The sequence below is a fragment of the Ochotona curzoniae genome, unplaced genomic scaffold, assembly GCF_017591425.1.
Source record: "Ochotona curzoniae isolate NIBS_2020 unplaced genomic scaffold, NIBS_Ocur_1.0 contig_1, whole genome shotgun sequence".
Classification (NCBI taxonomy): Eukaryota; Metazoa; Chordata; class Mammalia; order Lagomorpha; family Ochotonidae; genus Ochotona; species Ochotona curzoniae.
In genome coordinates, this window is record NW_024464918.1 from 46,512,616 (window position 1) to 46,786,809 (window position 274,194).

Consider the following 274,194-nt stretch of genomic DNA (forward strand, 5'->3'; position numbering starts at 1 on the left):
TTCCGGTCTCAGTCACATTCCAGAGAGAGGCATGCATCTGCAGCCACCCTGGACCAGCGGCTGCTGGGTGCCCTTTCCTGTACTTAAATGCTACCATCTCCACCCTGACTGCCACGCACCCACCTGCTAAGGCCCCGCATGTGAGGATGGCTCCCGATACCCTCCTTGGCAGGCCTCAGCAAGCTGAGCCTTCCCCTGTGGGAGGGGGTCCCAGACGAGGCGACCCCTCCCCAGGGGCGAGGCTGCCCTTCTGGAAAGCACTGGTTCTCACATGGACCACAGTTCGCGTGGCTCCCGTGAGCTGCCCGTTCACTTTCCCTTCCTTCTTCCTGCTCTTACATTCCATTCCCTGCTCCACTACTCAGGGACGGGGAAGAAAGGACGTGACTTCAGGAGCTGGCTCCTGTGGCCAGCAGCCAGGGCGAGCTGGGTGCTGTTCGAGCCAGACTGCAGGACCCTTCCTAGGAGGCCTCTCCCTCGGCTTCCAAGGCCTTCCACTGCTGGGACACCAGCACGACAGTGCCCATCCACAGACTTAGGTATCAGTCACGTGTAGACCCTTGCAGGTGGGAGCTGACTAGGTAGACATCACACCCCAACTCTCTACCCAAGGGCAGAGGGAACCAGCCTGCTACCTGCCGCCTCGGATCCCTGCATCTGATCGGCCTGGGAATCACAGGAGCACAGCTGCCCACACTAGCTCCCATCGGCCTGGGCCTGCTCCAGACCAGAGGCGCTGAGTGGGCACGCCAGCCGACCCAGCCCTAAGCCCAGGTTGCCAGCTGGGCCATCACAGGGCCCAGCGGGAATCCAGTGAATGCCCTGCGGGCTGGAGTGGAGGGCCCCATCCTGTCACAGGACCTGACAACAGCTGATGCTCAGAACGAGGGGGGAGGGGGCCAGGCCACTGGCCGACGGGGAAAACAGGGCAGCCAGGGCTCCCTGCAGCCTGCCCTTGCAGCTACACCAGACTTGCTCCTCCTTCTCCCCTTCTCCCCAGAGCCTCGGGCCTGACTGACCACAACCGGAGAACCATCTGAAATACGGGCGACATTCCGCCCGGGGGAGCGGCTCGCAGAGACCCAAATGCCCCCTCCAGCTCCTGGGGTCGAAGTACCAGCTCCTCCCTGTCCCTCCTCTCCAATGCGCTTCGCCCTCCCCGGGATCCGCACCTGAGAGCCCGCCTGCGCCAGGAGAGGGCCAGGAGCCCCGGGAGTGTCCCTGGCCCGGCGCGACCCCCGCACGCTCTCGGCGCTCGGCGGCCCGGCGGGGAGGGGGCCGGGGGCGGGGCGGCCGGTCGGTGTCGGGTGTCGCCCCGCGCACACCTCGGCGGGGGCGGGAGGGAACCAGTGAGACGCGAAGACCTCCGCCGTCCTAGAGCGGAGCAGGAAGTGTCCCGGGGGAGGGCGCGCGGGGTCCGGCCTTTCCGCGCCTCGGAGTCCGCGAGCTCGGCGGCGCCCGGCGGCCGGGGGCGCGCGGCGGGCAGCGGCGGGGCGGGCGCGAGGCGCGGCCGCTCGGGCGCCTCCTTTCGCGCCGGGCCGCGGCTCTCTGGATGGGCGCGGGCGGCGCTGGCCCGCAGCGGATCGGGCCCTGCGGGGAGGCCGTGCCGGAGAGGATCAGCGGGGGCCGGGACCGAGGACAGGATCCCGTGCCGCAAGAGGGGCCCAGGCGGGGGCCAAGCTCAGGCCGCGAGGTGCGCGGGAGTGGGTGGGGGTGTGGGGGCCGAGCGCCCTCCGTGCGGGTCCGGCCATCCCGGCCTCCGGGCGGGAAGAGGCACAAAGAGGCGCGAGGCCTGAGCGCTTGGGCTCCAGGTGTGGGAGGCAGGGGCAGGTGCGCAGCACGGGCAGGTGGCGCTGACGGGTCCTGTGCCCCCCGGCTGCTGGATGCCGGTCTGCGGTTTTGCAGCTGCCCCAGTCTCGGCGGTCTTCCTGCAAAACAGGGGCCAGGCCGGCGTCGCCTCCGCACCTGGGGCTAAAGACGCGGAGGGCTAGGTGCAGGGAGGGGAGGTGGGTGTGAGAGCCACACCTGCCCGCTCACTGTCCCGGTACCCAGAGTGTATGCATGGGGCAACCACGGTGAGCTGGGATGGTCGCTGGTCCCCCGACCGTGCCCCAGGCTGTGCCCTGCGTGTAGCAGCCAGAGATGCAGGCGCCCGAGCCCTGCACCTCGGGGCTGTAGACACTGCTGCAGGAGGAAATGGGCTGGGGTGTCCCCAGAGAGGAGTGGACTTGGCTCATCAGAAACCCCGATGTCGATGCGCTTTTGCTGATGCCACTTCTCCTGACCTCAGGGTCTGAGCCTGTTTCCCCACCGCGCTTCACCCCTGGGGTGGCCCCAAGGCGGGCTTGTACTTCCACCTTGGACTTATGGTAGAGGGCTGGGTACCCAAGGGGTCCTCCTACACTGACCTGGCCCCAGGAAGCTACGGGGCCCCTCGCCTGGCCCACGAGGCCCCTCCTGGAGTCCAGGGCAGATGCCTTGCTCACTCACGAGCCGGCCTGAACGGATACCCAGCAGCGTCGCCACCTCGTGTCCTTGTGTAAGGACTGCTCCTGGACCTCTGACGCTGAAGTGGTCATTTCTGTTCCTATCCAGGGTCGCCTTCCGCCACCGGTCATGCCCACAGCGCTGTGCCCCCGAGTCTTGGCTCCGCAGGAAAGCGAAGAGCCCCGAAAGATGCGGAGCCCCCCGGGGGAGGACCATGGTCCGCAAGCAGAACCACCAAGCCCCGAGTCTTCCCGCCGGCTCTTCCGCCGCTTTCGCTACCAGGAGGCGGCAGGGCCACGCGAGGCTCTGCGCCGCCTGTGCGAGCTGTGCCGGGGCTGGCTGCGGCTGGAGCGGCGCAGCAAGGAGCAGATCCTGGAACTGCTGGTGCTCGAGCAGTTCCTGGCCATCCTGCCGCGCGAGGTGCAGAGCTGGGTGCGCGCACAGGAGCCAGAGAGCGGCGAGCAGGCGGTGGCGGCGGTGGAGGCACTGGAGCGCGAGGCGGGCCGGCCCTGGCAGTGGGTGAGGCAGCGGGTGGGGATAACAGGGAGGGCGGGATTGGCTTGCCCGCGCCCAGACCCTGAAGCCCTCTCTGGGGTCGCAGCTCAAGCACTGTGAGGATCCAGTGGTAATCGAGGACGGGGAGCAGGAGCCAGAGCAGCCACAGACGGAGCCGGCAGGGAGCCCTGACACCCAGCTCTTGGCCCTGGCACCGGGCCCCGGGCTCCCCAGTAGACCTGCAGGCCAACTCATAGGGGACCCAGGTATGCAGCCACACTTGGTCTTCCCGCGGGTCCCCCCACAGAGGTGACATCTGAGGTGCATCTCTGGGCCCTGCCACTGCACATGTCTGGGAATGCACCAGGACCCAGGTGGATTCCTAGGGTGGGAGAGACTGAATGCCCCCAGGGAGGAGGAATCCTGGCCATAGATTCCTGCCCCTTCTGTAAGTCCTGCCACATCTGCGGCCAGAGTAATGAGAGGGAGGGCAGCTACCTGGGCGAGCCCCGGTCCCCTCTTCCTGTCCCGGCACCAGCCATGGGAGCTAGGCTCACTGAGGCCACAGCCTGTGTCCTTGTGGGGTCAGCACCTCAGCGTGGACGTGCCTCAGCAGCAGATGTCGGATGGTCACTCACCCAAGCACACAACATCTGGGCTATTGCTGCTGGAGTGGACAGGTGCCCCGGGTGTGTGGTGCCCAGACGGGCTCACCGGATACCCCTTGTGTGGTCTCTTGCAGTTCTGCAGGATGCCCCTCTTCAGGAGGAGAGCATGCGGGGTGCCCCGCAGATGGCCACCCTCCAATTGCCTCTGGTGAGTCTCAACCCATGAAGCTGCCAGACAGGCAGGGCTGAGGCCTCCACGACCCCAGACACCGCCCTGCCCAGGCCGCGAGGCATCTGGCTGTCTTCCTGGCCAGCAGGAATCGAATGAGCAGTGGTCACGCTGTCAGTTAAGGATACCTTGTCTGAAATCTTGGGTCCATCAGAGTTTCAGATTTTGTGATATTTGTGCATACAAAGGTACCTGAAGCTCTTGGGAAATGGGATTGTTAGTTTAGGGTTGGGCAGGTAAGCCCCTGCTTGGGCTGCCTGCCTCCTGTCCTGTCTCTGCTCTCAGTCCAGTTTCCTGGGAGACAGCAGTGATGGCTGCTTAGTTGCGAGTCCACATACCCACTGTGGGGGAGGCCCAGACTGAGCCTTGACCCCTGGAGCCCCAAGCCACCGAGTGAGAATGGGATTCTGGCAGAATCCTCCAGACAGCTCCTTTGCACCTGCAAAAAGCCTGTCTCAACCCGGAATGCAGACATAGGACTTGTTAGAGTTGATGTCTAACTTTTGGAATGTGTTTCGAACCTAGGGAAGATGGCAGGAATAAGTGCCAAGACATATGGGTCCCCTGTGGCTCCCCAGCCCTCCCCTTCTTCACTGCCCGCCCTGAGGAGACCGGGTGTGCCCCGGCAGCTCTGTCATCCCCACGCGGGTTTTCTAAGTGATGGGGATCGCTCACAGAAGAGGAAGCCATGCGGCCTCCTTGCCCGGTGTGTCTTCTGCCTGGGTTTTCCATGACTGGGTGGAAGTGGTCTGGAGCTCCGTGAAGGTCAGTCCCATGCCCTGGCAAGGTGGCTGTCCTGGTCCCTGAGCCAACATGGGCGCTGCAGTAGATTCTGTGCTTGTTCTGTCCAAAAAGCAGATAGATCTTCCACCCCCAGGCTCACTCCCCAATGCCTATAGCAGCCAAGGGTTGGGCAGGCCAAAGCCAGGAGCCTGAGGCTCCATCAGGTCTCCTGGAGGGGCAGGGGCCCACCAAGCCAGTGCCTCCCAGCAAGCTGGTGTCGAGCAGAGCAAGGACGCTGATCTGGACTGTCGCATGAGGGCTGTGGACACCCAAGCAGTGTCTTACCTTCACCTCCAGATAGATGTCAGCTCTCGTACCAGCATCCCTTTGAGCTGGTGCAGAGCACTGCTCACTGTGGAGAGGCCAGTGTTACTGTCCCGGCTTTGGGCACCGTGTCTGCCAGTAGATGGCGCTCTCTTCCAAGGACTGTCTGCCTGGGCTGGGTGGGTGAGGCCTGGCAGGTGTCTGAGGGTGGTGGTACACCTGCGCATGTGTAGTTCTATGTCTGCCCCGAGTTGTGACCAGGCAGCCCGCCACTGTCCGTACCAACTGTACATCCTCCAGTTGTTGGCCAGCAGTGTGTAGAAACAGTAAGTTTCCCATGACCTTAGATTCTGGAAGGTTCCTAATAAGTCGAGGGACAGGTATTTTGGCCTCCAGGCCTAACAGGTGTTAGAGGTGCTTGTAATCGGATGCTTCTCTGGTAAGGACCAGGTGACTGTGAGTTTACATTTCGCCACAGTGGCCAAGAGTCATTTTATGTGCATTCTCAGCTAACTTGACCTTTATGAAAGCTTATTTATTTGAAAGGCAGAGTCACAGAGGGAGGGAGACCTTCCTTCACTGGCTCTTTCCCCAGATGGCCACCACAGCCAGGGTCAAGCTAGGCTGAAGGCAGGAGTTTCTTCAGGATTTCTCACATGGATATAGCGGCCCAAGGACGTGGGTCACCCTTCACTGCCTTCCCAGGATACAAGCAGGAGCTGGATGGGAAGAGGAGCAGCCAGGGCATGAACTGGTATGTTGAATGCCAGCTTCTTAGGCAGCAGCTTCATTGGCTGTGCCACTGCACGGCCGAAGTCCCTTCTGCTGACACAGGTGTGGCTGGCTGGCGCTATCCACCAGCCTCATGGTGTCGGTGATAAAGGTGCCCCAATCTGGTGGGGTGATGGACTCCACCATAGAGCAGGGAGAGGAGGGGAGCTGGGATTGCGCTTATGTCAGAGATTCTTCCTTCTGTGAAGGGTGGAGGGGGAGCAAGCTCCCACCTGCTGTTTCACTGCTGAAATGTCTGGACTTTTGCTCCCCTTTGTGTTACAATACTGAAGCAGAGGCAGGGGTTGGGGCAGGGGTGCCCGCCATCTTCTGGGCATATGTGCGGGATGCTGGTGCAGACCTCACCCTGCACCTCTGCCACGTAAACTGGGCTGAGCACCCTGGTGACCTAATTACCAAGAGTCCCAGGAGGAGGCCCGTCCCCCCCTTACCTGTGTTCAGCTGGGGTCCATACCACCACAGCACACCCCCACCCCCGCCACGGGGGTCTGAGTGTGCATACTGCCCAGAATTGGGGTGGAACATCCTGGTCCCAAGCAGGTGGTAAAAGGGTTGAACAGGGAATCCTTAAGTGCAGGGACACCATCCGACAGAGCTGGGGCAGAGTTTGAGGCAAGGGCCTTGAGCTGCACACCTGTTCTCTGTCTGGGTGAGGCCAGCCCAGCCTGGTGGTGCAGGTAGCAGGTGACGGATGCCCCCAGGGAAGAGTGGCTAGACAGTATGTATATCCTTGGAAAGGCTCTGTTGCCCCTGCCATGCCTCTCCTGAGAACAGATGCTAATGTGGATGCCAGGGAGGCCTCTGATCCTAAAGAGGTGAGCACTGGGTGAACATGCTCCCGGCATGCTCTGGGGAGAGGGTGGTACAAGGGATGGAATTGTCACTCAGAAGGGAGGCAGCCCGTGCAGGTGGCGGCTGGGGCTGGGCTACCCAAAGCCAGGCAAGGCCATGGAGCATGAGGGGTTCAGACTGGCCTAGTCCCTGCCACTTGTCTTCTCCAGTCACCCGAGTGGGATGGGGGTATCTGCTCTGGGCCAGATCTCAGTAAGAAGCCACAGTAGTGCCCACAGTCCCAGCTGGGGCCACCCTCTGCACACATGGTGCCTGAGATCGAGCCTTCCTGCGGGAGCAATATGAGTGGGAAGCCGGGGCATGCATGGCTGTCCCCAGGAGGAGGACCCTGAATTGAGTGCAGGCCTGCCCCATGTGCCCAGCTTGCCCTGCTCCTGGGCACCTTGCATCAGCACTATGAGGTGTCACAGGCACCCTGACCGAGGCCCCGTCCTGTGGTTTCAGAGCTCGGCATCTCCCTTCAAGGACATGATTCTGTGCTTCTCTGAGGAGGACTGGTCCCTGCTGGACCCTGGCCAGACCGGCTTCTACGGGGAGTTCATCATTGGGGAGGACTGCGGAGTCTCTGTGACACCCTGTAAGACACAGCTCCCAGAGCGGGAAGGGCTCCAAAGCAAGATACTGGGAATGGGGGGATGGGGTGCTTGAACCCAGTACCCTACAGCTCAGTGATCCACGTGTCCTTTGACCTTCTGGAACAGACGACCCAGCTGCCCAGCCAGACCTCTCCCTGGGGGAAGAGCTGCCAGAGTTGCATGCAAAGGAAGCTCCCCAGGATTCCTCAATGGGTGAGTGAAGAAGGTACCAGAACTGGCAGTGCCTTGTCTGGATATGGCAGATGTCCTGCCTGGGGCATAAGCATCTTCCCACCACTGGGCCCTGAGTCCATCCCCACCAGGTGTCTGTCTGGCCTGCTCTTCCACCCACCGCATCCAGGGCGAGACTCAGTGGAGGTTCCTAGTTGCCCATCAACCTGTTGTCACTGGAATTCAGACCCTGGCTGGAACTTTGGGGGCAGCAGGTGAGGGTCCTAGCATTAGCCCCTTTTCCTTGGGACCCGGGGGTTCCCCAAGTAGGATCTAGTCCTCCTGTCCAGCTGGGCTGCATCCTCTGACATGATGGGCTCAACTCAGGACCGTTCAGGTTCTGCTCTCCATCTGGACTTTCAGAAGAGTCATGTGTTATTTTGAAAGAAATTTAGAGTTGGCTCTTCTGTCTGGTTCCCTCCTCCAGAGGGCTGCGCTGACCAGGGCTAGGCCAGTCAGAAGCCAGGAGCCTGGCCCACCACCCAGGTTTCCCCCATACTCTGATGGGGTCCAAGCTCTTGGGCCATCCTCCACTGCCTCGCAAGCGCATTAGGGAGCTGGATCAAAGTGGAACAGCTGAGACTCGAACTGGTACCTGTGGGGGTTCAGCCTTGTGGGCTGTTGTCATCCCCCAGTGCCCGCCTTTCAGTCTGCCTCTCGAATCCATCCTCATGGCCCCTTTTGCTTTCATTCAGTGGGCACTCAGTGGTGCCCAGGTCCATTGTGAGACAAACCAACTTTCTTGCTTTTCTCCCTGGAAAGATGTTGTGGCCTTGCAGCCCTCTGAAGTGGACGAAAGGAACCGTGAGGACCTGCAAGTGCCAGAATCCCAGGCCTTCCAGCAGGCGGCACTTCCTCCAGACTCCGACCCAGGTAAAGCAGGACTGGCAACAGAGCAGGTGCCGCACTGAGCACACAACACATACGCATGAGACGCGTGTGTGTACCTGAGTGTGCTGGGCTCGTGGCTGAGGTGTCACATGGCAGGGGTAGAGGGGAGAGGCAGGGGCGCAGGGTCCTCCCAGTGAGGACCCAGGTTGGACCACAGATGTCTGCCCTTCCCCGGGGGTCCCTGGGGCTGGGCACACCTCTCACCTCCACTTGCACCTCCGTAGCTGCAGGTGGCCCACAGACCCTAGAGAACGGCCAGGAGGAGCAGGAGGAGGTGACCATCGAGATTGTGCTGTCCAGCTCTGGGGATGAGGACTCCCAGCACGGCCCCTACTGCGGGGAGGAGCCTCCCAGCCCCACCGAGCCACCGCTGCGCCGGAGGGCCGAGGCACCCACCTCCCAGAAGAGCTATGTGTGCCCTTCCTGCGGCAAGGCCTTCCGCTGGAGAGTCAACTTCCTGCGGCACCTGCGCAGCCGCAGGGACCAGGACTCGCCGCACGTGTGCCCGGAGTGTGGCGAGGTGCTAGGTGAGGGCCAGGACCTGGATGGGCATCTAGAGGCCCACGGGGCCCAGAGGCCATTCCGCTGCAGTGCCTGCGGGAAGAGCTTCCGCCTCCACTCGCATCTGCTCTCCCACCGGCGGATCCACCTGCTGGAGCCTGAGAAGCCACAAGAGGCAGGGCGGGACTACGCATGCCGGGACTGCAAGCGCACGTTCCTGCGCCAGGACCACTTGGCTCGGCACCGCAGCCACACGCACCGGCGGGACGCGCTGCACCCTTTCCAGTGCCGCTACTGCGTCAAGAGCTTCACACAGAACTCAGACCTCCTCCGCCATGAGCGCATGCACATGAGGCAGCGCTCCAAGCAGGCCCTGAACTCCTACTGAGGGATCCCAGATACCACCCCTCCCTGAAGCTGGCCCTGCAGGAGCCAACCGAATGCCATGGTCCCTGGACCGGCAGAGGGCTTGGCTGGGCCACTCCCAGCCTGCTCTGCACACGGGCCCCTGGGTCCAGGGTGGCTACTGTCCCGTGTGTAGCATGTCCTCAGGAGGCACTCTTAGCTGGGAGCCCCAGGCCCTAGTCCCCTGTGATGTATGTGGGGGGTGGGCTCCCAAGGAAGATATTGGTCCTCACCTGTGCTGGGCACCTATCTCAGAACACTGCCTGCCCCGAGAGTTTTGGGGTGGAGCTGAGCCCCCCTGGGCTTTGCCTGAAGTTGCTGTGAGTGGCAGGAATGTCTGGCACTGCCCAGGGTCAGGCCCTCAGCAGGGCTGAACATTCCTAGGGGCCGGAGGGAGGATCCCTGATTGGGCCAGCCAAGAGCAGTGACATGGTTAAAAGTTGGCATTGCCACTTCCTGGAGACGGATGGGAGGGGGAGGAGCTGGGCCCTAGCAGCAGGTTGAAGTGCCCTGTGACATCTAGAAGATTCTATAGGTGCAGCAGCTGCTGGGGGGTGTTGATAGGGGGTCCTCACACCCAGAACCACATGGTCAGAATAAATGGCCAAGGCTCATGGTTTTTTAACATCTGTCTCTGTAGTTGGGGAGGGCCAGACCTGGGGTCACTTGGCCTCCAAGGGTGGGAGAGGCGTGAAGTCTGGTCAAGAAGGGACATGTCGGGACTGGAGGGGGCTCCAGGAGGTGTCTGTGATTTGGAAGTGAGCACCCCTGTGGTTCCCAACTGAGATGGATAAAGTATTTGGGAGACAGCTGAAGTAGCCTTTAAAATTGCTTTTGGGGGACAGAGTGGTTGGGCCACAGCCTGCAATGCCAGTGTCATGTGTGGGTGCACCTGTGTGTAGACCTGAGTGAAGCTGGAGTCAGCACTGAGAGTCCCCACAGGGAGACTGTCCTGTGTCTGACCAGGAATGGTCACAATTAAGTGCTGGCAAGGGTGGTAAACAACAATCCGGCTAAGGCCTTTGGGATGTGAGGTGCCATGGGGGGTGAGGGGTCTCCTAGCTGGGACAGAGGATGCAAAGAACCAAGACATGGAGCTGTGAGCTGGAGCCCCTGGCTCAGCCTAGACCACCTTGGGGGGGTGGGCACAGGAGGGGCCAGAGGACAGCATTACTACAGGACGCTGCTCGGGAACCCAGCTTGCTGCAGGTCATAGGGCCGCTCCTGGAGTGGCACTTTGACTGCTTCCAGCACACCAGACCCAAGGACCCTGAAATCCAACTGCTGTGTGGGAAAGGACCCCGGAGAGTGGGGGGTTTCAACCTTGAGCAAGTCCCCTCCCACCTGGACATGGCCCATCCCTATTGGACGGGCCCCTCCCATGGAGCCCACTCCAGGCACAGCAAACGACGCTGGACCCAGGCTGCAGTGCTCCCTCCATCCTGAGAGGCCCAAGGTGGCACTGTGCCTGGCACCAGCTCGCAGCTCCAAGCTGGCTCGTGTGGGACCTGGAGCCACACTGAGGATCTGTGAAAGAGGGTGGGGCTTCTGGCCACCAAGGTTTGCTCTGAAGTGCTAAGACGCTGCTAGAACTTTCCAGGCCAGGCTGGCAGGGGTCCAGGCACAGCCAGCCAGCTTGGAGGCCATTCCCATCACGTCTTTCTGGCCTAATTGTCTATTGTTGTTTCTCCAGACATAACCACACTGTCTCTCCCTCACATTGGACACCCAGCCTGAGGGATCCATGGGTCTAGGGCCTGACATGTGGCCCAGGGCACAAGACTGGTAATGGGGTTCCAGAGGAGGGGGCCAACGTCTGGGGACCCAGTCCTGCCTGAGGAAACAGAGAAGTCACTGGGAGCTGGGATGGGCCTGAGGACAGATGTCTGGCTTGGGCACCCCCAAAGGCTACAATTTGCATAGGTGGGGGCTACTGTCACTCTTCCGTCTCAGCAGCTCCAAAGTGTCCAGCCGTGCTAACCACAGTGCATTTCTGAAAATCCCCTCCCTGCCTGTTGCCTGTGGAAACGATGTTTGTTGAAAAAAGCCCGCCTTTTTAGATGGCCAGCTCCGGGAGCCCCTCCCACCTCGGAGGAACTGGGTGGACTGTGCTGCTCCCAGACACCATCTGCCATGCCCCCATTGGCAGGGAGGGACCATGTGCAGGTCCTGGGCCTGGCCTGTGTTCTGCCGCCAGTCAGAGCAGGCCAGGAAACATCCAGCTGTTAGACTGTTAAGTGTTGGAGGCCCAAGGGGACTGCAGAAAGGATCACTTGATCCATACCCCACAGAGCTGACCCCACCCATGAGGACAGCTGTGCCCCAGGAACCTGGGCCCGCACTGGCAGCAGAAAACAGTGCCTGAGCTGCTTGTTCTCATTTAAGGTCTGTTTATGCAGAAGGCAGAGTCACAGGGAACGAGCTGCAGCCCTGCTCTGCCTGGATGCTGGAGGGATGCCGCCCTGCGCGTGGCTGTTGCAGCTGTCACGGATCAGCTGTTGCCTCCGGCTCCTGCATCTCTGTGAGCGCCCCAGCCTGTGCCGCGGATTCTGTACCCACCAATGGGCTGACACAGCTGTACAGCCCTGGGGTCTTCTTATTGGCTGCCTCGTGGAGTGATTTGTCCAATCAGCCACGACCTGGAAAGTCGCCTCGTTTGCATACATCCGCTCTGGCTCCAGCCCCTGTGTGCTTGCCTCTGGGACCCCCAGACCCTGGGCGTTGGCACTGGAGTCACCGCAGCTGCCTGGGTCTCCCCGCAGTTAAAACATGTCAGCGGAGCCGGAGCCTGAGCCAGAACAGGACACGATCGGCCAGGGCGAGGAGGGGCTGGGGGCCTCCCTCCTTGAATGCTGCCTGGGGTCCCCAGGGGTCATGCAGAACCTCCGCCGGAGTCCCGGAGGGGTGATCAGGCCACAGCTCGCATCGGAACCGCAGGGCGAGACCAACAGCAAGCTCTTATGAGCCGGCGTCACCCTGAGATGCCAGGTCAGGTCATTCTGGCCCCTCCTTGAGGGGGGCAGCCTGTTGCCCACCCCCACAGCTTGTGCCCACCTCATCCTGCCCAGCGGAGCCAGCTGTCCCCTGAGGAGAGCTGAGAGAGCCCTGTGGATGCACCCACAGATTCAAACGAACAAGCCAAGACACACCCACTTTATTCAGCAGAGGGAGCCCACGCAGGGATAGGTCAGACGGCTGGACACCCTGCAGGGGACTCCCAGGGAACCCCAAGACACACACTGTGGGTGGAGAAGCTAAACATTTATGCCCCACCTCCACCTTCTGGGGACACCAGTGGGCATGGGTCACTCGCAGACACAGGCTTGAGAAATGACAGGGATTCAGCTGAGGTAGGGAGGGGGCCTTGGCATCGAGATGGGGGGACAGGTGGTGAAGAAATGGCAGGGGAGCCAGGGGAGGTGAGAACCTGCCTTTCATCCCTGTCCTGAAGCTGAGTCCCCACTTTCCCATGGTCACTAGGGCGCCTCAGGCCAGGACAAGACTCCAGGTACCCCTCAGGAGGGCTGGAATTGGGGACCCTTGAGGCAAAACCAAGGACCTAGGCTGTCCAGCAGGTGGGGGGAACTCTGGGGTGCACTTGGGGGGGGTACACACCCCAAGACCAGACTGCTGAGACAGGAAACGACATGAGGAAATGGGGGCGCCTGTGGAGCACAGTCCCCAGCCATCACCAGTGGGGTCCACGGAGACAGAGATGCAGGAGAGGGCCAGCTGTGAGGAGCGGCCTTTTTGCCCCGACTCAGCAACGTCACTGTACAGGGAGAGAGAGCCCACCACAGCCAGAGTTACTGCCCCACCTCACTGGAGGCTCTTTACCCCAGAAAGCTGCAACAAGCAGTGGAAACCTCTGCTCTGGCCAACCAGACTGTCAACGGGCCCCCAGGGGAGCTCTGGAGCCAGCAGAGCCCTCACGATCCCATCTCTGGCCTGCAGCAGCTCGTTCCTCCCGGTTCACTGCCTTCAGCCTTCACCCGTGGCCTTCAGCCCCTGCAGCGGCAGGCCCCGCCCCCACCAGCTGGGGCCCCGCCCCCTCGGCATGCCCCGCCCACCTACGGCAGCCAGCTCCTGCCACGCCCCCACCTGCCGAGGCCCCGCCCCTCCGTGGGCCCCACCCTCACCTGCAGCAGCATGCTGAGGCCCAGGTTGCGGTGCTTCTTTTCCAGCTCCGACACAGCTTGCAGCAGGGACCGGAACCGCTCCGCAGGGTCAGCTTGCTCGTCCTCAGGGGAGCCCTCCTCCTTTGCAGCCTCCTCCAGGAAGTGCGCCTCCTCCTCCGCGAAGAAGGCCCGCAGCTTCCTGTAGTCAGTCAGCGCCTTCTTCCTGCGATCCATCACATGTCCCTGCGGGATGGGAGGCGTCCTCAGCCCACCCTCCCATTCCACAGGCTGCTGGGAACTGAATGACAGCAGGTGCATGGATTCTGCGGCAGAGCCTGCTCAGAGCACAGTCTGCTCTGGCCCCAGGGTGCCGAGGCTGGAGCTGAGGCCTGGGACACTGGCCGGGGAGACCTGGTGGGCCTCCCAGGCGCAGCAGAGGGGCCACAGCGTCCGGCTCCAGTCTCCAAAACTGCCAACTTCAGAAACTTGTGGGGCAGCCAGTAAAGGCCTCGCCTACAGCGCCAGTATCCCATGTGGGCTCCAGTCCCCACTGCTCCACTTCCCATCCAGGTCCCTGCTAAAGGCCTGGGAAAACATCAGAGGAGGGCCGGAGAACTTACTCTCCTGCACCCACGTGGGAGACAGGGAGGAAGCTCCTGGCTTCTACCAGGCCCAACCTGGCCGTTGCAGCCATTTGGGGAGTTCAAACAGTGGACGGAAGGAATTCTGCCTTTCAAACAGGAAACAAATCTTTAAAAGAAAGACCCCTTCTCCTCACCCAGCACTGGGCTCCAGGGTCCAGCCTAGGCCGGTGCCACTGCCCACTTGTACCCCTCCAGCCTCCCCGGGCAGCTGAGCTGCTTTCCCACACCTGTGCCTCCTGAGGTCAGCACTGGACTGCACTTCCTGTGAGGACCCCAAGTTATAGCAACGTGAGAGCTGTGGTGGGGAACAGTCCTGTGTCCCATCGTCAACAGGTGACCACTGGGCGTGCACAGAGCATTGGTTCTGCGATTCCCAGGGGACCACTGCGCATGCACAGCGGATTGGTTCTGGGGCCCCCCAGGACGGTCAGATCCCCTTTGTGCACCAGCCACACCTCCAGACTCTTGGCCATCTCCTTGACATGACAGACAATTCAGTACCATCACTGCCTGTGGGGGACACAGTCCACACGTGCTCAGTAGAGACGGGGTGACAATGAGGCCCTGGCACCGTCCACCAAGGCTGCTGCCCCAGCTGGAGAGCATAGGCTCCTGTTCACCCACAGTCCAGCAGCATAGCTGCTGGACCATGGACTGCCTGGGATTCGACTGTCAGACGTTCCCACAACTTTCACCAGGAACCAGGCACGCAGGGCCAGGCCACACCACCTGCTGCCCAGGGAGCTGCCCTCAGATGCCCAGCTAAGGCTTGTGTGGCATGTCCTCACAGTGGACACACACAGACACACCCAGCCAGGTCCTTCACGCAGAGCACAGACCTGTGTATGCAGGAAGAAGCAGGTGCTAGGAACCACAGCACCCCACTTCCCCTGCCCCCCAGGGGTCCCCCAGGCCCCAGGGCCCCACTTGCCTTCCACACAGCGGCCGCTGACTCGGCCTGGCCATGCAGGTCCCGGGCGTCATTCAGATCCTTTCTCATGATCTCCACCGACCCTTTGTTCTCCTGGAGAGAGTAGGGGGGTGTGAGGGAAGTACTGGGAAGCCACACGAGGCCCTAGACCCTGAGCTCAGCCTTGGCCGGGCACAGACTGCTGACTTGCCCACGCCAGGCCCCCAAGTGCTGGTGGCCTCAGGCAGAGGCGGGTCCTGGACCCTGGTGGCCCACACAGGGGGTGTGGAAGGGGGCCACCTGGATGGTGCAGGTGCTGGGGATCTAGGCTCTTGACCCCACCTCCCCAGTGGAGCTTGAGCCTTCTCTGGACACTGGCCCCACACCAGGACAGCAGGACCTGGGGCAGCCTAGAGGGATGAGGTGACCCCTGTGGGCGCACATACTAGCCCAGAGAACACAGACAGCAGTGCCTGGCTAGGGTGCTCGGGCTTGTTGCCATAGGGACCATAATGTCCAGTCACAGTGCGCGCACCAAACCCCTGCCCCTGGGTTTGGCCCTGGGACTCCTCAAGCCGGAACTGCAGCCAGACTCCGTATGCAGACAGGTACCATGGCCAGCCTAGAGCACTGCCACAGCAAAGAAGGTTCCAGAAAGGGAGGCGGGGAAGTGGACAAGCCCCAGCCAGGAGGCCCAGCGCGCTGGGCGCACACCCAGTGCCGCGCCCCGCCCCCGCGCCAGACACGGCCAGGGCACAGGCCCGGGTGCTCACCTTGCCGCGCAGCGCCTTCCTCCAGCGCGGCTCCCACTCGGGCGGCTCGGGGCCTGCAGCCATGCGGCAGGCGGCACACAGCGGGGCCCCGTCGGCGCGGCACAGCAGCTGCAGCGCAGCCTCACTGGCCGGGCCGTCGCGCGTCCCCGCCGGCGCCGCGGCCGCCTCCTCGAGTGCCAGCAGGCGGCGGCTGAGCGGCGGGCGACCCGGCTCCACGGCGCGCTGCCAGCAGTCGTCAGCGCACTCCGGGCACGGGAAGGGCCCGTCCTCCTCAGCCCAGAAACGCACGACGCACGCCCGGCAGAAGCGGTGGCCGCAGTCGGCACGCACCGGCTCCCGGGGCGCGCGCTGGCACAGGGCGCAGGCGGCCTCGGCGGGGCCGGCGGGGAGCGCCAGGGCTGCGGGCGCCGGCGCCGGCGAGGCGCGGTGGAGAGGGAGCGGAGGCCGGGGCGGCGGGGACGGAGCGGGCGGCGGCGCCGGCGCGGCGCAGGGAAGAGGGAGCGGAGGCCGGGGCGGCGGGGCCGAGCGCACGGCGGACAGCGGGCGGCGGGGACGGAACGGCGGCGGGGACGCGCGGGGCGGGTCCTGCGGCGCCGCGCGCCCAGGTCCTGGTCGCGGTGTGTGCAGTCACGGAGGGTCCTGGCAGCGGTGTACGTCGGGAGCTGGGGGGCGGAGGGGGTCCTCGCGGCAGGGTACACAGCGAGGGAGGCTCCTGGCGACAGTGTGAGAACTAGCGGGCGTAACGACAGCGGTGTTATCTCGCGAGGGTTCTGACTGCGGTGTAAAGAACACGCGAGGGTCCTGACAGCTGTGCAAGTGGGAGTGCCCACAGTGGCGTGAGCAGGAGAGTCCCGGGCGGCGTAAGAACAAGCGGGGGTCCTGACAGCTGTGCAAGTTCGAGTGGGAGGTCGTGACTGCGGTGTGTGGCCGAGAGGGTCTTGACAGCCGTGTAAGTGCAAGCGAGGGTCCTGGCCGCGGTGTATACAGCGAGGGAGGGGCCTGGCGGCAGTGTGAGCGCGAGCAAGGGTCCTGATACTTTTGTAGAAGACTGGCCTGTAGGATATTTGTGTTTCACTTTGTGGGCCAAGTTGGAGGGCTCCGAGTGTGCAGCCTGCGCGCTGGGCCTCCAGACGGGCTTATCCACTCTGGCCTCCCTGCTTCACTGCGGCTGTGCTCCAGGCTGGCTGTAGTCCCTGACCTGGGACCTGTTTTTCCCTTAACGGGCGAATGTGGGACAACAATGCCTGCTTGCTTTTCTGGCCTGGATTGGGGTCTTCATTACTGAACCCTGCTTAGCGAAACCACACATCAGGAAACAAGGTGGGCTGTGGACAGATGGGAGTGGGGCAGGTGTGGTCATGGCCCTGTAAGGTCCTCTGAGGTCAGCTAGGGTGGAGGTTCCTGCCCCACCTCTCCCGGTGACAACATTGCAGAGTTCATCCATCCGCTGCCTCACTGCCCAAATGCTACAGCGGTCGTGGCTGGGCCGGGTTGAAGGCGGGAGTTTCTTTTACGTCTCCTACATAGGTACAAGGTGCAAGGACTTGTGCCATTCTCCACTGCTTTCCAGGGTATGTCAACAGGGAGCTGGGTGAGAAGGGGAACAACCCGGACTGAACCCAGCGCCCATGTGGGATGCCAGTGTCAGGGACTGCTGGCTCAAATTCCAGCATTCAGGGAGGGGCATGTGCTGGGTGGTGCTCCGTGCCCACCCCAGGAGGGGCTGGAGGTGGACAGGAGGTATAAGTTTGGAGCCCCTCCCAGTGCTGCTGACAAGAACAGCAGAACCCACTCCACGCTGTCCAGGCTGAGGCCATAGTTCTCAGGGCTTCACCCCAGAGGCAGACCCTGCTCAGCAATGGTCTCTGCTCCCACAGTGCAGCCCTGACCCAGGCCACTCTAGTCCCATTAGCGTCCCTCCGTCAGGAGCCACCATGCAGGTGTTGTCTCCATCCCAGGCTCTCGCGTTTCAGCTGGGGCCCTAAGGCTCCCTACTGTGTCAAGGTGGTGGGAGAGACATGCTCCAGGCCTTGCCATACAGCTGGAAGCTCCCCTGGACCTGCCAACAGGGGAGCTGTTCTCTTCACAACTTCATGTCATCCACACCCACTGCTGGGTCACACAGAGTGGAGGATGGGGCGCAGGGTCACACAGCACAGGCATTGGGGGACAGCTGCTGTTTGGTGGCAAGGAGTCAGAAGTATCAAAACCACTTGCACAGAATCCTCAAAACACAAAAGAATCCTCAGAACATGCTCCACGTCGGGTACTGAGGCGGTTGGGGGCTGGGTGTGGTCTCTCCCTTGTATCTTCCCTTCCCCCAGATACAGGAAAAGCAAAGAGAGAGAGAGAGAGAGAGAGAGCTGCAGGGGGGCAGCACGACAGGCTGGGCCAGGGGTCCTGCTGACAGCCCTAGCAGAAGTGGCATGAAAGAGGGGCCCCAGGACAAGGACAGGGCCCTCCCCACCTCACCAGCTGTGAGACTGGTGAGTGCACATCCTACCCATGGCGGGGACCCCTCTGGTATTACTGTCCCCCCATGCGAGTGACACGGGCTGCCCGGACAGGGCCCATGACCTCACAAGGCCTAGAAACTTGGGGCCAGGCACACGATGGCTGCTTGCTGGCACAGCCGCCAGTCACCGGGCAGCTATAATGCACAGGCCCGCATTGGGGCGGGGACTGCCACGTCACGCTGTTGCTGCCCACCATCAGGGTGCCAGTAGCCTTGAGGAGCCCTGCGTGCCCTCTGCATCTCTGGGCCCCCCTGCTGTCCCCCACTTCCAATCCCTGGGAGGCTCGCCCAAGCGCCAGATCGTGTTGGGGTCGCCTATTTCCCTGGCTAGTGCTATTCACTGAGATGCCAGCTGGCCCAACACGGAGAACCCAGGGCCGGCTGGGGGCCAGGGGCACCGCCATTCTGGGACTTCAGGAAGGGGAGTGGGAACAGCGCACTGGTCAGTGTGCCCCAGGTCGCTGGCAGGCAGCTGCAGCCCTGTCCCCTCACCTCTGCCCCCAGAAGCTCACTCCTTCCTTTGTCCTGAGGGAAACCTCAGGCTGCCCCCCAGAAGGGGGAAGCAAGTGACAGGTGCCGCTCACTCGATGGGTGAGGGTCCCACGAGTTTAGTGTTGATGTATCCCTGCCCTCCACACACTGTCTGAGGCCTTTGCAGCCTTTAATTTGGGTGCCTTGGGCTTGTACCCCAGATCCCAGCATGGGTGCAGCGTGCTCTGGTGATGTGGGGGCGGGGAGGTAGTGTGTCTCCAGCATTTGTCAAGTCCTGTAGAATGCCTTCAGCACACTCCTTTGCAGCTTTTCAGTGTGGGGGTCCGTGTCGTGGCACGCAAGTTAAACCACTACCTTTAACCACTTGCGCCACCGCGCCGGGCCCTAAACCACTACCAAATTCCACTTGGCTTCAGCTGCAGCTTCCTGTGCAGCAGCTGGCTGCCCTGCTGCTTGAGCCCAGCAGCTGTATGGGAGACCAGGCTCCCGGCCCAGGCCTGGCTGCTGTAGGCACTGAGTAGTGAATGTGTGTGTCTCTGCCTTTCATATGAATATTCAACAATTTTTAAAATATTTGTTTATTTGAAAGGAAGAGAGACAGTGATCTTCCATTTGCTGGTTCACTCCCCAAATGGCTGCCTGGCCAGAGCAGTCGAGGCCAGGAGCCAGGAGCTCCCTCCCGGTCTCCCTTGTGGGTGCAGGGTCCCAAGGGTCATCTTCCACTACTTTCCCAGGCCATTAGCAGGAGTTAGATGAGTGCCAGAGGACTCAAATCAGTGCCCTCATGGGATGCATTGCCACAGGCAGAGGCCTGCTTTGCTACACTAAACTGCGCTAGCTCCCTAAAAAAAAAAAAAAAAATATATATATATATATATATGTACCGCCCCCCCCCCATCTCTCCGCAGCCTCTTGTGTACCAGGACTTGTAATTTTCTTTCTGTGACTTAGTGCCTGCCCACCCGCTTTTCTCCCACACACTGGAAATCATCTCCACGTCACAGCACCGCAGAGGATGCAAGGTGAGGCAGCCAGGTGGCACGCAAGGAAGAGCGACACACTGCGGCAGAAGCCTGAGGCGTTCCGCGAAGAGGCAGCACTTTTCTGGAATGATTTAGGCTGGTGTTGGTTGAGTCCAGCACCTACTGGCACGGAGACCAGAATCCACACTCAGTAAGGGGGCAGGGCACTCGTGATGAGATGCCAAGTCTGTTCAAACACTCAACCGAGGGTGACTGGCTTAGGGGTACCTGCGCAGCGGAGTTCGGCTCCAGCCCTGGAACTGCCTGCCCCTGGAGCGCTCGCCACGTGGCCACCCCAGCTCTCCAAGGGACTCAGAGGCGAGAAGCCGGGTCAGGCCATGGTTAGCTGGGCCAGCAGTGCCTCTGGAAGCCGGCATGGCGGACCGTGGACATCACGCAGGAGTCCCCTAGGCTCTGGTCCGGCCACTGGCTCGGGATGCTGGTGTTTCTGCACACTTTAGGGTTGTTTTCGGGGTTCATCCGAGAATTCTGATAGGAATGAAGCTGTGGACCTCGGGGTAGGGGTTTAGGGAGACCCTGAAAGAAATCGGAGCCCTCGCCACCCGCCCGGGCCCGCTCCGGGGAGTCCGCGAACTCGCGACGCAGCGGAGGACCCCCGCCCTGTCCAGACAAAGGACTCGGACAAGGCCAGACCTCCGCCGGCTGCGGGGCGGCCGCGCTTCCTAACTGGCTCCACGACGGCCCAATGGGAAAGGAGAACCAGCAGCCTCTGTTTGCATAAGTGCCTGCTCCGGAGACAACCCATCCAATCAGACGCTGGGGATTTGGACCCTTCATTTGAATATAGAGCCGACAAGTAGCGGGGGGGCCCCCGCCGCATTGCAGCGCCCGTGCAAGCGCTTGAGGTCTCGTCATGCCCGACCCCTCTCGCTCGGCCCCGGCGCCCAAGAAGGGCTCCAAGAAGGCGGTGACCAAGGCCCCCAAGAAGGACGGCAAGAAGCGCAAGCGCGGTCGCAAGGAGAGCTACTCCATCTACGTGTACAAGGTGCTCAAGCAGGTGCACCCCGACACCGGCATCTCGTCCAAGGCCATGGGCATCATGAACTCGTTCGTCAACGACATCTTCGAGCGCATCGCCAGCGAGGCGTCGCGCCTGGCGCACTACAACAAGCGCTCCACCATCACGTCGCGCGAGGTGCAGACGGCCGTGCGCCTGCTGCTGCCCGGCGAGCTGGCCAAGCACGCCGTGTCCGAGGGCACCAAGGCCGTCACCAAGTACACCAGCTCCAAGTGACGCGCGCCCCGGGCGCTTCGCACCCAAAGGCTCTTTTCAGAGCCACCCACGCGCTCGGGAAAGGGTCTTGAACACGGCGAGAACGGGCCCGAGGTTGCGTAGCGATCTCGGGGCAAGATCCAGGTGGCGGTGGCGGGGAGGACAATTCTGCAGAGAGAGGGGCGCTGTAGGGTTCCCACGTCCTCACTTATTAAAGGGGCGTATTCTGGCGGGGGACGGGGGAGGGAACTGTGCGCGCCGCCAGCGCTCTGCCAGCCTGCAGCCTTTGTCATGGGGTCGGGAGCTTTGGAAAAAATCGGGGGTGTTCGTTGTCCCCAGTCAGGAACGACAGTCGACCATCATTTAAAGCACAGCTGCCTTCCACAAGGATGCTGGCACAGAAAGGCCGAACCCGGAGAGGACCCTCGCGGCTGTCTGCAAATAGGCGTGTTTTAAAGTCAGACGCCAAGTAGCCGCTTCTCCAGCAGCCTGCCTAAGGGCCCCTGGGAGGCAGGTGGCGGAACCCGGCCCCTGGGTCGGAGAGGGTGAGCCAGCTCCTGCTGTCCCTCGCAGCCCTGTCTGCGGAGGGCATTGGCAAACGCACGGATGGATGGAGGAGTTCTCGCCTCTCCAACCTTCAAAAAAAAAAAAAAAAAGGTTAATTAAAACTCCTCAGTCATTTTAAAGGTAGTGCCTGAAATTTTGTTTGATCCTACAGCCAATTCCTAAAGTTCAAACAGATGCAGCAGGAAGATTCTGTTGGTGCCATGTTCATGTAGTGCTGCCTCTGCGCTCACACATGCGGTTTACCAGAGCGCTATTCCCGTTCAGCTGGTCTCACACCCTCCCTGCAAAGCCACGGAAGCCCCCACGCTGGCTGCTCTGAAAGCAGAGCCTGTCCCACGGCCAGCGGGTCCTGTCTGGAGCTGAGACGAGACGCGGGTGGTTCTCTGTCCCTGCACATCCACAGGCACACGCGTGGTGTATGTTGGCACTCCCACAACACATGTGGGTTGTTGTATGTCCACGTATATGTAGGTGTGGTGCCTTCATGGTCACATGTGGGGTGTGTGTTTGCGCTCCACAGTGCATGTGTGATGTTTGTTCACACACCCACAGCACACATATTGCATGTCCGGGACACTCAGTGGTACCTGTGTGTTGTGTGTTCACGACCCCTCCTGGACCCTACATCCCTTCCATGATTTGAAAGGAGGCAGAATGTGCTTGCAGGAAGAAAAACATCCATCATTTTATTCAGTTAGTGGCCCCCTTAGTTCGCATCGAAACATCATCAGAAGTATCACCACAGAAAACAGGATTTGTGCCCAAAATGCCACCTTGTGTGCTGGGATGGGAGCGTATGCAGGCCGGATTATGGTGGCTGCAACAGCTGACAGGCACCTGTCAGTCCATTGTGAGGCAGGGGCCCAGGCTCAGCTCAGCTCGGCTCTCAGTGTGTGGAGTGGAGCTCCAGCAGGCAGGCCACCCCGTGTCCATCTGAGTGCTGCACCAAGGCGTCTGGACTGCAGCAGCCTCCTTGGGCGAGCGCAGGGCAGCTCGCAAGCTCAGGCCTGGAAGGGGTGAGTTGGTGCTGAGACTGTGCTGGGCGGTCTCCCACTGCACAGGTTTCTGGCTGGACTGTATTGAATGAAGATTCTGGAAGGATTTGGAGGCTCCTCGCAGGGCAGTCAGGAGACAGTCCGTTCTCTCGTTGGATGTTCCTGATCCAGAGCAAATGGGCAACTCGGGGCGAGGTGGATGGGGTGACTGCGGGGACACGCAAGGTGGAAAGGGGCAGCATCAGGCGCTGGGCAGCCAATGCCCACCAGTGGATACACAGGCAGATGGGACGACACACCCAGGCACACAACCGTAATTTTACACCCTGGCTAGGATGACTGGCACCACACACCCCAGCGAGTCTCAGGGGGTGTGCCTTTGGCCCCCAGTATCACTCTGGGACTGTCCTAATCCACACGTGACTTACTAGATTTAAGATAAAACATCTGTCTTATTTTTATTTAATTGTCTTACCAGTCACCAGGCATCCACGACACGAGTGCACACACAAAGCCCAGGTGTACATAGCCTTGTACATATGCACGCTCAGACACACACCCCATGGGGAAACTAAGAGTGTAGAGACCCGAGCCTGGAGAGCCTGAAGACTGCGCAGGGGCCCCCGCCCCCTTCGAGGTCCACAGCCGTGGGCAAGTGGGGGGCACCTGGCGTGCTCTCTCCCAATGAACCAGCATGCCCTAAGCGGGGATGGGGGTCCGCCAGCAGGGAGCAGAGGCTCACACAGGCCCAGGACTCACTGCACGACCAAGAAGGTGGCACGCTCCTTTCCCGAGCGCGTGGGTGGCTCTGAAAAGAGCCTTTGGGTGCGAAGCGCCCGGGGCGCGCGTCACTTGGAGCTGGTGTACTTGGTGACGGCCTTGGTGCCCTCGGACACGGCGTGCTTGGCCAGCTCGCCGGGCAGCAGCAGGCGCACGGCCGTCTGCACCTCGCGCGACGTGATGGTGGAGCGCTTGTTGTAGTGCGCCAGGCGCGACGCCTCGCTGGCGATGCGCTCGAAGATGTCGTTGACGAACGAGTTCATGATGCCCATGGCCTTGGACGAGATGCCGGTGTCGGGGTGCACCTGCTTGAGCACCTTGTACACGTAGATGGAGTAGCTCTCCTTGCGACCGCGCTTGCGCTTCTTGCCGTCCTTCTTGGGGGCCTTGGTCACCGCCTTCTTGGAGCCCTTCTTGGGCGCCGGGGCGGACTTTGACGGGTCGGGCATGATGCCGAAGGTTCCCGCCCGAGAAGGAAAAAAACTGCGTCTCCCGAGCAAGTGTATTTGCCCTCCCTATATTGAAATGAAGGATCAGCTTGTGGCAGCCTCCGATTGGACAGTGTGTTGCTTTACGTCACCGCGGGGGCAGACGTACGCAAATAAGGGGATTCTGGTTTCCGGTTCTGATTGGCCGCCGGTGCGAACCAATCACACGCGGCCGTCTAGCCTACCGCGGGACCATATATAAGGGCTGGCGGGGGACGCGCGGCGTGTTCCGCGCTCTCGGCTCCCGTTTCGGCCTTAGTCGTCACCGGTCCGTGCGGGATGTCTGGCCGCGGCAAGCAGGGCGGCAAGGCGCGCGCCAAAGCCAAGTCGCGCTCGTCGCGGGCCGGGCTGCAGTTCCCCGTGGGCCGCGTGCACCGGCTGCTGCGCAAGGGCAACTACTCGGAGCGCGTGGGCGCGGGCGCGCCCGTCTACCTGGCGGCCGTGCTCGAGTACCTGACGGCCGAGATCCTGGAGCTGGCGGGCAACGCGGCGCGCGACAACAAGAAGACGCGCATCATCCCGCGCCACCTGCAGCTGGCCATCCGCAACGACGAGGAGCTCAACAAGCTGCTGGGCCGCGTGACCATCGCGCAGGGCGGCGTGCTGCCCAACATCCAGGCCGTGCTGCTGCCCAAGAAGACCGAGAGCCACCACAAGGCCAAGGGCAAGTGAGGCCGCCGCCCGCGGCCCGACCGACCCCAACGGCTCTTTTCAGAGCCACCCACGGTCTCGGCAAAGAGCGGCACTGGGCGCCGCGCGTGGCGTGGCCGGCCGCGCGTGGACACCCGTGCGAGGGACAGGGCGCGGGCCCGCCGTAAACGTTAACACAGCACTGACTGGTCTGAGTGTGTTTGAGGGCCGCCGCGGTCAGCTGGGCGGGTGGACGGGCAGTCGGGGCCGCTCGGGGAGCCGGCCGTGCGTGCGGCCTGGAGGGGAGGGTGGCCAGGCGAGGCCCGCGGTCCTCGAGTCCGAGAAATGCGACCTGGACCTAAGGGAACGCGGGGCCGAGCCTGGTGGGCAGCCCGTGTCCAGGGTCCCCGGGAGCAGGACACCAGATCTGCGCGCGATGGTGGACACGCCACATGTCCCTGGGCATCTCGGTCTTTACAAAGCACAGGAGCCCCAGATGGTCCACGCACGAGCGAGAAAACGAGAAAAGCCTTGGGTGGACAGAGCCCGGGGAGGGTCTGTAGAGTGGACAGGGCCTGATGACGGCCTGCGTGGGGTGGACACAGCCCGGGCAGGGCCTGCGTGAGGCGGGCCACGAGGGCCAGTTGGCTCCTGCTGTGCTGCGGGCGGCGCCCAGAGCCAGGGCGTGGCGGCCGTCACCGCCTCAGGTGAGCAGAGGCCTAGAGTCACTGGGCGGCCCTGCCCTCACCCCACGCATCCCGGGCGCTTGCCTGCTGACCCTTCTCACTGACAGGGCCCCCCGATCCTCACTGACAGGACCCCCATCCTTCTCACTGACAGGACCCCCATCCTTCTCACTGACAGGACCCCCGACCCTTCTCACTGACAGGACCCCCATCCTCTCACTGACAGGACCCCCATCCTCACTGACAGGACCCCCATCCTTCTCACTGACAGGACCCCCATCCTTCTCACTGACAGGACCCCCATCCTTCTCACTGACAGGACCCCCAATCCTTCTCACTGACAGGACCCCCGACCCTTCTCACTGACAGGACCCCCATCCTTCTCACTGACAGGACCCCCCGATCCTCACTGACAGGACCCCCATCCTTCTCACTGACAGGACCCCCATCCTTCTCACTGACAGGACCCCCGACCCTTCTCACTGACAGGACCCCCATCCTTCTCACTGACAGGACCCCCCATCCTCACTGACAGGACCCCCATCCTTCTCACTGACAGGACCCCCATCCTTCTCACTGACAGGACCCCCCATTCTTCTCACTGACAGGACCCCCATCCTTCTCACTGACAGGACCCCCATCCTTCTCACTGACAGGACCCCCCATCCTTCTCACTGACAGGACCCCCATCCTTCTCACTGACAGGACCCCCATCCTTCTCACTGACAGGACCCCCATCCTTCTCACTGACAGGACCCCCGACCCTTCTCACTGACAGGACCCCCATCCTTCTCACTGACAGGACCCCCGACCCTTCTCACTGACAGGACCCCCATCCTTCTCACTGACAGGACCCCCATCCTTCTCACTGACAGGACCCCCGACCCTTCTCACTGACAGGACCCCCATCCTTCTCACTGACAGGACCCCCGACCCTTCTGACAGGACCCCCATCCTTCTCACTGACAGGACCCCCCGATCCTCACTGACAGGACCCCCATCCTTCTCACTGACAGGACCCCCATCCTTCTCACTGACAGGACCCCCCATCCTTCTCACTGACAGGGCCCCCATCCTTCTCACTGACAGGACCCCCATCCTTCTCACTGACAGGACCCCCGATCCTCACTGACAGGACCCCCGACCCTTCTCACTGACAGGACCCCTGATCCTTCTCACTGACAGGGCCCCCGACCCTTCTCGCTGACGGGACCCCCATCCTTCTCACTGACAGGACCCCCATCCTTCTCACTGACAGGACCCCCGACCCTTCTGACTGGTGTGCCTTGGTCCTCTGACTCACTGAATAGCCCACCCAACACCTTCTCAGCACCCACCATCCCACTTCATCTCCCCAGTCCTGACTAACCCTCTCACTGACCTCACCCTGCCCCTCACTGACCTCCCCCTGCCCCTCACTGACCTCCCCCTGACCCTCACTGACCTCCCCCTGACCCTGCCCCTCACCGACCTCCCCCTGCCCCTCTCACTGACCTCCCCCTGACCCTGCCCCTCACCGACCTCCCCCTGCCCCTCTCACTGACCTCCCCCTGCCCCTCACTGACCTCCCCCTGACCCTGCCCCTCACCGACCTCCCCCTGCCCCTCTCACTGACCTCCCCCTGCCCCTCACTGACCTCCCCCTGCCCCTCTCACTGACCTCCCCCTGACCCTGCCCCTCACTGACCTCCCCCTGACCCTGCCCCTCACCGACGCACCTCACCCTCGCACTGACCCCCACGGTCTGCATATGTTCAGATTTGTTTATTGAGGGGAACAGAACTGCCGCCGCTGCTTCACTCCCACATGGTGGTGAGCTGGGGAAGCGGGAGCAGAAGTGGAGCAGCCGGGACGCAGGCTGGCATCCCTGTGGTTGCGGTGACAACTTCAACCTGTGACCCAGAGATTTTCACTCTGCACTCCGGCGTCCTTTACTCAGAGCTCTGAAACTGTCACTCTGCAGACGGCATTTGCCTCTGGAAAGTTCTTCCTGTCCTCCCCTGACAGGCAGAAGGGGCCACCGGTGGGAGCAGACCCCGCGACCCCCGCCCAGCCGTGGGGCGGACACCTTGAACTCCGCTCCAGCTTCCCCGACTCACTGGCGCGGACTAGCGCCACTTGTGGCAGACTCAGACAGGAGCGAATTTAAAGGAGCAGGCCCCAGAGGGCGCGTCCCACGGACCAATCAGAATGCGACCCCGCCCGTCCTCTGGCCAATGAAAACACAGCAGCCTCTATAAAAGCAGGCACAGCGGTGGGGTTCTTCCAGTTGGAGAGACTCCAGCGGAGGATTCACTCGGACCAGATCTCTGGGAGCTGATCGAGGAGCTGACTGGGAGCCATGGCTCGCACCAAGCAGACGGCCCGGAAGTCCACCGGAGGCAAAGCGCCGCGGAAGCAGCTGGCGACCAAGGTGGCCCGCAAGAGCGCGCCCGCCACGGGCGGCGTCAAGAAGCCACACCGCTACCGGCCGGGCACCGTGGCCCTGCGCGAGATCCGCCGCTACCAGAAGTCCACGGAGCTGCTGATCCGCAAGCTGCCTTTCCAGCGCCTGGTGCGCGAGATCGCGCAGGACTTCAAGACTGACCTGCGCTTCCAGAGCTCCGCCGTCATGGCGCTGCAGGAGGCGTGCGAGGCCTACCTCGTGGGGCTCTTCGAGGACACCAACCTGTGCGCCATCCACGCCAAGCGCGTCACCATCATGCCCAAAGACATCCAGCTGGCGCGTCGCATCCGCGGGGAGCGGGCTTAAATCCCACAGGCGCCTGGCGCCGCACTAACCCAAAGGCTCTTTTAAGAGCCACATCCCTGGTCAGAGAAGGGCTGCGGCTGGGCTCTTCCCTCTGGGCAGCCTCGCTCACCGCCCAGGCCCGGGCCTGGCTTTCCAATAAAGGTTCCGAGAAGTGGCGATGTGCTGACTTACTCCCTGGGTGACTGGGAACCCTAGGATCCTGGACTGGGGTGAGGGGCGCTGCCCAGACCCCCGGCCCCACACGGGGCTCTGCGTGGGCTCCTGGCCGTGGGTTGGTGGGCCTGCTGAAGGCACCTGTCCTGCTGCCGTAGTGTGTGTCCCGGGCAGCCCTGTCCTGGTAGGACCAACCGGGACCCCCAGCCCACAGTGACCGCACAGTTCAGGCCCTGAGGCCGCCTGCCAGAACTGGGCAGCCCCGACCTTCACGTCGGGCTCTCATGGGAGCTGGTGGGCAGCATGTGGACATCAGCTGGGGAGGGCCTGGCCCGTCCACTGCCGGGAGCAGCAGCAGGACGTGAGCCCACACCCCCAAAGGACACCAGTGTCAGATTGGCTCTGTCTTCTAGATCCCTGAAATCCTGTCAGAATGGAAGGACTGGGTGTAACCTTCACAGTGCACAGTCCTGTCCTGCCAAGGTGTGTGGACAGGTTCAAGGGGAACTAGGGCAGGAGGTGATCCCGCAGAGCCACCGCGGGGCTGGCGACCATCATCCTTTGATGGGGTGCTTTCCCCAAGACTAGAAGGGCCCTCGTGGATGGGTAAGGGGCGATGGAGGCAATAAATGAGGCCACCTAGAGCGCCCTGTGTCCAAGAGCTGAGGGTCTGCAGCCAACATGCTGGAGGAAAGAGGCTGGCTCCCACTGGAAGGCGGCCATGGCCCAGGAAGTTTCATGACTTATGGGGGCTTGAGGAGCTGTGTGTTCGGGAGGGCCACAGCCCTGAGCAGGGCAGGTGCACGGAGCAAGATGGCACTGCGTGTGTGCACATACACACACCGGCGTGGGTCCAGGAGGCCGGGCACAGGGGTCTGCAGGCAGCACTCAGGGCTCGGGGCCATGTGGGCCAAGAGCTGGGCGGGGGTGCAGTACTCCATGGAACACCTGGAGGGCACCGCAGTGTCCCTCCAAGTGCTGGGCCACCACAGCCCAGACTCGGGAAAGCCGCAGGAGAAGGCACTGGTGCTCACCCTGTGGTACAATCAGGAGTGCACGGTAAACATTTCCCAAATGCAAATCTGGCACTGTGTGTGTGCGCGCGCGCACAGTGCCTGTGAGGGGAGCAGGCGCAGGCCGTGTGTGTGTGTGTGTGCTGTCCTCATAATGGAGCATTTTCAGCACAGGGAGCCTTAGCTGGCTATGGGGACAGCCTCATGCGCAGTATCTATGTGGGTAATGATGTTGCTGGAAATTAAGAACTGATGCCCGCACAGAAATGATAGGAGAGAGCACTAGGAAATAAGGGTGGCCTGTGTGCCATCCAACGTAGCCTCCATCTAATTTAAAAAGAAAAATTATTTGAAAGGCAAAGTTAGGAGGAGGGTGGGAGGTGGGTCAGAAAAATCTTCAATCCACTGGCTCACTCCTCAAATGGCCACAGCGACCAGAGCCAAGCCAATCCAAAGCTAGGAGCCTGGAGCCTCCTCCAGGTCTCCCACACGTGGGCGCATTGTCTCAAGGCTTTGGGTGGTCCTCGACTGCTTTCCCAGGCCACACAGGCAGGAAACTGGATGGAAAGTGGAGCATCCAGGACATGGACTAGCACGTATAAGGGATTCCAGCGCTTGCAGAAGGAAGGATTAGCCAATTCAGTTATGATGCCAGTCTGAGATTCTTTTTTTTTAAGATTTTTTTTTTATTGGAACGTCAGGTATACAGAGAGGAGGAGAAACAGAGGAAAATCCTCCATCCAATGATTCACTCCCCAAGAGGCTGCAACAGCTGGAGCTGAGCCAATCTGAAGCCAGGAGCCTGGAGCCTTCTCCAGGTCTCCCACACAGGTGCAGGGTCCCAAGGCTTTGAGCCGTCCTCGACTACTTTCCCAGGCCACAAGCAAGGAGCTGGATGGAAATCAGGGCCACTGGGACAAGAACCGGCACCGACATGGTATCCTGGCATGTGCAAGGCAAGGACGTTAGCCGCTAGGCTACTGCGCTGCGCCCGATTTTTCTCTCTTGTTTGCTTTTTTTTTTTAATTATTGGAAAGGCATTTTACAGAGAGACAGAGATCTTCCCTCCGTTGGTTCGCTCCCCATATGGCCACCCAAACTGCTGTTTCTGACCTGAAGAAGTCCCTGCCGGAATCCCAGCGCAGGCTAGACGGCGAGGGTCTCCACGTGGGCGCCGCCTTCCCTGCCCCATCCGCCAGCGTTCGGCTAGCACCTGCCCAAACGGCCCGGCCTCTGGGCAACATTCCCAGGTCCTCGGGGCCCCGGCCTGCCCCCATTTCACCTTCTCCCTCGGACCCTCAGCCTTGACCACCTCCCCTCTCCAGCAATGCCCACTGGGGTCCCCGGGCTTCCTCGCGCCCAGCAACGCGGGCAGAACTCTCACCCCACCCCGGAGGCACCGCCCGCCGCGGCCTCTGCTGACGCCACAAAGCCCCTCGTCCAGGCTCCAAGGCGCAGGAGCGGAAACCGGCGCACTGGGCAGGTGCGTCTGGCGCGGGACCCTCCCTGTGAGTCCCTCCCCCGCCCTCGCCCTCCCTGTGAGTCCCTCCCCCGCCCTCGCCCTCCCTGGTGGGTCCCGACCCGACGCCCAAGGGCCCCGCCCATCCCCCTGTGGGGCTCGCCCTCCCACCCGCCTGGCTGCGGGTCCCTGGGGGGGTCCTGCGCTGGACCCCTGGCCCACAGACCGCACGTCCCCGGGGAAGGCCAGAACAGGAGCCCAGCCTTACCCAAGCTGCTGATCCCAGGGAGTGAGGGTCCCCACCATGAGCCGTGTCGGTTCAGGTCTCCCAGAGGGTGCTCAGTCGGATGTAGGGGAGCTGCCGGCTCTGCACGTGTGTCCACACATCCCCATACACATGGGTGTGCACACTTGTGCCTTGGCTGCGTCCTTGTGAGTGTGGAGGACTGGAGGACTGAGAGGAGGGCTTCCGGCTGTACTGACATGACAGGTCAAGCTGGGGTGACTGTCAGGAGTCTGACATTTCCAGCTGTGCTGACACGACAGGGTCAGGTTCTGTGAATGGGAGACGGCGGGGTTGGGCTAGCACGTGTGCTCTGCTGTCAGTGAGGCTGGAACACAGCTCTGGACCCCCTAAATGGAGGTGGTCCAGACCTTATGGTGCCTGCCAGGAGCTTGCCCCAAGCAGGGTCCAGGATGTGGGCAGCCAATGTCGGAACCCCATGTTGGGTCCCACCAGGAACCATGGATGCTGTGGAACTTGCCAGAAAGCTGCAGGAGGAGGCCACCTGCTCCATCTGCCTGGACTATTTCACAGACCCGGTGATGACCGCCTGCGGCCATAACTTCTGCCGCGAGTGCATCCGTTTGAGTTGGGAGAAGGCAAAGGGCAAGAAGGGGAGGCGGCGCAAGGGCTCCTCCTTCCCCTGCCCCGAGTGCAGGGAGATGTCCCCACAGAGGAACCTGCGGCCCAATCGCCTGCTGACCAAAGTGGCTGAGATGGCACGGCAGCATCCCTGCCTGCAGAGGCACGACCTGTGCCAGGCGCACCAGGAGCCCCTGAAGCTCTTCTGCGAGGAGGACCAGAGCCCTATCTGTGTGGTGTGCCGGGAGGCGCGGGAGCACCGGCTGCACCGGGCGCTGCCCATAGACGAGGCTGTGCAGGAGTACAAGGTACATCCAGGAGGGACACACGGGATGGGAACTGACTGGGGATGCACCTGAAGGGGAGTGGAGGGCGGCAGCCAGGGGCGCACGGTGTGCAGTGGTCAGGGTGTGTCAGCAGGCAGGGTCTCACAGCCGATGCCTCCAAGGGACGTGTGAAGAAGAGATGGGATGCCTGTGTAGGTCTTCCACAGGGCTAACTGCATGACACGTGTGAGGGCAGGGTTGTCTGAGGGAGGTGCGTGGTGTGTGTATGTGTGAAGGCAGGGTTGTCCAAGGGTGTGGCACATATGAGGGCAGGGTTGTCTGAGGGACTGGATGCCTGTGACGATCACCCTCAGAGCTGACTGTCCCCCTCTGGCCAGGAGAGATTTACAGTCGCCCTGGGTCCTCAGGCTCCACTTGTGTCCACCTGCTATTGTCATTTGCCTCCAGCTGAAAATTCTCTTGATTCCCAGGGAGGCATTTAGGACTGGCCTATCCCGACACCAGTGCCCCCTGGGAGGTCTGAACAGGGTGCCGCTTCGGAATCACGTGGGAAGAAGAGGGGCTGCTGACCCCCAGTTTGTGTGCCCCACAGCTGAAGCTGGAGGAGGACATGGAGTGCCTGAGGGAAGAGATGGCGAGGACAGAGACACTTCAAGCCCAGGGACAGCAGGCCTTGGCTGAATGGCAGGTGGGTGCCCGTGCCGTGTCCTGAGGTTGGGGCCCTGGCATCCCAACTCAGGCAGAGAGGCTGCCCGAGCCCCACCTCCAACAAGGGTGGCTGTAGGAGAAAGAGGTAGCATTCCACCCTTCCAGACCCTGTGCCGCCCCGACGGCAGAAAGGGTACAAACAGCCACAGCCCAGGCTACCAAGGACCTCTGGTAATGGCACCCACACCTTGTCAGGGTCATAGAGGAACAGGTGGGTATAGGGAGACGAGAGAGCAGGGACAGGAAGAAGCATTTGTCATTGCCCTTGTGGCAGGCATGGGGCCACTGCTCCTGGCCACAGGCTGCAAGCAGTCAGAGCTCTGGGTGACGGGAGGCCCCTGTGGTGCTCCAAAATGACCAGCACCAAAGGTGGCTTCCCAGTGTGGCTCCCAGGTGGCGGAGGGGAAGGCCCAGCCACCTTGGAGCAGCCTTGGCATTCGGCAGTTGCGGGAGGGTAACAAGAGCTCCTGGCTGGCCAGCTGGGGTGGGGCCACAGCCACTTCCTCTGGGCCACTGGCGAGTGTGGGCTGCAGAACGGGGCTGAGCGGCAAAAAGAACCTCCTGTAGCATCCACCATGCCCACAGAGCATGCATTCTGGGCACATGGACATGTGGCTGTCACAACTGGGGACCCCCAGATGTGCCAGCAATGACACAAGGGGACCAATGCTGAAGCGCCTGGTACCCTGGCATGGCCAGAGCCAATGGTTTCCTGTGGGCCATGGGGACTTGCCGGGGGGGTGGGCGACACGAACAGAGGGCCTGCCTCCTGCTGGGGATGGGGACCATCCCACAGGCCAAGGTAAAGGAGAGGAGAGAGCGCATCCTGGTGGAGTTTGAGAAGATGACCTTGCTGCTGGTGGAGGAAGAGCGGCGGCTCCTGCAGGCCCTGAAGGAGGAGGAGGAGGAGACAATGGCCAGGCTGAGCGAGCGCCAGGCCTCTCTGGACCAGCAGAGCCACGGCCTGGAGATGCTGCTGCTGCGGCTGGAGGACCGGAGCCAGCGGGAGCCCCTGCAAATGCTGCAGGTGAGGCCCAGGTGGGAGGAGGATTAGCTGAGCTTGGGACACACACTGCTGATGCAGGAGGAGTGGGATGGGGGCTGACATGGGCGCAGGTGTCTGACAGAGTGCACCAACACACACCGTGTGCACCAACACACAAGGTGTATACCATCACACACACAGCGTGTACCAACACACGTGTGTATCACCACACACAAACACACACCTGTTTATTACGTTTCAGGAGAGAGCACACCTGGCCTGCTCCCCTCTTCCCACACTTCAGGAGTGAGAGGGGAGCTCCAGGCCTTTTCCCAGACTCCCTGTATTCCCTGGTTGCTGTTGGGCTGCAGCACTGTGCTGGCAGCCCTTTTGTTCCTTATGGGGCCTTCCAGAGCGTGGGCTGTGCCTCAGGGAGCTGGGGAATATCTGGCAGCAACCCACGGTGCTTGGTACTTCTCCCTGCCTTGGGGTCAGGGATGGTGGCTGGCTGCCCTGGGTTGGTTGTGGATGTATGGCCAGGCCTCCCCCAGAGTCAGCACAAGGAGCCCCCATGTCCATTGCTTCATGGCCTAGGAGGAGCCAAGTCACCTGGTGGGCATCCCAGGCCTCTCATTTGCCTCCTGTGGGCACTGACCACAGCTTGGAGAAGGGCTGCCAGTCCAACCTAGCATCCAGGGGTTCAGGAGTAGGGCTTTGAGGGAAGCAAGTGCCCGGACCCACTCCTCCTTTCTTTGCAGGACATGAAGGACACCCTGGCCAGGTACGTGTCCCCTAGGCAGGCGCAGGGGCAGCTGAGGGTGGGCTGTATGCAAGCCCAAGGGGACCATGACACTGTCCTCCTTGGAGCAAGGACAGCCTGCATGTGCTGTGCCCGGAGGCCACACCACCCACGGCACTCAGGACAGTCTGCAGGGTTCCCGGGGAGGTCGAGGTGCTCCGAGGTTTCCAAGGTGAGTGTGGGCCGAGGGTCCCAACCCCTACATGGGACCCTACAGGGTGAGGGTCTGCAATGGACACTGCCCTGTGCCTCCAGGTGCTACTGCTGTGCCCACACTGTCCTGGGGACATAGGGAGCTGGGGACAGAGAGGCCCAGGGGCCGCCCCTGACCCCAGGCGCTCCTCCACCTGCCCATCTGTAGAGGTCGTGGTGCCAGACCCCACGTCGGCCTATCCCTACCTGCTGCTCTATGAAAGCCGGCAGAGACGCTATCTAAGCTGCCCGCCCGAGGCCAGCGGCCTGTGTGGCAAGGACAGGTTCGTGGCCTACCCGTGCGCCGTGGGCCAGCAGAGCTTCTCCTCCGGGCGGCACTACTGGGAGGTGGGTGTGAACCTCACTGGGGATGCTCTGTGGGCCCTGGGCGTGTGCAGAGACAATGTCAGCCGCAAGGACAGGGTCCCCAAGAGCCCTGAGAATGGGTTCTGGGTGGTACAGCTGTCCAAGGGCAGGCGGCCCCTGGCGCCAGTGCCTGCCCCGGGCCCTGTCACGCTGCCCGAGCCCCCCAGCCACATGGGCATCTTCCTGGATTTCGAGGCCGGGGAGGTCTCCTTCTACAGCGTGAGCGACGGGTCCCACCTGCACACCTACTCCCAGGCCGCCTTTCCCGGGCCCCTGCAGCCATTCTTCTGCCTGGGTGCTCCCAAGTCAGGCCAGATGGTCATCTCCACGGTGACTGTGTGGGTGAAGGGCTAGACACACAGAAAGACGGGGGCTGGTCCGGCCACTCTCAGGAGGGCCAAGCCCTTCCATGGTGCGGCCACCTGCCCAGCTGCTCTGAGTAACAGCAGCACGCTGAACTTCTGAAATATAAGGATGATTGAAACACCTGCATGGGCACTGTGTGGGCACATGTCAGATCTGGGGCTTTCGGGTACCAGCTCACTTGCCAGGACCATGCCTGGGGACAGGGCCACCTGACAGAGCACCCACAGCTACACGCCACGCCATGCAGAACAACCATGGGTACATGCCACATCACATGCAGCACGCACGGCTACATGCCACACCACACGGAACACTCATGGTTACACACCACACCGCAGAGCTACACACCAGGCAACATACAATATGTACAGTTACACAACACCGCAGAGTACCCACGGCTACACGCCAGGTAACATTATATGTAGTTACACAACACCAGAGTACCCACGGCTACACGCAACCCACACCAGGAACAGCAGAACCTGGCCTACTTTAGTCCCTTTTTAAAAAAAAAAAATAATAATTTCTTGGAAAGGCAGTCACAAATGGGTACCGACATTTGTAAGGGCCACATGCGCCAAGGCGGGCTGCTCAGGAGCCGGGGGCTCGGTGCGGGTCTCCCACCCGGGCCGGCCTCTGCTGCCTTCTCGATCAGGGAGCAGGACCCCAAGTGGAGGAGCTGGGATTTGATGTGGCGCCGCCCGCTAAGCCACGGCGTCCCGACGTGGCAAAGCATTGGGAGCGGTTTCCCACACTCCGCATCCGTCCTCCCGCCTCGTTCGCGGGAAGCCCCAGAGCTGCTGCCCGCAGGGGTCCCCGAAGTTCCCCGGAGTCGCCGTATTATTGGGGGAGGGGGAGGCCTCCCTCGTCGCTGTCCCGTTCCCTCGCACTTGAGCCTGGACCAGGAGCACCAGCTTCCCGACTGCACCGACTGCACCGCCCAGGCCGCAGCCGAACCACCCGCCGCCCCGCCTGCGCGCCCCGTGACGCGCCGCAGCCAATCGGAGGCAGAAGCGGGTGGTTACAAAAGGAAAATAAATAAATAATCGGGACCAGCGGCCCCAGCCGCTTCCTGCTTCCGCCGCCGCCGCCGCCCGGCCTCCCGCGCCCCGCACCTGCCCGGCCTCCCGCGCCCCGCACCTGCCCGGCCGCCCCGCGCCTCGCGCCCGGAGGGGAGCGCGCCATGGCCGCCCCGGACCTATCCGCCAACCTGCAGGAGGAGGCCACCTGCGCCATCTGCCTGGACTACTTCACGGACCCGGTGATGACCGACTGCGGCCACAACTTCTGCCGCGAGTGCATCCGGCGCTGCTGGGGCCAGCCCGAGGGCCCGTACGCCTGCCCCGAGTGCCGCGAGCTGTCGGCGCAGCGCAACCTGCGGCCCAACCGCCCGCTCGCCAAGATGGCCGAGCTGGCGCGGCGCCTGCACCCGCCGTCGCCCGTGCCGCCGGGCGTGTGCGCCGCGCACCGGGAGCCGCTGGCCGCCTTCTGCGGCGACGAGCTGCGCCTGCTGTGCGCCGGCTGCGAGCGCTCGGGCGAGCACTGGGCGCACCGCGTGCGGCCGCTGCAGGACGCGGCCGACGACCTCAAGGTGCGTGCGTGCGGGCGTGGGCCGGGGGGCTCGCCGGGCGTTGGACTCGGGCTTTGCCGCCCTCCGGAGCGTCCCCCAGGGGTACTCCGCCCCCGCCCCGTGTGGGCCCAGGCATGATGGGCAGATGGACGGGAGTGGACACTTCCTACTGCCGTTTTCACACGGGGTCGTGAGCTCTGTGGAGCAGGGCGCGAGGTGTAGGGACACAGCTCGACTGCTCCAAGGACTCCCGGGGGGAGAGGGAGCAGAGGATGCTTCCTGCCCTGGGTGTGGTGATCAGAGGTCTTGGGGCCCTTACAGGAGCCATTTATGGCACTCAGAGGACTCTTGGGGGAAGGTTATGGTCAGTATTTTTCCTGGGGTGCTGATGGTCAGACCCCACCTGAAAATATCTGTTGGAAAAAGATGGAAGTCAGAGGACAATTTCTGTAGGATTGAATGAACAGAGGTCGACAGAATCAGAGAACTGGGGGACTGTGGGCGCAGGACAACCCAACTCAATGTGTGCACTCCCACAGCGTTCCCTCCCTACCTCTTCATGTCCCCGGCGGGAGCTCTTGTTAACCCCTTGCTGGGAAGGAAGGTGCAGGTGTGGCTTCAAGACTGGAAGAGGCTGGAGGGGCACCTTCCATGTGTGGTTTGGGTGTGGGCAGCAGGGCAGCAGCCCAGGGCTGAGGCGCCCCCTTTATCTGTCCCCAGGGCAAACTGGAGGTATCCCTGGAGCAGCTGCGGAAACAGATGGAGGAGGCCTTGCTGTTCCAGGCCCAGGCGGAGGAGACCTGCGCCCTGTGGCAGGCAGGGGCCGGACTGGGCTGGGGTGGGGACTCCCAGGGCTGCCCGGTGCTGGGGGTGGACCCGGACCCTGGCTGTGGGGGGCGTGCGCAGCCTGGTCTCAGCAGCCCCTGCCCCTGCCCCTGCAGAAGATGGTGGACAGCCAGCGGCAGAACGTGCTAGGTGAATTTGAGCGACTGCGCCTCCTGCTGGCAGAGGAGGAGCAGCGGCTACTGCAGGAGCTGGAGGAGGAGGAGCTGGCTGTGCTGCCCCGGTTGCGGGAGGGCGCCGCGCGGCTAGGCCAGCAGAGTGCCCAGCTGGCACAGCTCATCGCCGAGCTGGAGGGGCGCTGCCAGCTGCCGGCACTGGGGCTACTGCAGGTGAGATGGGGGCAAGGCGGCAGCCCAGGCCGCTGCCTTCCCCGGGGCCCTTCCTGCCACCTGAACCAGGCCTGGGGATGGTGCTCCCCACCAGTGTCCAACATGTGGCTCACATGGGCCTCCCCCAGGACCCAAACTCGCCACGTTGTGAGGGTCTCTCCCATTTACTGGGGACCCTGCCTGTGTGGATGGCCTGATTGTTGGGGTGACCGCAGAGCAGGTGGTACAGACAGCCACCCAGGCAGGGGGGGAATGAAGTTTGGCCCTGGTGACAACAGGGCTTAGGACCACGTGCCATGAGGTTAGGATTCCTTCCTTTGCCCAGCACAGTCCACAGTCCAGGCTGTCCCTGAGGGTGTGTCCTCCCCGTATCCTTGCTGGCCTCTGTCCTGCCTTCCTGGCAGTCTCAGCCTTGGGACCAGGGATGATGTCATTGAAGGCTGTGTCCCCAACCAATCTGGGGCTCCCAAGGTATTTAGGGCCATGGAGGCAGAAGGCCAAGCTCAGTGGGATTCGAAGCTCTAGGTCCAGGTGTCCAGGCCTCATGGAGGCCCCCAAGCCTGGACCGTAGAGCAGGGCCAGGTGGGTGTGGGTGTGGCCACTGACCAGGTGCTTCTCCTTCCCACAGGATGTGCAGGAGGTGCTGCGCAGGTACCGCCTAGACCTCTGCGGGTGGTGGGTGGGGCCTGGGCAGATGTGACCCTGCAGTGGCCAGCCCGCGTGACATGGCTGTGCCCACGCCCACCCGCAGGGTCCAGGATGTGAAGCTGCAGCCCCCGGAGGTGGTACCCATGGAGCTGCGCACAGTGTGTCGGGTCCCGGGGCTGCTGGACATACTACGCCGCTTTCGAGGTGGGTGTGCCGGGTGGGTGGCTATGCCACATGGCATGTCCCGGGCTATCCTCCTGGTCTCAGGGTGAGCGTCGTCAGAAGTCTGTCACCGTCTGTGGTGTGGGAGCGGGCCACTGCACCGTGACCCTGGCCTTTCTCTGCAGGGGATGTGACTCTGGACCCTGACACCGCCAACCCTGAGCTGGTGCTGTCTGAGGACCGGCGGAGCGTGCAGCGTGGGGCCCTGCGGCAGCCGCTGCCTGACAGTCCAGAGCGCTTTGACCCTGGGCCCTGTGTGCTGGGCCAGGAGCGCTTCAGCTCGGGCAGGCACTACTGGGAGGTGGAGGTGGGCGACCGTGCCAGCTGGGCACTGGGTGTGTGCAGGGACAACGTGGACCGCAAGGAGCAAGGCGAGCTGAGCGCGGGCAATGGCTTCTGGATCCTCGTGTTCTTGGGCAGCTACTACGCCTGCACGGAGCGCGCGTTCGCACCACTGCGGGAGCCCCCACGCCGTGTGGGTGTCTTCTTAGACTACGAGGCGGGACTGCTGGCCTTCTACAGTGCCTCGGATGGCTCACTGCTCTTTGTCTTCCCACACACCCCCTTCTCGGGGACACTGCGGCCTCTCTTCTCACCACTGTCCAGCAGCCCCACCCCGATGACCATCTGCTGGCCCAAGGCCCCGGGGGAACCCCCAGGCCCTCAGTGATGGAGTATGCTTAGGAACCCTAGGGGTGTGAACTGCACCACACACGGGGTGGACAGACCAGGGCCTACCCGGGCTGTGCCCACCAGCTCAGGAGGGGCCGGTGGAGGCCGAGCCTATGCCGGAGTGGGGTGGGGAGGTGGGGAGCGCCCAGCATGGGTGGACTTGGGGAAGCCAGGGGCTCAGGGGCCCATGCGCTCCAAGTCCCGGAGTTGTGTCAGGTCTGGGTTTTAGTCTTTTTATTTATTACAAGAACGTTTCTATATTAAACAGATGTCAGCTATGCATGGGCTTGTTTAAAGCCCCGTGGAGACACAAGCCAAGCATCTTGTTCCGGCTTCCTTGGAGGGACGCATGGGGCTGCCAGGACAAGATGGGGCTGTGGTGTTGGGCGGCCGGCCAGGGAGCTGGACCCATGACTCCCTGTGATGTGAACAAATGTGTGTGCAGGTGCTTGGCATGTCAGCATGCAGTTTTAGAGTTAGGAATTTATTTAAAAATCAGGAGAGATCCACCTGGCTTCTTGACAGGCATGCCTTGGGCCAGCCTTGCTGCCCCCACCACCGCCCCCCCCCCAGGCCATAGGCAGGGGCTGGCCTGGAACTCACACCCATGCAGTATGCCAGGGCTGTGCTGTTGACAAAAAACAGTCGAGGCTGGTCTGGGCTTGCACCCAGCAATTGAGGAACACGACATGACATGCCACCTGCAGGCGGTGGACTGGAGCTACAGTGTTGCTGAGTCGCTCCTCTGCAGGAAGCCAGGGACATCAGTCTTGGGGAGGCAGGGCAGCCCAGAGGGGACAGCCTCGCCCATCACAGGCCGTGTGTGCACATGCTTGTGTGTGTATGCAGTGTGTGTGCCGACAGGGAGCTGTGGGTGGGCTCACCCACCAGCGCCCTTGGTGCTTCAGTGCCCCCACAGGGTTTCCTGGGTGGTGGGGAGGGGTCCCTGCAGGGGAGCATGTGCTTGCCTTGGGATCCACTGTGGCGGTGGAGTGCGTGGATGAGCATGATTGGGTAACAATAGCTTTTGGAGGGGGGATACACCTGGTTGTCTACCCGCCCTGAGGGCCAGCAGCCTTCCTCATAGCCCTTGGACTGGCTGAGGTGCAGGAAGCAGTCCGAGATGACCAGCTGGGGCTCCAAGGGGAGGTGACCGCACCTGGACACAGCCACCTAAGCCAGGGGTGTGGTTTGTGTCTTGCAGCCCCCTGCCAGTGTTCCTAGGCCCCACCCAATGCCCCAGGAGGGATCTGAGTGGTCCAGGCTGATCTGTCAGCCTGGGCTGGCACCCCCAGAGCCCTCAGCCGCTGCCCCAAAGAAAGCTGGAAGGCCTGGACTCCAGATTGTGTTTATTGGCCAGGGGGCTGGAGCATCCCACCTGCACTCAGCGCCCCTGTGGAGAGCGACGCCTGCGGCACAGCAATGCTCGCCGCTTCTCACGCTCTCGCAGGAAGGCGCGCAGCTGTGTGGTGGGAAAGGTCACCGGTGCGGGCTGGGCAGCCGCTGGGCCCTCCTCAGTCAGCCACGGGCACTGCAGGCAGCTAGCTGCGCATGGCCGGGCCCTATGGGGAGGGTATGTGAGCTTGGAGAAAGAACAGTGAGGGGTTCAGGACTGGGGGCACGGGATGGGAAGGTCCTCACCAGGGCTGTGCGTTAAGGGCTCCACGTAGGAAGGCCACAGCACCGCCAGACAGCCCTGCATAGCAGCGGCCCAAGCGGAGTGGCCCCTTACGTAGGCTCCGCTGCAGGTCACGCACACCCTCGCCGTTCACCGGGTAGTCAGCGCTCAGCCTGTGTGGGCAGGTAGACGGTTCCCAGGTTACCCGTAGGGGGGCCCTGGCACCCGCCCACCAGCACCCCCAGGCAGACCATTCTCGGGTGGCTCATGGGGGGGCCACCAGCACTCAGTGCCCACGGACTCACATGATAAATGCGGTCACGCCAATGGCCCAGATGTCCGTCTGCGGGACAGCACTCTGGCCCTCCAGGAGCTCCGGAGCTGCACAGGGCAGGCAATGAGCAGGGGCGGGCTGGGGGCTGGACACATCGCTTTGGGGCAGGAAAGGAGGTACGCACCCATGGTCTCCAGGTAGTCTTTGAAGGTCTCTGAGGGAAACACCTGGCCCTGGTCCAGGCTCTGGGCACTGCCCAGGTCCACGACCTTGAGCAGGTTGTACTCGGTGACCATCATGTTCTCAGACCGCAGGTCCAGATGTAGGATGCGGTGGGCATGCAGGTACTGGGTGGCACTCAGCATCTGCCACAGGAAGTCCTTCACCTCTGACTCTGAGTAGGATGTCCTGGGGGAAGAAGGGACTCAGCCCGGCCCCTTCCAGTTCCCGTGTCCATCCTCTCCCCAGGGCCCACATCCATCTGCCAGTTGGTCCCCCAGCACTCACCTCTCCGCCAGACAGGGCAGCAGCTCAGGCCCAGAGCACAGCTCGGAGATGAGCACCAGGTGCCGTGGGCTGAGGTAGGCAGCCTGCAGCTGGGCCAGGTGTGGGTGGTGCAGGCCCTTGAGAGCCTCATACTCACGCAGCACAGCTGTCCTGGCCCCAGGCTCGTAGGGGATGATCTTGGCAGCCAGCACCCGCCCACTGGCCTTCTCTCGGCACTGCCGGACCACACTGAAACGGCCCCTAAGCGAGGAAGGCACGAGGGGGCTGGTGGGTGGGCAGAGCCCATGGCCCACCCAGCGACTGTAGTCACTACCACCCCTTGTGCAGCTCCCACCTGCGGATCTGCATCTGGAAGGCGAAGGTCTTCGTGCTGGGGAGGGGCTGGACTGGCTGGCCCTGGGCACTGTCCTCCTCAGAGGCTGTGGGGAGCAGAGGATGATGCAAGCAGCAGGCAGCCCCAGCTCTCCCCCTGCTCCATGGGTGTGGGCTGAGGCAGGCCATGGTGCACAGGTCCTCCCTCAGGGAGATGGGCCGTGGGGCACTCACCCAAGCGCCTGGGCCCCCCAAGGAGGACTTGTTCTGAGGGGCTGCTGTAGGGGCCCATGCCCGCCTTGCTGACACAGGCTGTGCGGAAGGCGTAGCTGCCACCCCGGGCCAGCCGGCTGGTGACGTAGCAGCAGTCGGTGATGTCGGAGGCCAGGGTGGTCCAGCTGCCACCTGGGCCGCAGGGTAGCAGTGAGGGGTCAGGAAGCCTCCCTCCCCAGGCCAGGCGTGCCAGGAGGGGGTCAGTACCTTCCAGGCTGCACTGCACGGTGTAGGTGACTGGGCCACAGGACTCCACAGGCTTCCATACCAGCAGCACCCCGTCCTCGGACACCTCCCCCACATCCGGGCGTGGGGACGACGAGGGACGCTCTGTAGGGACCCCGCCCATCAGCAGCCCACCCTGTCGATTCAGGGCCAGCAGAAGGAAGCTCTGCCTGCCTGGCCTCCCCAGCAGCGCAGCTCAGCTCAGCGGCCTATAGCATGGGGGTGCGGGCAGCTGGCAGTGAGCTTCAGGCTGGAATTGCCAGTGAGGCAGGAAGTACTGCCACCTTTCACCAGGCACACAGGCCGTTTCCCTGGGCAGCTGTGGGCCCTGTGTCCAACCATCCTGCCCTTCCCCAGTCTGTGCCAGCCTAGGCCAGTCAGAAGGGATCCAGAGCAAGCACGTGTAGACAGCACAGGGCAGAGTCCCCTGACCAGGCCACCCACCTGCCTTCCTGAGAGTGGCTGTGGTGGCTGCTGTCCCCAGTGAGTTGCTCACACAGCACGTGTACACGCCCAGGTCCTCGACGGTCACCACCAGGATGGTCAGCAGGTGGAAGTCCTTGAGGGTGGAAGAGATGAGGAGACGGCCGCTGCTTTCCAGGGGATCCCCGTCTGTGGGAGGACCAAGTGGGCCCTGGTGAGCCCACAGCTGTGGCTACCATGGCTCCACCCTGCCCCCGGTCAGCCAGTTCCTCACCCTTAGTCCACGTGGCCTGGGCGGGTGGCTGGGCTGACACCTGGCAGGCCAGGGTCACTGACTGACCCAGGACCACTGTCTCATCCGACAACTGCCGTAGGAAGGATGGTGCTGAAGGAAAAGGTGAGCCTTCAGCCAGGCTGCCGGCCCTGCCCACCCCTTCCCAGCTGCTCTGCTGCCTGCTTACCTCGGTCCCGACCCTTCAGACCTGATAGGCGGAAGGAGGTAAAGCCAGGCTTCTTCCTAGGGGGGCCCTCCTTCTCCACACCTGCTGGGGAGAGGGGACAGCAGGTCAGACGGGAAGGGCTGGTTGCCCCATCAAGGGTCTGGGCCAGTTCAGGCGCACTCCTGCACACCAAGGACAAGCAGAGCAGAGCCGCTGAGCCTGCTAGACAGGTGGGCAGGGCAGGCTCACCGAGGGTCCGGCCCTGCAGGACCCTGGAAATGTGGGCCATGGAGGCCTTCACCCGCTGACGCAGCCCCAGCTCCAGCGGCTCCTCCAGCGGCAGGCAGGGCCACTTGCGCTTCCTGCCCGCGGTGGCCGCCCCCAGCAGCACATCCAGGTCCATAGGCTCCTCTGTGATCGCCAGATCAGGCTCGGGGCTCGGGGCCTGGGGCCAGGGCCATGCAGCCCCTGGGACCCCTTCGGACACATCCTCTTCCTCGGGCTCTGGGGACGGTGGCCCCGGCTGCCTCTCGGGCCGGGGGACCCTGCTGAAGATCATGAACTCGAAGGGCAGGTACTTGATGTCATACAGGTCTGAGAGGTTCAGGTAGGCAGGATCCACCTCAGATATGTCGAGGGAGAGGGTGTCGGCTGCCTCTGCGTCCCCTGACAGGTCCCGGATCTGTACCAGAGACACCTGCCCAGGCTGCTCCCAGCAGCCCAACTCTGGGGCTGCTGACAGGGATTCCCCACCGGCTGCAGCTTCGTCCTGCTCCTCTGAGGACTGGGATGCAGCCCATGCCAGCCTGGCCCACAGGGGTCCCTGCCCTAGCATACCCCCCGCATCACCCCCAAAGGCAAAGGTGCCATAGCCTGACACCCCCGCATAGCCCCCCCGGGATCCCAGGGAGAACTTGCGAGCAGTCGCCTGTTCCTGTGGCCGCTGCATGTGGGGGCTGTTGTCGGGGGAGCCCTCGGCCTCCTGGGAGAGACCTGACCTCCAGCCTGTCTGCCCCATCCCCTGAGGCAGGTTCATGCCCTCCGACCCTGTCTTAGAGCCTGGCACAAGGCTGGCTGTCGCTATAGAAGGGGGCACTGGGGGCTCTGCTGCGGGTGAAGAGCAGGGGCTGGAAGGGGCTGAGGGGGGCCTGTGGCCCTGCTCAGGGAGGCCAAGGGGAACTGGCTGTCTTTGACCACTGTGCTGGGCCACCCCCTCCGACTGAGCCCAGGACCGCTTGCCACTGGAGGACAAGAGTCGCCTGGGGGGAGCTGGGGGTGGGCACCGTCCCCCAAAGCAGGTGTCCTGGGATGGGCTGGTGGCACCTGCCAGGTCTTCATGGGATTTAGGGCCAGATGACTGCAGGGCAGGTTCCAAGGAGGGGATTTTTGCAGGGGGTGTAAGCAGCTCCTCACTGGCCTCTTCCAGGGCCCGCTGCTCCATCAGCGGCTCCCGCAGGCCAGGCAGAGCCCTCGCGATGTATCCACCCTTTAGCAGGTGCCGGCGCCGGGCTGGGTGTCGCCGGCCCCCTGGGACAGGGTCCTCACCCGCCTGCTGGTGGAACAAACTGTGAACTATGCTGTGCCGGGGCACTGGCCCTGTGCGAGGGGGCAATGCTGGTGAGGCTGTAGTCACTGGAGGGCCACAGGCCTCAGCCTCTTCAGGCAGGCTGGCTGAGGGCCGCAGGAAGCCTCTGGGGTGCAGCAGTGGGGAGTGTGTCACCGGGGATGGTGGCAGCGACTTAGCCCGGGCAAAGGGGGTGAGCTCAGTGTCCGAAGAGGAGGAAGAAGAGCTGGAAGAGGCGCCAGCCTGGACCCGCAGGTGCCGGGCCACACCCAGCGAGGGGCTGTCAGGTGGACCATGGAGCAGCTCAGGGATGGAACGCATCACCAGGACAGACTTGTAGCTCATCAGGGAACGCTAAAGGCAGAGGAGTGGCAGGTGAGCAGCCATCAGAGGGCTGACGACCCCAGGAAGCACAGCCAGGCCCCAGGTGGACAGCACCTACCTGCCAGCGGCTGCGGGCCAGGAGGAACTTGAGTTGCTTGGTGCTGACAAACTGGGCCTCCTCAGCTGGCACGGATGTCTGGGGGAGGCAGAGGTGCTCGGTTGGGCAAGGGTGGCCAGACCACCCCCAGCCCTGGATATCATAGGTCAGGGACCTCCCGGGGACAGGGGACTCCACAGCTCGCAGTCCAGGGTCAAAGAAGGGAAGTGGGTTAGAGGTCAAGGGTCAGATGAGGTGGGCACTTGCACTCTGGGTTCTTTGGGCTGAGGGGGGTCCATGTCCAAGCTCACTCACCAGGAACCAGGGGTGCCCAAGGCACTGGGAGGCACTGGGCCGTGCCCTGCCAGGAGAGGAAGTGGGGTCAGGCCAGGTGTTGGCAATCAAGGCTGCCCAGCCAGCCCTCAGCAGGCTACAAAGGGGCACTTACTCTGGGGCTCTCTGGAGTGTAGCCTGGAGGAAGTCCTTAGCATCCACACTGAGGTGGGCAGCCACAGGGCTACTCCAGGACACCCGTCCTTCTAGAACATTCCGCAGGGTGGCCCGGTCACTCTCACCAGCAAAGGGGGACGAGCAGGTCAGGCTGAAAGCAAAGACCCTGCTGGGTGGGTTCTGATCACTGCTGTCTGGTGTGAGGGTCCCAGCAAGTGGTGGCAGAGGTTGGGCAAGGCCTGGGGAGCGGTCCAGCCAGAGCTTCATGTGGCATGTGGCTGAGCCCTGAGGCAACAGGTCAGGCCTCAGCTGGCACAGAGACATGGGTTCTGCCTACTCGTCACAACAGCAACTGCCCATCCCAGGGCAGATGCTGATGGAAGGTGCTTGGAAGAGCTTTGGATGGGGCAGCCCCAAACCCTGTCCCCAGGATGGTGTCTACCTCAGGCTGCCCACCTCCAGCTGGGGCAGCTGGCAGTGCACTGCAAGGTGGCCATCACTCACCTGAGGTAGGAGACGACCCCCATGGCCCTGCAGGGATAAACCATGACAGCAGTCATGCCCAGCTGGCCACCAGCCAGAGGTGTCCACCCAAGGGACAGCCCGCCACGCACCAGATGTCCGAGGCCTCGCTCACGGGGTTCTGCTCGATGACCTCGGGAGCCACAAACTCAGGGGCGCCATACTGGCTATACTGGGGCTCTGTGGGGTTCACTCTCTGGGCAAGGCCGAAGTCGCAAATCTTGATATCCTCCCGAGCAGGGTGCACCATCAAGATGTTGGGGGGCTGTAGGACGTGGTCAGGGAAGGTGACCCCACAACTCGACCTCCAGGGATCCCCCCATCCATTCTGGGAGCCCAGTACCTTTATGTCTAGGTGGAGGACACCGTGGCTGTGCAGGTAGTGCAGGCCTTCTACCAGCTGCTGGATGTACACCTTGACCTGCGGTCCAGGTGCTGCTCAGGAGACGGCCCAGCGCAGATCCCTTGTCCCACCCCCCCCACATGGATGCCCAGTCTCCCTCGGCCCTCATGGCACAGCAAGAGCCTGAGCCAGCTGAGCCAGGGCCAGGCCAGCCAAGACCATGAGTGCCCGAAGGAAGGGCCAGACACCCATAAAGACCCTGTCAAGGATAGGGGAGGTCCCTGGGGCAGCTGGTGGACAGGTGGTCACCTCAGCCTCAGTCACCACGCCCTTCCGGAACAGGCGGTCCAGCAGTTCCTCCGACGAGCACCTGGGCTAAGTCAAGGAGAGGCTCCAGACCTGTGACCACCCACCCCCTGGGGGGCCACACTTTGGTCAGGGCAGGGTCCCAGAGGAGAGGACACCAGGACCCTCAGCCAGGCTTACGAGTGAGGCGGGAGACCAGCCTGCGCCACGGCCCTCTCCCCACCCTGCCACACAGGGCCACAAGCAGGATACAGCTCCAGCACCAGGATGAGGGTCTTGCGCGTCTCAAACTCATCCAGCAGCTGGGTGAGCAGGGGGTGGCTGAGCGAGGCCAGGATGTCCCGTTCACGGTACGCCTGGGCCCGGCTGTGGCTTCGCAGAGGGATGAACTTGGCTGCACAGGAGAGCTGGTTGCCTTTGTGCTGTACCCTCTTCACAAAGCCAGACACGCCCCTAGATGCACAGGGGAGGGGCACTGTGCTGGAGGGGTAGGACACACCCTAGGGTGGGGGCAGTGCCTGGGAGAGGGCAACGCGCTGGGTGCCCTGGGGGAAAGGACTATGGTGAGACCTTCCAATCTCCTCCTTGACCTCGTAGAAGGAGTGCAGCTTCCTCCGACAGCTCTGTTTCTCCAGGTCCAGTGCACCTGCCCCTGTGGTCGGTAGGAACCAAAGTGGCCATCCAGTACCCACTGTCCCTCGGAGTCTGCCCAGGAGCCAGGAGGGTGGCTGACTCACCACTCTCCACCAGCAGCTCAGCCTTACAAAGCACCCGGCCACCGGCATTGCAGGCCAGGCAGGTATAGACGCCGGCATCCTGCAGGCCCACATCCCGCAGCACAAGGGCGTAAGTAGTTCCTTCCTGGCACTGGCTGAGCCGGGCACTGTCTGCCAGCTGGACATCGTCCTGCAGGAAGACAGAAAGGGCCTCAGCACCTTGCCTACTGCTGGATAAGAATGAAGTCCGGCCCTGGGCCAGCTGCTACCTTGTACCAGGTCACTGTGGGCTGCGGACTCCCCTCGATGACCGCCTCAAACCGCGCTGTGCCCCCGGCCAGCACCTGCTCATCCTCAATGGTCACCTGCATGCTAGGTGGCCCTGCAGAGGGGAGCAGCATGTGGATGAGAGCTATGCAAGCTGCTCAGCCCACTGAGCCCCCAGGATTGCTGACTGCCCAGGGTTGACCTCTGGGAAGACCTTCCTTGCGTCCAACCTCTGTCCAGGGGTTCCCCCGCTAGGGACAGCGGGGCAGGTCTGGGGGCCCTGACCACGTACTTGTGGCCTCCATGCCCATGGTCTGGCCCACAGGGGTTTTCTCTGTGGCCTCTGTGCCCGTGGCCTGGTAGATGTAGGTTGTGTGTGTGGTCTCGGTGACTGTGTGACTGTGGACATTCCAGAGCAGCTCTCCAGGGCTTGCTCCCGGCCAGGCATGGCCTTCAATCCTAGAATAATGGAGAGGGGAGAGGTAGCAAAAGTCCTGAGATGAGCAGTGGGAGGGGAAGCCCACCTCTCACCCCAAGCTGCCCATATCCAGCCCAGGGGACAATCCCCACAGGCCCACCACAGCGGGCAGGCAGTTACCGAATAGGCACCGTGCGTCCCTGGGCTTTGGCCGCCTCTTGCTCCGGACCTCCATGGGGGGGAGGCTGTGACTCCTGAAGGGGCTGGGCTAATGGAAGATGAGGTGCCTGGTTGAGATATGTGCCCCACAAGGAGCTGGCTGATGCCCTTGTCCCCTCATAAGGAGGAGCTCCATCTTGCAGGGTGTCCACCTAGGAGCAGGGCCCAGAGCTGGGGCAGTGCCTGGGGTGGCCCCAGCAGTGCTCTGCCCAGCAGGGATGGATGCCGCACTGGAGTCACAGTGACAGGCAAGGTGAACAGGGGTTATAGGAGGAGGATAGGGGCTGACAGGGAGGTCCCCCATCTGGGTCTGTGTCCCCACCTTGTACCTGGTGGAGTCCTAGGCATTCCCTGGGCTGAGCCCAGTCCCAACTGCACAGGGTGGGGCAGGACCAGTGGCCTGGCGGGAGGAGGCCAGCCACTCTTGTAGCAGACTCATGGAGAAGAAGCTTCCAGTTCTTGCTCTGTGCCTACTTCAGGTCTTGCCCAGCGCACCCCCACCCCCATGGGACCGCTGTGGGCAACCTCTGGCCCACGAGGCAGCCTGGGCAGGCGGCCTCACCAGCTGTGTCTGAGGTCTCCCCTCCGGTGCACAGGGGTGTAGCCGCCTGTAGTGCTGAAGGCCCCTTGGTGCCGGCAAAATCCCCTGCAGTGGCGTCCAGCAGTGTCCCAGGGCTAGGGGGGACTGCTTGTTCCAGTGGATCCAGTGCAGGGTGGGCAGGGCTTTCCAGGACAGCACCTGTGGTGGAGGTAGGTTTCCGTCGGTGAGTTCAGGGTCCGCCCCCTCTAGGCTCAGCCCCAGGATCCGATCCCCCATCCTCAGGGCAGTGAGCCCACCCGCCCCTCTCTTCCACTCCTCACTCAAGACAGACAGAGAATCTGAAGACCCCAGTCGGGGGCAGCTACTTCCTCTAGCTGGAGTCCAGTCCCACCCCAGGCCTAGCAGCTTCCTCTGCTTCAGGCCACAGCACGTGTGCCTGCCCCTCTGAGGCTCTCATGGCCTCAGATGCCACCACTTGCAGTGGAAACGTACCCACCATCCAGCTATCCGCTGTGGGGCAGGGCCCTTGCCCAGCCGGCACCCTCCCCAGCAGGTTCCAGAACAGGCTCAGCCCCCAAAACCGAGGGCCTAGGCCCGAACAAAAGTCACTGCACCTTCCTGCTTGGTCGCGCCAAGCCCACTTGGCCCCTACATTTGGGCACAGCAGGAGGTGCCAAGCCAGCCTGGGACGTGGCTTGAAGTGGAAGACTGAGTAAGAGACCACTGCGGAGCCGAGGACCCAGGGCTGAGAGCAAGGAAGAGCAGAGGCAGTGCCAGGCGCAGGTTTATTTTCATTATTGAGGCCAACACGAGGGTCTTCCCACACCCAGACCCAGACCCACACCCACCCTGTGGAGCTAGGGCTTGGAGAAGCGCCCCTCAGGATCTCAGTCCAAGGCTTGGCCAGGCCTGGCAGCTTGGACAGCACCCACAGGGAACAGGCCCAGGCCAGGAGGAAGCAGCCCTGGCTTCTCTACTTTGTGGACATGGCCCAGTCTTATGGCGGAAGAGCAAGTCCAATGAGGTAGGAGGGCCCGGCAGAGAGCAGGGAGCCCCAGGTGTGGAAAAGTAAGTCCCGAGGTCTGAGCACACATGCCAGGTAAGACAGGGGCTTCTGGGACCTCACAGGCCAGGGCGTGAGGGGCAGGGGTCGCTATCCCTGCCGGGCGCTATGTGAACAGTGACCGTCTCACCCACGGCCCCGAAGCCGACCACCTGGGTAGAGACCTCCGTCTTGAAGCTGGCTTGGCCACTATGGAAACAACGTGGCGCCTGGGGCCCAACAGGGGAGATGCCCTGGGCCCAGTGGTCCCGTGGCCCAGGCCTAAAGGCAGAACCCAGTGGGTGGCCCAGGTTCAGCAGCACAGGCTGCCCCACGGTGGGCTCCGTGATCTCATGCTGAACCACGGCCACCTCGCAGGGTGGGTCGTCACAGGCACAGGGCTCCGCGCCATGGCGGCCAAAGGTCTCCCCAGCCTGGGGCACATAGTCCTCCAGGTCTGCCAGGGTCAGCACGCAGCCGTCACGCTTAAGGATCTTGGAGTCCCAGCTCCAGGGCCTGCTGGTATCCCAGTTCTCCCCTTCCCCTTCCCTGTCACTTTCTTCCTCTAGCGGAGTATCCATCTCGGGTGCAGGGACACCTGTGCCTGGAGTGGCCCCCTGCACACTGCCCTCAGCATCCACACACAGAACGAGGGGCTGACTGGAGCCGTACACCACGGCTGGGCCCGGGGCCAGCAGCTTGTTGTTGGAGTTGTTGGAGTTGGGGTCCCCTTCCTGGGGACCTGTCTTCTTCACGCACACCTCGATGGTTTCCTCCACCTCCACCCACTGGGATTGGGGCCGGACACCCCCAGGCAGGGTTGCAGGCTGGGCCTCGGCCTCTGTCACGAACAGCGCTGGCACTGTGGGCTTCCAGCCCGGCCCTGCCCCGGGCCCCGGCAAGGGTGGCGATTCAGCGGCCAGCAGGCCTGGCCTAGATGGGCTGGCAGAGCGGCGGGAAGGAGAGCGGGAGGGGGACTTGCTGGGAGACCGTCGCCGGCCACGCGGGCTCTTCACCACGGTGGTGATGGTCTCCTCTCTGGGGGGGAGGAGAGGGCCCAAGAGGGGGTGGGCATGGGGACCCATGGCCCAGCCAGCACCCGCCCCACCAGCACATGCCACAGGCAGTTCAGGGACAAGCCAACAAGGAGCGAGTCAAGCAGCTGCTACATGTGCCCAGGGAGCAGTGCTGAGGCCTGCAGACAGGAGGCTGGCACGGGGCGAGGTGCCCCCAAGGCAGGACTGGAGGAAGGAGGCAGAACTTGGTATGCCTGACCCCTCAGCAATGTGCACAAAGACAGTGAGACATAGCTTCTGGCTGGGCAGCTCTGGGACCACAGGCAGGACAATGGCACCTGCCCAAGTTAAGACACACAGCTTGTCAGGGTCACCCCTACACTCCACAGCCTGTCCAGACACCAGAGGATGTCGCCTGACTGGTCACACACACACACAGGGCACAATCGGCTCACTCCACCCCCGCTGAGGCACCACAGCCACTGGCAGGCATCAGAGCCCCCCTGCAACGCCCTGCCTGCAAGGCCCCTCCCAGCATGGGGGCAGCATTCCATCTGCAATGTGAAGCTGACTCCTCTCCAAGGCCCAGAGGAGGCTGGATGGGGGATGCCCCATCCACCCCCAGGGAATGGGGCCCTTTGGGGGTAACAGTGCCCCTACCAAGAAACTTTAGAAGGAGACCTAGTAGGAACCCCGAGGAGACCCACCCTGGAACACCCCAGTCTTCCAGCCTTAAGGAACTATGGTCTTTGCTGCTCTTAGTCCTGCACCTGCCACACCTCCTACAACTTCCAGAGTTTGTCCTCCCAGATTGTCCTGCAGTCTGAGCATGCCCACCTCAGGTGTGACTTCCTCCTCAACACATGTGGGGTGGCCTGGGAGGCAGGGAAGGGGGCAGAGAGGGTAGGCTCCCGGGTAGCCTATACTGCGAGCTGCTCCCTGGTCCTCCAAGGGGGAGGGCCTCGTGCCTGATCTGTGCATCACAGACATGCGGTGCTGGGAAAGACCAGGAACATCTGGAGCTGCTCTGTTGTTAGCACTAGTCATAGCCCACGTGTTCAGCAGGCACGCGAGGCGGCAGCTGCTGCAGTGGGCCATACAGATGCAAGCCTGCCACCCCGGCAGACACACTGCCCTAACTCTCAGGGCACTAGGGCAACAAACCTTGGCTCAGGTCTTCCCAACTGTGAGAGTGCCAGGGACAGACAGACACACAGGCAGCTAGGAGGTGCGGGCAAGCAGGTAGCCATATGGTAAGGTCCAGTTAGTGGCATGCTGGGGCACCGCAGTCAGAACACGCCTGCACTTACATGATGACGGTTTTCTTGGGGACTTTAGTCTCCTGCTCAGTGACTACAAAGAAAACAGTCAGAATAGCGAGGGTTACACAGCCGCTGGCACGTAGGGGATGGACCTTCTGATGGGCATGGCCATGCACCACCTGAAGCTTCAGGACCTGACCATTATTACTCATCTCTGAAATGGGGGAGATGGGGTCTGCCAGAAGGCCTGAGGTCTGTGAAGGAAGACCCCACCCCACTGCCAAGAGTGGCAGGGCTGGGAAGTGGGTGGATGGCAAGAGCCTTGGCCAGGCCTGGTGCTGCACGGATCTCTTGAGGCCTGGGGGAGAAGGAGGGCTGGAGAGGCACTGACATTCGGTGGGGAGGGGGCTCAGCCCTGCCAGTCATAACTGAGTTCCAGAGGGAACCCACATGGGCCATGGTCCATAATGAATTGTGGGGAGGGGGCACCTGAGGGGCAGGGCAGGGTTCCTCTGGAGCCAGGCTGCTTCCCCTGCAACTCTGGGCAGGACCAGGCTGGGCACACCACAGGCTACTGCACTGCTCTGTCTTGGCCACCCTGAAGGGGCAGAAGGCCCTGAGGGCCCTAGCGGCTTTGTCCAGGGCACAGCCTGTAGCCTGCCTGGTCTGGTGCCCTCCTGCCTTGCTATACTTAGGCTGGTCCTGGCTGTATAAGTATGTGTACTGTGGCTGTATGTGCTGTGTACAGGGGTGTTGGGATGCTGTTTGCCCTGGAGACAGGAGCCTCAGGACAAACTTGGCTGGGCTCAAAAAGCTGGACATGGCATGGTACGGTCCCTGACCAGGCCCTCAAGGTAGCTGCTTGGATACACTGGGTATGCACTGCCGGCACCTTGCTCTTGGACCGCAGGCACCCCTGCTGGCTCCAGGCCCCAGTGAGTGACAGTAGCCGTGCAAAAGCAGAGCTGCAGGCAGGCGCACACTCACAAGCAATGGGCAATGCTCTTACGAGGGCCCCTACAGCCAGCCTGGCTCGAGCCACAGTTAGGGAGGAAGTGGCAGGACAGATGTTAGGAAGCAGGAGGCACGGGCCCCAATATCAGGGTTTCCACTAAGACCAAACTTCACCCATCTCTACACACATCCCTAGACCCTGATAATGATCGGCAAGTGATGGTATAAGACACATTCAACTCCAGCAAGAGGAAGCCCTGTGTTCTACCAAGAGTTTCCGGGCTCTCCCAGACCAACCATGAGACACATGGGGCAGGTCCAGGGAGTCAGGGGGCCTCTGTGGGTATAAGGGGCAGGAACTCCTGCCCACTGAAGGACATCCCTCACTGAACTCCTGTGGCCCTGGTGGCTGTAGCACCACAGGACCCAGAGGATACCACGTCCTCTAGCCCAACCATGCAATCCCAGCTGCTGCCTGCATGCCACCAGTACCTTCCAGAAGGGCAGCTCCAACCTTGCCCCCACTCTGCTCCAGCCAGAGGATGGAGCTACCAAGCTGTGTGCAGTCAGGCTCTTCCCAGGACCCTCAAAAAAGGCAGAGGCCAGGACTCTCCTTATCCAGCCCCAGCCTGCAACAGGGGCTGGCCCCTGACATTGTGCCACCCACCAGTCTTCCATGCTGTGGCCAGTCTGTGCTTCTTACCCATCTCAACTCCTTGGACGACCCCACCCCTAGGCTCCAGGTTCCAGCCCACCCTCTATAGCCCACACAGGTGTGGTCTCCAGCTGAGGGCCAGTACAAACACGTGGACCACGGTGCCTTCGTTGACCAGCCACAGACCTCCCTGACTCAGGATGCCACCTGGGGAGCACGGCTTCTGTTCCCGCCCTGGCTGAGATGTGGGACCCACCTTCCACAGCTGCCATCATTGGCTCCCAACGGCGCTGGTCCCAGGCTCGCAGCGCTGGGCTCTGCAGGCATAGATCACCACTGCTGCGTGCCACACCCAGCCGGTTTACCAGCTGAAAAAGGATGGCAGAAGCCTGGTTAGAGACGAGGCTGGCTAGGGGGCTTAGGAGCCCAGTCCTCAGTTGGGCATAACTCTGACATTTAGATCCCAAGCACAGGCAGTGCTCATTGCTTCCCAGCCTTCACCCCAGCAGGCAGCTCCACATGGCCACAGCAAAGGCCAGTAGGAGTAGGAGAACCAGATGGGCTGGCACTTTCTGAACACCCACCGCCTGTGCATGCCTGCTTTAACCACTTCCAGGCCCCATGCAGGGTATGATTGCCATAGGGCAATGGATCGGTAAGAGGACAACAGACAGCTCCATCCACCCATGGGGCTGGACACTTCCACAAGAGGTACCATGTGGGCCTGCCTCTTCACAGCGGCAGCAGACAAAGCCTGGGGTCCCCCAGGTTTGCCCCTAGAAGAGGCAACATTGATGGTATCCTTGGAGTGGGGAAGGGACAAGGCAACAGCAACCAGGAGCAGGGCTCAGGGTGACAGGGGATGGGTAGGGACAGTGGCCTGCTGTTCCCTGACACTGTCCAGTTCTCTAGGCCCCAGAGATTGGCCAGCAATGAGGATGAGGGCCCTAAGGCAAGCCCTACCCCTCTGGCGCACCCGCCTCACCTCACACTCATAACGCCCTAGGTCCTCCTTGCTCGCAGCCCGGATGGTCAGCACCAGCACCCCACTGCGTGAGTCACTCAGCATCTGGTACTTGCTGCCCGTGGTCAGCAGGACTCCATCCTTGTACCACCTGGGTCATCCCAGAGAGCCCAGGTAAGGCCAGTGTGGGCCACACCCTACCCCCTGCAACACACTCAGGACCCAGCTGCAGCCCAAGCCCAGCCTGCTCTCCAGCTTTTGCCCAGGACCCACCCTCCCTCATTGCCCACCCCAGCCCACAGGCCCCACCTGATCTGGGGGTAGGGAGCACCCTCGATGGTGCATGTGAACTGGGCGTCCTCTTCCTCCACAAAGGGCACGGCCCGGACATTGCTCACAAACCGTGGAGGGACTGGCCAGGATACACGGTGGTAGGAATGGGGAGAGAAACGGATGGAGAGGGGTGAAGGTGGACAGAAGAGTACACGCACAGGGAAACCATAACAGAGTGAGGGCAGTGCTACAGAGTCCTCACCCAACAGCACCTTCCCTGACTCACGGCCCTGGGGCCACATCAGATGGCCACAGCTGCTGGCTTCAGCCCACACTGTTGCACTCACAGCTCTGAGTCTGGAGCAGAAACCTCTCTCCCCGGCCAGCCCCTGCTCACCTTGCACCAGGATCTTGCCCAGGGTGCTAGCATTGCCGGCAGCGCTGGCCGCAAAGCACATGTACTGGCCAGAGTCCCCGCCAGCCAGGTTGTCCAGGATGAGGGTGCAGGAGCCGTCAGGGTCCTCGATGAGGATGTGGTGAGGGTCCACATCCACTGGTCTCCCATCTGAAAGACAGAGTTACGCTGCTGGGGGCAGGGGCCAGAGACTGGCAGCTGAGACTCCCTCCCTCAGAGACAAAGGCAGGGCCTGGTCTTGGGGTCACCTCTGTCCCCTATCATGTCCCCATGTTTCCCCATTTCCCTCTCTATGCAGCTTTGACAGTAGTGGGCAGTAGGGTTAGGGCCGGAGACCTAGGCCCCACCAAGGACACCCCAGGGCCTAAGGGTATGGTCTCCAGTAGACACCCATGGTGCTTCCTACAGAGCATCCAAAGTGGTACCCTACAGCAGCCCAGAGGGCAGCACTCCCATAGACCCCCAGAGGCCCATGAGGATGGCCACAGCTTGAGCCCTCTGTCTCTCAGGCCTGACCACTCCTTGGCTGCCAGCTGGATCCCACATGGTGGCATAAACAACCCCAAGCACTTCCTGTGGAGGCACCAAATTCAGACCAGCCTTGTCCTACATCCCTCCTCATTCTCACCCGCTACCACAGGGCAGCCGACACTGTGTAGTGAGGCAGGCAACCCTCAGGTGTTTCAAGGAACTCAGCCAGAGAGCCACACTGAGAAGAAACCACACAAATTCTGTCGCTGCCTGTAGCCATGTTGGCTGCGGACCCTGTCCTGGACAGAGGCCCCGAGGCTTATTGCACCCAGCAGGATCCTCCCTGGGGGCTCCTTCTGGAGCGACAAAGCAGGTATCTGCACACCTTGAGCCAAGGAATGGCCACCCCAAGGCTCCACTCAATGCACAGCTGGCTGCAGCTGTTACCAGTGGGCCCAGTGGGTGCCAATCTCACCATGGGCCTCTTTCCTGTTGCCCCAGGTGCCCTGGATGAGTGTCTTCCCTACACACAGCATAGGTCACCCATGTGGACAGAGGCCCAGGCAGGTCAGGATTTAGCGGTCATGCCTGAGAGAGTATAGCACAGGGTGTAGCATTCCCCATGCTTCTACAGGGCCAAGTGCTCCCATCAACACCAACATGTGGCCAGGACATCTCCCCCACGGCTCTCAGGAGGCAAGGAAGAAGTCATCACAACCTGTGGGGCAGGCCTCTGGACCACAGTAGAGTGCACCAGAGGGCAAAGTGCAACATGTGAATACAAACACATGGGACTGATGTGCACCTGCAAGCAGCTCCATAAGTGTGCACCCATGTGCATGTGTGAAGTATGACCATGTGCATGTGTGAAGTGCACCCATGTGTATGTGCACAAAGTGCACCCACACATGTATGTGTGAAGTGGACACACATGTGTGCATGTGTGAAGTACGACCATGTGTGTGCATGTGTGAAGTACATGGTGTGTGTACGTGTGAAGCAGACCCACATGTGTACATGTAACATGTGTGAAGCATGTAGCTATGGATGAGGATGCTTCCAAACAAAATCTTCAGAGTGAGTTTATGAAAAATGTGCATGTGGAAGCAACTGTAGACAGCCATTTTCTGCACTTTTCCAGGGTCTTTCTGCACTGCCCCTTAATCATGGCATGCACTTCCATGGAGTACACATGTAGCCATACCATATGTGCACCTGGTACATGTGCTTGCACGCAGTGACCGCACATATGTGTTTCATATATGCACCATGCATGTATTGTATATTATATATGGAGGTGGAGTGTGCATGTAGTATACTTCACATTCATAGGCTGTTGTGTTCAGAAGTGTAGTGTGTATACACATGCATCTATGTATCATGCACAAAACACAACACATGCAGATAGCGTGTATACATACATAGTCAAGCATGTTCTCATGTACATCTAGCTGTGTTGTACATGCATGTCATACCACATACAATGCACCATGTGCAGACATCTGTATGTCATATGTGCAAAACAAGCTAAGCATGTACTACATGTGCAGGTGGTGGTGTTAACACACATGGACATGTAGGGTACAACTCTGTGATGTGGGTCTGAGTAGATGCACATGTATGTGCATCTTTGCACACATGTACTTGTGTGAGTGTGAGCCAGCAGAAGAGCCATTCATAGTGGACTCACAGCTTCTGGTAGCTGGCAGCTCCATTTGCTCCTTACTGCTCTGGACCCCAGGGGCAGAGAAGCCAGGATCTGGAGGCCTGCACCTCTCCCCATGCCCTCTCCATGTCCAAATGAATCAGCAGGCACCCTCTCCATGCAGTGATGGCCAGGACTGGTCATGACCCAGCCCGCCCTGTCTGCTTCAGTTAGTCCTCAGCTGTGCTCCTTCCCAGCTAGCCAGCTCTGCTCATCCACTCCAGCAACAGCGCCGCCCTCTGGCTACTCAGTGTCTCCCTGTGTGGCCTTCCAAGATACTCTTCTTATTCCCATGTGTACCAACCTTGCAGAGCTAGAAGAGGCTTACAGAGCCTGGAGAGGCTGAGTGACACTGAGTGCCTGCCCTGAACACCTACCAAGCCTTTGTAGCCACCTTGGTCCCACCCCCAGCCCCTCCAAACAGGCTGTCACTCAAGCCCCTCTCTGGGGCTCCCTGGCAGCCACAGCCCTGACTTTGCACTGAGGCTGTGCGTCCACTTGCTGCCATACTCTTGCCTATGACATTGGCTGCCTAGACAGGTTTGGACTGCCTCTTCCTGCTCCCTGGGCACCTGGTAGTCCCCAGGTACTCGGGGGCATCCACCAGTCCCCAGACATCTGAACACTTAGCTGGTCCCCAAGTACTCAGGAACACCCACCAGTCCCCAGACATCTGAGCATTCGGTCAGTCCCCAAGTACTTGGGGGCACCCAGCCAGTCCCAGGGCACTTAGGGAATGCCAACAGAGGAGCCTACCTTTGTACCAGCTCACCACAGGCTTGGGCGTGCCTGTCACCCGGCAAGCCAGTTTGACCGTCTCCCCCAGTTCAGCAGTGCAGTCAGCCAGCTCTTCTTCGAAATCTGGGGCCCCTGAGGACACATGGGGACTTGAGTGTTCTGACATCCTGGAAGATAGCCTGCCTGAGGGTGCGAGTGCTCAAGGGCGTTGTGCTTATGAGCAGGTTGGGTGCACACAGGGGAGCAGCAAGGCCTGTAGGGAACTGTGTTAAGTGGCTTCAGCCTGTCCCTCACTGCCTTGCCTGTTGGGATAGAGGCCTGAGGCCCACATTGCATCTTGCTCAGGGCTCCTGACATACAGTTCTGAGCTGAAGGACAGGCCCCTCCCTGCAGCCCTGCAGGAGGCCCAGGGACTTGCTGGCCTGGGTGTGGCCAGAGCTGCGGGATGGGGAATGTGAAGGGACACTCACGCCACACAGGCAGGGCCAGGCGCTGCTGGATGCCACAGATCTCCTTCACCCAGGAGCTCTTGATGATGACAGTGCGTGCCTGTAGCAGGTACTTGCGCACTGAGTCCTCCCGCTCATGCCAGACCTCAAAAGCACGGTCATCACCCTCCACCTGGTCATTCAGGTCAATGTTGCTCAGCTGTGAGGAATGGGAGAAGGGGACACACGTCAGTGAGGGCAGAGGGGGCACAGCTCAGGCCCGGGGTGGGAGAGGGCAAGGGGGCGCAGCTCAGGCCCGGGGTGGGAGAGGGCAAGGGGGCACAGCTCAGGCCCGGGGTGGGAGGGGCAAGGGGGCGCAGCTCAGGCTCGGGGTGGGAGGGGTAAGGGGGCGCAGCTCAGGCCCAGGACAGCCAGGCTGGCTGGCCGGCACCTTCATCATGGTCCGGAAGACGTAGCTAGAAGCATCCACGCGGGGGTCCCGCCGGGGCTTGCAGATCACCAGGTAGTTGCGGAAGAGGAAGACATGGCGGTTGTGGCCCTTCCAGGGCATGCGGGCTCCTGGTGCCCCTTCCCACACAATGAAGTGGCCCTGGGAGGCAGAGAAAGTGTGGGGAGTCAGGTCAGCCTGGACTAACCACACAGAACCCTGCCACGCTCACACCATCCACACCCCAAGCCACGCCCACACCATCCACACAGAACCCTGCCATGCCCACACCATCCACAAACAGCACCCTGCCATGCTCACACCAGCCACACTCATGCCTTGCCCACACTATCCACAAACAGAACTCTGCCATGCCCACACACAGAACCCTGCCACGTCCACGCCAGCCATAAACAGAACCCTGCCACGCTCACACCATCCACACCCCATGCCACGCCCACACCATCCACACAGAACCCTGCCACGTCCACACCATCCACAAATAGCACCCTGCCATGCCCACACCATCCACAAATAGCACCCTGCCATGCTCACACCACATGGAACCCTGCTATGGCCATGTTACCCACTGAATCTTGCCACACCCACATCATGGCCGTAGGTTAACACCCATACTGCCCACTGAACCTGGCCACGCCCACATCCATGCCAGCACCAGCACAGCCTTACCTGGCGGATCGGCTCGCCCAGTGCCTCCAGTGTGCCTGGGTAATTCTCAATGAGGGACACATGCAGCTTGTTCTCTGCACGCTGAGGCAAGGCTGACACCACAGCGTACGCCTGCTCCAGCAGCGCGCAGTTCTGCCTGTTCCGGGCCTTGTTCCGGATCAACTCCTGGGAGCAGGAGGATGCTGTCAGAACTCCAGACAGCCCGGCCCCTTCCCCAGGTTGGTGGGTGGGGACAGGTGAGCACCTTCAGCAGGGCTTGGTAACGCTGCACCCGGGCTACTGGCTGCTCCAGATAGTGTTGCAAAGGCAGTGGGGGCGGCTGCGAGGGGTCCCCAGCGATCAGTACTTCCTCTGTGTATTTCTGCAGGAACCACAGGGACAGTCAGAGGAGACCCTGAAGATGGGATCCCTGCATCGCCCAGGAGCAAGGGCTCAGCACTGGGGTGGGTTGAGGGCAGTGGTCAGGGCCAGCAAGCCCAGGGGGCTGGCAGGCACCTTGAAGAACTCCTGGACAGCTGTGCTGACCATCACCGACTCAGCCTGCACGCGGCCCACCAGGAACTCCAGATATTGCTCAAATGCCTCCTGGTTCCTGATGAAGCACATGGCCACGTCGTCGTCTGTGTCGCAGCGCTGCAGCTCCTGCAGAAAGCTGCATAGGGGCCAGGGTGTCAGGGACCAGGCTCCTGTCCACTGGGTGGTAGGTTGAGTGTACAGGCAGGAGCCTAGGTGTGCAAAGACGTGCACACTCTGATGTGTGTGTGCAGCTGTACATGGAAGGGGGTGTACACGGGTATGTACAGCATGCCCTGTGCTGGTATGTGTAGGCATGTACAGTATGTGTGCAAAAATGTGTGCATCTATGCTAACCACATGGGGTGTGACTGGAGGGATGTAGTGTGCAGGTACATATGCATCTGCATGTAAGTCTGTGCACACAAATACCAGCAAGCTGCTACAGGCCTCCCATGTGTAAGCCAGGGCACACGCTTGTGTCATGTGCACACACAGCAGGCCTCCCATGTGTAAGCCGGGGGCACACGCTTGTGTCATGTGCACACACAGCAGGCCTCCCTTGTTTGTGTTCCTAAAGCAGATAAGCTGCATCAAATAGTACATCACACAAGCTCAAGATCTTTCCTTTCTCAGCTCCTGCCCACCCCTTATGAAGCCAGCTCTGCTCCCAACACACGTGTGCATACGTGTGTGTGCACATGCAGCCATGCCCACCTGCTATGGAATCGGCTGATGTCCCGCATGTTACGGAAGAGGATGGCCTTCTGGCTGGCCACAGTGGGGGGCACGTGGGGACTCTGCTCTAGGTGCCGCATGTGGTGGCTCTGCAGGAACTGCAGTTCCTCCAGGAAGGCCTGTTCTGAGCTCAGCAGCTCCTGGATCACAGAGCTGTTGGGTGGAAGAGGGGGTGATGAGGGGAGACTCAGAGGGCCAGGGGCTCCATAGACCCTGAGCTGGTGAGGTGGTGGGGGGCTGTGAGGGCAGACCCAAGGGCCGGGGGCTCCACAGACCCTGAGCCCTCGGCCCTGGCTGCACACAGCCTGTGTTCTCTAACTACCCCACCAAGCAGCAGGTCCCACCAGTCTTGGTCCTGGGGAGATGCACTATTGGGCGCACCAGTTCTGCCCTTGCCTGTCCCTAAGGGTTGCTCCCAAACAAGGCCACTCACCTCAGCTTTGTCTTGTATTCAGCTTCTGACATGACCTCACCGGGGAACTCAGGAGACTCAGGGGTCCCCCACTCTGGTGACAGCTGGGGAGAAAGGTAAGTCCTCCTGGCCAGTCTGTGCCTGGCCCTGCCCCAGGGGTGGGCCACATCCTCCCCCACGGCCAGTACCTTGAGTCTCTTATCCAGGTAGGCAGGCGACACCCAACCCTGCCGGGAAGGGCTAGATTTGGTGGGCTTGGTGCGCACAAGCCAGCGCAACGGGTGGGCAGAGTCCAGAACCTCCACATATTGACCCTCCCGGAGCGCGATGGCATCCTGTTCAGCTCCCAGGGGCAGGTAGTCAGCCGTGACCACAAAGATGTCGAAAATCTGACAGTGAGCAGGGGAGCAGCTGAGGGGTGGCTCTGCAGGCCCCAGTTGGGCCTCACCAAGCCCCTACCCAGTCAGCCGGCTCCTGGGACATGTGACTTTCCAACCTTGAGGTCCCAGAACCTGCTTCCTGCTGTCTATCCTGAGCACCCTCCAGCTGCAACCCAGGGGACAGCATCTGCTCCAGGTGCCACAAAACCCCTGGCCCTTGGGCCCGCCCACCTCACCACGAGAGTCGCTGTCCTCTGACTCAGAGGAGGATTCCTGGACGCTGGAAGACGGCCGTGACCGGCCATGCCGGGGGGATGCAGATGGCGTCTTGCACTCCTCATCACTGTCACCCCCGGGCACCTGCAGCTTGGCTGGGAGCAGGTGAGAGGGTCAGGACGCTCCAGCAAGGTGTCCCAGCACCCCACCCCAGCCGGCATGGGGCTCACCCTGCGAGATCTTGGCAGACACCATCTCAGTTATCTGGGAGGTCAGTTTCCTCAGGAACTCCTCCGTGCCCACCTCGGCCAGGGACAGGGAACTGCCCACCTCCTCGGCTACCAGGGGCTCTCCTGGGAGATGGGAGGATATGGTCAACAGTGGCCTCAAGCCTGCTGGGAGGCTCAACCCTGGTGTGGGGCTCAACCCTGGTGTGGGGCTCAACCCTGGTGTGGGGCTCAACACTGGTGGGGGGCTCATCCCTGGTGGGGGCTCAACCCTGGTGGGGGGCTCATCCCTGGTGGGGGGCTCATCCCTGGCATGGGACAGGGTCTCCTCAAATTGGAGGGTCAGTGAGACTGGGGCAGACAGTGGATGAAGGGCCACTTGAGCAGAGACACCTGAGCCAAGGTGTAACCAAGGGCTGGGGACAAAGAGAAGGGACAGTGGTGGCCAGGACAGCATAGGCATAGCCAAGCAACATAGAGGCCCAGGGACATGGTCACAGCCAAGGGGCTATCGACAGCCATGTGGCTGCAGGGCACAGGGAGCTGAGCATGGAGCTGAGTAGAGATCAGGTGGCCCCTGGAGCCCAGGACCTAGGTGGTCTGTGGCATGGTACATGCCTCCCAGCACATGAGCCCAGAGCTAGGCCAGCCTCCTGCATGCCGGGGGCCAGGAATGGCTCCACCACCAGCCATAGCTCACTCAGAACTAGGATCCAGGGGAGGGCAGGGATCCTGGGACAGACCTGACTATGTCCAGGAGGAACCTCTCGGCCTGGGGTCTACCCAGCAGCAGGCAGGGGCTCAGGTACCCTTCCTACCCATACCTTTCTTTTGCCCAGCGAGGTCAGCTACAGGCCCAGCTTCTAGCATCTGTGCCGAGATGGCTTGGGTCGTCCTAGCAGGAGTAAGGGAGGATGTGAGTGCCCTGGGCAGACCTACCATGCTCTGCCCAGCAAGAGGGCCTGGAGGCAGCAGGCAGGAGTCCCACATTTCCCAACCTGGAAATGGGCTGCCCCTGCCCTGCCCAGTCCCCACTCACCCCTGCAGGAATGTGGAGATGAGGGTCTCCTTCACCTTCTCCTGCTCCTCTTCCTTGGCCACTGTCAAGAAGGCCAGGCAGCTGTGAGGGCCAGGGCTTGGACCTCAGAACCACAATGTCCAGGCTGCCTGGTGTCCTGAACTCACCCCTGCCCCAGCACCCTGGGCACAGCCATACCTGACCACCTCCCCAGTCACAAGGACAGGGCCCACAACATGCCTGACCACCTCCCCAGGCCAGTGCCAGCCCCACTCACGGCCTGAGACATGCAGGCTAGCAGAGCAGAGGGCCTGGCCAGCAGTGTTGGTGGCAATGCAGGTATAGGTGCCCTGATGCTGCCGGCCCACATCCAGCAGGACCAGGCTGTGCCGCTGGGCAGAACTGGCCACAGTGTAGCCTGGTGAGTCAGGGCCAATCCACAGCACGCCCCTCTCGGCCTCCTCCCGGAGCCAGTGTACGGCAGGGGCCGGGTGTCCTGTGCAGGGAACAAAGGCAGACACTGACCCAGCCCCACCAGGAGCCGGAAGCCAGGATGGGAGGCTGTGATGGGGGATACGGACACGCACCTGCTACCTTCACAGAGAAAGTCACACTCGAGTGTCGTTTCACTGTCTTGGGTGTGAACCTCTCCAGGATCCGGGGAGGCTCCATCTGCTCAGGCTCAGCTAGAAGGGGTGCAGGAGCCATGACTTTGGGGCCCAGGGGATCTGCCCCTTGGCCAGGCAGTGTCCAGTCCGCACTTAGCTGGCCGAGGCCTGTATCCACCCATGTTCTCGGCTCATTGGGGCTCTCACCTGATTCTTGCTTCTCCTCGGGCTCATCAGGGCCTGAGAGATACACAAGTGAGACATGCATTTGCATGGGGCTTTTTATGGGCTGCCCAGGGTCCTGCCTGCCTAGGGGAGGGAGCCCTGCTACAGTCCCACCCCATGAGCCAAGATCACAGCCTGAAACCTGAAATGAGGCTCACACAGATCAGCACCCTAGAAGCATAAGCTGGGACAGATGTGAAAAGTTCTCTGCCTCCAGGAAGTTGCCCTGACCTGACCTCAGGGACCAGACCTGACCCCACAGGGAGCTGAACAGACCCCACAGGGACCTGATCTGAACCCACTGGGACTTGACCCAATGCAGGGACGTAACATGACCCCACAGGGACCTGATCTGACCCAGGGATTTGACCTGACCCCACAGGGAGTTTGCCTGACCCCACAGGGACCTGACTTGACCCCACAGGACCTGGACCTCCCTGGGAACTGGTCTGAACTCAAGGTCCTGACCTGCCATGTGCTCCACTCACCCACACTCCCTGCAGGAATTATCTGTGCAGTCACACGGACAGTACACAGCTCTAACTTGGAATTAGCTCTCAGTGTTCAGGACTTTGGAGAATGGACACTGGGACCCCTCTTCCCAGTGTGCTGCCCTACAGCTGCCTATTGTCTATTGTCTGCTTCCTTTGATCCAGAAGGAGGCGCCAGGATTCTGTCCCAAGACCTACCCACTATAGGCCAACTTCTGACCACCAGGTGTGGACAGAACACAAGGCACCCACCTCGGACCAGCAGCCGGGCAGAGGAGTAGGCGGCACCCAGGGTGTTGCTGATGTAGGCTGCGTACTGGCCAGCGTCTTCCCGTGCCACAGACAGCACCTCTAGTGTGTGCACCGTCTTCTTGTCAGCCATGCGGATGTGGGCAGACGCGGACAGGGGCTGCCCATCCTTGAACCAGTACACCCTGGGTGCTGGGTAGCCTGGAGCCAGGAGGCAAGAGAGTGATCAGCATAGGGCCACCTGCCAAAGGCGTTCCCCCAGACAGCCTGGGCCACTGGCAACAGAGCGCCAGCCTCCTGTGCCTGCTCAGGGGCAGACTGGGGTCTCCTCTGGGCTGGCAGCACCCCCTTACTCTCTACCCCTCACCTTTCACCTTGAGCTGGAACTTGGCCATGCGTGTGCCTGGGGCTACCTGCAGGTCCCTCAGCTCCTCCACCACCTGGGGCAACTGCCCCTCATCCGACTCTGTCCCCTCCTGCTCCCGGCTGGTAGGAGGAAAAGAGAGTGCGCATTCAGGAAGTAGACTAGCCTGGGAGGCTGGGGGAGAAGCAGGGGGCAGGTGTGGCCCCTGACTGCTCTGCAGAGGGGTGGACCCAAACGTCAGGTCCTGTGGAAGGCCTCAATCCAAGCCATTCAGCTGTCTGAGGATCCTACCTGGACAGGTAGCCCTGGGCACTGAAGTAGGACGAGGTCTCTGTAGCATCGGCTGCAGTGTCGTAGTCTGTGCTGGTCACTGAGGAAGAAAGGGTGGACCTGGGGCACAGGCTGGACCCTTTCCCGGGACTGCCGGGGCCTGCTGAGTGGCTCTTGCCTTGCCCTGGGACTACCAGGGCCTGCTGAGTGGCTCCTGCCTGTAGTTTCAGCTCAGGCTCCCTGGCCCACAGCCAGCCACTGGACCAGTTCTGCCCTCTGTCCCTCATAGGACAGCATTGTTTTCTGCTGGACACCAAGCCCGCTCATGGTCCCATCTACCACCCTCTGGCCACCACGCTGCACCACCATGTCTGTGGCTTCCTAGATACACTGAGCATAATCCCAGCACTGCTCGGCACTCCCTTCAGCCACAGCTGCTGCCTCAAAGGGTCTTGCGCCACACTTCGCTCTCCACATCATGCTGAATCCCTGCCCCTGAGATCTCCCTTTGAAGAGGAGTGTGCTTCCTATCTAGAAGATTGTCCCTCCGTCACAGCCCTCGCCCCAGCTCCCAAAGTGGAATCCCAGCCTAGGATAGTTCTACAGCAGCTCCCACCTAAACCACACCATGGCAAAATACATGGCATAATGATCCATGGGGTGAAGAAAGGTTGTGACTCCTCAGACCAGGAGAACCCAGACAGGGGACCCAGGAGACTAGGGCAGAGCACTAAAGACCAGAATGCTGCCCGGACACGGGCCCGATGAATCATAGAATTCTGACAGGGGAGAGCTGAGCCTACACACACAACACTCACAGGCTAGCACAATGAACACACAGCCAGGCACATCCATACATCGCTGGTATGCACATAGCTGAACACACAGCCAGGCACACATGTACACACACGGCTGAACACACACACACACACCAGGGCACACACATGGCAGACTCACACAGTTGTGTACATGTAAACATATACACACAGCAGGGCACACAAAGCTGTGCACACACGTATGAGTTCATATGTACATGCACACACAGGACTACACTGAAGGCTTCATGTAGCCAGGCACTCAGACAAGTCCTGGCCTCCCAGATGGTCAGTATTCAGCCCCAGACTAAGCCTAGTCCAGACTTACATGACCAACTGCAACACCTCAGCTTGAGAGGATCTGCTTCTGGGAACCACAGGCCGGGCTTCAGCCCAGGCCCCAGGGGCAGGAGACATGACCCTGGCCAGGAACTGCTACAGAGAGCAGGACTAGTGAGAAGGCATTGGAGAGATTGCCACATTTTGCATCTGAAAAGCAGAACCAGGCAAGGACCTAGCAGGGCAGCAAACTGGGGGACACAGGCAGAGTCAGGAATGGGCAAAAAGGTCAGTACACTGGATGTGACTCTATAGAAGAGTGACTGGTGGAGGGCAGCATGGCTGTCCTCCCCAGATGAGGGCGTAAGGTACCTGGGAAAGTAGCAAACACAAACCCTTTGGTTGAACAAGCCCTTTAAGCCCAACAAGCCCCAAACAGATGGATGTGAGAAAGCCAGAGGGCACCAAGAACAGCGACCAGCAGGCACTGGTGAACTCCCCAGAAGCTCACAGTAAAGGACGAGGGACCAAAGGTGCCTACAGCAACCTCAATAAAGACCCGAGGTGGAGACTGCAACTCTCCAGAAAGAACTACAAAGCACACGACCCTCAGGAGGTACACACGTGTGTCAGGAGCACCACATGACCCTCAGGAGGCACACATGTGTGTCAGGAGTATCATACGACCCTCAGGAGACACACACGTGTGTCAGGAGCACCACACGACCCTCAGGAGACACACACGTGTGACAGGAGCAGCACACGACCCTCAGGAGACACACACGTGTGTCAGGAGCAGCACACGACCCTCAGGAGGCACACATGTGACTGCAGCACCACACAACCAGGAGGAGGCACACACATGTGTCTTCAGAACCTTTGACAGAGCCATGTTAGGGTTCACTTTTATCCATGGATGTCCAGCTGCTCCAGCACTATTTGCTAAAATCCTCCCCACCGCTTTTTTTTTTCTTTTTGAGGTAACATATTTTTCAAGGCACATTTGTTGGAATCCCAGCCTTGTTCCACTTACTTTTGTGTGAAATCTGCTGGCATATGCACACATACAGCCTAATCTTGTTCCTGATTCCCATCAGTCCTCTGTCAACAGCACATGATCTTGGATGCTTTGCACGGTAAGCCTTGCTCCAAGTATGCTGGTTCTTTTCATTTCACTCTTGTTTTCCAAACGCTGTCCTGACTTTTTTGGGTTCTCTGTCCAGGGAGCCTTACAAGAAGCCTGTCCATGTCTACAGAAGGAATATCCATTGGCACAGTTGTTTGGCAGGGCCAGAGAGCTTCTGCTTGGGACTCCCGCCTCATCTCTGCAGTCCCTCCTGTTCTGCTTCCATCCCAACTTCCTTCCACCACACACTTGGGAGGCAAGTGGGTCATTTAGGTCACACTTGAGGAGACCCAGACTGAGTTTCCAGCTGCCAGCTTTGGCCTGGCCCAGACAGTGAGTCAGCATTATATCTCTCTGTCTCTGCATTTCAAATGCAAAGGTAACCTGAGAACTGAATTGAACCCACATGCCCATGAATAAGGAGCGTCTCTCCAGGCATGTGGGTCCTCTGTGATGCCCTTGACAGCAAGTTTCAATTCTCAGGAAACAAATTCAGCCTTGTTGGATTTATGGCTGCTTTTTGTTTTACTTGAAACTGCTGCAGCTATTCCTTGGCCTTGGCCTCCACACACACATGTGCACCCTGGATACATGTCCAACTTGCCCGCCGCTCCTGGGTCCGATGGCCTCACTTCCTAGCTCTACCTCAGCTAAGTGCTCCAGCACTGCTCACTCTTCCTCAGGGCTTCTCAGCAGGCCTCACCCTGTCTGCCGGCCGCCCTCCCACCTCTGAGACTCAGCTGCAAAGCGTGCTGGGCCTCTGCCCAGCTTGGCCACCTGGAGGGCTCTAGCCCCCGGGAGGTGCAAGTCAGGCAGGAGACACCAAGTCCAAAGTCCCACCTGGCAAACAGTAATGCTGTCCACCTACTGGTGCACTTGACTTCCAGGTCTAGGACCAGGCTGCAGCACCTGTCAGAACTGGGCCTAGGGTTCTGGAGAGCTGCTTCAACCCACCAATCAGTGCGAATCGGGTCTGGGTGCAAGCCAGATTGGACCATTGTACTCACTGGTGCACATGAGCTGAGTCAAAGGAATGGTCTTGTGGGGGTTCAAGGGACACCCTAACTAGGCCATTTTATCTGCTTGGGGTGGGCCAGGCCAAACCAAACCACCTGCTGATGACCATAGGAACTAGGGCTGAGAGCCAACCTTTCATGAGTTCCTGATGGGCCCCTTGCTCCTGCAGAAACATATAGGAGATGGGGCAAGTGGCCATCTGGACCAGCTTGTAGCACCCACCAGGGAGTGCAAGAACCAGGGCTCAGGACGGACCATGTAGGGTGACCTGGTCAGGAATAGACCTCTGAATCATGTGAGTAATCCTGAATTGAAGGGGTTCCTGACCTCAGGGGACATCCCATGGACATGTGGTCCGACCATGGAGCACATGCTGCAGGACCAGGCTATTCTACTGCCAACTCCAGAGAGAGGATGAAGAGCACCCCCAGATGCTCATGAAAGGCAAGACAACTGAATCCTCTAATTCCACAGAAGATCTCAAAGGCTCTTTAAAGAGTGAAAAGAAAAGCAAGGGACTCAATGCTTTAGGCCAGGTTCTACAGAAAACAGCTAGGCTTGTGGATACTCTTGAAACAAAATGGACAAGCAATAGGCCTCAGAACTTACACAAAGACAGCCAGAAAGAGTCCCTGTGAGGATAGATGGAGTACATGGCCTCTCACCCAAGGGCATTCTCAATGCACCATCTCCACTCCCCCACTAATGTAGTCTGCGAAAGGGGTGGTATGCCCTCTCCCTGCCTGCCCACCATGGACACATCTCTTCTCACCTCTCCTTCCCTCTCCTTTCCTCTCTAACCCTACCAGAGGCCCACACCTCTGCAATAAACATTTAAAATTAATCATTCTGTTATGAAAAAAGAACAGTGCCATCTGCCCCCCTTGCCCAGGCCAGCAATGTAGGCCTGGCACTCACAGTCCACACGGAGCTCAGCCTTGGTGGAAGAAACACCCACGCTGTTCTCAGCCAGGCAGCGGTAGACACCCATGTCTGCTGGCACCACAGCTGTGATGATGAGCTGGTGGCCGCCCTGCTGGTCCTCGTTGATCATATAGTGGTCATCCTCCTCCAGCAGCTTTCCATCCTTGAACCAGCGTACGCTGGGCATCGGCTGGCCCCTCACCACACAGTCGAAGCTCACAGGATAACCGTCCTGTACCTCTTGGTTCTGCAGCTCCGTCAGAAACACAGGGGCTGGGTAGGATAGACAGGGCATGCACAGTCAGCCCCAGGTGGCCCCAATGCCCCATGGGTGGCCTGACATGCTCCCAACCCATCCCAGCTGGTGGACATGCTCACCAGTATCAGCAGGCAGAAGGCCAGGTGCTGGCTCTAGGGGTGCCCCGGGGGTGGAGGCCACCTTTCCAATGCGCATCTCCACACCCCGGGGGCCCTGCTCCACCAGGCTGATCTCCACACCAATACCCATCGCTGCAAACATCTCCCGGAAGCGGCTGACAGCCTGCTGGGCTTCAGCGGGGGCCTCAAAACGGATGCATACGCAGTGTTCATCCTCTCGATATGTCTGCCAGTCGGCCGGCTCCTCTGGCTCAGCTGGGCCCTCATCCGCACTCAGGAAGAGTTCCTCATCCGAAACTTCAGCCGGACCCTTGGTGCGGAAGAGCCGATGCAGCCGCCGGGCAGCCCGGCGGAAGGCATCATCCAGCTCACTCCCCGAGGAGCTCTCCGCCTCACTTTCTGTCCCGCTGACCACAACACAGGCACTGTGGGCCACCTGCCCAAACTTGCTGCTCACCTGGCAGGTGTAACAGCCAGCGTCTGTGTGGCCCAGGCCAGTGACTAGCAATGAGCAAGTGCCATCAGCCAGCTGGTCAATGTGGTGGTGCCGCCCATCAGTCAACTCCACACCATCCTTTAGCCAGCAGGCCCGCACCTCTGCCTTGCTGGCCACCACACACTCCAGGTGCAAGACATCCCCTGCCTGTGCCTGAGTATCCCCAAAAGTGCGGGAGAATGTGGGCCCTTCCTGCTGCCTCATCTCTTTCCGGACTTTGTAACCCTTGAAGGCAGCCTGAATCTTTACAGCTGCCTCATCCAGACGGGGACCACTCTGGCCTCCCTGGAGCAGCTGCTCTGCGGGTGATGGCTCTTGCGGCTTCTGTGGCTTCGCAGAGGGGACTTCTGGGGTCCCAACCTGTGACACAAAGCAGGACGTCATGGCAGGGTAGGAACTAAGGTGTGCCCTTGGGCCTGGAAGCAGTGAGGCAGGCTATGGTTCCAGGCCTTGCTCCAACGTGCCTGTCTCCCTGCTCTCTTCTAGCAACCCTGCTGATCAACCAGGAGCAGACACCTACTGGCCCCCACCACTACCCAGAAGCAAACCCACCTCACAAGAACCACTGCACACCCAGGGATGGGTTGCACACAAGTAAAAGGACCCACGGGCCAGCCTCAGGTCTTCAGGAAAAGGGAAACAGTCAGGTGGGCAAATGGGTGAACAGAGTGCATGGACAGGTAAGGGACTGATGGATGGGAGAGTAGAGAGGGGATGGGGTAGCAAGCAGCTGAACAAATGGAAGAACGGTGGGTGGACGGGAGGCGGGTGATGCATGCATGGGCAGGCGTGGGAGTCAACAGGGGCAAACAAGGTAGGCACACAATAGACTGTCGGAAGTTTGAGGCTTCACACAGCCCTCTCCAGCAAGCCAAGCTCACCTCACTGGCCAGCGGTGAGACTCCCGGCTTCCCAGCCCTCTTCAGGTAGGTGACAAGGGACGGGGTGCCTGCACGGGATTCATCATCTGAGCTGGTATGGGAGAGGTCAGCCTCGCCAGTGCGAGCTAGCTCGTCAGCCGTGGAGTAGTCCTCCGAGAGGTCAGGAGCTGCCTCCTCGGCCCCTTGTCGCAGGAGCTGCAGGTGGGTGTCCTCCTCAGGAAGCTCACTGATGGAATCCAGAGTGGGCTCACGGCTCATGCGGCGCTTCCGGGCCAAGGCCTCCCACAGCAGGTGCAGGTCACCTTCCTGGGCAGCCTCAGGAGGCAGGCTAGGCTGTGCCAGGGCTTCGGCCCCAGAGTTTGCAGCCAGCACCACTGAGGAAGGGTGACAAAATGGTCAGTAGGCCAGAGTAGAGCTGTACCCGGCACCCCGCATGGCTGCTAAGTGGAGAACGGCTCAGACAGGGGACCTATTGGACTCTGCTCCTTACCTGCTCCAGGTCTCAGAGCCCTCCTGCCAGACCCTGGGACAGCAGGGGGCTCATTCTGAGACATGGCTGGGCTTCTCCCACCCTTCCTGTTCCTCCCCCTGGGTCACAGAGCCATGGCCACAGCTACACAGGGAGAGGGACTGTGTATGGGCTGAGGGTGCAATTAGAGCCAGACTGGGGGGTCAGGACAAGGCTGAGGAGGGCCCCGAGGAGGAGGACGCACCCTGGAAAGAGGTGCTGGCAGTAGGAGTCGGACTGCTGGCAGGGCTGCAGCTGTACTGCCCCTGGTCCTCAGCCCTGAAGCCCTTGATGACTAGCTTCTGTTGCCGACCTCGGGAGACCACCTCAAAGCGCCCATCAGGCTGGATGCGCTCCGAACCCTTATGCCAGACCACATCACCAGCCTCGACCGCCATCTCCAGCTCCAGACAGACGTCCTCGCCGGCAGCCACATGCCGACTCTCAGGAGCTAGAGGACAAGCTGGCTCCGGCTCTGTAGGAGACCCCACGCAGGGCAGGGCACAAGCTATGTCAGCAAAGACCCAGACACCCACAAAGGCACAGCCTTCTACAGCTTCAAGGGTGGCAACTCACCCAGCTGGACAGTCTGGGGCAGGTGCACTGGTTCTCCGGTACCCGCAGGACCCACGGCTGCCACACGGAAGCGGTAGGTCTCCCCAGGGGACAGGCCATCCACCACACACTCAGGTCCAGGCACCAACTCATGGCACAAATGCCACTGACCAGTGGTTCCCTGCTTCATTTCCACACGATAGCCACAGAGACCACCCCCGCCATCACTTGTGGGGGCTACCCAGGAGAGCGTCACAGATCGGCCGCTGCGCCCCACCACTTCAGCATCCTCTGGGGGGTCAGGGAGGCCTGTAAAGCAGAAGGACCATCAGCACCAGGGCCCAAGCGCCCTCTGTAGCCACCACTGGACATGTGTGAGCACTGGGGATCAACTATAGCTCCTGTATCCCAGGAGAGACCATGTATGGCCAGAGCATCTAACAGCTTACAGGATGGAGACCCTCACACTTCCCACTCTAGGACTGGGCTCAGGGCACATGGAGAAGGACCAGCAAGGACCCTCCAGGGTTACAGGCCCCGCAGGCAGGTAGGGAGAGCCTGCCTGGGGCCCACCCTGCCTTCTGGGCCTCGCATAGCCAGGCACACAGCCTGCGTCACCACCTCTTGACCACACAGAAGCAGGAAGACATCCGCCAGACCCAATCTGGGGTGGGGCCTCACTCAGTACAGAGAGCCGAGCAGAAGCCACAGCATCCCGGGCGGCGAAGGTGACTTCCCCAGCATGATGCGGCTGGGCGTGGTGCAGCAGCAGGCTGTGGTGGCTGCCGTCAGCTGTGACTGTCCAGTCGGGGTCGTCTGGCTGCAAAGTGGTGCCTTCCAGGTACCAGCTGGCCTCACCCACAGGCACAGGCTCACTGAGCATGCAGTTAAAGTGGGCCTGCGCACCGGTGGTCACCACCACATCTTGTGGGGTCTCCAGGAACTCCAGGCGCCAACCTGCAGCAGGATGGGGGTGCTGTGAGAATGGGTGTGTGGGAGGATGTGCAGGGGGCGGGGCGGCTCCCAGCACCCCACAGTCACCTCGGACAGTGAGGAAAGCAGAGGACACGAGGTCCCCGGCCAGGAAGGTCACACGACAGCTGTCCCGTGGGTGCAGGTTTTTGAGCAGCAGCAGGTGGCGCAGGCCGCCTTCGAAATAGACCACCTCGGCACTGTCCGAGGTGTGCACCGGCTCATCATCCAGGAGCCAGGTCTGCGCAGCCACCTCAGGCTGGGACAGCTGGCACTCGAACAGCGCCTCTCCGCCCTCAGGGGCCTCCACGTTCTCCAGGCCCCGCACCACCGTGTTCTTGGCTGTGAGGAGAAGGCAGCTCAGGGGTGCTGGTGTCCACAGGGCTCCCCATTGTCATTCATTCAGAGACCCCAAAGCTAGAGAGCCACAGGGAATATCCCTGGCAGTTGCCATGTGGTGAGCAGGGGCACTGGGTGGCGAGTGTTCTGGGTGCCCAACCCCAGGGGCCTGTATCAACCTGAAGAACAATATGAGGGGCTGTGGCTCCATTCTCATATTCAGGAGACCACCTGCTGCACAAGCTCATGGCCCTGGAGCCTGCAGTATAGGGCCTTGGATAGTGACCAGGGCCACAAGGACTCTCTACTGGCCCTCATGACCCCTTCCCTACTCACTCTCCACCATGTCCACCTGCTCCAGCCATACACTTGTCCTGGAAGTCACACACTCAGCTCCACCCAAGGCACACTCTGCCACTGGCCTCCTCACAGGCTGTTCCCACCGGCCTGGCCGCCTTAGCACAAGTGTCCGCCAGGCGGCCTCACCTCGCACTTGAAGCAGGGCCTCTGTACAGGTGCCCTCAGCCTCGCAAGAATAGATGCCGCTGTCGTGGGGCAGGGCCGGCCTGAAGATGAGCCTGGCCACTGTCCAGTCCTGCTCTATGATGACGCGGTGCCCGTCTGCGCAAACCTCCCGCGCGTTCATCTTCCACATGGCATGCACGGGCCGTGAATACTGGCAGACGAGCTCCACCGAGCCCCCCTCCTCCACCACCAGGTCCTGCATGGCACTGACCACCTCCACCGCAGGATCTGTCGGCCAACGCCAGACACCCATCAGCCATGGGAGCGACTCCCATGCCCACCCTGCCCGCCCTGCCCGTGGTCAGCATTAGCAGCTTCAGCAGCTACAAGCACAGCAGCAACTGCCTGGCACCCTGGGGCCCACAAGCCAGCCAGGCTCGGCATCTGTCTAAGCTAGGGTCACAGGAGACACACCCCATCCTGGTGGCCTTGGGCCCTGCCTACTCAGGGGCAAAGAACTACCGCCTGATGATCTGGCCAAGGCATTTATACTTTCTAAAGCTGGGAGAAGGGAAAGAACAGGTGCCTGCGGCCGACTTCCTGCCGGCACAGCTCCTGCCCCAGCCCATAGTGTAAGGCATGGCAAGGGCCAGGCCCCAGGAAGGCTCCCACCCACCACAGGTTTGCAGGGAAGGAGGGCATGGGGCAGTCTCCAACGTGACTGAGAGCACTGCCAGGGCAACCTGCCACCCCAGTATAGGCCCAGAAGCTGTGCCCATCCTGGAATGCATGCAGGGCAATGCGGGTGCAGGAAGGCTTGAGCATGGGGCATCCCCAGTGGCCAATACCTTTGACCAACAGCTTGGCCATGGAGACCAGGGGCCCTGCACGGAAGGTGACGGTGCCTGAGTCTGCCACCCCAAGGCCTGAGAGCGTGAGGGAGTGCTGGGTTCCATCGTGCACAGCCACCACACTTAGGGGGCCGTCCTGCAGCAGCGTCCCATCCAGCCACCAGCGGGCATCTGGCCCCCCCGCGCGGGACACCTCACAGGAGAACACAGCCACCTCCCCCGCGAAGACATCCACATTCTGCAGGCCACGCACCAGGCACAGTGCAGCCTCTGCGGAGAGGGAGGAGGGCACTGGATACTCAGGGCCACTAGGGATCACAGATACAGGTTCATCCAGGGGCCACTGACATGGGGAATGATACAATAACAGACCTGGCTTTTGCCCCCAGCCCTGGCACAGAGCACCAAAGCCCAATTCAAACCCCCAAATTCTAGCAGTGCCCTAGATGGCACCTGAGTTTGTGTCAATGAAGAGACAGGCAGTGACCCAGTCAGTAGAAGGACCAAGCCTTCGGAAATCACAGCCTTCAGTTCCAAACACAGCCCACAGGGAGAGGCAGAGGAGCCAAGACAAAGCTCTGGGAGGATCTGAAACAAGGATGGCCAGGGCTGGAGGGTGCACATGGAGAAGGCACAGAGCCTGCCTCTGCACAACTACCACCAACCCCTTGGCCTGTGATATCAGACCTACTGTAGTTGCTGGGGTCATGGGGATGCCACAACCCTCAGGTTCCTCCAGGGCTCCTTGGCGTGAGGGCAGAGGTGACTGTGTCAGCACAGATGGGTCTCCACCATCCTGAAAGAACCCACCCAACCACAGGAGACAGGGAGGCCTCCTGCTGCGAGTGCTGGGCAAGGGGCTAGGCTCACGCACAAGCCAACCACAGTCCCCACATGTCCTCAGAGCACATCAGTACCTGCTCAGAGGATGGGCCCAGGCTGATGGCGGGTGTGTCTGGCCAGGGACTCTGCCCTAGAAGCAAGGTAGTATCCCTGGGGCATGGAAGCTGATACTACTCTGTTTGGAAGGTCCAAGGGCCCCCAAAGCTGGTGAGAACTGTCTGCCTTCATTGTACCGCAGCCCACACTCAGGCGAGGCTCCCACCTGCCCCATGCCCTTGCACAATCCTCCTCCTCCCAACCTCTGTTGATGAACACTTGGAATATGTGTGCAGACAAGGCATTGATAGCCCACTTAGCTTACCAAGTGCCCTATGGCCAGACAAGTCGGGGTCAGAAGCTTTCCCTACCCACTGCAGGGGCCCAGGCATGGGCAGACTTGAGATGCCACCATCCCACGGGACAGGCAGGAGCCACATGCTGAGATAAGCAAGCTCAGGGTGCCTACCTCCCAGGCTGACTGCTGGGGGGCTACTCATACCTCCACATTGGCCACCGAGCACACACCTACCAACACCTCTCTTGCCTCCAGCACCACTGACCAACTGAGCTCATCCACCACACCATTGCTGACAGCCATCCACACACACAGGTCCAGGGCTTCCCCAGACCACAGACAGGCAACTGTACGTGAGCCAACCCAGCCAAGATGAGGACAGTTCGTGTGTCCACACCACTCACAGAGGCCTGCTTCCCTGTGGGTCCTCCTGCTGGGCCCTGGCTCAAGATACCCATGAGGCTCCCTCTCACCCTCAGAGGGCACAGACACTTGGCCCCATGGGCCACAGGACTAGCCACATCTGTCTCAGGGGAGAGGACCCAGGTTCAGTACACTCTGCACACCCAGTGCCCGTGTAAGACTGGGATTCAGGAGAACAGCTACAAGGGGTCTTTCCTAAGTTCAACCCAGAGGAATTCAGGTCTGTTCAATGGCAAACAAATAAGTGGGCAATGGGTGGATGGATAGCTGGAGAATGGATGCATGGATAGCAGATAGGTTAATGGATGAATGGAAAAACGGATGACTGATGGGTAGTGGATAGGTTAATGGATGGATAGATGGCTGATGGGTAGTGGATAGGTTAATGGATGGATAGATGGCTGATGGGTAGTGGATAGGTTAATGGGTGGAAGGATGGCTGATGGGTGGTAGATAGGTTAATGGGTGGGTGGATGGATGATAGATAGGTGGCAGATGGATGGAGAATGGACAATGGATGAAGATGAGGATGGGAGTCAGGGAAGCTCTGCCCTGTCTGTGACCATGCCTGTAAAAGGCTGTGCTTCCCACTCTGGACAGGATGTCTCTATCCCCCCACACAACCAGGACTTGGCCAGGAGACCCTCAGCAGCCCACACCAGTGGCTCTTCAGTGGTGGCTGTAGTGACCAGGGCTGGAAAACAGGTGACACAACAAGGTCACTGTCCAAGTCTTGGGTTGCTGCCTGCCCTCAAATAGCAGCTGGCGGGTAAACCACTGTGGCATTAGGGAACATCAGAGGTGCGGGGCATGGAAGGGGCTGCCCACCTGTGACCTTCAACTGGGCCTCGGAGCTGCAGGAGCCCACCTGGAAACTGACAGTCCCAGCATCCTCAGCGGTCACCTGAGGACCAGGCAGGGAGAACCTTAGTGCAAGGGTCCCAACAGTGAGGGAGGCCCGCCCCTGCCCCAGGCTTCCCCATGACGAGGCCTACCCTCACCCAGTGCTGGCTGCTCCTGGGCTCTCACCTTATGCAAGGTAAGCAGGTGCAGCACACCCTGTTCCACAGTGATGTCATTCATCTCATTGGCCTGTAGGGGCACTCCTCCCAAGGACCAGTGGGCCTCGTGGCCAGAGGCTCTGGACAGCCGGCATCGGAAGTGGGCGTCCTGGCCCTCACAGAGCTGCATATCCTGCAGGGGCTCCAGGATGGTCACCTCAGGGGCTGGACACAAGTGGGGGGGCAGGGCCATCAGCCTCACCTCAGCACCTGGCATGCCCTCTCCTGACCAGCAGAGGCCTCATGCCTGCAGGTATGAACCCTGCCCTCCCACCATGATTCCCAAAGTGCCCTGTTCCCAGCTCCTTCCTCCAGCTCAGGCCACAGTCTGCACTCTGATGCAGACTACCATCTGCATGAGCCCTCCATGGGGGCCCAGACCCCAACACTGTGTGAGCCTTTGAGAAGACCCGCAGCCTAACTCAGGCCACAGCCCCAACTGCTCAGAGCTTGGGTGTCCACCCCTCCCAATTCCCTGGCCCTGGTCCACTCCTGAGGAGGGTGACCAGGGAGCATGCCCACAGCCCCCACCTCGCACAGTGAGCTGGGCGGAGGACATGTGCACCCCCACGTGGAAGGAGACAGTGCCGGCATCTTCAGGGGTCACACCCCTCAGCTGGAGCACGTGGGTGCGGCCTCCTCGCACAGTCACCTCAGTCACCTCATTGCTCTGTAGTGGCAGGCCCTGGAGACACCACTGCACGTCCCTGGCCCCTGACCGGGACAGCTCGCAACTGAACTCTACATCTTCGTCAGCCTGGACCTCAGCGTCGGCCAGCCCACGCACGATGCTCACTTCAGGTTCTGGGAATGGCAGGGGAATGGGAGTTCCTTCACCAGATGAGCCAGAACACCCACGATCTCTGCCATACCACCCAACATTGGCCACTGGGGTGCTTACAGGAACAGGGATGGGGGATCCTGTATCCCAGAGGCACAGGCAACAGCCCTGGCCAAGTGAAAGTGGCATATAGGCAGTGAATGCCTGTGGGTCCCCACACCACCAGGGCCAGCTCCACCCTGGCTGGGCACTGAGGGAAGCGACACTCTCAGGAGGACCAAGCAAGGGCTCAAAGGCCACCCAGGCCTTGCCAGTGTTCCTCACCTGCCAGCAGGGGACAGAAAAGGTGGCTGCCCCTCCCATAGCAAGAAGGAGGCAAGAGGAGGCCCTGCAACCCAGGGGGCTTCCAGACCCTGGCACTGGCACTGCCCTGGCAGTGTCCCCAGAAGTTTCAGGATGGCAGTAGGGCCCCACCTGCTCACCTGTGACCCTGAGGGAGGCAGTAGTCTTCTGGCCACCCACCAAGCAGCTGTACTCGCCGGTGTCCTTGGCCTCAAGCCCATGGATCAATAGCTCGCAGGTGGCCCCATCGCGGTAGATCTCAAATTTTGGGCTGGCATGCAGTTCCGTGCCCTCCTTGAGCCACTGTACAGGGCCAACCTCAGGTTCGCTCAGCTGGCAGCACAACCGGGCCTCACCACCTACCTCTGCCTCCACACTCTGCAGCCGTGTCTTGAACTTGGGCCTGGGGGCTGGGGAGCCATAGAGGTGTACTTAGGGCCCGAGCTAACTGCCAAGCAGGACACCCGCCCACCCCTTGTGGGCTGAGGGGGAGGTGCTGCTCACCACGGACCACGAGGCTAGCAGTGCTGCTGGTGGGCCCCGCGTCACAGGTGTAGTCACCTGCATCTTCCTGCTCAACTCCACGCACCAGCAGCTTTGCAGCTGTGCCCTCCTGGGCCAGCTGGTACTTGGCACATGGGAAAAGCTGCAGTGTGCCCTTGCGCCACTCTACACTCACGTCAGCCCGGCTCAGTTCACAGCACAGGTGTGCCGTGGCCCCCTCGTCCACCTCCTGGGCCTGTAGCTCTCGCAAGAACCGCACAGGTGCAGCTGTAAGAGGCAGTATGAGACCAGAGCAGTTGTGGAGCGGAGACAGGGAACAAAGGATGGAGGGAAGGCATGTATTAACCAAGCAGGGGATCCCAGGAAGGTTATGCTGATACTTTCCATGCAGGAGCAGAACGGGAGAGCCGCTGCCCGGCCAAGACAGATGCCCCAGCAGAAGTTGCACACTGTCCACCTGCCCACGGACCCACCTGTGACAGCCAGTGTGGCACTGGTGGCTTGGGAGCCACAGACGCAAGTGTACTCGCCCGCATCCTCTCGGCGCAGGTCCCGCAGTACCAGCTCAGCCGTGCAGCCCTGAAGCCGTTGCTCCCGGCGTGTATCTGCCAGCACCTCCAAGCCACCTTTATTCCAGACCACAGTGGCACTGGTGGCCAGCTCACACCGCAGCACAGCTGTAGAGCCTTCCTCAGCTTGCAGGTCTTGTAGGGGCTCCCGGAAGACAGCCTGGGGAACTGCAGAGGGTGCAGAGGCAGGGTCAGGCTTGCTCAGACAAGACATGGGGACACACGGAGTGGGCGAGCCAAGTCACCTCACCAAGATCATGTCCTTCATATATGAGCCAGAAACTTGACCCCAGACCATAGGGAATGACTATGCGCGCCCCTAGAGCACACCGTGCTGCCTGAGATCTGGGGTATGGCACTGTAGAATATCCTAGAAACCAGGATGAGGGAGGAAATTTGTGGCTGGGCAAGGACTGAAGCTCTGCTCAAGCTGGAACTGGGGTGAATGTTTAGAACAATAATTCTTTGTTACCACTATGACCAGAAACGCAGTGCACGGTCTAGGGCAGAGACAAGGTTCTGCAGGGGCTCCAACAACACAGACAAGATCCAAGGTCAGACAACACACTTGGGGGCAGGCAGGGTGCCTGCACAGCAGGAGGCAGACCCAGATGACCCAGGGCCACACTCAGCCTTACCCCTGATGTTGAGTGTGGCCGAGGTCCTCTCCTGCCCACACACACACATGTACTCTCCAGCATCCTCCAAGGCCAGGTCACAGATGTGCAGCTCACACACGGTCCCCTCCTGCCTCAGGCTGTGTCTGTTCCCATCTCTGAGTGTCTCTGACCCCTTCCTCCATTCCACAGGGGCCACCTTGCTCAGCTCACAACGCAGTGTGACCGTGGCCCCTTCTGTGGCCTCTTCATTCCTCAGACCCTTTGTGAATTTGGTGGGCAGCGCTGAGGAGAGTCAGAGAGATGCCAAAACCATCAAACACAGAACACATAAAAGATACAGAACAACACACAGAAGAGACATGCAATGGAAGACAAATTGGGTGATCAAGCAAGGACTGTGGACAAAACTATCTTGGTTGGACGCAAACATATCCAGAGCAAGTAAGACATGTGTCAAAAAAAGACAGTGTGGGTGGAAAACAGATGACAACAGGGAGCAAAAGGAGAGGACCCACACCGCATGGATCCACACAACTCTGTGTGGTCTTTACCCCTGATGCTGAGCGTGGCCGAGGTCCTCTCCTGCCCACACACACACGTGTACTCTCCAGCATCCTCCAAGGCCAGGTCACGGATGTGCAGCTCACACACGGTCCCCTCCTGCCTCAGGCTGTGTCTGTTCCCATCTCTGAGTGTCTCTGACCCCTTCCTCCATTCCACTGGGGCCACCTTGCTCAGCTCACAACGCAGCATGGCCATGGCCCCTTCTGTGGCCTCTTCATTCTTCAGACCCTTCATGAACTTGGTGGGCAGGGCTACAAATGACCAAGCAGTGTCTCAAGACTCCAGACTCCAGCGACCTAAGTGTACAGCTCACATATATGCACACAGCACATGGGACAACTCAGGTCATGGAACTATTCAGGACATGAGAGACCACAGGTCATGGATAGAAACACACAGGACATGGGAGACCTTAGGTCATCGAGGTACTCAGGATTCAGGAGACCACAGGTAATGGATACACACAGGACATAGGAGACCAAAGGCCATGGATAGACACAGGACATGGGAGACCAAAGGCCATGGAGTTACTCAGGACATTGGAGACCACAGCTCATGGATAGACACAGGACACAGGAGACTGCAGGTCAGGGAAGTACTTAGGACATGGGAGACCACAGGGATCCACTCAGGAAAGTACTGCAAGTTGGACAGGGCAGGGAAAAGTGACTGACATGCAGGTGGGGAAAGAAGCAAATGATTGAGGCAGAACAGGACACAAAGGCTTGGATTTGTCACAAGAAGCTCTGGTAATGAGGAAAAGGGGCACTGGACATACTCTAAGAGGATCCTAGTCAGAGGACAGGTGGCCACAAGGTCAACATGAAACCATGCCACGTGTGGAAACAGAAGGTACTGATGTGGAGACACCATGCAAAAACACACACACACATCTCCAAGGTCAACACCAACTTTACCCCTGATGCTGAGCGTGGCCGAGGTCCTCTCCTGCCCACACACACACATGTACTCTCCAGCATCCTCCAAGGCCAGGTCACGGATGTGCAGCTCACACACGGTCCCCTCCTGCCTCAGGCTGTGTCTGTTCCCATCTCTGAGTGTCTCTGACCCCTTCCTCCATGCCACAGGGGCCACCTTGCTCAGCTCACAACGCAGTGTGGCCGTGGCCCCTTCTGTGGCCTTTTCATTCCTCAGACCCTTTGTGAACTTGGCAGGCAGTGCTGAGGAGGGTCAGAAAGATGAATCCCATGTCACAACTGAGCACACAGAACACAGCACAACACTCAGAAGACGGAATACAGTGCACATGTTGGAGGGACAAGCATGTACTGTGTGCTGAGCTGGTCCTAGTTGGCCCAAGCATGTCACAAAACAGATGAATAACATGTCAAGGATGGGACAGAATGGATGCAGAAGAGATGACAACAGGGAGCAAAAGGAGAGGACCCACACCACATGGATCCACACAACTCTGTGTGGTCTTTACCCCTGATGCTGAGCGTGGCCGAGGTCCTCTCCTGCCCACACACACACATGTACTCTCCAGCGTCCTCCAAGGCCAGGTCACGGATGTGCAGCTCACACACGGTCCCCTCCTGCCTCAGGCTGTGTCTGTTCCCATCTCTGAGTGTCTCTGACCCCTTCCTCCATTCCACTGGGGCCACCTTGCTCAGCTCACAACGCAGCGTGGCCGTCGCCCCTTCTGTGGCCTTTTCATTCCTCAGACCCTTTGTGAACTTGGCAGGCAGTGCTGAGGAGGGTCAGAAAGATGAATCCCATGTCACACACTGAGCACACAGAACACAGCACAACACACAGAAGACACAAATCCCATGTGACATGAGACAAATTGGGTGTCAGTGCACAGGATACGGGATGAAGCTCTTCTTCCCCAGTCTGGGCATGAAACAGTTTCATGTCAAAGATGAGGCAGTGTGAATGGAGAACAGATGATGACAGCAGGAAACAGGTGAGGGCAGACACTACGTGACATCAATGAGGCTCAGTGTGGTCCTTTTCTAGCATCCTTGGTCTCTATCCTCAATACATCCTGGCATCAGGGCTAGGTAAAGTATGTGCACATATGCAGAACAGTGATGACAAGACCAGCATGCAGAATTGAGGGCTGTCTCCAAACAGATTCCAGAATTCCAAGCATAGTCCTGCTATTGCATCTCTGACCTTAAAAACTCAGTTCATCTGAGTCAGCATAATGTTGTGTGAACACATTCAGAGATGAAGGCAGACACCACGTGGAATAGAAATGGGTCAGCGTGGTCCTTCTCTGGTGTCTTGGGTCTCAGACTTAACCCATGTATGCACACATGCAGAAGCTAGGGAATGACTCAGACTTCCAAGAAAGGCTCAGATACAGGAAGGCTAGAGAGATGAGAGGACAACCCCAAAAGGCTTGACAGCAAGAACTTCTATGCCAGCACAGGTGAGCCTGGACGTGGACCATTACAGATGCCTTGGCCCACACGCCTGCTGTTGCACCGGCCAACCAGCCAGGCTGGTCCAGAGCCCACGCCACATTGGAAGCAGTGGGGTGGACTCTATCTCTGACCCATCAGTATTCTCTTATCTCCAGCTGTCCACCCAACACAGTCCCACCTGGAAGTACCTGAGCTCCCTGCATCCACTCAGTCCACGTGGGCCTCCATCTCCCCTTACATATCACTGTCATGACCTTATGCAGCCACACCCCTACCCATGCCTGCCACTGCCCTGGGTTGTAGCACTGGGGCCTCAATGGACCTCAGTTCCACCTCCTATGCCTGTATCAGATTCTCCATCCGCCTACCCCTCCCCCTCTCAATGCCATGCTGAGCAGAGTGACAGCTTACAAGGTACACACTGTCAGCACTCACCCTGGCTATGTCTTCCATTGAAGTCCTAATCTTGAGACCCACTGGATGTGTCTATATCTGGAGATAGGCCCCTTTGTTGAAGGGTGGGGCTGGCACATTGGCATAACAAGCTAACTCTTCATCTGTACAACACCCCATATGGATTCTTGTTCATGTCCCGGTTATTCCACTTCCAACCCATCTCCCTGCCTATGGCCTGGGAAAGCAGCAGAGGATGGCCCAAGTTCCTGGGCTCCTGCTTTCATGTAAGAGACCCAGCAGAAGCTCCAAGCTGCTTGCTTCTGATCAGCTCAGGTTTGACTGTTGTGGCCATTTGGGGAGTGAACCAGTGGATGAAAAAAATCTCTGTCTCTCCTTCTCTCTACAAAATCTGCCTTTCAAATCCTGAGCTGAATGGTATACAGGTTTGAAGGCAGGCCCTCGTCAGCATGATTCCAAGAAGAGCCTGAGACAGAGACACTCCTGGAGCCACAACATGCATGCACAGGAGAGACTGCTATTGCCATGCCAGAGGGTTGTAGGGAGGCAGCACTGTAAACATCTGAGCTGGGAGAGTGCATGGCCCCTGCAGGGTTATGTCCTAACAGCCCAGGAAAACCAATGCAGGAGTGGTGTGCTGTTACAGTAAGTACACAGGTACCTGGGGCTTTGGAGTGAGGGAACAGCCAGTGGCTGGAAATGACCAGCAAGGGCTGCTGCTGAGGATGACAGACTCCTGGCCAGGCTTAAGTGGAAATGAGTGACAAGATCAGAAACTGCAGGGAAGACAAGGCTCTGCAGAATGCAGCCAAGACACACCCCTGCTGCTGGGCTGGGGCAGACCAGGCTAGACAAGGTGGTGCCACCTATCAGCATACTTCAGGGCAGGGCCTGAGGGTGGGGCAGGCTGAACTATACATCCATGTGTGTGCATGAGAGTCAGATGAAATGTGGGCTGGACTAGGCTAGGCCGTAGCAGAGGCTGGCATGCACAAAAACTGGGGCTGAAGACAGGCCTGGTGGGGATTGTTGGGGGTTGCCCCGACTATCCCACGGCACCTACTGGTATGTGTGGGGACCAGCTCTGTGACAGGCTGGCTGGGTTATACCACAGCACCCATTGGTTCGTGTGAGATATGGGGCTGAAGCAGAAATGACTGAGCTGTATCCACCAGTGTGTGCGTTGGCTAGTACAGGTGACAGGCTGCTCCAAACCATGCTCTGGCTGGTACAGACAAGAGACGAATTTGAGGTCACCCAAGGCAAGATTCCTTGAGGGACTCCCTGACTGGAGTGCTGGACTCAGACCCTGGCCACTGGGAAAATCATAAGATGTGTGGTCCTTCCTTAAAGGGCATATATCAGGACTGGGCCTCCTCAGTTGCTGATGCCTATGCAGTGGACAGCATGCCCAGATGTATACAAAGGACATGATAGCCAGCTCATCTAGGCCAGCAGAGGATGTTAACTGCCTCATCAGTGGACGGAAAGCAGAACAGGTTGGATCACTCTCCTGTTCAAGTTAGTAGCACATTCCTGGGTCTGTGGAAGCACTAAAGTGGACATAGTCAGGCAAGAGACCCTGGAAAGTTTCTCAACCCTGGAGCAATGAAACAACATCCCAGGGTTATTGAAACCACTCAAGTAACGTCCTCGGAACACTCTCCACCACAGGGTCTGTAGAGTGTCATCAAAAAGACTGTCCCCTAGCGCTGTGTGCTGGTACAGTGTGACAACAAGGAGTGCCCCCTTCCCCTTCTTCCCATGCGGAGATAGCAAAAAAATAAAAAAGACTGAAAAATATATGTCCCACCTACTTCCCCCATACCTGAACCTCCCCACGCCAACTTAGGTATGTATCCCTCTCAATTATGCAAATATTAAAAAATGATTTTTAAAAAGAAGAATGCAGGCAAAAACGTGGCCAGACTGAGCCAGAGCTCCACCACATGAGTCAGGCCCAATGAGACCACAGATGCTAAGCCTGCAGTGACACACAGGAGGAAACAGCAACTGTAAAAGAATCCTTAAGCAAAAAGGATCCATGCTCAAAGACTCAGGAAATCGCTAGCCTGTCCATGAGCATTGAGCACCGTATCTCAGGTGCTGCTGGGCAGCCCAGGTGCACCACGATGGGGTGTGTGGTTTCCTCGGCAGAAGCCCAGAGCTCAGGAAACCCGGCAGGCCAACTCTGTAAAAAACCCTCAGGCCCGGCGCCATGGCCTAGCAGCTAAAGTCCTCACCTTGAACACGCCAGGATCCCATATGGACACCTGTTCTAATCCCAGCAGTTCCACTGCCCGCCCAGCTCCTTGCTTGTGGCCTGGGAAAGCAGTCGAGGACAGACCAAAGGATTGGGACCCTGCACCCATGTGGGAGACCTGGAAGAGGTTTCTGGTTCCTGGCTTTGGATCAGTGCTGCACCGGCCATTGCGCTCTTGGAGAGTGAATCATCGGATGGAAGATCTTCCTCTCTGTCTCTCCTCCTCTCTGTATATCTGACTTTGTAATGAAAATAAAATAAATCTTTTTTTTTAAGATTTATTTTTATTATTTTTTCATTGGAAAGGCGGATATACAGAGAGGAGAGACAGAGAGGAAGATCTTCCATCCGATGATTCACTCCCCAAGTGAGCGCAACGGGCCGATACTATGCCGATCCGAAGCCAGGAGCCTCTTCCGGGTCTCCCACGCGGGTGTAGGTTCCCAAAGCTTTGGGCCGTCCTCCACTGCTTTCCCAGGCCACAGGCAGGGAGCTAGAAGGGAAGCGGGGCTGCCGGGATTAGAACCGGCGCCCATATGGGATCCCGGGCGTGCAAGGCGAGGACCTTTAACCACTTGCGCCACCGCGCCGGGCCCAATAAAATAAATCTTAGAAAAAAGAGAAGGAACACTCGTCTGACAGCATGTGCCCCTGCGAACTAAACTGCAAGGGAGAACATGGTTGTTGACAACTTCCCCAGCAGAACCCCTGAGAGCATGGACTGCAGGAGGCAGAGCCGGGGGCATGGAGACTCTCAGACTCCCAACATTCTTCAGCACCAGGCACCAGAGGCAGCCAGCTGTACCTCCAAGGGAGTTCAAAGGTCCACAGAGATGACAATGCCCCTAGGTCAGGGTGCATAGACTGTCTCAGGGACCTAGGCAGCCCTGACCCCTGGCCCCAGGCATGGCGCATCCAGGACACGAGGCACAAACCACACAGGACCGTTTGCTAGCCTTGAAATGGAACAGAACCTGCCCCTCAGTGTCTTAGCTTGCTTGGTGTCCAAGACCCATTTCCTCTTGCCAATTTCTTCTTGCTGCACCTACCCCATCAGTGTCCCAGAGATTCTGGGTGTAGGTCTGAGGCAGGAACGGACTAGGAACACAGGCTGCTGGAACCATGTACATGTGCTGTGCATGTCGCACGGGTGTGATCTCGCAGAGGGAAGAGTCAGACCTGAGATGCACCCCTCTACAATGTACACACCTCCATCCTCAGAGTGTGACTGACATTCTAATGAGAAAGGAAGAGCAGGTGTGGCGGTCACTGTGGCACACTGAGCAGAGAAGCTCTGGAAAAATTGGCAACACATATTGGTGTGTCAGAATACTGGAGCTCCACTTCTGATCATGGCCCATTGCTAATGCCATCTGGAAGGCAGCAACAAGTGGATCACACAATTGGGCTCCTGAACCTGGACACATGCCCAGGTGTTGCAGCCACCTGTGGAGTGAACCAGTGAATGAAAGATCTCTCTCCCTCTCCTACCCTGTGTCACTTACCTTCTAGGTAACAATGAGATTAAGGAGCACAGACATAGAGACCACAGAATGAAACCCAAGAAGTCACAGCACAACACATGCACAACACACAAACTACAGGCAAGGATGACATGTCCTGGGCTGCTGAGATGAACAGTGTGAGCACGAGACACTCAGAACATGTCAGCACGAGACAGTGTGGGTGGAAAACAGATGACAACAGGGAGCAAAAGGAGAGGACCCACACCACATGGATCCACACAACTCTGTGTGGTCTTTACCCCTGATGCTGAGCGTGGCCGAGGTCCTCTCCTGCCCACACACACACGTGTACTCTCCAGCATCCTCCAAGGCCAGGTCACGGATGTGCAGCTCACACACGGTCCCCTCCTGCCTCAGGCTGTGTCTGTTCCCATCTCTGAGTGTCTCTGACCCCTTCCTCCATTCCACTGGGGCCACCTTGCTCAGCTCACAACGCAGCATGGCCATGGCCCCTTCTGTGGCCTCTTCATTCTTCAGACCCTTCATGAACTTGGTGGGCAGGGCTACAAATGACCAAGCAGTGTCTCAAGACTCCAGACTCCAGCGACCTAAGTGTACAGCTCACATATATGCACACAGCACATGGGACAACTCAGGTCATGGAACTATTCAGGACATGAGAGACCACAGGTCATGGATAGAAACACACAGGACATGGGAGACCTTAGGTCATCGAGGTACTCAGGATTCAGGAGACCACAGGTAATGGATACACACAGGACATAGGAGACCAAAGGCCATGGATAGACACAGGACATGGGAGACCAAAGGCCATGGAGTTACTCAGGACATTGGAGACCACAGCTCATGGATAGACACAGGACACAGGAGACTGCAGGTCAGGGAAGTACTTAGGACATGGGAGACCACAGGGATCCACTCAGGAAAGTACTGCAAGTTGGACAGGGCAGGGAAAAGTGACTGACATGCAGGTGGGGAAAGAAGCAAATGATTGAGGCAGAACAGGACACAAAGGCTTGGATTTGTCACAAGAAGCTCTGGTAATGAGGAAAAGGGGCACTGGACATACTCTAAGAGGATCCTAGTCAGAGGACAGGTGGCCACAAGGTCAACATGAAACCATGCCACGTGTGGAAACAGAAGGTACTGATGTGGAGACACCATGCAGAAACACACACACACATCTCCAAGGTCAACACCAACTTTACCCCTGATGCTGAGTGTGGCCGAGGTCCTCTCCTGCCCACACACACACATGTACTCTCCAGCATCCTCCAAGGCCAGGTCACGGATGTGCAGCTCACACACGGTCCCCTCCTGCCTCAGGCTGTGTCTGTTCCCATCTCTGAGTGTCTCTGACCCCTTCCTCCATTCCACTGGGGCCACCTTGCTCAGCTCACAATGTAGCGTGGCCATGGCCCCTTCTGTGGCCTTTTCATTCCTCAGACCCTTTGTGAACTTGGCAGGCAGTGCTGAGGAGGGTCAGAAAGATGAATCCCATGTCACACACTGAGCACACAGAACACAGCACAACACTCAGAAGACACAAATCCCATGTGACATGAGACCTGGGTTGGGTGTCCCAGCACAGGGCAGGCTCTGAGGTGTTATTTTGTACACCCCTGTGCATCACACCTGTATTTCTGTGATGTCACCAGTTTCATACTGGTATGGATGTGTCTCCACAGCCAGGGTGACACAGAAGGCGCTGGCATCTGATAAGCTGAGGATAGACAGTATCTAGTCCCTGGAACAGGTTTTGGCAGCCCTGAGGAATAAGCCTGAGTGGGCAGTTGGACAAGGGGAGCAGACAATGACACAGCCAAAACAGGGAAATCCAGCAAGGATGTGGGGAAGCTAGATCTCCCCCAAGAACACCAGAGCAAGAGAAATGGACTCAGGGCCTGCAGGCAAGTGAGTACAGTACCTAGCCAGAAGTAGTAACCCCTTCCTGACATCACGGTGGCCCTTCCAGGCTCTGATTATATCAGGAATGTGGCTCAAGGGCCCAGCCCAGCTCACACCATGCTGTGGCCTTCCACAACTCCGTAACTCACATAACTACAAAAGACCTCACCTGACATGACTCCGTTATCCCACGTACGCTCTCACCCCACATGACAATCTTACCACATGTCACTCCCTCACCCTTCATGACGCCTTCGCCACACACTACATCCCCACCCCACATGATGCTCTCACCCCACACAACGCCTTCACCCCACACGACTCCCTAACCCCACACAATGCCCTCATTTCACACAGCTTCCTCACCCCACACAGTGCCCTCACCCCACAAGATGCCCTGTCCGCACACGACACCCTCATCCCACTGAAGTCCACACCTCCACGACATCCTCACCACCCACCTGGCTTCCAGTGACAACCTTACCTCCTGTGATGGTGCCCTCCTTTTTTCCAAAAAAAGTCCCTATTCTGCAGCCTCTGCTTAGCATTTTTCTAACTTCTTCCTCCTCTGTTGTTAGGCACTTCAAGGACCTGTTACTGCTATTTTGTCTTTTTCATTGCTTCACACCTAGTGCCACCTGACTTTGACCCTATGGGGCTAGGAAGGATCCAAGGTGGGTCACTGAATAGGCATGAGACACACTGTACACATGGAGGAGACATGGAAAAGCTGGAGGAAGCACAGTATAGAGTTCTGGGAGACGGGACTGTGGGTACACAGACACAAGGCCACTGCACATTACCTGTGACACTGAGCATGGCCGAGGTCCTCTCCTGCCCACACACACACGTGTACTCTCCAGCATCCTCCAAGGCCAGGTCACAGATGTGCAGCTCACACACAGTCCCCTCCTGCCTCAGGCTGTGTCTGGCCCCGTCTTTGATGGTCTCTGACCCCTTCCTCCATTTCACAGGGGCTGCCTTGCTCAGTTCACAACGCAGCATGGCCGTGGCCCCTTCCGTGGCCTCCTTACTTCTCAGACTTCCTATGAAATGGGCAGGCAGGGCTAGGGAGGATGACAGACAGAAGCAACATCAGATTACACAGAGAATGCTGAGAACAGCATGTGACAAGACTGAGTACAGGAAGTAGAGACGAACAGAAACGCCCAGGGCTGAGGGGCTGTCCCCTGGGTCCCACACAGCGCCCAGGAGGCTGTTAGAGATCCCACAGAGGGCAGAGAGGACACAGCCACAGAGGCAGGGAAATGTGAAATGAGACGATGTGGCTGGTACCAAGCCAACACCACAGCAGAACACACAGCCATATGGTGTTACCCGTGACACTCAGCGTGGCCGAGGTCCTCTCCTGCCCACACACACACATGTACTCTCCAGCATCCTCCAAGGCCAGGTCACAGATGTGCAGCTCACACAGGGTCCCCTCCTGCCTCAGGCTGTGTCTGTTCCCATCTCTGAGTGTCTCTGACCCCTTCCTCCATTCCACAGGGGCCACCTTGCTCAGCTCACAACGTAGCGTGGCCGTGGCGCTCTCCGTGGCCGTCCTGTTTCTCAGTTTTCCTACAAACTGGGCAGGCAGGGCTGCAGCCAGGTGAGAAAGATGGAGGCCGTGGCCTTCACTCTCTGTTTTTGGGGAAAGAGACCCCAGGGGGCCATGCAGGCAGGGTGTGCGGGGCTACTCACCCTTCACAGTGAGGGTAGCTGAGGTAACTTGATCTCTGACAGAGCAGGAAAACTGCCCACTGTCCTGTGGCTGCAGGTCCCGCACCACCAGCTCCAACACAGTACCCTCCTGGCGCAGACCATATTTGCTGCAGGGCCTCAGGACATCATCTCCACGGCGCCACTGCACAGGCGCAGCCACCGCTGACAACGTGCAGCGCAGTGTAGCAGCACCACCCTCCAGCACCTCCAGATCCTTCAGCACCTCCTGGAACTGCACAGGCCGGGCTGCAGACAGGGATAGGACTGTAGCCGGGGCACTGCCACAGCAGAGCAGTGGGTGGCAGCTGGGGTACAGGATGCAGGGCAGGGCTGCCTGGTCTCTCCTATGCCTGGGCCATGGCAGACTGCGAGACTCTGGAGAGCGTCAGGGGTGAAGCAACACAAGCCAAGTCTCAGAGAAAGCCTGGCTTGGTCAAAGAACCGAAGAACAGATGGGGTTCTGTGAGAAGGGATTACAGAGATACACTGAGGGACAGCCATGCAAAGCAGATCACCCTGAGAAGGGCCACCCCCACAGTGCATGGACCTTGAGCCAATGGCCTCCAGGGCTACGAGAGGAATCTCTATCCAGTGAGGAAGACAGAGACAATGTCAGGAAGGAGCACAGAGACTGTTGGTCACCCACAGGGCCACGAGATGAAGCAGGGGTCAGGGAGACTCGGGTCCAACGGACAGGTGAATGCAGGCATCATGTGCCTTCTGAGGCAACCCGTCCTTCAGCCCATGCCAACCTGGAGCCCGAGGCTCACCATGGATCCTGACGATGGAGCTGCTGGAGGCACCCCCTGCCTCACACTTGTAGCGCCCGCCATCCTGCAGGGTAGTGTCCACAATGGTCAGCTGGGCCCGGCGGCCTTCATAGTTCAGCTGGCACCTTGCCGATGGCCGCAAGGTCTTCCCATCCTTGGTCCAGCGCACAGGGCTAACCGGTGTCGTGGTCTCACAGCACAGAGTCAGGTCCTCACCCTCTGTGACTGTAGCATCTATGAGCTCCCGGGAGAAGATGCTTGGCTTCTCTGAGAGACCAAGGGAGAAGCTGCTCACGAGGCACAGGCCCACATCTACCCACTGTCACCCTGCCAGGCAAACAGCTGACCCACACCACCTGACATAACCTCTGTACAACCACAAAGGAGGTCAAAGAATTTGGTATAGCCTTCAGAGTGGACCTTTTTGAGACTCAAGGCCCCAGCCATAGGTAATCCATGTTGTCTTCTTCCCCAACCCTGACCCCACTCAGCCAGACCATGCAGCTCCTTAAGCTGCCAGTACCACACACTCCACAAGATCCCCTGGAACGCACCAGTGACCCGTAGGGCAGCTGAGGTCCGCTGGTCTCCTGCCTCAAAGTAGACAGTGCCCGAGTCCTTGAGTGCCAGCTGCCGCAGGGTGAGCACATGGTAGCCCCCAGGCTGGACCTCTATCTCATTGAGCTCATTGGCATGCAGGGGCGTCTTGTCCAGGAACCAGCGCACAGGCTCGTAGTCAGCAGGGGAGATACGACAAGAGAAGGTAGCCGAGGAGCCCTCCTGCACTTCAGCGTCCTCCAGGTCTTCGGTGATGAGCACCTTCTGGCCTGCGAGGTGGATGGGACATCTCAGGGCCTAGGGCTGCCTCCAGCTCAGGAGGGCTCAGCCTGAAGCAAGAGACGCTGTGGGAATCTGGGAGTCAGGGAGCATGGGAGGGAAGCTTTGTCCCTCTCCCTGTCCCTCCATTTCTATCCTCCTGTGTCTCTACACCTCTCAGTCTCTCTCTTCATCTTTCTCTTAAACACTTAAAAAAAAAAAAAAAAGAGGGCCCAACTTGATAGCCTAAGGGTTAAATTCTCGCCTTGTATCCACTGGTATGCCATAAGGGCACAAGTTTGTATCCCAACTGTTCCAATTCCCATCCAGCTCTCTGCTTGTGGCCTGGGAAAACAGTCAAGGATAACCCAAAGCCTTGGGGTCCTAAATCCACATTGGAGACTTGAAAGAGGCTCCAGGCTCCTGGCTCTTTCCTTCAGATCAGCTCAGCTCTGGCCATTGCAGCCACTCGGGGAGTGAAGCAGCAGATGGAAGATCTTTCTCTCTGCCTCCCCTTCTCTCTGTATATCTGCCTTTCCAATAAAAAAAAATAATAAGTCTGCAAAAATAATAAAATAATAAATAATAAGTAAAAGAGAAAGAAAGAGAGGAAGGAAACTGGAAAGAAAAGAAAAAGCATTGTGGTATAACAGGTAAAGCTGCTACCTGTAACAGCATTCTACATGGGCACCAGTTCAAGGCCCAGTGACTCCACTTCTCTTCCAGCTCCCTGTTAATGGCCTGGGAAAGCAGCAGAGGATGGACCAAGGCTTTGGGCCCCTGCATTCATGTGGGAGACCTGGAAGGAGCTCCTAGCTTAGGCCTAGCCCAGCCCCAACCACTGTGGCCACTAGGGAATTAGCCAGTGAATGGAATGTGAATCTCTCTCTCCCCTGACCCCAGTACTTAGGTCTTTTGGATAAATAAAATGATTTTTTAAAATAACAATAAAAGAGTAAGTGAATCAAAGCTAATTGTCTAAACATATTTGAGTCAAATTCTGAGCCCCACACTCCTTGCATCTATGGGACCTTCTGCGAAGCTCACCGTGCTAGTCCACAGCCTGCCAACCATCTGGGCTCCTGCCCTCTTGTTGAGCTGTGCTTCCCACCATGGGCCGTCCACGTGGTGACACTGACCCATGTGCTAATAGGAGGAACCAGCATGGAAAGCGGCCCATGACCACTCTCTGTGATGCAGACAATACAGCCACTTCTGCCGCCCTTGACAGGACGTTCCTGCCATCCTTGCTGTCCTCTCCTCTGATCCACCTCTCTGGGAGACACTGTCTTTGTGCACATAGGACCAAGCTCCTGTGGTATCTCACAAAGGGAGGAGCTGGGAAGCTCCCCACATGCAGGAAGAGGCAGGTGCCGAGGATCAAGGCTGTGCCCAGGTCACGCCTCAGGAATGGTCTCAAACTACAAAGTCAAGAGAGGTAACCACACAGGAACCTACACAAGTACCTAGAGTATGAGAAATGTGAACCCCACAAACAAGCTAAGGCAGAATCCACAAGGGATTGCCATCAGATCCAATGTGTCCACACAGCCGGGGTCCCAGCCAGCAGCCAGCACCCTCAGGTTGTAGACATCTAAGGACTTTGGTCTGCAAACTCACATCCCGCTGCATGTGGCTCTCCACCTGACTTTCCCTAATCAGGAAAAGTCGAAGTGAGGCTTGCCTGTCTACACAGGGCCAGGCAGTGCTCACAACTACCACAGGAAGGGAACTGCACGCATGCTCCTCCTGATACCCAAAACAGTACACATGTGTGGGAAGCTGCCATCTGTGTCACTGGGGGTAGTGACCAGAATGTAACCCTTCCAGGAGTTTGCAACCCTGGCTATGGAGTCCATGGAGGCCCCGAATACACAACAGGCCTTCAACATGTGCTTGGGAAATGTATGCAACAGAAAACCCTTATATGGGCTTGTTTCACTTTTTTGCATAAAATTCATTTCCCCATGATTTCCCTAAAGTTCCTTCATTCTGTTCCTGTTGGTCTCTGCCAAGGTGGGAAGTGGGGGCAGCTGGCCACCAGCCCACAGAAGGCTCCAGGCTGCAGCTCTAAGAGTGGCCTAGCAAGGCCCTCAGACAGTAAGGGCATGACACCATGATTGCCCCAATGTGAGTTCGCCTTCAGAGCACCAGAGGGCCCCTGACCACCAGCAATCCTGGGTCAGGAAAACCCCACATGTATGCAGACAGAGGCCTAACACACACTGCACAGTGCAGAAACACAGGCCTCCTCTCAGCAGGGTCACCCACTGGACAGCCCATGGCATCCCGTTGAGTAACCACTTAACCTCTTCATCCTCATGCAACAACTCCAGCGAGAAGCAGGCCCAGTTCTCCTCTGTGGCCACTGTATCCTGCAGTGCACACACTGCACAGTGCAGAAACACACACCTCCACTCAGCAGAGTCACCTATTGGTTTCCAGACAGTATCATGGATAGCCCCAGAGGACGCTGGAAGTTGGGCTCCTTCCATGGAGCCTGCCCCTGCACCTCACCTTGTACCATGAGCCGTGCCTGCGTCCGGGCCTGACCAATGTCACAGATGTAGGTGTCGCTGTCAGCCTTTTCCAGGGAGTTGATGGTGAGGGTCAGAGTGAGGCCCTCCTGGCTGGGTGTGTGCTTGCCCGAGGCCCGCAGCTCCATCAGGCCCTTGCGCCAGGTCACCCGGGTGGCTGGCCTCTCTGTCTTACACGTGAACATAGCTGTGCCCTGCTCCTCTGCTTGCAGGTCAGCAAGCTCCTCCGTGAATCTGTTTCCCTTCTCTGGGGCAACAAGACAGATGGGAAGTTCACAGGATATTGGCTTCCCCACCGCAGGCCACCCGGGCACCAGCCCTGCCAGCACTGACCTTCCACACGAAGGCTAGCCGACGTCCGAGAAGCCTCAGCCTCACACGTGTAGGTGCCAGAGTCCTGAGCTGAGGCCCCCCGGATGACCAGCATGGCCCTGGCACCCTCACGGAGTACATTGTACTTCTGGCTCTGGCGGACAGCTTTCCCGTCCTTCAGCCAGCGCACCGAAGCACCTGCACGTGACAGCTCACAGCTCAGCACCACGTCCTCCCCTGGCACAGCATGGTGGTCCTCTAAGGCCTTCATGAAGTCCACGGGCCGCTCTGTGGGGGGCAAACAGGACTGCCTGTGGACACAGCCCAGCCAGAACAAAGGCAGAGAGAGGCCCTAGGCAGTGTTAGGTCTTGGGAAATTGAGACCACAGGATCCCCTAACCCTTTGGTCCTGGGACCACCAGACCACAGAGCACCAGATGCCTACTGCCAGCATGCTGGTCAGTGAGATGGCAACAGTGACATCCAGCAGAGTGTGTGGCCAGCCCAGCTGTGTGGGTCAGAATACTAGAATACAGGTAGCAGCTGGACAGAATCCTGGGCCAAAGGACTGCAGAGGATACTCCCTTGGTGCCTGGCTATGGCTGGGGAGCCCAGAGTCCTAAGCTTGGCACTCCCAGACCATAGCAGCAAGTCACAGAGGCACCTGTGCCCACCTCTGACGATGAGCGAGGCCTTAGAGGTGAGGCCCCGTACAGAGAAAACCACCTCTCCGGCGTCACTGGGGGTGGCCTCCTTGACCACTAGGGTATATTTGCGGCCCTGGCAGGCAGCCTGGAAGCGGCCAGAGCTGCCCACTGTCTTCCCGCCGATTGTCCACTTGGCTCGCTCCTTGGGACTCTCGTGGGACAGAATGCACTCGAAGCTGCAACTCTCCCCAGCCAGCACCTCTGTCGTCTTCAGCCTTTTGGTGATGCCCACGAGGAGGTCTGAGGGCCACAGGGAATACCTGGGTCACATTTGCTGCACCCCGCAGCACCCACAGTACACATGCTGCCTGGGCCAAGGCCACAGAGGGCCAGGGAAGGCAAGACCACCCACAGCACTCAAGCCCCCATCCCGACGGCAGCACTGCACCGGCAGAGGCCCCACTGGCCTAGAGCTGGCCACCACCTGGTATCCAGATGGCCTCAGCTGCAAACTTCACACAGAGTGGCTGAAGCCTCAAGGACCACCCACCATGGTCACTGCCTCAGAAACTTCAGGATGGGTATCACAGACAGCAACCTGAATGAAAGGGGTCCAGCCCCCACATTCCACACCACCTTTCCCTTCCTGTGCTCCTCCTTCCTGTCCACAGCTACGGGCCAGCAGGCCCACCCACACCATCCCCCAAACAGAAGGTCCCGGGGACCAAGAGCAGGGCAGTGCACATAGGAGGTTAAACAACTACCTTTAAGTAAGGCTGCGAGGGGTGTGCCTGGTTGAGAATAGGCTGGGTCAGGGAGACAGCTATACCCTGACAGCTCAAGAAACCCCTGGCCCCTTCTCCTCTGAGGCCAGGTGGAGCGCGTGTGCACACACACACACACACACACACACCCAGTTTCTTTCCTGATATGTCCAGCCCAAGGTGACCAGGAGAACCAGTGGCATGGGCCAAAGTGGTCCCAGTCTTGCTCCTGCCCACACCCAGGCCCCAAACCCTCCCAGCTCTGCCAAGCAGCCCCCATTCTCAGAGATAGGTATGGGCTGCCCAGGATAGAAGAAGATGGCCACACCCCTGCACCCACCATGTACACTGACATGGGCCCGGGTCTCCTCAGTGCCCACACGGCAGGCATACACGCCAGCATCCTCGCAGCTCAGGTCATGCAACACCAGCCCCCTTGTGCCAGCCGTCTGCAGGAAGTCACGCTTGTCACTGGGGCCTAGCTCCACGCCATCTTTGCTCCACACAACGCAGGCCTCAGGGCTGGACACCTCGCATTGCAGGGTCAACGTGCCGTGCTCTTCTGCCGATACATCGTCCAACGCACGCAGGAACACCACTGGCTTTGCTGTGGGCAGAGCCAGGCTGGTGAGGCACTGTGCCTCTGCTGGCCTTAAGGGAACCCCGCAGGCCCCAGGATGGCTCACCTCTGACCTCCAGGCGAGCGAAGGCTGACACCCTGGGGGAGAAGGCACACACAGTGCCTGCATTGGCCTGACGCACGCTCTTCAACACCAACATGTGTCGGCGGCCCTCATGGCTGACCTCATGGAAACTATCGCTGCACAGAGTCACCCCGTTGAGTGACCACTCAACCTCCTCATCCTCGTGCGACAACTCCAGCAAGAAGCAGGCCCGGCCCTCCTCTGTGGCCACTGTGTCCTGCAGCGGCTGTGTCACCGTCACCTCTCGTGCTGCATTGGGCACATGGAGACCTCAGCACTGCAACCCACCCCTGGTCCCTTGAGGCCCCCACTGCCTTTTCCCTACCTTCTACAGTGACTACAGCACTGCTCTGGGCACTGCCCGCCTGGCATCGGTATACACCGGCATCAGCAGGCGTGAGCCGCAGGACACGCAGCTCAGCCATCTGGCCCTCTAGCCTCATCTTGAACTTGTCAGATGGAGTGAGGGGTGCGTCCTCCTTGTACCACTGCACGGCCTTGGGGGCCGGCCTGAAGTCACATGACAGAACCACAGACTGCAGCTCCCGTCCCACCTTGGGCTCCAGTGGCCGCACAAGCACTACTGGGATGTCTGTGGAGGGGACACACAGGGTTACAGGCCACAGGAAGCCCCATGCAAAAGCCAGAAGCCCCGCCTCCCAAGGAAGCAACTCAGTGGCCCCCAGCACGCACCCAAGACCACAAGGTGTGCAGAGCAGCGGGCCTTGCCAAGAGTGAAGTGCACAGGCCCAGTCATGGTGGAGCAGGTGCGATGCAGAGTCAGCCGGTGCACGGTGCCTTCCTGCTCCAGGCCCACGTTTGGGCCTGCCTGCAGCACTGTCTGGCCCAAAAGCCACTTGGGTGGCCGCACCGAAGGGATGGAGATCTCACACTCAAACCAGGCGGGGGCCGGTTCCATCACAGTCACGTCCTGCAGGCCCCGCACGATGCTAATGGACTGCTCTGTGGATGAGGGACAGGTCACAGGAACCTCCTATAGGCCCAAGGCTCCCCCCACAGTCTCCCTGTTGTGGTCCCCATAATTTCCCACTCCCCCACTTCTCCCAGGCTGCCCCAGGGATCCCCTCCCGGTCCCCAGGCGCACACCTTCCACAAAGAACTGGGCACTGGTCTGCACGTCACCAGCATCACAAGTGTAGGTGTCTTCGTCCTCTGGCTGCACATCCCTGATGACCAGCTTGCGGTACACACCATCACTGACCATGTCATACTTGGCGCCTGGCTGCAGTTCCTCATGCCCCTTAAACCACCGCACCTGCGCACTGGCCCGAGACAGCTGGCACTCAAGCACACCACGGTGCCGCTCCATAGCAATCTTGTCCCGCAGCGGGCGCACCAGAGTCACTGGCAGTTCTAAGGGCAGTGGGGGGGTGGGCATCAGGACCCATGCTCTGCTCCTGTTGGGTCCAGCCCCATGTGCCCAGCCCATTGGCCAACAGGATATCAGGCCACGAGTCCTCCAGGGGCTGTCTTCAGCAGGGACCAGCAAGGAGGGCAGGTATAGTGGCCTCCCCTGCACGTACCACTGGCCAGCTGTTCCTCTCCTGAACAGCCTTCTCCACACCCACACACCACCACCCACATCTGCCCACAGACCCCAGTTTCAGAGTCACCAGCCCCTAGGACCAAGCATAGCAGAGCCCCACCTACCCAGACCCACACCTGTTCTCCAGGGGAAGACAGCCACCACCACCCTCCGAGGACCAGCACTAGGCACCTCACACCTCCCTTCCACCAAGAGGAGACAGGTACACCCACGAAAACACAGCCATCCCTCCCTGCAGCTGGAAGCCCCAACTCAAAACCTTTCACTCGGAGCTGGGCACGAGACTCTGCACTTTCGGCTACAAATCTGATCTGTCCTACATCTTCTGCCACAACCTTCCGAAAGATGAGGGTATGGGTCCTCCCTGGGGAGAAAAAAGATGAGAGTGAGTCCTCCCTGGAACAGGTTTTTAAGAGTGTGTCTTCCTGGGTCAGAGGAAGCTCTGGCTAGGAGCCCACAACCCTTAAGGCGCGCCTACCACTCCCTGCTCCCACCTTCCTGCCGGATGCGCAGGTTCTCGCTGGGCCGCAGCTTAGTGCCTTCCCGGAACCACTGGCCGGACACCTCGTCATGGGAAACCTCACAGGAGAAGGTGGCACCCTCCTTCTCGGTCACCTCTACATCCTCTAGAGGCCGCACGATCTGAATGTCACGGCCTAGACAAGAAGAGGGGCCATGCCAGGCCTGGACATGGGGACTGCCTAGGCTGCAGGCAGGGGTGTCCAGTGCAGCATGAGGGCACATGGGGATGAGAATCTGTCCTGCCCACCTGCCTGGCTCTCACCTTGCACCTTCAGAGAGGCGGAGGTCTGGGCATCCCCGGCATCACACACGTACACACCCTGGTCCCCACGCTCACAGGAGTACACAGTGAGGCTCCTGCAGGTACCTTGGGCCACAATGCCCACAGCCTTTCCTGCTCGCAACTCCACGCCATCCTGCGGACCAAGAGGCCTGGTCAGGTCCATGTGAGGCCAGCCTGGTCAGCGGCCAGCTCAAAGGGATCCCTGAAGTGAGAGGTACCTTCAGCCAGTGCACAGTGACATTGGGTCGTGACAACTCGCATTCCAGTGTGACCTTGTCCTTCTCAGCAGCCACAACATCCTGCAGCGGGCGGCTGAAGTGCACAGGCAGCTCTGGGGGGACAGGAAGGACATGAATGGAAGAGGCAGGGCTTGGGGTACCCTTCTGGAAGGGATGGGGGTAGGAAGGGGCACAAGAGATGAGGGAGAGGCAGGGCCAACTCTGGGAAGGAACCCAAGAATTCACCATCCCTGATGCAGGGCCCAGTCAGGACAGGCAGGAACCCCGAGAGGGCAACCTCCACCTTGACACCCACCAGTGACAACGAGCCGAGCCGAGGTGTGCACACCCTCAGCCCTGAAGGCCACCAGGCCCCCATCCTGTGGCCGCAGCTCCAACAGTGTCAGGGTGTGGGTGGGGCCATGCACCACGATCTGGCAGGTGGGTCCTGGCTGCAGCCGCAGGCCGTCCCGTGTCCAGCTGCCCTCCACATCAGCGTGGGACAACTCCACCTGGAAGGTGACTGAGCCCTGCTCCAGAACCTCCACTGCCTGCAAGCCACAGACCAGCCGCACCTGGCGCACTGCAGATGGCAAGGGTTATAGTGAATCTGGCACAGCCCTGCCCTTCAGGGCTCTCACCAGTCCCCAGCCCCAAGCCCTGTCAACTCACTCTCCACGCTGAGTTTGGCCTGGGTCTTGTCGTCCTGCGTCTCACAGCCATAGAAGCCACGGTCCTCATAGCTCACACAGTGCAGCCGCAGGCGGTGGTGCACACCCTCGGCTAGGATCTCCACATTCTCGCCAGGCACCAGGACCACTGCGTTCCGAGTCCACTTCACTTGCGGCCATGGCCGTGACAGCTCCACCTCCAGCGTCACTGGAGTCCGCTCCTCTACTGTCTGTGCTGCCAGCTTCTTTCTGAACAGTACTGGAGCCTCTGAGGCCAGAGAGAGGTGGTTACCCTGGCTCACAACCTGCTCACTCTACTAGCCCCTCAGATGCTCACACCCCAGCCCACCAGGGTCTCCAGCAAGGGGCTCCAGGAGCCCTGCTTCTATTTGCCTCCTCCAGAAACTCCCCCTGGGTTACAGTTCACCACAGCCACCTGCTGTCCACAGGTGGCCTCCACAGAGAGCACCAGGAACCACGCAGGCTCACCTCGGACTCTCAGACTGGCAGCGGTAGAGATGCCCTCTGCCTCTGCGGAGATCTGGCCCGCATCCCCAAGGGTCAGGCCAGAGATGGTCAGGCTGTGCACTGCGCCACTCCGCGAGATGACCACCTTCTCGCCTGGCTGCAGTGCGGTGCCGTTGTGGTACCAGGTGACGGCTGCATCCTCTGGGGACACCACACACTGGAAGGTGGCCTCACTGCCCTCCTCAGCGACTGCTGCGCTCAGCTGGGATGTAAACTTGACCACACGTGGCACTGCAGAAGATGAGTGGGCTCGGAACGAGCAGGGGCGAGCCAAGACCCCTGTCCCCAGACCTCCTCCCACTACCGCCCCATGAACACGCACGTACCGCAAACTGACAAGCTCGCTCTAGTGCGGTCGTCACGGGTCTCACACACATACTCGCCCGCGTCCTCAGGGCGCAGGCCCGACACGGTGAGGGTGCGCAGGAGCCCCACAGCCTCCATCTGGAAGCGCCTACCAGGCCGCAGCTGCATATCCCCGCAACGCCATACTACCTGGGCCTGCGGGACACTCAGCTCACAGGCCAGTGTCACAGAGCCGCCCAGCTCACCGCTCATGGGCACCAGTGGTCGGAGGAACGTGGCAGCCACCTCTGCCGGCGAAGCGAGTGTTAGGCACACCACACACGTCAGGGCCCTCCTCCCCTGCGCACCCTGCCCCAGTCCCACTCATTCACCTTGCACCTGCACGACAAAGTCCTGGCCTGTGGCACCAACGCGACAGCTGTAGACCGCACTATCCAGCACCTGGGCACCTCGCACAGTCAGGGAGTGGGTGTCCCCTAGGCTGGCCATAGTGTGCCGCTGGCTGCGGCGAATCTCCACGCCATCCTTGAGCCAGGCCACCATGGCCGCAGATGGAGTGGCCAGCGTGGCTGTCAGGATGATGTCCTCGTGCTCTCTGACCACAACAGGTTCCCTGTGACCCCGGCTCCCAGGAGCTCCAGGAACTTCAGACTCTGTATCTGCAGGAGGCTCTAAGGGAGGTAATAGCAAGCAGTTGAGGAGGGTGACTCAAGAACACGCAAGCCCACGTCTACGAGCATCACCCAGTGCATAGAGGACACTACCATGAACCTGAACAGGAGGGACACACAAGGAAGCAGGAGCCAGAGGCCACATGGGAAAAGAACAAACCCAGAATCTCTAATTCACACAGTGGCAGTAAACCGACAAAAGAACAGAAATGGTATCAGGACAAGCAACAGACTGCCAGGGATCCACGCACAAGTATATGTAAATGATTGTCTGTGTCCACACAGGGAGTGTGAGTGTGTCCATCAGAGTGTGTTCCTGCAAATTCACAGCAAACAGCAGCACAGGAGGGGAGGGCAGGAGCCTGCGAAATTGGTTGCAGGAAACTTGTGAGCAAGAGAAATCCACAGTGCAGAACAAACAACACAGGGAATGTGACCAGCCCAAGCCCAAGCACAGATCTCCAAAGAGCCCACAAAGGCCACATTTCCCTCTACCTCAGATAGGGAAACATGTGCCAAGATAAAAACTCGTACAACACCAGCAAACAGCCGGTATGAAGGAAAAACACACAAATATCAAAACAAGTGGAAAGGAAATCTGGGGTGAAGGAATCACAGGGAGGAAAACACAATGCTAACATAAAGGAAACAATGAAATTTGAAAAGAAGGACATGAATTAGTGATTATAACATAGAAGCAATGGAAACCGAAGGTAAAACCATGATTTGTGATTAAATAAGTATAATTATACAAAAGGGAGCTCAGCTAGACAATATAAAGCAAACTTAGATGAGAATAACAATACACATTCACATGAACCATTACAATTAAATACCTGCCACGTCCAGGCGGAAGGAGACCCTCTGGCCCCCGGCCTCGCAGCTGTACTCCCCGGCGTCCGCCGTGCCCGCCTGCTGCACCACCAGTCGCCGCGTGCAGCCCGCGGCCTCCACGCGCACCCTAGAGCTCGAGCTCAGCTTCTTCCCATCCTTGCACCACGCCACCTGCGTCTGCGCCTGGGCCACCTCGCAGCTCAGTGTGGCGCTGGCCCCCGCCTCGGTCTTCACCTCGCTGTGCGCCGCCTGCTCCTTGGCAAACACCACCTTGGGCTCTGCAATGGGCGAGCAACCCGTGGTCAGGGGCCGGGCCAGACCCAGCCCCGCACTCTCCACGCCTGCTGCTGTCTCAAAAGCCCAGCCAGGGCCAGTGCCCCTCAAAGGAGAGAAACACACAGGACACAACCCTCCAGAAGACCCCAGGGAGGGGAGGCAGGGTGGTCGGGGCAAGCGTCCACAGGCAAATAACCACATGAGCTTCAACCTGCCACATGGACCCGACTGAGCACTGAGCACGCTCTGTGCAGAGCAGGCAACTCCAGCACCCGTGTCCTGAGTGCTTCAGGCACCACACAGAGCACGGCGAGCCAGGACAACCAAGCCCATCACTGCCCTGAGAGCCAAACGTCAGTGTGGGCCAACCAGGAGAGAGCTGGTGCCCAGCACGATGGCTCAACTGGCTCATGCTCCCCCTACAAGCACCACCGTCCCATATGGGAGCCGGCTCGCATCCTGGCTACTCCTCTTCCCATCCAGCTCCCTGCTTCTGGCCTGGGACACCAGTGGAGGATGGCCCAAGTCCTCGGGACACCCCACACCCGCGGGACAGACCCGCAAGAACCCTTGGGCCTTGGCTTCGGACAGGCTCAGCTCCAGCCATTGCGGCCATTTGGGGAGTGAACCAGAGGATGGAAAGCTTCTCTCTCTCTCTCTCTCTCTCTCTCTCTCTCTCTGCCTCTGCTCCTCTCTGTGGGTCTGCCTTTCGACAAAGACACCTGTTAAAGAAAGACAGGCAGACACCGAGAACAAACGAGAGAGAGAGCGAGAGGCCGAGCGAGCTGGGGGTCAGTAGGGCCAGTCAGGAGAGGGCAGCGTGTCAATGTGAGCCCGTCAGCAGAGGCCGACGTGGCAGGACACGGCCGAATGGCAGCGTGTGCCCATCAGGACAGAGCTCAGGACCTAACCGCGCCAACGACACAGGTCAGGCTGTGGCCAATCGGAAGAGAGCCAGTGTGGACCACTAAGGACAGCACAGAGCCTCAGGGCTTGGCCAATCGGGAGAGAACCCAGTGCCAGGGAGGAGCCGATGCGGACATAGGCGGGTGCCAAGCCAGGTGTCAGGTGGAGTGGTGGCCAAGGCGTATGGGTCCTCCCACTCACAGTTCTCATGACAAGATAGGCCAGGTGGAAAGGAGGGGCTGAGCAGGAAGGACGGCTGCACGGGCTGCTCACCCAGGCAGCCGGCACAGGCGGCCTGAGGCACGGGGCACCAGTGGGCACAGATGGACAGACTGCAGAGACACCGCCCCCTGCTGGGCAGGCCTGTCCCTGCAGCCCAGCACCCAGACAGGAGCATCAGGTGAGGAGAGCCCAAGCCCACTGGGGCAGGGCACACGGGAAGCTCAGCTCAGCCCAGCCCTGGGCCGGCCCTGGTCTGCAGGCACGACAACCCGGCCCGGGAGGCACCGGGCACAGCCAGGGCCCTGCAGTCGGGGGCCCCAGAGGGAGACGAAGCCATGGCCTCGGCACCTCCTGCTGTGCGTGTGTCACCTTGCACCCCAGCGGTCCCTGCCCACAACCCGCACCATGCACCCACCTGCCACGTCCAGGCGGAAGGAGACCCTCTGGCCCCCGGCCTCGCAGCTGTACTCCCCGGCGTCCGCCGTGCCCGCCTGCTGCACCACCAGTCGCCGCGTGCAGCCCGCGGCCTCCACGCGCACCCTAGAGCTCGAGCTCAGCTTCTTCCCATCCTTGCACCACGCCACCTGCGTCTGCGCCTGGGCCACCTCGCAGCTCAGTGTGGCGCTGGCCCCCGCCTCGGTCTTCACCTCGCTGTGCGCCGCCTGCTCCTTGGCAAACACCACCTTGGGCTCTGCAATGGGCGAGCAACCCGTGGTCAGGGGCCGGGCCAGACCCAGCCCCGCACTCTCCACGCCTGCTGCTGTCTCAAAAGCCCAGCCAGGGCCAGTGCCCCTCAAAGGAGAGAAACACACAGGACACAACCCTCCAGAAGACCCCAGGGAGGGGAGGCAGGGTGGTCGGGGCAAGCGTCCACAGGCAAATAACCACATGAGCTTCAACCTGCCACATGGACCCGACTGAGCACTGAGCACGCTCTGTGCAGAGCAGGCAACTCCAGCACCCGTGTCCTGAGTGCTTCAGGCACCACACAGAGCACGGCGAGCCAGGACAACCAAGCCCATCACTGCCCTGAGAGCCAAACGTCAGTGTGGGCCAACCAGGAGAGAGCTGGTGCCCAGCACGATGGCTCAACTGGCTCATGCTCCCCCTACAAGCACCACCGTCCCATATGGGAGCCGGCTCGCATCCTGGCTACTCCTCTTCCCATCCAGCTCCCTGCTTCTGGCCTGGGACACCAGTGGAGGATGGCCCAAGTCCTCGGGACACCCCACACCCGCGGGACAGACCCGCAAGAACCCTTGGGCCTTGGCTTCGGACAGGCTCAGCTCCAGCCATTGCGGCCATTTGGGGAGTGAACCAGAGGATGGAAAGCTTCTCTCTCTCTCTCTCTCTCTCTCTCTCTCTCTCTCTCTCTCTGCCTCTGCTCCTCTCTGTGGGTCTGCCTTTCGACAAAGACACCTGTTAAAGAAAGACAGGCAGACACCGAGAACAAACGAGAGAGAGAGCGAGAGGCCGAGCGAGCTGGGGGTCAGTAGGGCCAGTCAGGAGAGGGCAGCGTGTCAATGTGAGCCCGTCAGCAGAGGCCGACGTGGCAGGACACGGCCGAATGGCAGCGTGTGCCCATCAGGACAGAGCTCAGGACCTAACCGCGCCAACGACACAGGTCAGGCTGTGGCCAATCGGAAGAGAGCCAGTGTGGACCACTAAGGACAGCACAGAGCCTCAGGGCTTGGCCAATCGGGAGAGAACCCAGTGCCAGGGAGGAGCCGATGCGGACATAGGCGGGTGCCAAGCCAGGTGTCAGGTGGAGTGGTGGCCAAGGCGTATGGGTCCTCCCACTCACAGTTCTCATGACAAGATAGGCCAGGTGGAAAGGAGGGGCTGAGCAGGAAGGACGGCTGCACGGGCTGCTCACCCAGGCAGCCGGCACAGGCGGCCTGAGGCACGGGGCACCAGTGGGCACAGATGGACAGACTGCAGAGACACCGCCCCCTGCTGGGCAGGCCTGTCCCTGCAGCCCAGCACCCAGACAGGAGCATCAGGTGAGGAGAGCCCAAGCCCACTGGGGCAGGGCACACGGGAAGCTCAGCTCAGCCCAGCCCTGGGCCGGCCCTGGTCTGCAGGCACGACAACCCGGCCCGGGAGGCACCGGGCACAGCCAGGGCCCTGCAGTCGGGGGCCCCAGAGGGAGACGAAGCCATGGCCTCGGCACCTCCTGCTGTGCGTGTGTCACCTTGCACCCCAGCGGTCCCTGCCCACAACCCGCACCATGCACCCACCTGCCACGTCCAGGCGGAAGGAGACCCTCTGGCCCCCGGCCTCGCAGCTGTACTCCCCGGCGTCCGCCGTGCCCGCCTGCTGCACCACCAGTCGCCGCGTGCAGCCCGCGGCCTCCACGCGCACCCTAGAGCTCGAGCTCAGCTTCTTCCCATCCTTGCACCACGCCACCTGCGTCTGCGCCTGGGCCACCTCGCAGCTCAGTGTGGCGCTGGCCCCCGCCTCGGTCTTCACCTCGCTGTGCGCCGCCTGCTCCTTGGCAAACACCACCTTGGGCTCTGCAATGGGCGAGCAACCCGTGGTCAGGGGCCGGGCCAGACCCAGCCCCGCACTCTCCACGCCTGCTGCTGTCTCAAAAGCCCAGCCAGGGCCAGTGCCCCTCAAAGGAGAGAAACACACAGGACACAACCCTCCAGAAGACCCCAGGGAGGGGAGGCAGGGTGGTCGGGGCAAGCGTCCACAGGCAAATAACCACATGAGCTTCAACCTGCCACATGGACCCGACTGAGCACTGAGCACGCTCTGTGCAGAGCAGGCAACTCCAGCACCCGTGTCCTGAGTGCTTCAGGCACCACACAGAGCACGGCGAGCCAGGACAACCAAGCCCATCACTGCCCTGAGAGCCAAACGTCAGTGTGGGCCAACCAGGAGAGAGCTGGTGCCCAGCACGATGGCTCAACTGGCTCATGCTCCCCCTACAAGCACCACCGTCCCATATGGGAGCCGGCTCGCATCCTGGCTACTCCTCTTCCCATCCAGCTCCCTGCTTCTGGCCTGGGACACCAGTGGAGGATGGCCCAAGTCCTCGGGACACCCCACACCCGCGGGACAGACCCGCAAGAACCCTTGGGCCTTGGCTTCGGACAGGCTCAGCTCCAGCCATTGCGGCCATTTGGGGAGTGAACCAGAGGATGGAAAGCTTCTCTCTCTCTCTCTCTCTCTCTCTCTCTCTCTCTCTCTCTGCCTCTGCTCCTCTCTGTGGGTCTGCCTTTCGACAAAGACACCTGTTAAAGAAAGACAGGCAGACACCGAGAACAAACGAGAGAGAGAGCGAGAGGCCGAGCGAGCTGGGGGTCAGTAGGGCCAGTCAGGAGAGGGCAGCGTGTCAATGTGAGCCCGTCAGCAGAGGCCGACGTGGCAGGACACGGCCGAATGGCAGCGTGTGCCCATCAGGACAGAGCTCAGGACCTAACCGCGCCAACGACACAGGTCAGGCTGTGGCCAATCGGAAGAGAGCCAGTGTGGACCACTAAGGACAGCACAGAGCCTCAGGGCTTGGCCAATCGGGAGAGAACCCAGTGCCAGGGAGGAGCCGATGCGGACATAGGCGGGTGCCAAGCCAGGTGTCAGGTGGAGTGGTGGCCAAGGCGTATGGGTCCTCCCACTCACAGTTCTCATGACAAGATAGGCCAGGTGGAAAGGAGGGGCTGAGCAGGAAGGACGGCTGCACGGGCTGCTCACCCAGGCAGCCGGCACAGGCGGCCTGAGGCACGGGGCACCAGTGGGCACAGATGGACAGACTGCAGAGACACCGCCCCCTGCTGGGCAGGCCTGTCCCTGCAGCCCAGCACCCAGACAGGAGCATCAGGTGAGGAGAGCCCAAGCCCACTGGGGCAGGGCACACGGGAAGCTCAGCTCAGCCCAGCCCTGGGCCGGCCCTGGTCTGCAGGCACGACAACCCGGCCCGGGAGGCACCGGGCACAGCCAGGGCCCTGCAGTCGGGGGCCCCAGAGGGAGACGAAGCCATGGCCTCGGCACCTCCTGCTGTGCGTGTGTCACCTTGCACCCCAGCGGTCCCTGCCCACAACCCGCACCATGCACCCACCTGCCACGTCCAGGCGGAAGGAGACCCTCTGGCCCCCGGCCTCGCAGCTGTACTCCCCGGCGTCCGCCGTGCCCGCCTGCTGCACCACCAGTCGCCGCGTGCAGCCCGCGGCCTCCACGCGCACCCTAGAGCTCGAGCTCAGCTTCTTCCCATCCTTGCACCACGCCACCTGCGTCTGCGCCTGGGCCACCTCGCAGCTCAGTGTGGCGCTGGCCCCCGCCTCGGTCTTCACCTCGCTGTGCGCCGCCTGCTCCTTGGCAAACACCACCTTGGGCTCTGCAATGGGCGAGCAACCCGTGGTCAGGGGCCGGGCCAGACCCAGCCCCGCACTCTCCACGCCTGCTGCTGTCTCAAAAGCCCAGCCAGGGCCAGTGCCCCTCAAAGGAGAGAAACACACAGGACACAACCCTCCAGAAGACCCCAGGGAGGGGAGGCAGGGTGGTCGGGGCAAGCGTCCACAGGCAAATAACCACATGAGCTTCAACCTGCCACATGGACCCGACTGAGCACTGAGCACGCTCTGTGCAGAGCAGGCAACTCCAGCACCCGTGTCCTGAGTGCTTCAGGCACCACACAGAGCACGGCGAGCCAGGACAACCAAGCCCATCACTGCCCTGAGAGCCAAACGTCAGTGTGGGCCAACCAGGAGAGAGCTGGTGCCCAGCACGATGGCTCAACTGGCTCATGCTCCCCCTACAAGCACCACCGTCCCATATGGGAGCCGGCTCGCATCCTGGCTACTCCTCTTCCCATCCAGCTCCCTGCTTCTGGCCTGGGACACCAGTGGAGGATGGCCCAAGTCCTCGGGACACCCCACACCCGCGGGACAGACCCGCAAGAACCCTTGGGCCTTGGCTTCGGACAGGCTCAGCTCCAGCCATTGCGGCCATTTGGGGAGTGAACCAGAGGATGGAAAGCTTCTCTCTCTCTCTCTCTCTCTCTCTCTCTGCCTCTGCTCCTCTCTGTGGGTCTGCCTTTCGACAAAGACACCTGTTAAAGAAAGACAGGCAGACACCGAGAACAAACGAGAGAGAGAGCGAGAGGCCGAGCGAGCTGGGGGTCAGTAGGGCCAGTCAGGAGAGGGCAGCGTGTCAATGTGAGCCCGTCAGCAGAGGCCGACGTGGCAGGACACGGCCGAATGGCAGCGTGTGCCCATCAGGACAGAGCTCAGGACCTAACCGCGCCAACGACACAGGTCAGGCTGTGGCCAATCGGAAGAGAGCCAGTGTGGACCACTAAGGACAGCACAGAGCCTCAGGGCTTGGCCAATCGGGAGAGAACCCAGTGCCAGGGAGGAGCCGATGCGGACATAGGCGGGTGCCAAGCCAGGTGTCAGGTGGAGTGGTGGCCAAGGCGTATGGGTCCTCCCACTCACAGTTCTCATGACAAGATAGGCCAGGTGGAAAGGAGGGGCTGAGCAGGAAGGACGGCTGCACGGGCTGCTCACCCAGGCAGCCGGCACAGGCGGCCTGAGGCACGGGGCACCAGTGGGCACAGATGGACAGACTGCAGAGACACCGCCCCCTGCTGGGCAGGCCTGTCCCTGCAGCCCAGCACCCAGACAGGAGCATCAGGTGAGGAGAGCCCAAGCCCACTGGGGCAGGGCACACGGGAAGCTCAGCTCAGCCCAGCCCTGGGCCGGCCCTGGTCTGCAGGCACGACAACCCGGCCCGGGAGGCACCGGGCACAGCCAGGGCCCTGCAGTCGGGGGCCCCAGAGGGAGACGAAGCCATGGCCTCGGCACCTCCTGCTGTGCGTGTGTCACCTTGCACCCCAGCGGTCCCTGCCCACAACCCGCACCATGCACCCACCTGCCACGTCCAGGCGGAAGGAGACCCTCTGGCCCCCGGCCTCGCAGCTGTACTCCCCGGCGTCCGCCGTGCCCGCCTGCTGCACCACCAGTCGCCGCGTGCAGCCCGCGGCCTCCACGCGCACCCTAGAGCTCGAGCTCAGCTTCTTCCCATCCTTGCACCACGCCACCTGCGTCTGCGCCTGGGCCACCTCGCAGCTCAGTGTGGCGCTGGCCCCCGCCTCGGTCTTCACCTCGCTGTGCGCCGCCTGCTCCTTGGCAAACACCACCTTGGGCTCTGCAATGGGCGAGCAACCCGTGGTCAGGGGCCGGGCCAGACCCAGCCCCGCACTCTCCACGCCTGCTGCTGTCTCAAAAGCCCAGCCAGGGCCAGTGCCCCTCAAAGGAGAGAAACACACAGGACACAACCCTCCAGAAGACCCCAGGGAGGGGAGGCAGGGTGGTCGGGGCAAGCGTCCACAGGCAAATAACCACATGAGCTTCAACCTGCCACATGGACCCGACTGAGCACTGAGCACGCTCTGTGCAGAGCAGGCAACTCCAGCACCCGTGTCCTGAGTGCTTCAGGCACCACACAGAGCACGGCGAGCCAGGACAACCAAGCCCATCACTGCCCTGAGAGCCAAACGTCAGTGTGGGCCAACCAGGAGAGAGCTGGTGCCCAGCACGATGGCTCAACTGGCTCATGCTCCCCCTACAAGCACCACCGTCCCATATGGGAGCCGGCTCGCATCCTGGCTACTCCTCTTCCCATCCAGCTCCCTGCTTCTGGCCTGGGACACCAGTGGAGGATGGCCCAAGTCCTCGGGACACCCCACACCCGCGGGACAGACCCGCAAGAACCCTTGGGCCTTGGCTTCGGACAGGCTCAGCTCCAGCCATTGCGGCCATTTGGGGAGTGAACCAGAGGATGGAAAGCTTCTCTCTCTCTCTCTCTCTCTCTCTCTCTCTCTCTCTCTCTCTCTGCCTCTGCTCCTCTCTGTGGGTCTGCCTTTCGACAAAGACACCTGTTAAAGAAAGACAGGCAGACACCGAGAACAAACGAGAGAGAGAGCGAGAGGCCGAGCGAGCTGGGGGTCAGTAGGGCCAGTCAGGAGAGGGCAGCGTGTCAATGTGAGCCCGTCAGCAGAGGCCGACGTGGCAGGACACGGCCGAATGGCAGCGTGTGCCCATCAGGACAGAGCTCAGGACCTAACCGCGCCAACGACACAGGTCAGGCTGTGGCCAATCGGAAGAGAGCCAGTGTGGACCACTAAGGACAGCACAGAGCCTCAGGGCTTGGCCAATCGGGAGAGAACCCAGTGCCAGGGAGGAGCCGATGCGGACATAGGCGGGTGCCAAGCCAGGTGTCAGGTGGAGTGGTGGCCAAGGCGTATGGGTCCTCCCACTCACAGTTCTCATGACAAGATAGGCCAGGTGGAAAGGAGGGGCTGAGCAGGAAGGACGGCTGCACGGGCTGCTCACCCAGGCAGCCGGCACAGGCGGCCTGAGGCACGGGGCACCAGTGGGCACAGATGGACAGACTGCAGAGACACCGCCCCCTGCTGGGCAGGCCTGTCCCTGCAGCCCAGCACCCAGACAGGAGCATCAGGTGAGGAGAGCCCAAGCCCACTGGGGCAGGGCACACGGGAAGCTCAGCTCAGCCCAGCCCTGGGCCGGCCCTGGTCTGCAGGCACGACAACCCGGCCCGGGAGGCACCGGGCACAGCCAGGGCCCTGCAGTCGGGGGCCCCAGAGGGAGACGAAGCCATGGCCTCGGCACCTCCTGCTGTGCGTGTGTCACCTTGCACCCCAGCGGTCCCTGCCCACAACCCGCACCATGCACCCACCTGCCACGTCCAGGCGGAAGGAGACCCTCTGGCCCCCGGCCTCGCAGCTGTACTCCCCGGCGTCCGCCGTGCCCGCCTGCTGCACCACCAGTCGCCGCGTGCAGCCCGCGGCCTCCACGCGCACCCTAGAGCTCGAGCTCAGCTTCTTCCCATCCTTGCACCACGCCACCTGCGTCTGCGCCTGGGCCACCTCGCAGCTCAGTGTGGCGCTGGCCCCCGCCTCGGTCTTCACCTCGCTGTGCGCCGCCTGCTCCTTGGCAAACACCACCTTGGGCTCTGCAATGGGCGAGCAACCCGTGGTCAGGGGCCGGGCCAGACCCAGCCCCGCACTCTCCACGCCTGCTGCTGTCTCAAAAGCCCAGCCAGGGCCAGTGCCCCTCAAAGGAGAGAAACACACAGGACACAACCCTCCAGAAGACCCCAGGGAGGGGAGGCAGGGTGGTCGGGGCAAGCGTCCACAGGCAAATAACCACATGAGCTTCAACCTGCCACATGGACCCGACTGAGCACTGAGCACGCTCTGTGCAGAGCAGGCAACTCCAGCACCCGTGTCCTGAGTGCTTCAGGCACCACACAGAGCACGGCGAGCCAGGACAACCAAGCCCATCACTGCCCTGAGAGCCAAACGTCAGTGTGGGCCAACCAGGAGAGAGCTGGTGCCCAGCACGATGGCTCAACTGGCTCATGCTCCCCCTACAAGCACCACCGTCCCATATGGGAGCCGGCTCGCATCCTGGCTACTCCTCTTCCCATCCAGCTCCCTGCTTCTGGCCTGGGACACCAGTGGAGGATGGCCCAAGTCCTCGGGACACCCCACACCCGCGGGACAGACCCGCAAGAACCCTTGGGCCTTGGCTTCGGACAGGCTCAGCTCCAGCCATTGCGGCCATTTGGGGAGTGAACCAGAGGATGGAAAGCTTCTCTCTCTCTCTCTCTCTCTCTCTCTCTCTCTCTCTCTCTCTCTGCCTCTGCTCCTCTCTGTGGGTCTGCCTTTCGACAAAGACACCTGTTAAAGAAAGACAGGCAGACACCGAGAACAAACGAGAGAGAGAGCGAGAGGCCGAGCGAGCTGGGGGTCAGTAGGGCCAGTCAGGAGAGGGCAGCGTGTCAATGTGAGCCCGTCAGCAGAGGCCGACGTGGCAGGACACGGCCGAATGGCAGCGTGTGCCCATCAGGACAGAGCTCAGGACCTAACCGCGCCAACGACACAGGTCAGGCTGTGGCCAATCGGAAGAGAGCCAGTGTGGACCACTAAGGACAGCACAGAGCCTCAGGGCTTGGCCAATCGGGAGAGAACCCAGTGCCAGGGAGGAGCCGATGCGGACATAGGCGGGTGCCAAGCCAGGTGTCAGGTGGAGTGGTGGCCAAGGCGTATGGGTCCTCCCACTCACAGTTCTCATGACAAGATAGGCCAGGTGGAAAGGAGGGGCTGAGCAGGAAGGACGGCTGCACGGGCTGCTCACCCAGGCAGCCGGCACAGGCGGCCTGAGGCACGGGGCACCAGTGGGCACAGATGGACAGACTGCAGAGACACCGCCCCCTGCTGGGCAGGCCTGTCCCTGCAGCCCAGCACCCAGACAGGAGCATCAGGTGAGGAGAGCCCAAGCCCACTGGGGCAGGGCACACGGGAAGCTCAGCTCAGCCCAGCCCTGGGCCGGCCCTGGTCTGCAGGCACGACAACCCGGCCCGGGAGGCACCGGGCACAGCCAGGGCCCTGCAGTCGGGGGCCCCAGAGGGAGACGAAGCCATGGCCTCGGCACCTCCTGCTGTGCGTGTGTCACCTTGCACCCCAGCGGTCCCTGCCCACAACCCGCACCATGCACCCACCTGCCACGTCCAGGCGGAAGGAGACCCTCTGGCCCCCGGCCTCGCAGCTGTACTCCCCGGCGTCCGCCGTGCCCGCCTGCTGCACCACCAGTCGCCGCGTGCAGCCCGCGGCCTCCACGCGCACCCTAGAGCTCGAGCTCAGCTTCTTCCCATCCTTGCACCACGCCACCTGCGTCTGCGCCTGGGCCACCTCGCAGCTCAGTGTGGCGCTGGCCCCCGCCTCGGTCTTCACCTCGCTGTGCGCCGCCTGCTCCTTGGCAAACACCACCTTGGGCTCTGCAATGGGCGAGCAACCCGTGGTCAGGGGCCGGGCCAGACCCAGCCCCGCACTCTCCACGCCTGCTGCTGTCTCAAAAGCCCAGCCAGGGCCAGTGCCCCTCAAAGGAGAGAAACACACAGGACACAACCCTCCAGAAGACCCCAGGGAGGGGAGGCAGGGTGGTCGGGGCAAGCGTCCACAGGCAAATAACCACATGAGCTTCAACCTGCCACATGGACCCGACTGAGCACTGAGCACGCTCTGTGCAGAGCAGGCAACTCCAGCACCCGTGTCCTGAGTGCTTCAGGCACCACACAGAGCACGGCGAGCCAGGACAACCAAGCCCATCACTGCCCTGAGAGCCAAACGTCAGTGTGGGCCAACCAGGAGAGAGCTGGTGCCCAGCACGATGGCTCAACTGGCTCATGCTCCCCCTACAAGCACCACCGTCCCATATGGGAGCCGGCTCGCATCCTGGCTACTCCTCTTCCCATCCAGCTCCCTGCTTCTGGCCTGGGACACCAGTGGAGGATGGCCCAAGTCCTCGGGACACCCCACACCCGCGGGACAGACCCGCAAGAACCCTTGGGCCTTGGCTTCGGACAGGCTCAGCTCCAGCCATTGCGGCCATTTGGGGAGTGAACCAGAGGATGGAAAGCTTCTCTCTCTCTCTCTCTCTCTCTCTCTCTCTCTCTCTCTGCCTCTGCTCCTCTCTGTGGGTCTGCCTTTCGACAAAGACACCTGTTAAAGAAAGACAGGCAGACACCGAGAACAAACGAGAGAGAGAGCGAGAGGCCGAGCGAGCTGGGGGTCAGTAGGGCCAGTCAGGAGAGGGCAGCGTGTCAATGTGAGCCCGTCAGCAGAGGCCGACGTGGCAGGACACGGCCGAATGGCAGCGTGTGCCCATCAGGACAGAGCTCAGGACCTAACCGCGCCAACGACACAGGTCAGGCTGTGGCCAATCGGAAGAGAGCCAGTGTGGACCACTAAGGACAGCACAGAGCCTCAGGGCTTGGCCAATCGGGAGAGAACCCAGTGCCAGGGAGGAGCCGATGCGGACATAGGCGGGTGCCAAGCCAGGTGTCAGGTGGAGTGGTGGCCAAGGCGTATGGGTCCTCCCACTCACAGTTCTCATGACAAGATAGGCCAGGTGGAAAGGAGGGGCTGAGCAGGAAGGACGGCTGCACGGGCTGCTCACCCAGGCAGCCGGCACAGGCGGCCTGAGGCACGGGGCACCAGTGGGCACAGATGGACAGACTGCAGAGACACCGCCCCCTGCTGGGCAGGCCTGTCCCTGCAGCCCAGCACCCAGACAGGAGCATCAGGTGAGGAGAGCCCAAGCCCACTGGGGCAGGGCACACGGGAAGCTCAGCTCAGCCCAGCCCTGGGCAGGCCCTGGTCTGCAGGCACGACAACCCGGCCCGGGAGGCACCGGGCACAGCCAGGGCCCTGCAGTCGGGGGCCCCAGAGGGAGACGAAGCCATGGCCTCGGCACCTCCTGCTGTGCGTGTGTCACCTTGCACCCCAGCGGTCCCTGCCCACAACCCGCACCATGCACCCACCTGCCACGTCCAGGCGGAAGGAGACCCTCTGGCCCCCGGCCTCGCAGCTGTACTCCCCGGCGTCCGCCGTGCCCGCCTGCTGCACCACCAGTCGCCGCGTGCAGCCCGCGGCCTCCACGCGCACCCTAGAGCTCGAGCTCAGCTTCTTCCCATCCTTGCACCACGCCACCTGCGTCTGCGCCTGGGCCACCTCGCAGCTCAGTGTGGCGCTGGCCCCCGCCTCGGTCTTCACCTCGCTGTGCGCCGCCTGCTCCTTTGCAAATGCATTTTGAGATTCTGTTTGGATAGTTAGAACCTGTGTGAATTTTCATCTCCATTTTTTATTGCTCTCTGTCTCTCTTTCGCCGGAGATTTTCCACCTCATCGACTATTAGTTATGGTTGTCTCGCTCCCCACTTTTTTCTTCTTGATATTACAGCATCTCCATTACTTTTGACCCTCTAAGTGTGCCTTGTTCTGAACATCCAGTGTCGTGGCCTCGGCGTGATGGCACTGTGGTTAAGGTCCTTGCCTTGCACGCCCGGGATCCCATGTGTGCACCAGTTCTAATCCCGGTAGCCCTGCTTCCCATCCACTTCCCTCCCCAGGCCCGGACTTCCCAAAGCTTTGGGACCATGCACCAGCGTGGGAGACCCGGAAGAGGCTCCTGGCCCTGGATTGGCTCAGCTCCAGCTGTTGTGGCCACCTGGTGCGTGAATCTTCCGATGGAAGATCTTCCTTTCTGTCTCTCCTTTCTGTATATCTGCCTTTCCAATAAAATAAAATAAAATCTTAAAAAAAAAAAACCCATCCTGAATCCTACACCTCCACACGCTCTTGTGTCTCTCACCCTATCCTCTCCTCAGGGCATTGCAGTTTCCAAATATTTCCCCACCTTTCCTGCCTTCAGTGCCGCCTGTGTCTTCTTCTGCTAAGCTTGTGTTCTGTCCCTACTCTAGTCACCGCTGATGTCCTGCTGCTCATTTTCTCCTCCTCTTCAGAAAGTGCTCCTCGGCAGCAAAGGCCACTGTGTTTGAGTACAGCTACCACTGGCCACCTCCCTTTCTCATGAGGACTCCTGGTTCGATTTGTTGCTCCCGGGGTTCCTCCCTGGATATGCAACAGACACACCCTCTGATTCTTGGAAATATCAGGCAAGACCGTCAGAATCTAACCACATCCTAGACTCTGTCCAGTGAAGTCTACGCAAAGCTCAAGAACTTATTTCCAGGTCACGGGGTCCTGAGAGTAGCCCAGAAGCAAGCCAGTCAGATGTCTCTTTCAGAGTCTTAACAGGGACAGGCTCATCAAGACTTTCCCAAGCTTCCATGGTGAATCACTCCTGCCCTCCTGCCACTCATTGAAGGAAATGACCCTGCCACAGCCAGATCTTCCCTCTCCCCTCTCAATCGCAGCAACCAGCAGAAACTCACCTGAAACACGGAGCTGGAAGTCCACAGCGTCCCCACCTACACGGCAGGAGTAAGTGCCCTCATCCTGCCTGGATACCAATGCCACCACCAGCCGGTGCCGCCTGCCTTCATCCTCCTGCGAGAACCGCTGGCCAGAGTTCCCCAGCTCTGAGCCATCCTTGTACCAGCGCACAGGCACATGGGCTTCTGAGGTCTCACACTCAAACTGGGCATGACCCCCAGCCATGGCATCCACACAGCCACCTGTTGAGTCCTTGTGCAGAAAAGTTGTCAGACCTACAGAGGATGGCAGGTGACCAGTCAGGGGGCATAGGGGCCTCGGCCCACAGAAGGCCAGCCCATCTGTTGGGTCTCAGGTGTGAGGACTCACTGTCCACCCATGATCAGATGGGAACTTCTTCCCCCTATGGTGCAGGACACTCTCCACCACCCATTCCACCTGTCTCCCTCCCACATGCTATCCCAGGAAGGACGTGGCTCAGCCACACCATCAGCTTCACCTTGCACAGACAGCTGGTAGGCGAGGCGAATCCCATGGCTGACACATTCATATAGGCCAGCATCGTCCCGTGTCACATCACGCACCAGCAGCAGTCGCCGCTTGTCTGAGGTCTGCACCTCATATTTGGGACCTGGGGCCAGTTCACGGCCATCTTTCAGCCATGTCACAGTCGCAGCCTGGTCAGATAACTCAGCCAGCAGCTGGGCCTCCTCATGCAGCCGGGCCAGCACCTCCCGGGCAGCTACAGCTCCAGGTTTATGGGGAGTCCGCTCTGGGGCTGCTAGAGACCAAGAATAGGGGACCAAAGCACACAAACAAGTGGATGACAAGGGTGTGGACAGTGGACAAAGAAGGGAGAAATGGTGAGAGAAGAACAAGACCAGGGGATGGATGGGAAATCGACCATGTTGTCCCAGTGTGATCGAGAAGCACAGATTGAGGACAGAGGCAAGGCAGGTGGGAGACAGGGAGGGGAGGGAACCAGGCAGGGAAGGGAGAGGCAGGGAGAGGGACAGAAAGCAGAAACAGAGGGAGGTGGGTGAGGAGAAAGTCAGATGAGGCTGTGGTCCAACACCCTGACCTCCATGTCCTGTGACCCCAGTCTGTGGCCTCAGTCTGACTCAATGCCCCCTCCCCAGATGGCAGGTCTGAATCCCTTGCCTACCTCGGACCTCCAGGTAGATGCTACTTTCAACACCATCAGCCACAAACTTAAGCTGAGACCCATGCAGGCTGGCGGGGACCTCTTGGAGGGTGAGCACGTGCCGGAGGCCACTGCTCAGCATCTGGCACGTCCTGCTGGCCTTCAGGGCCTCCCCATCTAGGAACCACTGACCCGCCGAAGCTACTGTGAGTTCCAGAGAAAAGGTGACCTCGCCACCCTCCACTGCCTCCACCGCCTGTAGAGGTATCCTCACGGCCAACTGGGGAGCTGTGGGCAAGAAGCACCTGGAATTAGTAAAGATTCAAGAGCATGCATGGTGGACAGGGCTCTGCCTCCCATTCCCATTCCTGTCCCCCAGCCTGAATCTCATGCCAGGAGGGGCTCTGTCTCAGCCAGCACCACACACAGTGACCCTGAGCACAGGTCTAGTTGGGGCACACTAAGGACAACTTAGTCACCTTCCGCAGGGTCCAGACAGTCAGAGCTGCCCTTGGACCCTCGAGTTCTAGTTCACAGTTCCTCCTCCTTCCCCTGAGTCAGATCTAAAGCTGCAGTACCGCCCACCCACAGAGAAGCACCAAGGGGCCCCCTTTGACCTTGTCCTGCTTGGGTGATCCAGGGCCAGGAGTCACGTACCAAGGTGTACCGTCCCTGGAAATTCGAGATAGGGACTCTGACCAAAGCTGTTGATAGCTGACACCCGGAACTGGAAGTCGCCCTCCTCAGCCACGCCAGTCACAGTCAGTGGCAGTGTGGCTACCCACTCTGCCTCATGACAACGGCTCCAAGCATAGGTGCCAAGCCTTCTCTTCTCCACCAGGTAACCATCAATGGGGACGGCGCGGTCCCCATGGGGTGGCGGGGACCAGCTCAAGGTCACAGAACTCTTGGTCCTGGCCAGCACAGCAGGGTCTCCAGGGGGATGCAAGGGTGGTCTCCTGGGTGCTAGGAGGAGGACAGGAGAATGTCACAAATAGACAGCAACTTTTCCAAGCCCTGGACCTGGAATCACCCAGAGGGACAGCCCAGAACTCCTTGGTACCCTGGACCTCCTCCGACCCAACTCAGGACCACTGGCCTCCTTGCAACAAGAAGGGTATGAAGGCAGGCATGCTGGGGACTTGACTCTGGCCTCTGTCTCCACCCAGGGTAGGGCACTTCCTGGCCCTTACCTGACACACAGAACTGTGTGGATGTGCGGCAGCTGTTGGCCACAAAGGCTACCTCCCCTGCATCACTCAGACCACACTGGGAGATGGTCAGCGTGTGGCTGGTGCCCTCATTGCTGATGCTCACACGGCCTCCGGCCACAACCTCCTCCTGGTTCCACAGCCAGCGGACAGAGCCCTCTGGGCCAGCCAGCTCCACACAGAAAATGGCTGTGTCCCCCACGCGCACCGCCGTCTTCCGAGGAAGCTTTCGAGTCAGGTTGCCTGTGGCCCGGAGAGTCAGTGCTGGTCAGAACCACCCTGCATGCCCCGTCCACTCCCTATCCACTTCTCATGTACATCCACATGCCCCATCCACTCCCTGCCCACTCCCTGTATATACGATGCATGCCCCGTTCACTCCCTGTGTACACCCATATGCCCTGTCCACTCACTATCCCACTTCCCATGTACACACTATGCCCCATCCATTCCCTGTCCACTCCCCATGTACACCCACATGCCCCGTCCACTCACTATCCTACTTCCCATGTACACACTATGCCCCATCCATTCCCTGTCCACTCCCCATGTACACCCACATGCCCCGTCCACTCACTATCCCACTTCCCATGTACACACTATGCCCCATCCATTCCCTGTCCACTCCCCATGTATACCCACATGCCCTGTCTACTTCCTGTGTACACCCTGCAAGACCTGTCCACTCCCCATGTACATGCACACACCATGTCCACTCCTGCCCACTCTCCTTGTGTGCCCTGCCCACTCCCATCCCACACCCATCACTGTCTGTCTGCACTCCTGTCCACTCCCATGCATACCCCATGTGCACTCAGTCAGCACATCTGCCCACCACCCTGCCAGGCCCAAGCCCCACCCACTGCGCCTGCCTCGGACTGCAAGCTCGGCCACGGTGCGGCTGCCCTCCGCAGTCTCGCAAATGTACACAGCATCATCATCCGCTGAGGCATTGTGCACGGTCAGCCGCCGCTCTGCACCCTCTGCTTCAATGGCATACTTGGCTCCAGCCCACAGCCGTGTCTCTTCCTTGAACCACGCAGCCTCAGTGGCTGGCTGTGGCACCTCACATCGGAATGTGGCTGACTCCTTCTCGCGTACCTCCAGGTCCTGAAGTCGTTTCCGGAAGGGCACGGTGGGCTCTGTGGGGTGCCGGAGACAAGCGGGTGAGGAGAGGAAGTACAGGTGGCGAGGGTCTGCGGGACCACGGGAGTGGGGATGGCGGTGTAGGGAGGGATGGGTAAGGGCGGGAGCCTCTGGGAGGGGTGGGTTCAGCGAGTGAGGGGCACAGGGAGGCGCAGGGGCAGGGCCTGGGGAGCAGGTAGGACCAGTGACCAGGGACTGGAGGACAGAGCTTGGGAGAGTCAACACTGCGCTCTGCAGACCCAAAACACAGACCCACTCAAGACTAGAAGTACCCAAGACTCAGCGTCCTCCCCATCCTCCCACCCAGAGCCCCCTTGGTCAGCGTACCTCGAACGACCAGCAGTACGGAGCTGTAGGTCTGGCCCACCAGGTTGGATGCTGCACAAGTGTACAGGCCGCAGTCCTCAGGCCTACAGAACAGTATCTTGAGCACGAAATTCTCCTGTGCATCTTCATACACTGCGTGGCGCCGGCCCTCGGTAACAGGCTGCCCGTCCTTTTTCCACAGCGTCTCGGGCTTGGGCTCGCCCGTCACATAGCAGCTGAGGCGTGCGTGTTTGCCCTCAGTCACTGTGCAGGTGCGCATGCCTGTGACCAGTGGTGCAGTGCGGGCGTCCTCTGCGCGCATGGCCTCGCGGCGCTGCTGCAGGTGAGCCAGTAGCGTGGCAGTGGAGGCTCCAGGCGGGCTAGGCACATCGGCCTCGGAGTCCACCACCAGCGCTGCCGCTGCGCTTGCAGCGCCCAGGGGATTCTCAGCACGCACCTCGTAGGTGCCACCATCTCGAGGCCGCGCAGCACGAATGCACAGCGAGCTCTCCTCACCCTGCTCCTCCACGCACACTCGCGGGGCATTAGGAGTGCCCAGGCGCCTCCCGTCCTTAGACCAGCTCACAGCTGGCTGCGGGGAGCCACGAACGCGGCAGCGAAAGGTGGCATCAGCGCCCTCGCGCACACGGATGGATGTTGGGCGCAGCAGGAAGTGGGGCGCCTGCTCAGCACGCGCAGCCTCATCGTCCACTTGCAAGCCTACGGCCGCAAAGGCCTCGCCAATGGCGTTGCGCGCGCGGCACACGTACTGCCCGCTGTCACCCAGAGCCAGGTCCAGGATGGTGAGGCGGTACAGGTCGCCGTCCTGGGCCAGACGGAAGCGCACGCTCGGCTCCACCGGCTGCTGGTCCTTCTCCCAGCTCACCTGCGGCGTGGGGTTGCCTGTGATCTGGCAGCTCAGAGTGGCGTCTTTGCCTACCGACACCACGAAGGCCTTGGGCCGCGTCAGAAAGCGAGGTGCACCACTGAGGGTAGAGGACTCCATGGCGCTTTTGGCCTTGTTGACTGCGGGAGCCTGTTGGAGGTGGGGGATGAGAGCAGGGATGTGCACAGCCCGCCCCGGGTCTCCTGTGTACAGAACTGCTGGAAGCACCTGGGTTCAGCCTCTGCCAACACAAAGTTATCATGTCCACCATGCAAGAAGCCTCACTGGTGCCACGTGGTCCCAGTTTTCCAACAGGTGGCCATAGCCCCTCAGAGCCCAGCTCCCCCTGAGTGCTTGTTCCTGACCCAGAGTCCCCCAGCAGTGTGGTGTCCCCTGTCCCTCACTCCATATGCAGGCATGGGTGTCTGCCTGAGCAGCCACTCTCTGCATACAAGCAGGGGCTCAGGCTGGTCCAACACACCTCAACTCCTGACAGACCAGGACCACCACTGCCCAGTGCATCCCCATACCCTCTAGCTAGCAGTCCTGTGATTCAGGCACCTAATCCCCTTAATCCCCTCAGGAGCTTTGGGCCAGGATTGGGCCAGGGTGTGGGGCTGCTGAGTCACTGTGCAGGCCACACCCATCCTCTGCCACCCCCACATGCTAGGTGCAGGGGTGGGAGACCAGCCCCTCTACAGCCCCCTCTGCAAGCACCTTGAAAATAGTTCCTGCAAGGCCAGGGGGACCTCAGCTCTTGCTGGCCTTGGGCTCTGGGCTCACCCAGAGCTGCTCTGAGATACCTGGAGGGACAATCCATGTGCCCTCCCAGGGGAGGACAGGATATCCCCATGCCCTCTTACACACAGACACACCAACAGCCTAAGTCACAGATACCCCTGAGCTGGCTGGCTAGACAGATGGGAGACGGGTGGAAAGAGGTGTGGTTGATGTGGGCATGCAACGGGCAGGAATGGAGAGGCAGCTCCCCATCCCACACAGCCATAGGGGCTGACCCTGAACCTCCTGGGTTCAGACTGACCCCAGCCAGGGAGTAGATGACAGAGGACAAGACAGGGTTGGTCATCCAGAGGGACCTCCTCTCTCTAACACCCTCCTGGACAGACTCAGTCCTTGTTGGGGAAGCCCAGGGGGCAGCCCACAGCCCATACCCTCTTCACAGAGTTCTGAGCTCCTGGCAGGCCCAGAGACCCCAGAGGGCTCCATCCCTGCACCACTCTACCCCTGGGCTAGAACCTGAGGCCACCTGTGGCCCTCTGCCCTTCCAGTTCAGCCCTCCAAGGGCAACTGCCCCTCATCTTCGACCCCTGGGCTCCAGTTCCCCAGTCTGCAGGAGAAATTCTTTCCTGGAGTCAGGTGTCCAAACCCCACTGGCTGTCCCTCCGCTGAGCCAACAGGCCCAAAATAGCCCCAGCTGTCAGTGGGCATCTCACTCATGAGAGTGGGGGCAGGGCAGCCAGCCCCTCAGGCCCTGCTGAGAGCCAGAGTACCAGGCAGGGGTGGTCAGAGGCTGTTGGTCCAAGCTTCCCAGCTCCAGGCTAGCTGAGCTGCCTCTCCCCAGGGTGGGAGAGTCGAGAATCGATTACCCGTGGGATTGGGGCTGGAACATGGCACAGACGACCCATTCCAGGAGAACCTTGGGCTCCTCAAGTCCCCAGAGCTATGACCTTTAGCCACCAGGGCCTCCACCCACCTTCTCACCTGTCTGCAGAGGTGTGTATGCCGGTGATGGGGTTGCGGGGGCTCAGCTCCCTTCAGGGACCCAGGACTGCAGCTGCAGCCCACACTCCTGCCAGTCCTCAGACTGGACAGGGACGAAAGGGCAGGCAGATGCCGTCAGCTGAAGGCCCGCCTCCTGCCCCCACCCTTGGCCCAGCCTAGCTCCAAAATAGCCTGAGTGTCACTGCATAAGACTCAGCTCTACCCTGGGGCCTACAGGGCGCAGAGGGTAGGAAGTCAGGGGTAGAGTCCACGACAGGGACAGACACCTATGGATTCCTGTGGTGATGTGGGCCCACCTGCCCCCACCCCGGGCCACAGTGCCCACTGCTCTGGCCAGCATCCTAGAGTGCAGAGCACGTAGAAGCATGGGTCCACTCTGCACAGCTGGAGCTGAAGCTCATCCTGGGGGTGCGGCATGAAGTGACCAGTAAATGTCCCAAAGAGGACACTGACAGAGGACTGGGGGTTGAAGTGCAGGGGAGACAGGCACAAGCAAGGCAACGAGCCACACTCACATCTGTGAGAGCAGTCTCTCCCATTTCAAACACACACGTGTCTGTGAGGTAGTCTTTCTCTCTCTTTCTCTCTCTCTCACACACACACACACTCTGAGGGCAGTCTCTCCCAGTTCACACACACAATCTGTGAGGTTGGTCTCCTCTAACACACGGACATGCACACCTGTGAGGGCAGGCTGTCCCAACTCTCTCTCACACACGACTGTGAGGGTACTCTCTCTTGCCAGCTCCTGTAAGGATCCTGTGAGGCAGTGACCACACCCACACCCACACCCACACTCCCTCTGGGAGTTGAGACTGCTGGCATCCTCCCATCTCCAAAATTTTACAGGGACGACATGGGACAGCGAGCCAGTACACTGCTGGTTGTGAACTTATGGAGAGTTAATGTCAACACATACAGGAACTGTTCATTGCGTCCAGGGAAGCACAGGGACTGCTGACTCGGGGCACCAAGACTGCTGACTCGGGCATAGACAGAGTCCAGGTGGCACCAGGGACCTGCCCGTCCTGCAATGCCTAAGGGCAGCAGGCCAGCTCTGCTTCTCCCCTGCACTGGTTTCTAGTCAGTTCACCACCTGTGGAGGACAGGGGAGACTTGAGCCTCCTTTGGCTGGGAAGGACTAAGCAGAGCACTGCCTGAAGAGGCCTAGGGTGGGTCCTGGCTAGCACCCAGCCCCAACACCAAGTCAATGGGCATCTGGGACCTAGTGTCCAGAGACACACTCTTCCTGTGCAGGCAGTCATGGCAACATGGAGGGTACTGGTCCCCAGCCCGGCCCAGTCCCATCTGGCTGCAGCCTGACCTGAACACCGAGGCCTGATCACAAGGACTACAGTCAGCATCCTTGACCTCCACGCAACCAAAAGGACCTGGTGTCCATTGCATGAACTTGCTCCTTGGACCTTGCCACTTGCAACATCTTCTGCCCAGAGGCACCCAAGGATTGCAAGTTTGTCTGAAAACATCTTTTTTTTTTTTTTGTATTGCAAAGTCAGATATACAGAAAGGAGGAGAGACAGAGAGGAACAGCTTCTGTCTGATGATTTACTCCCCCAAGTGACCGCAACGGCCGGAGTGTTAGTTATTTAAAACAGTGGTTGAGTTCTAGTTCATACGATATTATGATATTTTACGCGCAGCTAATTCCCACAACCTGGTTCTTTACCGTGAGCTGAAAACACCAGACGCCACGAGGTATCTTAGGAGGTTTAGTCCAGCGGGGCAGGAAAAGGGGAAGGAGGGGAAGGGAGGCCAGAAGGAGGAGAGATGGGAAGAGCAAAGAAGAGAGAGCCACACCTGGGGGCCTTTTTGTCTGCCAGGTGTGGGGGGCGGGATTGGGAGGGACTGAGGGCAGGCCCCAGGAAATTGGTGCCTGCAGGTGAATGCCTGAGGATGATTGGTGAGCGGGCAGGATTGGAGAAGAGGCTGGAAGATTGGGGGTGGGACTCTCAGGTGGAATGCCAGGTTACATCTGATTGGTGGATGGCTAGACCAGCGCGAATTTCATGAGCTGAGGAAGAAGGAATGGTGCCAGGTCCAGGGTGGGATATTGGAATAACTCTTTACACGGAGCTGTGCTGATTCGAAGCCAGGAGCCAGGAGCTTGTTCCAGGTCTCCCATGCAAGTGCAGGGGCCCAAGGCTTTGGGCCATCCTTGTCTGCTTTCCCAGGCCACAAGCAGCGAGATGGATGGGAAGCAGGGCTGCCAGGATTAGAACTGGTGCCCACATGAGATCCGGGCACATGCAAGGCGAGAACTTTAGCTGCTAGGCTACTGTGCCAGGCCCTAAAGAGTCTAACTTATTTTTAAGCTAACAACAAAATGGCACATACTATGTTATTCAGGTGTGACATCCATCACCTCACATGCTGTTGTGAAACCCAGAGCTCTGCTCTTCAAGGGACCAGCATCAGCGAATGTGGACCTGATGCCCAACTGCAGTTCCCAGCTAGTAGACCTGGAGGCAGTACCTGGGCCCGTCAGTCAGCAGGGGTCCAGAGGAAGGTTCCAGTCTCAACAGTCAACCTAGTCCAGTCCTGACTGCAGAAGGCACTTAACAGTGAGCCAGCAGAAGGCAGAGCTCCCTACTTGAACTTCAACACTTTCAATGGGAACTCCTCTCACCTGCTCTGAGACATGTGACAAAGCTGCTGCTGTATCCTGCCTTGAGGAGCAGCCACCCATCCCGCCTTCATGCTCCAGTGCTTTATCTCACTTCTGCAAATGTGTCTAACACCCCAACAGTCAGTGAGTCTGCCTGCACCACCTTCCCCTGGGCTCTTGATATTGTGCCACACATGGGCTTCCATTTTTTCCCACGTGCTGTGATGTCTTGACATCTCATAAACCTTTCCTGGCTGAGAAGAGAAGGCCTCCCCTTGGGCAGGCCCAGTGGAGACACGACTTACTATGCAAACCCAGGCCATGTCCTTCATTTGGCCTGTGCAGAGCCAAGCAATGACCTAGACAACTATCTAAAGCTGTTAACCTGTCCCGGCCACCTCTCCCATAATCGCCCCCACAGGCCAGATCCAGGGTCCAGTTGCTCCTGCCCCACTATGTCTCCTCATGGCTGAGCCTGCCTGGCTAGTCCTGAGAGCAGGCAGCCTGAGAATGAGGTGGAATGTGTCACAGCAACACCTGTTCTACTAGACTCTGACTACCCATTCATCAGAACCTCCCAGGAACCACATCTGCTTCCACCCTACCAGGTCTGTGGGCGGCCCCAGACAGAGCCAGCTTGGAGCTACCTGGTGAGCCCTGAGAGCACACGGGGGACACACAATAGTCAAACTACCTTGCCTTGAGGTCACTCTGATTAAAATAAACAGCCTGCGCCTTCCTTCCTGGTTGACACTGGACACACCCAACAGGCCATCCAAGAGGCCCTGTGATGGCTCCAGGAACAGGCGGAAGCTCAGTATGGACCTCACCTGAGACCCATAGGCAGAAGGCACTGAGATACCCACTCTTCCCACTTCACACAGATGGGGCACATGCCTGATCACAACCTGAGGATAAACTGGTTTGGATCCTGGTCAGCTGTGTCCTGGTCAGTTCCAAAGCAGCGGCCAGCAGGGTGGTAGCAACACCTGCTCAGGCAGCAGCCACTGCTGGGAGAGCCCAGCCCCAGCCATCACAAGATGCCATGTGTACAACCCAGTCCATGGGAGAGGGCAGCCCCCACCCAGCACTGCCAGCCCTACACCCCGACTGCTGCTCACAGTGTGATGCTCTGATTCTAGTGCTGGCCAGCAGGGTCAGCACTGCCCAGTTGTCTACACATCTTAAGAGAGGCTGCATCACCTCACTGGGCCCACCTCACTGGGACCCTCACCCCAGCCAAAGGCAGTTTTAACTCACAGTCCATCCCTACCACTTCCAGGACTACAGTCCTTACAGGGGGTCCCCAGCTCATCCAGATACTAGCAGGCCTGTGCAGTGTCCTGCAACGTGTGTCTCAGGGCTGGGCCCATCCATAGCACAGCAAGTCTACTTAACCTGGTATGTACAGCCTGATAACCTGGTCCACAATGAAGCAATTTCCAAAGCTGCAAGGCCACACTTTAATATCCACTCAAAGTCAAGGTGAGCCTCCCACCCACCCAGGATGGCAAGCTCCTCCCCCTCCACAAAGAGACCACAGGTCATTCACCAGAAAGCCCTTCCCCAGAAGTGCCCCCTACCCCAGCAGCTGCAGAACCCCAAGGCAAGGCCTCAGAACACAGGTGCACCAGAAACACAGCCCCAGTCCTCTCCAGAGGGTGCCCCTCTATAAGCCTCCATGGCCTGGCCGACCCCACAGAGCACTGCCCAAGCACAACAGAAACCCCAGCCAGGGCCGGCTCTGCACCCAGCCTCCAACCCAGTCATGCAGGGTTGCCTAGTCACAGTTCATCCACACCAGGGTCAATCCCAGCAGGGGCCTGGGTGACTTCAGTGCATTCCAGCGTCTGCCATCCCCAGGGGAGCTCCTACTGCCCACACATGGCAGGCCAACAGGGCTTGAGCCCTGGCTGATATTCACCAGCATGGTAGGTCCCAGCAGAATCAGACTCACTTAGCTGCCACAGGCCACCAGTCTGGCACTGCTGCAGTAAGAGCCACTGGGCAGCTCTCAGTGGTGGGAACATGAAGAGGGCCCTTGATGCGCTCTGACCAAAGCAGGGCCAGCCCCACATCCTCCAGGCCTGCCCTGAACTTGCCCGCTGGCTGTCCCGTTGCAGTCAACACAACGGAGCCAGGAACCAGGCCATTAGCAGGTAGCCGGCCCGATAGCCGCACAGGGAAGAGACGCTTGCGGATGACGCCAGTGTGGTGGGTGCGGGCAGTCAGCTCCTGGCCCACATAGCAGCCTTTGGTGAAGCTGACGCCATTCATGAAGGCAAGGTTGGATTCCAGGGGCAGGGCCATGCCCGGGGGCAGGTCACGGATGCCCTCGGGAACACCTGTGGGAACAAGCAGAAGTAAGCACATCTGGCATAGCCAGGCACAGCTCGCCTGCCTGGCCTGCCCCTACCTTGCAGGTACCGGTGCCGGTGATATTCCCGGAGGGCCCCAAGGTGACCACCAGGCAGTAGAGATGGAGCCATGTCACAGGTGAGGAGCCGCCAGCCCATGCGTATGGTCCGGGGATCTGGGGTGAGGATGGTGGGATCCGCAGCTCCCTTGGGCAGCAGCACATCACCGGCTTCAGGGGAGCTGGGCAGCACTGCCCACACACACAGCTCGGGGAATAGTTCAACTGTGACCTTCCGCCGGACCCTGTAGCGTAGCAGGTGCTCCTGCAGTTCACCTAATACAAGGCGGTCACACTCCAGGAGGAAAGCAGGTGGCGATGGGAGCCTGTGGAGAAAAAGGCAGGGGCTGTGGGGACAGGTGGTGAGGGGGTGCTGCACTGCCAGAGTGCATGCATGCACAGCCCTGTGCTCACCAGATGTACTTGCATCCCCAAAACCCAGATGGGCACCTGCTCTGAGCCATCAAGCAGGCAAGGGGCCCCACCGAGACAGCTCACACTGGCTATCCTCTGGAGCACATCCATATATGCCAGGCCCCTTCAAGGCCCACATTCCCTGGGATGTTCACGCCCTTCCTACCAGCACATCCCCACAAAGGAGGGGGCTGCAAGCCCCCTCACCAGCTGTAGCCACACAGTGGGAACTCACAGGCCAGGGCTTCCCACTTCCCAAAGATGGGCCACAGGGCATCTGCCTCTGCCAGGCAAGTGTAGAGCTAAGTTGGTACCCAAGGCCATGGGGCAGCATAAGCAAAACTAGGTAAGATACCAAGATGGACAACACCAATGGCTTCACAAGGTGGGAGCAGATTGCCACCCACATCCCCTACCGCAGTGCCTGGTTTGAATCCCAGCAACTCCATGCTGATCTAACTTCCTGTTAGTGTGTCTGGGAGGTACAGGATGCTGGCCCCAGGATTTAGCTTCAGCATGGTCCAGCCATGACTATTGCGGGCATTTGGCATGTCAACAAACAAACGGATCTTATCTCTGCTGCTGCCTTTCAATTAGGTACCTATGAAGAGGGGCGAGGGAGCCACCTGCACTCAGATCGTGGCCAGGGAACCCCAGGACTCACAGCAAGAAGCCCATATCTCAGGCCCCTCAATCTCACACCTAAGACTGGGGAACAGCCTATGGTGCTAAAGTCACTCAGCAAAAGAAAGGACAATGACAGACAGCTGGATGGCCCTGAGGGTACCACACTGAGTGCCAGCATGTGCCTGAAGTCACAGATACAGAGAGGGAAAGCAGCTGCATGGGCTTAACAACAGAAACACAGCCCAGAACTGTCACCCAGACCCCAGAATAATCATTGGGGGACTAGAGTAACCATCAGCGGGGGGGCAGGCAACATGGTCGCCCAGACTCCAGAATGACTGTTGGGGTCGACATGGTTACCTAGACCTCAGAATGACCATCATGAGTCAACATAATTGCCCAGACCCCAGAGTGACCATTGGGATCAACATGGCACCCAGATATCAGCATGACCATTGGGGGTTGACATGGTCACCTATACCCCAGAGTGACCATCAGGGCTCAATGTGTTGCCCAGACCCCAATGTGGCTGTCAGGGGTGGACATGGTTTCCCAGATCCCAGAGTGATCATTAGGGGTGGATGCGGTCACCCAGACCCAATGTGACTGCCATGGACACATGCCACAACTGCATAGCTCCAAGCAGGCCACAGACACAGCAGAACAGTCGAGATTCAAACGCCAGCACAGCCTGTGGTGGGAAAGCAGTTGGCATAGCCAGCTTGAGGAAGAGCTAAGCAGACTCTTCCCTGATGACCCAACCTCACACCAAAGGAGGTTGTGTCTGCATCTTCACCAAAGCCACACGGCACCTACAGCAGCTTCATTCAAATGGCCGAAATGTGAAGGCTACTCAATGTCCTTCAGGAGGTGGACACAGCACTGGTCAGTGTTGGGAGAGGGCCTTGGAGCTGTGATGGACACAGACGATGTGAAAGGACAATGCTGGGACCCAAAAAGGTGAGCCATGGAGGGGACTTGAAGGGCAGCAGCTGTTCTGACACAGTGAGGGTGGACACAAGCCACACAGGCTCCTCCAGATCCACAGAATCCAACCCCAGAGGGACCTCTGTCGAGCTGCAGGGATGCCAGCTACAGCAGTGGGCATTGTGGGTTCATCCACACTTAGAGACTTACTTATTTACTTGTTCACTTATTTGAAAGGCAGAGTTGGCCTGGTATGATAACCTAGTGGCTAAATCCTTGGCTTGCACAAGCCAGGATCCCACATGGGCAACAGTTTGTGTGCCAGCTGCTCTACTTCCCTGATTGTGGCCTGGGAAAGCAGTCGAGGACAACCCAAAGCCTTGGGACCCTGCACCCACGTGGGCGACCAGGAAGAGGATCTGGACTCCTGGCTTCAGATCGGTGCAGTTCCAGCAGTTGCAGTCACTTGGGGAGTGAGTCATCAGACAAAAGATCTTCTCTATGTCTCCTCCTCTCTGGATATCTGACTTTCCAATAAAGATAAATAAATCTTAAAAAAAAAAAAAAAACAGCCACGAAGACCCCAGTGCAATGGCTTAGTGGCTGATATTCACCTTGTAAGCACCAGGATCCTATGTGGAGGCTGGTTCATGTCCCGCATTGGAGCATGCTTTCCATCTAGCTTCCTGCTTACGATCTGGGAAAGCAGTGAATGACCCAACATCTTAGGACCTTCACCCACATGGGAGACCTGACACCCACATGGCAAAAGACCAGGTGCTGCTTGGGTAGACAAAGGCTAGAAAAGCATCACAACCCAGCCAGCAAGCACACACAGCCCGGTAACATGAGGTCCTATGCACACAGGCTGACCGCAGCCACCTGGCCTCGGATCACCTCAGGTGTGGTCCTGTCTACAGGCAGGGCCTGCAAGGTGCAGCTACCCAGGGACAAGCTCACTCACAGCCCACCGGCGCCATTCTGGGACTCTACGGGGTGGGCGGAGAGAATACCCCGGGTCCCACAGCAACTGCGATTCCCAAGAATCCTCTGTTTAAGAACACCCACCCCCAGTATTTCGCTCGGGCAGCAAACAGACGCCCCTGCCAGGCCACGACCCACTCGGAACTCGTCCACCTGGGCCGCCCAGCTCGCTCCAGGGTAACAATCCCCCCAGCCCGCGACCTCTTGGGGAACTCTCCACGCCCCGCCCACCGCGCTCCACGCCCCGCCCACCGCGCTCCACGCCCCGTCCACCGTGCCTCAGGCGTCCATCCCCACCCCACCCACCGCGCTCCCCGGCCCCGCCCACCGTCATCTCTCACACTGCTTCTGACGCTCACCCGTACAAGATGACGTCGTAGAGTGTCCGGCCCTGGACATTCAGGAAGTGGGCGTAGACCGAGCGGACAGCAGGACGAGTTACGCCTTCCGCGGGATCCGGAAGCGGCAGCTCATTGGTCAGCAATCCCAGCAGGAAGGGTGCCGCGTCTGGGCCGCGCACGCGCAGCAGGGCGCGCTCCTCCAACGGGAAGCAAGTCCAGTCGGTGCCTTTGGCTGGGCCGCCGCTGGGACGACCAGAGCCGTAAGCCCAGCAGCGCCTTGGGACCACGGGGAGCCTCCACCGCCGAGCCGGCAAGCCGCGTCCGGGAGCAGCGCCCCGAAGTAGCGCGGCCGCCGCCATTTTAAGCAGGAGTGAGGCGACGGACAGCGCGGGTGCCACAGCGTCTCCTGGCGGCGGCCGCCGGCATTGGCGCGCGCGCGATAGGCGTGGGGGCGGAGCTAGCGAAAGGCGCGAGCCGCGAGCTGTCCATCAGCGCGCTCACCCCGCATCGCCAGGCGGCGGGCGCCGGTGTCCGCACCAGGCTGGTTTGCCCACGTAGTGTCTGCGTTTATCGTCGAACGCACGTCCCGTGGATTCCCATTAGCCATCTCCGAGACGCGTACTGACTCAGCATATGCTCACCTGCGGTGTGATCTTGTGTGTAGGGCCCCCACTGGGTGGCAGTGCCCACAAGCCAGTGACCCCTCACCCTTAGGAACGTTTTCCCCGAGAAGCACACGAGTCCCGGCTCTGAGCGAGGGGCCCCTTTTGAAAATTGGGGTGTCTGAGGGAGGGAGCAGCAGGCGACTGATAACACGCAGACTTAGAGTAAAGCCTGGGCTCACTCCAAGGTGTCTCCAGATTCGCACTGTCTGGGAACATCAGTCTCCATGTGCCTGTGCTTGTAGGATGTGGAGGTGATCAAGGTTAGGTGATGTCATCAGGGCAGGGACCCACCGTGTATAACCAGAAGAATGACCTAAGCTGGCACACGGTTCCGTGTCCACATGAAGCAGTGCAAAAGCTGCCCGTGGCTACGTTCAGGCACTGTCGCAGCAGCTGCCACTGCTGGCACCTGGAACACCATGTATGTGGGTGTAAAAACAGTCCCCATCCTGGGTGAGAGTGCCAGGCATGTTCCCAGATACCCAGGAGATAAGTGCATGTACAGTGCGATGCATTCCAATATGTGCATGCAAACACACGGCTGTAAACTGAAGTGGCCTTTATTTCACTGGGCCTGTTCAGCACGCTGCCTATGGATTAAGTAACCCAGGAGTCCCTCTCCCATAGTGTGGCTGAAACCCCAGCCCTCTGCCAGTGGTCTAGGCCAAGAGGCAGAGGACGGGCCAGAGGAGAGGCTGTACTGCCCACCCCACCCAGTCAGCTAGGAACCCATAGTGAGGTGCAGTGCAGAAAAGGGTGCAAGGACCTCTCCCTACCCCAGGTGCTCTTGGACTTCAGCTTCCTGCCAAGAAGAGCTGGTTCTCTGCAGGAACCAGAGTAGGGCCTGGGAAAGGGGCTCTGTGCTCCCTGGGGGCAGACAGGAGGAGACTCAGGCTGGATGGCCAGGGCACTGAAATGAGGGTCAGGGCCCTGCCCCACTGCCCCACCCCTCACCACCACAGACCAGAGCTGACAATCCTTCGTGGCTCCCATTCTCCTCACCCCAGCAAGCCAGGGCTGCCGCAGGAACCCAGCCCTTTCCTGTCCCCTGCCATCTGAAGCTGAGGAGAAGCAGTTGTCCATCGAACCACCACAGGCGAGTTCAAATCCAAACGGTGGTCTTTCCATCCCTGCTACCAGCACTGCCTTTGTCAGAGCCAGCCCTGGGCTTGGCACCCAACCTCTCTAGCGGCCCAGCACGGCCCAGCTCTCCCACGGTGCCCCCAGACATGGCACTTCCGGTCCCAGAAGCTGGCACGCCGGCCCTGGGGGACAGCCTAGGGACAGCAGGAAACCCAGAGCAAGGCGGACTTTCTTGCTCAGCAGCTGTCGCCCCGTCACGCAGAGCCTGCAGGGCCAGGTTGGCCAGGTTCTGGTCGTGAGTGCGCGCTGCCGCCCGCACAACCACGCTGTAGTCAGGGGGGCAGGCCAAGCCAGTGGTAGGGAAGGCACAGGGCACTGTGCGAGACACAGGCCCAGTGCCTGGGACCTGTGGGCCACGCACGGCATCCTGCGCGCTTCCCAGGCCCAGGTGCGCCATCTCACACAGGTTCAGCAGCAAGCACAGGCAACTGACCACATACATGACCAACAGGAAGACAGTTTTCTCGGTGGGGCGTGACACGAAGCAGTCCACAACATGGGGGCATGGTTGGCGGCTGCAGGCAAAGAAAGGCCGCACCTCAAAACCATACAACAAGTACTGGCCCACAAGGAAGGCCACTTCAAGGGCCGCCCTGACCACCAGCTGCACCACGTACACACGCATCAGGCCCTCACGCTGGATGCGCCTCCTCCCGTCGTGCTGTGCTGCGGGGCCCAGGGTTGCTACCTCTCCGCCCCCTCCCGCCCCCTTGGCGGCTGCTTCTCCCGCACGCTCTTCTTCAGCACACTCTGCAGGGTCCTCCGGCACTCCTGGCTCATCCTCTGCATCCTCACCCAGGCCCAGCATGGGCTCCTCTTCGCCCAGTTCGGCAGGCTCGGGCCAGCCAGGAGGTGCTGGTGGCAGGTGCGCACGAGACATGCGGCGGGCCCCAGCTCGGCGGCGCAAAGCACGCCTCCGCTCCTGCTCAGAGACGCGCGCCAGGTGATGCACAGCATAGCCCAGGTACAGTACGGAAGGCGTGGAGATAGCCACAATCTGGAAAACCCAGAAGCGCACGTGCGACAGGGGCGCAAAGGCGTCGTAGCAGACATTGTCGCAGCCAGGCTGCCGGGTGTTGCAGGTGAATTTTGCCTGCTCATCTGAGTAGATGGATTCACCGCCCACGGCCGTGAGCACTATGCGGAAGACCACCAACACCGTGAGCCAGACCTTGCCCACGAAGGTGGAGTGGTTGTGGATCTCCTCCAGCAGCCGTGTCAGGAAGCCCCAGCTCATGTTGGTCATAGGGGCGGGCTGGTGGGCGGGACCTGCGGCCAGTCAGTAGTCAGTTACAGGCACCTGCATCGTGGCTAGAGGCTTAACTTGCTTCCCTGGCCACTTTCTACCAGGCCAGGACCCTGCCGGTACCCCCACCCCCCCCAAAGGGCCTCCCCAGGAGAGCCAAGTGTGTCACCCAGCCGGCATGGTTATCAGGGTCATGCAGGGAAGGGGCTGAAGGGTAGGCTGTGGATGCAGCAGAGAGATGCACTCTGGGATCTAGGTGAGGGAATAGGGGTCTCACCATGGTGAGGGCACACATGAGTAATGAGTTATACAGCAGGGAGGGAGGCAGGGTAGGCAGAGCTGGGGGTGTATAAGGCCCCCTCCCACTTGGGTCTCCGCTGTCATGAAGGCCTGGGCCAGGCCAGCCTCCCAACAGCTACCCAGCCAGCCCTGGGTCTGCACAAGGGCAGGGAGAGGGGGTCTGGAAAACTAAGGACCACCCCAGACCTTGCACTCTTGGCCACAGCTGATGGATCACAGACCCTACCTCCCAGGGCAGGGAACAAGCAGGAAGGACACTCCCTGTGTTCAGGACACCCAGAGGGAACCCTTCTCCCCTGGGTAGTCCCTGCCCTTCATGTGGAGACACAAACCAAGAGCAGCCAAGGTGTATGCCAAGTACCTCCCCAGGTCTGCCACCTACCAGGTCTTAGTGTGGAACAGAGTGCAATCCCTGCAGAAGACATCTCTGCCCCCAGAACCCAGCACCCCACAGTCAGTCCCTTTGTGGGCCCTCTGCCATCCCCCTGTGAGTACCTGTCCTCATGGAAGGTGTGTAGCCTCCAACCAGACGACCCAACCTCAGGCATAGGTAGGCCCCTCTCTGCCATGTCCGCTCAGAGACCTGAGCATGTGGCCACACTACAGCACCCACCTGCCTCAGCCATTGGTGCCACCCTCAAGCCTTGCAAGTGGGGTACACACCTCACATCTACACAGACACATGTATCTGCATGCTCACAGGGGCTCATAACCACAAACCTTTAGGCCTAGGGGCCCAAGCCCCTCCCCTTGGTGGTTCCCCCCACTCACCAGCTCCTGGTCAGTGAATCCCAACGCAAGGGAATGAGTGATCAGGAGGACCCTGACACACTGGGGTATCCAGGATCTGGAGCAGGGGTGTCTGGACCCAGGAACTCATGGCTACCTACAGGGCTCACCAGAGCTGCAGGTGGCGGAGCATGTAAGTACTTCTGAGGGGCCACTTCCTGTGGGCAGCTCTCTGCTGCCAGAGGATGGAGGTGAACAAGCTGGGAGTGGACCATCACCACAGCTTGGACAGCTCCTTCAGGTTGGAACTATGTGTGACTACTGTGGGTAGACCCTGAGCTCATCAGCCCTACCCTTTGAAAATGGAGCCTTGGACACAGCAGGTATAGGCAGAAGGGGGCTGGGGAGTGCATGGCTTCCTCTGAGCCCTGTACATTATGCTTACAGGCACCAGAGTCTCAGACTCTCCACTGCCCAGTATAGGGCACTGGTTCTTAACTCACAGAAGGACCCTTGCTCTCTCCTGCCCCACTGTCAGCCAAGGGACCACATCCACCTAAACCCACTCAGGTGTAGCCCATGGCCTGTGCTGACCAAGACCTCCCTGTGCAGTAACCAGGGCCAAGTCCTATTCCCCAGAGCAGCACTGCCCCTTGTCCCTGCCCATAGCGGTTCCTCCCTGCACCCCACTAGCCTGCAATGCAGTGCCCTGGGGAAGCTCCATGGCAGCAGGAGGGTCTGCTCAGCTCCCCACTTGGTTCCAGCAGGCAGGTAAGGAACCAGGAGGGTTGGGGTGCAGTGGGGCTGTACAGCAAAGCTTGCTTATCTCCTACCTCTATACACACTGCAGCTGGCCAGGATTCCCTGGCCAGTCCTACTGCTGGACACGGGTCTTTCCAGTCACCTACTGTCCCTGAGCAACCCTAGACAGTAGCTACAGAAAACGCCCCACCCCAGCAGTTCCCTCTGGGTGGCTGAGGGGGATCACTCCCACCCCAGTGTTTGAGGGGGTCCTGGGTGGTGCCCTACCTTCTCCAAGCCAGAAAATTTGAGACTTCCAGAGCTAGTCCACCTGCTAGCCGCACACTGGTCCTTCCTGCAGAAGTGTGGCCGGGCTGGGGCCACCTCTCACCACCAAGCACAATGGGGGAGAGGGAGGGGCCTTCAAGGGCCCCATTGTTTCCCCCAGTCTGAATCCCTTATTGTCTCTGTGGGAGCTGGCCAACAGAGCTGAATGATGCCAACCAGGCAGTGGGGGTCCTGGCCTGCACCTGTCCAGGCCTCCAGGTGGCAGCCTAGAGCCATGACTTCTTTTCCCCAGTCCAGGCTGGCCATCCTCCTCCTCACCTCAGGGCTCTCTGTCCAAGCCTGCCCTCCCTACAAAACAAAATGCACTCGGGGGTCTGAGTGCACACAGAACTCCATGGCCTGGCCATTTTTGTTGAGGCTCCTTGCCTGCCCCTTCATCCTGGGAGTAGCCTTGCTTGTGCACCAGGGCTGCAGCTGCCCTCGGGCTGGGTGACAATGAACACCCCAGCCCCAGAGCTCTGGATCTCAGGGTCTAGAAGCACAGCATTACCCCAGCCAGGAACAGCCAGCCTCTCTAGGAGCCTCAGACCTGGGAGTTGGACACTTTCCCCTGTTGTTAAAGGGCACTCCTGGTTCAGAATCAGGAAGCAGACATGGCACCAGGGACTATCTCTGCATGAGGGTCACTGTGTGCTCCCAGCCCACCTTACTGGTCAGGACATGCCCTGAAGGTCTGGCTGCTGACTGGCTCCCTGTTGCAGACACTGGCAGCTGGGAACAGTCAGCAAGCACTGGATGACTGGTAGACCAGCATCATAATAACCAGCACGGAGAGCAGCCCCAGCTCAGCTCAGGAGAGAGCCCCCAACCTGGGGCCATGTCCACTTGCAGCAGACATTAACCCAACCATTGGTTCCTTTATTGGGTATCAGCCCCGGCTCCAGCGGGAAGGACAGGGATGAGGGACAGGAGTGGGCAGAGTCAGGGCACAGGGGACAGTGGGCACCTGGGGCCCTGCAGCATGGAGGCCAAGAGGCAGGCAGCAGGCACCTGTCCTGGTTCTGGGTGGGTCCTGGGTGTCCAGCCAGGTCCTCAAGCATGGTCAGGTCCCTGAGCTTTCTTGATTTCCTGCCAAGAGAAGAAGGGACTCAGAGGTGGCTGGGACACTGACAAGGGCAGGGGACGCCTGTCCTCCTTCCCTACTGGTCCAGAGGTTGCAGTGACCCTGCCTCAACATCTACCACCTGGTACATGGGTGGCATGGCTAAGCCCCCAGACCCTCCTGGCACCTCTCAAGGGGCAGAGCAGGGAGGCTGGGCCCACCTCAGAGAGTGCTTCCTTGAGGATTGCATAAGCCTTGTCCAGGTTGTCGTTGATGATGACCAGATCAAACAGGCCGGGCTCCTTGCCTGCAGGGAAAGGGCACAGTAAGCCACCCCGCTCCCTAGAACTCTTGCCTGACCATGCAGCTGGCCACTGGACTAGGTCACTGCACCACACAGGTCAGCTTTTCCTGGCCCAGCCACGGGCAGGGCCACCAGGGAGCTAGTCCTTATGCATGTTCCCCCCTTCTTCCTGGAAACCCATTACTGGGAGACTGAAGGGGCAGACTTACAGAGCCCTGGCTGACATGGGGTAAGACCCTGGCCCCCACCTTCCAGAGGCTGAGACATGGCGGCCCCAGGATGGGGATACTCACTGCTGTCCATGTCGGCCCGGGCTGCAGCCAGCCGCTTCGCCAAGCTCTCCTCTGTCTCAGTGTTGCGTTGCCTGAGCCGCTGTTCCTAAGACACAGATCTGAGTGTCAGCAGCTTCCTCAGATGCTTCCCACCCCACAGGATGAGTTCTGGTACACGTGGTACCCGCCCCACTGCCCCATAGGCCCCACCAGCACGTCCAGGGAGGGTGGCTGCACAGAGATGTAGATGGGCCGCAAATCAGTCTTCTTGATGTTGCGCACGCCCTGCAGGTCCACGTCCAGCACGCAGATGCGGTTCATGGCCTGCACGGCCCGCACGGCTGCCTTGCTGTGGGAAAGAGGGGTGAGTAGAGAACACTCTACAAATCACTCCCTGCAGGAGGTTGCCCAGGTCCATACTGCCTGATTCTGCCAACCTAAGGCTGCCAATGGTCTTCAGCTGGGTCAGCCCCAGCAGATCCTACACAGCCCGAGCATCCTGGGCATCTGTCCCTGACCAACCTACCCACTACATCTGCAGCCATCTGCAGCAGGGGATCAGATGCAGTCCCCACAGTACCATGACAACTTAGAACACTGTCCTCAGAGGCCTGACTGGATCCAGCAGCTCTGACTCAGGGAGGCCCTCATGAGAAGGGCCAGTGAAATTCATTACCCAGGTCAGAGAAGGAGGCTGCTGTATGGCTCACATGCCTATAGCTGGAAGGACAAGGGGGTGAGCACAGGATCTGGCCTGGAGATGCCTGTGCAACCCTCTCAGCTTGGGGGATGAATAGTAACCCTGGAGAGACCCCTGTTGCCTTCTCAACTCCCAGGGGCCCTGGTCACTGAAGAGGCCCCTGCCACCCTCCCTGCTTTCAGAGGGGGGGTTGGCTAGTGACCCTAGAGAACCCTGCCACCAACCCAGCTGGGGGGGGAAAGACCCTGGTGACCACTGCCCAAGGAAGCCTGGCCCACCTTGTCCCGTACAGGTTCCCTGAGAACTCAGCGTGCTCAATGAAGTCTCCGGCAGCAATGTCGCGCTGCATCACCTCCCTGGTCACAAAGTAGTAATCTGGGCAGAGCAAGGGTTGTCCAGAGGGAGCCATATGTGACTGGGCCCAGCACATATTCCTGCATCTGTCTTTCCCAAACCCAGGGCTGCTCCCAGGCCCTATAGTAGGGTCCACCCATCAGGTCTCAGCAGAGTCTACAGGTGCTGAGCAGGGCACAAGGTCAGGCCACCTGCTGTGGGAACAGCTGCTGGTGGCCACCTCAGATACCAGGTCAGGACCACCAGCCCTAGGTCCTGCCTCTCCTACTGGACATGCTTGCTAGGGACTGCCTGGTCTAATCAGGGATCCCACCCAAGTGAACAGGCAACAACAGGCAGGCCTCAGAAGCCTTCTGATCCCAAGGATCCCCCCAATGCCTCCCCACAACAGCCAGTGCCTGACAGCCCACACCACCCCCATGACAGCCAGTGCCTCCCCACACCATCCCGACAGCCAGTGCCTGACAGCCCACAGACCTTTGCCATTCTCCTCGCCAGGCCGAGGGTCCCTTGTGGTATCTAGGAGAAAAGCAATCACCCCACATGGACCCCATAGCCCTGCAGCCCCAACCCAAGCTACCCTGAGGAAGAAGGGGCTCAGAGGCCAGAATGTGGGAGCCAGCCTGGTGCTGACAGGGCCAGGCTGAGCACACAGCCCCCAGGGACAAAGGGGAGGGGTGAACAGCATGCACAGGGTTGGGGCTGCAGCGGGTCACAGGGAGAGGTGGGGCTACAGGGGGGCTCAGAGGGCAGGAGTGGTCCAGCCCCAGGTACTCACGGGAGACACTGAAGCCAAAGACACCACCGTGCTCCTGCAGCAGCCTCCTCAAGAGGGTGCTCTTCCCGGCCCCCGACGGCCCGCTCAGCACCACAGGCCTGGGACCTGACATGCCTGTGGGAAGGGGCTTTGTCCTCACCAAGCTCCAGCCCTTACTGTGTGTTGTGGGGGGGAGGGGGGAGGGTGCTCTGCAACCCTGGCACAGTTGTCCCCTCATCCAGGCCACTCTGAAACTCTTAAGAAGCAGCTCCAGAGCCCAATCTGTGGTGCCCGATCCCTTCCCCTCAGCAAAGTGTCCCTGGCCCAGACCTGTACTCAGACCTCCTTCCCTCTCTGGGAGACACATACACCCTCCCCATATGGACCCTGCTGTGGGGTCCTGACCCTGTACCCCACCTCTCCCTGGGATTGCCCATGGGGCTGTGTCAAGGTCCACTAAGTCCTAACCCACCTGGGATAGTCTGCTGGAAGGAGGTCAGAATTTCCCCAAGGGCAGATGGACACAGCACAGGGCTCAAACACTGCTGCAGGTGCCAACCCAAGGATCCAGGTCATCCCAGGGCTGAACTGCTCCCAATGACCACTGGCTCAACTGGCATCCTTCTGCCCTTCACGTGCCCCCGGGCAGGCCCTCGCCACTATAGCAGGGATGGCACCCACCTGCTCAGCAGGGTGCAGCCGGTGTGGTCGAGCCTGGGGCACAGCGACAGCTGCTTTGTATGAAGAGCTGAGGACTAATCCTGGCTAGTCTGCCCTGCCCCGTCCCTGTGTATCAAATCCCCAGTACTGGGCCCCCAATCCCCGCTCAAAGCTGGCCCCACCCCCTTGCCGTGCAGAAAAGGCCACCATTCATCCTTGACTTTGAGGCGTGCACCTGGCACCCAGCCCATGGCAGCAAATAAGGCATGCAGCGAGGGACAGGGTCTGGGTTTGGGGAGCAAGCGGACAAGCCAGCGAGAGTGGGGACTAGGGCACACACACTGCCACACCTGTCTGGGCAGGTGACATCCAGGAGGGCTCCGCCTGGACCAACACCTACAGAGCCACCTGAGGGCCACAGTGGTTGCAGGATGTTCACACAGGCTGCTCAGACCAGGTGGCTGTCCAGCTGGATACAAGCTGTGTTCTTAATCCCCAATGTAGGCCACCACAGTAATCACACCAAAGCAGCAATGCTGAGATCCACGGTGTACCTGAGGACATGTGGACACACAGGCCTGCATGCGGACATACCACACAACACACATGCATGTGACAAGCACATACTACATGTATGTGTAAGCATACAGCGCATACCTGATGCACACATCACTATTCATTTGTGCCCATGTACAAACATGCAGACAACATGGGTGTGACACATGCACATGATCGCACAACATGCCTTCATACAGGTACAGTGCATATGTAGATCACATATGAGCACACAACACGCCTTCATAAATGTGCAGAGCACCTACAGATCACACACATAACTACACGTGTGTAGGATACACAAATGCATGTACATGCCACACACTATACATGACCACATACAGCCATGTGATGTACGCACAATACATGCACCACACATATTTGCATGTTCTGTGTACACCCAAACATACGGTTACACATCACTGACAAGGACCATGTTCTAAAAAGGGAACCCCTCCATGTTACTAGAATCACGAGTGAGTCCTATACCCTGTTCCTGCAGCCTCAAGGCTCCCCCACAAGAACCTTAAACATACTTCACCTGCAATCCCCACCTGCTCTGTGTCCCCAGCCCCCAACCTCACACATCCCCACCTCCGGACCAGAATGCTAAGTGGCTCCACAGCCTTGCAAGGATCAGCAAGTCTTAGTAGTAAGTGTGTGACTTTCCACAGCTCCTGGGCCCTTCTCAGGTAAAGGGGGCTCTCAAGCCTCTGCAGCCTCCTGGGAAACAGCGCACACTCCTGCTTCATGTGCAAACTCACGAGAATCAAGAACTGAACACAAGAATCATAGGAGTTGAGTATGTGCCCAGGACCCCACAATGCAGAGTGCTACACAGGGGACCCTACGTGCTGGACAGGGAGGTGGGGTACCCCACACTGCAGAGAGCTACACAGGAGACCCCACATGCTAGATGGGGAAGTGGACCTAGGGTCCTGAGCAGACTTAGAGCTAGGCTCTATGGCTTCTGCTCCCCCTGTTCTGTTGTGCAGACTCCTTCTTGGGATCACTTGTCTGATACAGTGGCCTCCAGGCTCTGGGCTGTCTTCAGGTCATGCCACCAAGCCCTGGGAGAGACATGCTCTCAGCCCTGTCAACTTCAGTGGTCAGCACAGGGGACTGCTGGGGCACTTCTGATCACCCTGCCTCCTAGCTCAACGCCTCCCCATGGAGGGGCACCCCAACCCCTCTGTCCAGCAGGAACACTGGGATGCTTTGTGGGGTTTATCACCATGGCTTTGCCCTATTCTCTGTTCCTCTGCACCATCCCCCATATCCCCGAGGGAACTCTCCTCTGCCTACTGCCTGCAGCCCAAGGTGGCTTCCCTTGTCCTGGGCCTGTGAGAATGTGAGGACAGGGGACAGGCCTGCATATGTCCACTTCTCAGAGCAAACCCAGGCCTGTGTCTTCATGCAGCCCACAAAGTAGGACCTCCATGCACCCCAGGTGGCAAGGTACAAGGGCTGCTGAGTGCAAGATGTATGCCTGCCCAGAAAGGCTTCAACATGGATATGAGAAAAATCTGAACTCAATATGGGCAGCAGGGAAGGCCAGGCCACCTAGAAGCTGAGACAGAACTCACGTGAGGGGGCGCCCAGGAGGAGGTACCAAGGAGGGGATCAGGGCAAGGCTGGCTCATCCCTCTCCCCACCCCCGAAGGTCCCCAGGAACTCAAGGCCCACGGCCGTGCCACTCCCTGGCACACCTCTCACCAGCACCCTGGGTACTGGACAGGGTTCTACGCCAACCCCTGCTCCCTGCTGCCCAGGATAGTGCAGACTGGTCCCCTGACATGGCTGTATTTACACTTCCCGACTTGTTCCCCAGATTCTCTGGACCCATGATGTGTGACCACATACCCACCCAGAACACACATGCACACACAGCATCAGCGCCAGTGCCCACCCGCCCTCAGCAGGGAGATGAGCTGCAAAATGGTACATCACCTCCAGACCCCAGTCTCCACGCCTACTCGGACCTCACAGTCAAGAAGAGCCCTTGGAGGCAGCAAGCAGCAGGTGTGTCCACTCACAGGTGTGACAACCAGAGAAGGACTTTCAAAAGGCAAGCATGAAGCCTGCTTCACTCTGCCGGCCCTCCTCGGCCCCTCATACTCCCTCCCCAGGCTTAAGGTCCTGTCCGCCCTGCCTGCCCTGGAAGATAAGCAACTGTGAAAAGGCAAAGAGCGGAGGGCGGTGGGAGGAGTCGAGACAAGGCCTGGCCGGCAGCTACATGAACCCTAACACTGTCAGGGGGCTCAAGGACCACTCAGCCTTGGGGAACCACTGGGGCAGCTGGGACCGGGCCTCAACGGTGGACTTCCGCCTTCCAGCATAGGGGTAGGGGCGGTCCGGCCACTACGGAGAGGCGGGGACGCGGCACAAGGTCCACGCGCAAAGAGCTGGGGACCCGCGCGGCAAGGTCAGGGAGGGCGCTGCTTCCGGGATACACGCACACCTCCTTCCCCCCTCAGAGCACCGCAACACGGCTCTCGGCCAGCGCAGACAACGGCGGGTGCTGGACCACTCGGCGGCCGGGGAGCCGCAGACACGCACCTCTCCCCAGGCCCGCGCCCCGCACGCGCTCCGGCGCCCGGAACCAAGCCCGGCCGCGCCGCCGCGGGGAGCGCACGGGGCCTTCCCAGGCCGAGTCCCGGGCATCGTCCTCCGTGTGCCGCCAGCCCGCGGAGGACGCCTTCGGAACGGGCGCCGTCGCGGCCTCCGCAGCCAGGCCGGCCCGCGCCCGCACTCACCGTCCACAGGGGCCCGGCCCAGGGCGGCCGCCGCCAGCCCCGCCAGCGGGCGCCGCAGCATCAGCGGTCCCGCGGCCTCCGCCCGCTAGGACACGTCAGGGTGCCGCGCCTGCCCCCGAGGGCGCGTCACACTTGTGCGCCGAGTCTCCGCCGGCTTCCCCGTATCCCCGCGCGTCGGTGGGCGGCGGCCGGAGCATGGCAGGTCGGGGGACGGGGGACCGGGGAGCGGGGCGGAGGTCGAGGCGGGGCTCCCGGCGTACTGAGGGGACCAGGGAGGTTGGAGGTTTTGACGAAAATTTACGTTGCCTGTGACCTTGTAGCGGAGAATGATGGGATGAGAGTTGTGTGATTTGTTAACTTTGCAGACATTGATGGCACCGTTTGGCAAGTTGAAGTTCTAGTTTATAGTAATTAGTTTACAGATTTTTTTTTTTTTTACCAATTTTGTGCTGTGGTTTATTTCTAATTTGTATTCAGTTTGTTTAAAAGGCAGAGTCAGAGACATATCTGCCACCCTCTGGATCACTCCCCAGGTGGCCGCAGTGACCGGAGCTGCACCAATCCAAAGCCAGGAGCTTCTTCCAGGTCTCCTATATGGGTGCAGGGCCCCAAGGCTTGGGCCGGCCTCAACTGCTGTCCCAGGCCACAAGCAGGGAACTGGATGGGAACTGGAGTGTCCAGGACAAGAACTGGCACCCGTATGGGATCCAGTACTTACAAGGCAAGGATTTTAGCTGCTGATCCATTGCGCCCTGCCCTGACCCCACTGTCCAGTCCACGCTTTCATGCCGGTGGGTGCTACTGCCTGTCCAGCCAGGCTTGCCCCCAGCCCCAGTTCTGATGCTCACTGTAGGAGCTCCAGCCCATCAGAGGGGCACCCATAGTTTCCCTACTAGGCCCACTCCCAGCCCTGGATCTTGTACTTTCCAAGTGGTATTGCAATCTATCCTGACAGGACTTTTCCCCCTGTCCCAGTACTTACCAGCTGATGCTAAGGCAAAGACCAAACAGAGCAGCCTGCATCTACTCGGGCCCGTGCACGTCCCAGTGGATATGGTCATTTAGCCTGCCTGATTCCCCCTAACCCAAATCACAATGCAGATCAACCGGTGTTGTAGTCCTCCTCAGCCTGGTCCACCCCAAGTTCTGGCTTTCATGTTCACCAGCAAAAACACAGAAACAGTGGCCCAGCGGGGGAGCCCCACAGCTTCCCTGCTGGACTCACCCCCTCCATCCAGATCTTATGTGTACTAGCAGGTGGTACAGTCTAGTCTGGCATGGCTCACCTCACCTTGACGTTCACCAGCAAGTGCTATAGCCTGGTTCTAACCTGGCCTGACTCCAGTTCCAGCTCATGCTGCTGGCAGGTGCTATCAGCTAGCCTAGTGAATTCAGCCCTCGTCCCAGCCCTCATGGAACTGGCTGTGTTGAGGCCTAACCCAGCCTGCCCCATACTCTTCTGGTTCTTTGTCAGTGAGAGCTGTGAACTTGCCCAGCCCAGCTTACCCCAGATCTGATCCACACATATGCAGATGGGTACTGTAGCCTGGTCTAGGCTGCTCCTAGCCTCAGTTCTTGCATTCATCAACAGAGACTGTTGTCTTGATAGAGGAGTTCCCCAAGCTCCTTTATCAGATCGCCTCCAAGTCATAGCTCACACCAGTGAGTACTTGGTCCAACCTGACTTCTCCCTCCTGTTCTGGCAGTCACTGACAGGCACAGTGGCCTTGAGTGATTGGCACACATGTATTCCAGCTCTTACTGGTGGGTGCTACATCCCAGCTCCACCTAGCTCACCCCCAGACCTGGTTTTCACATGGTTTAGCAAGTGCTGAAACCTAGGCCAGCCTGTCCTACACACATTCTGGCTCTTGGGAGCACCAGCGGTGCTGGAGCCTAGCCCTATCTGGCACACCCCAGACCCAGTCCACATCTATGCCAAGGGATGCTCAAGTCATGTCTTGCCCAGTTCACTGTCCCATTCTGTATTCACCAATGGAAACCATAGCCCCTCAGGGGCATCCCTTAGCTCCCCTGCCAGGCTCACTTCCAGCTATAGATCTTGCACATGCTAGTGATTGCTCTGATCCAGCCTAGTCTTGCTCAGCCTGCCCACATCGCTGGCTTCCATGAAAACTGGTAGCTATGATAGCCCAGCCTAGCATGGTCTTACCCCATCCTGGATCCTGTGCATGCCAGTGTGCTATGGTTTGGCCCGGCCCTGCCCAGTCTGCCCCCAAAGCCAGCCAACACACTTGCCAACAAGTGGAGCAGCCTTTCCTGACCTGACCAACACTCAGTCCTAATGCGCTTACCAGCGGGAGCTGCAGCCATCAATGCTCCCCCACAGGCCCACTCCCAGATCTAACACATGCTATCAGGTGCTAGGCCATTACCTGGCATAGTCCTTGCTGCATCTTGGCTTTTGTATATGCTAGTGGATGTTGCAGCTGGCCTGCCCCATACTCAATCCTTGGGTGTACCTACAGGTGGTACGGCCTAGATTATGCCAGCATGTGCCCAAACAATAAAATGCACCATTCAGGATAAATTACTAAACTAGCTTGCAGGTGGAGGAACAACCACCATACCATCCTGTAAGACAGCTTTCTACAGTGCAGTAAAATGGGCTTAGATGAAACAGCCACAAAGGGCTAAGCCACACAGAGTTGCTCAGCAGGAAATGGGTGGGGACACAGGCTAACCACAGATGCTCCTTCTATAACTTGGCCCTTCTTAAAAAAATAAAACTGGAGCAGAGGTAAAATACTTGGGAAAAGGAGAGTGGGTAATCTAAGTTTTCCAACAGCTCACATGTCACCGTCCACCTTGTGGTTGCTGACATGGTTTCTGGTAGGCTTATTTCCCAGGTATAATGACTCTAATTATTACAATTATTTATCAGGCCAAATTTATTTTGGCATTATTTTGAAGAGGTTTTAGTGATAGCAGGCTGTTTGTTTGCCTTAAGATTTATTTGTTTTTATTGGAAAGGTAGATCAGATTTATGAAGAGAAGGAGAGACAGATCCTCCATCTGTTGGTTCACCCCCCAAGTGGCTGTAGCAGCCAGAGCTGAGCCAATCCAAACCAGAAGCCAGGAATTTCTTCCAGGTCTTCCACATGAAGGGTGGTCCCATTCTCTACTGCTTTCCCAGGCCACACAGCAGGGAGTTGGATGGGAAGCGGAGTATATGGGACACGAACTGGCACCCATATGCGATCTTGGCACTTAGAAGGTGAGGATCTAGCCACTGAGGCATAGTGCCAGGCCCCAGATATTAGCTCTTTTAATGAGTTTACTAGCAATTTTTAAAAATCTGGTAAGTTTTCATCATGTATAATATTTTTCATTTAAGTATGTTTGGGTTTTAATGCTATTTTAGAGATGTTTGGGCCTAGACTGGTTTTTTAGGAAGATATGTTTAGTGGACTTATTTGTAATTTTGTTTTATTTATTCTTTTTTTAAAAAAAAAGATTTATTTTTATTGGAAAGGCGGATATACAGAGAGGAGAGACAGAGAGGAAGATCTCCCATCCGATGATTCACTCCCAAGTGAGCGCAATGGCCAATGCTATGCCAATCCGAAGCCAGGAGCCTCTTCCGGGTCTCCCGCATGGGTGCAGGGTCCCAAAGCTTTGGGCCCTCCTCCACTGCTTTCCCAGGCCACAGGCAGGGAGCTGGATGGGAAGCAGGGCCGCCGGGACTAGAACTGGCACCCATATGGGATCCCGGGCGTGCAAGGCGAGGACCTTAACCACTGCACCATCGCGCCGGGCCCTATTCTTTTTTTTTTTTTTTTTTTAAGATTTGTTTTTTATTGGAAAGGCAGATATGCAGAGAGAAGGAGATTCAGAGAGGAAGATCTTCCGTCCACTGATTCACTCCTCAAGCGGCCACAATGGCCAGAGCTGAGCCAGTCCGAAGCCAGGAGCCCAGAGCCTTTTCCAGGTCTCCCACACAGGTGCAGGGTCCCAAGGCTTTGGGCCATCTTCCACTGCATTCCCAAGCCACAAGTAGGGAGCTGGATGGGAAGCTGGGCCACTGGGATTAGAACCAGCACCCATATGGGATCCTGGTGCATGCAAGGTGAGGACTTTAGCCACTAGGCTATCGTGCTGGGCCTGTAATATTGCTTTTTTGTAATGTATTTTTTGACATTTATATAAAAATGTATTTTTGGTATAAAAGACTTTTTAAGACTTACTGTTTATATACTAATTCTTTTGCTACTTTATAAAGCCCCCCTTTTTTTTGTATATATAACGTCAGGTTTGAGGGGTTTGGTCACTTTGGGGAGACAGGGCATTTGGGTTGAGTGAACTACTTAGGTAGGATTGGTATTGGTGTTGTATTTTACACAGAGACCTGGACAAGCATCTAAGTTTATGGGAAACATGGCCACCTGTCCACTCAAATGACAAGCTTGGACATGAGTTGCAATGAAAAGTGAGACCTTGTTATAATAAAGCAAGACTATTATTACAAACAAATGTCTGGCCCCTGTATGGCGCCTAGGTTTCATCATCACTCTAATGGCCATATTCCTTTCGCCTTCGGGGGGATGTTTCCGAACGTAGGCAAGCTGCCAGTAATTTTCCACTCTTGTGTTGAAAATGGCACATATGTTCTTAGCAACAGTGTCAGTGTAAGGCCTGATGAAAGAAAAAAAAATACAGCCAGTCTTGTTCTGCAGCTCTTGGTGGCTCTGTGATTCTAGAAACGACCTGGACCTCCTATTTCTGGGTGGGGCAGCTTGACAGTGAGAAAAGGGCAAATGGGAGAACTTGTGAGGCTGGAAATATGCCTGCCTTCCTACTTGCTCCAAAAATGGGTTACAAGCTGCTTATACCTCAAGTAAGGACTGTCTGGAGATACCTGTTGCAATAGGTGCTCCCTGTTGATCAACTTCACAGTTTACTGGACTTCATTGCGACGGACAGGCTCAGCCAGGAGCAATCAGTCCGACGGGAATAGGACCCCGGGAACGGTGGGCAAGGATTCGGCGAGTGACAAACAGACACGACAACTCAAGGAAGTTGCATCTGAGTGCATTTTGCAAAAGCAAGGCATCAGCTTATATACAATAGATTATTGCAAAAGAACATTTTTCTTTGTTTATACATGTGGTTACATTTCTAGGGAGGTAAACAGGTGTGTTGAGCAAAGATTGTTCTCTAACAGCCCGGTGACAGCCTGCGGTTGCTATTTCTTGTGGACGCAGTTTGGCACCAGTTGCAGTTTTAATCATTAAGTAGTTAGCCCTCATTGTGTTTTGTGCCTTACACTGGTTTTAATATTAACTTGCCTATATTTCTTGTTTTTCTTCTTGTATGGCTTCTTAAGCTATAGTTTTCTACTATAATCTCTTTTCTAGAAATTCTCAAAATTAATCCTAAACAGATTCACTAAAACTTAACAACTTAATAGTTTTTATCTCAGACTGTTTGCTATTCTTATCCAATCTCCTGTCAGAAGGCTTCATAGATTTATAAAGAAACATCGAGCCTTTGCCGTACATAAATAGTATTATTCCAGTCATATAGATAAAAGCAAAGAGAGTACAGTTAGAAGCGCCAAGACCACTAGAGATGCAGCCGATTCCGGGAGGCATCCTTCCTTGAAGCTTACGCCTCGGTCCGGCGATTTCTCAAACCGGACTCTACCGGAGGTGGCGTGCAGCCGATTCCGGGAGGCATCCTTCCTTGAAGCTTACACCTCGGCCCGGCGATTTCTCAAGCCGGCTTCTACCGGAGGTGGCGTGACACTTCATAGACGGGCATGTATGGCATTGGTATGCAATTTACAATCCTGTATGTAATCAGCTTCAGTCCCCCACTAGGCAACAGCAGCCTGTGAGAGGCAGGTGAATAAATGCAAATGAGCACTGGCCAACATCAGTGACTTCAGATGACACACTAGGTGAGGGGACTCAGGCTGCAGCAGAGGGTCCAGATGGACAGGGATCTCTTGTTTTCAGACAAAATGTTTGATTTTGGGTTTACCTCCTTATGTGGCATTTAAAAGCCCAGTGATCTCATTTTGGGTAGGGTCCACTCGGTTGAGACCTGGTATAGTAGCTCAGCCCAAAACAATGACTTCCCATAACTTTAATGATGCCCCTTTTGGTCAGCTCCCACCCAGGGTTACCATTATTCTGGGTTTCCAATCTCCACTGAGGAACACGTTTTGGTGCCCTTGTCAGTTTCTCTGTGTTTCTGATAGAGATTATCTAATATTCAATAGAAAGCTGTAGGGAAACATCTAAAACTTTTGAGCGCATACAGTACACCAGAGGCAAGGCCCAAAGTTTGGGATTGCTCCTCAGCCAGGGTCTGTGAGTCAGATGCCCAACCAAGCAACTTTACGAGGGAGAGCGTATGCATCCCTGTGCAACAGGAAGTGTCGGCAAGCGCACAGCATTCTCCCTATGCAGCCTTAGGTTATGGCACAGAGAGCAAGTGGTCCACATTTGTGTCAGGGATGTGGCTGCACAGAGATGGGAATCTGGCCACATTTTGTAACTTGTGAGTGGCTGCAGGATTTACATGGTACGTGGAACCATGTAAAAGCTAGTCTTCATCCAATATCTTGGGAAAGGCTGCCCATAGCTTGGGGTCAATTTTTAATCCTGGTGTGCAGTTTGAATTTTCTGGGTGCAGCACTGGATGGTGTGGAAGTCTCCATATGGTCCACTCACCAGGCAGACTTGTCCCTTGAAATTTATTTTTGTTTTTGGCCCTTGAAACTTACATCAAGAGATCCAGCTTCAGTGCAGTGCCTCAGGAATGATCAGTTCCTGTCCTTTTTTGGAGTCATGGTCAGATATTGGATGAAAACCACAATTCAGGAGTCAGTCCAGTCTACAGGCACAAAATACCAACCTGCAAGTAGTGAACTGAGACACTTTGCAATAACAGCTGTGCCATATTGTCCCTCCACAATTTTTCTCTTTACAGTTACCTCCATTTCTTCTAAAGATAATAGAATAAGACTAATTTGTTAGCAAAATGAGCTTTTTAACTTCATCCAATCTGGCCTGTTTATTTACAGCAATCAGCCACACAGTTTGCTTTGCTGAAACTTTTTTTTCTTTCAGACACACACAGGTTTATTAGACAGCCTAATACAGGCGCTGAGGCTTGCCCATGGTGCTCTTTAAGTACAAGGTCCGCACATTCTGCCAGTTCTTCTTGAGCAATGACACCAGGAAGTTGACAGCTAGGTGGATGTTGCACACAAGCTCATCGTCGGTCATCTTCACATGGCCAACAGCCACAGCCAGACACAGCACCTTCTTCATCTGGAACTTGATGGTGGACTTGACCTCGTTGGCTTTGGCCACCATGTTCTCATTGTGTGTCAGCAAGGAGGGGAACTTGCCCGCCTTGTTGAGGCCCGGGCCCAGGATCCAAGGGATCTGTTTGATCAGGGACTCCTAGGCCAGGAAGGCGTCGTACTTCTTGGCTAGCTTCTTGACGAGTTTCTTGTTTTTGTTGAGTTTCTTGAGCGCTTCGATGTCCATGTGGGGGATGTCCACAGCCTTGGGCTCATCGCAGTGCTGCTGGTTGCCCAGGACGCACACCAAGAACTTGGGGCGAGGGGTGGACTTGAGCCTGACGGTGCCCAAGAAATGCTTGTCCTTCTGGGGATTGTAGTTCCTGAGGCTGATCTGCAGCTCCACTGTCTCCAGAAACTTGCGGTGCTTGCGCTGGTTCCTGTGCAGGACCTCCTGCACCGCCTCATACAGGGTGTCCCGAAAACTTTGCTGCTCATGGCTGCTCACACAGCGGTAACCAGAAGAGAAGTGAAACTCTTGATAAGAGCTCTCAGGGGGACTTAGAGAACTCTGTGCTACAAAGCCAAAATCCTGCAGGCTTCAAATTGCCACTCATGGTGCCTGGAGAATCATCATTCTATGTCCATCATCTAGTGTGACAACCAGTCAAAACCTTCAGAGAATCTGCAAACAGTATTCCAGCTGTATCCTATTAAAGAGAGTAGATTCATACACAACTTATGCAAGTAACTACTTCCATGAAAATTAGGATGCCTGGGCCTGGCATGGTAGCCTAGTGGCTAAAGTCCTTGCCTTCCATCCACACAGGTTCTTGTCCCAGTGGTTCCACTTCCCATCTAGCTCTCTGCTTGTGGCCTGGGAAAGCACTGGAGGACAGCCCAAAGCCTTGGGACCCTGCACCTGTGTGGGAGACCTGGAAGAGGCTCTTGGGGAGTGAATCAGCAGATGGAGGATCTTCCTGTCTCTCATCCTCTGTATACTTAACTTTCCAATAAAAATAAAATTATATATAAAGAGTAGCCCATTTCCCACTGGTCTCCCTGTTTCATTTAAAACCAAAGCAAATCAGATGCCCCTGATTAACAGTGACCTTAGGCAAGAAGGAAAAAGGTCTGTTTTTCCAAACTACTGTAAGCAAGACAGCTTTTTCTTTTTTTTTTTTTTAAAGATTTATTTTATTATTTTTATTGGAAAGGCGGATTTACAGAGAGGAGAGACAGAGAGAAAGATCTTCCATCCTATGATTCATTCCCCAAGTGCGTGCAACAGCCGATGCTATGCCGTTCCGAAGCCAGGATCCAGGAACTTCTTCCGGGTATCCCACACGGCTGCAGGGTCCCAAAGCTTTGGGCCGTCCTCCACTGCCTTCCCAGGCCACAAACAGGGAGCTGGATGGGAAGTAGAGCTGCTGGGACTAGAACCGGCGCCCATATGGGATCCCGGGGCATGCAACGCGAGGACTTTAGCTGCTAGGCCATGCCGCCAGGCCCAAGCAAGACAGCTTTAAAAATTTTCCTTGGGGGCCTGGCACTGTGGCCTAATAGCTAAAGTCCTTGCCTTGAATGCACCAGGATCCCATCTGGCCACCATTTCTAATCCCTGCGGCCTTGCTTCCCATCCAGCTCCCTGTCTGTGGCCTGGGAAAGCAGTGGAAGAGGGCCCAAGGCCTTAGGACTCTGCAGCCTCCTGTGGAAGACCTGGAGGAGGCTCTGGGCTCCTGCCTCCAGATTGGCTCAGCTCCAGCTGTTGTGGCCACTTGTGGACAGAAGATCTTCCTCTCTGTTTCTCTTTAACTTTATATCTGCCCTTCCAATAAAAATAAAATTTTAAAAGGAAAAGAAAAAATTTTAAATGTTTCCTTAAATATGATAGAATTGATGCCATTAAAAAACATTTTTAAAAATAGTTTTACTGCAAAGTCAGTATACAGAGAGGAGACAGAGGGGAATCGATGATTCCCCTTGGTCACTCCCCAAGTGACTACAATGGCCAGTGTTGCACCGATCTGAAGCCAGGAGCCAGGAGCTTCTTCCAGGTCTCCCACTCAGGTGCAGGGTCCCAAGGCTTTGGGCTGTCCTCCAGTGCTTTCCCAGGCCACAAGCAGGGAGCTGGATGGGAACTGGAGCTGCCAGGATTAGGAGCATTGCCCATATGGGATCCTGGGAGTTCAAGGCAAGGACTTAAGCGCTGGACCACCAAGCCAGGTCCCATTAAAAATTTTTAAATGTGAAAACCACAATCCATCAGTCCCATTTTTCCACTAGGATTCTGTAAATTCTTCCCCTGTCCAAGAGTATAATCTCATAGTTATCAGAGTCTAGTTATCTCAAGTCTTTTCATCCCTCCCATTAAGGGATAATGCTTTAGTATAATTACTGTTTGCAAAAAAGAGCCAGAAAAGTACAATAAAACAATTAACTGAACAATGACTTAAAATGCTCATGATTAAAGATATGACAAAAGTTCACTATAATAATAAAACTGTTATGGTGATTTCCATGGCATATAATTTAGCGTAACTGCAACGTTATAGCAGATGTCCTTAGGAATTTTATTTTAGTTGCTGGGAACATATTACTAACATTTCCATACAAACACAGCTTAAGATTTACCATTTATTTCACAGGCAATTTAACACATCAAGTAAATCACAATGTCTTAGACTCTCCCTTTTGGGGTCGTGTGGCATGTAGAATTTGATTTATGGAAGTTGGTCAAAAGTACTTGATTGAAACAAGATCAGAATCACTGTGGAAAAGACACTCATTCACTGAAGCAGAGGGATAATTAAAGCACTGGACTCTGCTCTCAATGTTGAGAGATTCACTCTACTCAAGTAATCCAAGATACAGTACAGGGTAGCACAAAGCACGAGGAATCATCTTGACAAAATGCTTGTTCCCTAGACCCAGCAGCTGAAAAAAAAATAAGACTTCTTCACCTCCTCAGATCCATAGAAAATTGGTATTTTAATATAAAAGGCCCCCCAAATACAAAAAGATAAAATAAAGACTAAAATTTACTTCTGCATCAGTGTACTATTACTAATGAAGTTGACTTTAATCTAAAAAAAAGCTTTTAAATATCAACCCATCAAGTCAGCCCATGATCAGACGGTACGTCCAAAAAATTGTGTAATCAACCCCTTTCCAAACAAAATGTGTTCCTCACAACTTTGCTGATCAAACACCTTACTTGCCTTGCATAAACACAATGCTTAATAACATGTATCAATAATTTCTAATTCAGTAACCTGAATTTCTTATAAAGACTAGCAAGCTTTGTTGACTGTTTTGCATCAACACTCACTGTTTCATAACATCTACAATATTTTTTCATGTTTGTTTACATGTGCCATGTAAAAAGAGGCTAGTATTTGTGAAATGATTTTTTGCATCTGACTTGTTTAGAATTACTTTTCTTTCAGTAACAAGCTTCTTCCTGAAGCTTATACTTCCAAAAATCAATTTTTAGGTTCTAGAGAACCCAGGACAGGAAACTGACATGTCAAAGGACACAGAGCAAACCTGTGAATTTCCTAAACAGGACTCTGGCCAGCATCCCAGGGGCTATAGGTAATCAGTGCCAAAACACTTCTGAAGCCCACCTTGGTGAACAAGACTTCCACCTACAAGAAACTGGCGTGACTGTATTTTCTTAACTTTGTCTTGAGACTGGATATGATCGCTAGCCCTCACCCTACAGCTGCATGTACAAAGAGATTTAGGAATGGTCTCAAGGGAGACCAGCCACTTGTGGCAGCCCTGATGGAAGAACTGGGTGTGTCAGCCAGGTGGGGCATACCAAAGAAAGCACGAAGTTTCCCTATGGGATGGCACTACACAGGTAAGCTTGAGAAGGGACTAGCCAGGGAGATTTTGGAGACCCACACAGTAATTCAGGCGGCTTTACAAGGAAACCCTGGTTTTCCAAAGCCAAGTGCTGTCCAGTCTTGCTCAGGTTTAGATGTGACAAGGAAGGGGTCATGGGAACCCCATCAACAGGGGAAAACCAGCTGGAGCTGCAGCTGGCATAGGAAGTATGACCTGAGGTGTATGCAAGTGGACATGTCGATGAGCTGCCGTATCACTGCAGCTGACCACTTGCCAGTGTGCAGGGAAATGGCCAGCACAGCGGCAGATGCAGTCTGACCTGTTTTCCACAGCATGGAGGCAGCAGTGCTGCTCTGTGGGAGTGCCAGACATCATCACTCCTACATCTTTTTGAAATTGCTCCAGCCACCATGAGGGCCTCACTGCAGCCAAGAACAGCCCCATGCTCCTGAACTCTCCTGCTGAGCTGGTGTTCAGTACAAGCAGACTCCAGTGATGCCTGACCCTACAGTAGCTGCTCTAAGATGCTCTTTTACAAGCCTTTCTAGCTGGGCCCCGGCCAAGGGCAGACTGGCAACAAGATGGTCCTCGGCCTCCAAGTTCAGCTGTGAATAGCCAGGGCAGCAGGTAGCTGTGCTAGTACAAAACATGATCTCATCTCCACTGAGGATAGAAACCCTGGTCTCCATAACAGTGCCCAGCAGGCTCTGTGACTCCAGGAACACACTTGTGTCCACATGCACTTGGCAGGCTGCCCCTGGCTAAGTGGCAGTCTCCAGCAAGGGCCACAGCTCAAAGAAAGGGACCACTCATTGGCAAAGGAGGTGGATAGGAAACAACTCGCACACATTTGCCATCTTTCAAGAACGACCTGAGAACCAGGACAGCTCAGCACAATCCAAAAGAGCATCCTGTACAGCTTTTGGAGGGGCCTGCAGGGGAACTGTTAGGGTCAAATGACACGTGGTGTTTCAGTGATGGCAAAGGCACTGACACTCCAGGGGCACTGCTGGCCATCCCCAGTGACCACAAAGGCACTCAATGTCCAGGGTCACTGCTGGCCATCCTCAGTGACCACAAAGGCACTAATTGTCTGGGGCACTGCTGGCCGTCCTCAGTGACCACAAAGGCACTAATTGTCTGGGGCACTGCTGGCCGTCCTCAGTGACCACAAAGGCACTAATTGTCTGGGGCACTGCTGGCCGTCCTCAGTGACCACAAAGGCACTAATTGTCTGGGGCACTGCTGGCCATCCCCAGTGACCACAAAGGCAATGAGAGTCCAGGGGCACTGCTGGCCATCCCCAGTGACCACAAAGGCACTAATTGTCTGGGGCACTGCTGGCCGTCCCCAGTGACCACAAAGGGCACTGACTGTCCAAATAAGATTGAAAAAGGCACTTGCTGTCAACAGGGACTGAAGTCAGTGAACTAAAGTATTCAGGACAACAGCCCTATTCACACACAGAGGTCTTGAACCAAACTGCACTCAAAACCATTAGATTTCTTTCCTTGCAGGATAAGGGCACAAGACCCTAATACAGTTTATATTTGGTGGTGGGTTTAAAGTCCTCAAGAGCCTCCTCATTTTGTGGCCATATGCAGGAACCAGGGGAGCCAGGAGCTTTTAGGATTGAGTCAATTCAGTCTAGTTCATCCAATTCCAAAAGTATTTCCTCCTTTTAGGATAAATTCCTACATGACATTTTCCTAAAAAGACTCAGCTGAGGTGACCAGACACTGAACATGAAACACAAAGCGGCAGGTACTGGGTGAGGTATGGATGATACTATCTGTTCTCTCTCACTCCTCTCCAAGCGGGGAGCAGATAAGCCACTGGGGGTGTGGCTCCCCTATGGCAGTGGGGCCTAGCTCTCAGTCTTTCCAAGGCAGCTGATGACAGGTGACAGACAGCGCATTCATTCCCCCAAAGTGAGGGGTACGAGGGAGGGACCGCTTAGCTCTTTTCAGCTTGTAGCAATCTTTCTTCCAGTGGCCAGGTTGTTTACAATAATGGCAGACACCAGGAGGGATCCTCTGGGGAGCTCCCAGCTGTTGCAGCACCTGACTGAGGGTCTCAACAATTTTCTTTTCGTTGGCACACTCCTGGGTGCGGGATAACTTATCAACCTCACGTACTAGCTGCTGAGTGGGCATGTCTTCCCAATCCACATAGGCTCTATCAACAAGCTCGGAAAGCCTTGGCGTTAGGTGTTTCACAAACAAATAGTTAAAGGTGCTATTGACTGAACTGTCAGAAATGCAATATGTACCAAATCCAAAATTTTCCTCAAAGACATGTTTAAATCGATTGTAAAAATCATAAACAGACTCATTGGTTTTTTGGGTACAAGCATCAATCTTAGTCCAATCTGCACGTCTAGGGAAAGCCTTTGGGACAGCTCTGTGGAGGCTTGTGGCTAGATGCTGGGCCTGCTCCCAGGACTGCTCTGTCTGCCACTTGCTTTTCGGCTCCAGGTGTGCCCAGTGAGCTGTCTCCAGCCAGTGCTGGGCTTGGTTTTCATCAACAAGCATGTGAATCAGCTGGAGAAGATGAGTGAGTCCCGGCTTGTAGACCTGGGTTACTAGTTTGAATTCATCAGCAAATCGCTCAGGGTCTTCAGTGACTTTTGGGAAAACCTTGAGGATGGCTAGGAGTTCCTGGTTAGTCCAGGGGGAACAGGCGGCTTTGTCCTTCACTGGCTTGTCAGCGGACTCTGAGGCAGTGGTGTGAGGGGAGGGACGTGGACGTTCCAGAGAGGAGAGAATCTTGGCTTCCAAATCTTTTATGTTCTTTTTTAACTTTCGGTTGTCTTCAGCCATCTGGAAGACAAGGTCACGCAGGGAAGCTACCTCTGAATCATGGGCACGCTTTGAAGCTTCGAAATGCCATTTGGAATATGCATCCCATTCCAATGTGCTGACCCTACTGCCAAACCGTACTAATCTTTCTTTAAGAAAAGCAAGCTTGGGAAGTTCAAAGGATCCCAAGTGCGGCCACTGGAGCTCTGAGTTATCTGAGGTGTAACATGTCCACTGACACAGAAACTCACACGACGGGGAGCCATAGTGGATGAGCATGTAGTTGGCTGGGGTCTCTGGCGGAAAGGTACGTGGCTGTGCCTTGGAATTGCAGGTCCCCATTCTGTTTCCCATGCAGGATCAGGAATTGTAGGTAGAGTGTCTGCCTTCCAAGTGTGTGTGTCACAGAACTCGTCTGCCGGGTGGATGGCCTGAACCTGCAGGCCCTTTGTGGAAGTCTTGCCTGTCAGGAATCCACTGTTTCACTGTGGAGACTAGACTGTCTCCTAAAACAATGACAAGCGCTGTGCCCAACCCGTGTCCACTTTGGGATGTTACTTTGCTCTTGACAGATGTCTGGATGAAACCCCAAGAGCACTCTCATGAAAGGAGATGACGTCTTCGGCACAGGAAATCCCAGCTGGAGGCAGATCTGAGGGAAGACTTCCCATCACTGGCAAAGCTGGATGGGCACGTCCTGCAGACTTGGGAGTGGCAGAGTTACATAGGCTGCCAGGCCAGGAAAGGCCTGCCCTCTTCCTGTCAGCTGGAGATGGGTGCTGGGTGGGAAGCTCTGTAAACAAGAAAGAGAAAGGACTTCAATCTGGGTGCCTCCCAAGGGATGGAGACTCCCGGGCACCAGGCAAAACCACAAGTGTCTTGACTGCTGTGTGGCATGGCCAGCTGCAGGCTTTCTTTCCACCAGGCAATGACCCAAAGTTAAAGTCACCCCAACCCTAAAACAAGTGCCTTGAGTTCTCCCATAAAAGGCGTACCATGCCCCTGCTGCAGGCGACACCTCACAGGAGCCCTATCGCGATCTCCATGCGTGTACTTCCGAGTTCTCTAGCACCTGGCACTTGGTGCCACCCTCTCTGAGGAAATCTCCATGCTGCCATTTTCTGGGGTTTGGTGAGGGGTAACATGGGCACGACTAAGAAGATTCCAAAGAAATGAGCTGGGGCAAAGGCCTACAATGGGGGAGACTCCAAGGTGGAAAGCTGGGTCCACACAGGTTCCCACTAGCAGTGATTCCTCATCTATGGACTAGTATGACAACTTTTTTCTTTAAAAGGCAGAGACAGGGTCTAGTGTAATGGCCTAGTGCTTAAGTCTTCACCTTGCAAGTGCCGGCATGGCATCACCAATGGCACGGGTTCATGTCCTGGCTGCTTGGCTTCCCTTTCAGCTCTCTGTGGCATGGGAAAGTAGCAGAAGATGGCCCAAGGCCTTGTGACCCTGCACCTGCATGGGAGACCTAGAGGATGCTCCTGCTTCCTGGCCTTGGATCAGCTCCACTCCAGCTGTTGCAGCCACTTGGGAAATGAATCAGCAGAAGGAGGATCCTTCTGTCTCCTTCTCTCTGTAAACCTGATCTGCCTTTAAAAAAAAAAAAAAGACAGAGGGAGATGCTTCTACCTGCTACTTTCCTCCCTAAATCAAGGAAGGTTGTGTTCACTTGCACGAGACTTGGCAGGAGTGAAGGGGAAGGACACATCTGAGGCCTGTGTCCAGCACTGCGTCATAGCACAGGAAGCCACCACCTGCAGCAGAGCATCCTATATGGGTGTTGGCTTGAGTCTCAGCTCTCCACTTCTAATCCAGCTCCCTGCTAATGCTCCTGGGAAAGCTCAGGCTTGGGCCTCTACACCCATAAGTGAGACAAGAATGGAATCCCTGGCTCCTGGCTCTGGCCTGGCTCAGACCTGGGTGCTGGGTGCTGTGGCCATTTGGGAAATATAACAGCAGATGAAATATGTCTTTTCCTATGTTACTCTACCTTAAAAAAAAGAAAATTCTGGGCCCGGCGGCGTGACCTAGCGGCTAAAGTTCTCACCTTGAACATGCACTGGGATCCCATATGGGTGCCGGTTCTTATCCCAGCAGCTCTACTTCCCATCCAGCTCCCTGCTTGTGGCCTGGGAAAGGAGTCGAGGATGGCCCAAAGCCTTGGAACCCTGCACCCGTGTGGGAAACCAAGAAGTTCCTGGATCCTGGCTTCGGATCAGCCGTTGCGCTCACTTGGGGAGTGAATCACTGGATGGAAGATCTTCCTCTCTGTCTCTCCTCCTCTCTGTATATCTGACTTTCCAACAAATAAATAAATTAAAAAAAAAATTCTAAGTTTGAGCTGATACTCCATTTCTTTCTTTTATTTTTTTCTAAAAGATTTATTTTTACTGGAAAGTTAGATATACATAGAGGAGGAGAGATGCAGAGGAAGATATTCTACCCACTGATTCACTCTACAAGCGGCCACAATGACTGGAGTTGAGCTAATCTGAAGCCAAGAGCCAGAAGCTTCTTCTGGATCTCCCGTGTGGGTACAGGGTCACCAGATTTTGGGCTGTCCCCCACTGCCTTCCCAGGCCAGAAGCAGGAAGTTGGGTGGAAAGTAGGGCCTCCAGGACATGAGCTGGCACCCAAATGGGATCCCAATGCATGGAAGGCAAGGACTTTAGCTACTAGTCTACCATACTTGCCTGATAATCCATCTCTTAATACATGTCTCTGCCCTTAAGATGGAGGCGGTGACTATAAGCCTATTACAGTTGGTGTGCATACAGCTTCCCAATCCCAGATATTCTAGAAATACTCTCCTGAGAACTGCATTCGAAACAAATGCTGAGAGGGCCCAACGTGATGGTTCAATTGGCTCATCCTCTGCCTGCAAGGGCCAGCATCCAATATGGGCACCGGTTCATGTCCCAATCACTCTACTTCCCATTCAACCCCTTCCTCATAGCCTGGGAAAACCGTAGGGGATGGCCCCAAATCTTGGGAACCTATACCCTTATGAAAAACCTAGAAGAAGCTCCTGGCTTCAGATTAGCTCAGCTACCGCTGTTACAGCCATTTGGGTAGTGAACCAACAGATGCAAGATTTTTTTTCTGTCTTTCCTATTCTTTGTAAATCTACCTTTCCAATAAAAATAAATCTTTAATTAAAATAAAATAAAATAAAATAAAATAAAACCACTACGGAAATGTGTGTCCAAGTGAGGATGGTAAAAGTCAGGTGCCAAGGGAAGGCCAGAGGGGAAGTGATGCCAAGACAGTGGTGTGTGCCCAACACTGTCAACTTCCAAGAAGATAATCTGGTCTTGGTGTTCTGTCCCAAGCTACTTGGGACACTCCCTTTAGCTTATGCCAGTGTCCCACATAGCGGCCAGCTCACCAAGAGCCACCCTACCCTGTCCCCAGCCCAGGCATGCTCAGTTCTGAAGCAGCAGATAACAGTGGATTTATCAGAAGGGAGATTATGGAGGCTGCATACTGCCTGGAAACAGCTCAACCAACTGGCTTGAAACTGAAAGGAAAGAGGGCATTTGGCACAAAATTAAGACACGTCTGGGGACACCTTTATCCCAGAACAGAGTGTCCTGTGTTTGAGACCCATCACAACTGACAGTCAGGAGCCAGTTGAGGAACACTGAAAAGACACTTAAAAAAAAAATTGTTTATTGGGCCCAGCACTGTAGCCTATTAGTGAACATCCTGGCCTTGCAAGTGCTAAGATCCCATATGGGAGCCAGTTCAATTCCTGGTGGCCCCACTTCCCATCGAGCTCCTTGCAAGTGGGCTGTGAAAGCAGTGGAGGATGGCCCAAAGCCTTGGAACCCTGCACCTGTGTGTAAGACCCAGAAGAAGCTCCTGGCTTCTGGCCATTGTAGCCACTTGGGAAGTGGACCATTGGACAGAAGATCTTCCTCTCTGAATCTCCTTCTCTCTGCATATCTGCCTTTCCAATAAAAATAAATACATGTTAAAAAGAAGAAAAGATGGGCCTGGCGCGGTGTCGTAGTGGTTAAGGTCCTCACCTTGCACGCCCCGGATCCCATATGGGTGCCGGTTCTAATCCTGGCAGCCCCGCTTCCCATCCAGCTCCCTGCTTGTGGCCTGGGAAAGCACTGGAGGAGAGCCCAAAGCTTTGGGACCCTGCACCTGCGCGGGAGACCCAGAAGAAGTTCCTGGCTTCGGATCGGCATAGCATTGGCTGTTGCGCTCACTTGGGAAGTGAATCATCGGACGGAAGATCTTCCTCTCTGTCTCTCCTCTCTGTATATCCGCCTTTTCAATAAAAATAAAATAAATCTTTAAAACAAAAAAACAAAAAAAAAAAAAAAAAAAGAAGAAGAAGAAGAAAAGAAATAGCCAGGACTGGACAACACATTCCCACGTGGACTACTGTCATCCCAAGCTGCTGCTGCCCAACAAATAAAAACTACCAGCTGGACTGAAAACAGGCACCAGTATCATTACATACTTCACAATTCCCCTCTGCTCAAGACACAAAATGTGAGAGGCAGGGAGTGAATGACAGGGTCTCTGAGCTCCCCCTCCTCTGTTGGTGCCTCAAAAGTCGTATCTCTCTTTGGTGTTGGGCTGCTGACTACTGCTTTCAAAGGATCAAGAATTAGTAAGCTTTTGTGTTTGAGGTAAGTGCGTGTCAAACTACAAAACATGTTAGAATGCATCCAGCAAGGTAACATAGCTAGGGTAATAGATGCCTGTGAGAACCTGTTCAACAGAAGCTCCAGGAAGAGCAGGCCCCTGGCCAGAGTGCACACTGCCTTTGGCGACTCCTTGGGTGTGCTCCTGATTAGTTCCCCACATCAATGATGCTTTGATCAAGGTGCCTTGTTAGCTTTCCTAGAATCCTCGGCTTACATACTTGACATGGGTTGTAAATTAAACTCAGTGATGGTGCCTTAAGTGAACTGTTCCTTTGCTGAGTGTATAAAAACTGGAATCCTGGAAATAAACGTGTCAGTAGCCATCAGAGCACTGCTGGCCTCATTCCTTCGTGGCTTTCCTCACAGGTTCCAAAGGTAATTTGCAAGATGGACACAGGTCCACAGGAGCCCTGCAAAGCTGGCATGTGGTCTCCTTATCTAGTGTTAGATATGAGAAGTTTCAATCAGTGTTCCTGGGTCAAGGTCTGGATGAATGACCCAAGACACAAATCCCTGAGAGTTGTGAAGCAGTGTAGCTAGACAAAAGAAAAACAGCACTGTATGGTGTTAGGCTCTTTTATGTGAGTGTGTAAACCTGATTACAACATTAACCACAAAGTATTCAATCACTTATTTCATGAAAGTGGTAGAAACTCAATAAACATGAGAAACGAGCAATCCTTAGGTTTCCAGCTCCTTTATGCCCCGTGTCCCTGGTCCCTCATCTAGCTGAACACCTTTCTCTCCAGGCTGGAAAGGAACGTCTAAGGCAGAGCTTGCCAGCAACAAATGCTTTGTCACTATCACCCTAACCGTGTATGTTCGCGTGGACTCAGCAGGGCCAGACCCCTAACTGCAAAGTTGCTTAGCGTGGACGAGTGGGATGGGTCCTTGTCTTCTTGCGGGAGAGTCCGTCAGGACAGAGCTTAGTTACCTGGGACTTTCCGAGGAGGAGGCGTTCTGCTCCCTTTCTGTGACTAGGGAGATGGTTCCCAAGGATTATCAGACTGGAGTGCCTTCCTGTGGAAAGTTTTCTTGCCTAACTTACCGGCGGGGAGCCTACGCAAAGATGCCTGCGTGCACGCAGGGAGCCACTAGGGCACGGCACACCTTTGCGGGGCTGAGGTGGTTTCCGAGGCCGCCAGCCCCCTTTGTTCAACTAGGCCGCCTCCCAGGCGCGACCGAAGCTCAACCGAGCGCTCGGCCTAGCAGAAACCCGCCTCTTCCCTTTCCATTCTTTCACGCCTGTTAGCAGGTGGTCTCGGGGCCGGGACTAGCTCCCAATCGGCACCTCTTGGAGCCTGCACCCCGCGAGAAGCCGGAAATGGCAGCGCCGGACCTTGTCACACGTGAGCGCTACCGCCCGTCCCCCGGCCGCACCTCCGGCCCGTCCCGCCCGTCCCGTCCGTCCCCCGGCCGCACCTCCAGCCCGTCCCGTCCGGCCGGCCGTCCTCCTTCCGCACCTCGGAACCGCCTCGCACCCGGCTGCCCGCGCGCTGCCGCTCCGGGGCTCACGTCACCACTGCGCCGGTCCCGCCCCATAGGACGTCAGCGCGGCGCGACGCAGGCCTCCCTAAGAGGCGCCCGTGGTCGGGTTGCTTCCCGCGTGCCCCGCAGGGCTCGGGACTGTGGACGGTCGGAGTTCTGCTGGGTGGCAGTGGCGGCCGTAGGTTGGCGCCTCCTGTTGACCGGGAGCAGCCTCTGGGGCTGGAAGCCGAGAGGGCTGGGAGGGCCTGGACTTCCGCCGCGGTGAGGGCCTGGGGGAGCGCAGCAGGGGGGCGCCCGGGGCTTCTCCTGCAGACCCCTCCGGTCCTCTGTAAGGTGGGGAATGAAACTGATCCATGTCCCGACCCTGGCCAAGGCCGGGGAGCCGCCCACTCAGCACTCCCAGCCCTCCTGCACTACACCCCGTTCTCAGAGGCTTCCCTGCTGGATAAGGCTGCAGAGTGCCAAACCTGGGCTCAGGGACGGGGCACCGCGTTGTGGCACAGGGCGCTCGGCCCAGCCACTTTTCAGTGGGGGTCCTGGCTGCTCTTCCTCCCATACCGCTTGCCACTACCGCGGGGCAAACAGCCAGGGCCCCCCCGACACACACACACACCTGTGTGACCCGGGTGGAGTTCCTAGCTCCTGACTTTGCGCTGTTTCAGCTCTGGCTGTTTGGCAAGTATAGCCGTGGGTGGCTGAGTCTGTGTCTGTCATTCTCACTTTCACATAAGTAAACTCAGTCATTTAAAGAAATCTTGGGCAGTGGGTCTGGATATCTGCTTTGTTCTAATCTCAGTCCCACAGGTAATTGGGAGAGCCTAGAGGGTGACCTGTGATTGCTGTCTGCAGGTACAAACAAGTGTACGTTATTTGGGTGGGGGAGAAAAACTGTGCCTGAGCTAAACATGCTAAGAGGACCTGCAGTGTGTGGGTGGGGTGGGCGATTGCCCAGTCCTGACCTTGTCCCCGGAAGGCCTGGCACAGCGCTGCTCACAGAGCCCCTAGGAGGCAGCAGTGACTGGTCCCTGCACACACATGGAAGCTGGGATTGAGTTTCCCACTTTTGGCCTGGCCCAGTCCTAACCAGTGGGCATCTGAAAAGTGAACCAGCAGAGGGTAGCCCTGCTTCTCTGCCTCAGAGAAACTAGAACTTTGTAGGAATGTGTGCTGAATATGCTAGCACACTCAAGGAGAGACAGAAAGATCCTTTGTCTGCTAGTTCACTCCCAGAGCTGAGCCAATCCAAAGCCAGGAGCCAAGGGTTTCTTCTGGGTACCCTATGGTGGCACAAGGTCCCAAGACTTTGGACCATCCTCTGCTGCTTTCCCAGGCCACAAGCAGGGGGTTGGATGGGAAGTTGAGCAGCTGGGACATGAACTGGCTCCCATATGGGATCCTGGCACAAGCAAGGTAAGGGTTTAACCACTGGGCCATCACATTGGGCCCAACAAGCATCTTCCAACAATAGTGTCCATGAGTCCTGGACCTGTCCCCCTTGGGTGCCTGCCAGAGACCTTTCTGTTCTGTGGCTTCATTGCTGGCTCAGATATTTTGAGAACTAGAAGAAGTACTTTTACAAAACATCTGCTTTTCTCACCCAGCAGGTCGAGCATCAGGGCCAGTGGCCAGCGGCCCTCGTGTGCCCCAGGGCTCTGAGGAGCAATGGCAGCTATGGGCAGCCCACTTGGGTAAGTCCTGACTTCCAGCAAAAGGTTGTGATCCCCTGTCGTTGGCACCTCAGTCACCCCCATGGCCTCTTGCAAGTCACTACATCAGGGCTGACCCAGCCACAGCCCGTGTCTTCCCCTCACCATCTACTGACCAGCACTTGTGTGTGTGTCTGCAGCCTGCTGTGGCAGAAGGCCATGAAGACGGCTGTCCCTATGTGCCGCTGCCTGCACATGTCCCCTCCGTGGGCCGACAGTAGCAGGGCCTCTCTCTGTCGCCTACGCCGTCAGGTCTATGCACGACTCTACCCTGTGCTGCTCGTCAAGCAAGATGGCTCCACCATCCACATCCGCTACCGGGAGCCACGACGAATGCTGGTGGTAAGCTTCGTTCCCCAGGCACAAGACCAGTCACAGGGCTGGGGAGTCAGCCATCTTAGAACACACTTGTAACCATGGCCACTGTGCCTATGACAGCAGTCGGGCAAATTCAGTCTAGGCTCCAAAGTCAGGTTGGATTCATGAGCTGTGTATTAAAAAAAATTGAGAGAAGCAAGCAGGAAACAAAATCCCTTAGAGAATAACATTTGTGAAAGGAAAGACCAACAACAGAAATTCTAAGGGACACGGTAGTGGTTTGGACACCCACATCCATGTCTGAATACTTGGGCTCTGCTCCTTGCTCTAGGCTGGCAAGCGAGGGCTCAGCTGCCTGCTGGGCACATTGTAGGCTGACCAGTGAGGGCTCAGGGACTTGGGGTTCTCAGTTTTGGTCCCTGGCACAGCCTGGCCGGTTAGAAGACATCTGGGGGGTGAGCTAGCAGGTGGGAGTTCTCTGCTCACCTCTCTGCCTCAAATAACTAAAAAGGAAGCTAGGGTTGGGTAGAAGACAGAAAGCCAGAGGAAGGCCCTATGGTGCTCATGTCTGCTACATCTCTGTACCGATAGATGCCGTTGGACCTGGACAGCCTGCCTCCTGAGGAACGCCGGGTCCGGCTGCGCAGGCGTGAGGCTCAGCTGCGGCCAAAGGAAGAGAAGGACCCAGAGCTGCATGATGACTTTGATGTGGAACGGTACAGACAGTTTTGGACCAAGAAGTGAAACCTGACTTAAAGCCACCTAAAGATGTGATGAGGGTGTCAGAGATCCCTGTCTGTACAAGACACATTCTCTGAGCCACTGCCTTGTGTCAGCATCTTCCTTCTTGGTATGCACCTGGCCCCAACCTCACTCTGAGGAGTACACAGAGCCAGGGGGCTGCTGGGTGCAGAGTGGGAAAGAGACTAGCCTGCGGTATTCATGGAGGCCCCAGCTTCTGAACAGAATGGGGTGGTCCCCTGTTGCTGATGTTTAAAACCCGGAGACCCTCCAGAGCATGGGCCACAGCAACCTCCCCTCCTACCCTTTCACAGCCCTGTTGCTGCTCCTAACTCCAAGCCAGCTACCCGCATGTGTCAGAGTGCACACATCAGACCCACAATGAGACCTGGAATGTGGCTGCTGACCCTAATCCTGCCCTTCCCTCCTCACAGAGCTCCACTAAGCAGAGACCATACAAGACTCCCAGCATTTCTGCTTGTGTCTGGGGGACCAACCTGGCTGAATTTACTGTACTTGCAGGCTTTGGCCTTGCCTGGGCCTGACCCAACTTGGGCTGCCCTCACACTCTGTGAGCTCCCACTACTGGCCTCAGTTCTGCCCTGCCCTTCCACCAACCTTAGTTCTCCTTGCTTCCTTCCCCCTTCTCAGCCTAATTAACCTGTCATCCACACTAATATCTCCTTGGCATGCCCAGGGCATGCCTTCTGCTGCGACCATTGTCTTGTCAGGCGGTTAAGCTCAAAACTGAATTGTCCCTTGTTCCTGGTCCTTTGGTCCTTGTGACCGTGGCTGCTCAGGTCAGAGACATTCCCTCATCCTCCAGGCCATCTGCTCCCTCCACAGCCAGCCCTGACATCCTGTCCATCCTGGCTGACCAGTGGTGGTGGCCCTTAAACATGATGCCCATGCCCACAGCCTCCTGCTGGGGCCCTCAGAATCTGCGACTTCCTGAACCTTCCACAGCACCACCCCCCACTCCCTGATTCACCCAGGCAGCTACTCAGGGCTCATCCAGCCCCTGGCTTGGTGCATAGACAATCAGTTTAAAGGAGTGCAGCTGCCTGTTCAGGCAGGGATTTATAAGCCAACATATCCCCTAGTTGTGGACATAGTGTCTCTTGGGAGTTTCCCAAGTCCAAGTGTGGGGACTCCTCTAAGAGTGTCCCAAACTGCCCTGAGATGGGGCCTGGGGAGCCCAAAAAGGCGCACTGGGCACAGGATGGTCACTTCACAGCGCCTGCGGGGGGAGCGTGGGACTCCGTGCTCCCCCAGGAAAAAGCCAGGACTGTCTTCCTTCTGCAAAGGCCCAAGCGACAGCCAGGAGCTCTAAATGGGTCTTAGACGTGGGTGGCAGGGGCCCAAGTTTTGCCCCCTAATGGCTGCCTCCGGAATCTGCCCCAGCAGGGAGTGGGGGACGCGGGCTCTCTGGCTTTGTGCCCTCTCAAGGCAGCCCAGCCCAGCTGTTGCTTCCCTAGAGTCACATCTGAACGCAGTGGTGACGCTTGGGACCGAAGTGTGGATGCAGTCGCACTCGCTGGACTTTCCAGAACTTGTGTTCAGGTCCCAACGGTGAACGCCAAAAGGTCTGCGCTCCGGCCTTGGGCTTTTCCATGAGTCTAAAGGGCGAAGCCTGCAGACGGGGATAGGATTGCGAGGGAAGGAGCCGGGAGGGGCACTGCGCAGGCGCAGTGGCGGGGCTGTGATCCAAGTCCAAGAACGAAAGTGGATGAGTTATGCGCAGGCGCACGCGGGGAGCAGGGGGCGGGCGAGCCAGGAGGAGCGCTGGGCGGGTCCTGGCGTGACGCGGCTGGCGCGACGGCGCGGGCGTGACGTCTCGGCGGCCGGCCCGAGGCCTGAGAGCGGCCGGGGGCTTGCGGGCGCGGGACGCGGCCGCCATGTTCGGCTCGAGCCGCGGCGGAGTGCGCGGCGGGCAGGACCAGTTTAACTGGGAGGATGTGAAGACCGACAAGCAGCGGGAGAACTACCTGGGCAACTCGCTGATGGCACCGGTGGGCCGCTGGCAGAAGGGCCGCGACCTCACCTGGTACGCCAAGGGCCGCGCGCCGCGCGCCGGACCGAGCCGCGAGGAGGAGCTGGCGGCCGTGCGGGAGGCGGAGCGCGAGGCGCTGCTGGCCGCGCTGTGAGTGGGCGCGGGCGCGGGCGGCGGGCGGGCCGGGGTCGGGGGCGCGCGCTCACGCCGGCCCCGGCCCCCGCAGAGGCTACAGGAACGTGAGGAAGCAGCCCACCGGCCTGAGCAAGGAGGTAACCGGGGCCGGGGGCGGCCGGGGGCCGGGCCGGGCGCGGCAGGCGCGGGCCTCGCCCTCGGCTCTCTGCCCTCCCGCAGGACTTCGTGGAGATCTGCAAGAGGGAAGGAGGCGACCCGGAGGAGAAGGGCGTGGATCGGCTGCTGGGGCTCGGCAGCGCCAGGTGCGGCCGTCCCGGGGAGGGGCGGGAGCTGGGCGGGGGTCCGGGCGTCCTCACCGCCGTGTCCCCGCAGTGGCTCCGCGGGCCGTGTGGCGCTGTCCCGGGAGGACAAAGAGGCTGCCAAGCTGGGGCTGTCGGTGTTCACGGTAACCCCTTGTGCCCCAGCCGGACGCGGGGGTCCCCGGGCGGTAGGGTCGCCCCGCACGCGCCTGCCCTACAGCACCCCTTCCCCCGCAGCACCATCGCGTGGAGAATGGCGGGCCGGGGACCTCCCCGGCCTCAGCTCGGAGGAAACCGCGTGCCGAGGACCAGGCAGAGCCTGAGTAAGGAACCTTGGCTCGGGGATTTGTGTGCCTAGAGGGGGTTCAGGGTGCGGCATAGGAGTTCACTCGGAAGGGGAGGAAGAGTGGGATCCAGGGTTGGGGCCCGTGCTCCCAGAGGGGCCCCTGCTTGTGGGTAAGGGGTTCTAGGGTTGTCCTCAGCCTGGAGGAGCCAGGGGTAGGGTGCAGGGGTCCGTGCTGATTCTGCTGGGGACGATTGGGTGGCAGTGCATCCCTCCCCCACCAGGACAGCACCCCTACGCTTGCTCTCTGCACTTGCCCCTTGCAGCTCTGAGAGCCACAGGAAAAGCAAGAAAGAGAAGAAGAAAAAGAAGAAGAAGCACAAGAAACACAAGAAGAAGAAAGACAGAGCGCACAGGAGGGAGGCAACGCCCTCCTCTTCCTCCTCCTCCCCTTCACGGTAAGACAGCTGAGGGAGGCGACTGGAGAGGGGCAGATGGGCAGCCACCCACCCACACTGACCCTTCCTGTCCCTGTTTGTCCAGGCCCACACATGGCCAGCATGACTCCAGCTCCTCTCCCTGCCGCAAGAAGAGGAAGTGCGACAACAGGGACGCTGGGAGAAGCCCCTCTGGCCACCGGTGGGATGTCCGCGACCTCTGAGATTTGCCCCCGCCTGTCACTAGCTCACCCCCTTTGTTTCTGGCTTCAGGAGCCAGTCAGCTGGCTCCACAGGGAGGGGCATGCTGTGTGTGGACTCTCTAGGTTCCAGGGTGTTCTCCCTGGCCCTCCACAGGGAAGCCTGTGTCCCAGCAGGGAGCATGGCCCCTTCTGGATCCTGTCTCTGCTGCAGTGGCCCCAGGCCCTCCTGAAGGATCTAGCTGTGATCAAGTGTACTTACTTCTATTTTTCTTTACATCAACTCTTTGTAGTTCTATTAAAAGGAAAGTATGTTGTCACAGAATGGAAGGTGGCCCCAGTGCCTGTCCTTCCTGTGGACTGCTATGGATCTAGAGTCATGATGGTTGCTCACACCCCAAGGGAGCCCCTAGTTATACCATAAGACCTTGTGAGGAATAAGGGGTGTGGAGACTGTAGGGAGCTCTCTGTGAATGAAGCCTGTGCAACATCCACTTAGCAGCCCCTTCCTGGAGGGCAGGTCACAGTGGCCAGTCAGCCCTATCACTAGGTGGGGGGACTGAAACATGAGCCAGTTTGTGAGGTGGTCATTCAGGCTGGGATAAAGTGGTGGACATTAAACACTGATAGAGCCAGTGGAATAGTTAAGAGATTTTATTCTAATAGCTATAATTACAGTGCTTGTCGAAATGAAAACTGAAAACAAGTATACAAAACAGTTGATTACTAATCGTGTATTGAAAGCAGTTAAGAGGTTCCACAACACCAAATAAAACAGTTCTGAGGTTTTCCCAAGATAGATTTAACAGCTCCAGCTTCTTCAGTGTTTATCAAAATACAAAAGAAAAAAGTAGAGGTCATCTTTTTCGATGGCAAATCGGACCCTTGCAGGCTGAGGGAGAGAAAGCTACTTCACACATGGAGATGGGGGTGCTTCCAGGGGCTGTGGCTGTAGGACCCTTGGTTGACATGTGCTTCTGCTGGTGAGACCCCAGACTAGCGTGTCAGCACGTGCATGAGTGGGTGCTGGGAACAACATGTTCCAGCTCCAGCTGCGTGCTTACCAAGGGGGGGGGCCTGAGGGAATAGCTGGGCATGTGGCCTCCTGGGGCCCCCTGCCCAGGTGACCATGTAAGCACAAGTACAAGCACAATGCTGTGGAATGCAGGATGACCACAGGGATCTATTGTGACCATGCAGAGTGGATCTTTCAGGTGATCCCGTTAACTGGTGCTTGGCCTGTTCCTGCAAGCCCCACACTAGGCAGCCTCCCTGCTGTGTGTTTACATGTTCTCATCTTTATTTTTACACTTTTTTTAAAAATGCACTGAGTTTGGATTCAAACCAACCACCAAGTGGGATCTTAACAGATCTAGTGCCCAGGGGTTAAGTCCAGCTCTTAACACAGAAACAGACTCCTGGAGGCCCGGTACCAATGTGCCTCAGTCCCTTCTCAGTACTAAACAGTGAGTTGATTTTCTTTACAATTAAAAAAAAAAAAAAAAAAAAGCTAAGTAATATTGCATAGGAGTACCAGAAACTGCCTCAGTGGAAACAAACTATTTACATTAAATAAGAACCTGGCTGCAGGCTGCATCTGCTCAGGGACAGGTGGCGCGAGGCACACTGGAACCCACCATGGAGGCAGCTTCTGGCACTCAGGACCACAGAGTCACACGTTTGCCACATGAGAGGAAAGCAGAGGGTGGAGAGGAGGAAGTGGGAGGGGGTTCTTATTCACTTCTGGTTCCGGAGCTGATTGGACAGCCAGTCCAGTCCTTCATAGAGCCCATCCCCGCTGGTGGCACAGGTTGCCTGAATGTACCAGTTCCTGTGGCGTAGCGAGTGCAGCCCCAGCTTGTCTGTGATTTCAGCTGCATTCATGGCATTCGGGAGGTCCTGGGGGGTGAGAGGGGGAGTGAGGCTGCCATCAGAAGGGGCCACAAGCTGCCTATCCCTAGGGCAGAAGGCCCAGGTAATCCTTTAGGCCACTCCCACGCCCCTCCCACTCTGCCAAAGGACCCATCTGGGAGAGCTGGGCCAAGTGCCTGCCTACCTGCTTGTTGGCAAACACTAGGAGGACTGCGTCCCGCAGCTCATCCTCAGCCAGCATTCTCATGAGCTCCTCCCGCGCCTCATTCACACGTTCTCTGTCATTGCTGTCCACCACAAAGATCAAGCCTGCAACACAGCCCCTGTAACCACAGTGCCCAGATACCCACTCCCCGCTGTGGAAGGGCAACACAGCCCACAGTGGCTGCAGGATGGGACTCCTCCTGGGCCGATGCTCCACTGGACAGCTCAAGCACTAGAGAACACAACCCACTCTCACCTTGGGTGTTTTGGAAGTAGTGGCGCCACAGTGGCCGAATCTTGTCCTGGCCACCTACATCCCACACTGTGAAGCTGATGTTCTTATATTCAACAGTCTCCACGTTGAAACCTGGGGGCAGAGTGGAAGCAGTGTCTCCTGGGAGATCAGTCCCAGCATGTACTTCCCCAGCCTGTGCCCAGGGCCCAGCTCCTCACCTATAGTGGGAATGGTGGTCACGATCTCACCGAGCTTCAGCTTGTACAGAATTGTCGTCTTCCCTGCAGCATCCAGACCCACCATGAGGATGCGCATTTCCTTTTTGCCGAAAAGGCCCTTAAAGAGGTTTGCAAAGATGTTCCCCATGCTTGTGGACAAGTGGAAGCTGCAACAGCCAGAGACCTGGGAAGACAAGGTACCTTATAAGCTGCCAGTTAGGGGCCACCCTCTCAGCGATGCAGACCCCTCCCATCCCAAGGCAGGGTCCCAACCACAGAAAAGGAATCCTGCCTGCCTAGCCATTCAGACTCCTTCAGTTGCTGGATGAGGGGGAATCTAGATACCCTGGAGAAAGGGGATTTTCAGTCTGTCAGGAAGCAATTCCAAACTGCTTTCCAAGGGACATGACAGGTTTCTCTGCAATCTCAGAATTACCCAACTCCCCGAAAAAAAAAAAAAAAAAGCCAGAAAAACAAAAACCAACATCTAAGCAGACCTCCACACATACAGAGCCAGAGAAGATTCCACACCATGGAGACCAAAGCAACTGATCCTACCAGGCCAAGGAGTTTCATTTGCACCCTTCAGGCAGTACTCAACAGAACAAGACCCTAGGCATCACGCTCCGTAACACACACACACAGCACATTTGACCCCACACATAGCCCCATGGTCTACTAGTAGGACACCAATCCTGGGACACAAAATTATCAGAGCCCGGTCCAAGACACTTGGAGACCTTTCCAGGAAGCTCTGGTCACACCACCGATAGGGGTCTTTTCCAAAAAACACTGGAAAAATGCAATTTGCTGTGTCTGGTGAGGACGTAACTAACCCACTAAGGGTGACAATACTACCTGGGTGGCTGAAACAGCAGATGCTATTGTTCTCAGCCCTGAAGACTGCAGATATAGCCTCATATGAAAGGACAGAAGCCCACTCCAAACCCTCTTGCACAGTGGCACTCATGGACTCACCAGGGCAGAACCTGTAGCTTGACTCCTCCCAGAAGCCCCACTACCCAACACTGCCAGCCACCTGACTGCATATGCAAGGGCCCCACCTGCTGCTGGACACTTGACCACACTCCTGGAGGATCAGCACACTTGGCTCGCTGGCTTTAGTGACCAAGCAGGCCCTGCTTAGTGCATACAGAGGCTCTCTTGAGACAGCAGCACACGCTGCTCCTCACATGGCCAGTTCCGCAATGGTTAGACTCCTGACTGGCATGGACTCCCACATTGGTGGAGTGGCAGGGGCCAAAATCCAGGGCCATCTTCTTTTGTTCCCGACCATGTCAGTGGGAAGGCAGAGCAGAAGCAGAACAGCAGGGCTCAGCATGGCTCTCAGGGATGCCAGGGTCACAACAGCAGCTCGATCCACTGTGCCCCAATATCGGCTGCCCTTCCTCCCATTCTCAATGTCTCTGTGATCCCTGTCTTGCCACCAGATAGCAGAATCCTTCATGTTGGTGTCTGCCCTTGGACACCGTTGTTCTTTGTGGTTTGAAACTGCATTAAATACTCAAAAAACACAAATTCTGAAACGTGAGAAAACCTGGTGCCAGCATTGTTGAGTGATGGGTTAATTTACTGCCTACAACACCAACATCCCAAATGGGCATGGGTTCAGTCCCGGCTGCTCCACCTCCAATCTAACTCCCTGATAATGCACCCAGGAAAGATGATGATCACAGTCCCTGGGCCCCTGTACCCTCCCACAGATGCAGCACCTGGCTTTCACCTGGCCCAGCCCTGGGGCCCGGCCCTTGAGGTTGTGACCCACTGAATGGAAGCTTGCTCTCTAGTACACAGAGTCGTCTGGACACACCAGCCTCCATCCACTAACAAGGAAGGGAGAGGAGACTGGAACCTGATACCTGCCTGATGGAGAATACTAGACATGGGGCAGGCACTCCTGGGTTGAGACCACAAAGACTTCAACAGGTTCATGGGTTCTGGCCTGAAGGCCTCCACAAGTCAAGCCACTGCCTCTTTGAAGGCAGACTGACGGAGAGAGGGAGACACAAAGATCCTCCATCCGCTGGCCCACTCCCAAAGTGGCCAAATTGGCCGGAGCTGAGCCAGCCAGGAGCCTCCCCGGGTCTCCTATGCGGATACAGAGCCACAAGGCCCTGAATAGTCCTCAACTGTCTGCCCAGATAGTGAATAGGGCTTATGGTCCCCACTCTGTCAATGTACCGCTGGACTCTGGGAAATTGAGGCAGGACTTATGGACCAAGAAGCCCTTCATCAGGTCTACAGTGAATGCCAACTGAGGAGGGAGAGGCAGCAGCTGAGCCTGGAGGCAGGTGAGGCAGAGGTATCTGCAGGGCTTAACACTCAAGTCCCACGTTCACCAACAAGATAAACAACAGGCAAGAGGGGTGTGGGGCAGGGATCCACACTCCCAGAGGCAGGGACCTCACCAATGTTTGTCTGCACACAGCAGCATGGCAACAAGCGCTGCCTGTAATCCCGGAACCCAATGGACTGGGCCTGGCCTCCTCTGCTGCCCTCACCCCTAGATAGCAGGGCTTGTGAGACTGGCAGTCTGAGCACCGTCCTCATTCTTGGAGAAGTGGTTCTGAGCCAGGACAGGTGAGCCTGACAAGCACACAGTCTTGCCCTACTGTCTACACAGGTGAAGCAGGCCCATACTGGACAGAATCCCTGCACGGGTGGGAGTGAGCGCCCAGTGACCCCCTGAGCTCATACAATTTCCTCTACAATGTCACCTGCACACAAGCCAAACCTGTTTTTCAGGTTCACCTGAGTTATCCAGCTACTAGGTAAGCAGTGGAGACACAAGTTCCAATTCCTGCCAGCCTGCAGGTTCTCTCCTGGCCTTTGGACAAACAGCAGAGAAGCAGGAATGCGGCTCTGCTGGCTCCACCCTGCTACCTTTCAGTCACCCAGAATAGGGTTAGGAAAAACCTGAATTCAAACCTGTTCACCTCAGTAAGTATACCCAATCTTACGGGCTTAGCTGCTGAAAGGGACTCAGCCCACACTGCCTCTTGTCCCCTCTAGATCTCAGGAACCAGCTCAGAGCCCTTTGTATTCCCCGTACAGTATGAGCCTGAGTTTGTTTCACAGAACCTCTCCAGGTGCCTGGAGTCAGGCTGCTCCCCCTCCAGGAAACCAGGTTCTTTTACTTGCACTGCTCAGATGCTAAGCCAGGGACAGTTTAGAATCATGGCTTGTAGGTTAAGCCTCCACCGGTGATGCCAGCACCCCTAAGGCACTTATTAATCTGGCTCCTTATGAAGAAGCCAGGCAAGATGCAGGTGGCCCAGGTGACCCATGCCAGAGACCTGTTTAAGCCTGGTCCAGTTCATGCCACTGTGGCCATTTGCGGAGTGAAGCAGTAGCTAGAAGATCTCTCTTCCTCTCTCTCTGAATATCTGCCTTGCAAAGAATAAAACTTTAATATCTGTTTTGAAAAATAGCAAAATTAATGACTTTGAATGGAAAATATGTACCCTGTAAAACATTTTCTTTAAAAGTTTCATTGAAGAGCAACAACTTTCCAACTTCACAAACAAGTCCAGGAGCATCCAGTTCATTCCTGGACATTCTGACTTCACAGGGGCTCCCCACTTTCATGTATGATAGGGTCATGTCATAATGTTCAAAAACTGCATCTGGGGGCCCGTGCCATAGCTTAACTGGCTAATCCTCGACCTCCTAGCACAGCATACTAAATGTGTGCTGGCTTGTGTTCCTGCTACTCTATTTCCCATCCAGCTCCCCTCTGGATCTCAGTCCCTGCTTGTGGACTGAGAAAGGAGTGGAGGATGGCCTAAAGCCTTGGGACCCTGTGCCTACGTGAGACCCAGAAACCCCCAGCTTCAGATAGCTCAGCTCTGGCCGCTGCAGCCATTTGGGGAATGAATCAGCAGACAGAGAGCTCTGTCAGTCTCTCCTCTCCTCTTCTCTTCTCTCCTCAAGTCTGCTTTTCCAATAAAAATAAGTCTTTTTTAGCATACAACATTATGGATGTTTTGTAGGAATCCGTAGGCACTAAAGCTCCTCCCTCCTTGCAACACATCCATCCTATGGACACCAGTGTCCACAACAATCAGGTTTGGACTAGGCTGAAGTCATGAGTCAGGAGCTCCACTCAGGTACCTGAGCCAACAACCACTTCACTGGCACCATTAACAGGAAGCTGGATGGCATGCAACTTGAATCAGTGCTCCAACACAGAGTGTCAACACTGCTTACAGTTGTCCCACAACACCAGCCCTCAGATGTGATTCTGAAGAGGGCTAATCGTATTCAATGAAATTCAACTTAAACTGCTCCTTACTTAAAATCTAGAGTGAAATCCTTAAATCAGTCTGTGTGTGGATAGCAATAAGACTCTTCCATGTCATTCCATCCAGTGAGTTCTTGGACTACAGGTATCCAAACACCCAAGTGCCATGTCCCCTGGCTGCATTTCATCAAGTGCTATGCCACTGGCCTTAAAGTCTCACCAAACACTCCTATGTCCTGAAATCTCTGTATGGGTAGTTGAGACCATGGTCTCTGTGGAGCTCAAAGAAAGCACTAGTGAGGCAAAGTACAGGCTCAGGGTGTCTGGCTGGTGCCTGCTGGGGATGGAGTGTCCAGCTGAGGGCTGCTCTGCACACCACCTTGGGTCTGGCTCACCCTTGCTTAGCTGACCTCGCTGTATCCCCAGGCATCATGTCCCAGAAGAAGAGCACAGCTGTCCTCACCGTGCCACAGTTAGTCTGAAGGATCTGCCACCGGAAAAATCCAAGGGTCAAACAAGTCTGCACCACCCTATACTGGAGCCCAGTGCCAGCCCAGCCTCCCAGAACCACTCTGTCCTTTTCAACCCATCCAGTCGGGGCAAGGGGGTACTGTGTGGGCAGAGCCCAAATCTCACAAAAGACCCTGCCCCCCTCCCACCTCCTGATGACAAACCTGATTTCTCAACAAGGTGTGGCAGGCAAGCCCAAGGTCTCAACAAGGTGTGGCAGGCAAACCCAAGGTCCTGGCCCTGCAGTGGGGTACCTTCTCCACAGGGTGAGTGCTTAAGCCAGGAGCTAGAAAATCAATCTAGGGCTCCAACATAGACAGCAGAGATCCAACTGCTTAAGTCACCTGCTGTCTCCAAAGGTGTTAATGAAGCAGGAAATAGATGACTTAGCCCAGGGACTCCCCCTCCCCCAAATATGGGATGTTAGTGTGTTAACAGGCATTTTAATCTTGGTACTAAACACCCACCCTGGGAATTTTCATTCTGAAAATAAAATTTAAAAAGGAACGTGGCCCCATTTTGTCTTCTGAGCAAAGAACTGTTTTTCTGCAGGAGACAGAAAACCCAGGAGCCAGCTAAGACTTGTCACTAACCCCCACCAGCTCTGGGCAAGCTGGGCACACCTTTCCCACTATTAAGGCCAGCGACTCCTCCCAGTTCCTCAAAGTCTAACTCTGGGGACACCTACATCCTCAACCCCCACCCCCACACATACTCCATTCTCAGTACAACAGCCAGAAGGGCCAGTCCTCCATGGTACCCATGGCATGTTTCAGAACACAACCTCTATTAATGTGAAGGAAGCCAACAGACAACCTAACCAACAAGCACACACAACCACAAAGGGAAACGCATGCTCTGTACAACACAGCAATTAGCACTGTCCTAACAGGAGCAGGCATGACCACACTTCCAAATCCTCCAAGGCATGTTCTGCCTGGAAAGCAAGAAAATAGAACAAATCACCCCTGATGCACAAGGTAGCTGCGTTCTTGGAAAATTGAGAACATCTGATAACTATGCCCCCCACGCAGCTGTCTGTACAGAAAACACATCAGGGTTAGTTAGAGACTGACACAAGGACTTCCCACCAACAGGAAAGTCACCCAGGGTGTGTCATCACTGCTGTCTCCCAATCCCCTTCTGGGAACTGCACAGTCCCCCAGCATCAGAGCCCCACACCTGCACCCGCAAGCAGCTTCTGGCACAATCCCTCACTCCTCCACAAGTCTGGTCAAAGGTCACCTGTCAGGTGACACTCCCACTAGGGTCAAGCTCCTGCCTCTCCCTGCACCTTCATGCTCACTAAGAGGGGTTTTTCCATTCCATTATCTTCCTTGGAGACCTCATGGGTGACTGGCAGTAAAACAGCACCCATCCTACTTGCTCAGACAAGCTTTTCTATCAAATCAACAATGAATGTATGTCGTTTGAAAAGTGCAGGCAAGTGACTCGGTGTGGACAACGCGGAAATGCAGGGTGGAGACAGGTGAAAGTGCTGCGCTGCTCCACAAGGTGAACAGCACGGGTCCAGCCCTGACCCCAGGGAGCGGCATTCCATTTCCTCTCCAGGTAACTAGACACACAAGAGATGCTAAAAGCTCTGAACATTTCAAGCAAAGTGTCACACAATTTGACAAACATTATTCTTCCTATAAATGGACAGATTTGATTAGGAACTGCGTTCTCATGCAGGGAGCAAGCAGTATCATTGGTAAACGTACTCTGTCCTGCACTCTGCTCTCAACAGATAGCAAGGCCACCGAACTGCCTTCATGCTTCAGGAGTGGGCCTGATAGGCATCTAGACACTGACTGAGGCCTGTACACCTCGTAGCACAGCAGCACCTGAAGCCACTGCTTAGGACCCTTTGAGTGTGAAGCTGAGTCCCTGCTATTTTGCTTCTGATCCAGTTCCCTGCTAAGGCACTAGGGAAGTGGATGATGGCTCAGTTGTGGCCACCAGCGTGGGAGACCCAGATGGACCCTTGGACCGGCTTGCACCGGCCGCAGTTGTAGCAGCCATTTGTTGAGAGAACTGACAGACGGCAGATCTCTTTCCCTGTTACTCTGCCTTTAAACAAACAAACGAACAAACAAGTAAGTACAGGAACCTAAAAGCTGGAAGTTGTCTGTTAGGACAATTGGACCCAACTAGGATCGGTCTTCGAAGGATGCCGGGCGTGGACCACCACGTACACTGTCTGTCCTAGGCCTTCCATTCCTGTTTATAAAACACTGTCACCTTAGAGGTTTTTCTCCTCTTCCCCATGACCAGGACTGGTAAAAAGCAACCCACCAACCCTGTTTGCAGCTTCCAAGGCTGAGGAAGGGGAGCCTGGAGAGGACCAAGAGCAGGCCTCCAGGCGTAAAGAGCCCGTGCATGTGCACCAAACCGCACAGCACTTTGAACAGATGAACCTGTCAGGGCACCAGCACTACTTCAAAAGCTGTTTTCTTCCAGAACCCTGCAACCAGAAAGCCACACTGCACATCAGAGTGTGTACAATTACAGAGAGGTGGGTCTGAGGAAGCTGCCCAGGTGTCCCAGGAGCAGTGACCACGACTCTCACAAACCAACAGGCACACCTGCCCACTAGTAACCTCTCGCTTCCCAGGAACAAGGAGCGCCTTTCCCAAAAGACCACCTCAGAGCGTGCCTAGCAACCATCCACACCAAGGATGGACACACACACAGACTTGTATCTAACTTAACATCTCGGAGAAAGGGATTTCCAACATTCTCTCCCAAATAACCGCGAGATGTGCATCTCATTTCCTCGCACCCCAATTTCGTGATGGTAAAAGATCAACGGGAGGCCCCTAGAGAGCCCCCTCTCAATGAAGGCCCCCAACTGACCCCCAGCCCTGATGCCTGCTCGCTCCACGCCTTGGGCCGTCTGAGTGGGATCAGCAAACCAAACCATTTGGAACTGAAAGCTGTCAATCGCGGCAGCGGTGGTTCAGCAGGTGGTCACGAGCCCACCACACAAGGCTCTCTCCACAGGGTGGGGGGCTGGCGCCGCACAAGCCACACCGGAGCTCCTCCACCCTCCACTCGCTGTCCCGAGACACCCCACTCCCTCCGCAGCACCCCGCACTCCTTGCGTACGCACTGCGGAAACGCCGGAGCCAGTGGGCAGAACCTGCTGACACAAGACCTTCCGCCTGGCCACTCGGGCCCCGCCGAGCCCCGGCCCGCACAGCGCCCACCCCCGGCGGCCCCGAGGACGGGGAGGACGCCGGCAAGGCTGGGTCCTCAGAAGCCGGGCGCCGGCGTCCCCGCCTGCGTGACCTTGACGGCGTCTCGGGCCGCCCGAGCCTCAGTTTCCCGGCCCCGCGGCGACGGGCGCGCCCGCTCGCGCCCGGAATGCGGAAGAGACCCCGCGGCCCCCGGGCCGCCGCCGCCGCCTCCTGCGCACCGGAGACGCGAGGGAAGGCGAGGGAAGGGCCACGCCATGCTCCCCGGAGCCGGCGTCCCCCCGCGGACACGCGGGCCGCGGCCAGCAAGGGAAAGCAGGCGGAGCGCGGGGCGACGCCGGGGCCGGCCGCACAGCTCCCGGGCGCCCGTCCCTCCCTGCCCGGCCTGCTCGACCCCCGACCCGCGGCCGCGCCCACCTCACCCCCGCGCCGCCGCGGAAGCCCAGCGCGCCCCACAGCCCCCGGGCCCCGCAGCCCGCGCCCCGGCCCGGCGCCCTCACCTCGGCGGCGGCCGCTCCGAGCCAGGCGTTGGTTGCGCTCCCACAAGATGGCGGCTCTGACGGCAGCCACGTCAGCGCCTGCGGCCGCGGAGCAAGCCGGGAAGGGGCGGGCACCCCGACGTCCCCGCCCAGGGCGCTCTCGGCGCAGGCGCATTGGTTCCAGTCGCGGCTGGGGCTGGGGGCGCGCCTTGGGCGGCCTCGGCGGCGTGAGGAGGAATCCGCAGACCTCGCGGCCGCGAGCCGAGGGAGGCCGGGGGTGGTCACCAAGGTTCCGGGGCTGCAGCTCAGGCCCTTGGGGGCGGACGCCGCTGCCGGAGGGTCGGGGCTGTGGAGAAGGAGGAGGGGCTGCCGGGCGGGCCCTGCCTGCTCCTGAGGCCGACCTAGGGAGGAAGCGGCAGACAGGCAGCCTCTCCTGAGGGGTCCTGGCCTCCATGCTTGCTGGAATGCAGATGCAGGGGAGGCGCCCGCTTCTGTGAGCCGCTGTCCGTGTCCGCTAGCCACCACCCTCAGTACTCCCAGCCACAGCACTTGTACTGCCCGGAGGGGTCCCCAAGTCCAGAGGCGTTGCTGTTGGGGAGGTCCCTCCAGCCCCGGGATTTATGCTGCGTAGTGGGTTGCACTTGCTGAGGCCGCAGTGGCCCCTTGTGTCCCTTCCTCTGCCCAGGGCTCCTACTTCCAACTCCCCATTCCTCAGGTTTTGGCGAGGTTGTCTCTGAGGGGCATACTTCCTGCCACATTGAACACCCAGCAGAGACTTTCACTGAGTCCCAGAGAGAGTTCAGGGAGCCTCTGCCTGTGCTGGCACCTGCTTGCACACACATAATGACCAGGGACAGGCGGTTGGAGCAGCAGTTAGGTCCCCACTTGGAGACATAAGGCTTCCCCTCCACCTGCTGTCCAGCTTCCCCATACTGTGCACTCCAGGAAGCAGCAGGGGACAGCTGCGGTGCCCACCACCCTCTCTGCCTAGGACCCACAAACCCCTGTTGGTCACAGCAAGGGCGCTTGGGGTGTGAGCCAGCAGGAGAAGACCTCTAATTCTAACTTCCACAAAACTAAATATCTAAAGGATTTTTTTAAAAAAAATCCTTTAATAAAAAGATTTGGTGGTGTGAAAGCAACCTAGAGTCATGTGTCAGAGATCCTGTGACATCCAGGGCCAGTGCCAGCTTTGGCCAGGACCTATGCTCCTAAGTGGCCCAACCCTTGTCTCTGCACAGGGCCAGTCCCTGTGTAGGCACCCCAGGGGAGGAACCCAGCCAGCAAGGATCCTTTCCCAGAGGTCCTAGGAAAGAAACTGGCTGTGGCCAGGAGGGGGCAAGGTGAGCTAGCTGGAAGCTAGTATTGAGTGGAGGCGGAATGACCAGGGCTACCCACAGCATGATTTGAAGCAGCTCATCTTAAGTGCTGCCACAAGCCTGATGTTCAGGTAAGGAAAGGAGTCAGAGAGGAAGCATGCCCTAGGGAAAGAGCTGTGAAGGATGAAGGATGGGAGGCAGGAGCAGAGGCACAGAGGGCAGAGTGGCCAAGCAGACACTGTAGGTAGCATTGTGCAGGCTTAGTGAGGGGATCAGGTCTTAGGATACACACCACTGCACACGACAGGGCCAGGATGAAGCGTCTATCTCACACACAGGTCAGGACAAGGCATCTCACACAAGTACACACACACACAGGGTCAGGACAAGGCATCACACACACACACACACACACACACAGAGGGTCAGGACGAGGCATCACACACACACACACACAGAGGGTCAGGACAAGGCATCACACACATACACACAGGGTCAGGACGAGGCATCACACACACACACAGAGGTCAGGACGAGGCATCTCACACAAGTACACACACACACAGGGTCAGGACAAGGCATCACACACATACACACAGGGTCAGGATGAGGCATCACACACACACACACAGAGGTCAGGACAAGGCATCACACACATACACACAGGGTCAGGACGAGGCATCACACACACACACAGGGTCACAGTGAGGCATCATATACACACACAGAGGGTCAGGATGAGGCATCACACACAGGGTCACAGTGAGGCATCATACACACACACACAGAGGGTCAGGATGAGGCATCACACACACACAATCAGGACAAAGCATCACACTAGGCATTTGGCTGTGCTTGGGCCTCCAGAAACAGCGCTGCCTTCCCCATTCAGGTTCAGCCAAGGCAGTGGTATCCCAGGTCTTGTATGCTACCTCTTACAGCTTGGGACCCTCATTCTCCTAAGATTCCCGGTGCCTGTGAAGTGGACTGGCACCTGCAGCTCACTGGGGACCTCGGCAAGAGAAACCAGGACCTCCAGGGAGAGGAGAAAGTGGGCTGGAGGTGGAGTTCATGGTTGCCTGAATTGATGTGTCCACTTGGATTTGGGCTGAGCTATGTTCTAGCCCCCAGGGTTACTCCAGCAAACCAAAGGTTTGGAGAGGTCTGGAGAGAGGGAACAGGAAGCCCATGGACACAGGGGTAGTCCTGGGGAACTGAGCTGGATGAGAAGATTGTTGGGGACACTGACAATTTCCTGCCCTGTGATTGGCCCTTTGCCCTGATTGGTGTGCCTTGGGTATCTTTAAGCTGATTGGACAGATTTGACAGTTAAGCGGGGACTTGGCGGGGGAGGGGCTGGAGTGTAAGAGTCATAACGGTCATAACAGTCACAACGGAAGATCGGAATAAAGCGCCTTGGAGACTCTCTCAAGTGTTGGGTGATTTCTTCCATGGGACGGGAGGACCCCCAATAATTGGTGCTGTGACTCGGATAGAAGATAACTGGCGCTGTGAATCGGATAGAAGTCAGCTGGTGAACGCTAGGAAGGTAAGCTGAGCAGATCGCTCAGGGAGCCCTTTATAGCGGGAATTAGTTTACAACTGAGCTTTTTGCTCAGGAAGCCGTGGGGGCATTTAAGCTGAGGTTTCGGGTTACCTCAGGGAGGCGCTGATAGCAGCGTGCACGTCAAGTTCACGGGGTAGCGACGAGTCAAGTTAGTCAAGTTCACGGGGTAGCGACGAGTCAAGTCAGTCAAGTTCGCGGGGTAGCGACGAGTCAAGTCAGTCAAGTTCGCGGGGTAGCGACCAGTCAAGTTCGCAGGGTAGCGACCATTAAAGCTGGGGTCTAGCGACCATTCAGATTCATTCAAGTTCATTCATGATCGTGTTTACTGCCCACTCACGATCGTGTTTACCACCCATTTATGATCACGTTTACTGCCCATTCATGATCAATCGTGTTTACAGCACCCATTCACCATCCATTGTGTTTACTGCCTATTCAGGGTCGCGGTTTACCGCCATTCAGGGTCGGAGTTTACCACCATTCAGGGTCGTGGTTTACCGCCCATTCAGGGTCGGAGTTTACCGCCATTCAGGGTCGCGCCCATTAAAGTTCGCAGTTAATGATCAATTTCACAATTTGATGATCAGTCAAGTTTGCAGGTAAGCGATGATCAGAGGTGTTAGAAATATGGGCAAATTAACTTCTTCAGTGCACGTGCAGCCTTTATTGCAGAAACTGCTGACAGTGCTGTTGTTTTTGCAAGCGGTGCAGAGGATCGAGCTGTGGTTTCTGGAGGAGGGCCTTTTGATCCTGCCACAATGGGAGCACTTAGGCAGAGACTTAGCTAGGGCAGAGCGGCAGGAGCCTCTCCCTCCAGGAACGGTCAGGTTCTGGACATTGATTAAGTCTTGCCTGACAGATGGCACTGATAAATTCAGAGGACATATACAGGAAGGTGAGAAAGTCTTATGGAAATGCAAAAAAAAAAAAATCAGAATGGATGGTTTAAAGAACCTTAATGATTTCCAACAGGTATTGGAGCATATTAATTGGATCCGACCATATTTTTGTATTATTAGACAATGCCAAAATTGTGTCCCATTTTTATCCTAGCCTTGCTTTGGGGTTAATCCCTGTGGTCTTATGCCTAATCATGTATGGCAGATGGATGTTACCCATGTTCCCAGTTTTGGTCGCCTTTCTTTTGTTCATGTCTCTGTTGATACCTGCTCTGTTTTTTATGCCTCAGCTTATATAAGGGAAAAGGCTCAAGATGTTATATCTCATTGCCTTCAGGCTTTTGCAGCCTGGGGCATCCCCCAGTGTTATAAGACTGATAATGGATCTGCCTATACAGCCAAAGCATTTGATAAGTTTTGTTCTGAATTTGCAATTAAACACTCTACTGGTATGGCCACGCTGTGGTAGAGCGTGCCCATGCAACTCTCAAAGCATTATTAATAAAACAAAAAGGGGGAGTAGGAGCCACCCTATATCCCAATAGTCCTAAACATCAATTGGCTTTAGTTACTTATATTTTTAATTTTTTGATTTTGGATTTGGATGGCCATTCTGCTGCCGAACGCCATGCTGTTGGCGCAGGCCCCTGCAAAGATTGGGTGATGTGGAAGGATGTTTTAACAAAGCAATGGATGGGTCCGCATCCTGTCTTATGACGGACGCGAGGAGTGGTTTGTGTTTTTCCGCAGGATTCTGACGGACCGGTGTGGGTGCCAGAACGTTTGACGCGAGTGATAAGAAAGCCAGAATGAGATGAACCCATGGACGTGGTGGATGCTGACCAGCCTGATGTTCATTCAGATACCGAGAGGAGACAGCCAGAATCTCCAACTAAAACTGCACCATAAAAGTGGTGCAGCAAATATTGCCTTGCTGTCTAGGGCCTTGGAAATGGCCCCCAGAATGGACTGCTGTCAAAGTACTGTGACTCCTAGAAGAGTAGCACCTGATCTTGCTGTGACCAATTTATTTCCTACCTGTTCAAATTCTGCCTTTGTGGGGTATAACTATACATATGGTAACCTTGTTCAATCTGTTTCTGCTCAGTCTTGGAATGTCTGAGTACTTTGCACTAGTAGGGGTGGGTGTTCAGATATATCAGCTTTTGCATTTATTGATAAGGTAGTGATAAGAAATTGTAATTATAATAGTAATAGTTCTAGAATATGGGAAGAAAATGTTAAAGTTAATTGCAGTTGTGATGTTATCTATAATGCTATTTATGTATGTGTACAAGCTCCATTTATGTTTGTTGTTTCCATGAGTGCTAATGTTACCCTTTTGAATTGCTCTGTAGTTAAGTGAGCCCTTAACCAGTGTTGGAATGGCTCTGGCACTGTGGTGCTGGTACGCATTCCACAACTTATTTCCATCATATGGGGACCTCCTGTGTGCTTAGTCTACCTGGAATGTGTGTCACTCCCTCTATTGTCACCAGTGGTTCCCGAGCACTGAATTTGTCCAGAGAATTATCCGCTGTGCTATCCCCTAATGGAAGCTGGTCCATATGATTTGATAATTTGACTTAGGAACTAAGATCCCAAATTATAGCCATAAATAGCACAAAAGTAGAGATTGTCACGGTAAAGCAATGGACAAATTGTATACTAAAGGATCTTTCTTTTGCACACCAATGGGCCGGTATAGTAGCCCTGGGCCTTATCTTATTAATTATCATTCTTTGGGGTCTGTGGATGCTTCATCCTTGAGCACAGCGTCAGCAGCAGTAACAGTGGCTGCTAGTGCTTGCCCTTCACAACAGAGAATCTCCAAAAGTCTGGCTAGGCATGCTGGACCGGTAGCCAGAGACGGGTAAGTATCCGATATGGCTTCACCAACCTAAAACAGGTGCCACGTTCCTAGCCACATGGTTAGCCCATGACAGGTAAGGGGAGCCCAAACTCAGAACACCTAAGACAGGCACGGTCCCTTGCTTAACAAAACAAGAAGGGGGAGCTCTTGGGGGCACTGACAATTTCCTGCCCTGTGATTGGCCCTTTGCCCTGATTGATGTGCCTTGGGTATCTTTAAGCTGATTGGACAGGTTTGACAGTTAAGCGGGGACTTGGCGGAGGAGGGGCTGGAGTGGTCCATGGGACAGGAGGACCCCCGATAAAGATGGCCCATGCATATCCACTGCCAAGGGTGGTGCTCGTGAACAACCAGCGTCTGTGTGGTTTGTTGAGTGCAGCCGCAGAAGGCGCCAACTAGGACTGCATGGGCCATGGAAGAAGCCTGGGACTCAGTGCTGCCACAACACTGCAGTCCTGTGCAGAGGTGGTCCAGGGCCTGATCAACTCTGGTCTCTCATAGGGTTGCAAGGTGTGTGAGGGGAACCGGGGGTACCAGGTACCTGCAACCTTAGCACTTCACTGCCCGAGTAATCTTGCAGCTGGTCCTGCCTCCTCTGGACTACCCACCCAGCTGTCCAGGAGATGCAGGAGGAAAGAGAGGCACGGTGTCTGAATGTTGTCAACTCCCTGGCCTGATGGCACACTCTGTTAAACTGTGTGACCTTGCTCGCCCCAGTCTGGACCATGGACACTCATCCACTATGATGTCATGAGAGGCCCTGCCCCATTAAACCTTGCTCCCTTACTGCCCACCCCAGTCTGTCCCACACCTGGGTTCTTTCTTGTACAGACAAGAACCTCTATTCCAGCCATTTCTGCTGACATTTCCTGCTGCTCCACTTCGCTGTGGTCTTTCATCCCTCAGATGAATTCCCACAGTTATGCAGGATCCTCCCCCTGGCCTGGAACTGGGGGCCTCTGCATGCTACGTTGGGCCTGGGTTCAGCAGTTCCTCAGCACAGTGGCCTGACCCCTGACTTTTCCCTTTGGTTCCAGCCTTCCCCACACCTGGGTGAATGGGTGCAAAGCAGTGAGGTGAGTCCCAGAAGCTTTGCTCGGCTTTTATTAAACTTCTACTGACATTCTTCTCCCATAATGCAATTTTCCAAACAGGAGTATCAGCAGGATCTGTTATTTTAATTCTTTTTAAGACTTATTTATCCTTACTGGAGAGAGATTTACAGAGAGAAGGGGAGATAAAGATCTTCCATCCGCTGGTTCACTCCTCAGATGACCTCAGTGGCTGGAGCTGAGCCAATTGGAAGCCAAGAGCCAGAAATACAGGGTCCCAAAGCTTTGAGTCATCCTCTGCTGCTTTCCCAAACCATAAGCAGGGAGCTTGTTGGGAAGTGGAGCAGAAGAGACATGAATCAGCACCGATATGGGATCCCAGCACTTGCAAGGTGAGAATTTAGTCATTGAACCATTGCAATGGGCCCCAGTTCTATATGTAAATGTTTATTTATTTTCTTCTACTAGAAAGGGAGAGAAAAACAGTCTGAAAGATTCTATCATTGGTTTATTCCCCCAGATTTCCTACAACAGATGTGTCTCAATATAGATGTCATGTCCCAGTGTAGACATTGTCTCCCGGTGTGCGTGTCATCTCCTGGTGTAGACATCTCCCAATGTAGATGGCTCCCAGTGTGAACATCATCAGACAGGTCCTGCTCCTTCTGGGTCAGGTCATGGCAAGTTGCATGCCCAATACCCTCCGCATAGAAGATTTGGCAGAAAATCATAGAAACCCTCTGCTCTCATCGTGATAAAATATCCATGACACAGACAGTATACCATCTTTGCTTAAAATTTTTTATTTCTTTGTTTTATTTAAAAGGCAGAGGGAGACACACAGAGAAAGGGGGAAAGAGAGGGACCGGAGTACTTCTGTTCACTGCCTCACACCCCAGGTGTCCTGAGGACCAGGAAGAACAGAAGCCCTATTATTTGAGCCAAGGATCTGTACTGCACGGTTGAGCCTTTTGCAGAGGATGTTCAGCTCTCTGCAGGAAATGGCTCCAGCGCCCAGAAAGGAACAGGAGCCAGAGCTGCCTGGAGTGAGGACTGGGTCTGCCCAGAGCCCAGCTGTGCTTGAGGAGGAGCCCCGATCTGCTCATAGCCCAGCTGTGTCTGGGGAGTGGCCTGGGTCTGCACAGAGCCCAGCTGTGCCTGGCCTCCAGCCTCCCACTTCCCTTCTCAGCTGTGAGGTCTGGAGAGGAGCTGCCAGGAGTGTCCAGTAGGGGGCGCTCCTGCCCCAGCCACGGCTCTATAATTACTGCGTGCCCCTCACAGTGACCCCTCTGCCTCTCATTCTCCACTTAATTGGGCTCTGGAGAGCAGCCTGCCGAGGTTAATTAAAAAGCTCAGCCGAGAGTGTCCCGGTGTCCCTTGCATCTGCCACTGGCGCGCCGCCCACAGCCAGCATTGGCTCAGCGGCCTGGGCATACCAGACCCTAGGGGCTGCCTCCAACACCCCTGAGAACCCCTTGGCTCCATACCTGTGTCCTGGGCTGATTCCCTGGGGTCTCCTTCTTGAAGGCACAGCTGCTTCCATTCCAGTATGAGAATATTTGGGGAGGGGGGGCACAGGGCCTGGGAGTGCAGAGGCAGGTGGTCCCAGGCTGGGAGAAAATGGGGCAGCACTGCCTACCAGGTGAGAAGTCAGGGCCTTGAGCTCCCCTGGGCTCTTCTATGGGAGGAGGCAGAGAGATGCACTGTGTACCATAGAGGAGGGGCAGAGGGAGTGGGGGAGATGTTCCCCATCCACTCAGAGTCCAGAGGCAAGTGTCCATGCCAAGGGCACCTCTCAGGTCACAGGTCAGTGGGAGGTGCCCAGCAGGTGCCCAGCCCTCTGTCAGCCATGTACTGTGGTGTCCAAGGAATTTGGCAAGGTTGCCCACCCAAGCACCATGGAGACGTCCCAGGGGATGCCTGCCCCTCTTCCTTCCTGGTCCCCAGGTGGACAGAAGAGGCCCAGTGTGTGCACCTCAGTCTGTGAACTGCTGTGGCTCTGTCACTGGGAATGCCTCCTGTGCCTGACCACCAGGACCCAACCCCTGCCTCACAGTTACCCTGCTCCTGGACTCAGTGTTGCAGTGGAGTGCACAGGCCCATGGGGCTTCTCTGCTTTGCTTTGCTTCCTTCTTTGTTTCTTTGTTTCTTTTACAGTTACTTATTTTTCTTGGAAAGTCACATTTACAGAGAAGGAGAGACAGAGTAAAAGATCTTCTGTTCACTGATTTACTCCTCAAGAAGATGGGACAGATAGAACTGACATGATCTGAAGCCAGGAACCTAGAGCTTCTGGGTCTCCCACATGGGTGCAGGGTCCCAAGATCTTTTGCCATCCTCCACTGTTTTCCCAGGCCACAAGCAGGAAGCTGGATGGGAAGTGGAGCAGCTGTGACACAAACTGGCTCCCATATGGGATCCTGGCACTTGCAAGGTGAGGACTTCAGGCACTAGGGCACTAGGTTACCATGCAGGGCCCATGGAGCCTCTTTAAGTCCAGCCCAGCATGGTCATCCACTGTGAGTGGGGTGTGCTGATTTAGCTGACACAGGCAAGGCTGCAGAGCCACTGCTGGACGATGCAGCTGGGGCAAAGAGGGGGATTTGCAAGGTTGCCCTCAGATCTGGGGCTCCTCCTGGGGTCCCATACTGAGGTCAGGCAGTGCCCTGCTAAGCCTCATCTCTTGCCCCATGGGTGGGGGTGGCAACTGGATGTGGTCCCCAAGAGGGAAGCTTGGAGGTCTCTCCAAGGGCTGTGGGCTGCACCATGTCTCCTGGTGGCTGAGGAAGGCGGGAAGGGCAACTCCTTCAGCAAACACGCAGTTAAGAGTGGAGAGCTGGGTCCCTTTCCTGCAAGGCCTCACCACTCCTGGCTGTCCACTCCATGCCTGGACCTGTGCTGAACATCTGTGTGAGCCCTGGGCCTCCTCTCTTGAATTCTGGTCTTTTATTCCCAGCTAGCCTCAAGTCGAGCCGTTAGTGCACCAGGTCCTGACACCTGTCCTAGTGCTTAGACCCCAGGGAGTCAATCAGGACTGGCCAGGGCACTTGCCTGGGCTGGGCTGTCCCCCTCCAGGTTGGGACCTGGACACAGCAGGAGGAGCTCCAGTCCCGGCCTGCCTGGCCCCTGCTCCCTCCCTCCACCCTGCTTGTGTTTGGGTGGACCAGTCCTCCTCACCCTCCACCATAAACACCAATTTGCAGGGCCCTGTGAGCCAAATGACTGTTTACCATGTGCCACATAAAAAAGGGAAGAGGAGAAAGGGCCAAGCAAGGAGGCAGCTTGGAGCTAAACAGCAATTAGCACCTCTGACAGCTCCCCAACTGGGGGGCACAGACACAGCCTTGGCTGCCTCTTCCTGGAGGCCCTCCCAGGTGGCCTAGCTCTGTGGAGAGACAGGCCTATCTGATCCCCAAGCCTCTCTCCCTGCCCATTGGTCGGGCAGTGAGGGGCAGTGTGTGCAAGGCAAACGCCCCACTCCTGCCCTGCTTTGGGAAGCCAAGGGCTATGGGAGAGGAAGCAGCTGCCCCCGAGGCCCAAGTCTCCTGCACCTTCCAGGACCAGGAGGGGCAATCAATGGGAGCTGGGCAGGCAAGAAGCTCAGCAGGTCAGAGAAGGCTCAGGGCAGCTACAGGGGAAGCAGAAAGCAGGAGGGCTTTCCAGCCAAGGTTTCCAGCCAGGTCCAGGTATGGGTGAGTCCCCCTCAGATGGCAGGGTGCGACCAGTGTCCCCTTCTCAAAGGAGGGCTTGGGGCAGAGGTCAGGCATGGACCTGAGGGCCCATGAAGCCTCTCTGAGTAGTTTCCTCTTTTGGCTTTTTAGTCCCAGGCTGGGGCTCAGAGTGGATTGTCCATGGGGCTGGCAATGCCCCTTCTGATGGTAGCCACTTGCAAGTGGGTAGAAGCACAGCTATGGCTGCTCCCCCCAACTCAAGGCTTTCTAGGGAGAAGCTAGCCACAATGACCAGAGCTGCATGGGGGCTGGCAAAGGCTCAGATAGTGGAGTTGTGAGGCCAACTTCTCAGTGGACTCTGTGGCTGGTCAGTCCATGCCTGACCTTATTGGAGGAGTCCTGAGGTGGACAACTCTGAGCTAAGCTATGCCTATGGTGGAAAATAAAGCCCACAAATAGCCTAGTGCTATCCTCAGAAGACACCCAGGGTGCTGCTGCCCCCTCCCGTGGCCTCTCCTATCCCCACCATGGGAGCTTCTAGAAGGTTCTGTCCCAGAAGGCCCAGGGACTGGAGCTGGTGCTGCTGCCTGTGTGCTGGGCTCCAGAAGTTGCCAGGATTCCTTAGTCTGGTCCTCGTTTTGCGCTGACCACACCATCACGAGCACTGAGTATGGGAGCAGCTGGCTAACCCTGAGCAAGGACTTGGAAACAGGCTCCAAGGCCCAGAACGTGGGAGTCAGAAGGGGGACGGGGAGAGGGAGGTGGTGGGGGCCCAGGATGGGGGTGGCCACACCCCTCCAGGACTTCAAAGTCAGGAGTGTGAGGTGGTAGGAGCTGGTCACAGGGGCCCTGGGGGTGGGTGGCTCTGGGACCTTTTATATGGTTATTCCTGTCCTGTCTCAACTACCTGTGAACAGGCCCACAGCCCATTTCCTCCTGGGCCTCCCTGGGGAGGGGGAGGGAAGGACCCCACCCCACTTCCTCTCCCACAGAAGGGAAACTGAGATCAGGTGGAGGAGGCAGGGCTAAGCTCACACTGGGAGTCAGGAATTTTAGACACCCCCATTTTTCCCAAGCCAAGATCTGCCCTCTGTCCACTCTCAGGGTGTTGTGTGAGGTGGGGACAGCTGGGCCATTTCCACAATGGTCGCTCACACTGGGCCTATGCTGGATTGGGCGAGTTCAGGTGCTGTATCAAGACCTCAGAGTTGACCTGGGTCCTAAGACCAACACCCCATGCACCAAGCCCTGTTGAGACTGGCAACCTCAATGTACCCAGTCCCACTCACACTGGCAACTCTGTGTATCCAGCCCTGCTCAGACCAGCATCCCCTATGCACCCAGACATGCTCAGACTGGCACCCTCCCTGGGCCTAGACTATTGGAAACAGTATGGATGCTGGAGCTCTCTTTTGCTGTCTCTCACAGGAGGTGGCCTTGGCTGTGTGTGGCTTATGGGTTCTGCTGCTGCTAGATACTCTGACCTCTCAGGCCCCATGGCTACCCTTTCATCTATAGCATCCCTGACATGCTCCCACAGCTGCCAATTAGGGTGGCTCCAGCCAAGGCCCTGACTCAGAGTAGATGCAGCAGTCAGGCAGGACTGACCCCTTGACCACTGCTGCCTACTTCATTCCCAGGAGGAAGAATGGATGCCTGTCCCATACAGGCCAAGTGCTGGGTCCTTCCCCACAGACTTCCCAAAGCTGGTCCTGCCTCAGCCATGCTAGGCAGGGTAAGCTACATATGAACACCCACAGAAAAGGGAGTGGCCAAGACCAGGGCAGGGGTGCACCAGGAGGCAGGCAAGGGGCCACACAGTGGGTGCAGAGTTAAGACTTGGCAAGCCGAGAGGCTATAGCATCAGTTGCCCTGGACAACAACATCCCAACAGCCCTGGAAGGCCACAGTTGACCAAGTGTAGGCCCAAGGTAAGCCCTGAATGAGGTCCTCACCTTGTCTCTGAAAAACCTCAAAATGTCCTGATGCCAGCTCATCATGTCCCTTTTCCTCCTCACCCTGTCCCTCACCACCATCTTTACCCTGTCTGTCCTCACCCTGTCGCTCCCCTTCCCCTGTCCCGCCCACTTCCCTCCCCTTCCCTTTGTCCCTCCCCCGTCCCCTCTTCCTCCCTCCCCCCCCTTCTCACCCTGTCCCTCCTCATACTGTCCCACGCCTAACCCTGTGCCTCCTCCACCTGGCCCTCTTCCTGGCCCTCCATCTCATTCCCACCCTGTCTCAGCCTGCCCCTCCTCTGTGCCTTCACCTCAAATTTTCCCTCCTCCTCACCCTGTCCTTTCTCATCATCCTGTCACTCCTCACCTTGTCCCTCCTCACCCTGCCCATCAACTTCACCCTGTCCTTGCTCACCCTGTTCATCCTCCTCATCCTGTCCTTCCTCCTCACTTGGTACCTCCTCACCCTGTCTATCAATCCTCAATGAGCCCCTCCTCCTCACACTGTCCCTCTTCACCTTGTCCTTCATATTCATCCTGCCCCTCATCACCCTGTCCCTCCTAACCCTGCTCCTCCTCCTCACCGTCACTCCTCACTCTGACCCTCCTCTTCACCCTGTCCTTCCTCACATTGTTCATCACCCCTTGTCCTCACCCTGTCCCTCTTTACAGTAACCCTTCTCCTCACCCTGTCGTTCCTCTTCAAGCTGTCCCTCCTCAGCCTGTTCCTTAGCCTTGTCCTGTCCCTCCTCCTCACCCTGTCCTTCCTTCTCCTCACCCTGGCCCTCCTCCTCAGTCTGTCCCTCCCCACCCTCTTCCTCACCTTGTCCCTCCTCCTGACCCTGTTCATCCTCATCCTGTTCCTCCTACTCACACTGTGCCTACCCCTTACCCAATTCCTCCTCAACTTCTCCCTGCTCCTCACCCTGTCCTTCCTCATCATCCGATCTTTCCTCACATTGTCCCTCCTCCTAATCTTGTTCCTCAACATCACTCTGTCTCTCCTCCTCATACTGTTCGTCTTCACCATGTCCCTCCTCAACCTGACCCTCCTCTTCACCCTGTCTCATGTTATCCCTTCCCTCCCCACCCTGTCCTTCCTCCTCACCCTGTCCACCCTTCTCACCCTGTCCGTTCTCCTCACCCTGTCCATCCTCCTCACCCTGTCCCTGTTATTCTTCCTCCCCTGTGGCTCTCCCTGCCTACATGGAATCTGTGTGTGCTTGGCATGGGGTTCTTGGATGCCCTGGTACCCTAGTCAGAGCTGTCTGCACTCTGGAGCTGGAGACCTTTGGGGGAGTGCAGTGAGTGCAGTGGACAGGTGTTGATGCTGAAGCTGTGGTGGGGGTCTTGGCCTTGGTTCCTTGTCCTGAGAACAGGGGGTTTCCCTCTCACTGAACACACAAAAGAAACTACATTTTCCTTTGAAATCTCTTTACTTTCTCCAGTGTTTAGAACTCACAACCTATTGCTAGAATAATTTCTTTCACAGAAAGAAAAAAAAAAAAACATAACCACACATGTGTGTCCAAATCCAGTGGATGTTGGGTGCAGCAGCATCAGAATTAGAATTAGAATTAAAATCAAGAATGCAAAATTCCCAGCACATGGTGGTCCCCTCCCCTGCTGGAGTGGGGTCCTTCACAGTGGCCAGGGCTGGAGCATCGGCCAAGGGACACTCCCTGGACCAGCCATGACCCAGCCCGCATGGTATCCAAGGCTTGTGTGGGCATCTGGAGTGGGTACTCACAGGTGTGCGGGTGGAGTGCAGATACATCCTGTCAGCTCTTGGAGTACCCTCCTGTGCCCCCACCCTTGATGCACTACTTGCAGGTGTGCACATCAAGCACACGTGCACACTCTTGGCAGCTCACGTAGCAGCACCAGTGGAAGACGCAGCCACACTTCTCACGGCGCCGCTCAGAGCGTGCATCGTGGCCACGGCCACAGCACAACAGGTCACAGCCGTCGATGCCAGGGGAGCTCACATTGCAGGCACGACCGCGTGTGCCAAAAGAGCCGGTGTCGGGGTTGGGCTCACAGAAGTTGGGTGAGGCCTCATAGTAGACCAGGTCACGCTCAGTGGGCACCTTGAAGTGGGCATAGCGTGGCCTCAGTGTCTCTACCCAGCCGCGTGCCTCCCGGTGCTTCTCGGCCACCATCTCTGAGGCGCTGTCATACTTGTCCTTGAGGAGGTCACCCACAGCGCGAAAGTCAGGCTGTGCACGCCAGCAGGTCTTCACCTCGCAGCTGCCAGACAGCCCATGACACTTGCACTTGAGGTGTACATGGTTAGCAATGGCCTGTGGGACACACATGCGTCAGGGCACCTGGGGCCTGGGCTGGACAGGGTCCCCTACCCTGTGGCCAACCGCAGCCTGCACCTGCCAAACTGAAGCCCATACCACATCAGCTTCCCTAACCTTGGAGGGGGAAGGAGGGGGCAATGCTGCATGTCTGCTTGGTGCCAGGACAGAGCACGGAGTGGGGAAGAGGTTTGGGGTCTGGCCGGGAGGCAGGACTGATGAGCAGGCTCCAGGAGGTAGCCAATACTTGGCTGAGGAGCGAGTATTCCCTTTGGAAAAGACAGTAATCTGTCCAAGTGGGGTTGCAGCATTTTCTCTTCGACCTATCTATCTATCTTCTCATCTATCTATCTTCTTATCTATCTATCTATCTATCTATCTATCTATCTATCTATCTATCTATCTACCTACCTATCTGAAAGACAACCAGGGAGAGGGAAAAAGAGCTAATATCCTACCTGCTGTTTCACTCCACAAGTGCTAGGCAAGCCTAAAGCCTGGAACCAGGTCGAAGGAACCTACAGCCACTTGTCCCTCACCTGCAGGCAGCAGGCACCTTGTGCAGTCGCAACATCACCCTAGGAGCAGACTGAAACTGTGTCCCTTCTCTCTCTCCCCTCCTTCCTTCTCCCTCCATTTGCCTCTTTGTCTTACTCCCTCTTCCCCTTTCCCTTTTTCCCCCTCTCTCCCTCTTCCCCCTCTTTCCTTCTGTCTCCCTCCCTCTCTCTTCCTGTCTCTCTTGGCACTTTTAAAAATTTATTATTATTATTTGATTTGAAAGGCAGAATTAGAGAAAAAGAGACAGAGATCTTCCATCTTCTGGTTCACTCCCCAAATGGCCACAACAGTCAGAGCTGAGCTGATCCAAAGCCAGGAGCCAAGAGGCCTCTTCCAGATCTCCCACATGGGTACAGGGTCCCAAGGGTTTGGGCCATCCTCCATTCTTTCCCAGGTCACAGCAGGGAGCTGGTTCAGAAATGAAGCAGATGGGACATGAAGTAGCACCCACATGCGATGCCGGCATTACAAGAGGGAACCGCAGCCTCCTATGCATGACACCAGCCGCCCTGGGCTTCAGTGCTGCCACTGGAACCCTCCTCAGGGACTACGCTCTGTTTCAAAGTAGGACAGCAACAGCCTTGCTGGAAACTTCTGTGTGTGGCTGCTATGTGGTGCTAAGCCAGTGCCCTATGTCTTGGTCTGTGGGAGTCCCAAGAAGACACAGGCTGTGCTGCCTAAAGGAGATGCCACCTGGCTGTGGTGATAGAAGGCAGTGCCAAGGGAGCAGACCCCAGTCTGCAGTATGATTTGGACACCGGGAGCTGATCAGAACCTAAGGCTGTAAGGTACTTTAGAACCAGACTACCGGCCGACATTCCTACTTGTCTTGCAGGAACAGGAGCCAGCAGCTCAAACTGGTCCTCAGACTTCGTGTCTGTGGTTCCTGCTAAGACACCAAGCACTCATTTACCTGCCTTCTAGTTTTCAAAGTTGTGCTGCTCCAGTCTCCCAAGTCTGTGTGTGCCTATCAGCTCCACATGTTTCCATCTCTGTTTATGCCCATCTGTACTGTGTGTCCAGCTGAGTGCCGTTCAGAGGTACTCAACACACGTTGAGGGTCACGTTGGTGGATTCTGGGAAGCTGCAGAGGGGATGACTACAAGGCCTCATGTGCACTGTGAGCCCTGAGTGATTCTTTCCAAAAACATAACCTCCACCTCCCTCGGAGATGCCTAAGTGTGCATTTGGGTCTGGGTGAGAAATGGGCACCTTCCCTCACAGCATATCTGAACTGCACAGCCTGGGTGCCTGGGCCTGTGCTCCTGGGGCTCTTATGCACAGCAGTGCATGTGAGAGGCTATTTTTTCTGTCATGTGCTGGATGCTGTCTTTGAGGTTATCTATAGAAGGGCCCCTAGACCCACACTGGAGTGACCCTCATTCTGAAAAGCTGGTTTTGCCTCCCCAAGTACACAGGGTCAGCCCCCAGACTTCCTGGACACAGAAGCCACCTAATTCTGTACTGACTTAGGCATCAGGGCACAGACCTGCACAGAGCAGGGTTGAAGGAGTCTGCCCCCGGGCAGGGGCTGGGAGGCTCTGGCTGCTCAGTCTGCCACCAGTGTCTTCTGGGTCTGGAGCCACTCATGCTTAGTTTTTTTGAGGATGGGAGAGCATCTTAGAGCTGGTGTTGGGACGCAGCAGGTTGCATTACCATGGTGATGCTGAGTGTCCAGTCCAATCCTTGCTGCTCCACTTCCCATCCAGCTCCCTGCTAAGGTGCCCTGGTCAGGCAGCAGCAGTGACATGGCTAGGCACCTGCACCCCTGTGGGAGACAGGAGGAAGTGCTTACCACCAGGGTCTGGCCTGGCTTAAACCTGAGTATTGTGGCCATTTGGGAAGTGAGCCAGTGGTTATCAGATCTCTCTTCCTCTCCCATTTTCTCCTTCCCCTCTCCCTCTCTCTGTTTTGCTGCCATCAAATGAAAAGATCACGTTATAGAAGTACATCATTGGGCCCAGCATGATAGCCTAGTGGCTAAATCCTTGCCTTGTACATACTAGGATCCCATATGTCTCTGTGCAGGGTTTGGCATGCCTGTCCACCAAGTCTCCATGTGAAGGCCTCTGTGTGTTTGCTCACTGTGTCTCTGTGTAGGGCTTTTGCACTCTGAGCCGCTTGTCCTTTGGGCTCTGTGTGGTAGAGGTGTGGATTGTATCTGGCAGAGGTGTCTCCCTGAAATTTCCCTACTTTGACATCAGCTGTGGTCTTCCCACTTCCCCCTCTCAATGTGTGAAGTAGCTTCCGCCTCCCCTGAGGTCCAGAGACTGTCTGTGTGCTGTGAGGTCGTTGCTGCCTCTGCTTTGCCACCTGGGCCTGATGCTTACCTGCAGCCAGAGGCAGTGGCAGTGTCAGTTTTTCAGCAGGTATAGGAGGCCATGTGATGGGTGGAGGGGGACCTCTTTCTCCTCAAGTCTAGCTTGCCAGCTTGAGTCTGGTTCTGCTGTCCTGAGATGCCACACTGAGATGACATCTTCCAGACGAAAGGGGCAGCCTTCTCCTCACACAAGGGGGTGGGGAGAGGAGGACATCCCATGGGCACTGACCCCCCCTCTGCCGGGATGAAGCTGTCAGGGCCTAGCTGCCTCAGGGGCACAGGGTGGGTGCTGGGTATGCGAGCCCAGGAGGATATGGCACAACCTGGAGCCTGCGTACTCCCTGCCAATTGAGAAGACTCCATGTGCTCCTGCCAGTGCCCACTTCCCTGCCATGGACAGAGTGGCCATGGTGCTGGCTCCCCTATTATGGCAGGGTAGCAGGTGTGCTGGCTCCTCTGTTAAGGATGGAGAGGCCATGTGTGCAGTGGGAATGCTGCACCTTGCCAGCTGCCTACATATTTCATCTGTGCTGGAAACTTCCTTCAGGGGATGCTGTTGCAGGTACTAGGTTCCTCACGGTTGACAAGGAAAACTATTCTTGCCACACTGTAATGCCTGACCATCTTGTGCTACAAACATGCGAGAACCTCACAATGCCCACCTGGGACCCGGCAGCTCCTTGCTGGACCCAGCGCATACAGGCTGAGACACTGCCCTGAAGGCAGGGCCAGTGAGTGAGTTGTTGGCTGTGGCCATGTCACAAATTGGATGCAAGGCTTCGGGGTTCCTGTGCTCCCGTCACTGTAAGACCCCGGAGAGGGCTGGTATGCCTGTAGACTGTCCCAACAAGGACCTGTGTAAGCAGATTTGCAGTCCACAGTTTGGTCTTGGGTTCCAGAGGGGCATGCACTGTGACTGGGAGTGACTAGGCCAAGGTATGCTGCTTCTGCAGCCTGTGTGGGCAGAGATTCAGTGTGGTCACTCTGAGCTTTGTCCCTTTCTCATCTGGGCTGTCCATGTCCAAGTCTTTGCAGTACTCCCCCATTCCTGCCCCCTGTCCTGTGTGCACGTCTCCACAACATACCCAGGCTACCTATCCACCTCTTTCTCTGGACTGTGTAGGGGCTGCTGTCAGCTAGGCCTTGAGCCCATGCCTCCCTCCTAGGGACCCTGGAGCCACAGGAGGGCTTGTGCTGGGTGCTTCAGATGCAGCAGAAGAGTGCTGGGAAGGAAGTGAGCCCTTGACCCTGCTTCCAGGGACAGGGCACATACCACTGAGGAGGCTGCGGCCACACACGTACCTGGCGCCCAGCCTCGTTGTTGTGGCGGTTCATGGCTGAGCGGGCATCCGGTCGGTTCTCCCGGGCATCTGCAAACTCACGAGACACCATTCCACCAAATTCAACGTCCTCACTGCAGCCACCCCACTTCCAGCCCTCGCCTGGGGAACCCTGGTGGCGGCGGCTGCAGCCGCAAATGGTGGCAGAGCCCTCAGCACAGGAACGCGTCACAGCAAAGGCCACGCCAGCCGAGGCGATGGCATGCACGAAGGCTGACTCTCGGGTGGCTGTGGAGAGAGCAGAGAGGGTGTGGGTGGGGCTGCACAGATATGCCGAGGGTGAGAGGAGGAGGGGAAGCAGGAACTCAGGGAGGGGCGGCTGTGTAGAGAAGGTCCACAGGGCTCAGCCCCTGTGTCTGCAGCCAGGTCTATAAGAGCTCACCAAGTCAGCTCGCTTCGGCCCAGTTCAGCAAAGCAATTGCTCTCCAGTTAGCTTCAACTACAACTGTGCAGACAGGGACCAAGGGGCCACATGTACTCCTCAGGAACACAGAGCTGTCCCCGAGCCAGTGGGAGACCATCCCACCATGGTGTACTGCAGACATATAGGCCAACTTTCAGTGGCAAGAATGTACACATGATTCCAGATTCACTTCTATGTATCCACCCATACAACAGAAAACACTGTGTGATAAAACAGGTGCATGGTGAGAGACCGGTCCCTGCAGGTGTGTGGTGAGAGACTGGTCCCTGCAGGTGTGTGGCATGTGAGGTGTGTGATGAAAGATAGTTTCTGGAGCTCTGTGTTGTACTTGCAAACTGGATCAAAGTCAGAATAGCATGCCATTTGGTACAGCAGTTGAGAATCCCCTTGGTTGTTCACAAACTCATACAGCCTGGACTACTGGAGTTCTTGCTGCTAATATACACCTTAGGATGTGGAAAGTGGTGGCTCCAGTATTTGGGTTCCTCCCACTCACATGGGACACTAGGATTGAGATGCTGGCTTCTGGCCATGGCCCGGCCCCAGCTGGTTGGGTGTCTGGGAAGAGAGCCAGGAGATAGGAGATTTGCTTGCGTCTCTCTGCTTTTCAAAGACAGTAACAGAGAGGAACCAGTACTGGTGAGGGCATGGAGCAACCAGAGCCTCACATGCAGCAGGAACTGGTGCAGCCACCAAGAAACGCTCTGCTTTGTGAAGTCAGCGTGGTCAGAAGCAGCTCACATCAAGTGCAGGCCTGGAGACAAACCCAAGTGATACCACTGCTTCTAGAATCCCAGGCTGTGCCCCCACACCTGTCCCAGGTGGGCAGGTGGACTACGATTGTGTCCATCACAGGGGATTCAGTTTCCCACACCACTGCCACCTTACCACTTTCTGAGGGAGAAGTTACCCATGCCCCACTGTGTTCTGATGACATTAACTCCAGAAACAGATAATTCATAAAGTTCAGAGGACACTGTTCTGTGTCGCCAGTCCAGTCACTAGGGTGTGACCATTCCTCTAATGCAGTGTCCATCGCACTTGTTGCCTGCTCACCAATCCCTTGGTCACTGCAGCATAGCACTGGTGAATATCAGCTCCAGATGGCCGAGCAGCCATGTAGGTCACGGTGGAGCAGAATGAGGCTTGGTGTGTTTCCCTCCAGAGAGAGAGAGAGAGAAAACGCAGGAGGGAACCAAGCAGGGAAAGGACTACTCAGGGAAAAGCTGCCTGAGGCTGTTGGTACTCACAGCCCAAAGAGGCTCCAGAAGGAGGCTGGTCATATCCTGTAAGTGCTGTGCTACCAGTTCCCACTCCTCCCCACTGCCCAGCTGCACAGAGTTGCCTGGTGGGCACCTAGGACAGGGAAAGCAGCCTACCCATGGTTCACACTATTCTGAGCTTCAGGTGTCCAGTGGGGTTCTGAAATGTAGCCCCTAATTGCACTGAAGGCCTACCCAGATGCAGAGCAAATATGCCGACAGAAGCCCCTCTCTTGGGCATCCCAGCATGGCTGAGCTGCAGCATTGACTCCAGAACCTTTCCAAGATGCATGATTTCTGCTATGTCCCTGCCCAATGGCAGCCACATGTGCTCAGTCTGTTCCTGGTGCCCCCCTAGCATCAATGGACCCCAAGGGCTGCCTCCTCCTTCCACAGGACCCTACAGCAAACACAGGCAGTGGGAAGCCCAGGTCTACTACCAGCATAGTGCACACTGTGCTTCTGCCATGGAGGGCAACGAAGGGCTCGCAGGCAGACTCTACCATCCCCTCTTCATGCCCTCTCTGTCCCCCAAGCATTGCACTTGGAGCCAGGACTGGAGTCTCATCTGCTGATGGGCCCAGCTGCCCCTGCTCCAGGCCTGTGGGCTGTCTGCTGCTGTCAGGCAAGGTCCTAAGGCCCTTTGTGGGCTCTGACTGCCTCTACATGGGAGGCCCTAGCTGGGGGTCTCCTGTGGGACATGCTCCAGGTGCCCCAACTCCTGCTGGCAGGTACTCTTAGGGAACCCTCAGGTGACAGCAAGTTGCAAAAGAGAACACCTAGCAAGCTTTCATCCTCCAGGGGCCAGGCCAACACAGCCCACTGCTGCCCCTGATCATCTTAGGCCCTGCCAAGGGAGGCATACAGCAGGATGCACCAAGGTCCACTTTGACAACCTGTTTGCAGGTTTCCCACAGCTGTGGTTGGCCCTTTGCCCAAAGTCTGGATACCCACTTGTCCCCGTTCTTCAGCTAGAAAGCTCCTTTTCTTCTGTGTCAATTATCACCATCCTGGTCAGAAACCATCCTTACCTGACTCTGGGCTCTGGGCCTCCAGGGCTTCTCTCAGAGTCCAGCTCCTACCTGGACCCCAGGGCTTCTCTCAGAGTCCAGCTCCTACCTGGACCCCTGGAAGACATGAGGCCACATCAGCTGGTAGCAGACTGGCCCAGGTACTAGTCTGAACCCCAGCAGTTATGGGCTTCCCCTTCCTTCTACTCTACCTGCCTCTGCATCTCCTCCCCAAAGCTTCCTGGTGCAGGGGCTGTCTTCTTGCCTTTTGCTTCCAACCAGGAGCATCAAGATCGACCCTAGACACTCAGGGGGTCGCAGCAAAGGGCAGGCGCCCTGCCTCTCCAGGGCCCAAGCCTGCCCCACTGTGTGCCTGGATGAGCCCAGCAGAGACCCCCCTCTAGGTCTGCTCCCCTGTGTGCCTGGGTGGGCCCCACAGAGACCCCTTCCCCAGGCCTTCTCTACTCTTTGCTTGGGTGGACTCAGCAGAGCCCCTGGCAGACAATGGCTCCCCCCACCTCACCCTAATCTCCTAACACTGCTCAGGAGACAAGCAGGACTGCAGTGTCCTGTCGGGCCTCAGAGATCTGACTACCCCAGCACCAGTGTAGGCTACATAGCCCCTGCTGGCTCCTGGCCCTCAGTTCAACACAGCCCTTGCCCTCATCTCCCCTCAGCTGGGCTCAGATCCTGGGTTAGGGGCTGGCCTCTGGACAGCCAGTCTTCTCCTCCCTTCTCCAGACAGCCTGGAAGGTCTGGCCCTTGTACAAAGTCCGTCTTCCTTCCCCCATCCCTTTTCCCTGGAGTGGGCCATCCCACTCACCCAGGCAGCTGCTCCTGACCAACACCCCTCACACTGCCCTTTCCTGGCTTCTGGGAGAAGGGCCAATCTGGAGTCCAGACATGCCAGACCTTGCCCCTGTCCTGCCCATTCTAGACAAGAGTATGGTGGTCTCTGGTTATCGCTAGGAAGGCCCAACCCAAGCCCGGTTTCTTCAAGGGGCAGGCTTGTGGGTGTGGCTCAGGCTTCAACTTGGAGCGGCAGCTCCATTTTGCCTGATGACCCTCTCCCACAGAACTCAGCTTCCTCTTTTTAGAAACTCGGTCCTTACAGATCAAGTCTTGGCAGTCTGGAGTCAGTCAGGGACAGCTAAGGAAGTTGGCTTTCAGGAAGATGTAGGCCGAAAGTGCCCACAAATAAGCCCAGACCCCCAGGCCAGAACTCCCAGTGTGTGAGGCCACAAGACAAGAGCAGGTGCAAGAGCAGGGGCCTAGACAGCACAGGCGGTGCATTCAGGCCCCCAAAACACTGAGAAGCCACAGGGAAACCTGGCAGGCCCTGCCTGAGGCAGGGACACAGCCAACACCTGCAGCGCAGGAGGAACAGTCACCAGTGCACACCTCTTCAAGGCTTTGAGAGAAGCTACCTGCGCTTACTGTCGACTGCCACACTGGAAGGCTGGCTCCAGCCCTGGCAGCTCTACTTCCCATCCAGTTCCCTGCTAACAGCCTGGAATATCAGTGAGGACACCACAAGTGCTTGGGCTCCTGCCCCACGTGGGAGACCCAGATGGAGTTCCTTGGTCCTGGCTTCAGCCTGGACCATTTAGGGAGTGAACCAATGGATGTAAGCTCTCTCCTCACCCTCTCCTTTTCAAATGAAGCTTAGAAAGCAAGCAAGCCACAGCCTCTGTACCTGTGGACCGGATCCTCAGGGGAGTCCCCTGAGCAGGGATTGTGTGCTCTAGGCAGCAAAGGGCATCTAGGGATTGTGACACTAGGTGAGCCCTGTGTTGCATCAAGTTAAGCCACTGCTGGGGATGCCCTCACTCCATGCTGAGGCAGGTGCTTCTTCCCATTCTGGCTTCCCTGCTTCTGATCCAGACCTGCTAACCTGGGAGGCAGAAGATGAGTTAGGCTCATATGCTTGGGGGCCACCACCCATGTGGTAGACCTGATTGGAACTTCCAGCTCCTAGCTGTTGCAGCCACTGGGGAAGTGAACGAGCAGATAGATCTCTCTTTTCCTTTAGAATAAAGGAATATTTAAAATGAATGAACATTGGGCCTGGCGGTGTGGCCTAGCGGCTAAAGTCCTTGCCTTGAATGTGCCTGGATCCCATATGGGCACCGGTTCTAATCCCGGCAGCTCCACTTCCCATCCAGCTCCCTGCTTTTGGCCTGGGAAAGTAGTTGAGGACGGCCCAAAGCTTTGGGACCCTGCACCCGTGTGGAAGACCTGGAAGAAGTTCCTGGCTCCTAGCTTCAGATCGGCGCAGCACTGGCCGTTGTGCTCACTTGGGGAGTGAATCATTGGATGGAAGATCTTCCTCTCTCTCTCTCCTCCTCTCTGTATATCTGACTTTCCAAAAAATAAATAAATCTTTAAAATAAATAGATAAAATAAACGAACATTAAAAATAAGGGCACAGGCTGGAGTCTGCTCTGCTGTGGGACAGCAGTGAGGACAGGGGGTCCAGGGGAACCAACCAGCCAACCAGAAGGAGCCTCAGGGAGGATGGCAGTGGGGACAGGGAGTCCAGGTGGCCAGTCTATCCCAGACTCCATCCAGATCCCTCTATCCTCCAGAATGGACCCCACAGCTCCAGGATCCCCTCAGCTGCACCCAACAGGAGGGAGGCCCTATGTGATCTGACCCTAGGTGGGAGCAGTGAGGGACCTCCTGCTTTGCCTGAGGGTCTGAGGTCCGCCACAGGGTGGGGATGGGGCAGGGATGTTGCTCCAGTGTGGCCAAGGCACTGAAACCAGGCTCTGGGGGAGGCAGACACTCCTGTGGTGGGCTTACTGACAGGCTACATCAGGAAAACACCAATGCACCTGCTGGGGCAGCCCCAGAGCACCAGAGCCCAGAAGCCCGGAAGCTGTCTCCTCCAGGGGCTTCCCATCATCTGCCCCAGCACCTGCTGTACCGCACCCGGACACGTCACGTTGCCCTGTGGTCCCAGGGTAGCTCCACACCCTCCTATCCCCCTCCTCGTTCCCACCCTGGACAGGGGGCGACCCCGCCCCTGAACATAGCCTACCCGGCTCCAGGCAGGGCTGACCCTTAGAGCTGTCGGAGCATACCGCGGTGCTCAGGGACCCAGAGCGTCACACAAAGTGGTGCCTCGACCACTGCACAGTCCCCACTCCTCACCAGCTTACGCCCCAGGATCTTCAGACCCTGGACCAAAGCTTTGCCATCCTGCACACCTGCATCTGCGCTCCGATAGGCATAGGGTCCACGTGCTCCCTCCCACCTCCGCAAAGGATGGCCGCAGACCGCGCCTCTAGGGCCGCCCACCTCCTCTGCTCCCCGCGGCCATCTCGGGGCACGCGGGAGCCGGGCCAGCGGGGCATGAGGCCTCCGGTCACGACGACGCACAAAGCCCACGTCCCGCGAGCGGAATGCGCCGCGCGCCGCCGGCCCGCCGGGCGCAGGAACCGGCTTTGTGGGGCGGTCACGCCGCGTTAGGCGCACAAAGGCCGAGCAGTACGCGGCGCGCTCCCGCGTCCTAGCAACCCCGAGGTATGCGGCGCCCGGGCCGCGGCCGCAATCCCCATTGAGCCGCGCGGCGCCCACGGCGAAGGGCGTGTGAATCGCAGCAGCGAGCCTGCTCCTCCCCAGCTTAATCTTGTCGTCGTCGCGGGGACATTGTGCTCCGAGTCGGCCCGGCGGGGCGGCAGCCGGCCCCCTCGGGTCCAAAGCCCCCGCGCCAACCGCTGAGAGGCAACACATAACGAGGGGGTCAGGGGTCGCACTCGGGCCTGTGCGTGGGCCAGGGACACACAGGGCGGGTGGTGACAGACCACCCCGAGGGGAGATGGGCAGGCAGGGGGGCAGCTGCTGAGAGCAGTCGTCCAGGCCATTGGCAAGAACTAAGGTCAGCCAGCACTGTGACCACTAGGTGCTGTGTGCGAGGTGGGCCTGGGGTTCAGGATGCCGGCTGGTGAGTGAAGTGCAGGGAACCCCAGGATAAATTGGGCCCACCCCTGGGGCCAGCAAACAACTCCCACTCTCCCAGGCAGAGAAACAGCTTAGTGTTGGCAGACATCCAGGGCTGCCAGGGCCTGGATACTGGAGCCCTGCAGAGGATGCCCTGGCTTTAGATACCATCCGCCCCCCTCCTCAGGAGTCAATGACACCAGCATCCTGCCAGTCCCAGGGCAGCCAGGCCCACTCACTGCTGTTTCATCCTGTCTTAGGGGACCTGGGACTGACCAGCCTTCCCAAGACTAGCTGTTCTGTCCACTTTGCCTCACCAGGGTCAAGAGATGGGTGTGTCCAGGGCCTGCCCTCAGGGACAGATAAGCTGATGTGTGCCCCCCTCTCCGCCCTATTCCCAGCACTTGGGATTCCTGGCATGCTTTCTACACCGGGAGAAGGCTCTCCACAGCCGACCATGGTGAGCAGGGGTGTGGGCACCTGCGCCTTCCTCCACCTCCTCACATGCCTGTTCACATGCAACACTGATCCGCTCACATACACACATCTGCATACGGACATGCGCAATGCACAGTAACACGTGGACACAAGCATGCACACGCAGGAGGCTAGGGCCTCTCACAGCCAGCTGGGTGGCATTAGACTATTCAAAGAACTGCCTCAGCAGGGGTGGCCAGGCACCCCATAGTACCTCCACAATGCAGGGGTGACCTCTGACACGATTAGGGTTGCCCTGAACCTAATCCAATCAGATTGATTACTGGCAAGCACAGTCAGCAGCCAGACAGGGCCTCCACAATGGCCTCCCAAGCCAGCCTCTCTGTGGTCACCAGGGCCCAGGGATTCCTCTTTTCTGTTTTAATCAGGTGGAGTGGTGGTCAGGGAGGTCCAGGGAGCTCGTTCATTCAACAGCAAGGTGGGGTACAAAAGAAGAACCTAGAGGGAAGGCAGGAGGCAGTAAAGTAGGATTGGGGGTTAGTAGGAAGAGGCAGTGGAGGAGGAAGAATGGGCATAGTGGGAGGAGGCAGTTGAGGAGGAGTAGATGGGAGGGGCAGTGGAGGAAGAGTGGGGGTGGGTGAGAGGGGGCAGTAGAGGAGGAGGAGTGGGGATGGGTGGGAGGGTGCAGTGGTGGAGAAGGAGGATTGGAGGTGGTTTGAAAGGAGCAGTGGAGGAATGGGTAGGTGGGAGGGGGCAATGGAGGCCACTACCTGAGGTGACTCTCACACCAAGGATGAGCAGGGCTCCCCCAGGCCTCCGTGGAGCTTCTGCATTTGTCCAGGCTCCTTAGGATGGGACTCCACCCCACCCCCAGGCACCTGTGTCCCTGTGGAGCTGCCCATTGGTTTCAGTGGGAGATCCTCATCCACTGAGCTTAGATAGCGACCACATGGGGTCAAGGCCTTAGCCGTCTTCCCTCCTGTCACACACAGCTGCTCTGACCTCTGACCTGCAGCAAGCCCTCACCTCAGGGACTTGAGGGCCCTGACCTCTGAGCTGCCTCAGCCAAGACATGGCAGCCCTTGAGAATATCTCCCTGGCTACTTCACTCCTGACAAAACTTGGAGGGCAAGGAGTCAGTCTCTGGTGTGGGGGTAACGCACTAGCACAGCTGGCAGGGAGAAGGAGGAAGAAGGAACCCTGAAGGGGCTGTGGAAGGGGCTGGGTCATGGCTGTGGGCACAGCCTTAGGGCAGAGCCGCCATGGTACTGGAGCAGTGCTCACAGCTGCAGGAGTCATTGATGGAATGCTCCAGAACTCCCCTAGGACCCCAAGTCTTTGGACCTGGGGACAGAGGTGGGGTTGCCCATTCCCTAAGCGGGTGTATGTACAGGTGAGGACTGAGGCTGATTAGCTCAGTGGGGTCTGTTGGATGAGGACGATCTGTCAGGCATAGATGGTGCCCCCAATTTAGTCTCCCAAGGTGGCCTGGCAAGGTGCTCAGCACTGATAATAGGCCCTGGGGGTTGCACCCCCTGCCACAGGAATGGCTCCCAGCCCAGCCTCGCCCATTGCAGCTGTTTGGTGGTGAATGGATGCTATTTCTCATGGCCTCTTTATAATGCCCCTTTCTGATAAATAAGTAATGTTTGAAACACAGGCAAACCGTGTATTCACAGATACCACCAGTCTATATGTAGGAAATTCTACAGAAAACACACAAATTCTCAGAACTAACAAGTCAAGCAGTGCCATAACATGGTATCAAATGTAAAGCATGGTGCTGGGTGCAAACCTGCAAACACTACCTCGGGTGTTTCATGAGACACACAACCACTGCCTTGCCTCGACCCTGGTCCTGACCCTAACCCTGAGCCATGGCCGCCGGGCCTGACCTTGTCTGCTGCCCCTTCCCACCCTTCCTGATCTCTGTAACCACTGTGCCACTGTTTCCTCCTACCAATCTTCACATGAGAACACGTGTTGCTTGTGCTTCTAGAATGCTGAAGTTGCTGACATACAGCCACTCTGGTGTGGCCTGCACACTGTTGGGGGACCATGCTCTATAGACATGCCAATCAGTAAGAAACCACCCTAATCCCCTAAGTGTGCACAAAAATCTATTACAACTACATAAAAATTGTAAAGTAAAATTTTCTATATTTAAAAAGTTGTGTTTCCATATATCAGAAATGAGTAAATAAGATAAAGCTAACAGGATAATTTCATCTGCAACAGCATTAAGGAATGGAAGCACTTGGAAACATGCCAACGAGGAGTGAAGGACTCATGTGCTGGGAAGCCCCAAACACACTGCTGCAGTAAGGGTAGCCTCTGCCCCTCACTGGGAGCCATCCAACTTGCTCACTGCGATCCCAGCAGAGGGCTCAGGCTGCTGCTTGTGGAGAAGAAACAACCGACCCTGAGGTTCAGAGTTTTAGGAAACCCAAAGAGCTAGACAGTCTTGAGCCGGGGATACCCCTTCCCTATTTCAGTTCTGTCCCAGAGCTGCATGAACCCTCAGGCTGGGGGGACACTTACATCACCAGATGTAAGTGCAAGGGCCAGACCACTGTGAGCTCAGGCGGGCATGCCTGCTTCCACCAGGCATCTAAACAAACTGGGCTTCATCTTGCGGTTAGGTTAGGGCACCACCGGGATGCAGCACCCTGGTGGGCACTGGTTTAAGTCCCTGCAGCTCCACTTCTGATCCAGCTCCCTGCCAATGTGCCTGGAAAGGCAGAGGAAGACTGGACCCACATGGAATTCTGAGCTCCTAGCTTTGTCCTGGCCCAGCCTTGACTGCTGTGGCCATTTGCCAAGTAAGCTAGCAGAGAGAAGATTTCACTATACCTGCAGCTCCTTAAAATAAACACACCTTGAACAACAGCAACCTACACATTCACTTGTGTGGCCTATGGACCAGCACAAGACAAGAAACACTGGAGATCAGACCTGGTCAGCATGTGGAGTCCAGAAGCAAGGGCAGTCCTGCAGCTCCACAACAGATAGGCAGGCCAACTAGGATGCTTCTCCAGACATACACACCCAACAGGCCCACCAGATACCCAGCATCACCAGCTCTTAGGGAGGAACACAGCCTGGAGCCTTGGGGTGGCTGGAGGAGCAGGGATGAGCCTTACCCCAATCTCTCTATGTCCATCTCGGTTTGCCTCTTTCTGCCTCCATTTCTGTCTCTTTCTCCTCCTCCCTCCCCATCTCTGTCTCTATCACTCTCTCCTCCCCCACTATCTGTTTCTATCACTTCTCTCTCCATTGTCTGTCTCCCTCTCTGTCCATATCTGTCTTTCTGTGTGTGTCTGTCTCCTTTTCTCTTCCTGTCCCCGCCTCTCCATCGCCACAGGGTGGGGACACAGTCAGCAGGATCCTTGGTGGCTGTGTGGCCAACCTGCCCAAAGCCCTCCCCACCACCAACCTGAGCCACTTACCTCTGTCCAGCACAGGGCCAAAGATGGCCAGGCTGTCCACAGTGGTGCAGTTCCAGCGGCGGCCACGGAACTGGTGCTGGCACTCCTGGACACCCAGCCGCACACCCTCTGCCACGCTGGGCATGATCTCCATGTAGTTCCTGCAGAAGCGCAGCTGCTTGGGCACCAAGCCAGGGATGCTAGCACACAGCACAGGGTGTGTGCCCAGGGAAGAGTGCTGGGGCCCGACAGCCAGGGACCTGGTAGGTGGGGGGGAGGCAGACAATCAGGATCACCAGATGCAGGACACCCAAGGGCCAGCCTCCCCAGGGGGCAAGAGGGAGACCTGTTCCACCCCATGTCCTGGGCATAGCTGCAGCACAACTCCAGAAGGGCAGCCAAGTGGGGTGCAGCAACACCTGTGGACACTGGGTTCCCAGAGGCAGTAAGGGTGGTGACTGAGGGATCTAGCAGGTGGCCCAGGTTAGAATAGGGCACCCAATGGTCAGGGGAAGGAGTCTTCTGGGGTGGGAGTATGGCCCAGGCAACATCACATCCAACCCTATTTCCCGGGAGTCCCATGTGCAGGGCAACAGGTACAAGAGCATTACTAGATGGATGGGATGGTTTGGGCCCCCCCCAAAGAGTCTTCCTCTCACCTCCCCTCAATATCTGTAAGCAGCAACATGGATGCATGTGAGCCAAAGGGGCAGCCTGCCCACAGGTTCAGGGCATAAACACGCACCTGCATCTCCATCCCACCTTAGCCTGTGTCCCTGGTCACCACTGCAGGTGTTTTTGAGCCCAGGGTTCCCATGTGACCACGCATGGGAAGGCCTACCCAAGACACCTGCTGCCACTACTGGCAGCTGTGAAGTCATCCCCTCTGCCCACATGGTTGCCTGGAGGTCACCCTGTGCCCTAGCCAGGCACTCAGCTTCTGCAGTACCACACATAGCCTGGTCAGCTGGGTCACCACAGGCATGAAGGGAAGCTCTCATCTCTGCATGTGAGAGGCCAGGCCAGGCCAGACCAGGTACTCCAAGCCCAGAGAGAACATTGCCCAGGAGAGCTCCAGGGGCCGCTCCTGGACAACACCTGCTCTCCTTCTCTTCAATCCAGACGCTACCCTGCCACCTCCCTAGCAGCTGAGTGTCCCCCTCAGCGTCACTTTCTCTGTCCATCATTCTACCTGGTGGCCTCTCTGTCTGGGCCCACTGCTACCTATGGGTATTGAGCATGCCTGTTCCTCTTAGAGTTTCATCCTCACTGACCCAATGTGGGCCTTGGCCTCTAGCCCACAGACCAGTTCTGAGCCCTGGATGTCCAGAGCCCCGGTCGGAACACTGGGCAGGGGCTGGCTGGGGCAGATTCTCCTGGCAGCCTTGGCAGCTCGCTGGTTTCCTTCAGCCTCAGAAGGACCATGGGTGGAGGTGGCCAAGCTCCCTACCAGTCATGCTCATACTGGGTGCTTTGAGAATCCAGAAGTTCAGCACAGGGCCTTGAGGCAGGGTCTAACGGCCCACTTACCCAGGATTGAGGGGCTGGCTTATCTGCCCCAGGATCTAGGAACCTTCACTTCTACTCACCCACAGGGTGACTGACACTCCCCACGGATGTTCCTTGTGAAGCTACAGGAGTGGAAGTAATGTGTCTGCCTGTGTGTTCCGGGTGTGGTGTGAGTGATACACCTGCCAACATGATCCAGGTGCGGTGTGAATGACACGCCTGCTCATGTGCTCTGGGTGCAATATGATGTACCTACTCATGTGTTCTGGGTGCAGTGTGAGTGACTTGCTTGCCTGCGTGCTCTGGGTGCTACATAAGTGACATACTTGCCTGTGTGTTCTGGGTGTGGCATGAGTGATACACCTGCCTTTGTGCCCAGGCGTGCAAGTTGCTATCTGTGTGGGAAGGTAAGGTGATGGAGGTTGAGTGGAGGGACAGGTGGGCTTGGGTCTCTTAAGGTGGGACCAGTTGTGTCCCTGGTGCTTCTTGTCTTCAAAAGTGTGGGGGAGGCATGTAGGTTCGGACTGGGGCCACCGAGGGCCCTGTGACTTCATTCATTCATTTATTTACCTGTTAAAAGGGAGCACGAGTTTCCCCCATCCTGAAGTTGGAGCTGCCAGGCTAGGGGACTGCGCGGCCTGGGGCAGATCCACCAGCTCCCTTCCAGCCTCACCCGGGAGACAGGTGGAGCGGGACTCATGAGTGTGCAAGCCCTCCCAGCCTCCCGCCTCCGGGGTGCTGAGTCAGCTCGCCCTGCTAGGCTCCTGGGCAGGCCCTGGCTCGTCGCCGCCTCAGCAAGCTGTGGAGCGGGCAGCAATGCCAGCTGCTCCAGCTGCCCCAGCCTCCACCGACCCTGCCAGGCCTCTCCTGCTCAGCTCTGCAGACCTGCGTCAGGGTCCCGGAAGGAGAGGTCAGGCAGGGTCTCACAGGAAAGACTGGGTGCTGAGTGGGGGAAGGGTTCAAAGGCTGAAGAAGCTGCACTTACCACAGGGGACCCTAGCCCCCGTCGGGACCAGTAGGCTGAGCCAGTTCTCAGATCCGCAGATGACCCCACTGGTCTCAGCTCCAAAGGGAAGAAGGTGCTGGTGACTGGTCAGGAGCAAGGCTCCTGTGCAAACCTAACAGCAACAGCCATGCCAAGTTACTGCCTGGAGGGGTTCACAGTGGGTATCAGGCCTGACAGCTGCACTTGTGGTTGCAAGATCCCTGCTCCAGACTCCCATTGCTGCTGGTGCATCCATCCTCTAGCTGGCTGCCTCTGTCCGCATTCAGGGATAACCCAACCCCTTTGCCCAACACTCTTCTCCCCTTGTACCTTTTTATTCTGTCCAGGACAGTGTGGGATGCCCAGGGGTCTGAGACACCAGTGAAGATATGGGTTAATGAACCAGAAACCCGGGCAGGAGTTGGGATGCAGCTGCATGCTGAGGATATCTCGGAGTGGCCAGCGCAGAGCAAGAAGGTGTGGAATGCTGGGCAGGGTGGGGGGATGGACCCTAATCCCTGGAGTTTGCAGGGGGTTCCTGGCAACGCCTCAGCTGTGCACAGCCCACCAGTTACACTCCAGGGGTCTTCTCACCTGAGGGCTTCTCAGGCGTGTAAATCAGGCCCCAGACAGGGGCCGTGGGCATTAGTGGGGTCACTCACCAGAGGGACTGGGTGCTGGGGTCCAGACTGGAGCCTGCTTTTGGCCCACTTCACACCCACTCCTGGCTCCCTCTGATGTGGGCATGGCAAGATCTAGAGTCTACTGTGAGCCTAGCAGGAGAAGCAGGGCTGGCATACACCATCACACCTACACCTGAGGGTTCATGCCAGCTGCCTCTCCTCAGCCCCATAGGGAATAAGGCTTGCAGGAACAGCAGCTTCAGCTGCTTATTGGGACACCAGAGTGCAGTGTCCCTCCAGCCTCCAAAGCTCAACATGTCCCCAACAAGACTGTAGCCCTTGGGCATCCCCAGACCATCCCAACAAGGCTGTAGCCCCTGGGCACTCCCAGACCATCTCAACAAGCCTGTAGCCCCTGGGCACCCCCAGTCTATCCCAGAACTGTAGCCCCTAAGGGTTTCCCAGACCATCCCAACAAGAACCCAGCCCTTCTGGCTCCCCATCTCTCCTCTGCCTTCTGCCATGGCTGGGTAGGAAGAAAGCTACAGCCCAGATGTTGGTATAACCACCAAGGGGACAGTGAAAAAGATCTCAGAATGGCCATGCTGTCAGGAAGGCCTTGGGGAGTCCCTGGGGGAAGGGGGAGCACTTTGGTGGCTGTGTCAGGCCCTGGCCTCCTTTTCTGTCCCCATCAGGCCTCAGGCTCATTCTGTTTCTTTCCCTCCCACTCAAAGCACAAACACAGTGCCATGTAGAAGTATGTTGGGGGGTGGCCCTACCCCCTCTGCCAGGTCTCGACCGTGGCTATGGCCATGTGAGCCACGCCTGCAGCCCATAAGCACTAATGGTTTTCTCCCCCATCCCTTACTCCCGTGAAAGGCCGGGCGCCCGGCCAGGGCTGTGGCAGAGGCGCTGGCTGTGACATGCAGGGAAGGAAGAAGGCGGGCGGCTGGCCAGCAGAGGCCTCCAGTGTCTGTTCAGTCCCATGTGAATTCTGTCGTCTTTGTGCATGGCCCTGCAGGGAACCAGCTGCTACCCAAGGACAGAGGCTTGGGAAAGAGGTGGGCTCAGCCACGGGGACCACACTGCTGCCTGCCAGCTATGGTGTCTCAGGTTCCCAAGTCCTGGCACATTTTCCTTGGTAGTTGCCATTGGCATACCCCAAGTGGCCACGCATGTGTCTTGGGTTCCCTGAGAGTAAGCTGGGTACTGACTGCGTACTTCAGTGTGACTCTTCTGAGTGCTGCGGCCCCCTGCCCCTCCCAGGCCTATGGGGCACAGTGGTCAGACAGCTTATATCTGAGTGGACAGGAGAAGTGGGTCCACTACCAGACTCAACTGCCTGTGGCTCCTCTGGACCTCAGTGGAGCCAGGCCGTCTGGACGGTTCACCTTTAGGGAGCATCATCATCCCCTTCTTGCCCACTGCCTCCCCAGGCCCCTGGGTTCAAGCTCGTCTCTCCTGTCTGAGGAGAGAAGTAGGTGCCTCCCCCAGGGAAGATGGCTGCCTGGAGTCAGACATGGTGGAGCTATGTGTGCCTGCTGCCTATGGGCAGCCCTGGCCAAGCCCTGAGTCTGCTGAAGGGACAGAGAGACCCTGGAGCCCTCACATCACCCTCAATCCCTGACTTCCAGGGTCAGGGCCTCACTGTGGATGGGTATGAGGCTCCTGTCCTTAGACTGGAGGCCTCCAGGGGTAGATGGCTTCCAGCTGGCCTGGCAAAGGCTGTTTTCCTTAGAATGGGACTGCCCTGAGGTGCCTACCTGCCCCTAAGACCCTCAGGTTCTATCTCCTCCTTCCCAGCAGTGTGGGAGGACCACTCCCTGGGAGCAGCTCCCCAGCTGGGGCCAGCAGCGTCCCCGCCCCAGGCTCCCCCCGCAGCCTGGTGCTGCCCGCGGGGCCAGGATTACCGACACATATTTCGAGCGAGTCCCGGCAGGTGGGGAGGCCCCCATGCCCGCGGCCAGGCATTTGCCAGCTTCCCTGGGCGGCAGCGGCACGTTTCACAGGGAGGAATGTGGACGTGCCAATGGGAGAGACGTGGACAAAGTGTCCCCCGGGAAGCCAGGAGGAAAACCAAGTCATAGGAGCCTGGTGCTCCAGCCTTAGGCACAGTTTGTCTTCATACCCCCATGCTCAGGTCTGGCTTTCCATCCATCACAGCCTCATGAACAGTAACAAAACCTCTGAGCCTTGGGGAGAGATGCAGGACCTTGCCTTCCCCTCTGACACAGGTGCTGGCATGTGGACGGGACCCTGGTCAACAGGACAGAGCTACATTGGGCCACTCCTCCTAGGGGTCTGAACTTGCTCACCCAGCAATAACCAGGCCCCCTATGTATGCACAGCCAGCCAGCTGGTCCTGGCAGCTCGCCCTCTCCCAGGTACCATGAATGGCATCTGCTCACATTCTCAGGAACCCTTGGATGCCCAGTGCCATTCTGCCTCCTCATCCCCTACAGCCTCTGCTCCCAGTGCCTGTGGGACCATATGGGCATCTGACCCCACCTCCAACTACCCACTGGTCTTGGTACAATGTGAGCGGTAGTAGTAGCCCTTTCCCCCCAACTTTGCAGAAGGCACAGGTGTGAAATTTTGTGCTGGGACTAAATATATGCTGAGGAGGCCTGGGTGCAGCAGCCAGCGCCATGAAGCCATGAGACCACTATGCTCCAGGCACCACAATGTATTGGGTCACGGTAGGCTTTGGCCTGTGGGGCCTGAGCCTCAGCTTCCATCCCAGTTGCATCTCAGGAAGGAGGTGGAGCTGCCAGGAGCTGAGCACAGGCCCCTCCCCGCAACAGCACTTTCTGCCACAGAAGGGTCTAGGAAGTTTACCCGAGTGAAATAGAAAATTGTGAGAAAAAGGAGGCTGCAATTTAGTGAAGGAGAGAAGGGTCAGGCAGCCCGAGATGTCTGGCATGCCTAGTCTCAGACCCTGGTGCTCTGACCCCATGGTCAGGCAAAGCTCCTTGGGTAGAACTGCTGGAAGCAGGGCCAGCAGGTGGTCCTGACACCCTCAGCCCTGGGCCAGCCCCTCATCTGTGAGTTTAACTGGGGTGTTCCTGCCCTTGCAAGCAATGGAAGTGTAGAAGAGGGGGATATGAGGGAGAGGAACAGAGACAGGTACAGGGGAAGGGGAGACCTCCTGTGCCGGTAGCTGCCCCTCCACCGGCCCTCCTGCTCCATGCTGCAGCCCACCACTCACAGGCCATGCTGTCCCTGGCCCTCCATGAAGTGTCCTCCCACCTGTGTTCTCACCGTACAAGCCCCTACCCTCCCACACCCTCCATGTCCCCTAGGGACAGTGTACCCTCGCCTGGGCAGAGACTTCACACAGTGTCACCTGTGGGGCCTTGAGGGGTAGAGGATACTCAAGCCAGGCCTGGGGCCTCCCAGGATGGTTGTGGCTGGTGTTTCAGGGCAGGGGAGGTTGAGAAGGATTTGAAGTTGGGGTCCCTGAGGGGTTTCTGTCCTGTGACATGGGAAGGCTGGCTTACATGTCAGGGGCTGAAAGAAGGCTGGACACAGGACTCACGCTGTCTGACCCAAGGCCACCAGGATGACCATGTTCTTGGTGGCTTAGGTTTGGTGCAAGATGGATCAGTGAGGGGGCAAGAAAGGTCCCTGGAGGGCTCTCAGGAGGTGGAGGACTGCTCCCTGGCCAAGAAAGCAGGCAGTGACCACAGCAGGCCATCCAGATGGCAGTGAGGGGTGGGTGCAGGAACTGAGGATGCCAGCAGAGGTGGCTGTGGTGGGGATCTGGTAGTGTAGCCTGGTGCAAGGAGCAGAGGGACTGGGACCCTGGCGAGAGTTACCACTAACACGGCTATAAAACCCTCTAGCCAGACCTGAGGGAGGAGGAGACAGCCCATATGCCCACAGCCTGTCCCAGTGGCACACAGTTGATACCCCTTTGGATGTGTGAGGGAGTAGGCCCTCACTGGGCACCCAGTTGCTCTTGTGGGTCTGCCTGGCTAGGGACATTTCCTGGGGTTCCTAACTGTCCGTCTGCCTACAGCAACCGACTAAGGACTCAAGGTACCTCTCCCCACCCTTCCTCCATCCATGCTACCAAGGGTTGTCTTCCCGGCCTTGCTCCCCTACATGCTGAATTGGGGAAGGGCAGAAGGAATGAGCCCAACCCAAGCCAACCTGTGTGTCCTGATTCTGCCGGTTTAAGGGGGCTTGGTGACCCCAGGAGCCTCCCCCAAAGGGGGGGTCTTCAGGAGATTCATCAAGTGTGGAATCCCACCGAGAGCAAAGGCACAGGGAGAAAGAAGTGAGAGGTTCCTGGAAGCCATCCACAACCATACCCAGTGGCTCCAGGAGCCCCTTCCCCTGGGGCTGAGGGAGGACCTGGTTTCCTCCCTCTGCCTGACCCTCCCCTGGACGGCAGGAGGGGTTTACCTGTTGGTGAGCCAGGTCAGGGACCCGTGGGGTTGCACGGGACTAGGACCCCTGGGAGTGGAGGGCAGCTCCCTTCTCTAATAAGAGCACCGGGCGAGGCCGTGTCCTCCCGCGCCCAGGAAGGTGCGGCAGTCGTGGATCCTAAATTAGAAGCCTGGTGCTGGATCCCGCAGTCCCTGAGCTTTCAAATGCAGTCTCCGGCTCACCCCCGGCAAAACCCGCGTCAGTGCCCGCGCCCTCTCGGGGCTGCACCCGGAGCACTAGATGTCGGGCGGTAGGTGCCGAGCGCGCCAGAACACGCTGGGGGACCCCCAGCGCGGCCCCGCGGCCCGACCCAGGTTCCACGCAGGGCCGCGTTCTGCCCCCGCGCCCCGCCCTGCCCTGCCCTGCGCCCCATCCCGGCTCCGTCGCTCCTGAAGCTTCTCCGAGAGAAAAATTATTATCGGATTAGATGTACTTGGGCTCGCTCGGTCTTCCCCTTCCCTCCGCATAATTATTATAATTCCAGCCGAGCCGTCGGGAGGACTCCCCGACTGGGGTCTCCGGGCGCCCGCATTCCTGCGCCGTGTGGGTCCAGCCTTGCACGGGGGCCCGGGGGAGGGGACCCGGCCTGGCGGCGTTGGCGGGGAGGGGGGTCTCTGCCGGGTCCCGCGCCCCCGAGGTAGGTAGCTCAGCTCCGCTCCGGAGGCCTTCGGCTGGGGACCTGTCCAACCGCCAGGTGCCTGGTCTGGGGCGGAGGGATCGCGGGATTACTAGGCAGCTACGGGCAGGCGCTCCGGGAGAAGCCCGGGAATCCCGCGCCGGGACGGCCCAGTGCGCCCTGCCGCCTGCTCCCCGCCCGGACCTGGGACTTTACGTAACCGCGCCGCCGAGCTGGGTCTTGTCTCAGCGACTTTGTTTTAGGTGTGTGTGTGTGTGTGTGTGTGTGAGAGAGAGAGAGAGAGAGAGAGAGAGAGAGAGAGAGAGAGAGAGAGAGATGCGGCCGCCGAGGACAGTACCCACTTACTTCCCCCTGCGCGCCCGGTTTTCTCGCTGGACGCTCAGCGTGAACCGTCGCTCCCTCTGACCTCGGACAGCTTCTCCCCGCCCGACGCCCGGGGCGACTGGACTCTTCCTGGCCAATTCCCCAGGCTCCCGGAGCTCACGTCCCTGGAAGCTCAGCCACCCGCGTCCCAGCCACGGTTCCGTCAGATCTAAAGCGGCGCTCAGAAGGACCGCTGTCCGTGAGCGGGGAGCAGGTTCCTGGCCACCGCCAGGGCTGTGCCCGAGGGGACCCGAGAGCGCGGGGCGGTCACTCACCACCAAATGGGGTAGCTGCCCAGGGCCGTTCCCAGGCTGCACAGTAGTAAGAAGTAGCTGGGCAGAGCCATTGCCAGGCGCGAGAGCGCGCAGGGCTGGAGTCTGCCCCGAGAGCGCGGGCGCCCGCAAGGGCTGGGCCCTGGGAGCTGCGGCTGCTGCGGCGCGGGGCCCTGCTGTGGCCGCGGGGTGCGCGGTGGTGTGCGCGGCTGTGCGGGCTCCGAGGGCGGCGCTGCGCCAGGTGGGCCGGCAGCCGGGCGGCGGGCCGGGGCCCGGGGCGGGGCAGCGCTGCGGGGGGCGCCCGCCGGGGCCCGGGCGGGGCGGGGCGGGCGGGGCCCTGGGAGCGGCGCAGGCCCCTCCTGCGGCCGTAGATGCGCGGGAGCGCTAGGGCTGCTGCAGGTGCGCAGGGCGCTGTGTGCGCCCGAGTGGAGTGTCCAGGTGTGCTCCGGAAGCCAGACGGGGTGGGTTGCACGGGCACCTAGGATGCAAGGCGAGGTTACGACGGCTGTGGGCGCCCCCGACCCCGTCTTTGGGGGTCCCTGCGTTCCCGTGGGGGCGCGCCATCTCTCTCACGCCCGCCCGCGTTTATTCCTTGTCCTCTGCTTCCTCCCTTGTCACCGTGCAGGGTCAGTGTCCACCATGGGAGGCCCCTCCCGCCGCTCCGGGTTTTTCTGCCTGCGCCCAGACCTTCTCTGCCTGTCGGCCTGTGGAGCTTCCAGGCTGAGGAGGGTTTGGGCAGCGCGATCTGACCTGGAGACAGTGGTCTGCTGGGAGGAGTGGGCTGTGTCACAGCCCAAAGATGGGTTCCTTCGCCTTGTCCCTGCTGCCCACAGGGTTGGAGGCCAGAAGCTCCTGGCGTCGGTAGGGGGCCTGGGTGGGGTGGACGAGGCGATGGGGAGGCCCCCAGACCTCTCCCATCAGCCAGAGAAGGCCCTGCCTGCTCAGATGCCGCTTTGGAGGTCACCCTTGTGGTCTGGGGAGGAAACCTGTCCCCAGGGAGCTGCCCCTGAGTGGTGTGGGCATTTTCAATCCCAGCTTGAGATTCAGCCTTTGCTTTTGTAGTCCCAGTCCTCTGTCTTCCTTCCCTTCAGTTCTAGAGGCTGGGTAAACAGAACAAACTGAGACCCCAGTGTAGCTGAGGGAGGAAGGACCAGCTCTACTTGCTTGCAGTCCCTCTGAGGCCCAATGAAGATCCTGTTAAATATTGTACTTCTGGAGTGGTGGCCAGGGCAGGATGGATGGGCACAAGGTTGTGCATACCCTGGAGGTGTTGAGCCCTCCCAAGGGCAGGTGTGCGCTGTGCTCTGGTCTGGCACCCTGGCCTCCTTTCTCTAGACCAACCCCACCCCTACCCTCCACTTTGTCGCTTGCATCCCTCCTGCCCCTGGGTGTTGGTGAACTCCTGCTGCAGGAGGCAGAAGTGGTGTTACCCCTCAGTTACAGCTCTGGGACCCTCTTGGGGTGTCCCTAGACACTGGAGTCTTACCTGTGGAGGTATCCCCTGGGGCAGGTTGCTCTTCCATGTATGAGGCCCCAGCCAGGGCCCCTTGGTGACCATGTCAGCCCTGAACGGCCTTCCTGGGGCTGGGTCTGGGTAGAATGAGAGGCACTGAGGCTGGAGCTCAGCCACCAGCTCTCCAGGATGAGACACAGGCTGTATGAGGGAGCAGAGGTCCCGCCTTACGCTTTGGCATCTACTAAGGATCCTGGCGTCTGGTGTGATAAGAGGGTGGCAGCAGCCCTATTCCCATGGCGCTAAGGTCCCAGGTAGCCTCATGTCACCATAGACTGAGCTGGGGTCCTAAGCCACTACCTCAAGTTGCTGTATCACAGCCAGGAAACATTCCTTTCTGTCAGGCTCTGGGGCCTGGCCTCACTGCTCTGGCACTGCACACTAGGGTACCTGCCCTCCCTGTGGCCTCAGCCTCCCAGGGAACTTTCATCTGCCACCACAGAGGGACATGCCTGGTCTGGCCAGAGCCCACACTAGGGGAAGGTGCTTGGTGACCAGGGGGTGGCCTTGGTCCGCCCCTTTGGTGAGCACATATAGGCACGGACAGGAGGAACTTTTATGGTCCCCATCTGTCTGGGTCTCCCTGAACCACCCCATTATAGCATCCATGCTGCCATGAGTGGGTCACCGCTGGGGCCCCTGGCCCCTGGATGCCCTGAATATGTGCGCTGGGTTCCAGAACATGCATCTGCTTACCTCCCAATTGACAGTTCGTTCTGAGAGCTGTCTTGTGCCTGTGTCTGCCCTCCTCAGAGATGGCCAGGAGACCCAGTAGGCACAGGGTCCAGATGCAGCTCCCCAACTAGTCCCGGCCGTGCACGCAGCGTGCTGGTGAGGACCTTGGCTGGTCGCGGGATCCAGAGCCTCAGAGGGTTCTGAGGATTTCCTCACAGAGGTCTATGTCTGGCGTCTGGCTTCGTGGCATCCCCGAATCTCACCAAGGAGCTGCTTGGGGATCTCTTTCAGCCACGGGCTTGCAAAGACTGCTGGTGCCTGACAACAGCGCCACCGCGTGGACGCGCGCGGCCATGGCCTGGCTGCCTTCCACCAGACCCTTGAGAGCCACAACTCGGGTCTCCTGTGAAAGCCAGGAACCTGGGTTTCCGGTGAGGTGCGAGGTTCTGCGAGGATTGAGGTCACTGTGAAGTGTAAGGCTCCTTGGAGGAGTGAGGTTCCTGGGAGGTGTGAGGTTCTTGTAATGTTCCCTGTGAGGTGTGAGCTTCCCTGTGAGGTGTGATGTTCCTAGGTGTGAGGTGTGCAGGTTCCTGTGAGGTGTGAGGCTCCTGGGAGGTGTGAGATGTGCAGGTTCCTGTGAGGTTTCCTGTGATGTGTATAGGTTCCTGTGAGGTGTGAGGTTCCTGTGAAGTGTGCAGGTTCCCTGTTTAGGCAAAGCCTGCAGTGGTCAACACCGCCACCATGTGGATGCACTAGGCTGCTGCCGCCAGCCACTCCTGGGATTCCAATCAGATTACAGTTCCCAGCAGGGAACCTGCAGTGCTTAGTGTGGGATGTGCATCCAGTGCAGCGAGGGAGCATTCAGGCACAAGAAGGCATCAGGACAGTGAAGGAGAACACCGGCAGGCAGCTTGTCTCCTGCACTGGAGCTGAAAGCACTGATCTCAGAGCAGAAGCGAGGTCACCAGGCTGGCAGAGGAGGCTGGCCAGCAGCTCTCACCACAATGAGGGGGAGGTGCCCCATGTCCTCTGTTGGCAGTATCCGAGGCCCACAGGAATCTGGCTTTTTCCCCTGGACTGGAGTATTGGGACTCAGCGGCCCCAGCCTGGTGAAGGCAGGTGGATGTCACTGCTTGCACAGACTCCCATAGGGCAGCCTAACCCCATAGTGCCTCCACGAGGCTGGCTGAGAAGGATGGCAGGAGCTAGTTCTGGCCTTTATCAAGAGGCAGGGGAGACGGGGTGGGGGTGGTGTGTTGGGATCATCTTAGTGTCTCCAGCCTGAGGGGGCATTCCCTGGTCAGCCTCCATGAACCCAGCTGGTCCACAGGGAGTGCAAGATGTGAGCAGAGGCAGGACACAGGGGCACCCAGTGCAAGGACAATCCGTTTGGAGAAAGACTATCTGAGGCCACCTCCCACCATGTCCACTTCTGGGAGCTGCCCTCATGACCAGGGGCAGAGCCTGACCTGGAACAGCCATTTCGGGGGTTCTCCGCTGCTGCTGCTGCTTTGCTGAGAATTTTTATCCAGAATCAGAACTTCGCTGACTTTCCATGCCTGTTGAGGCAGCTGCATTGTTTTTAGCTTTCAGTACATGCAATTATTTGCTGTCCATCACCCATGAGAGCTGTGTGTGTATGTGCAAAGTGGGTCTTAAAGTCCAGGTACAGTTTTTCATAGTATTTTCATGGACGAGGACCACTTGTATGTGTGTGTATGTGCTTCAAAATATTGTTTTTAAGATTTATTTATTTGAAGGATAGATAATTAGAGACAGAAAGATCTATCTGCTGATTCACTTCCCAATAGTGAGGGTTGAGTCAGACCAAAGCCAGGAGTCGGGAGCTCTATCCAGGTCTCTCCTGTGGGTGGGACTTGGGCTGTCCTCTGCTGCTTTCCTAGGCATATTAGCAGGGAGCTGGATAAGAAGTGCAGCAGCCAGGACTTGAATCAACACTCATTTGGGATGCTGGTGTCAGTAGCAGTGAGCAGCTTACTTTGCTGTTCCCCAACACCAGCTCATTGATTTCAAAATGTTTGGCACTATGATAAATTTATCTTTTCATGCCATCTTCCAGAACCTCTGAAGCCCCCTCGTCTCCCTGGCAGCCTGTGAGGAGTGACTCAAACATCAGCCCTGAAGGCCTCAGCCATTTTGGACTCTCTGCTGTTACTTTTGCACCATTCTGGTTGTCCACCAATGAGATGTAACCGCATGGCATCTTACCTGAAACCTCCACCCACCAATCTCTTGTGGACCCTCCCTCTAATCCCCACCCACTTACCAAACCTGTGACAATCACCTGTGATATGTCAGTCTCCAATCCCTGGGGCCTACTCACAGCCCCTCCCAACCAATTTCCCCACCCCCTACACACATACCTTCCAGGCTCACCTAGCTCTCCTCCACATTGCCCCTTCCCCTGCCCTGGCAGCTCCCCATCCTGCCACCATAGCAGGAGATGGTTCCCTTCTTGTTCTCTCCCTTCAACTGCACCGACCCCCATCCCCACTCTGTTTCTACCCTGCTGGGATAAAGGACCTCCTGAGCACCTTGCTGTGTCTGGAATTTTGGCTTGCAGTAAACTTATCGTGAAAAGAGGACTTGGCTGCAGGAAATTAGCTGCACATAAAAACTTAACCGCGGGGTCTGGCGCATTGCCCTAGTGGCTAAAGTCCTTACCTTGAACATGCCAGATTCCCATATCAGTGCCAGTTCTAATCTCGGCAGCTCCACTTCCCATCTAGCTCCCTGCTTGTGGCTTGGGAAAGCAGTCGAGGACGGCCCAAAGCCTTGCGACCCTGCACCTGTGTGGGAGACCCGGAACAGGATCTGGGCTCCTGGCTTTGGATCGGCGCAGCACTGGCTGTTGCGGTCACTTGGGGAGTGAATCATCGGACAGAAGCTCTTCCTCTCTGTCTCTCCTCCTCTCTGTATGTCTGACTTTGCAATAAAAATAATAAATCTTAAAAAGAAAAAAAAAGAGGAACTTAACTGCATCTGAAAACTAACACGGCCCACCTCCTGGATTGCTGTGTGAGCACTGTGCAACCCACCAGAACAGGGCTCAGGGCTCTGTCCGTTAGCACTTAGTAGGTGCCTGCTGGCTCCATGACACTGGCCTGGGACTTCTTCAGGCATAGAAATGTTTGGCATCTGTGTTGCCTAGCAGTCGCCCTAGCCCACAGTCAGCTGGTATATGCTTAGGACATGGCTAACACAACTGGGGAGCTCAGAGTTCAATTTTAGTTTGTTCTAATGAATTCTAGCTCACCTGTAAGGAACCTCCTTGACTGGTGGCCATGCCAGGAGTAGAGGGATTCTGAGCAGTGCAGCACACCACACCCTGTCTCTGATGAGTTCTGCTTGGACACTGTCCCATTCTGGGGTCTGGACACACTGCTAGCTCAGCTTGCTCTGGCCATGGACAGCTTTCACCTCCTGACCGGGCCTGAGTGTGTCAGGTCCAGGCTGATTTGCAGTCAGTGGGCAGGTTCTTGACTGGGCCCTGGCTGTACAAGCCCTTTGGTTGGCAGAGTCAGTCTGGGGGCCCCATGATGCCATTTAGAGAAAGAACAGTCTGTGGGCAGGCATTGGACAGTTAGGAAGCTGCTTGGGACTGCCTCTGGGTCACAGGGCCTGAGCCGCAAGGTATACCTGGGGTCTGCAGACCTGTGGGCATCTCCTCTTCATTTGTTTTCCCTTATAGGCTTTTTACTTTGTTGATCAGAACTGGTGTTTTCTTCTTGAAGCTTAGCTTGGGTGGCATAGACTGCCTGTGACAGACACCACACAGGGCTCCACTTCTTGTGGATCCAGGAGGTAAATCCCAGGTCTAGTTCCTGTTGAGAACTCCTGCCTGTCCTCATGTGGCACAGGGACCAGCCATCTTCCACGTCATCCTGACGGGGCTCCTACCACCCGGCGATTAGGGCACCACAGAGCTGGGAATTGTAGCATCTACTCTAAGCTGTGTTGCCATCAGTGGCGGTGTCTCAATGGTATGCTGAAAGCACAAAGCGTCAGCCACACTGCCTCACTCTCTTCTGTATGCACAGCACAGCAGGGCTTGTTTGGACACATCCCCGGGACTCCCTGTGCTCTGGCCAGCAGTCCCTAGCACCGCCACTCTGAAAGTGACTCTGTTTCAGTCAGCTCCAGTCAGTGGGTCTTGACGCCTGCCTTACCTCAGCACCACCACATCCTGCAGGCTTATCCACTTGGTATACACAGAGCAGCACTGCTCTCCCTCACACAGGTGCACACCCACACTCATGCATTCACAGTACACACACTCATGCATCACACACTGACACATGCACTCAATGCAATACATGGATACACTCACATGTGCACATTCATACGTGTGCACATATATTCACACAGACACATGCACATACTGACACACATGCACACACGTTCACTCTGACACATGTGCACACTCAGTTACACACATGCACACACTCACTGTAACACATTCTGACACACATGCACATAACACACAACATCATGTAAACATACTCTTGCAATGAACTCTCATACATGCACATACAGATGTGCTCACATACCACACACATGCACTCCTACACCCATGCATACACAATGTGTACATGCACACATGCACACACCACATACAATGTCACATACATCATCACACACACTCTTTTATACACAGTCACACATTGTGACATTATTACACAAACTCACACACACATGCCTTCAAAGCTCACCAGTTGAACTCATGCTGCCTGTGGTTGGCAGTTGCGGCAGGATCCTTTCTGCTTGAACTCTTACTCAGTCTCCACTGAATGATTCTGGGGTCGTCTTTGCCTTTGCTCCCGTGGAGACCCCCTACTTGGCCTCACAAACCTCCTGATAAGCACCCTCTCCCTGAACTGCTTCCAGACCACCCGAGACATCACCCCCTCAACCAGAGCAGAGTCCCAGGTAGAGACATCACTCAGCTGCCAAGGGTCTTGCCTCTGAAGTTCCCGCACTTCTTTTAGGGTCCTCAGGAGAGTTCAGCTCTGCATTTGTAAACTGACAAGGCACTGGCTTCCGGAGGGGTCCATGTTGCCAGAGATGAGTCCTGAGTCCTCTGAAACTTTGACATTCTTTTTCCAGTACACAGCCTTCTGGGGTTCCTTTGGGGTCTCTGTGGGGAAGCTGTTGGCTGTGTATGGGGTCCTTCACCTAAGGGATCCAGGGTTGCCCACATGCCCATGCTTGGGGTGGAGCCAGCATCCCTGTTGCAACCCAAGGCTACCAATGGTCATGTGACCTGGATGCTGCCACCACTGGGTTGCTCCTCAACTCCCCTGAGTAACTCTCCTGGCCTGGAGGGCTGTGGTGGGGAGCGGCCTTGTAGTCCTGAGGGCTGCTGGCCATCGCCCAGTCCTGCTGCTGGGCAGGAGCCAGATACCACCCGAGGCTAGGTAGACTGTCCTCTTGGCTTGGGCAGGAGCAGTGCTGTGCTGTCTGCCTGAAGTGGATGAGCGCTGCCAGGTTCTTGGGGCCCACTTTGCCATCTGGTCAAGGGGCTTGTGGACATCTCTGCTCAGCTCCAGGAGATGGTGGAGTCCAGCTGCTTTCTTGTCCTTGTCTGCACTCAGGACCTCACCCCTCAGCTCTTCCTCCTTTATATCCAGGAGTCGGGGATATGGACACAGCCCCCACTGTCTACCTTGGGATGGGGCTGATGCTGACAGTGTGAGCAAATGAACCTGCAGCGCAGGGGTCCTGCCTGCTCTCCATGGGCACGTGGGGATGGGTGTGGCAGAAAATATGGGAGGGGGTTAGGGCCTGGGAAAGTTGCTCCTGGGAGAGGGCCTGTGCCTGCTGCACCTGCCGCCCCTTCATCCCCCAACAGGGAGGTCAATACCAGAGCAATTCTGCAGACCTCGCTCTGCCCAACCCCATGCATGGCACCCTGACCCCAAGTGAAGCTGGTATCAGAGCTGCCTCGTGAGCTGTTCTCTAGCCCAGTGGCCCACTCAGACTTACAAACCTGGGCTTTGTTATCTTCATCTGACCCCTGTGGTGTCCCTGCAGCCTCTCCCTGCAAGAAGAGCATCAGTGGGAGGCTGATCTGCCCAGGCCTGGTGCCCCTCCAACACCACACAGGAGTTTCCTGACAGGGAACCCTTACACTCACTATGGAGCTTGGGTCTGGGTCACCCAAGCCCCAGCACCCCTGGTGCACGCTGGTGCGAGGCCCTTGACTTGTGGTGTGTCGTGGCCGTCAGGCAGTGGCACCCTCCCACCCCCTCAGGAAACTTTGCAGTTTTCTCCTGGATGTCATGACAACTCGTTTTAGCTCTGGCTGCAGAGTTAGGGCTAGATCCATGTTGTGCATCCACGGGGTCCGAGGGGGCCGACCCCACTGAGAGTCAGGGCTGGCAATGACGGTGGCCGCTAGCGCCCCGTCCCAGCTTGAGGTCCAGAACGGCTGCACATCATCCAGGAGGGAGCATCTCAGGGGCCTCGGGTGCGGCACCACCTGTGCAGCGCCCGCAGGCTCTGGACAGGCCCTCGCTCCCAGGCCAGAGCCTTGGCCTGCGAGTCCCGCCGGCCTCTCCCGAGATTCCCCCCACCGCTCCCGACCGGCTCCCGAGCTTCCCCGCCGGCCCGCACCGCCCCCGCACCGGGCGTGGCGCGGCAAACCCGCCCCGGGAGCCGCGGCGGCGGCCGGGGCGGCGCGCGGCTCGGGTTTCGTCCCGCCCCCGGCGCCGGCGTGACCCCCTCCCCCGGGCGCGAGGCGGGCCGGGCCCAGCTGGCCGCGCCCCGCCCCGCGGCCGCGGCTCCGGGCGCTATAAGAGGGCAGCGGCTGCGGCGCGCCCTGCGCGGAACCGGGAGCGCGATGGTCGCCGCCGCCGCGCGGCAAGATGCTGGATGGGGCCCTGCTGGCGCGCTGGCCGGCCGCGGCCTTCGGGCTGGCGCTGCTGCTCGTCGCGCTGCGCCCCTCGGCCGCCTACTTCGGGTAGGTGCCCCGGGCGGGCGGGACGCCTGGGCGGGGTCCCGCGGCGCGGCAGGGGGAGCCCGTGACCCGGGGTCGCCGCCGCCGCGGGTTGCGGTGCGGCCGCCTCGCCCCGGCCGCCGCCCACCCAGCTCCCTTCCCGGCTGGAGAAGTTAATTTAACAACAACAACAACAACAAAAATACGCACAGAATCCAGATGTTCCCTGCGCCGAGCCCGGGAGGGAGAAAAGCCCTCCAAGCCGGAGAGGAATTTATTTTTCTTGCGCTTCGCGTCTGACGTTGCCCGAGCAGGGCCGGCCCCGGTCCGTGGAGCGCGTCTGTGGGACCTGGCGCTGGGCGCGGGGCCGGCTCGCTCGTGGCTGCCCCGCTCCGTGGCTCCCGTCTTCCCGGGCCTGGGACAGTCGAGCCCGGAGTCCTTTGGAGGGGACCCTCTCCAGGTTGGGGTGGTCTCGAACGAGGCAGCGCCCGCCTTGCCCGCCTCGGCTTGCGGGCGCCGCCCCTGGGAGTCCTGGCCCGGCCCCTTCCCCGGGGCACCCCGGGCCGCGCCCTGGACCGCCGCCCTCCGCCGGTCACCTGTTCCTGCGCTGCTGGGCCGGGCGCCCGGCGCGCGCCGCCCGGCCGGCAGAGGGCCCCGTCGGCCCAGGAATCTGGCGCCGCGGGGCGGGGAGGGCTGTGGAGCTCCGCAGGTGCATCCTGTTCTCAAAGAAAGCGAAATGTTTTCGTGGGAAACTTTCCCTTTGTGCTTGCTTTCTCCTCTTTCCCTCCTCCCTCTGTCCCCTGCGCCGGGGTGGCCTTCCAGTGTTAGCTCTGGGTCCCCGGTTCTTCTGGCCCCCACTCCCGGCCCTCTCCCTGCCTCACTCACTGGCAGCCCACCGTTGGCTATCTGCGAAGCTGGGCCTTGGGGCGCGGGAGGGAGGGCCCGGGGCTGGCCGTCTGGCTGCGGGTCCGTGGTGACTCATTGCCCCTTGTTGGCCGCCCAAGCCCAACCCTATCCCAGCCTCCCTGCGCAGGCCGTGACAGCCCTGGGCTGCACTTGGGGTCGGCCTGCGGCTGGGTCTGTGTCCCCAAGTCACACCCTGTGGGCAGAGCCCTGGGCCCCACTATCTCCTGTGGGCAGTCCTGGCTGGCCCCTCAGTGGGGAGTGCAGACTTGGGCCCTGTAGTTCCACTGCTTCCCTGGGCTTTGCCGTGGGGGCTTGCTACTGCAGCCGCCCCAGGAGGGGGTGCAGAGGCAGGTGTACTGTGCTGAAGCGATTGGGGCCTGCACCCTGGTGGAGGAGCTGAGGCTAGGGCCAGGAAGGGTTCCTGGGGTGGGGGTGTGGGAGCTTGCTTTGTGAGGTGAAACCCTGAAGAAGGCATGAGGGACTGGGGGAGGAGAAGGGCCTGAACTGGGGGTGAGGGGGGGGGTCCTACCACAGCCCACAGCGCTGAGGGAACAGGGAAAGGGCGCTGGAATCCACCGCTGCCCCCTCCCCCCCACCTCTGCGAAGCTCTGCCTGGCACGGAGGCTCCCAGGCAGGAACGCGGCTCCAGTTACAGCCCGGGGAACCCAGGGAGGAGAGGCTGGCCCCAGGGAGAGTCACGTGGGCCCAAGGGGCCCTCTCCACCCCCTCCCCAGCTGCAATCCAACCCTGTCCCTCCCCAGGCCTCCAGCCACCCTGTGGACCCCCCAGGGCTGCAGGCCCCTTTCGGCGTCTCCCCCCTTCCCTGGCACGTCTTGGCCTGGGCAGCAGGTGGCGTTGCCATCTGCCTCTCCCAAGGCTGCCCACGCATCTGTGCTCCCCGCCCCAGGACCTGGACAGAGCTGCCTGGGGGCTACTTTGAGTTGCTCTCCTGAGGGGGTGTGGCAAATCTGGGTGTCCTGTCTGCTCTCCTCTGAGTGGGCTGAAGTTCTGAGCAAACGTCTCCTGTGGTAGGGGTCTTGCTGGGCCCCAGACCTTGACTCCGGGGCTGCTGCTGCTGCTGCTGCTGCTGCTGCTGCTGCTGCTGCTGGAGGGGTGGGCCTCTCAGGGCCCCTGTCTTGGGGATCCTGCTTACAGGGGCCAGCAGCCAGGTTCTTCACAAGGAGTGGAGTGTGTGAGCCTGAGGCATGACCTGGACCTTGGCTGGGCTGTGGTTTGCAGGTGTTTAAGACAGCACCAGCAGGAAGTATGACCAGCCTGGAGGCAAGCTTGGAGGAGGTGGGCCCAGGCATTGGCACAGGAGAGGTGGACTTTGGGTGCCTGGGCCGCCGTGGCTTGGAGCCCTAGTGGGTGCTGGTGTAGGGCAGACATCATGTAGGTGGTGGGCGTCGGTCCCATCCCGGCAGCGTCCCATCCTGACAGGCAGCTTTGTGTGCATGTTCTCTGGGAACTCTTCAGCTACCACATGGTCCGGTCCGGGTCCAGAAATGCAGGCCCCGCCTCCAGCCACTATCTGTGGTCTAGCTCGTTCCAGCCACCTTGTGGCTGTCTTGTGACCATGGATCCTGTGCCACTTTTGCGATCCCCATGCCGTGGCATGAATCAGTGCTTCCCTACTCAGGCTGAATTGTGTTTCGTCATATGGATTCACAGCAGCGTGTGAGCTGACCCTGAACCAAGGTCCCTGGCTATCTCTGGCCCCTTGTGCTTCTCTCTGGGACCACAGGTCTTGTGGCAACTCTGGCTTTGGCTGCTCAAGGGCCTGTCAGGCCATGTTCGTGGTGCTTGCCCCATCACACACTCGCCCTTGCAGTGTGGGCAGGATCTGGCTCCTGGTCTTGGCAGTGCTGTGTTGCTGGGTGTAGGCTTCATCCTAGCTTTCTTGTAGGGACAGGTGATGCCTCCCTGTGGTCTAATATGCATTTTCCCATTGGGTTTGTGAGCCAGCACTTGTTCTGCACCTGCAGAGAAAAGGTCTGCCCTTGACCATTGCTTGCAGGGGTGGGGAGGGGGTCCTCTTCTCATTGAATTTGGAGAGCCTGACTGCAGCCTGGGTCCAGGTGGCTGCTGCGACAGAGATGGCACCTGACCCAGGCATGGAGCCTGTGAGGCAACCAGGGTCTGGGGTGGCCAGGATGTGGGTGCCTCCTCTGTTTCCTGTAGTAGGGGAGTTGCTCTTGCCGGCATGGGGCTGTGCCTCCCCCGTGGGTCAGGTACCCAGCGTCCGCTATGCCTCACTGAGTACCCAGCAGAGCCCAGTTGGGTGCTGGGTGCCCACATGAGTGAGAATCCCTAGGCCGCAGGGCCAGCTCCCAGGTATAGAATCACCAATGCACGCAATGGGCATTAAGGAGTAAGTGCTGGGACCATTGTAGGGCACTATGGACAGGAAGTGTCAGGGATGGAGGTCAGGGTGGGGTTTGCAGGCACTCCTCCTGCACAGACCCCCTACAGTTCTGGGTGCCCTTGTGTGGATGAAGAGGGTCTCTTAGCCAGCCGCAGTGGCCAGAGGCCTGTTGGTGATATCACAGCCTGACCAGGAATCAGTGAAAAATAGCTTGGGGGATGTCTGCGAGGTGCCCTGGAGACCCTAGCATGCCATTTCCAGACAGAGGGGATGAATGGGTGCGTGTGCTCACCTGGGATGGATCTGGTCTGCCCTGGTCCCAGCCTCCACCCACCCCTGTAGGTCAGTCCACTGGTCCCTGGAGCCCTGATCCCTGACTGTCTGCTGGGGTCCAAGGTCACATTGCATTCCCTCAGGGGATGAAGGAGGGGTCTGAGGTGAGGCTGGAGCAAGCCCACCTAGCCTCAGCTGTGTGAGCAGGTTTCCAGCCTGCGGCCTGGACAGCAGGCAACTTCTTGTAGACCCTGCTGCAGGCTCTACTGTCCATCCAGGAAGGATCTACTCTGTCTGCTCCTAGGGGACCCAAGCCAAGAAACATCTGCTCTCATCCTGCAGGGTAGGGCCCTTGGAGGAGAGGGGAATGGGCTATTCCCCCAAGGGTACCCACAGGTCACCCTGAGACGAGTGGGCAATGCTGCTGGATGCCACTGCAGGCCCAGGACAGAACTCCTGACACCCCCTGACCACACCTGCCCACAGGGTTCCTGGTGTCCCTAACTCCCCCCCATTGTCCATAGGGCCCATAATGCCCCCCAACCTGGCCTCCTGTGCTGTACTGGACCAAGACAAGGCATACCTGTCCAAAGGCACCCACTATGAGCCTATAGGAAGGGCCATGAGCCACAGGAAAGTCCTGGCCATTGAGCCCTGACCAAGTCAGGGTGCGGGACCTCCCTGTTCTCTGAAACTTCCTGTGTGTCCCTTTCCCTTGGGGCCTCCCTTTCTACCAGTAAAGCCCATCCCCAGCTCTGCCCAGGATACTGACTATACCCAGGCAGAGAGGACCCCCCACCCCCGCTGGCACCAATGAGCCCATGGACCTCTGTGCTGCATCTGAGAGCACATCTGCCATGCAGGCTAGTGGCAGGTGTCTGCCTCTCCGGGTGGTGCTGGCTTCCCCTGCTCTGTGACCTGGAGCCCGGCCCTTCATGCAGTCCTGGCTGGCCCCACGCCGCTGCCCGCAGGAGGAAACCCAGCCGCCCAGCTGGCAGCTTCGGCACCCTGGGCGGCAGCCGGACAAGGCAATGGAAAAAGGCAAGCCACAAGCTGCGTTTGTTTTTCTTTGCGATACCTGAGGTCGGGCGGTCGGGGGAAGTGGGCTGGAGGTCTGGCCCAGGCGCAACCACTGCCAGAGGCTCCAGGACTCGAGGACTTGAGGGCTACCTTCCCACTGTGCAGATGGGAATGGTGACTGCTGTAGCCCCTATGACCCTGGGGGCGGGGGATGGGTGGTCGCTGGCAAGCCTGTGTGTGTCTGGCACAGCGCCGGGGCAGGAAGAGAGCCTGGCTCAGGCAGGACACATGTTGCCAGCAGCTGCCCAAGAGCCTGGCTCTCCCTGCCTGGCCACCTGTCTCACAGCTGGGGGCTACAGGCAGTGTGAGGGGCCGGTCCCATGGGGGCAGCCCTGAGTGCCCTATCTGCACGGATAGGGTTAGAGTTCACCCCACATGTTTCTCAGCACCAGGCAGTTTGGAGTTTGTTTTAGAGCTGAGGCTACAATTGCTGGGGCAGCAGCCTTGTCTCCCCCTGCCCTGGCCTGTGGCTGGCTGGGACAGACAAGAGGAGAGGAAGAGAATGGGGATGGGGATGGTGATGTGTCCCAATTGCCATGTAGACCCTGGGAGGCAGTGATGATGGCTTGATAACCCATGTGGAGGAACCAACTTTGGCCTGGCCCAGCCTCAGCTGTGGTGGCATCCAGTGGGACCAGCAGCCAGGAGTTCTCTCACCATCTGCCTCACAGGTAGTTTTGTCCTAAAAAGCACTTGGTAAAGTGTCTAATAGGCCCTCAAAAGATCACACAATGGTGTCTGGTGATTCATCTCCTAGGGAGAAGGTGGCCGTGAGGGGACACTGATCAGAGGCGTCAGAGCTTGTTAGGAGGAATGCCTTGTTGAGGTTGACTGCACAGAAATGTGTACGTCAAGTGAACGACCTGCTTGTGAGCTTGTGTTAGTCCTTGTGCAACACGTGTGAACTAGCATCCCATATGCAGCTGAGTACACAGTGGTGTAGGGTACATGTTAGTATTACCCAAGGGGACTCTGGGGCTTATCTCATGGCACAAGCTGAGGTTGGCACTCATGTGAAGACCAGGTGAGTACTGCAGGACAGAAACGACAGAATGTCAAGCACATGTGGCCTGGGTCTCTCCACTTGTTTTCAGAACTTAGTTTGCATTATTGAAGTGGCAGAGGTAAAATGTGGAGGTGTGTTTGCTTGGCCAGCTGTCAGGTGAAGTTGCATGTACCACTCCACATGGCTGTCATGGCTGTGCTGAGGACATAGCTCCATTCCCTGGAGATTGTTATGAATGTAGAGCATAGCTGATACACACTCATGTGAACTCAGCTTCCCCAAGGCCTCTGTGGGTCCCTCATTTGTGCAGTCCAGTCATCCCCTGGTGATGATGCCTGTGGGGGTTCCCCAATAGACTCCCTTGGACCGTCACTGGGCACACAACTATAGCCCCAGCCAACTTTCAGGAGCATCGACTCTGCCTCACTTCATTTCTGTATTAAAGTCTGTGAATCTGAGAGTTCCTTGACTGTCATGCCCTTGCCACATGTCTGCCACAGTGGGGCCTGTAGGAGCTGGGGCCTGGCCCTCAATACAGGTCTACCATGTGGGGGCAGGGGCCCACCTCCCTGGGCTGCTTCACTGGGTGCATGTTGGCAGGGGCTAGAACTTGAACTTGGGCCCTAAGTATGGGACACAGATGTGCCCATAAGTCAGCTGACTCATGGACCCTTGTGCTGATCAAGTCAAAATGGATGCAAGGTTTACACAGGAGACCAGAAATGAGGTGGGAGTAAACTCTCAACAGCAAGTTTCTGAGGAAGACCCCCAGACACAGGCAACAAGGCAGAATGACAGATGGGTTTGCATCCATGGAACACATTTCTGCATAGCTAAGACAGAGTAGAGACAAGCAGCAGAGTTGGGAGAATGTGCACAGGCCAGCACACACCAAGAACATAGTAAACGTGGATAACAGAACAGAGGGGAGGATTGTACAGGTCAGCACACACCAAGGACACAGTAAACATGCAGGTAACTGAAGTGGACATTTTGCTGCATGGTAATCAAGCCCATTGCCACCCTCAGGAGAGAGGGAATGGCCTAGCTGTAGCTGAGCTCCAAGGTGGGTATTGGGGTGTCAGCATCCTGGGGGAAGCATCTTGGTGAGACTCAGGAGGCAATGAGGGCCTGCCGTGCTATTGGCCACCTGGCCAGGGTGTCCTGAGAGAGTACAAGGTGTCATTTAGACAGTGCCAGGGTGACTACTGACCCCCTGGCAGAGCCCCTTGACTTCATCCTGGGCTCCCGCCAAGCCTGCTGTGTCCTGGGAACCCCCTGCTCTGCCTTGGGTCCCTGTACTCCGCTCTCTGCTAGTCCTCTGGTCCTCCTTGTCTCAGCCACTCCCTCTTCCTGACTCCAAGTGAGGATTACATCTCAGCACAGCTGCTCTTCACTGTGTGTGTTTCAGGATTGATTTCAGATTTGATGGATTTAGGAGGTAGAATGATGCAGGGTGGAGGGAGACAGGGAGAGGGAGATTCTCTGTGTCTTGGTTCACTCCTGGTGGCTGTGATGGAGGCCAGGGCCAGGCCAGGCTGGAGTCAGGAGTCTGGAGCTCCAATTGGACAGCTAGCATCCCCTTCTGATTTCCTAGTGGCAGCATCAGGGAGCTGGACTGGAACTGTGCCCACAAGGACGCTGGTTCCAGCTGCCAAGTCCAAGATCAGATGTGGTTATTTGGTGTCTGATCTCCTTCTCTGGTGTAGAGAGGGACTTGGGAGATACTGCTGGCTACTCTGGCATAGTCTGATTTCTCTGCCTGTGGGGGATAGCAGCATCAGGAGGGGTCAGTAGGAGTCAACATGGCACAGTAGATGTCAGTAGGGTTGCTAGGGGGTCAGCATGGTGCCATTAGAGGGTTAGCAGTGTCGGTAGGATCAGTACGGGGTCTGTAGGCTTCAGAAGGGGTCAGCACAGTGTCAGTATTGGTCAGTTGGGGTCTCTGAGCTAGGCTGTGTGCAGGAGACCCTTATCTTCTGTGGAGCGTTCTCAGCGTCCTTGGTCACGGCTCCTAGTGCCTAGGTTGGCCCAAGGTGCATGTTCGATCCATCTAGGATTTGGGTTCTCCAGTTCCTGGCTACACTGCTTTCTGCTTTTGGTTTTGCTGAGTGAAGGTCTTTGTTTCTGAAAAGGCTGGAGAGGATTGGTGCCCTGCTGCCTCTGGATGCTGAATCTGTGGGCAAAGTATGCTCTGTCTTGAGCTGGTAAAGACTGTGTCCACATGCCCAGGACCCACCCCAGCCTCAGAGCTGCCCCTTGGTGGACCTGGGAATTGGGAATGTGGAGAGGGTCTATTTGGTCCACAGTCATTCCTGCTGGTGCACACACAAGACCCCACACCTCTGCTGGTGCACACACAGGATCCCATACCCCTGCTGGTGCACACAGGATGCACACACCCCTGCTAGTGCACACACAGGATGCACACATTCCTGCTGGTGCACACACAGGACCCCACACCTCTGCTGGTGCACACACAGGATCCCATACCCCTGCTGGTGCACACAGGATGCACAACCCTGCTGGTGCACACACAGGACCTCACACCCCTGCTGGTGCACACATATGACCCCGCACCCTCCTGGTGCACACACAGGATCCCACCCTGCTGATTATATGACCTTTTGCCCCTGGTGATATGCACACAACTGCCTTCCAGGGAGCTCCACTCAAGATTCTAGCCCTGGGCCCGGCGCCGTGGTTTAGCAGCTAAAGTCCTTACATTGAACATGCCAGGATCCCATATGGACGCCAGTTCAAATCCCGGCAGCTCCACTTCCCATCCAGCTCCCTGCTTCTGGCCTGGGAAAGCAGTCAAGGATGGCCCAAGGACTTGGGACCCTGCACCCGTGTGGGAGGCCTGGCTCCTGGCTTCAGATCGGCACAGCACTGGCCATTGCACTCATTTGGGGAATAAATCAATGGATGAAAGCTCTTCCTGTCTCTCCTCCTCTCTGTATATCTGACTTTGTAATGAAAATAAAATAAATATTAAAAATAAATTCTAGCCCTGAGAAGATCTCGTGGCCCAAAGTTGGCTCTGGCCCCATCTACCCTGTTGGCATTGTCACCACCCTGGCCTCTGGCCATGTGCCTTAGGCCTTCCCTGGGACTTCTGTCTAGTCCTCTGTTAGCCGGAGTCAGCCCTCCTGGGTGTTGCACACAGCAGCTGTATCACTCACATAGGACACCCTCTCAGTTCCTTGTGCATCTTTGAGGGGAGGGACACTTGCTACCCACGCCACTCCCAGGTCTACAGGGGCCAAGCTAGCTCCAGCAGGACCCTATCACAGTGCCTTTCCCACAAGCCCTGCAGGGGAGGCTATCTGGCAGTGTTCATCTTGGAACCTTCCCTTGTTCCACATGGAGGGTCCGACTCCCCAGGGCTTCCTGTTTCCTGCTGTAACCTCCGTACGCAGACCACCTCTAGAACCTTGACCCTGGTAGGAATGTCCACCGCATCCTCCACAGCTCTGCACCCTGGCCCCTGACCCTGCATCTGTACTCACTACTTTGGTTTCCTTTTGGGCTCCTTGTCTGAGAGAGTGAGATGGGTCTGCCAGGCTCTGCAGCAGGCCTCTCTTGGTGGTGTGGATGGACGCTGTGCCCGGGTGTGCCTGGGAGCCTGAGCACTCTGCATGTGCAGACACCAGCAGGCAGCTCTGACCCAGCCCATGCTCAGGATTTCCCCTGCCTTCTGAGGGCTGAGTGTGACCATGGTTGAAGGTGGATTCCCTGGGCCCAGATGCTTACCTGTTGGTGGGTCTGAGCAAAGCATGCAGGACCAGGGTCAGGTGGTCCCTAAGTGGAACTGCTCCCCAGGTGAAGCAGGCCAAGGCCAGGGCTCAGCATGCTGATCAGAGGCATGATCGGCTGGAGGCAGAAGGGCACCAGGATAGAGGGGGCACCCCAGAGGGCCCTGTTGCTGAGGGACCTCGCCTCATCATAGGGCATCTGGGAGGGTACAAGAGTGCCAGGAGGAAGGAGGGAGTCAAGGTCCTGCTGTGGGGGCTTCAAGTAGCACAGGTAGAGGGTAAGGGTGCCACCTGGGGCATGTGGGTGGGTGTGGAGCCTGCATCACCTGGGCTGGGGCTTCCTCCCTGTCTGAACCCTGAGGCCAGACTGTCTTAGAGTGGAGATCCTCCTCCTCCTCAGTGCTGGTGTCAGCTGAACTCTTAAAACTCTGGGGGACAGGTCAGTGGTAAAGATAGGTGGGGAGAAGGCTGCAACTTCTGGCAATGGAGGGTTCATGAGCTCAGGAGCAGGTGCTGGCACTGTCTGGGATCGCTGGTCCCACATGGCCCCCCAGAGATGGTTCTTCCAGGGATCCCTAACCCCAGCCCCACCAGTGCTACCCATCCTCAGGGCTGGGCCTCACCCTTGCTTCCCTGCTTGCAGGCTGACTGGCAGCGAGCCCCTGACCATCCTCCCGCTGAGCCTGGAGCCCGAGGTGGCTGCTCAAGCTCACTACAAGGCGTGCGACAGGCTGAAGCTGGAGCGAAAGCAGCGGCGCATGTGCCGCCGGGACCCAGGAGTGGCCGAGACGCTGGTGGAGGCAGTGAGCATGAGCGCGCTGGAGTGCCAGTACCAGTTCCGCTTCGAGCGCTGGAACTGCACTCTGGAGGGCCGCTACCGTGCCAGCCTGCTCAAGCGAGGTGAGTACAGCCACCAAGGGGGGCTGCATCTGGTGATTCCTGACCCGACCCATAACTCAACCCACAACCCAACCCCCAGCATACATGGGCACCTGCAGGGACCACCCCCCAGGGTCTGAGTGATGCAGGAGGCTGGCTGGGTGGCGGGGGCGGGTGTAGCTTCGCTTTGAACCCTGTGCCAGACAGCTGCGTGGGGCACCAGTTCTCCTGGGAGCCTTTCTTCAGAGATGTAGGTGCACAGGACATGCCAGAATGAGGTTCAGGTGGGATTCCCCAGACTTCTCAACTCCACCCACACCTGATCCCCAGGTTGGCTCCAGCACCTCCCACCCCTGGGGCATCCATAGCACCAGGTGTTCCTGTCTGGAATGCATCTGTAGAGGGGACTGGGGCTTGGCTGTGGAACATGGGCAATAGAAGCCCCTGGGTGGACCTGGCCAGCAGCCCTACTGACCATTGTGCCCACCCCAGGCTTCAAGGAGACGGCCTTCCTGTACGCCATCTCCTCTGCTGGGCTGACACATGCACTAGCCAAGGCCTGCAGTGCAGGGCGCATGGAGCGCTGCACCTGTGATGAGGCGCCTGACTTAGAGAACCGGGAGGCCTGGCAGTGGGGTGGCTGCGGGGACAACCTCAAATACAGCAGCAAATTCGTCAAAGAGTTCCTGGGCCGGCGTTCCAGCAAGGACCTGCGTGCTCGTGTGGACTTTCATAACAACCTCGTGGGCGTGAAGGCAAGCGCAGGGGCTCAGGGGCTCAGGGACTGGGTGTTGGGGTGGAGACCCCTGCTTCAGAAGCCTGGCCCAGGGTGAGAAGGGGTGAGAGGCACCCTGGTCCAGAAGGCCAGGCTGCTTCCAGGACCCTGTCTGGCTGAACGCTCTCTAGGGCAGAGGCTTCTCAGCAGGTGGGGGTTGGGAGGCTGTGGCCCTGGCACTGAGCCCCCAGCACCCACCTCCAAGCACACCCACGGCTCCACAGAAACCTGAATCAGGGGCTCAGAGATATCCTCTCACCCTCCCCTGGATGTGGACTTCCTGCCTGGGGAGGGGCCAGGTCATGGGTCATGAGCACCAGCCCAGCTCTGAGCCCCTCCTAATGTAGCAGTTGGCATTGGGAATTGGCTGCCCCAGTCCTGCGTGTCTGAGCCAAGGTAGCCCCAGAGACCAGGCCTCTCAACCCATCCAGGGTTGGCACTGAGGGTGGACATGGAGCAGACATTGAGGGTCAGAAGAGCCCCCCCCCCCAAGGTCTCACCCAGGTAGCCATGGCCTACAGGCAAAGGCTATGCATGTGAACTGGCCCTTGATAGGTGACAGGCAGTAGGTGCTTGGGCCCTCCTCCCCGCTGCCGGGCTTCTCATGGCCCCTCCCCCCCAGGTGATCAAGGCTGGCGTGGAGACCACCTGCAAGTGCCACGGTGTGTCTGGCTCCTGCACTGTGCGAACCTGCTGGCGGCAGCTGGCACCCTTCCATGAGGCAGGCAGGCACCTGAAGCACAAGTATGAGACAGCACTCAAGGTTGGCAGCACCACCAACGAGGCTGCAGGTGAGGCGGGGGCCATTGCTCCGCCCCGGGGCCGAGTCTCAGGTACCACTGGCCCTGACCCGTTGCCCCGCACACCTGAGCTCGTGCACCTGGATGATTCGCCCAGCTTCTGCCTGGCTGGCCGCTTTTCCCCGGGCACTGCAGGCCGCAGGTGCCACCGTGAGAAGAACTGCGAGAGCATCTGCTGTGGCCGTGGCCACAACACGCAGAGCCGGGTGGTGACCAGGCCCTGCCAGTGCCAGGTGCGCTGGTGCTGCTATGTGGAGTGCCGGCAGTGCACGCAGCGCGAAGAGGTGTACACCTGCAAGGGCTGACCCTGGCTGGCCAGTATGGTCTCTGGCAGCCTGGAGATGGGAATCAGTGCCCACCTGCCTGCCCACGGTACCCTGGGGGCCTCATGTCCTCCTTGACCCGAGAGCATTGCAGCCAATGCTCTCTGAGCCATCTCCCATTCCCACCAGGCCCCCCCCCCCTACCCAGGGCTGCCCCTGCAGCCGGCCAGCTGGGGGGGTAGGGAGCAGGTGCACCTTGGTGACACAGGGCCAGCAGCACGGCACTGTCTCAAGAGCAAACCACTAGGAGCACGCAGCCTATCTGCCACTCCAGCGTCCAGCACTACTCTGTGGAGTGAATGCCCGCGACTCTTAAGTTATTACTGATATTTAACTATTCTAATTATTATTATCCCCATCCCTGACCTTGTTTCCTCTGATCTGCTCTGTCGTTCGAAACCACTAGGTTGAGGTGGACACTGTGGCTGCAGCCAGCCTCGGCAATCACAGCCCTTGCCATGCCCGTGCGGCCCCCCAACCCTTGGCACTGACCAGGGCTATTCCTGGGGTGGGGGCTTCAGAAGGTTCATCTCATATGGAAGTACACGGGCTGTGATGTGGTTTGGCGTGTGTGTGTGTGTGTGTGTGTGTGTGTGTGTGTGCGCGTGTGTGCGCGCTGTGCTAGTGTGGTTGGCAGAGCCTTGCCTTTCCTGGCAGTGTTGAGTGTGGCTTCGCTGCCCACACTGGCCCTGGACTCACTTTAGTCTACACCTCTGTGTGTGTGGGCTCCTCCAGTAAGAAAACCCTATGTATTTCTGGCCCAAACAGTGCAGCCGGCCATGGCAGCCTGAGAGTGAATGGAGGCCAGGGTCTTTTCTCCAGAAGGTTAGGGTGACCATGTGATGGCAGCCAGTGAGGCACTAGGGGTGCCCTTTATGCTGGGACGGGGGCTGATGGACAGGCAGAACAAGTTGCACCCAGCCCCGCTAAGTTCCCACCCCGGCATCTCTGCCCAGGGCGGGTAGGAGTGTGTTCTATGGGGCAGCACGCAGGTAGGGCCCTGACCCCACTCAGCCTCCTTGGGGCCCGCCAGATGACTGATTTTCTCTACCTCAAGTGCACAGCGAGTGGGCATGTCCTGACTGACTGTGGAGAATGTAATTTATTTAATGGCTTCGTGTAACAGAATCAGAAACAAATGGAAACACTAAATAAATGTATTTTAAGTTATAGCCAGTCTCAGTGTGCTGCCTGGGAGGGTTTCTGTTCTGACCCCTGATGGAGTGGCCCCAGCATCCCCCACCCGACCTGCCTCCAGGAAGGAGTCCTGCTGGATACCCCTTCCTGCTCCCTGGCTCTGGGCTTCCACCACACAGACACTCATCCTCCATCTCCTGCCCCATATCTGGGGTCCTCAGGACCCAGAGCCCAGTCCCAGGCGTTCTGATGTGGCCCTAGTCTGAGCCCCACTTCTCCCACCCCCTGTGCATACTCAGTGCCCACAGGCCCAGGCGCCTGCCTTCTCCCTTGCCTCTGGATCCTGGGAGGCCAAGCTCAGTAGAGGTGTCCTAGGGTGGCCTGCAGGGAGGTCGCCTCACCCACCAGCACCAAGGCCGGGATTTCCTGCTGGAGCCTGAAGAGGTGGGGCTCCTGGTTCTGGCCCCCTCCTGCTGTCCCCAGATGCTGGTCTGGGTGGGCAGACTCAGGATAGCTCCACCCCCTCCCCCACAGGGGCAGGGGCGGGGCTACAATTTGCCAGGGAAACAAGGCCAAACAAACACTGCCCCTGGCAGGGCCGGGGGCCCCTGGTGATGACCTCATCCGCCCACCCAACCTGCTCCCAGGCCAGGCAGAGGTGGGGGGTCCTCCCTGGCAGGGGGACTGCACACGTGTTTGTGTTGGGCCTGTGTCCATGGCAACAGGAAGGGGGTTGGGGTGCAGCAACTCCTGCTTTGGTTCTGAGCATTGCACAGCTGTGGCACTGGGGTGAGGAGCAGGGAAGGTGGGGAGAGCAGAGTAGAGGTGAGGGCAGCAGGCCTTATCCAGGGGCCTCCACTGTCACTTTCTAACATGACATACAGTCCTGCAAGGTGACCCTTAGGGCTTCCTAAACCTAACTCTGCCCAGGGTCCTGATGCTCTGGTGCCCCCATAGCACAAAGCAGGTGGGAGCCGGCAAGCAGGTGCAAATGGAGACAGGTCCATTCTGGGCAAGTGAGAGCAAGGCAGCATGGTGTGGCAGGAGAAATGGTGTATGGTGGAAGGTATGTCACAGGACAGCAGCCTGGAGCTAGGAGAGTGGACGTAGGGAGCAAGTACCTGCCAGGTGCTGTTCTTAGTAAGGGACACGTAGGGTTTCAGTGAAAACACTGCTGACAGGTGCACACAGGTGAAGCAAGGTCTCACTGGGAGCGCTGCAGTGGCAGATGTGCAAGGGGAAGAGGGTGAGAGGCTGTAGCAGAGGGAGGCCATGGCAGCCAATGTCTGAAGAGTGGGCAGCTGTCAAGGCCCCCAGAGGAAGCCCCCTTAGGGACACAAGGCCCCCAGAGGCGGCCCTGGCACCATGAGCAGATACGAAGTGAGCATTGCCAGCCACATAGCAGCCCTGGGCCTGCTCAGGTGACCCAGACTGGGGCAGCAGGTAAAGCTGAGCTCTGCAACATCAGGATCTCAAACTGGCATCCCATCCTGGCTGCTTCACTTCCGTTGTAATTCCCTGTTGATGGCACAAGTCCTTGGGACTCTGCACCCACATGGGAGACCCGGAAGAAACTCCTGGCTTCATCCCGGCCCAGCCCTGGTCATTGTGGCCCCTGCGGAGTGAACCAGCAGATGGAAGTGCTCTCTCTCTCTCCCTCTCTTTTTCTGACTTTCAAATAAATAAAAAGTGGCAAGACCCCACATGGTTGATGTGGCCCAGCATCTGCTCCTCACCTGCATGCCTTCCAGGTCAGGGGCCGGAGCACTGGCCTTTCTAGCCTAGGTTGGGAGGGCCTGGATTGGGGGTGGTGTTGGTGGGGATGGATACTGGGCAGCATGGGGAGCTGGGTGGTTGCAGGGGCGGAGGCTCCTGGGAGGGAGCTGAGCCACAGCAATGGGGACTCAGGGTGCTGTACCAGCAGGGCCAGAGGCTTCCAAAAACAGGGTCTGAGCTCAAGTCCAGCAGGGCCCACCATGGTCTCTCTGGAATTTGGGTTCCTCTAACCCGTGTGACCCAGCCCTTGCCCAGCCTTTGCCCCTAAGGCAAAACTGGGTCCTGCCTCTGCCTTCCCCAAGACTGATCACACAGTGAGGGCTGCAGGCTGGGCTTGGGGTCTTCCTCAAGAAACAGCCCCCAGGGCTCATGGGAGGAGGGGGCTGTGTAGTGGGGGCTGTGTGATCTAGGCCTCAGGGCGCCCCTTGGTGCCCCTATATGGACACAACCACTGCACATGTCCCACATTGGCTAGGGGTCCTTGGAAGAGGAGGCCCAGGAAACAGGGTCTGAACCCCCAGGGAGGACCAGTCCCCAGAACAAGATACCAAGCATTCGAGCAGGGTTGCCGAGGGCTAGTAGGCCCTGACCTCTCAGCCTTTGCTTTGCCCAGCACTGCAACTATTCAGACCTAGGGGCTAGCTCCCATGCTGTCCAGGGCTGGATTGTCTGTCTAGAACCCATAGCTTAGAGCTGGTAATGCCTGCAGTGTTCATGTGCCCTGCCAGGAACACAGGGACTTGTAGTCCTTGGCTGATCCCACCCACCCCTGCTGGTCCCTGCCAACTCCCATTGACTCCCACCAACTCTGTTGGCCTCAGCTACACAAGTGTGCCCTGTGCCTGTTGCAAGCCCTGGGATGGCCTGTGCCAGGCTACCTCCAGAAATGGAAGCATGGGGCTGAGTGTTCCCTCTTATTGGAGAAAAGAGGATTGACCTCAGGGTACCTGGTCACCCCTGCTCCTGCAGAAGGTTCTGGAACAACTGGATCTTGCACTCAAGCTACATAAGACATGCTCTAGTGGACACCAGGAATGTTGGGTACACACAGGCAGACGTTGCCTTTCCCGTGTCCATGGACAGGAGCCATGTCCTAGACACACAAGCCATGGCCTCCTGACTCCCAGGCCTTTGCTCATTTCCTACTGTTCCCTAAGGAAGGCCTGTGCTGGTGTCCATGGAGCCTTCCTTGGTGTCTACGGAACCTTGTGGGCCCCCTTGCTGAGTCCCTGGCCCTTGATGGAGGGTGGGTGCAGGTGGGAGTGGGCTCCCAGGATTCGCTGAGCTCATTGAGGATGCCCAGGGCTTAGGAGGTGGGTGGGGGTGGGGTGTCTCTGGGCTAAGTGGTAAAGTCCATGTCCATGGGGCTGCTTTGCGCGAAGGCTCAGCCTCAGCCTCACCAGGACATCAGACTGGCTTGAAACCCTTCTGCCTCTCTCCCAGCCTCAGCAGAGCACAGAGTGCCAGAGCCCTGATTCCTGCAAGCATCTTCCCTAATCAGTAACTGCCTGGGAAGTTGGTATTCCTCCCCAGGCCCTCTGAAGGGCAGATGGAGCAGCTTCTGCTGCCCCAACAGCACCCCCTGCCCACTGTCTCTGCAGCTCCCATCTGTCCCCTCAGGATTCCTGGGCAGCTGCACCCCACCCTGCTGAGCAAGCCTGGCCTGTAGTCTTGTGTTCCCACACCCCAGATTCTGATGAGGGATAAATCTTAGCAGAAGTTGAAGTTCTGGGGCCTGAAGCCAGTGTGAGCCCTCTCCCCCATCAGCAAGGGTCTCTTGCCTGAGTCTAAGACTGCAGCAATCCCTGCCCTTTCTTGCCCACAGCCCATCTCTGTTCACATGGCTTCAGCTTCCTAGAGTCCACCCAAACCCAGCAAGGACAGAGGCAGGGGTACCTGAGGTCAAGGCTCTGCCCTAGCTTTGTCTCCCTCTCTCACCCCAGCTGGTCCCCCTCCTCATTTCTGGACAGAAAGCCAGAGCCAGCCTTCCTCTCCCTGGAACCACCTGGCCTCTCACCTGCCCTGTACTCCAGCCCTTGGCCAGTATCTCTGGTCTTCCGAGGCTCACCTCACCAAGGCCCAAGTAACATCCAGCATTCTCATTTGCCTGTCAGAATCCATCAGTGGGGCCTAGATAAGCCACCTCATCCTGCAGGCAGCCTCTTGGACCAAGAACTTTTATGTTGGTAGGTAGTGGGCAGAGGGTTGGGGAGACGTCTCACAAACAAGGCCTTGGGGGCCAGGGGCCTTTCTGGGATCAGGGTGGACTGACCAGATAGCCCCTGCAGTTCCCCTGCTGGGCTTCTGATGGGGAGTGGTTGGGACCCCAGCCAACAGAGGGCATGGTGAAGATGGCCCAGCTAGAGGGGCTTTGTGGAAACTCAGGGTCCCAAAGGCAACCTCAGCAGGAGCTGTCAGCCAAAAATGTGGGTTTGAGGAAGCACTATTTCTTCCAGAACAGAGCCCTGCAGGGCAGTGGTGTCAGACCAAGGCATGCACAAGGGACAGGCAGTCAGCCAGAAGTGGAGGTCCTAAAGGTCCTAAAGGTCCTAGAGGTCCTAAAGGTTTCCTGTCTTCACCTAGGAGCAATAGAGGGGTGAGTCTTGCCCCCTCCTATGAGCCAAGGAGTGGGAAGGGTCCTAAGGCTCAGGCAGTGCAGCCCAGGGGGCAGCATTCCCAAGGCAGCCCCTTGTCATGGGCTCCCCCAGGGAAGCTTCCTGCTCCCACTACCCCATCTGGTGCCTGTCCACATGCAGGGCACCGTGTGAGCCATGAACACTGCTGCTTGGTCCACACTAATGTCATGCAGCCCAGAGACTCCAGCAGATGGGAGTCAGAACTGCAGTGTGCATATGGGGAGGGGACAGGGACAGATGTGGCCCAGAGCCAGCTGCATCTGAAGTTTCACTGGGGAAACTGAGGAGATTGGGGACATTGAGGCTGGTAGAGGTAGAGCCCTGTTGCCCATGGACTAGGCGAGGGTCTGCCCTGTAGGAGCCACTGCCACCCAGCCTCCAGCACAGGATGGCCTCATGTTTTCCCACTGGTGTCTAGGGCAGAAGTGAGCAGAGGGACCCAGCTGAGGAGCCAGGATCACATGTGCTTGTGTGGGTGCATGTACATATGCATGTGCTTTGGATGCTCTGCATTGTCGTACAGACACTGGTCTTTCCAGGGTGTTCCTCCTGTGCTCAGGGCTGGGGCAGCCCCCACTTTCTCCTCAGCTCCTGTGGAGAACCCTGACATGGCCTGAGGAAGCCCATGCCACAGGGCATATGGCTGGTGCAAGATTGCCTGTGCATCCAGGCTCTGTGCTCCACCCACCCTAGCTCCTGTGTCAGCCCTGCCCCAGCTCTTGCCTGCCATAGGGTCCCACAAAAGCTCCTGCCTGCCCTGGGCTGTGGCTGTCGGCACAGGAAAGTTTTTTCACCTGCTGAGTCCCAGTACTCCAAGGTGGGGCCAGTGAAGGCTCTAACAGCCTGTGGTAACTTATATATTATGTTTACACTGGGGCTTAACACAGTGTCTTTGACACATGTGCGGCAGCCCTGTTGTAAATCAGGTCTGGGGTCCACTGTATGCCTGCACTGGGGGTCATGGGCCTCTCACATGTGTGCGCCAGCCCTAGCAGCCCTCTGGAGAGCCGAGCACGGAGCTGATCCAGGATTCAGCTGCTGGCTGCCTCTCTTTGCCTCCCACAAAGCTTGCCCGAGAACAGGGAGGGGAGGAGGCCAGGCTGGGAAGACTTAGGCCAGAAACTTTGAGGGATCATGCTGAGTTTGGCAGCCATGCATGTGTGTATTTATTATACAGTACATGCTTGTGCATATGCACACAAGTCATACAAATATGTGCATGCATTTGCATGTGTGCAGGTGTGCATTGTACAACAAATATGTATGTAAACATAAGTAATGCATATGTGTGGACAGATGTGTGCATACATGTGGGGGTATGTGTGCATAAGTGGTATATGGTGTATGAGCATGTATATACAAGCCATGCATGTGTAAATGGGTGTGTGGGGGCATGCTCGCCCCAGTGTAGGGTAAACATCTCTTGGGTAAAGATTTGGCTCTCCATGTCTCTGATGCAGCCTTGTAGGTCTTGTTTGCTGCTTGAGGTCCAGGACTGCATTCACACTGCTGTCCACAATGCAAGCCTTCTATGTGAGACCCTGAGGCCGTCCCACTACTCAGCAGGGCCAGAGATCTGGCTGAGCCCCTCCCAAGCTGCCTGCGGTAGAGAAAGCTGCCCAGGGCCCAAGAGGTATAGTGGTGGCTGCCCCACCACTCTTGCTCCCTGTCTTCTCCCAGTCATGTGCACATGCAAGTATCTGCAGCTCTCCCAGGCTGGGACCCTCTCCCCTTGCCTAGAAAGGCTATGAACTGTTGGGTAGCTGGGGACAGAGCACCCTACCAGAGACCCCTAACTGCATATACACACAGAACACACACACTTTATAAGGACATTGGAGGTCGTATCTGCCTTCTGCTCCAATGCATTTTATTAAAAAGGATGTGGAGGGAAAGAGAAAGAAAAACAAATGAGAGGCTCCCACAGGACCACACACAGCGACCCAGCGCAGCAGCGGGCAGGGCTGAGCCCCAGCTGGCACAGCCACCCCACCACTGCCAGCCACCTCCAAACCCTGACCCTGCAGGGTGGGATGGGGGTTCCTCACACAGTTTGTCAGCTATCCCAGAGCTAAAGGACTGGGACGGGGGGGCCTTGTCTGGTCCTTTTCCCTGGCAGTTCTCCTTCAGCCCTCCCTGCCTGTTTTCTCACCTGACCACCTGGCCCTTACCTTCTCTGGGGATGGATCCTGGATTAGAGGTGTGCAACCCCTACCTGATCTGGGCTTCCTCCCTGAGGCCATTTTCCCAGACCCCTGGACATAGCCATCCTCCATTGATGAGGGATCCCCTTGCCTTCCAGCTGTCCCCAGGACTACGCACCTGTGGGCCCCTCCATGGGGCTGGGGAGAAAGGAGAGACAGATACCGGTGGGGGTGGGGTGGAGAAGTGTCTGGCTCAGGTCCCTCCCTGTGGGTGGGGTGAGGATTTGCCTCTGGCTCCTTCCTTAGCCATTGGCGTCTGCGTCATCAGCTGAAGGGTGGGCCCCTGGCGGGTGGGCGCAGCCCAATGCCCCACCCGCGGCCTCCCCAGGCCTGCCTGCCACTGCCTGCTTCCAAAGGAGACAATCCCCAAGAACGCGCTGGAAAATATGTCCTCACTGCGAACATAAACAGACGGCTGGAGCCTCTGCCAGATGTGCCTGCAAACTGTTTAGGATCCCAGTCAGCACATGAAATTCCCATCACGCTTCTCACTACTGTCAGCCACCCTGCTCCATCCCTCTGCACAGCCTGAGACCCGGGGAGTCAGGGTGGGGCCCAAGCACAAAGAGTGTGGCCATGCCCCTGCCCCACTGCCCCGCACCTAGCAGGGACTGCAAGACTGTGGCCAGACCAGTTGCTTGCAGCTCATTCGGCCTCTTTTATAGAGTGGGAGACTTGTAAAGAAGCAAGAGCCCCACTTAGGAACTGAGAGTCTCTGCAGCCCAGGGAGGAGCCAGTGGGCAGGCGGAGGGGGGTTGGTGGAAGGGGAGGCTGGGGAGGGAGGGGTCTCATGGGAGAGGGGCGGGGCAGGAGGAGAGAGAGGGCTAGCTTTGCCAGCAGCCCAGTTTCTTCCAACTAAATGGGCCGGTAGGTCAAAGGAAGCCCCACAGGGTCCAGCTATGGCTAAGGCCCTCCCCAGACCACCAATCCCGCCCCCATCCTCACCAGGGCTGGGCTGGAGACACAAGGAGCTTTTAAGCGAGGGAGGGGTGAAGGGTGGCCCTATTCTGGGGAGAGTAAGGAACCAAGGCTGCCCTTCACAGGCTGCTAGCTGGCCCTGTGTCCACCAGACATCGCTGCCAGCTCCTTGCAGGGCAGGGACACATCCTGCTCATCATCCTGTGATAGGAGAGGGTGCCTGACCCATCACCTCACACCCGGGCTGGGTGTCTTTTCTTTTTTTTCATTTTTTCTTTATTGTTGACAATCTTTACATAGTTAATTAGGGCACAAATGTTCAAGGGCTACAGAAAAGTAGATGACTATTATTTTCACATTTTTTCCCTGTATCTGGAGTAAAGGGGGATATTGAGGGAGAAGCCCCACCCAGTCTCCCACCCATCCCAGGTCCCTGATGTAGGGCATGCTTCAAGGGTCTTGCTCAAGTGGTTTTGATAGCTCAGTAGTTATGAATTGCTGCCAGTCTCGCCATTCCAAGCACAATGAGGTCGCTGCAGAATCCACTGATTGACATAGTCCACCTTAGAGTCTCCGTTTGCCCAGTTTTTCACTGCCAACACATGGCTATGGTAGTTGATTGATTAGTTCTGTCCTCTGTTGTAGTGCCAGGTGTCCTCTGCAGGTTCCGATAGACTGTCATATCCTCCATGTGTACGTGGTTATGCTCTCCACTGCTCCGTCTGAGCTTCTTAGGAGGTTCGGATCTGGCACTTGCACTCCATGGCAGACCAAGGAACCTGCACTTCTCTTCATGGTTAGGGTTCTGAGTCCGGCAGCTCAATTGGAGAAATCCCAAAAGAAACTTTGAGGTGATCCCAGACCAGATTCTTGTATGTACTAGCAAGTACAGGGCCCGGCACAATCCACTGCCCCCAATCAGCTGGTGGTTGCAATTGCTGGGTTGGTTCTGTTTCCAGCCCTGTCTTCCACTGGAACCAATGGGTGTTGCAGCCCAGCCTGGTTGGCCCTCACATAAACCAGTGGGAGCTTCAGCCTAGTCGGAGCGACCCACAATAACCCCCACCAGGCCTGCCCCCTGTCCTAGCTCCCGTGCTTGCCAGTATGTGTAGCAGACTAGTCCTGTCTGTCCCACCTCCCATTCAGCTCTCACACATGTAAATGGGCATTGAAGCCTAGTTCAATCCAACCAGCTCCACTATGCATGGGCTGGATATCTTGTTAGGTGCTGTTGAAAGTCAAGGCCTGTCCCTTCCTGACACGCTCCCACCTGCTGTCCTTAGCCCCCTTATCTCATTGTATTTCCCATCCAACTTGTCAGCATATTTCCAGGAGGGCCTGTTTTGGGCATTATGCTGAGATCCCAGCCCACATGTCTGTGGGTCAGCCTGGCTAATGCCTTGGCAGCAGCAGCAAGAGCAGCCGCAGAGAACTCTCTGCAGGGAGGCTGACCCGCCCCCATGTGGCTGCACAGACTCTTTCTTTAGTGAAGATTTGGAGGCCAGCAGGGATGCAGGAATGACCAGGACCGGGGCTGCACATGGGTTGGTCTCAGGCTTCCCAAACTGGGGGCCTTATCATGCCTCTGCAGACCATACCCCAAGCCCAGGAGAACAGGGGAGGGTATGTCTGCCTCAATTCCTTTCCTTTTTCAAGATTTATTTATTTTTGTTGCAAATTCAGATACACAGAGAGGAGGAGAAACAGAGAGGAAGTTCTTCTGTCCACTAATTCATTCCCCAAGTGGCCGCAACAGCAGGAACTGAGCCAATCTGAAGCCAGGAGTCAGGATCCAGGAACTTCTTCCAAGTCTCCCGCGTGGATGCAGGTCTTGGACCATCCTTGACTGCGACACAAACAGGGAGCTGTATGGGAAGTGGAGCAGACGGAACATGAAGTGGCACGTACATGGGATCCTGGCACGTGTAAGGGAAAGACTTTAGCCACTAGGCCTACCATGCCGGGCCCGGAGGGCAGTCTTTAACTGCAGCGAGTTATACATCTTCCCAAGAAAGAGCCAAGGGCAGCATTTTCCAACAGAAAGAGTATAAGAAATAGGAACTAAATTGTAAATTACTTTGAATATGAAGCAAATTACTGTCTAGAAGATACAACGTGACCTTGCAAGTTGGTCAGAAAATTCAGAAAAGCAGGCCAAGTCGAAGATGCAAGTGGCTAAGCAGAAGTCCCAGTGCCTGCTTCTGCAGAAGAAACAAGCTGGTCTCCTCAGCCTCAGACCACAGCAAGCAGTGCATGAGGTGCTATGACGATGTGTTCAGGTGTTTCTCCCCACCAGCAAGCACCAGTCTACGACAGACATTGGTTGTGAGTCCTGCCACTCAACTTTGCTCTGGTAGTGTCCACAGGGAGATAGCATCAGGTGACACAGGTGGAGGGCTTGGTTCCCTGGATTGCCTCCATTTTGTAAAAAATATATATTTTGTTTACTTGAGAGGCAGAGTCAAAGAGAGGTACATTGACAGGGAACTGATTGGAAGTGAAGCAGCTGGAACTGAACCAGCCTTGAATGGGATGCCAGTGTCTCACGCAACAACTCTGCATCCTAGTGCCTGCCCCTGCCTCCCCCTTGAGCTGTCAATCACAGTCCCTCCCCCACCCCCGCTGGTGCCCTGTGCTTCCAACTGGCAAGCCCTTCTCTAGTTGGGGCTCTCAGAACCACGGAAGCATTCACTAGCAAATGCTAGTCTATGACAAAGAATGGCGCAAAGACTGCAGACGAGGTGCTGTTGATGAGCTGTGGGGGAGGGTGTTGAGGGTCTGTGCCCTCTGTGGGCACCAGTGGCAGAAAATTCCACGTGACATGGGTGTGGCTCGTGAACTTGTGGTCATGGGTGATCAACTCAGCCCTCAGCCCTCCCCTCTCTGCAGAGGTTGCCAGTGGGGTGAAGCCCCCACCTAATTCTGGATCTTTCTGGGTAACCAGCCCCTTCCTGAAGCTGTGGCCCATCAGCTGATTCATTAGTACACAAAGACTTCAACACTTGGGAAAGTGCAAAAGCTTCAGGAGCTGTCTGCCAGGGCCCAGCTCCTAGGATGTCAGATAGGGCCAGGCTAAGGGACACCTCAAGATCCTGCAGATCTTTATGTGGCATCTCCTCTCACTGGACTCCAAAAGGGCATGCATAGCATCTGGCCTTCTCATGTAGTGGTCAATGCTACTCCCTGGGAGGGCTCCTGCAGTAGGACTTCCAAACCATGCAACCACGGAGAGCATTCACTAAGCTCAAAGCAAGAAGTTTGAAAAGGAGGCTGTTGTAGCCCCCTGATCAGGTCTCCTCTTGACACCCTGAAACCCAGAAAGCTCTGTGCCTTCCTCATTTGCCAAAGAGCTGTTCTCCCTGCCTTATTCTTTTTTTTTTTTTTTAAAGATTTATTTTTATTATTTTTTCATTGGAAAGGCGGATATACAGAGAGGAGAGACAGAGAGGAAGATCTTCCGTCCGATGATTCACTCCCCAAGTGAGCGCAACGGGCCGATACTATGCCGATCCGAAGCCAGGAGCCTCTTCCGGGTCTCCCACACGGGTGCAGGTTCCCAAAGCTTTGGGCCGTCCTCGACTGCTTTCCCAGGCCACAGGCAGGGAGCTGGAAGGGAAGCAGGGCTGCCGGGATTAGAACCGGCGCCCATATGGGATCCCGGGCGTGCAAGGCGAGGACCTTTTAACCACTTGCGCCACCGCGCCGGGCCCCTCCCTGCCTTATTCTTTAACAACGACTTCCAACGGGGTGGCCACGAAGGATGCCTGCCTCCAAAATCAGTCTTGACTCTGAGCTGAATTTAGAGCTGGTGCTTCATATGCCTGGATCTCAGTAAAGTTCGGGGGGCAGCTGGGTAAGTGGGGCCCTGATCAATGGAGTATCTCTGCAGATGATACTATAAACATTAATGAAAGAAATTGAGAAAGGAGCCAGGATTGTGGCATAGCACATGACCTGTGGCACTAGTTCATGTCCCAGCTGCTCCACTTCTAATCCAGCTCCCTGCTGATGTGACAGAGGATGGCTCGAGTGCTTGGACCCCTGCCATGTTTGTGAGAGACCCAGAAGAGATCCAAGGCTTCTGGATTTGGTATGGTCCAGCCCTGGCTGATGAAGCCATTTTTAGAATAAGCCAGTAGATGGAATACTATTTCTTTCTTTTTCTTTCTTTCTTTCCTTTTTCTTTCTTTCTTTCTTTCCTCTTTCTTCCTTTCTCTTCCTTCCTTCCTTCCTTCCTTCCTTCCTTCCTTCCTTCCCTCCCTCCCTTACCTTAGCTTACCTTTTCCCTTCCCTTCCCTTACCTTTTCCCTTCCCTTCCCTTCCCTTTTCCCTTCCCTTTTCCCTTCCCTTTTCCCTTCCCTTTTCCCTTCCCTTTTCCCTTCCCTTTTCCCTTCCCTTTCCCTTCCCTTTTCCCTTCCCTTTTCCCTTCCCTTTTCCCTTCCCTTCCCTTCCTTTCCTTGTACATAAATATATCTGGGGCCCAGCACAGTGGCATAGCAGGTCCTACTTGTGCCATCCGTTCATGTTCCAGCTGCCCCACTTTATTCTAGCTCTCTGCTTATGGTCTGAAAGAGTAAGAGAGCAGCAGAGGAATTTCTTAGGCTTCTATACCCACAAGGGAGATCTGGAGGAAGCTCCTGGATTCTGGCTTCAGATCGACTCAGCTGCAGCCTTTGTGACCATTTGATGAGTGAACCAGTGGATGGAAGACCCCACTGCCTCTTTATCTCTCTCTCCTTTTCTCTATAAATTCAAGTAAATAAATATATCTTAAAAGCGGGGGAGGGGAGGCTGGCACAGTAGCTTAGTGGCTAAGGTCCTTGGCTTGCACACACCAGGATCCCATATGGGTGCCAGTTTGTATCCTGGCAGCCCTGCTTCCCATCTAGCTCCCTGTTTGTGGCCTGGGAAAGCAGTAAAGGACAGCCCAAGACGTTGGGACCCTGCATCCACATGGAAGAACTGGAGGAAGATTCTGGCTCCTGGCTTGAATCAGTTTAGCTTTGGATTAGCTTAGTGACTGTTGTGACTGCTTGGAGATTGAACCAGTGATCGGAAGATCTTCCTCTCTGTCTCTCCTCTGTATATCTGATTTTCCAATAAATAAATAAATATATAAATACATAAATAAATTATCTCCCTCTACTCTGATTGATGGTTTGTGCTTTTGAATGTTTGTGTAAGAAGACTGCAAAAATCTTCCCCCATACTTTTTGGTTCTCGTTTTACCTTTACATTTACTTTTTAGGTTTCCCACCAGGTCTTCAATGTATTGTTCTCAGGGTTACTGGCATGCCAGGTGTTGGTTGTCCTCCCAGGGATGAGCGCTCTCAGCTGTGGGTTGCTGGGGGAGCATGTCCACGTGAGGAGCTCCTGGAGCTCTCTGCTCCATCCTGAGACCCCACATGCCATCCAGGAATCAAACTCGCCTCTGGGCCAGTGTTCACCGTGGCATCACTCCAGAAATCAGAAAACAGAAACTATTCACATGTCTGCTGCCAGATAAATGCATAGGCAAAAATGTAGCTTATAGCTTTGCAAACTTCAACTCACTTTTCAAAAGGACCATGATTCTGTTATAACACTGCTCCTTTCAGGCTGTTGGCTCCTGCTGTGACTGTCAGGCAAGATGGACAGATGCTCCATTCCATGTGCAAACACACGGGAGGCAGCCTGTGCAGCCCACAGCTACTGCAGAGTGGAAAAAAAACAGTGCAGGTGCTCTGGGATGCTTTCATAGTAAATATTTAATGATCTCATGGAATTGCAGACACAGAGGGCCTAGGCTCTGAGCTCTCTGCACCCCTGTTTTCCTGGAAAGTCCCCAGATGCTGGACTCTCCTTTTCCTTTTCTTTTTCAGACCTGGCACCCAGGACTGAGCAGATGACCCTCACCTGGCTGAAGGTGTGAGGTGCTGTTGGGGCAGGTAGAGCCTACAGGTGGAGGAGCAGTCTTGGTATTCACAAAGCTGGCAGGCTGACCAGCATAACCACCAGCACACTGGAAGTAGAGGGAAAAGCAGGGGCAAGGGCAGGGGTTGGCTGAGGAGGGTTGGGTGTCACTTCTATGTTATAACGAATCCAACGTGAGAAATGGGAGACACGGGCATACACTCCAGGGAACACGGGCTGGGTACAACCACGACCCCAGCTTACTATTCCAATCTGCACCCAGGTCTCATTGACTTCACAGACCAGTGGGCCCCCAGAGTCTCCCTGCAAAGGAAGAGTGGGGCTTTCTGTAGGCTGGGAGTCTGCAGCCTGACCCCCACATATGGGGCTGGCCCACTGTCCCCACTCACAGTCCCTCCCAGGATGCAGGCAGGAGGTACATTCATGGCTCCAGGGCACTAGGCACTGCCCTGACCTCCTTGTCTGGACACAGACACTTCAAGGAACTCCCACCTGGCCTTAGCTTCTATTGCGCATGTGGGAGCACACCTCACACACTGTCTTCAAGTGCCAGATGTCCCCAGCACACAGCATATCCTGCGTGATGTAGGATGGATGCCCGTAGAGCAGCTGGCACAGGGTTCTTGGGATCAGAGGCAGCTGGACCTCCTGCAGTTCATCTGAGGAATGACCTGTTGGGAGAGGGAACTGGATGAGGGCTACTGTCTGTGGATGGCGAGGGTTGCTCCTGGCACTCAGCAGGAGGGGCACCCACAGGGAGTGGCTGCACCCACATATGGGAGTAGTAGCGACAACAGGGGCTGGTCCCACATCACAGTGATGATACAGTCTTCCTGGCAACTCTTTCTGGGGGCAGTGAAGGGCCCACAGAGCCCCCTCAGAGGGGGAGGGTAATGGCCAGCCTACTCTTTCTGCCACCCAAACCCACGGTGTGGCTTTTCTCAGAGAAAGCAGAAACTTTCAGCCACTGGCAAGGCTGTCCCCAGGGCCCAGCACATTCTGCTTCTCCTGGAGTTGAGTCCCCAGAGGTCAGCTTTGCAGAGGGCTGGATGGAACTTCTTTTAGAGCCCCTATTAGGAAGAAACAGGAGCAGGTAGAAGACTCCTTCTCAGAGTTGGGGCACATACTCCTTGTCTGAGACTAAGGCTGAAACTGGACGTGGAACCAGAGTGCCTGACCTGGGTACACAGAGCCTATAGACTCAGGGCAAGGCAGGGTCCTCCCAGTAAACACAGCAATCTGATGCAGTCAAGGTCAAGACAGCAGCACCAACCCAAGCTGGCTCAGCGACTGATGAGCAACCTGGGCCATAATGCAGACTTTACCAAAGATTCTCCCACAATGTCAGGAACTGGCAGGATTGGAGCACCCAAGCAGGATGCTGGATCTATTATCAAGTGACAAGCCTGTGGGAGATTCAGGTGCGGCTATGTCTGCTAGGGCCTTTAAAGCAACCATGATTGACAGGAGAAAGGGAATTTCTAAAAGATAAACAACGTGAAGTTAAAAAATAATTACAGTGGAAAGATTAAAAAAGTAAGAAAAATCAGAAGACTTGGTGCAGCTAAGGAGACAGATCAACGGAATTGAAAGATGGGTCACAGAACTGATCCCAGCTGAACTCAGAGAGAGTGTGGAGGGGAGGGAGAACACAGCATTCAGGATGTCACAAGAGGCACTAGTTCTAGAAGGAAGAGCCCAGGCAGAAGAAACACAAAATCTCCAGAACTGAAGACAACAACCCTGATTCAAGAAGGTCAGAATGAATTAGAAAGGCGAAAAAAAGAGCTGAGGGGATATCCTGAAGAGGACTGTTACATACATGCAGAGGGTTAGAGCTAGCAGCTGGCTTCTCACAGTAAGTCCAGGCAGAAGAAAACAGAGCACTGCCAGGAAAACAGGCAGCCTAGAATTCTTTATTTATTTTATGATTTTATGATACAATTCCATAGGCTCTGGGATTTCCCTTACCTCTTCCCCAAATCCTCTACCCACCCTACTGATTTCCCATATAGTACAGTAGTATATTCTTCATAGTCAGAAGTCCACTATTCTGCTAATATTGTGGGCATGGACAATGACAGAGAATCCAGAATCTTATTGTCAAGATACATTTCACAGTTTCATTGGGAGTCCAACTGTGATCTGGAAGTAAAGATGCATACTGCATTGTATCCTCACATTGGATATGACAGTCTCTATTACACAGCCCAGAATGCTTTATCTGGTAAAACTGATGTCCAATATGAGTGTGTAAATGCTATATCCAGCAAAAGGGACCCCTAATTCCTGTGCACTGCTGATGAAAACACATGTGATACAGGTATGGCACCCCAACTTTGACAAAGGTGATCTATCAAGATTGGCCCAACAGCAAATTTTAAAATTGAGAACAGCCAGAGCCATAACAAAGTAACACAGTACTGTTCATTATCACTCAGATCAGAGTGCTTTATGGACAGATCAAATCCAACCTTTCTGCTTTCCAGAGAACACAAACAGCAAAGTATCCAACTCTACACAAACGCGTTGACAAGAAATGGGATGAGTCAGCAACAAACTCTTACACTCAGCTCACATATGTGGCAAAGTTCCAAACAAAAACACTCACATTCTGGTTATTAAATACTGCAGAAATCCCAAATGCACTTTTCCTAACAGCTCAAAGGTATTCACATTAAGTACCTATTCCTGGCACCAACAGATTAAAGGAGAAAATTAGGTAATCCTCTGAGGAATTGCTATAAGTGTTTGAATAAAATCAATATGGACATATATTTTTAGTTAATTAAACCAACTATAGGGCCCGGCGGCGTGGCCTACCAGCTTAAGTCCTCGCCTTGAACGCACTGGGATCCCATATGGGCGCCAGTTCTAATCCCAACAGCTCCACTTCCCATCCAGCTCTCTGCTTGTGGCCTAGGAAAGCAATCGGGGATGGCCCAAAGCCTTGGGACCCTGCACCCACGTGGGAGACCAGGAGGAAGTTCCTGGATCCTGGCTTTGGATCAGCAAAGCACCGGCCTTTGCGGTCACTTGGGGAATGAATCGTCGGACGGAAGATCTTCCTCTCTGTCTCTCCTCCTCTCTGTATATCTGACTTTGCAATAAAATAAATCTTAAAAAAAAACCAAAAAACTATAAAATGTAACTCTCTTAATCTGGTGCAATTTATCAATCTGAAATCGCCAGGTAAGGCCATAAGCTGACAATAAATCATTAGGAGCACTTTGAATAAAAAAAAAAAAAAGCAGGAAAAGGAGAGCTAGTATCATTTCCACTAGAGGTTTCAACTATTGCGATAAGAAAATAAAAATAAATAAAAGAGAAAATAAGGCAAGGAAGTGATGAAGCAGCCTTTATTTGAAGAAAATATAATCTTTTATCTAAAATTATCAACAAAATCAGTTTATCATTAAAACAAATTCAGTAGAGTGGTTGCATGTAAGATCAATATGCAAATATCAATAGTTGCAACTGATCAGCAAATGCAATTTGTAAGATCTCATTTCAATATCCATTAATATTTGTATTCTAAAGCATCCTTGTATAAACCTTGGGGGAAGAAAAGCACAGGAAGTCACGCAGAAAAGCACAGAAACTGTTTTACATAGTGAAGGTGAAAGATTTCTAAGTCATTGTAAACTCTTCAGGAGAATGAGGTGTTTAAATTAGTGTTTTTGATGCATGTTGATTTCACACTCAAGTGCAGCTGTAATTATTGCTCAGCATTTAGCAAAGCAGTCAGGGATAATGTCCCCATTGATTGATGGGCTGGGGTTCAGTCTTTTCTGCAAAACACACCTTTATCCTGCCCACAAACCTCTATGAGGAAACTGGGCTTCTGTGCTTCTTCTTTTCCAAAAATGTGTTTGTAACTATCATCTCTTACTTGTAAACATTTCTTGGTTTTCGTGAAAAATTCAATGTGTGTATTGTAAGTATAATGTGTATTAACCAGATCATTCAGAATTTTAATTTTTAAATTAAAGACATTTATCAGACCCTCCAGGGACTTTTTTTTCTAATTATTCATAATATGTATAATTAAGTTTTTGGGGCTTCAGTCACCTTGAACTTCCTCTTCCTTTTACTGTGTCAATCTGCCTGTCACCTCTGCTCATCTTTCCTAGCTCCTAGCTAGACTTCCTGTGACCTGTCTTGGGACCTCTGGATTGCTCTGACCTTGCTGGGAGATGAGCCCCCATCCTGTGGCCCAGCAGGAGAGGCGGCTGAGGTTCAGGCCCACAGGTGGGAGGCAGACAGGGAGCACAAAGTCGGAGAATTCAATCCGGGACTTCAGCTGCACCAGTGCCACGTCCGCTCCGACAGGGTGGTTCAGCTGGTAGGTGGGGTGCAGAATCACCCGGTTCACCTCGAACCACTGGGTGTGGTTGTTGGCCCTCAGGAGGTTGATGAGGCCCACGTACAAGTCAAAGGTCTTGATGTTCTTCTCCCTGCAGGGTCGAGGGAGGTTTCTGGAGGGTAGAGCCAGCCCACATTCCTCCCGCTTCACGTGAAGGACCCGCCCCGCCCCTCGGCCCCATGCAGAGCAGGTGGTTGCCCTCACCGGTAGAAGCAGTGTGCAGCTGACAGCACCCAGTACTCGCTGAGGATGGAGCCTCCGCAGATGTGGAAGCCAGCGTAGTGCACGCTCACCTGCCAGGGCCATCTGGACTCTGTGGCCGGTGTCCCGCCCAGCACCTTACCCTGTACTGCACGCCGACCGCAGGCTGGGAGGGGACAGGGCACAGAGTGCAGGAGAGGGGACGCCTGAGGTGAAGGCACATGGAGTAGAGGACACCCTAGGTGAAGCCCACCACACCCACCACCCAGGGATTCATCTCCCAGGGTCTACCCCGTCATTGCTCATGAATTCATCTCCCATGGTCCTAAGCCTTCACCACCCAGGGGCTGTGCGCACCCTTGGGATGTCCCTGGTCCCTTGCTGAGATCCTGACCGGGTGCCTCATCATCAGCAGCAGCAAGCCCAGCATCGCGGCCCAGCACTGGCCCACACCAAAGTAGGAGACTGCCATGAAGGTATAAGCGCCTCTCTGGAGCGGTGACTCACTGGACGCCACCAGCTCTGAGCCTCAGGTGTCTGAAGGGCCCCCCCCCCCAAGGCGCTGCGCCGCCGGAAGTCTCGCAGGCGGAAGTCTTGTAGGGGGACACTGCGGCCGGAAGTGCCCCAGGTGATGGCGATTCTGCAGCCTGGAGGGGGGGGTACACCCCACAGGCACCCCGACTACCTCCAGGTGGACATGATAGGGGCAGACATTCCAGTGTCTTGCAGAACTGCTCAGCACCATGTCCTCAGCCTTGGCAACCACACCCTGTCAGCTTAGTTAGCTCCTATGTCACAGCTCGCTGTCAGGTGGTGTCACAGGCTGACATCTCCAGATACTGAAGAGCTCCATAGGCTGATGGGAGGAGACGCTACAAGACTCCACAGGGAAGTTTTTTGTTTGTTTTTAAGACTTATTTTGACTGGAAAGGCAGTTTTATATGGCCACAATGACCAGAGCTGAGCCGAACTGAAGCCAGGAGCTTCTTCTAGGTCTCCCACATGCGTGCAAGATCCCAAGGCTTTGGATCACCCTTCACTGCTTTTCCAGGCCATAAATAGGGAGCTGGATTGGAACTAGAGCAGCCAGGACACAAACTGGTGCTTATATAGGAATCCAGCACTTGAAGGAGGAGGTTTAACCAGTTGAGCCACCGTGCCAGTCCCTTAATTTGTTATGTATTTGAAAGACAAAGGGAAAGAGGGGGAGAGAGAGAGAATGAATTCAACTTCTCTGATTCATTCCCAAATGCTGGCAATAGCTGAGGCTAAACCAGCTGACAGCCAGAAGCTTGAAATTCTGTTAGTTATTTAAAAAGGGTTAGAGTTCTAGTTCTTATGATATTACTATTATTACGCGTAGCTAATTCCCGCAACCTGGTTCTTTACCATGAGCTGAAAATACTAGATGCAAAGAAGTATCTTAGGAGGTTTTTTCCAGTGGGGCAGGAACGGGGTGGAGTTGGTAGAGATCGGTGGGGAGGAAAAAGGGAGAAAAGGGGAGATTGAGGCACTTGGGGCCTCTTATGTTCAGGTAGGCCTGCAAGGTGTGGGGGGTGGGATTGGGAGGGATTGAGGGAAGGTCCCAGGGGACTGGTGCCTGCAGGTGAATGCCTAGGGATGATTGGTGAGTGGGCAGGGTTGGGGAAGGGGCTGGAAGATTGGGGGTGGGATTCTCAGGTGGAATGCCGGGTTACATCTGATTGGTGGATGGCTAGAGTGGCGTGAATTTCCTGAGCTGTGCGGAAGAGGAAATGGTGCCAGGTCCAGGGTGGGATATTCGAATAACTCCTTACAAATTCAGTCTGGATTCTTGGGGTAAGGATCTTCTTATGACGCCTTTACAAGGTGGATGGGTGAGGGGCTCTTATGAGAGCATGCACCCCTTCAGGAGGGCTCCACTGCCAATCACTTTTCAAAGACTGTCTTCCACATACCATCCACTGCTGTGAGGATAGCCACCTGTGAGGAGGAGGGACACAGGTGCAGCCCCATACAGGATTGGAGCCCGTGGTTAGAGCCTTCAGTCATGGACCTGGTGCAGGGCGCATCTGAGATTCCAGGGAAAGAGGCACTTCATTCACTAACTGGTTGGAAAAGTGTTATCCACATGGGAGAAATGAAGTAAGAACACTCCCTCACAGTTTATACATAAATAGACTTAAATTGCAAAGGGAACACTTTAAAGTTTAGATTAAAATTTGGAGAGGTTTCCAACAGCAGCAAACCATGTAACAAGGGCCAATCCTTCCAATGAAGAAGACTGAAAATCCACAACAAACTGTGAGCCTGTCAGGATAAAAACAGGAAATAGCCGAAATGTGATGCTGGTTCTATCAGCCTGAGACTGCTGCACCCAAGCCGCCGCTACTCTTCCACCAAGTGCACCAGAGGGACTTTGCGTCATGCTTGGCAGGCCTTTGGGGTTAGCCCAGGACCCACAGAGGGTGTGGATCGTGGTGCACCACACCTGCTTGGGGCTGAAAACAAGAAGGGGTGCTCCTAGTAGGAATCATGATTCAGACATAGAGCAGTCTGGCTTTGAATCATCTGGGTGAATCCAGCTCTCAACTGGGAAAATCTCAAATTCCCAAACCCTGAACTCAGTGTGAAACAAAAGTCCTTTTAGGGTAGTGATGCTATCACTTTAGCCTTAAGTTATTTCCATGCGTAAATTTTAAGCACATAATCAAAGATAACTAAAAACATGAGATAACATACTGTGACAAGGTGTGATAGTGCAGTGGCCAAAGTCGTCCCCTTGAACGCACCGGGATCCCATATAGGCACCAGGTCTAATCCCGGCAGCCCCGCTTCCCTTCCATCTCCCTGCTTGTGGCCTGGGAATGCAGTCAAGGATGGCCCAAAGCCTTGGGACCCTGCACCCGCGTCAGACACTTGGAAGAAGCTCTGGGCTCCTGGCTTCAGATTGGCTCAGCTCCAGCTGTTGCAGCCGCATGGGGAGTGAACCATTGAATGGAAGATCTTCTCTGTCTCTCCTCCTCTCTGTATATCTGCCTTTCCAATAAAAATAAATAAATCTTTAATTTTTTTTTATTTTAATGATCTTTACATAGTTGATTAGGGCTCAAAGGGTCAAGGGCTACAGGAAAATGGGTAAGACCATTGTTTCCACATTGTGTTTTCTCCTTCCTGTGTCTGTGGTAAGGGGAGAGACAAAGGGAGAAGCTACACCCACCCTCCCAACCATCCCAGGGTCCCTGATGTGGGGCATGCTCCAATGGCACTGCTCAAGTGGTTCTGATAGTTCAACTGTTCTGAATTGCTGCGGATCTCGCCATTCCAGGCACAATGAAATCTCTTCAGAAGCCACTGACTGGGGGGGGAGGGGGGAGGGAGGGAATTGGGGAGGGGATAAGGGAATATGGAACTGTATTGTAAAATGATAGCAATAATAATAAAATGTGAAAAAAAAAAGAAGCCACTGACTGACATAGTCCACTTTATCATCTCCACTTGCCCAGATTTTTCACTGCCAACACTTGGCTGGGGTAGTTGATCAATTTGTTCTCTCCTCTGTTGTGTTACCAGGTGTCCTCTGCAGGCTCCTCTGTGCTGGGGGAGGGGCAGCCACAGCCGAGGTTGCTAGGATCCCACAGGGAGGACAAAAAGAAGCAGGAACCAGAAGAGAGAGCCCAAGCCCCCCAGTTCTTATACATTTCAGGTTATTAATTATACAGTCATGATTTAGCAGGCTTCTATTGGTGGGTTTGAAACAAGCAACTTTCAGCAACTTTCAAAAAGTACAAATCGAAGAGCTATTGGGCAGTGAGTCTTATCAAACACCAGGTACCTCCTTCCTGAGGAGTGGTCTGCCTACGTGACCTGCCAAGTGACCTGCCAGGTGTCACGTAGACTATCAGGCCTGGAGTTCACACAGCTCCCAGCCAAGTCATTGAGGCAGAATCACAAAAGGCAGAAAATGCCTAGGTTCTTCAGTTGCTCTGACTCAGCTTGGCCTAGTCCCTTGCCTTTAGATGCTATAGCCTGGCCTGACCCAGCCTACCCCAAATCCCACCACTTGCTGGCAGGTGCTGGAACCTGGCCCTGATCCATCTGCTCCCATCCCAGGTTCATGTAACCTGGTAGATGTGACAGCCTAGCTGAGCTTGACCTGTGCTCCAGCCTGGTTTCTGCTCTTGCTGATGAAGTAAAGTTGGCTTGGCCCTGCCTAATCCACCCCCTCCAAAACCAACTCACACATTAGCCAACAGTTGAAGTTATCCTACTCAGGCTGCCCGACACCCAGACCTGAAACATGTGCTCACCAGCGGGAGCTGTGACCCCAGTAGGGGAGTTTCCCAGGTTCCCCCATTTGGCCCACTCCCTGACCCAGATCTCACATGCTCCAGCAGATGCTAGGCCCTTGCCTGGCACAGCCTGCTACTCTGTCTTGGCCTTTATATGAGCTGAAGGATGTTGCGGCCTGGCCTACCTCACACCTGTTTTAGGATGCATGTGTGGGTACTGCAGCTTAGACTTGTCCAGCCTGTTTCCAGCCCCAGCACCTGTGAGTGTTGGTGGGTTCCATGGTCACTCCTAGCTCAGCCCATTGCCACTCCAACTCTTAAGCTAACCAGTAGGACTTGTATTTCCACAGGGTTGGGCCCACTTACCCCCTGGAAGAGTCTATCCCTGGACCTGGTTCTCTCGCATGCTGGTTAGTTAGTGTCATGACCCTGCCTAATGTGACCCATCCCTGTTCTGACACTTAGTCAGGTACTGGGATCTAGTCCTGCCAGACAGGTCCCCACCCTTTCGTGTGGGCTGGCGTGTGGCAGTCAGTGATGTTCTGCACTAACAGCCCATCTCAGGTTCCCATGTGGGCTGGTAAATCAGTCTGACCCACACAGATCTTCCAATCTCTCCCCTCCAAACCACCAGCTCTCAGTCTCCACATCTGCCTGCAAGTTCAGTGGCCCCATCACTGGGAGTCACACAGGATTCATTCCTCACCTATACACACATTGGTCTTACCCATGGATGTCCCTAGGCATCAGTTACATACCCCAAAAACCCTAGAGCTTGCTGCCAGGGGGCCAGCAGGCAGAGCCTACTACCACTTGGCACGCTGGCTGCCCAAAGCCCAGGACTCACTCACTGCGTGGCAGATGTGGCCATGGCCAGAGTCTCAAGCATTGAGTCCAACCTGGCTCAGGTATCTTCAGCAACTGCCAAGCTGCTGAGAGCTCCCTTCACCCGAACGTAAAAATAAACAAATATTAAAAAAAAAAAAAAAAAGCATGAGATAACATACCATGACTGAGAACCAGAGGAAAAACAAAACCGAAGAAACCCAGAAAGTTCAGTTATCAGCCAGAAACTGTAAAACAAATGTGCTTATTGTGCTCAAGAGGATAAAACTAGGCTTGTAAATATTTATTGCAACAACTGGAAACCATAAAGTTGACAAAGGAGTTTAGGAGTTGCTTTTAAAATTTTTTTTTTATTTTAAAGAAGTAAAATAGAATTTCTTGACATGGAAAGCAAAAGAATAAAAAAATCAGAACTCACTGAATGGGTGTAACAATATTTTAGACCCAGATGAAGACAGAATCCATGATCTCAAACAAAAGGTTCAGAAGAAACTACTCAAAACACAGGAGGTAAACTTTATAAAAGATATAATGCTTTTAGCATTATATATAGGCATTAAAATTAATTTTTTTTTTTTACTTGAAAGGTAGTTACAGAGAGAGTGGTTTTTCATCTGCTGGTTCACTTCCCCACATAGCAGCAATGGACCGGACTGGGTATTCTAAAGCCAGGAGCCAGGAGCTTCTTCCAGGTCTCCCACGTTGGTGCAGGGCCCCAAGAACTTGGGACATTTTCTGCTGCTTCCCTGGGAGCATTAGCAGGGAGTCTGATCAGAAGTGGATGATCCAGGGCTAAAACTGGTACTTACATTGAATGCCAATGTCACAGTCAGTGGCCTATCTCATACTACAGCACTGACCCAAAATATATGCTTTAAAAAAAAAAAACAGAACAAAACAACAACAACAACAACAACACAAAAGTTCCTGGAGCTGGCATAATGGCTTAATTGACTAGTCCTCTACCTATAAGGACTGGCATCCAGCTTGTGTCCCAGCTGTTCCACTTCCCATCCAGCTTCCTGGTTGTGTCCTAGCCTAGAGATCCTCTCCAATGTGGGAGAACTAGAGCAGGCTCCTGGCTCCTGGTCTTGGATAAGCTCAGGTCTAGTCACTGAGGCCATTTGGGGAGTAAATCAGCAGATTAATATCTTTCTTTTCTTAAAAATTTTTTAAAAAAAGACTTTTGTCTATTTTTACTGCAAAGTCGGATTTACAAAAAGAAGGAGCTACAGAGAAAGATCTGCCATCTGTTGACTGACTCCACAAGTGGCTGCAATGGCTGAAGCCTATCCAAAGATAAGAGTCAGGAGCCTCCCCAGGGTCTCCCACATGGGTGCAGGGTCCCAAGGCTTTGGGCCATCCTCTACTGTTTTCCCAGGTCACAAGCAGGAAGCTGGATGGCAAGTAGAGCAGCCAGAACAAGAACTGGCTCCCATGTAGGATGCCGGTGCTTACAAGGTGAGGATTTAGTCACTAGGGTTTCACTCCAGGCCCAATAAAATCTTTCTTTAAAAAAAAAAAAAAAGGGAAGAAAAAGATCTGGGGATCAGTGTTGTGGCTGACAGGTAAAGCCACCATCTGCAAAATCAGCGGCCCATATGAGCACTGGTTTAAGTCCCAGCTGCTCTACTTCCCATCCAGCTCCTTGTTAATGGCCTGAGAAATAGTGGAAGATGGCCCAAGTACTTGGGCACCTGCCACCCAGATGAGGCGCCTGAATGAAGCTCCTAGCTCTTAGCTCAGACTGACCTAACTCTGGGTATGGCGGCCTTCTGAGGAGTGAATCAGTGGATGGAAGCTCTTTTTTCATTCCTCTGTTTCTTTCTCACTCTCCCTCTCTGTAACTGTCTTTCACATAAATAAAACAAGTCTTTAAAAAGGCTTGTATAGGGGCCCAGCGTAATAGTGTAGTGGTTAAAGTTCTTGCCTTGAACGCGCCCAGGATCCCATATGGGCGCTGTTCTAGTCCCAGTGGCCCCACTTCCCATCCAGCTTCCTGCTTGTGGCCTGGGAAAGCAGTTGAGGACAGCCCAAAGCCTTGAGACCCTGCACCTGCGTAGGACACCTGGAGGAGCTCCTGACTCCTGGCTTCGAATCGGCGCAGTACTGGCTGTTGCGCTCACTTGGGGAGTGAATCATCGACAGAAGATATTTCTGTCTCTCCTCCTCTCTGTATAGCCGCCTTTCCAATAAAAATAAATAAATCTTAAAAAAAAAAAAGGCTTATATAACTGTAGGCAATGTCTTAGGTTGCATTGTACCTAGGCAAGTGTTACACTGCTGTGAGAAAAGCAGCTAGGAGGCTTCCTGGCCCTGGTTATTGCCAAATTTGTGTTAATTATACCAGTGTGCCAGTACAGTCACCTATTCTTTTTTTTTTCTTTTAATACATGCAGGGCATATGCCGGCATGCCAACAGACAGGGTCTGGGGGCTCACATGTGAGTGTGAGCAGACCTTGGGTAGGTAGGCAGGACACCAGACTGGTTGGGGGGTTGTGGACCTGCTCAGGGAAGTGGGTCTGAAGGTGTGTGGGAGGGAGGACTGCTGAGGGAGCACATGAAGTGAAGAATGACTTCTGGGGGATTTTCACCAACCTGGTTATTCCCCTTGCAGGTAAACAAGGGGGCTGACATTGGGTGGTTTAGAGGGGGGGGAAACTGGAGGATCTTTAAGGGCCAAACCAATATACCTGCCCATATGGGAATCCTGAGCTGGAATTGATGGCATCAACCACTGGCTACTGGCAGACACAAAAGCCATGGCGGTGGGGCGTGCCTGTAAGGGCTCAATCACGGTACCGCCAGTGAACATTGGGGTGGGGATGGACCATGTTAAGCTGGGCCATGATACTAAATAGCATGCAACAGAACCGGGTCTAGGAGTAGATTTTGTAGTGGACTGTAGGTTCACCCCTGTGGGACTACCATACCTGCTGGTTTGCTCAAGGGCTTAGATGGTGACAGGCTGAGCTAGGCATGGCCATGGAACTCAGCAACACTTCTGGGTGCTGGGGTTGAGAACAGGCCAGGCTGGTCCAGGCTATAGCACTCACAGGTACATCCAAAAGTGGGTTGGGACAGGCCTAGCCACAACATCCACCAGAACAACGGCCAACACTAGGAGGCAGACTGCTAACTAAGGACCTGGCGCATGAGATCTGGTTCTGAGAGTGGGGCTGCGGGGGAACCTGGGAAACTCCCTTGGTGGACCATAGCTCTTGCCGGTGAGCATGTGAGTCAGGGCTGAATGTTGGTCAGGCTGGGCAGGTCTGGTTCACTTGTTGGCAGGTGTGTTGGTTGGCTCTATAGGGAGCAGACTGGGCAGGGCCGGGCCAAACCATAGCACACTGGCATGTGTGGGAGCTAGGATGGAGTACAGGCCTAGCTATAGGGTAGGCTATCATACCTACCGGTTTTCATGAAAGCTAGGTATGGGGGCAGGCTAGGCAGGCTAAGCTGAAGTACTCATCAGTGAGTTGGGACTGGGGGTGGGCCAGGCCAGGCCAGGTTGTAACATCCAGTGGCAAAGGCCAAGTTGGGTGATGGGTTATGCTGAGCTGTGTTGAAGCTACCACTGGCATTTACAAGATTTGTGGCTGACAGCAAACTTGCTCAGGGAGCTAAGGGCTGTGGTTCCCACTGATAAGTGCAAGAGCTTGAATAGGAGTGGTGAACTGGGCTGCACGTGGCTGCAATATTCCTTGGCATGGACTGTGTCTGGGGTATGCCAGACTGGGATAAGCTTTCTGCGCCTGCTGAATCATGTGAGAGCTAGGTCTGGGGGTGGACCAGGCCTGGCTGGGCTATAGCACCCAACAATAAGAGCTGAAATGGGTCTGGTCCACCCCCAGACCAGCTTTTAGTTCTTTACTATGGATCATAAACCTGTATGCTAATCATTATAGCAGAGAAGCTGAAACTTAATTTGAGTAAACTTTGTGCTTGATTTAAAGAACTGAATCACATTATTGGTCACATAAAATTAGAGAAAAGTCACTAATATTGGAAATCAGATACTATACTAACATACAAGTTATGAAATGGGCTGTAAAAAGTATTTAAATGTGAATTTTATAACAAAATGGCAAATGACTTGGTGGGGGCTTCCCCTGCATAGTTATTATCCTGTGCTCTATTAGTAGACACATTCGGCTTTTAAAAATGAATCATTCATTTATTTGAAAGGCAGAGTTAGAGAAAGAGAAATATCTTTTTTTTTTTTTTAAGATTCATTTATGTATTGGAAAGGCAGATATACAGAGAGGAGGAGAGACAGAGAGGAAGATCTTCCGTTCGATGTTTCACTCCCCAAGTGAGTGCAATGGCTGATGCTATGCTGATCCGAAGCCAGGATCCAGGAACTTCTTCCATGTCTCCCACACAGGTGCAGGGTCCCAAGGCTTTGGGCGGTCCTCAACTGCTTTCCCAGGCCACAAGCAGGGAGCTGGATGGGAAGTGGAGCTGTTGGGATTAGAACCAGCGCCCATATGGGATCCTGGGCATGTTCAAGGCAAGGACTTTAGCCGCTAGGCCACGCCACCAGGCCTGAGAGAGAAATATCTTACATCTTTTGGTTCATTTCTCAGATGGCCACAACAGCAGGGGCTGGGCTAGGCAGAAACTAGGAGCTAGGAGCTCTGTTCTGATCTCTCACATAAGTGCAGGGGCCCAAGCGCTTGGGCCATCTTCTGTTGCTTTTCCAGGCGCATTGGCAGGGAGCTGGGTCAGAAGTGGAACATCTGGGACTTGAATCAGTACCTATGGGATGCTATGACTGCAGGCAGTGACTTGCTGCTTTTCTATAACATCACCCCTTAGTGAATTCTATTTTGTTAAATTATTTAAAAATATTTATTTATTTAATTTGAAAGGCAGATTTTATGGAGAGAAGACAGAGAGGTCTTCCATCCATTGGTTCACTCCCCAAAATAGCCACAATGGCCAGAGCTGAGCTGATATGAAGCCAAAAGCCTCCTCCAAGTTTCCTATGTGGGTACAGGGATCAAAGGCCATATCCTGCTGCTTTCCCAGGCCATACCAGAGAGATCAGAAATGGAACATTTGGGACACAAATTGGCATCCACATGGGATGTTGGCACCACAGGGTAAAGACTGCACCAGCCCTGTGAGTTTTCTCATCATACATATATTTTCCTTGCAAAATGTAGAGGATATGAAATATGTTTTAAGTGCTCAATTCAGTGACATTATGACATTAAACAACCATCACCAATATCCATTTTGGAACCTTTTCATTATCCCAAGTAAAGTTCAGGTATTCACTAATCTTTTCCCCTTAGCCAGCCCTGGCAGCTTCCATTCTGTTTTTTTTTTTTTTTTTTTAAATTTAAGCATTTATTTTATTTTGTTATAATTTACATGCCATAAATTCACCACTTTAAAATGTATATTTTAGTGATTTTTTTTTTTTTTTTTTTAGTAAATGTATCTAGTACAACTGCCACTATCATCCTCATTAAGAACAGCTCCTTTGTCTTGAAGCATTACTTTGTGCTTGTTGGTAGTGAATCCCCACCTGCATTCCCAAGCGTTGGCTAATGTTTGTCTTCTTTATAAATTGGTTTCTGTTGTACATCTCATACATCTTATCTAAATACAATCATACAACGTTCGCTTTTCCCTTGACTTGGTGCTCGGAGCTGCTAATCAAACACTTGGACTACTGACTGATGGTCAACAGCCCCATTCTGTTCTTTGTCTCCACGAATCTGCCTTTTTAGGAAGGAAGCTAACTTAAATGGGATCATACAGCATTTGTCTTGTGACTGGCTAATTTCACTTATCATAACGTTCAGTGCTTGTAGCTTGTGTCAGTTTCATTCCTGCCAAAGGGTGAACCCCACCCTATCATGTGCGTACTCCACATTTAGGATTTTCACTCATCTGTTGGTAGGCAACGATTATTTTCACCTCTCAGTTACTTTGCATAAGGCCAATACAAACAGTCATACACAAGTACCCACCACTTGTACAGTCATATACAAGTACTCTGCCTTTAAACCTTTTGGGTAAATAACTAGAAGTAGAGTGGCTGGGACTGGCATTGTGGCACACAAGGATAAACCACCAGCTGTCACGCTGGCATCTCAAATGAATGGTTCGAGTCTTCGCTGCGTTATTTCTGACCTAGCTCCCTGCCAATGGCCTAGGAGAGTAGCAAAGGATGGCCCAAGTGCTTGAACCTCTGCACCCATGTGAGAGATCTGGAAGAAGCTCCTGGCTTCTACCTGGCCCAAACTCAGCCATTGTGGCCATTTGGGAAGTAAACTAGCAGATTCAAGATTCTTTCTCTTTCTCTCGCTGTAACTCTGCCTTTCAAGTAAATAAATCTTTTTTTTTTTTTAAGTAAAAAATTTCTGGGTCATGTGCTAGTACTGAATATGAAGGAGCCATCTTAGTAAGTTCCACACGGCTGCACCATCAGAGCTCCACCAGCAAAGCACAGGACACCAATGTTTCCATATCCCAGCCAACACCTGCTGCTCCTCTGCAGTGGCTATGAATCGAGACCTTACTATGGTTTATTTTTGTTTATCTAATGATTAGTGGTATTCAGTCATAGGAATTCTTCCTGTATTCGGTGCATTGACCCCTTGTCAGATACCCAATTTGCACCTCTTTTCCCTGTCCTCTGTGTTTTCATTCTCTCACTAAAGAAAAAAGAAAATCAGGATGAGGCTGGTGGGAAAGCTGCATGCAGGGATAGAAGAGGACTACATGTGGATGACATGGGCAGGGCAGTGTCCTAATCCCCACTGCAAGTGGCCACACAGCCACATACTGCACAGAATGCACTCTGCATAGTGTGATGTGCCACATGCCATGCTGTGAGCAATGTAGCAATGGGCACCTGTGCTGTGTAATGCTTAATTTGCATGGGGGATCATATGCCATGGAATATGCTCAGCAGCTGGCTGCAGGGTGGTGGGATGCAGGGATACTATGCCTGTCCCATGCAGGTGTCCCACATTGTGCCCTCAACCCACTGTCCCCACAGCCTGGTAGCAGCTCAGGCCAGTCCTGAAACATCAGGCTCAGTGGGGGCCAGGGGACCACTTACTGCTAAAGAAAATGCCCAAAGCCCAATGTGGGCATCAAAGCCGGTGACAAAGTTTCTCTCAGTGGGGTGCCTGGCTGGGGGAAAGCACGGTACACAGGGCCTGGCTTGGGGGCATAAATTACACAGACTTTGTCAGGGGATGGCAGCAGATAAGGTCCCTTCCACCTTTATAGTTCTTGCCCAGGCCTGTTTTGTGAAGGGATGATGGCTTCTCCCAGAGTTGGGTCCAAATTGGGATTGAGGCTTCCCTTCCAGCCGTGCCAGCCTCAGTTCATATCCTCGGGACTCCACATCCCCACTCGTGCCCCATGTGAGGACCTCTTGAAACCATGTAGTTCCAGCCCCTCTGCTCTGGACACAGGCAGGGCATCCAGAACAGGCTGGGGAGGCAGAGGCTTTTCTTGGATGGACTTGGAGAGGGCAGACACTGTGATTGAAGGTTATAGACTCTCATCTGCAGGAGTGACTCCTGGCAAGTGTTCATGTGGGTGGATGATGTGTCTGGCCACGTGACGCACAGAGGTTCTCCAGGTCCCAGGGCCATGGGTGTCAGAGCCCAGCACCACCTAGCACATGGCTTCAATCACATCCAGTTGGGCTGGCCAGGCCTGTGTGTCCGGCAAGGCACCCGCCCAGTGCACAGCAGTCCTACCCCTGCCCCTAGCCCTGCTGCCTGCCAGCTTCTTCCTTTGAACTTGGGAGAAATGAAAGGCAGATGCCCGGGGGTGAGAGGTTTATTCTCAGAGGGCAAGGCTGGCGGTGCCAGCCTCCACCAGTACCCCACACCCCAGTCCGTTCTCCCACAGCCCAGCCTCCATCGGTTTGTATGACCTGGCAACACT

General features: G+C 57.4%; 19 protein-coding genes and 1 pseudogene across 28 annotated transcripts; 9 read left to right on the top strand and 11 right to left on the bottom strand.

The window, feature by feature from the left end:
* The first annotated feature begins 1,575 nt into the window (after window positions 1-1,575).
* On the top strand, window positions 1,576-9,735 carry ZNF496 (zinc finger protein 496). 2 transcript variants are annotated; one of them, XM_040973552.1, is made up of 8 exons: window positions 1,576-1,693; window positions 2,596-3,006; window positions 3,089-3,248; window positions 3,725-3,798; window positions 6,955-7,087; window positions 7,212-7,298; window positions 8,079-8,189; window positions 8,438-9,735. In XM_040973552.1, exons 2-8 carry the CDS (start codon window positions 2,617-2,619, stop codon window positions 9,094-9,096), a joined length of 1,614 nt encoding a protein of 537 aa, XP_040829486.1. In that variant the 5' UTR covers window positions 1,576-1,693; window positions 2,596-2,616; the 3' UTR covers window positions 9,097-9,735. The 2 variants fall into 2 exon arrangements, with proteins under 2 accessions (XP_040829486.1, XP_040829478.1); XM_040973544.1 differs by having other exon boundaries at window positions 1,579-1,693; window positions 8,432-9,735.
* Window positions 9,736-12,252: 2,517 nt separating this feature from the next.
* On the bottom strand, window positions 12,253-18,065 carry RNF187 (ring finger protein 187). The gene is made up of 5 exons (XM_040975088.1): window positions 18,062-18,065; window positions 15,559-16,166; window positions 14,807-14,899; window positions 13,253-13,474; window positions 12,253-12,885 (listed from the first exon to the last, which is right to left on the bottom strand). The coding sequence occupies exons 1-5, from the start codon at window positions 18,063-18,065 to the stop codon at window positions 12,883-12,885; spliced, it is 930 nt and encodes a 309-aa protein (XP_040831022.1). The 3' UTR covers window positions 12,253-12,882.
* Window positions 18,066-20,461: 2,396 nt separating this feature from the next.
* On the top strand, window positions 20,462-20,930 carry LOC121154271 (histone H2B type 3-B-like). The gene has a single exon (XM_040977236.1). The coding sequence runs from the start codon at window positions 20,462-20,464 to the stop codon at window positions 20,840-20,842; it is 381 nt and encodes a 126-aa protein (XP_040833170.1). The 3' UTR covers window positions 20,843-20,930.
* A 2,219-nt stretch (window positions 20,931-23,149) lies between these two features.
* Window positions 23,150-23,628, bottom strand: LOC121154280 (histone H2B type 3-B). Its single transcript, XM_040977246.1, has one exon. The coding sequence runs from the start codon at window positions 23,610-23,612 to the stop codon at window positions 23,232-23,234; it is 381 nt and encodes a 126-aa protein (XP_040833180.1). The 5' UTR covers window positions 23,613-23,628; the 3' UTR covers window positions 23,150-23,231.
* A 275-nt stretch (window positions 23,629-23,903) lies between these two features.
* Window positions 23,904-24,481, top strand: LOC121154290 (histone H2A type 3). Its single transcript, XM_040977255.1, has one exon. The coding sequence runs from the start codon at window positions 23,931-23,933 to the stop codon at window positions 24,321-24,323; it is 393 nt and encodes a 130-aa protein (XP_040833189.1). The 5' UTR covers window positions 23,904-23,930; the 3' UTR covers window positions 24,324-24,481.
* A 2,826-nt stretch (window positions 24,482-27,307) lies between these two features.
* Window positions 27,308-27,764, top strand: LOC121154297 (histone H3.1). The gene has a single exon (XM_040977268.1). It carries the CDS (start codon window positions 27,308-27,310, stop codon window positions 27,716-27,718), a length of 411 nt encoding a protein of 136 aa, XP_040833202.1. The 3' UTR covers window positions 27,719-27,764.
* A 3,323-nt stretch (window positions 27,765-31,087) lies between these two features.
* TRIM17 (tripartite motif containing 17) lies at window positions 31,088-34,964 on the top strand. Its single transcript, XM_040977279.1, has 6 exons — window positions 31,088-31,516; window positions 32,088-32,183; window positions 33,000-33,230; window positions 33,947-33,969; window positions 34,056-34,159; window positions 34,349-34,964. Exons 1-6 carry the CDS (start codon window positions 31,088-31,090, stop codon window positions 34,897-34,899), a joined length of 1,434 nt encoding a protein of 477 aa, XP_040833213.1. The 3' UTR covers window positions 34,900-34,964.
* A 1,056-nt stretch (window positions 34,965-36,020) lies between these two features.
* On the top strand, window positions 36,021-40,022 carry TRIM11 (tripartite motif containing 11). Its single transcript, XM_040973562.1, has 6 exons — window positions 36,021-36,502; window positions 37,202-37,297; window positions 37,423-37,653; window positions 38,282-38,304; window positions 38,405-38,505; window positions 38,649-40,022. The coding sequence occupies exons 1-6, from the start codon at window positions 36,095-36,097 to the stop codon at window positions 39,191-39,193; spliced, it is 1,404 nt and encodes a 467-aa protein (XP_040829496.1). The 5' UTR covers window positions 36,021-36,094; the 3' UTR covers window positions 39,194-40,022.
* A 557-nt stretch (window positions 40,023-40,579) lies between these two features.
* LOC121152872 (obscurin-like) lies at window positions 40,580-49,310 on the bottom strand. Its single transcript, XM_040975104.1, has 26 exons — window positions 49,233-49,310; window positions 48,455-48,645; window positions 48,198-48,315; window positions 48,149-48,155; window positions 47,859-47,971; window positions 47,614-47,779; window positions 47,444-47,525; window positions 47,126-47,326; window positions 46,877-46,937; window positions 46,568-46,645; window positions 46,317-46,489; window positions 46,207-46,233; window positions 45,701-45,853; window positions 45,568-45,613; window positions 45,274-45,351; window positions 43,487-45,185; window positions 43,289-43,369; window positions 43,102-43,212; window positions 42,849-43,016; window positions 42,141-42,509; window positions 41,929-42,013; window positions 41,595-41,834; window positions 41,272-41,495; window positions 41,119-41,194; window positions 40,837-40,986; window positions 40,580-40,757 (listed from the first exon to the last, which is right to left on the bottom strand). The coding sequence occupies exons 1-26, from the start codon at window positions 49,308-49,310 to the stop codon at window positions 40,580-40,582; spliced, it is 4,953 nt and encodes a 1,650-aa protein (XP_040831038.1).
* Window positions 49,311-49,806: 496 nt separating this feature from the next.
* Window positions 49,807-122,792, bottom strand: OBSCN (obscurin, cytoskeletal calmodulin and titin-interacting RhoGEF). The gene is made up of 79 exons (XM_040973576.1): window positions 121,791-122,792; window positions 121,190-121,459; window positions 120,300-120,560; window positions 119,764-120,072; window positions 119,128-119,394; window positions 118,462-118,743; window positions 117,962-118,237; window positions 116,550-116,825; window positions 114,729-115,004; window positions 112,902-113,177; window positions 111,075-111,350; window positions 109,264-109,539; window positions 107,441-107,716; window positions 105,616-105,894; window positions 103,799-104,074; window positions 102,663-102,950; window positions 102,312-102,578; window positions 101,947-102,216; window positions 101,459-101,725; window positions 101,103-101,369; window positions 100,787-100,899; window positions 100,548-100,701; window positions 100,023-100,127; window positions 99,304-99,570; window positions 98,890-99,159; window positions 98,522-98,788; window positions 98,179-98,445; window positions 97,833-98,099; window positions 96,756-97,028; window positions 96,103-96,369; window positions 95,750-96,016; window positions 92,971-93,243; window positions 92,417-92,683; window positions 91,626-91,892; window positions 91,260-91,523; window positions 90,725-90,988; window positions 89,222-89,485; window positions 88,292-88,555; window positions 82,901-83,164; window positions 82,371-82,634; window positions 81,441-81,704; window positions 80,174-80,437; window positions 79,701-79,967; window positions 79,337-79,606; window positions 78,605-78,877; window positions 78,042-78,238; window positions 77,841-77,916; window positions 73,827-74,099; window positions 73,467-73,742; window positions 72,807-73,094; window positions 72,436-72,738; window positions 71,723-72,096; window positions 70,346-71,201; window positions 69,962-70,240; window positions 65,828-65,906; window positions 65,540-65,658; window positions 65,176-65,373; window positions 64,415-64,447; window positions 64,187-64,285; window positions 63,877-64,095; window positions 63,621-63,681; window positions 63,406-63,476; window positions 62,585-62,707; window positions 62,370-62,509; window positions 61,947-62,147; window positions 61,780-61,862; window positions 61,326-61,499; window positions 60,591-60,747; window positions 60,340-60,456; window positions 60,096-60,260; window positions 59,409-59,567; window positions 59,000-59,177; window positions 58,548-58,661; window positions 55,598-55,765; window positions 55,237-55,339; window positions 54,949-55,078; window positions 54,220-54,331; window positions 52,403-52,445; window positions 49,807-51,114 (listed from the first exon to the last, which is right to left on the bottom strand). The coding sequence occupies exons 1-79, from the start codon at window positions 122,773-122,775 to the stop codon at window positions 50,157-50,159; spliced, it is 19,392 nt and encodes a 6,463-aa protein (XP_040829510.1). The 5' UTR covers window positions 122,776-122,792; the 3' UTR covers window positions 49,807-50,156.
* Window positions 122,793-127,966: 5,174 nt separating this feature from the next.
* On the bottom strand, window positions 127,967-133,093 carry IBA57 (iron-sulfur cluster assembly factor IBA57). Its single transcript, XM_040973601.1, has 3 exons — window positions 132,752-133,093; window positions 129,441-129,766; window positions 127,967-129,369 (listed from the first exon to the last, which is right to left on the bottom strand). Exons 1-3 carry the CDS (start codon window positions 133,090-133,092, stop codon window positions 128,978-128,980), a joined length of 1,059 nt encoding a protein of 352 aa, XP_040829535.1. The 5' UTR covers window position 133,093; the 3' UTR covers window positions 127,967-128,977.
* Window positions 133,094-134,192: 1,099 nt separating this feature from the next.
* GJC2 (gap junction protein gamma 2) lies at window positions 134,193-137,035 on the bottom strand. The gene has a single exon (XM_040973589.1). It carries the CDS (start codon window positions 135,785-135,787, stop codon window positions 134,501-134,503), a length of 1,287 nt encoding a protein of 428 aa, XP_040829523.1. The 5' UTR covers window positions 135,788-137,035; the 3' UTR covers window positions 134,193-134,500.
* Window positions 137,036-138,742: 1,707 nt separating this feature from the next.
* GUK1 (guanylate kinase 1) lies at window positions 138,743-145,373 on the bottom strand. Of its 5 annotated transcripts, none has more exons than XM_040973624.1 (8): window positions 145,306-145,373; window positions 141,356-141,469; window positions 141,055-141,096; window positions 140,502-140,598; window positions 139,734-139,872; window positions 139,545-139,629; window positions 139,169-139,254; window positions 138,743-138,973 (listed from the first exon to the last, which is right to left on the bottom strand). In XM_040973624.1, exons 1-8 carry the CDS (start codon window positions 145,364-145,366, stop codon window positions 138,938-138,940), a joined length of 660 nt encoding a protein of 219 aa, XP_040829558.1. In that variant the 5' UTR covers window positions 145,367-145,373; the 3' UTR covers window positions 138,743-138,937. The 5 variants fall into 5 exon arrangements, with proteins under 5 accessions (XP_040829558.1, XP_040829567.1, XP_040829548.1 ...); XM_040973633.1 differs by lacking the exon at window positions 145,306-145,373 and adding an exon at window positions 145,109-145,224; XM_040973614.1 differs by lacking the exon at window positions 145,306-145,373 and adding an exon at window positions 141,807-142,135 and having other exon boundaries at window positions 140,502-140,579.
* A 7,026-nt stretch (window positions 145,374-152,399) lies between these two features.
* Window positions 152,400-153,369, bottom strand: LOC121154314 (annotated as a pseudogene).
* Window positions 153,370-165,494: 12,125 nt separating this feature from the next.
* On the top strand, window positions 165,495-168,251 carry MRPL55 (mitochondrial ribosomal protein L55). 4 transcript variants are annotated; one of them, XM_040977302.1, is made up of 4 exons: window positions 165,495-165,665; window positions 167,009-167,092; window positions 167,251-167,452; window positions 168,020-168,251. In XM_040977302.1, the coding sequence occupies exons 2-4, from the start codon at window positions 167,067-167,069 to the stop codon at window positions 168,170-168,172; spliced, it is 381 nt and encodes a 126-aa protein (XP_040833236.1). In that variant the 5' UTR covers window positions 165,495-165,665; window positions 167,009-167,066; the 3' UTR covers window positions 168,173-168,251. The 4 variants fall into 4 exon arrangements, with proteins under 4 accessions (XP_040833236.1, XP_040833245.1, XP_040833246.1 ...); XM_040977311.1 differs by having other exon boundaries at window positions 165,505-165,586; window positions 167,006-167,092; XM_040977312.1 differs by having other exon boundaries at window positions 165,505-165,582.
* Window positions 168,252-169,925: 1,674 nt separating this feature from the next.
* CUNH1orf35 (chromosome unknown C1orf35 homolog) lies at window positions 169,926-171,841 on the top strand. The gene is made up of 7 exons (XM_040973665.1): window positions 169,926-170,312; window positions 170,389-170,434; window positions 170,517-170,599; window positions 170,670-170,742; window positions 170,834-170,919; window positions 171,206-171,337; window positions 171,423-171,841. The coding sequence occupies exons 1-7, from the start codon at window positions 170,068-170,070 to the stop codon at window positions 171,538-171,540; spliced, it is 783 nt and encodes a 260-aa protein (XP_040829599.1). The 5' UTR covers window positions 169,926-170,067; the 3' UTR covers window positions 171,541-171,841.
* A 314-nt stretch (window positions 171,842-172,155) lies between these two features.
* Window positions 172,156-182,617, bottom strand: ARF1 (ADP ribosylation factor 1). 2 transcript variants are annotated; one of them, XM_040973685.1, is made up of 5 exons: window positions 182,520-182,617; window positions 174,046-174,229; window positions 173,849-173,959; window positions 173,573-173,697; window positions 172,156-173,415 (listed from the first exon to the last, which is right to left on the bottom strand). In XM_040973685.1, the coding sequence occupies exons 2-5, from the start codon at window positions 174,191-174,193 to the stop codon at window positions 173,254-173,256; spliced, it is 546 nt and encodes a 181-aa protein (XP_040829619.1). In that variant the 5' UTR covers window positions 174,194-174,229; window positions 182,520-182,617; the 3' UTR covers window positions 172,156-173,253. The 2 variants fall into 2 exon arrangements, with proteins under 2 accessions (XP_040829619.1, XP_040829614.1); XM_040973680.1 differs by lacking the exon at window positions 182,520-182,617 and adding an exon at window positions 181,122-181,136.
* Window positions 182,618-196,657: 14,040 nt separating this feature from the next.
* On the bottom strand, window positions 196,658-220,762 carry WNT3A (Wnt family member 3A). Its single transcript, XM_040977315.1, has 4 exons — window positions 220,692-220,762; window positions 211,887-212,125; window positions 201,321-201,586; window positions 196,658-197,137 (listed from the first exon to the last, which is right to left on the bottom strand). Exons 1-4 carry the CDS (start codon window positions 220,760-220,762, stop codon window positions 196,658-196,660), a joined length of 1,056 nt encoding a protein of 351 aa, XP_040833249.1.
* An 8,916-nt stretch (window positions 220,763-229,678) lies between these two features.
* On the top strand, window positions 229,679-243,160 carry WNT9A (Wnt family member 9A). Its single transcript, XM_040973693.1, has 4 exons — window positions 229,679-229,858; window positions 239,866-240,122; window positions 240,594-240,856; window positions 241,499-243,160. Exons 1-4 carry the CDS (start codon window positions 229,764-229,766, stop codon window positions 241,979-241,981), a joined length of 1,098 nt encoding a protein of 365 aa, XP_040829627.1. The 5' UTR covers window positions 229,679-229,763; the 3' UTR covers window positions 241,982-243,160.
* Window positions 243,161-256,624: 13,464 nt separating this feature from the next.
* PRSS38 (serine protease 38) lies at window positions 256,625-261,580 on the bottom strand. Its single transcript, XM_040975115.1, has 5 exons — window positions 261,508-261,580; window positions 261,154-261,316; window positions 260,769-261,040; window positions 257,112-257,254; window positions 256,625-256,886 (listed from the first exon to the last, which is right to left on the bottom strand). The coding sequence occupies exons 1-5, from the start codon at window positions 261,578-261,580 to the stop codon at window positions 256,632-256,634; spliced, it is 906 nt and encodes a 301-aa protein (XP_040831049.1). The 3' UTR covers window positions 256,625-256,631.
* Between the last annotated feature and the right edge of the window lie 12,614 nt (window positions 261,581-274,194).

Bases quoted from the DNA above. Each gene is read 5' to 3' on its own strand.
- ZNF496 (XM_040973544.1), top strand. From the start codon at position 2,617: ATGCCCACAGCGCTGTGCCCCCGAGTCTTGGCTCCGCAGGAAAGCGAA. The intron at 7,088-7,211 runs GTAAGACACAGC...CTTCTGGAACAG, and splicing joins CGGAGTCTCTGTGACACCCT to ACGACCCAGCTGCCCAGCCA. The intron at 8,190-8,431 runs GTAAAGCAGGAC...GCACCTCCGTAG, and splicing joins TCCTCCAGACTCCGACCCAG to CTGCAGGTGGCCCACAGACC.
- RNF187 (XM_040975088.1), bottom strand. The intron at 14,900-15,558 runs GTGAGCACCCGG...TACTCTCTCCAG, and splicing joins GGAAGGCGCTGCGCGGCAAG to GAGAACAAAGGGTCGGTGGA. The intron at 13,475-14,806 runs GCAAGTGGGGCC...CCCATCCCGCAG, and splicing joins CAGCGGCCGCTGTGTGGAAG to GGACATGTGATGGATCGCAG.
- LOC121154271 (XM_040977236.1), top strand. From the start codon at position 20,462: ATGCCCGACCCCTCTCGCTCGGCCCCGGCGCCCAAGAAGGGCTCCAAG.
- LOC121154280 (XM_040977246.1), bottom strand. From the start codon at position 23,612: ATGCCCGACCCGTCAAAGTCCGCCCCGGCGCCCAAGAAGGGCTCCAAG.
- LOC121154290 (XM_040977255.1), top strand. From the start codon at position 23,931: ATGTCTGGCCGCGGCAAGCAGGGCGGCAAGGCGCGCGCCAAAGCCAAG.
- LOC121154297 (XM_040977268.1), top strand. From the start codon at position 27,308: ATGGCTCGCACCAAGCAGACGGCCCGGAAGTCCACCGGAGGCAAAGCG.
- TRIM17 (XM_040977279.1), top strand. From the start codon at position 31,088: ATGGATGCTGTGGAACTTGCCAGAAAGCTGCAGGAGGAGGCCACCTGC. The intron at 32,184-32,999 runs GTGGGTGCCCGT...ACCATCCCACAG, and splicing joins AGGCCTTGGCTGAATGGCAG to GCCAAGGTAAAGGAGAGGAG. The intron at 33,231-33,946 runs GTGAGGCCCAGG...CTTTCTTTGCAG, and splicing joins AGCCCCTGCAAATGCTGCAG to GACATGAAGGACACCCTGGC.
- TRIM11 (XM_040973562.1), top strand. From the start codon at position 36,095: ATGGCCGCCCCGGACCTATCCGCCAACCTGCAGGAGGAGGCCACCTGC. The intron at 37,654-38,281 runs GTGAGATGGGGG...TCCTTCCCACAG, and splicing joins CGGCACTGGGGCTACTGCAG to GATGTGCAGGAGGTGCTGCG. The intron at 38,506-38,648 runs GTGGGTGTGCCG...CTTTCTCTGCAG, and splicing joins CATACTACGCCGCTTTCGAG to GGGATGTGACTCTGGACCCT.
- LOC121152872 (XM_040975104.1), bottom strand. From the start codon at position 49,310: ATGGGGGATCGGATCCTGGGGCTGAGCCTAGAGGGGGCGGACCCTGAA. The intron at 45,854-46,206 runs GTGAGTGATGGC...CTTTGCTTTCAG, and splicing joins GGGGTCGTCTCCTACCTCAG to CCTGACCTGCTCGTCCCCCT. The intron at 42,510-42,848 runs GTGGGTGGCCTG...GGGTCCCTACAG, and splicing joins AGCCACTCTCAGGAAGGCAG to AGCGTCCCTCGTCGTCCCCA.
- OBSCN (XM_040973576.1), bottom strand. From the start codon at position 122,775: ATGGAGTCCTCTACCCTCAGTGGTGCACCTCGCTTTCTGACGCGGCCC. The intron at 65,374-65,539 runs GTGAGGGGTAGA...TCCTGGCTCCAG, and splicing joins GTTCCAGCTCAAGGTGAAAG to GCTACCCAGCACCCAGGGTG. The intron at 55,340-55,597 runs GTGAGCAGGGGC...TATCCTGGCCAG, and splicing joins GGGCAAGATCCTGGTGCAAG to TCCCTCCACGGTTTGTGAGC.
- IBA57 (XM_040973601.1), bottom strand. From the start codon at position 133,092: ATGGCGGCGGCCGCGCTACTTCGGGGCGCTGCTCCCGGACGCGGCTTG. The intron at 129,767-132,751 runs GTGAGCGTCAGA...TTTTCTCCACAG, and splicing joins TACGACGTCATCTTGTACGG to GCTCCCATCGCCACCTGCTT. The intron at 129,370-129,440 runs GTAGGGGCAGGC...TTGTTCCCACAG, and splicing joins CCGGCACCGGTACCTGCAAG to GTGTTCCCGAGGGCATCCGT.
- GJC2 (XM_040973589.1), bottom strand. From the start codon at position 135,787: ATGACCAACATGAGCTGGGGCTTCCTGACACGGCTGCTGGAGGAGATC.
- GUK1 (XM_040973614.1), bottom strand. From the start codon at position 141,910: ATGACCTGGATCCTTGGGTTGGCACCTGCAGCAGTGTTTGAGCCCTGT. The intron at 141,470-141,806 runs GTGGGTTAGGAC...CCCTTCCCACAG, and splicing joins CTTCCAGCAGACTATCCCAG to GCATGTCAGGTCCCAGGCCT. The intron at 139,630-139,733 runs GTGGGGCCTATG...TCTGTGTCTTAG, and splicing joins CACCCTCCCTGGACGTGCTG to GAACAGCGGCTCAGGCAACG.
- MRPL55 (XM_040977302.1), top strand. From the start codon at position 167,067: ATGGCAGCTATGGGCAGCCCACTTGG. The intron at 167,093-167,250 runs GTAAGTCCTGAC...GTGTGTCTGCAG, and splicing joins GCTATGGGCAGCCCACTTGG to CCTGCTGTGGCAGAAGGCCA. The intron at 167,453-168,019 runs GTAAGCTTCGTT...CTGTACCGATAG, and splicing joins AGCCACGACGAATGCTGGTG to ATGCCGTTGGACCTGGACAG.
- CUNH1orf35 (XM_040973665.1), top strand. From the start codon at position 170,068: ATGTTCGGCTCGAGCCGCGGCGGAGTGCGCGGCGGGCAGGACCAGTTT. The intron at 170,435-170,516 runs GTAACCGGGGCC...GCCCTCCCGCAG, and splicing joins CCACCGGCCTGAGCAAGGAG to GACTTCGTGGAGATCTGCAA. The intron at 170,600-170,669 runs GTGCGGCCGTCC...GTGTCCCCGCAG, and splicing joins CTGGGGCTCGGCAGCGCCAG to TGGCTCCGCGGGCCGTGTGG.
- ARF1 (XM_040973685.1), bottom strand. From the start codon at position 174,193: ATGGGGAACATCTTTGCAAACCTCTTTAAGGGCCTTTTCGGCAAAAAG. The intron at 173,698-173,848 runs GTGAGAGTGGGT...GCTGTGTTGCAG, and splicing joins CTACTTCCAAAACACCCAAG to GCTTGATCTTTGTGGTGGAC. The intron at 173,416-173,572 runs GTAGGCAGGCAC...CTCACCCCCCAG, and splicing joins TAGTGTTTGCCAACAAGCAG to GACCTCCCGAATGCCATGAA.
- WNT3A (XM_040977315.1), bottom strand. From the start codon at position 220,762: ATGGCTCTGCCCAGCTACTTCTTACTACTGTGCAGCCTGGGAACGGCC. The intron at 201,587-211,886 runs GTAAGTGGCTCA...CTCTCTCCACAG, and splicing joins TGGCCCTGTGCTGGACAGAG to CCACCCGAGAGTCAGCCTTC. The intron at 197,138-201,320 runs GTACGTGTGTGG...TGTGTCCCACAG, and splicing joins ACAACGAGGCTGGGCGCCAG to GCCATTGCTAACCATGTACA.
- WNT9A (XM_040973693.1), top strand. From the start codon at position 229,764: ATGCTGGATGGGGCCCTGCTGGCGCGCTGGCCGGCCGCGGCCTTCGGG. The intron at 229,859-239,865 runs GTAGGTGCCCCG...CCCTGCTTGCAG, and splicing joins CCCTCGGCCGCCTACTTCGG to GCTGACTGGCAGCGAGCCCC. The intron at 240,857-241,498 runs GCAAGCGCAGGG...CCTCCCCCCCAG, and splicing joins ACAACCTCGTGGGCGTGAAG to GTGATCAAGGCTGGCGTGGA.
- PRSS38 (XM_040975115.1), bottom strand. From the start codon at position 261,580: ATGCTGGGCTTGCTGCTGCTGATGATGAGGCACCCGGTCAGGATCTCA. The intron at 261,317-261,507 runs GTGCGCACAGCC...GTCCCCTCCCAG, and splicing joins GGACCAGGGACATCCCAAGG to CCTGCGGTCGGCGTGCAGTA. The intron at 257,255-260,768 runs GTCAGAGCAATC...CTCTCCCAACAG, and splicing joins GGGGCTCATCTCCCAGCAAG to GTCATTCCTCAGATGAACTG.